The following is a 243,051-nucleotide window of genomic DNA, read 5'->3' on the forward strand; positions in this document are numbered from 1 at the left end:
GTACTGTAAATTTTAGGCATATGTGCTTAACTTAAATACATTTTAAAGTGGTTGTTTTTTACTTTGTACTTTCTACTCCACTACGTTTTTGAGCAGGGCTGGAAAGTAAAAGTCTTTTTTATTATTATTTGAGGCCCGAAAAAAGGCTGAGGGTTGAGCAAACAAAAATATACAAATGAAATGTTTCTGTTGAACAAAATTCAGCACAAATCTTTATCAAAATCACTACATTTGATGCTTTATAAGACCTCAAAATATGTGTGAAATACTTGTACTTTTTGCTCTTTCAGTACATTTTTAAACAGTACATTTAATATTTTTACATTAGTAGATTTTTCCATGTGATACTTTACCTGAGTATGTTTTTTGTTTTTTTTTTTTGCTCCAGTATCTATACTTTGAATTACTTCTTCCACTACTGCTAAACACAACTAGGCACAGGTCACATCTATGGAGAGGTGAGCCTTCTAACAGTAAGAAGGGACAACTGTAAATGTGCTTTGGATCGCCTCTCCAAAGATCTGACCTGTGACTTGACTTGTCTCCTTGAATATGGATAAGCTAGATTTCATACTGTGGAACATTTCAGGCAAAGTGACAACATCTACATGGCAACAAGAAGATGTCCAACCCAAGACTAGAAAAGTTACAACTTTAAAGGTCCTATATTACACAAAATGGACTCTTGTGAGCTTTAAGTCATGTTATAATGTTGTTACCTCATCAAAAACATATCTGGAGTTGTGTTTTGTTTCATTCACACATGTTTGAGTAATCCTGCATTATTAGTCGACATCTCCAAAGCTCAAAATGCTCTGTTCCACCTTGTGATGTCATGAAGTGGTAGTTTTCAAGTTAGCAGCTACTTTTTACCTTTAGTTCAGTAGAGTTTGCCAATCCCAGGGCTGAAATCATCCAAATGATTAAATTCCCTTGCCTGGCTGGATGACCCGGTGCATGGCTGGGGTGGCTCTCATCCTGCTCTGGGTGGGCCCCTCTCTGTCCCTTAGTTTGAGTTGCTCTGACCTTACAGACTTGAACTTAATCTGCAAATGGATGCGCATCAGTTCTGGTGCCACTAGTCTGCAGTCTGTCCGTCGGTGGCAGTGGATCTCTCCTTAACTGTGGTTCTCCTCGTGGTTTCCCTTTTTCCCACTGTTTTTTTTTTTAGTTTTTCCTTGCCGAGAAGGCGGGTCTAAGGACAGGGGATGTTCTGTGACAGTTATCCAACTCCAGGTACGTTTGTGATGAGGAAGCGACATTATAACGGATCAGAAAACAGCGTAACATGGGCCCTTTAAGAGTTTGTCTGTAGAAAATATGTCTGTAGATGGTAATTAGTGACCTGGCAAAGATAGCGGGCTGTGCAGCGTCTGACAGTGTGGGCTGGAGCATTGATCTGTCTGCCTTGGTACGTCTGGAGGCCACATGGGACAGCAGAGCGCTTCTCTGTATTTACTCTAAACATCTTCTTCAAACTATATTCATGGAGAAATTTAAAGAATCCTCACCCTCCTCCCGGTGTCAGTTTGTAGACAAGGAACAAGCTGTAATGTAAATTTACACAATCGCGTTCACTTTGACATCTGACAGCTGCTGTTTACTGAGTGAAGTAAAACGGAAGGAAACGTGACCCACTCAAATGAACAACACTTTGCATACCAACACACACTTCCAGGCGATCGGGCAATAAATGGAGTTAATATGATTGACGTAGATTCAGGAGCAGGACCACGCCTTTAATTACCCAGAAACCCTATTTATACAAGCCTATCACCGTCTGTTTGATCCCATCATCTTTCAGTAAGAAGGTTCCACCATTATAAAGGGGTGGAGGGGGCTTAATGCCATACTCTGGGACATTTTGAGAACACGAAGATGTCCAATCCAACTAGAAGATAGAGTATTCTTAGTTGAGTAAATGTTTTGGTCACTGTTTCCACTATGAAAACAGTCTTCAAGTGATAAAGTTTTATATGCACAACATTAAATTATGCTAAGTTTGTAACATTTGTGTTCAGATATGATTTTGTTTTGTCCATTTTTGTGGTCAAATGTTTGGAAATTCCATGTTCTACTTGAATAATTTCTTGGACCTCTACTTCTTACTTCTTAAAAGGCCCATAATACACTATTTTATGATCTGATTTGATGTTATAATGTAGTTTCCTCCTGACAAACATAACTTTAACACACAAACCCTGTATATTTAGACTTTAGGAGTTGTTCTCTCAAGCAAAAAACGCTTTATTCCACCTTGTGATGTCATGCGGTAATACAGGAAGTACGTCACTATGTTTTTAAACTCCACACACCTTCACTTGGATCATTTCAGCCCTGGTGTTGCCAATCTCTACTGAATAAAAGATAAAAAGTAACTGTTGCAACTTGAAAACTACCACTTCATGACATCACAAGGTGGAACTGTGCATTTTGAGCTTTGGAGATGTAGACAGCCCAATAACGCAAACACAAAACACAACTCCAGGTCTGTTTTTGATCAAGTAACAGCATTATAACACGGATTAAACCTCACAAAAGTCAGATAGAGAGAGAGTTTGCGTAATATAAAACCTTAAACATTATTTTGAAGTAACGATTCTTTTACTTGAGTACATTTTAGCAACCCACCATCAGATCTTAACCATGCGCTTTCAATTAGACTCAGAGAAGAAGAGGGCAGAGACACGCATGTTCCATCTTCATAATGGCCATAATTAAAATTGCATATGAAGTACGCACTCTTCAGTCTGTGCTAAGTCTAGACAGTGCCCTTGAAAAGTATTAAAACACCGAGATGATTCTTTCAGTGTTCTCCTCTCAATTGTCTCCATATTAACAGCATTTCTCTGCCTCGGATTCGAACTCCCATCTCCTCGTTTGTTTTGCACATGCCCATAGTTTACACTGATTCATTTAAAAGCCACATTTACCCTGAAAAGCAAAGTCGTCTCTTAAGGCTGTTTGAACAATTTAGCGTTTTAAAATTTCAGGTAGACAAAAAGGCAAGGACGGCTAACTGCCTTCTTTGAGTTCGTCTTTGCATTCTTGTTCGCCCTCTATAGTCTCAGCCCACTCGATGTTAAAGGGAATAATTTTCATTTCAGAATCAAGTACTTTCGTTCACCAAAGCACACAATGTAATTCAGAGAGAGGCTTGTCTGAGCTCCGCAGGCTGTTGGATGGGTTTATAAGGCAAAGTCAAGAGGAAGATGTGAGGTCAAAACAGTACAGCATGTTCAAGAGCGTTCCAGCGTATATTCTGTGATGTAATAAGACACTTAAAGGGCCCGTATCGATTGATTTCTGATGTTATAATGTTGTTTCCTCATCACAAACATACCGGGAGTTGTGCTTTGTTTCATTCACACAAACCCTGCATATTTAGGCTGAATTCTTCTCTCAAACAGAAAACACTCTGTTCCACCTCGTGATGTCATGTGTTAATACAGGAAGTGCTCCACTGTGTTTTTAAACTCCATACATGTTCACTACAATCATTTGGATGATTTCAGCTCCGGAATTGCCCGTCTCTACTGAATAAAAGGTAAAAGATAGTGGTTGATTTGAACACTACCACTTCATGACATCACAAGGTGGAACGGTGCATTTTGACTAATACAAGTACAACTCAACATTTTAACATTTTGCGTAATATAGGACCTGTAAAGACGATATATTTAGCTTTTGTCTGCTATATAGTTATAATCACTATTCAATTTTAGCTGAAAATTGTGGCATTTATTTCTACCTGCACCTTTGTGTATTACTGATTTTGAAAAAAAAAAACCCAAAAAACTAAGCATAACGTGAGTACAGAGAAGTTGGTGCATATGAAGGGTAAGTGAAAATGGGATTTTTCAGAGCAATCACATCTTGATCATGAGATTAAGATTACTTAAACCTGCACAAATCACTCTAAATACAACTCTGAGCAGCAGGTAAATGAGAGGGGAAGGCAATTATAATATTATTTAAAAGCTCTCAAAAGTTCATTTTGCACAATATGTCGACTTTAATGGAATTGCCTTAACATTTTTAAAGGATGATGAATACCGTGAGGAAGCAACTGCTAGGGATATACATTTTTGTCCAATCAAGACACATTCATGGATGAGAACCATTTGGAAACAACTGATTGAACTATCCTAGTGTTGTTTCTTTGTTCAACACATAGACTGTATAAAGAAGTGGACTAAGGGAGAGTGGCGTCACGAACAGCATTCATCTCCAGTCAAATGAAGCTCGTCGAGGCTAACAGCTATAAGGGCGAAGTTGGAGCAGAGTTCCATATTAGGAATTACGGCTGCGAGTATCATAGCAACCAAAGAGCCAATCCGAGGCAAGGCTGTTGAAATTAACAGCCCGCACCATGTTCTTCAATTATGGTTCAAAATTATATAGAAAAAGTCAAGGCAAATCACAATCTTCATGACAAGAGTTTTATTTCCATTTTTTAATTACATTTTTGCATTAAATTAAAGAGTTTTCTTCTTTACAACATACATTAAGCTGTGATGTTAAGGGAGGTGTAGAGGGCAAAAAACTGGTGTGACGTCACAATATATTTTACAAGCTTACAAAGTTCAAAAAGGTGGATTTCGCAGAGCGCTGTTAGAACAAGGGTGGAGAGACAAAAAGGCACGCACCAAAGAACCTCACTGTCCACAGCCCCATTCACAGTCAAGGCCCTGTCTCGTCTGAGCTACATGCTACGCTACGTGCACCCGGCGACAGGAAGTGGACACGACCTTTGACCTATGAGGGAACAACAGTACTCGTGTCCACATTCTGTCAGCACTGCACAACTGAAGGTTTGAAGTGCTCACACATTAAGTAGTGCAGTTCCTCTAAGGCGCCGTAGTGTCCTTCTTTTAAGCATTGTTCAGTCAAGTGTTTAGAGGCTCTGTCCCCTCTCACTCTTCTCATTGATAAACACGACACTGGCTATGTCCACACTATGTTTGTGTTGAAAATATCATTATGCAAATGCTCTGTGGTGTGTGGGACAATGAAGAGTTTATGCAGTTTCTAGCTTTTATTTATTTTCTGTTGCAGGTGGAATTTAAACTTAAGTGAAACGTCTGAGAGAGATTGTAATATAATAAAAAGTATTCAGCGTGAACATAGCCAGTCATACACACTGGAGCCAGTTTCACAAAAGTGTCTAATTTGAGAACAGAACTTTTCATGCATAAACAAAATTCAATTTTATGGCCAATTTGATAAAATCAGCAAGTATCAAAATGCTTTTCTTTGCATGGCAATTGTTGGTTTAACTAAATCAGATAAAACATTTACTAAATGTATCTTCAGACACTGATGTGAAAGTGGCCCTGGACCCTGTAAACATCCAAACACAGGCGTGTCACCTTTAGCTGTGGATTGAGATCGAGTTGGCTTTTCTCCATTGAGAAACTCAAAATTGCTTCATATCAAAACATTGACCTATCTACACATACAACACTATGGGGGAGTGCTTGGTTCATTTAGTTCAGGGGAGTGATCAATACAAAAGTATAAAGACCAATGAAATCCGATTTTAGTGGAACTCTCACGAAGTTTAAGATTTTCAGAGTTGATCCAAAACGTTTAGTTTTAGTTTTTTTTTCTAAATGTATTTTCATTTGAAAAAAGGGAAAGTTAGATTCTCATGATTTCGTCTTCACAGGAACCAGCCTGCTTATGCTCCAGCTCCTACTGGACCTTTGCTTATACGGGGGAGTTATTGCAGTGCACCATCCTGATACACTTACATTGGCCTTCTCAAGTAACACATGTTTATAGTTCAGATAGTCCGTCAATAGACCACCACTCAAAACAAAGACAACAAAAGGTCTGAACAAAGAACAGGACTTCAGTTCCATTGTATAAAAGAGAAAACGAAAACACTTGTAGACACTGCCAACACAACATAAAGGGTCGCTTTAAGCGCTTTAATGGCACAATCTGAAAGAAACCACAAAGATGTGTGAGTTAGAGTGTGCATGTGGAGTGTGTTATGTCAGGGGGACCAGAAGTACAACAAGAACACCTACATTCTTTAATTGCATTTTATCAAACCAGGGAAACATCATGTAAGAAAAATAAAAAATACTACAAGAAGATGAAGTTAACAGCTATGAAAGAAAACACTATTTAAGGTGTAAGGCACAAATTTACATGTGGAAAAGAAGCAGGCGATCCACCTTTGAGTCTTCACCTGCCCGGGCCTGAGGACCACCTCGCCCGGTGTCTTCTTCATGTGTGTGTTTGCTGATTCCAGACTGTTGCTGCGCCTCTTATTTGTTTGCAACATGCAACAGTGATGTTTGACGGCACTGGTACAAGCCAGCGACCAATCAGGACGAATGTTTGAACCACACAAAAGCACAGTGCTGATTGGAGACATGAAAGGGATTGAGGAAGTCTTTTCTGATTGGTCAGAGATGATCTTCTGTGGTCCCTGTGGCACAGTTAAATAAATATGTGTTCCTCTGTCGATCACAGTAAGACCACATGGACCTCCGTCCAGCTTCGACTGGCTCCAGTTTAATGACTTTAAATATTCTTTACCTCACACTTGATTATTTGTTATTAAAAGATTTGTTTCTTTCCCTGCGTACTGAACCTACAAAGTCAGTCTGTTTTTCAAAAGCACTTATTAAAAATAAATACAAGATGCTATTAGTGTTAACAGTCATGAGTTCTCAGTCCTGGTACAGTAGAAGATTCCTCTGGTCCCATGATTGCTGTAACACTGAGATGCTCTTCACAGTTTGAACAGGCTGCTGCCTTTATACTGTTTACCTTTATATGTCTCTGCCTCTGCCACTGTACAACCCTCTCTCCTGTGAGAGAGGCCTCACTGAATGCTACAGGACGCCGACAGTTCAAATATTCAGGACCAACTTTCAGTAGCACATGTTCCCAACCAGAGTATGAGCTCTGTGAGGGCAGGAAATGACAACAACCATTTGCATCATATTTACATATTTATATAAAAAGAAAGTGGTCTTAAAAATGTTTCCACTGTACTGTACACCTAAACAAACAGCAAAACACTAAAAGGAGATGCAACAGTGTCCCCTGTGTCTCTGAGACCTGTCCCTCAGTGCTCGCAGGCGCACTATGTGCAGTCACTGGACTTGACTTTTGTGGACAGGGACACCACCGAGGGTTTAGGAGGGACATCAGGTTTGAGGTGTTTGATGCCTGTTCTGGGGAGGGACCCATAGGCGCTCATACCAGGTTGCCGTGACGACAGAGACATGCCCTGTGCTGTCATTTGTATTGAGTCCACCCTCTGGGGAGCAGGGGGTGGAGTCTCCACACGGTTAAAACTGTGATGTCTCGCCAGATGGGACGAGTTGGACGAGTTGGTGTTGTGCTTCTTGAGAGCGGACGACCCCGAAGCGGAGGAGGCGGAGCCTTTCCTCAGGCCGTACACTGAGGAGTGCACCTCCAGGCGTTTGCCCATCTGCGGCACCGCGGGGGGGATGCTGAGGGATGCCTCTCTCTGCGGCACGCGGGGGGGCAGCATCCCGTCGGGATCCACCATGCTGTGGCTGTGGTTCTTGACCGTCTTGTACTCCAGCGTGGCCGCCTCGTCCATGTGCCCCATGCCCAGCTCGCTGTGGTGTGGCTGCTCCACATACTCGTGCTGGTAGGCCTGCAGGTGGGACTGCAGCTGGTGCTGGTGCTGGGGCAGAGGCAGCACCACTACACTGGGGATGTGGCCCGGGGACGCCCTGAGAGGAAGGTCGGAGATCACAGGGGAACCCATGGGTGCCATGTCCTTGGTGCAGGCGTTGATCAGGTTCTGGTTGCGCTCCCACTCGCGGCTGCCCCGGCTGGGCTTGCGGCGGGGCTGCATAGGGGTGGACTCAGGCGTGGGCAGGGCTGTCAGGTCCAAGTGGTGCTGGTCCGCTTTGATCAGCATCTTGGCGCTGGCGAGGCGTCCGTTGTGCATGAGCGGGGTGAGGATGGCCTCTGGTCGCCCGTCCTTGGCCTGTGTCTCGAACAGCCCGCTGAGTTTAGTCACACTGTTCATAGAGCCTCTCCGTGAGTGTGCGTGGTGACCCTCTTTCTCTTTACGTCCTGCGGTGTCTACATCCCGGCGCCGGTGGTCGCACACACAGTACACGATGAGCCCAGAGAAGATGGCGCCCATGGCGAAGGCCAGGATGACTGCGATGGCCAACAGCGTGACAGGCACCAGCTGGTCCCGGCTCTTCTGATAGCTCTCCCGGATCACACCTGCAACACAGCAGCACAGCGGCACATGAAACCAAAAACACTACTGTGCAAATACAGCCATGATATTAGACCACGGAAATGCACCAACACGAAGCAGGATTACAATCATTAAATGTGTTCCTGCTTTACAAGATTAGCAGTTTCAACACTTATCAAAGCAAGCAAAGGAAGAAGGGTTTATCCCGTCACAGAAGAACCTTTTGATTCCAGAAGCAAAATTCAATATTTCTCCCAAATCCAATTGTACACAGAAGAATGTGTTTTGAACAAGTGATTATGATTCACATTTTAAATCCTAGATAAAACCTCGTTTTGAAATGAAAAAGATGAGATAGAGCATCCTGAAATAGCCTGTTCCTTTTTCTCAGGGCTGTAAATGGACGACTCTCATCAGGCAGAGACAATACAGTGAAGCCTCTGATTAGACACTAAACCCACAGATCTGTGTCATCAGAGTCTGAATATAACTCTGTCACACAAGAGCTAAAAGGTAAAAGGCATAGATAAAAGAAAAGATAACTCAATGTAAGCAAACATGAACTGGTGTTACGCCGACAGACAATCTACACACACAAACACACACACACACACACACCCACACACACACACTACTCTATTATAAAAGTCAATGGGTTCAGTACACAGGACTTAAATCTGCCACAATCGTGTCAACAGTGATGCCCTGGTACACTGCAGCCTTAACCTGTCAGCTCAGATTAGCGTCAGCTGTTTAAAAGCTCTTGTCTTCTCTGGTGAATTGCAGTGGGAAAATGGTTAATTTCTTGGGAGGAAAGCCTGTTGATAGATGCATAAATCCAGTGTCTACTCCTCAGGTTAAGCCCAGTGCACTAAGATGGATCTCTTGTTCATTAGAGGCCTGGACACTGCTGATCACTCTTAAGCAGAGATAAAGGAAGCAGGTGCATTCTTTCACCACTCTTCCCACCGTTTTTCCAGTGAATCTATGTTCTTTTAATGAGCGACGTAGGTGCAAATATATGTATAACAAGCTTTCAATTCTAAAATCTGGAAATTGCTAAAACTAGTTTGCGTAATCTCACCTTGCATTCTCCCACTTTTCTCTCACAAAAACACGCCGCAGTGAAGCCAAAACAGAACATTGAGTCTTTGTTTGTCCCACAATCCTGTTCTTCATGGTTGATCCCACTTCTGCACATTGTGATTGTTTACAAGGAAACAAAATCTTAAATCTGTTTGTGTTTGCGGCTAAATTTCTGAACTCCAAGACAAAGCTTCCAAATAAAGGCCCAGTCACAAAAGAACCCGAAGGGGAGAGGCGTGATCACGTTTAGGCTTTTGATGCAGCTGTGTCACCGTGAGAATATCTTTAGCGTCTCTACAAAGAGATATGACACAGACTCTGCTGGTAATCTGTTCTCAGCTCTACTCCAGACACTATAAAACAGCCTAAATCCTCCAGTCTCAGTACACAAAAGTTCTTGTACACAAAATAAAATTCACTTGAAACACTTGAAAGGACTTTTTTTTATGTTGCAAAGAACGAGCTGGGTGAAATCGCAAAGTAAAGTAGATTTCTGCCAGCTAGACAAAAACGTTTCAAGGTCATATATTACACAAAATTGACACTCCTGAGCTTTAATGCTGGTACCTCATCAAAAACATACCTGGAGTAGTGTTTGTCCTTTATTATTAGTCTGTCTACATCTCCAAAGCTCAAAATGCTCTGTTCCACCTTGTGATGTCATGACGCAGTAGTTTTCAAGTTAACAGTTCAGTAGAGATTGGCAATTCCAGAGCTTAAATGATCCAAATGTTTCTAGTTAAGGTGTACAGAGTTTAAAAACACAGTGGAGCACTTCCTGTATGACCACATGACATCACAAGGGGGAACAGAGAGTTTTCTGTTTGAGAGAAGAACAGCGTAATATGGGCCTCTTTAAATATCTGTCTTAAAGGAAGAGCTAACGACCCTTGACCTGGGTGAAAGTTCACTTCGAAGCATGACAAATGCCAAACCGGTGGCAGTCAACTCAACTTACACTTAAAAACAAACTTAAATGTTCACTATGTAACTTTTCTGGTAAAGGGTTCACCACCTGCTAGTCTCCATGAAGTTTGTGGCTTTGCATAATATGGCGTTAATCTTCTCTGTCTTACATTTATTCAAATACAGGTGTTTTCATTGGTAAATTAATACCTTGAAAGACATGCCTTCTTACTGTGAATGGGATTCTCTCTCCACAGATTTTTACCTGTAACTTTCGTCGTGTGGCGTCACCCGTTATCCAATGCCATACTTTGGAACATTCCAGACTAAGCACTGACATCTCCATGAAGACAAGCAGGTGGTGGACCCCCCAAAAAAGTTACCAAATGCTTGTTTAATTGATCCATGAGGGAGATTACTTAGAAATAGTGGCTCAAAATACTGGAGAAAATGCAAGTGCCAAAACAAAATACATGAGACAAGATAGTGATGGGGATTCTTGTCATGGAAGAGTGGCTAAAAGGCAGAAAATTGGGGTCTGTGAGGTGTCAGATTGCAATTTCCCAACATTATCAGAGCTGGTTTCAGTCCAAAAACACTGAATGAATTCTGTTTTGGAGCTTCCTCACTGACCCTCGAAGATCTCACTCTGAGTCCTGTCTACTCTTCGCTGCGATCTCACACTCAAACATGGAGGTGCCCTTTCTGCTACCTGCTTGTTTCCATGGTGATGTTAATGCTTTACCTGGAATGTTGCCAAGCATGACATCATGAGTTACAGGTCAGGTCAGTGGTAGAATGCACGTGTTTCAAGGTATTTATTTTTTTGCAATACAAACATAAGTAATTGATTAAAGGCAAGACCAGAAAAATAACATAAACCATGTCTTGTCTCCTTAAAAGCTATGGGCTGAAGAGAAAAAAAAAAGTTAAAACAAAACAAAAACTATGGTATCCAAAAGATTGGGATACGATTTTTTAAACTATAGCTGCTCTAGTGATGAATAGAGAGAACACATTTCTAGGGCAGAAGTTTGACACCTTTAACAGGAAATGAGTCACACTGACCCATTTCAAACCAAATGAAAGTCAGAAAGAGCCATATGTTTTTTACAAGTAACGAGACAAAGTGATTAATCAATGAATTCAAAGACGCAAGTCAACTGCTGCTATTAACAGCTATTACTACATTATCACACCGCTAACTGGTGGGTCAGGTGATTTGACTGCTCTACCAAGGATGTTTAGGTTGCGAGCAGGATTTGAACGGACAACCTTCAGATCAGTGGACAAACACTCTACTAACTGAGCTACCGTTTGTGGAGTATACCTTTACCTAACCCCGTGTATTCCGGGTTCAGTATGAGTATAACACACAGTTTTGCTATCATAGTTTTGTTATACTGCCTCAAATAATTGTTCAAAGAGGGTTGTTCTCCCCTAAGAATGCCACTTCACATGAGCCTTGAACTTCTCCAAAAGTCATTTATGTAAAAACAGAACAGGGTAAACATATTTTATCTCATTTCTGCTTTGCGTCTGTGACATCTGTTCACTGAAAGATCAAGTCAAAGAGCTATGAATTTCCGCCACACCAGGTTTATTGTCACTAAAGGTTAGATTCTTAAATCGATGGAATTGAATTTCAGAGTGAATAAGGAAGCTGGAGGGCAGTGGAGCCAAACGGGGCGTCCATTTTGGTTCAGGGGACGAACTGTAGAGCGGGCTTTTGTCTTCGGTCAGGAGAGAGCGACCAGGGGTTAAAACCTATTTAACCTGCGCCGCATGACTTCTTCCTCTCTGTGCCACCAAAGAAAAAAGAATTCTCTCGTTCTTTGCTGACTTTTTTCTGTCACTTTAACTGAGCGCTTGCAGCAGCTCAAGGCCAAGAAGCTTCCAACTTCCGATTTTATGAAAGGAATTGTTTAAAGGCTTAGTTCACAGACAGGTCATGGACAAATGCGTAAATCACTCATTTTTATTTTTATAGATATGTCTTTCCAATTACTGTTTTGAACTTCACGCAACTTCTCAGATTAGAAAAATCAAAACTATTCTGTAATTTTGATGAGTGGCCATGTACAACGCAAGGTAAGTTTCTATATGTGATCAAGGCTAACATTAAAATAACTTTCCTTTGAAATACATTTACCTGACTGACTTGACGGGACTATGAACCGGGACAAGGGGGCTTTTCTACTCTCACACACCTGGGATACTATCCTCAAGAAGTTGGACTGTAGATGTCGCTGTAGTCCTAGCTCTACCGGCAGTGTAAATCAGGTGATTTAGACAACATCACGTGACCATTTTGAGGAAGGTTCATAGACTGTATAAAGAAGTGGACTAAGGGAGTGTGGCATCACCCATAGTGTTCAGCTCCAGTCAAATGAAACAGGACTAGCAATTAGAGGAGCAAATTTAGAGTTGAATTCTATATTTGGGATTCTGACGGTGAGCATCAGAGCATCCAAAGAGTCAATCCGGGGTGAGGCTGTTGAACCCCTTCCCACCACCGGTTTAGCAGGGAGCCGACGCTTAGCAATGCTGTCAATGAAACTTGTTGCTAACACTAGCGAGAGTGACCTTGTCTGTTAATAGTGTTGGTTTACAGACACAAAATAAAAATACTAGGATCATACAAATCAGGTTAATTTCAATATTAAGTGAATTGGAGCCAGAGTCGATGGAGCCGAATCATACCCACACTAACTTCTCATTTGGAACACAGTGGATAGCAGGTTTGCTATGTCCATTTATATATACTATCTATGGGAAGACTGCGAGTGAGCAGTTATCAAATTTAGAATGGACCTCAATGGACTCAACAACAGTTAATTTATTATATCTCATTTCTTCTGTCATTTTCAAAACATGTAAATAAATAAATAATAATAATAATAATAATAATAATAATAATAATAATAATAATAATAATAATAATAATAATAATAATAATAATAATAATAATAATAATAATAATAATAATAATAATAATAAACATTGAACAAACCCAAGGGTCTAAACATCTAAATATCTGAAATATATTTAGTTGAAATAATTACAAAGTATAGGATTTAGGTCTAACTTTTGAGTAATTATATCTCTCTATTGTAATACAACTTGGAGCTCGACGAGTTAACCGTCTGCTGACCTGATGTGCTGCTCTTTTGGAATCTCAAGTCTAGCCTAAACCTCCGCATCTTGTCTCCAGCTTTCTCAGCGTCCCAGACTAAACAAATCCAAACACAGACTCCACGTTGTCTCTGAACGCATCTAATACTCTCCACTGTCTCCAATAAACCATTTTGATTTTCATGCCACCTCGGGCCTCAACGTTCAGACTCTCAACACTTAGCGTAGACCCGTCGCTATCCAAACATGTGCTGCTGTGACGGGATCTTTTTTCTCTCTTTCTGACTGAAGAGCACAAGGCCACAGTCTTTTGAATAGAAGTCTCTTAAAGCCACAGAAGTGTTTTTTGTGAAGAGTAGAGGGAACTTCAAAGGCGGTTGAACATCACAGAGGGACAACACCGAAAGCCATAACCTCTGCAAAGACCCTCCTACAAAGAATCAGACTGCGTTGGGCAATGTGCTATTCAATTTATTTCGCAGAAGGGATAAACTTTTCACTTCTGAAACGCCAGTGTACATTTTCTGGTTGTTTTGTTTGTATATTGTGCTTGTGGAAAGGGTGAGGCAAGCAGGGGTAGGTTTGGGTGTAGAGAGTTCTTTTTTCTAAGTTCATAATATCATCGTTTTGTGTTGTCCTTCTGTTTTCAAAATCATGTTTGTGTTGTATTGTATTGTATTTTTTTGTCCTTTAAGGTCCTATATTACGTAACATTCATTCGTGTGAGGTTTAAGTCATGTTATAATGCTGTTACCTCCTCAAAAACATACCTGGAGTAGTGTTTTGAGTAGTGTTTTGTTTCATTCACACATGCTTGAGTAACCCTTTATCTACATCTCTGAAGCTCAAAATGCTCTGTTCCACTTTGTGATGTCACGGAGTGGTAGTTTTCAAGTTAACAGCTATTTTTTACCTCTTGTTTAAAAGAGATTGGCATTTTCAAGGCTGAAATTATCCAAATGATTCTAACAAAGGTGTATGGGATTTAGAAACACAGTGGAGCACTTCCTGTATAACCACATGACATCACAAGGTGGAACAGAGTGTTTTCAGTTTGAGAGAAGAACTCAGCGTAAATATGCAGGGTTTGTGTATTAAACATGTGTGAATGACACAAACCACAACTCCAGGTCTGTTTGTGATGAGGAAATAACATTATAACATGGATCAGAAAACATCATAATATGGGCCCTTTAATTAAAAAAGGATAGAAAAACAGCAGTTTAGCAAATAGCATTAAGTCTGTTCTTTATCTTAATTGTTCTTACACTAAACGAAAAGCTTCATTGCTGTATAGTGAGTTATTGGGTGTTTTCAGTTGTAGAAATGAACAGATTCAACATTTGTGCATTAATCTTTTGGATATTTCATGACATAGTGCAATGTAATTAATATTCATACTCTCAGATGAGGGACAAGAGACCGTTTTTCTTATTGATTACATTGTACTTTACCATAAAATATCCAAAAGGTTGATTAACAAATGTTGAATCTGATTATTTTATTAGTGACTAGACCCTAGAACTCACCGTATTACGTATTTACGCTATGTACTCAAGTGAAAAAAAAGTGTTTCAAATGTTCTTGGCTATAATAAAACACGTAACAGTTTATATAATTTAATCACTGCGAAAAATCTGATCTTGGCCTTTAAAACACTTGAAATAAGAACAATAACTGTGATTGTGTGGATTTTGACAAGCCAAGGAAAAAGATATATTGTTGAATTTGAAATAATTTAAAAATGCAACTATTACTTTCCCTAAATGAGATGTGTTTTGCTGTTGCATTTATAATAAGGAACAGCGACTCCATTTCCTGTTTCTGGGTTTCAGACGACATCGCTACATTCTTTTGGCCAATATTATCCAATACGGGTAGGGGGCAGATACAATTTATATAGTTAATATGTAGATTTCAGTGGTGATACAGTGAGTTCTGGGGTCAAATCACACGTAGAAATGATCAAGTTCAGTTTACCTTTTCGCTATTTTATGGTAAAGTACAAAGTAATCGATATGAAAATGACATTATCACATCTTAGAATCTGCAAACCACCAATTGTCATGTCAAAATGTACTAATGACTTCCATGTTCCATCCAAAAACTGGATTTGTTTTACACTTTACTTCAAGGCCCAAATTCCTACAGTTGGTAGCTAATGTTCACAAATTCACAACCTCTCATTCAAATCCCATTACTTTATACGCCAATAAAAAGCACTACCTCACTACTACCTGCCTAATCCTTTTGTTTACTTAGATTTTGTCACCCCATAAAAGGACGTTCTTGTTCGGTGAATGGCAACAATTCATTACAGGCCATTTATTCATTAGTGAGGACATTATCCCATTAGCTCTTGTATATATTTGTGTTGGAGAGGCTCTCACATAAAAGCGTTGGGTTGCCAGTTCTGACTTTCTGCGCCGCATGTTGATGAGCCATTTAAGATGTAATTAAACTCTTAATTATATGGCACTACACCTCTGGTATTAACATTGACGTGCAGAGCTAACCTGAACAGTTTTGCATTCGGAGCCCTGTGGTAATCAAAAGCAATTGGCGCAAATGAACAACTCCAAGAACATCTTTCATTATGAGGTTTTAAACTGACACGAGCACTGACTGTACTATAGATGTACAGAAGCACTCATTACAAACAATTGAATATAGTCATGTAATTATACCCTATAGCCTTATGGATGTGGAGACAGTGGAACAGCCCCACCCAAGCCCCACTCTGGTCCAATCAGAACTTCAAATTGTCTGCCTTTATTATATTAGTCTGTAATTGTTGTGTTTAAATTGCATGATAAACTGGTGTAATAAAGGGAGTTATGTTTTTTGTAAAATTCTTTCTCTCACATACTAGTATTTGTCCACTGAGCCCAAGGTTGACAGTTCAAATCCCGCTCTCGACGTAAACATCATCGGTTGAGCGGTCAGACCTATTGACCCACAGGTTGGCGGTGTGATTCCAGCTCCCACAGATGAATGCTGTCATTGTGTCCTTGGGCAAAACACGTAACCCACCTCGTCCCCAGTTTCTGCGTACTCTAGTGTATGAGTGTGTGTGTGAATGGGTGAGTGGTTCCTTGATGTAAAGCGCTTTCAGTGTCTTGAAGGTGGAAAAATGGTGATGTTGATAATTTTATTCACTCACATACTAGGAAAATGTGTTAAACATTTTTTTCAAATAATCCACACCTTGCTCTAATACTGTGATAATTACCAGAGATGTTAATTACAGTTACACTTATTTCAAAGAAGTTGTATTTTAGAGTTGTTTTATTCTCTTAGTTGAGAAGTATTTTGTTCCAAACAACAATTCTCAACATTATACGATTTGAACTTCTTGGACCTTACCTTCAAACATGGTGTCTTTATATGTCAGTTGTTTCTGTGCATTATTTCATGTTTTGTCTGCCCATTACATTATACTTATGAATCATAAATCAGATTCAAAATACATTATGTCCAAACTGTAAATCAGTATTCAAGTAGCAGTTCCTCCAAATACTTTTATACTCTTGAGTCATTATTTGGTCACTACTTTTCACTTCTACTTGAGAAATAATATTTAAAGCAGACGTATTAAGATCAATCGACTTTTTAGAGCTTTGGGTTAATGGTAAATGTTATAGTTGTTTCCTCTCGCCATTTACCCCAAGTTGTATTTGGAGTGATTTGTCCACGTCCAATCTTTAATCTCTTATTTTTAAGACGCTATATTGCCGATCTATCACCATTTTCACCGGTATATGCCCACTGTGATGTACTTACTTCATTTTCCAATTTTATTTTCATAATTTGTGATATTTGTAGGATTTGGCAGCGTTGCATAGCCATTTTGGTAGCTAGCTAGCCTGATCTGCAGCTATCCATCTGAGGTACTGTTCCCATTAGGCGCCGAGGTTTTCTAATGAGGAAGTCAGTGCGCATGTTTCTTTTATTAAGTTGTTTTAGATGAATATTGCAATTTTAACTGTGTAAATTATGACATAACGATCCACGGGTGTCACAGATTGTAACTATGCAGCAAACAAAAGCACAATAGGTCTGATTTAAAGTTGCGCTACTCTTACTTAGCTACAAATTCTAGCGACTCTACCCACCTCTGATGATTCTATCCGTTCAAAATTATTTGCAGACACAAGACGTTCTTTGACATTTCAGCTGGGACTTCCATACTAGCTCAAGTCATATTCGCGTTAGTCAGAAGTTTGGCACAAAGTGAATTCTCTCTGAGTCACTTCGTTCACACACCAGGCCTTCTCATCAGAAAGTGTGTCATCTTTACACTGTGATGACTGCAGCGCTGTACAGGCTCAGAAGTTTCATTGATAATTCTCGACCAGCTCCACACGGGGACACAGAGCTCCATATAACACCAGCTGCTAAGTCACAGACACTGGGAGCATTTAAACTCTCTTCAAAGTAAAATAAAGGGTGAGGTTTAGGGTTTGCTCTAAAAGTACAAGGAACGCTGTGATCTGTAGAATTCAGGCTCACTGGGATAAAAATAGGGATTTGGAACGAATTTGAAAAAAAACCAACAGAATTTTCTGATATTACCAACCATTATTGGGATTGGATTTGCAGTAAATTTGTAAAAATGAGGATTCTGTTCAGAGTGCACACTGTAAACAACTCCACAAGTGTTAATATTTGAGAGAAGACTACAAGTATGTAGTCGCCAGGTCTAAAAACTAAAGTGTTAGCTAATTTGAATAGGCCTACAGGATGTTTTAATGGTAAATGGTCACAATTTTATATAGTGCTTTTCCACCTTCAAGGCACTCAAGGAACCACTGATCCGTTAACACACACATTTATACCCCAGTGTGCACAGACACTGGGGGCAAGGTGCGTTAATTGTCTTGCCCAAGAACACAATGATGCTATTCATCTGTGGGAGTTGGAATCGCACCACCAACTTGTAGTTAAGTGGATGTGATCACTCAACCAATGATGTTTATGTCGAGAGCGGGATTTGAGCCACCAACCTTCAGATCAGTGGGGTGGTCATTTGAACATTTAACCTTCCCGCATTAAAATTTACATTTGATTTCATTGTATATTGCGCAGCTCTAGACAAAATTATACAAAACCAATGAGAGACATCAAGATTAATGGTTGATCCTGAAGTTATAAATTATAATAGAAACAAAATAATAATTGTGAAAATCTTACAAGTCAAATAATTCAGTCTATACTAAGCCTAATCTAATCTAACCTAACTATAAAGGACTTTTTTATCTGGTTGTTTATGTCACATTAACATCACGTTTTGCTTCAGAAAGTTTGTTTTCATAAAGCTGTTCACACACTACAGCGATGGTGATCTATTAGTTTAAATGCAAGTGAAATTCTACTGTTGTACCGTTGCTTGGTTACCGTATCAATAATACAAAATCATTCTCAATACAAGGAAGTTATCTCTCACAATATTTACAACATAGATTTAGATATCGTGACAGAACCAACAGCAAGAAGTATGACAAAGAAATAAAAACGGAAAAGTAATCTCCAAAATGATTTCGAAAACAAAAGACGCCTGTGAGAACAATGGCCTAATCAGGGAGGAAGTAGCGGCTTATGGCTTGACGTCAGCCTGGGAAGTGCTTAACGCCGGGAAAAAAAATGCAGGCAGCGGTTCTATTGTGGTTGAAAATAGGGCCAGTGTGTTACAGAAATATGGAGAGGTGAAGATAACCCCTGGTTTTAAAAGCAACGCACTTTAAATCAAACTAACACACCTGGATAATGCACTTTTGGATGACACTTTAAAAGCCCCATGTATTTGAGTAAAATTTGTCTTGCACAACTAAAGATATATTGTATAAGCAGCTCTTGAGGTCAAAATAAGTCTGCTGCGTACTGTCAACATCGAATTATAATGCGCTTTACTGTCTGATGATCAGGAAGTGCGCATTAGCATGATACTTGTTTTTAGCTTTACAGCAAAACTCTGAAAAGGACATATAAACTCATCGTGGTGAATAATTAGGATGTTCTGAATAACTTGAACTAGTTCTGTTTTTCATGATTTTAAGACATAAAAAAAAAAAAAAAAAACAATTACAGGGGCTTTAACTTACTGAAAGATTGGAGAATTGAAAACTTTGTAAAACATTAAACATTAGTTAGCAAAATGTCTCTCCGTTGCCTTCAGTGTTTGCACCATATGTTTGGATTAAAAATGTTCCATCTATTTGGTTATGGGTAATTATAGCTGCACTGCTCCAAACACATGTGCAGAATAGTTTAAAAAATATGTGATGATGGAATGAATCAACGTGTCATCTTTGAATTTTTCTAAATATGTTGTCAGCATTTTAAGTGAATTTGCTAAAAATATAAACATAAAAAAATAAATAAAAATAATAATAATAAAAAAAGATAAGCTAAAAGCTGCTAGCTACCACGTTCCAAATAGGAAGTGATCATGGCCGCACTTCAGGCTCCATTGATTCTGGCTCCAATTCACTTTACATTAGAAAAGTGTCACCCCTCCCTCTGTAACTGCTGTCATCAGGCTCCTCATTTTGATCTTAAAATGTTCGTCTTGACACGCTCTACATGATCCTCGTGTTTTTATTTCCCAACTGTGTCTGTAAATCAAGACATGAACATTAACCCTTTAAGGACTGAGCACACTATAGAGCAGTATAGCTCCCCTAGACTTTTATTCTAGCCATAAAAATGATGTTAAAGGAAGTATCAGAATGTACTGCATTTTTTCACACAACTTCCTCTATTTTATATATCTATCCTTATTTTTCCTTTGACGTATTGAATAAGTGACTAGGAAAATCCCTGCGGCACCTACGCTCTGATTGGTCATCTTCGAGGGACAACATAAGTGCATTAACGTAATGACAGTAAAATATTTAAAGCGCCCCATGCCTTTGCTTTGAGATGCCATTTGAATTTACATGTGGTTGCGGAGTTACGTTAATGGAAAGTCTGCAACCGCGAGTCTATCGGCGGCGATATCATCCACCTCTATAGGGTTAATAACAAACAAATCAGGCGCCTACTTTCCTCTAGGCTCTTGCTAGCATCAGTAACAAGTTTGAATGACAGCGTTGCTAAGCTAAATCAGCAGTACAAGTGGGATGGGGCATTACCTTCGACAGCTTCATTCCTGATTGGCTCTTTGGTTGCTATGATACTCGCGGTCAGAACTCCTAATATATAATTTCATTTGACTGGAGCTGAACACTATGGGTGACGTCACACTCACTTACTTCACTTCTTTATACAGTCTATGGTTACAAATGAAGACATCATAATATTCTGTGGCGAAGGAAATCAGCTGCAAATTCTAAAATCCTCAGACTACTGGACTTTTTTGCTACTGTAAAACCCTGTTTATCAGCTCCAACTTTTCTACACGGACATAAACCTCACCTGCCTCGGTTCTAAACATAAAAACTTCTCGGTTTAAAAAGTTATTCCACAAAATGCTGCTGTAAACAACCTGCTCGCCTCTCTCTCTCTAACAGCGTTGGACACATTTGGCAGGTTTTCCATAACTCTAGGTCACACGGGATGATTGACAGCCGGTCCCCCTTAACGACAATGGGTAGGCAGCAAAGCCATGATCAGGTTCCTAAAGCGCACAGTAGAGGGGGCCAATGAGGTCACGCTCCCGCCTCTATCACGCGGGCTTCACCTTGCACTCAGGTGTCACACTGCCTGCACTGACGGACGCTACAAATAGATTTTGCTAAGCAGCTGTCAGGGAGTTTGCAGTCAGACGATACCAGCAGAGCAATCCAGTTTTAATAAGAGCTACTGCTGTACGGCTACAAAGATAGTCCAAAAAGGAGTTGTGTAATTGCAATCTTTATCTTAAAATAACCATATGCTTCGCAATGTATAGTGACATCTGCCTGTCTTATACTGGAGATGTTGTTGCTTTGCTTAAAATGTTCCAACGGATGGCATTAAACTCTGTCTCCATGGAGATAAGCAGTTGGCGCCACCAGATCAAGTTAAGAGTCTGTGGAGAGATAAACCCGCTCACAGTAAGAACACATGTTTTTCAGTGTAGTTTTGGACAACAAAAACATCTGGAACTGAGTAAAGCGTGTTGGATAAGTTTAATACCATCCCAGGGAAAAGATATATAACATCTCCCCTGGCGGCAGACCCCCCACCAGAAAACATAGTGGACGTTTAAAGCGGGGGTATTACATGTTTATGAGGTTTAATGGGTAACTCATAACATATTTAGATCAGTGTGTTACCTTTATTGTTTTGAAAATGCTATATTTGCCCGAAACAATGTATTGACATGTTCTATAAGTTCCCCCGCATCCTCCCTTTGCTCTCCACGCTAAGTCACCCCCCCTTCAGAGCGACATCACTTTTACAATGGGCATGCTTTTCGCTAATGAAACTACTGTACATCGCATCAGGTGTGTGAAGTTGTAGAGTATTGTTTTGTATCCTGCTTTTGTCTATTTATCGAGAATTGTAGTATGGAGCATGGGTGATGTAGCTTTGTGGGCGGAGCTTTGTACAGGATCTTACTGCTCAACATAAGGAGGTTTTAAATGGAATATCTGGAAGAGATCGCTACATTACGCAAACAAGCATGGATGACATCTAAAACCTCTTTAGGGATACTTTTGCATTATACCCCCTCTTTAAAGATAGGACATCAGAAGTATGCTTTCAACTTGCTCTGGAAAACAAATTGTGTTTTGTTTAGTAAGCTCCTAATTAATGGTGCACTATGTAACATTTCTGGTGGGTGGTCCATCACCTGCTGGTCTTATGGAGATGTTAGTGCTTTGCCATCTGACATATCTATCAATTATTAATCAATTATTTAAATGCATGTTTTTATTGCCAAAGAAATGCCTTGAAACAAAACATTCTTTTCACTGTGAGAAGAGACGCCGCTCCACAGATCTTGCCCTAACGGTGTCCCTACTATGTCTCAATGGAGGAAGATAAGTACAGTATAACACCAAATTGTGAAAAATTACTACACATTTAAATAAAATATTTTAAAAAATATTAAAAATGTACTACTGTGCCAAACCAGAGTAGACTAAAGGTTCAATCAAAAGAGCCTTTATGTGACAACTTGAATTGCAAAAATCAGGTTCTAATCGTAGGGTCGCTCATTGTGCCATCTCTATGGAAACAAGTCTTCTGTCTTGACCTCCGGTATCTTAACAAACTTCCCAAAATTAGAAAACTGCGTGGATAAAATGCAGATAGCATCACTTCAATCTGAACTCAGTCTCTCCGTCTTGTCTATGAAAGATTAAATACACTGTCAGCAGGTTACCAAAATGGGAGCTGCTTGCTTCTAATTCCTATTATGTATGTTTATCTAGCCCAAATGTGTGACAAAAGCCATCTTAAAGCACTTAACACTCTGCACACAAGGCTGACATGAGCTCTCTGAAAGCTCGGCTCTAAGGACAAAGGAGGGCTGCCATAGACTAAACAATGGTACAGGCTGTTACATGCTCTCAGGGGCAAAGATGGCCGCCTCTCAATGTAACGTGCTAGATTTAGCCCTGGTTTCTACAGTCCATGGAACACGCACAATACGAGCTTTATGTATGATTACCCTCTGACCTCATGACCCCAGTTTAGTGTCCTGTAAAGGCTGCAGGGTATGAGATCCAATCAAATCTTATTTATGAAGCACTACACAATCAGCCTAAGTGTGGGATAGTAGAAGGGCTAGTTCATGATACTGAAGTTACTGAAAGGCAGGCAGCCTCGCTCTGGATTGGCTCTTTGGTTGCTATGATACTCATGATTGGAGTCCCAAATATGGAACTTGGCTCCCCTATAACTGCTAGTCTCGATGAGCTTCATTTGACTTGTTGAACACAATGGGTGAGGTGTTAGTCCACTGTTTTAAACAGTCTATGGATTAGCAAGGAGCAGGTGCTTAGCAACACTGTCAACCAAACCTGCTGCTAATGCTAGTGGGAGTGACCTGGGGGACAGAAGGCACCTGATTCATTCATATCTTGATTTACGGACACAATACCGAAATAAAAAAACTAGGATCACTGACTTTTTTTCATGTTAAGTCACTTGGAACCAGAGACGATTGGAGTTGGAAGCACCCATGATGTCCATAATCACTTCCTGTTTGGCACGCGGTGGTTAACAGGTTAGCTATGTCCATTTATATATACATTGTCTGACCAACCACAGATGGATTCAGGCCGATCTAGAATCCCTTCTATAGAACTCTTTAGACAAATATTGTTTACCTGAAAACTTGAATACAGTATTTTGAATTCCTTCAGAGACACTATATTTTCACACATTTGTTCTGTCCTATGAATTCTGATTGCTTGTACTCGCCTGTTACCGAGTTCTGAACTGGTTGATTCTATCCATGTTTTTCTTTTCGATTTGTGAATCCCATTCAAATAACTCAATTTTACACACAATAGTGCTCACGATTTTCCAAAACCCTGCCAGTTAAATGTTTGACTTTTGAGCGAGTCCATATTCACCCGTTATTTCTTTTCTAATCCATTACTCCATAAATCTTTCTTTGTATACATTTCACTGCACCATTCTGTGTCGTCCCCTCCCATCTCCCCAAGTGTAGCCTCTATCATTCTTTCCTTGCCCCTTCGCCCCTTCGTTTTTCCCCCTCTCCGCTGGAAAGCTGCAATAATGAACCCATAAATTGGAGCAACACTGCGATGGCTACAGGTCAGAGCGAGGAGAGGAGGGAAGAAGGGAACAAGAGGGGGAGGGATGTAGGATGAGAGAAAGGGGGGATAAGGGGGTACGGGGGATAGGGCGTAGGGAGCCACAGAGAAGGTAAGAAAAACAGATTTAGGATTCATTCTTGGAGACAGGAGGAAGAGATATGGGTCCGGTTGGAGAGGAGAGAGCCTGCTATGGTGGGGCTGCAGACGATAAGAAGATATGATGAGAGAGAACAGGGTGGAGGAGGGGCTCGAGAAAAAAAGGGTGGATGGGTGGGGATCGTAAATTGGATTTCAAGAATAATTTGCACCGGGTTAGGTATCGCCTTGGAACGTTCCATCTCAGTCCTGTGGAGGGGAGGCGGAGGCGGACCACGATGGGAGCAGATGGAGAGAAGACCCGGAATGGTTTTTTGGGAAGCAAAGTGGGCCAATGGCAGTGATGTGTGGCGGTGATGGAAAGGGAGGAGGAAAGGAGAGGTAAAACAAATACAGGAAGTGAAAGCAAACAGAAAACAAGCAGTTCTCATGTCAAAGAGCGTGAGTATATCGCGGTCGACCTGGCAACAACATCAACATCTGTAATACACCTTAGCCAGTCCATAAACTAACAACTCTACTAATTATAAACCAAATAATAATACTTTTGACTGGTTAAAATTGTGTAAAATTTTGTCTTGCTAATTTCAGTTTTTATTTTATTTTTTTTACATTTTTATTTTATTTTATTTTTTTTATTTATGTCTATATAATTAAATACCAATTCAAAGTAATGTATGACCACTGAAGGCTACACAAAATTAATGGATTTTTGTCTGGTAATACGAAATTAAATGACTTGTAGTAAAATATAGTTTTCCAAAGCATTCTTACTCAGTACTTTTCGATTGCTTATTGAAATATAAAATAGTACTTGAAACTAAACCCAACGCTTTGACTATGGCTAACTGCTAGGGTATATATTATAATCAAGAGCTAGCGAGCAGTGACCAGTTCCTGATATATCACGCCTTTGGAATGAGATGCACGACACAAACAGTGAGCTCAAATGTACTGTGAAAGGCGAGAGGCCACCTGGCGACTGGCACAGCCCCTCTGGAATGCCCATAATGAGTCGCTCGGGCGCTAAATATCACCCACGTGTGAACTCTCAGGCCTTAGCTGCGTTCGCAATTACGAATACACCCTCATGCATATTTGTAACATGGTGATGGTCATTAGATTTGAATCCATCGTCAAATCAAAACAAGTTGGGATGGGAATTGTATTTTTTTTATGGATCCCACTTGTAAAATGCTTTTTCATTAAAGGTCCCGTATTACACAAAATTGACTCTTGTGAGCTTTAAGCCGTGTTATGTCCTCAAAAACATCCCTGGAGTTGTGTTTTGTTTCATTCACATATGTTTGAGTAACCTTTTATTACTTGTCTCCAAAGCTCAAAATGCTCTGTTCCACCTTGTGATGTCATGAAGCGGTAGTTTTCAAGGTAACAGCTACTTTTTACCTTCAGTTCAGTAGAGATTAGCAATTCCAGGTCTGAACTCATCCAGATGATTCTAGTGAAGGTGTGTGGAGTTTAAAAACACAGTGGAGCTCGTCTTGTTTTACCACATGACATCACAAGGTGGAACAGTGTGAGTGAGTGTGCGTTAAACATGTGTGAATGAAACAAAACACAACTCCAGGTATGTTTGTGATGAAAAAACAACATTATAACAGATCAGAAAATAGTGTAATATGGGACCTTTACCTTTATTAAGTAACTTTTCTTGTGGCGAGTACATGTCCTGTCTGTCTCCATGGAGATAGTATTTGTTTCCTTAGTACTAATATTAAGTTTGAAATGTGTTTTTTGAAGTATCGTGCTAACGTTATGCCATGGTACAGTGAAATGCATGGGATTTATCAGCTCGTTTTAAAGCTCACTTTGAAATTTGACTCTCATGCACTTGGCGTAGCTTTTCACAGTATAGTTGACACCTCAAGCCAAAAAAACAGACGAACATGAAGGCAAGGAAAGAAGGAAGGAAGGAAGGAAGGATGGGTGGAGCAAGAGATGGAGCGCTGTTTGAGTTGCGGAGCACGATTAGCCATGCCGAGAAGCTGCACAGAGGAGGCAAAATGGTGCTTAATACCATCAAAGCAATCAAGACCAGGAAATTATATAAATCGCAAAATAACTTCTCACACCAAGCCATGCAAAATATCCCCAAAACAGCTCACGAGAACTCAAAACTGCAAAGGAAAACTGCCAAAAGGGTCTCATTAAATTAAAATAAACACCGAGCAAGATTGGAAATTGGAATGTTGAGATTACCTGAGCATTTGGGGCAGATATTAAACAAATTATGCATTATTTTTGTGTATAAAATGAAGAAGTTGCACCTGCTCAAGTAATAGCAACAGGAATGACAGCGTGTTGTGATGTGGCTGTGTGCATGCTGTCCAGAGTCTGCTGATGTGCTACAGCTGCCTCACTGCTTCCACTGCTCCTCTCTCCAGGCAGAGCTGTCGGCCAAGGCTAGATACAGAAATATTGTTTTGGTTTGATACTGGGGATAATAACAGGAGATTACACTTAATATGTCTTTAATTAGATACACCTGTTGTATTGTTTCGCAAGATGGATTTCAAATCAAAGTAGCAGCATGTTGAAAATAAGAGAAACAACTTTATATCTACGCCAGCGGTTTCGGTCTGAAGGACAACAATTTAGTTTAGATGATTTAGATTTTGATTAAAGCCCCGCCGTGTAACTTTTTTAGACAAACTGCTAAAATAAATCATGTTGTTTTTTCTTTTTTCTTTTGGAAGTATAAACACGTGTTCTTACTATGAGCAGGCTTGCATCTCCACAAACCTGACTCTTATTTAGCCTGGAGTAGGGCCTATAATATTGGATGAATGGAGAGTGTTCCCAAAGTATATGTATCACCTCTAGAAAGTTGCACGGTGTTGCTTTAAGTATTAAATGAACCTGATGTTGTTTGCATTTTTCTAGCATTCATTAGACTTTGACAAATCACATAGTCATTTCCAGACTTTAGCCTAACGTGGAGTATCCATAGACCGTGTATATGAATCCACATAGCTAAACTGCTAGCCACTACGTTCCAAATAGGAAGTGATCATTGGCGCACTTCCGGCTCAATCTACTTTGGCTCCAATTCTCTTTCTATTGAAAAACTGTCACCCCTCTCTGTAACTACTGCTGTCAGGCTCGTCATTTTTTATCTTAAAATGTTCGTATTAACCTGCTCTACATCATCCTGCCATATTTATTTCGCTATTGTGTCTGTAAATCAAAATATGAACATTAATAACAGAGAAATGAAGCACCTTCTTTCCCTAAGATCACCCCTGCTAACGTTAACAACTACTTTGATTGACAGTGTTGCTAAGCGCCCGCTCCCTGCTAAACCAGCGTCATAGCTATGAAGGGGCATTACTTTCAACAGCCTCGCTCCGGATTGGCTCTTTGGTTGCTATGATACTCGCAATCTCAATTCCAACTTGGCTCCAAATCCGCCCTATAACTGCTCGCCTTGTTTCATTTGACTAGAGCGAACGCTGTGGGTGACATCACACTCTCTTAATCCACTTCTTTACACAGTCTATGGGTGTTCCTAATAATATGAGCACCAAGTATAGTATATTTAAGCCCTGTAAGTGCTCCCCTGGCTCATTAGCTGCCCTGTATCTGTCTGCCTCTTTTATTTACACACACTGTTCCAGCCCTGCCTTATGATGAATCACTCTTATTAATAATCAATACCTCCTCAAGGCCGCGGTGACAGGCCTCTTAAAACTCCATATTGTAGCGGTGGCATGTTGTTTTAATAGGATTGGTTATAGGGCTATTACTTTTATTGCAGGACACAACATGGAAGATGGTCCCCCTTCGCTGACCTTCCTCCTATACCTATGCTACACGCTGGTTCTCCCCTCCCCCCTCTGTCTCCTTCTCCGTTCCTTCTGGCCAGCTACTATGTGTTTCATTTGTCCATAGTAGAGTCCTTGGAGCGCTGTGGTATTAGGCAGGTTGTTAACACGGGAGGAGAAAGGGGCGTTCAATGTCATGTCACCGTGTCGCGGAGCATGATAGAGCAGCCTTCTCTGGGAAATAAATGCGCAGCCATCCTACTTTTCAGAGCGTAATGGGCTGGATATTACATCTCCTGTGGGACGCTATGGCCCAGGGATAATAAATCCTCTCTCACTTTGTATGTGTGTGTGTGTGTGTGTGTGTGTGACGGAGGGTGGGTGTGTGTGTGTGTGTGTGTGGGTGCATGGCTGTGTTCAGGTCTATTTATGCTCTCACACAGATGGAGCCTAATGTTCACTGTCTGTGTCCAGATTGTCTGCCCATGTTCACATGTACTTTAATAGTTCAGGCAAAATGATGCAAGACAATGGTGTGTGGAAAGGCTGGGCATGGGTAGAGTTTGGGTTGAATGATTTTGGGGATAGCAATCAAATTTTAGTTATTTATTTAATTATAGAAAGATAAAAATCTGTCAACTGGAGAAAAAGTTGTAGGAGTGAAGACGTAGCTCCTCCCTTCAGACAGATATAAGACAGTGTCCATCAGTAATCTGACCAGAACTGAAGAAGCAGCTTGGATGAGCAGTGAAACGTCTTCACTCCTACAACTTTTTGTTCAGTAGACAGATTTTAAATGTTTCTTTTACTATGGATCACACCTGGACGACTGAGGAATTACACAGACTTATTTAATTATATTCACCTTATTCTGGAAGTTGCCTTCATTGAGGTTGTATTATTTTGCGTGGGGCTGTGATCTTGACAGCAAATAAGTTCTATTCAGCCTATAGAAACATTTTAAAGCCTCCCAGAGAATCGGTGTTGCTGCAAATTAACATAAAACTTTACACAAATTAACACTACTTTATATCGGATTTTTGTGGCTAAACTTTTCCCAAATTCGCCAATGAAAACAATGAGATTCCCTCTAAATTGAAAGTGCCACCACAAAGAAAGTGCGGTTTGGAGCGTTTAGAGGTAAAAGTGGGCGGGGCCGAATTAGATCAATAGGGAGAGCCCAATGAGAGCACTGCACACTCTCCTTTTCATGGGCGTCCAGCTTAAAATACAGAAAAATTCAAACTATATAAGTCTGTTTAAAACATTTGCAACAGGTGCTGAACTTAGATCTGCCCTATGTGTTTTAAAAGTAGTATTATGTTCAGAAGGTGCATTGTAAACAACTCCAAAACCGAAATGTGAACTGATACAAGAATCCCATGAGTGTTTGTAGAGGTCTAAACTCCAAATCAGTTGCAGCAGGATTTTGCTATAAAAAGATATTTAGTTCTTTGAAGAAGGTATACTATTATCTAAATACTTTCAGCCATTCCTTCAGCCACTTCATAATTACGCCCACTCAAATTTTGCTTTTAATTCTGTAGCTCTTTGTATTATAATGTGCTGTTTCAGTTAGCTGGAGTTATGTGTGTACGGAGCAGCCCTTGAATAAAGACAGATACTGTGTAAATGTGCAGATTTATGGTGGCAAAAACCAACAAGCCAACTACTTATGTACCTATTCATGTATCATATTAATTAACAAAACTTGGACAACTTCCTGCTATGTGTCGTTGAAGAGTTTTTGAAAGTACTGCAAGTTTAAGTCCAAAAGTGTGTGCTGCAGTTCCAAATCTACGGTAGCCCAACTAGGACATGTTACTGTCAGAGCAACTCCAGAAAAGGCCAAATGAAATAGAAATGAATCACTTGGAATGAGCTTCCATGCAAACATACCATGTACAATGACTGTTATCTTAATCCTCTACTACTTCCATTACTACTACTACTTTTCCTATACTTTCTCTAAAAATCCTGCTTCGATGCTGTATCCTATTGGAACATTTTGATATATTTGCGAGTTAAAGCAATGCCCTTTAGAGAACATTTTCAACACCCCCGTCAGCCCGAGCGATAAATACAAGTATGTGGACCGTGACGCTTCGAGAGTTGAAACAGACAGCTCTATTTCCATAGATAAAGCCTGCATAAATCAGAGTATGTAACATGTCTCTTATGTACACAGAGAGGAGCTGTATTTACACACTCCACTGTAGGGGGTTTATGAGCTCACAGCGAGATGGTTTGGTCCCCTGGAGAGAGAGCGATGGAGCATGTGCACACCTCGTCAGCTGGAAGCAGTCAGGCAGTCGTAAATCTCCATGACACCCCCCCCCACCACCCACCTCCACCCCCACCCCTCCCTCCACAGGTGACACCAGGACTGAACCGCAACTGTGGCGTTCCAAGGCTTACCATTGGCTTCGGGCTGAGTCTGAGAGGGCACGGCCAAGTAGGGTTCCTCTACTTTGTCTGAGCTCAGGATGGGAGGCTCCTTCCTCTCCACCATGCGGCCCCGTCCCAGGGGCCCCTCGGCGGCCTCGGGGAGGGCCGAGGTGGGCATGGACATGGAGTAGTGATGGTGCTGGTGATGGTGGCCTGAAGGACACAGCACAAGTTAAAAGAAGAAGAGGCAGAAAGAGAGAGAGGAAGGGGAAAACATATATGTAAAGCTGCACAAGGTAACTTCTGGAAGGGATCTACCACTTGCTTGTCTCCATGTTAGAAAGTTTCAGAGTATGGCATTAAATGTGTCTGTACTGAATTTAAACAACTGCAGGTGTTTTTATTGTTCAGAGGTACTGTAAAGATCGGATATTTTGTGTTTAGTTCAAAGTTGACATCTTACGTTGTTGTTAATGTAACTGCTTTTGTATGTGACAGTCGGTTGCTATGGCGACAAGTTGACGTGAAGGTTGTATTCGTCAGCTACTGGTCTGTTTTGGAGACTGGCTCTAGTGAGTTGAGACTACTGTTGTTTTGCTCTTGTTTTTGGCACGTGAGCCTATATTAGTCCTTGTGTTAAAAAAATAAACAACCGCAGCAGATGTCTCCACAGAACTGGCCGGGTGAGATCAGATGGAGGAAGGTATGTTCAGTGACATACCGTGGACCATTCTGGACAAACCAATAACATGGAGTCAAGCACCCTCCACCAGAAAACTACACAGAGCACCTTTATGTTACGGTAATATCTGAGGTGGGCCAAACATAATTAAATCTAATCAGTTCAAAATGCCTGACAATAATCTTAACGCAACTCCAACATGGCATTTATTGTTGCTTCAAAGCTGTTTATAATTGGGTTAGTAATTACTTAATAGCTCCAACTGAACTGAGCTGACTTCGGAGAGATGATGCTATAAAAGTAAATTGGGCACGCAAAATGCTTAAAGGGCCCATATTACGCTATTTTCTGATCTGTGTTGCAATAATGTCCCCTCATCAAAAACATACCCAGAGTTGTGTTTTGTTTCATTCACACATGTTCAGCACACTGCATATTTAGTCTGTGTTCCTCTGTCAAACGGAAAACACTCTGCTCCACCTTGTGATGTCATGTGGTGATACAGGAAGTACTCCGCTGTGCTAGAATCATTTGGATAATTTCAGCTCAGGAACTGCTAATCTCTATGGAACTAAATATAAAAGGTAGCTGTTAACTTGAAAACACTTCATGACATCACAAGGTGGAACAGAGCATTTTGGTGGAACAGAGCATAGACAGATGGGATTATAATATGGGATTACTCAAGCATGTGTGAATGAAACAAAACACAACTCCAGGTATGTTTTTCATGAGGTAACAATGCTATAATGTGGCTTAAAACTCACAATAGTCCATTTTGTCAAATATAGGACCTTTAAAAAAATGCTGTGATTTGGTATTTGAACCGGTGACTCTCCAGATGACGGGCAAACACTGCGCTGTCCACTGCCCCTGAATCTAAAAATAGACCGCAAATCGCCTCGAGGTAGTACAAATATTCGGGTAAATCTCTAATCACTGTCAAGACTTCAGCACCACGGCCAGCTCACACTAGTATCGTCGTCTCGTATGCGTCAACAGTCAAAACGAAAACTGATCTGGATGACACATCGCACCAGCTGCTGAACCGACTCTATCCAAACTGACCCGAGGCAAGTCATTAGCAAATGAGTCTGCCTTTAAATATTTCCTAAGATTTCTGCGTCCTTCCTCCCTCCTCCTCCTCTTCTGTGTCCCTCGCTTGTTTAAACTGATGTGTCAAACCTCCTCTGGGCTTGTCACACTGTTTCTTCAACATCACAGTGGGGAGTCTACCTTTGATATGAAGGACAAGAGACTTCAATTTTAAAGAGATTTTTTTTTAAGCCTGTCGCTAACTTTTCTTTAGTAGCGAGATTCAATTCTGATCCAGAGAGTAAGATATGGTGTGCGTGCTCACTGACCTGTGTGAAGAGATATGATAGCTTACACCTCTGCCTTTATCTTATCATATCATAGAAATGTAGTGGTATTGCAGCGATATTACAGAATGAGAATTGTGAATTATATTGAAGTGTGTTACAAAAGTTCTTTCCAACCATGTAAAAAAATAAGGGGAGCCATATTTTTAGCTGTTAAAGAAATATTAAGAAATCTTATATTCTAAAACTTTATATTAAATTGTGCAGTTAAAACGTCAATTTATATATCTTCAAGTTGCACATAGTAACTTAACGGTACAATTTTAATATAGCAGTTTTTCACTTTCACGGCACTCGAAGCACTTTACATCAAGGATCTACTCATTCATTCACACACACACATTCATACACAAGTGTACGCAGACACTGGGGGTGAGGTGGGTTAAGTGTCTTGCCCGTTGAGAGCAGGAATCGAACCACCAACCTTCAGATCAATGAGCAAACACTCTGATCTGTGGGTTATTATGTTTAGCAGGGTATTAATGTGCAATAACACGGCCTATAATGAAGAAACTGTGGAACATTTCAGGCAAAGCAGTGACATCATGGAGATAGGTAGATGTCAGGCTTCACCAGAAACGGTAAATAGCGTGCCTTTATTCTGTTTTATGATTGGTTTATCAAGTGAATAAGAACATATGTTGTAGGTTATGTACATTAGGACTGACACTATTTATACAAGCCCATATTTATGCTAGCCTCAATGAGCTTCATTTGACCGAAGCCGAACGCTACAAGTGACGTCACAATCCCTTAGTCCACTTCTTTATACAGTCTACGGTCTGGTCACGCTGGCTGTTTAATAACTTGTTGCGTTTGAGTAGCTAAGACTATTCTTTTTGCTCCATCTGTTATTCACTTTTCTTCTACAAAAACTCATTCTTCTCCTAAAAATCTGATTAACAGGACTAATCATTCAAGCTGTCTCCTTCCTCTGTGGCACCTCTCTCTCCTCCTCCTCCTTCTTATCGTCAAGCAGCTATTCTTAATTTCTCACATTCTCATCATCGTTCATATCACACGGCTTTATCAACTGTCAGATCCCAAAAGTGTCCATATTGTCCCTTAGCTGCACGGTTAGATCAATCATGTGCAAGATGCTATTAAGAGTTAATGAATTTTCTGCCTTTGCGATGTAATTAAATCTCATAATGGCAAAATGAACTGGTGGCCAATGTTCGAGGTGGGGACGGTGACGCAAAGGGAGAGTTACAAAGGTGATGAAAAGAGAGGGAAACTAGAGGGAAATAGATCTTACTTTGGATGTTTTTTTTGAAGTTTGAAAATTACTTTATGACTTTATGAATTACTTATTGTTGGATGAAATCATAGACTGTATATATAAATGGACGTAACCTGCTAGCCAAATAGGAAGTGAGCATGGGCAAGAGTACGGCTCCACTGACTCCAATTCACTTTCTATTGAAAAACTGTCGCCCTTCTCTTTGTAACCGCTGCTGTCAGGCTCACTATTTTGTTCTTAAAATCTTTGTATTAACCCACTCTACATGATCCTGGTGTTTTTATTTGGCTATTTTCCTGTAAAACAATATATGAACCTTCTTTCCCCGAGGTTTCTCCTGCTAGCATTAGCAACAGGTTTGATTGACAGTGTTGCTAAGCGTCCACATCCTGCTAAACCAATGATAGGGTGGGAATTGGTGTTACCTTCAACAGCCTCGCTCCAGATTGGCTCTTTGGTTGCTATGATACGCGGGGTCAGAATTCCAAATATGGCGCCAAATTCGCCCCTATAACCGTTAGCCTCAATATGCTTCATTTGACTGGAGCCGAACGTTACGGGTGACGTCACACTCCTTTAGTCCACTTTTTATAGTCTATGGGTGAAATCATTCAGGTTACACATTAGGATTTCAAATATGTTTGACAAAATGGTCGAGACTGACCCTAGTTTCCTGCTGTGAGTGAAGTAGTCCAAAGAAGAAAAGTAGTGAACCAACAAGTTGCACCTTTGTCAATTTAAGACCAGCCTGTCCAACGACTCCTAATGTACTGTGTGATTTCTTCCTTACAGATCACGAGGTTTGAACAAAGATACACCCTGAAGTATGACACTCAATGAACCTTACTGTCTGACTCTTTCTACTCTTTCATTTCTACTTCTAAGTCAAATGTTTTGCCTTTTGTCACTGTTTATTTTCAAACCGTGCTAATCGCATTAGCCCCCCACACGAGCCCCTCTGCATAATCTTTGCACAGTCTGTATAGTGCATTCAGTATAATGTATTTAAGCCTCATATTTGAGACGAGGGATCTCTAAGAAGACTGGCAACACTTTTATCAACAGTCTTTGTGGATTCCCATTTGAGTTCTCTCTCGGAGGAGGACGTGACAGTGTTCAGTGTTTGTAGATATACGTTTGAAGAAAATGGGTGGTATATATTATGAGCTGAACCGAGATTCAGCTGGGAGTCTTCTATACGCAACACACAAGCAGATAGACCGCACCAGCCCGGCTCCGCCCTCTCCTCCTCTCCTCCGAGTGGTGGCGTGGCAATCATTAAAATGATTTATTTAACTATTGGCCCAGGGCTCAGAGATTAGTGTGACAGGCCTATTTTATAATTCATTCCCCCACCGCCAGGGGAAGTGCAATCCAGGCAGATGACACACATAGAGCGAGCCTCCCAGCCTCTCCGCGGATCAGGAGGATAGAGGGAGGGAAGGATGGAGGGATGAAGGGAAAGAGGGAGGGAAAAAGGCCCTAAACTGCAGACGGAGGCACATCCTTCTCTTTCTGCAGATTAAAAGAGTAGTCTGAGTAGGGGAAAGGAGAATAGAGACAGGGCGGTTGGTTATCTTCAAATGCATATCTACCACCAGCAGATAGGGGGGGGCGGAGGGGGTGGGGCTGGGGCGCTGGGGTGCTGGTGCTGGCGCTGGTGGGCTGCAGGCTGGTGGCTGGTGGGTGGTGTTTGTGTGGGAGCAGATTCAGAGCGATGGGGAAGCGCTCCAACCGCAGCTGCTGTTTTTCTGACCCTGGATCTCCACAAGGGAAAAGCAGACAGAAGCCAAAGGGACAGACACCAAAGCTTGGATGGACATGGGTGCTGTGGAAGGAGGGAGTGTGGTGTGGCGGGGCGCAGTCAGTGACCCTGAGAGTGTTTTGACTATGCTGGGTCCAGGGAGATCTTTTCGTAGCTGTTTTGCATGCTAGAAATTGAAGTTGCTATTCAATTTAATCTCAGAATTACAAAATGTGTCTTAGCTAATGTCATTAACTGGCTTAAAACATATTTAACAAGATGGGAGGCCATAACTTTTGACTTAAATTGAGCTAAAGGTGAACTTTTCAGCTGGAAGGTCTGCCGCCTGTCTCCATGAAGATGCGTTACCTAAAAGTTCCAAAGTGGCATTAAACACATCTATCCTACATTTATTCAACTGCAGTTTTGTTGCTCGAGGCCAGTCCATAACTTTTTTTTCCATTGAGCTAAAGGTGAACTATGGAACTTTTCAGGTGAAGGAACCACCATCTCCCAGTATCAGAAGGAATCAGAAGGAACCAGTATCATCTCCATGGAAACAGTGATGGAGATGATACTGCTTTACCTAGAAGTACGCCATTACACATATCTATCCTAAAATCCTTCCAGCGAGCAGGATCTTCTCACCACAGATCTGACCTGTAACATGACCTGGTAGTGTCACCTGCTAGGTTTAATGCCGTGCTGTGGAACATTCTAAACAAAGGAATACCAACATCTCCATGGTGACAAGACAGTATCAAGACCAACCACCTGAAAACACTTGAATATTACCAACTGTCTGCACATAAAACAGCATACCTATCCTCCAGAGATATAAATAAAGCACGATATACAGAAAATTGTATCACTCTATTACCAATTTCTTATGATATGATAATGCTACATTTGGGTCATTTTCGTCTCCACGGAGATGACACCATTTTAATAATAACACTACATCGGGCTTATATTGGCTGCTTTTTTAGACACTCAGACAATAAAAAAGCTGTAGAAAACGATGGTGGAAATCATGGGAGGAATGCCAGATTGAACAGGTGCGTTTTTAGCAGTGATTTGAAGTTCTGCAGTGAGTCCGAGTTCCTGATGGATTGTGGGAGTGAGACATTTTGATTTGCCCTTTGTAACCAGACATGCGTCATACCACTCCACCACAAGCGTTAGTCGGTTCTGTCCGTGTGTAGTTCTGCGGAGTGTATTCATCCCTATGGGGGATCACATCACTACAACTGCTGTTTCTCTGACCCTGGATCTCCCCCAGGAAAGAGGGGAGCACGGTAGGAGCAGAACCACAGGGGTTCCGCAGGAGATACACCCGGGATCGCTGGGGTTTTCTGGATCAAAATATCTATTCTGGTGGTTCCATATAGATGTGACTGGTTTGATCTGGCAGCAAAGATGTTCTACGACGAAGAGATACTCACTAGGTTCTGACACTAATTAGGCAGAAGAGAGCGGAGGGGAGTGGAGGTACTAGTGGGACGTCACAGGGGGTTAATCACATCCGATGATTATTCTTAAAAAGTGCAGGGGAAACGAAGTCACTCAGCCAGCAAAGAGTGATTGTGCCATTGTGAGTCATGATTAAAGAAGTGGAGCTTTTGCAAGACTTTTGGAGCTGACGAACTGGTAGTCATCAATAGGGATCCCAGGTTTTTTTTTGTTTTAAAAATTATAATTGTGACCATTTTAGAAAAAATAGGTCATTTCAATTCAATCTGGTTTTATAATACTATGTTAACCTAAATGTTCTGTGCACTACCAGTCAAAAGTTTGGACGCACCCTCTCATTCAATTTTTTTTCCCTTTATTTTTTACTACTTTCTACATCACGTGTCAAACTCAAAGCCCGTGGGCCAAATGTTGCCCGCCATGTCATTTTATGTGGCCCGCAACGAAGTAAATTAAAAGGTATGACTGTCTTAAAATATCAGCTTATCAGGAGATGCAGTTACACAGCCATTTTTCATATTTATGAAAATCCATATGCAATATTTGTAAATTGAATAAGTAATAAATATAGAAATGGTTAATTAACAAGATTAAAAAGTATTTGCATTTACTTTACTTAGTTACATTTATCTTACAGTTACATCTGGCCCTTTGAGAACAATCATTTTGTTGATGTGGCCCACTGTGAAAATGAGTTTGACCCCCCTGGTCTACATTTTAAACATCAGATACAGATGATGTAAAAGAGGTAAGTTACTCTAAATCAAACTACAATATTTACTGTACTATTTTTGTTTATAGTTTATATTCAAATCCTTAAAGTATCCACACTTTGCTTAGCCCAAACATATTTTGTAGAATTAATTCATTTTTTTTAGCTACATAATTCCATAGATTTGATATATTTCTTCATATATTTGATGTCTCCCATATGTTTCACTTAATCGTCTTTCTCTGTTGCGGTGAGTCAGTGGAATAGTTTGCCAAATGAGATTATAACATGCACAAGTTTTTAAAAGTTTGCACATGTGACAAAGACATGACTAATATCAAACTAGTGAATGTGTATGAAAGAAAGAGTATTTGTGTATCTGAAATTGAGTGATTGTGTGTGGATAAATGGTTGTGTGTGTGTGTGTGTGTGTGTGTGTGTATGTGTGAACTGAATGTTTTTACAAATGGTGTATTTATGGGGCGAGATGTGTTGTATTTGATGCATGTACCATATGTTTACAGCTCTTTCATCCGCCTACACCAAACTGTTCTTCTTACTCAACATCAGCCTGTGCAGGGACCTGATACAGGTGGAAACTAGTATTTATGCTATAATTTCACACTATACATCTTTCCTGTTTTTTAAGGTCAATGTAACGTCGTGCACTGTCCCTGTCTAAATAAAAGCATATCATGTTTAAAACGTTTTCGACAAAGCAAAGGATGGTTACTTTGAGGATCTGAACATAAAATATATATATATAAAAATACTTTGATTTAACTGTTTTTCTTTGCTACATAATTCCATACATCTTACTTCATATATTTGATGTTTTCTGCTTGTATATAAAATGTAGAAAATAGTAAAAATCTTTGTCCGATACCCCAGTGTGATTAAAACTTTGACAACCACTGAGTACAATAGAACAAATCAAATGAATGTATCTTATCACTTTCCTTTGTAATTAATTTAAAAAGAGACTTCATGGACTCCCTGTATGATGCTGGGAGTGTTTCATACTGGTGAATTCATCAGGTTTGAAACTCAATACGCTGAAATCTCAACATGAGTTTCAATTAATGAATGATCCATTTTTGGCAAGAAGCGCTGCCAAACCTAATCAGTGTCTTGGCGAAAGTAACGTGGGTCTGGAAATGATCCCAATTCGGCGTTTTTGTGTCTGATCAAACACCTTATGAAGAATGAGGTTAGAGTTAGTTGAAAGCATGTGCATTATTTTACCATAGTGATTGTGTTATATTCATTTGTCTTTATTTATACAAAGAGAGCCCAATGAAAGTACTCAGACTCTTTTTTTATACTCTGGCTAGCTTCCTGTCCCTGTTTTCCTATCAGTTGCAAATTGTTGGTGCAAATAACCAGATAATACTAACTACCAGTTTGATAATGCCGTTTGAAAAGCTGTGTTGTAAATCGATTTGAAGAAAATTTGGTGTTCATGGACTTTTTATGAATAACACCGCTTGTGCTTTATACTTTTTATTCACAGTGTAAAGCTGAAGAATTGGATCAGCATAATATAAAGGTGCACTATGTAACATTTCTAGCTGGGAATCTGGAAACTGCTTATCTTCATGGAGATGTTGTCACTTTGTCTGGAGTGTTCCGCAGTATGGCATTAAACTTATCTATCGCCCATTTTCATTTCCATTTTCCATATTGAAAAGTATGCATTCTTGAACAGTTTGTCGTCATGGAGATAGGTAAGTTTAAAGGGCCCATGTTACGCTATTTTCTGATCTATGTTATAATGTTGTTTCCTCATCAAAAATATACCTGGAGTTGTATGATTTTTGTTTTTTCTTTCACACAAATTTAACACACAAATCCTGCATAATTAGGCTGAGTTTTTCTCTCAAACAGAAAACACTCCGTTCCACCTTGTGATGTCATGTGGTAAAACAGGAAGTGCTCCATTGTGTTTTTAAACTCCATGCACCTTCACTAGAATCATTTCGATCATTTCAGACCTGGAATTGCTAATCTTTACCAAACAAAAGCTACTAAAACGTAGCTGTTAACTTGAAAACTACCACTTCATGACATCACAAGGTGAAACAGACCATTTTAAACTAAAACTATAGTAACTAAAAACAAAGGATTACTCAAAAAAGGAGTGTGAACGAAACAAAACACAACTCCAGGTATGTTTTGGATGAGGTAAAACTTCCTAAATCCATTTCCCATAATAGTGCAACATTCAAAGCAACAACATCTCCATGGAGACAAACAAGTAGCAGACCCTCCGCCAGAAAAGTTACGCAGTACAGCTTTAACAGAGTATCCAGTTTGTAGTTTGCATATACGCAATCTTTAGTAACATTAAAACAGGTGAGTGAAATCCCAGTTTCATTATCTACTGACGCTCATTCACTTTAATGTGCTCACACGCTGGGACAATTCTCCACCAACGAAATCTTTGAACCACCAGCGACCAGATCCATCCAATTAGCGCTCTAAAGGTCACGGGCTAATCGATGCCATCAGATTGGGGACACAGGGGGAAGGGACTACACTAGTACATCACACAGACAGCAATGAGACTACTTTTCTACCAAGGGAACTTTAAATATTTACATTGATTACCTTCATAAGTGGAAGGATTGTCTATCAAGGAAAAAAAAAAAAGACAAGAAATTAAGTTAAAACCCTGCGTCGTTAATAGATTTCAGATGTGGGCGGAGTTCTCATCTCCCAAAGAGCGTGTGATTGATGGAGGAGAGGAGGGGGCGTGGCTGAATTAAAGACTAGTGGGACATGAAATAGATCCCCGCAGTATGTTATGTGATTGGCTCAAGATGGTGCATGCTGGGTACTCACCGTTCAGCGCCACAAAGGAATCTGTAAGAGAGGAGACAGGGAATTAGAGCGAATGTGTTATTGGGCCAGTAAAGGGTTTATACTTTTTCCCTGACTTTTAAGATAATCCAACATCGACGCGGTGTTCGATAATGTAATTTATAAAGGTGAGCTGTGTACTTCTATGGCTAATGAAAGTGCAGCGCTATTGTTACCCTTCACTGCACACGGCAATGAGATTTGATATAGGTCTGCGAACCAAGATGGTATTTTGTGAGATGACAATTTAGAAGAAACCACACAGTAATAGTCATAAGATAGTTAAAATGTAGTAACTTTACAGGCGGAGAGTACGCTACCTGCTTATCTTCACTGTGATGTTGTGTTGTTGTTTTGCCTGTTATTGTTTCATTGTATTAGAGATAGACAGATATATTGGTTGGCAAATAAATCAGGGTCGATATTTGGCCTTTTAAGTGTATGGGTTATCGGCCTTAAATCTCCAGCATAGGTCGATATTTTGTTTTAATTGATCTGCTGCCTAAAAAATACAGACAAAGGTTTATATTAACAGTTTAATACGAATAAATGGCTGCACAAGACGTGACTACACGGCTCTATTACAGGATTGTGGTAAAAAAAAAGGGCTTGGGGGGAGTTTTTGGTCAATTTTAATTACGTAATTTGAAGAAAATGGAGCCCATATATTGAGAGAGCGCATCGCCCATCGATTTGTTCTGGATTTTACACTTTTGGTATCGGCATAGGCCATGAAAAAAAACATATTGGCCGATCTCAACGTGGTATGGCATTAAATGTATCTATCTCCATGGAGACGAGCAGGGTGTGCCACCAAATCAAGTTGCAAGTCAGGTCTGTGGAGATGCAACCCCGCTAATAGTAAGAATGGAAGTTGTTCGGAGGAAGTTTGAGCAATGAAAATACATGTTATGAAGTAAATGCCATATAGAAAGGTTTAATGCCATACTGTGGAACATTCTTGACAGGCAAACATCCCAAAGGAGACAAGCAGGTGGTGTACGATCCACCCGGAAAGTTACGCAGTGCAGTCTAAGGTACACAGAGCACTACTACTTCCATAATATTGAGACCAGGCAGGTAACTTGCATCAACATTGTGTGGTGTAATGATTTTAGCACATTTACGACGATAATTTGCCGTCTTTTTCTTAATACGTTTTCCTGAAGACATCTGCGCACTTGGCAGAAATACCACTTGGCACCAGCGCTACTACTGCAGATGTGCTGGAAACTTATACATCTTCTTCACTGTTGAGCCCATCTGCGCCATTCAGTTCAACAAAGCACTTTTGGTAGTACTTTTTGACTTTTTACAAACTCCTGCGGCCTCCTTTTGTCTCCCCTCCCCAAAATGCACAGTCAGATCCTTCCCAAACAAGCCCTGTGCCCTTCTGAATGTTTGCGTTGTTTCGCCCTAACACTTTTTTTGCGCCCACTTCTTCGCCCACCAGAGACACTGCTTTCTATTGACCAAGGAACCAGCGGGAGCACGAGACATGGGACGCGGAGGCCAGATGGATAGTCCCGAGCATGAAAGGAGAAGATTGTAAGGGTGCGGCGAGCTGGGGAGGGCGGGGGGCATTGAAGGAAAGGTGGGGGGGTGGGGGGGTTAGCATCGGGAGGAGGTCCGCTAGGAGGAGAAGACGCAATGGTTCTCGTATGGGCTTACTTTGGCAGTCTCCCAAGCCATCTGTGTTGCCATGCTCCACGTCTTGTTCAAAGGCCGATCTGCAGGGAGAAGAGGAGAGACACAAGGCGGTCAGTGCATGGAAAAAACACAACGATGAGTAGCTTTGCCGCACCTTAGGAAGCCGCAGCGATACAGGGAGAGGCGCGGATAAATTGGATGGAGGCAAGCAGTGTAGGCAGCTGAGAGAGAGAGCTCTGTACTGGAACTATATCAAAGAGGAGCAGTGGTAGCAGGTACCCTCGAGGCCTGGAATCACTGCTTATGGGGAGGGTTGTCAGGGTGGTGCAGCCATAGTAGGAGTCGGTTGTGTAGTTAAGGATAAAAATAGACTTGTTTTTGCAGTATGGTTGTCTTCGTATAGTGTATATATATAAGATGTTTTTTTGGAGTGAAGTGTCATTGAGAATGAGCAGTGTGGACTGATCAAAAGACAGACTTTTTCACTGGTGGTATAACTCCCTATTTCACCGACATATGCGTGTATAGTATACTTAAATATACACATTGCTACAGTGGTAGAACATAACGAAGAAAAAGTAGTAAAGTACTGTAGTTAAGTAAAGTTTTTAGGTATCTGTACTTCACTAAAGTAGATTTTACAGTGGCTATTTTTTACTTTTACTTCACTACATTTGAGAGCAGTATCTGTGCTTTCTACTCCACTACTTTTTGAACAGCAGTGAAAAGCAAAAGTATTTTTTATTATTGAGACCTGCTGAAAAGGCTGAGGTTTTTTTTTTTTTTAATCAAGTTCATAGTTTGAGCACAAAAAATATTTTACAAATAAAACCAGAAAAGACAGAAAATAACTTCGGTTTACCAAAATGACTACATTTGAAGCTTTATAAGACCTCAAAATCTGTGCGAAATACTTTCTCTTTTTACTCCTCTTCCACCACTGCACTGCTGATATGAAACTGTAGAGTTTGTAAAAGAGATAAACATCTATTCATTCAACGCAAAGGTGAGTAAAGTGTCTTGCCCAAGGACTCCACAAATTTATGCAATGCTGTAAGTGGAAATCAGAGCTCAAATTGCAGAAAAAAAATGCTTTAAATTGGAGAAAGTACAGGAATCTTTCATACAAATATTATGAATTGCTTTGCCTTGTTTGATTAAAAGGGTAGTACCAGTTTTGTTTTTTGTTTTTCTCACAATACAGAGTACATTGTAAAAGCAGCTCTTAAAGTGAACATGAGACCGCTCTGTGCTGTCTGATTATAAAGCGTTTTTATTGTCAGCAAACCTGGAAGTGGTCTGTTAGCATGCTTGCTATTGTTTTCATTACTGTGACGACAAAACTCTGACATTTGTGAACAGCACTTTCAAACTCATCACTGTGAATAATTAGGATGCCTAGGATGTTTAGTTTGAACCACTGCAAACCGTTTCAAAAGAACTTGCTCTACTGTTCACGTAAAGTAAAAATCAGGTGCAGTACTTTTAAGGCACATATGTCAAACTCAGGCCCGGGGGCCAAATCTGGCCAGCGGTGTAATTATATTTGGCCTGTGAGATCATATCAAATGTGCATTAGAGCTGGCCCTCATTAGCAACCAAGCTACAAGTCACCTTGGTCAAATGAATTACTACAGAGAGAGACATAATTTATTGTATTAATCTTTTATTCTATTATCTTTCTTTTATTTCTGTTTGTAATATAAATCTTGAGTTGTTCCAGATTCCAGAGTTTGTTTTTATATGAAAAGGTTAAACATTACAGATCAGATGCAGTCAATTTTCCAATAAATACTGAGTTTGGCCCATGAATTTGTCTCAGTTTTTAATTTTGGCTCAGTGTGAATTTGAGTTTGACGCCTCTGTTTTAATGCAACAAAGGATCTTTTCATACTTGCCCTGGTTTGGTCCTGGTTGGAGCCTGATGTAGACCTGGTTTAGTCCTGTTATAGTCCAGGTTTAGTTTCATGTTTAGTGCCAAGAAGAGTTGCAGTATGTGTATTTTTCTCTTGCTAACTGCAATGGCTTTCAAGTTGTAGGCAGTAATATTACAAGGACCAGCAGCTGGTTCAGTGAGGTGTAACCACGCTCACGCTCCATCATGTGACACATGGGGATGCTAAGGCACAGTGGAGCCACCGTAGTGAGAGATCTTCTTGTCAATCTGGAACCAAACCTGCTTTAGTCCTGCAAGACCACCGGGCAGCGGGCGAACAGTAAGAGGATCTGTGAATCGGAGCGGAGCAACTGTCAGCCAGATAAAAGTCACGCACGGCAGCTTTTCTCAAACCCATCCCTCCCCCACTCACCACTCCACCACCCACCGCCGACCCCTCCATCACCCACAACCAACTCCCTCCACGAACCGCCGCACCCTCGACTGGGCGCACACGGACCATGAAGGAGAATCATTGGAATTGAATCTCGAAAGGTATGGAGGTCTTCATACCCTGATCAGAGGTGAAGGCATGAACCAGACCAGAGAAATATATTTAATGTAATAGAAAAAATACACGTTAGCGAGTTTGTTAGTCGCAAAAAACTGGGGATTTTCAAACTATGAAAGAAATGTAATACAGATTTAGAATAGCTTTTTAGACGGCAAACACGCCCCTATTGGAAAACGTTTTATAGCGATGCACACAGCTCTTACTTTAGGGTTTTCAATAATAAAATAACATGTTTTAAAATTAATGCAGACAGCGCCCTCTGGTCTGATTTAGTCAAAAGTGCTGCTTTTCTTTGACCTAATTTTAGTTTTAATAATATTCTTTCTGAATTTGAAAAAAATCTATGGAGTAAAAAAACACAATTGACTTCACAGGAATAAGGTCACGTACAACTACTTTGTAATATTTGGAGCTATTTTTACATGCATGTTAATTTTAAAGGAGAGTAGTTGATAAGCTTTCATCCATCTGACGAGAAGGTGCCCGGTTCTTGTCTTTATGTTATAACAGAGGGGGGTATTATGCAAAATTGACAACTTTTTGCAGCTTTCTACCATGTTATAACGCTGTTCGCTCATCAAAAACTGTCTGAAGTTGTTTTATATGTCATCCATGCATGTTTGAGTAATTTAGCGATCTCTCTTAGGCTTGATCTGAACCTTTCTTACGGTTAGCTGTGAGATTTGTGCAACGTTCCGCCAACAAGCCTACGTCACCCGTGCTCCCAAATGACAATTCTCTATAAATATACAAAAGCATGATACAAAACTGTACACTACAACTTCACAAACCTGATTCGATGTGTAGTAGGTTCATTAGCAAAACGTACGGCAACTTATAAACCATGTTAATATGTTGTTTCGGATGAATGTAGCATTTTCAAAACCATAAAAGGTAACACGGTGATCTAAATATGTTTTGCGTTAACCGTTAATACCCCATAGAAGTAAAATACCTCTTTAAATACGTTTGCGTTACATTGTGCTTCTTCTTGTGGGAACATCGTGCTTGTCAACCTTACAATAACCAACAATTTTCTGTGTTTTTTTCTAGTCTTTCAGCCCTTGACAGAAGCTTAATTGGAACGAGGTTGGAACATCTTGTCCTCTTAAAAAACAATTCTTCAAACAACACTGCACCCCTCTTTGCATATCTGGAGGTGAATGTAATCTGCTTATGTGATTTGGTTATTATAAACAGATATTTACATAGCAGATGCCGGCTTCTCCAATTAAACCTGTCTACCCAGAAACGCCCCACAAGCAAGCAATCGGATTTGTGAAATGTATCCTCCTGCAGCGATGACAAAACTGTTGTTAAGGATTTCATCATGACAATAACAGCCAATCCTAAAAGGACAAAAGGCTCGAGAATTGCAGCGTTTCAAGGAATTTCAAACTTACAAAAATAATTGAGTTTGAATTGTGAAAACGTTCTCTGGAATTTTTAAAGTTCAGGGAAAATGGCTTGATCCGTTGAACCAATAATTTCGAAAAAAGATCCAGTCGTTTCTAATGGGCGATGCTTTTAACGACAAGGTCTACGAGTCAATCCTCTGTCAGGAAAAACATTTGGTTCGGAGCAGAGTTCAGACAAATTGGACAAATTGGAGTCTTTCCGATTAAAAGTCTTGTGAAATTAAGAATGGGAGGCGTGTTTTTTGTTTTTTAATAAGAAAAAAATGATAGAGGAAAAAAAATATGTGATTATGGTTTGCTTTGCGTCTAGTCCAAGCAGCAGGAGAACAAAACGTACAGCAGTTGAATCCTGAGGTAAGACACTTTACGCCATGCCTCCAGTGTCCAGTAGGGTTGTCAAAAGTGTTGAAAATCAGATACTAATCCATAGTACTTAAACTAAACACTCATTTAACCAAGTATTGATAATATTTGTCATTTCCTGAACAGTTTCATCTTGAGTTTTATCAGTGCTAGTGTAAGCGTTTGTGATAAAACTAGGGTCCAGAAGAGGAAAAACTGAATGTTGTTTTCTCATCACAAACATACCTGGAATTCAGTTTTGTTTCATTCATGCATTTATTTAGGCTCTCAAACAGAAAACACTTGTGATGTCATCAGGTGGTAATACAAAACGTGCTGCACTGTGTTTTTAAACTCCATGCAGCTTCACCAGAATCATTTGGATCATTTCAGCCCATGAATTGTCAATCTCTGCAGAACTAAAGCTAAAAGGTACATGTTAACTTGACATCACAAGGTGGAACAGAGTATTTTGAGCTTTGGAGATGTAGACAAATTAATAGTAAAGAGTTAGTCAAACCTGTAAAGAAACAAAACACAGCTCTAGGTATGTTTTTGATGAGGTAACAACATTATAACATTGCATTTACATCATAACATAGGACATTTAACCGGTTTTACGATTTAAACCTCTATGATCTTTGGACTATAGACTGAGACGACTACGGCAGTGACATGAGGAATGAAACACTGTTGAGATGTGAAGTCTAGATCTTCGCACTCTGAATGAATTAGTCATGAGTAGTCACAGTCCAGATGTAGCGTCTGGTCTCATCTTTGTAAATGAATAAACTGTAGCTCTAACCCCTATTGAAAGGTTCACGTTCCATCGAGACCTCGCTAAGCCAACGCTGGTTCATTCTATGTGCCACTATATGCAGTTCAACTCAGGGTGAGGATTTACTACAGCTGCATACTGCATATTTAAACCACCCTTGGCATTCTTGGTACACAACCAGCAGGCATTTGGCATTTCATATCATCTTTCTTTCATCAAATGTGATTATTATGAAACGGGTGGGTGCTCCAAGAGGACTCCTGGCTGTTGAAATGGGTCAGGCAAAATGGGATTAATTATGCATAAAGTTAAGTAAATGGGGGATTTAATGTAATGTAGCATAAGCAAGTGTGGAGTCTTCTAAGCTTCAAGTCATTCATTTTAATTTACAGTTTTGACAAGTATGTGAAGGCTATAATAATGAGAGGCAAGAGTGGAACGAGTGGAACGTTACATAAGACGAGCCAGGACATGGGACTAGGTGATTTCACATGTAGTGTAAAATAAAAGTATATATACTTTTGTTCATATATTTAACATTTGTATTAAAATTAGCCTTATTTCATGTATCTTTATGATTATTAATTATTTTCATTAAAAGCATTGGCACAACAGTTTGTAAATATGATTAGTGCCTCTTGACTTTTAAAGCTAAATAGTAGCAGCTTAGTTAGTTTGAATCCCACTCTCGATATAAACGTCATTGGTTGAGTGGTCAGATACACTGATTCACAGGTTGGCGGTGCGATTCCAGCTCGCACAGATTAATACTGTGGTTGCGTTCTTGGGCAAGACACTTAACCCACCTCGCCCTCAGTGTCTGTGTACATTAGTGTATGAATGTGTGTGTAAATGGGTGAGTGGTTTCTTGATGTAAAGTGCTCTGTGTGCCTTGAAGGTGGAAAAGTGCTATATAAAAATGTGATAGTTTAACATTTACGATTATGTGCAGCACTTTGCAAACTATCTTGTTTGTAAAATGTGCTACACTGGATTTCACAACTCTGCCATCTAATAAAAACATGCAACAGCAGGTACTCCAGACCAAGCCCAACTCAAGATTTTGAAATGAGTACCACTGGAAATGGGCATTGCATTACTGTCATCCACTGACAGGTTGCCCCAGCAGTGGTAAATGGTCACATTTTTATACAGCGCTTTTCCACCTTCTTGGCACTCAAAGCGCTTTACATCAATGAACCACTCACCCATTCACACACACATTCACACAACAGTGTACACAGACCCTGGGGACGAGGTGAGTAAAGTGTTTTCATTTGTGCGAGCTGGAATAGCACCGGCAACCTGTGGATCAGCGGATGTGGCTGTTCTACCAGTAATGTTTAAGTCAAGAGCAGGATTTGCACCACTAACCCTCAGATGACTGGTTAAACACTGCACCAACTGAGCTAATGTCGCCCAGTGGTGAAGGATGGGTCAAAAGCAGAGGACAGACTTTCCTACAAGGACAATAAAGGCACTTAACCTGCATATAATGAAATGTGAGATATAATGCTTGTATAGATTGGGGGAAAGTTTGAATATTGACCCTGGGAGATCTCAAAAAGACATCTCCATCCATTTGCTTGTTTGTGTTTTCCTCATGGTTAACCTGTTTATCTGCTTTGACCGATGACTGTTTCACTGTTTGATTTTCTAACTTTCTCTTAGTTAAATCAACAGTTCTGTGAAGCCCTGCGAGGCAACGGCTATTGTGATTTCAGGCTGTACAGTTATTATACTAAACTATATCCAACTTAATCTTGTCTAGTCCCTAATCAGTGTCCTATATGTACTTAATCCTTCAATGACTCCACCTATCCTCACACAACGAAACATGATCTCTGGCTTGAAAATATGTTCCTAACTAGCTCTAAGTGATCCTAAATGCTGTAATTTGTAAAAATATGTTGCCATAGACTTGTTTACATAAACCGTTTATGATTATATGCATGAACACATTGAACAGGGAGTGACTGGGGAACATATTGCCCCGGCAACCCAGTCCAAGCTGTTTATGGGCAGTAGGTAGAAGAGGCATTACTGCACATGGGGGAGCTGGCAGGGCACCGGTGAAGGGCCAGATGGATGAAGAAAGAGAAGAGGAGAGCGTGTGTGAGAGAGAAGGCAAGATGGCAGCGCAGGAGAGGAGATATGGGTAAAAATAGACACGCTGATAGACTATGTGGTTTAGGTACTCAGGGTAGATAAATACAGATGGATAGATAGGGAAATGAACTGAGAAAAAATAAATATGAAACAGATTTGGAATGGAAGTAATTAAGGTGCAAAAGTGTCACCTGGCATGTCAATAATTCCTGTTGTCATTAAATGAGTCTAGTAAACTATATTAATAGTATCTAAAAGGCAGGAAGTTTATGCAATGCTGTGTTTGGCTCTTTTAGGCTGGTTGGTATTGACAATAGGCTCTGTGCACAACAGCATCAACCACACTGTTAACATCCAATTGTATCTCTATGAGGTTTTTGCTTTGTGTTAAAATGAATAAATATTTTGTGTTAAAATGAATAAATATTTAAAGATGAGGCTTTGGACAGGATGGATGCCACTCACATGTTAAACACTACACAAATAAAATGAATACTTCACTGGAGGACACTTCTGTGTTTAGAAAGAGTTTGTGTTTGTGTCTCATTGCAAACGCTAATGCAGATTCTGAAGCAAGCAAGTATTCTACAGACAAAGTAATTTTAATAGGTTGAGTATTTTATGTTTTACAATTTTATTAAAAGTGACTGTTAGCTTTGAGACTATGGATAAAATCTGGAAGGTGAATCCAAGATGGCGTTGCGTTGTTTTCCATGGCCTGTGCTCATTGGCGCTTGGCCCTTGGCTCCAAAAATAATATTCTCTTCCGCATTACTTCCTCAATATGGACTAGAGTCTTTTACCATGCGAAATCTGAATCAGAGCGATAGCCGCTAGAGCAGAGCTAGAGCAGGCTCCAGGCGGGGCTAGGCTAAAGCTTACAAAGCTAACTTTCTGGAGCTCTGAGGATTTAAAATTTTGAAAGATTCATGTTTTGAAAATAGAGACGAATCCCTACAAAACCTTTGTGAAAGCTGTGGATGCCCTGTCAGGTCAACAAGAGCAGATTAAATTCCCAAAAAATACATTGTGCTCTATGGGAGAATTCTTTCTGGGCCCAAGCTCCTGGGAGGTGCAGTACTGGCAGCGGCCACTAGTTCATCTTGCCCCCGGACAAAGGGGGAATGTCTTATCCAGTTCTTATTATAGATCCATGTTGGAGACACAGTGAGCTAGCGAGTGTACTGCTGTGAACAGAGCCTGTTGGGCATATGAGTCGGAGTCTCCTATGTGACTGTTTTCTAGAGATCGTATTTAGAAATCTAGTATAAATTCTTCTTAAATAGGACTGTTGACTAGAATTGGCCAGAATACATAAAGCAACAATGGATGATTCAGTATTATTAATTGACTTGTGTCTGTTAGCCTCACTTTGCTGTTTAAAAATTAGTCACTTTAAACACTTACCGACCTTCAATGTGTCTAGCCCAATGACACAAGAACAGAATCCACTAGTACGAGCTAGAATTGAACTGACAATTTCCAGATGAGCGGTTTTCCACCTTCAAGGCACTCAATGCCCTTTACATCAAGGAACCACTCACCCACACACACATTCATACACCAGTGTACACAGACACTGGGTGCGAGGAGGGTTAGGTGTCTTTTCCATTGACACAACAACAGCATTCATCTGTGGATGCTAGAATCACACCGTCAACCTGTGGCCCTGTAGATCTGACCGCTCAACCAGTGATGAGAGCGGGATTCGAACCACAGATCAGTAGACAAACACTCTACCAACTGAGCTACTGTCGCCCCGTAACACAAATACAACCACATAGAAAATAATACATCTATTCTAGAAAGATTTACAACATTAAGTCCAATTATTGTCATGATAAGGTTATAATACTTTTCCCTGGAGCCATAATGTGAAATAGATCTGGCTATTGTGCTCTTAGGCCTGTGAACTAATACCTTAAAATGGGACATCGCAAAGTACACCCCGGTCTAATCCACCATTTCTCATTTAGGGATATTGCACAGTAACACGGGGAGGTCATCTGCCCCCTTAATGCCTCCTCCCGCTCCAAACTGAACTCCTGCTCCTCTGCCTCTGCACTCAAATAATAGGACAGGTTGCGTGCGTCTATTTTGCCTCATAAACCTTCCGTGTGCATTTGGGTATGACAAGTCCGTGCCTATTACGGTAGTAGCTTGCCAGCCCCAACATTTTGAAACGCCGGGATCGAACTTCAAATAGCCGCTGCAGCTCTGGACCTTTTGTTATGACTTCATCAGCGAAATGGTTCCCCCAACCGCAAAACTCTGCACACTGTTTGTTCAGGGAGTATAATCCAGCTTTTATTATAAGTACGGCCACAAATTATAGTCACAATGGCCTTCTATGTTTCCCTTAACCCAGGCTGCACGGAGCTGACAACGCGCTCTTTCCATCCATTCTTCCATTAGACATTTCTGCTACTTGAAACTGCACCTACAAGGCATTAAATTAGAAAAATCAAAGGCGACAAATTGTAAAAACAAAAAACCATAGCATGGCAAACATTGTGAGATATGGTCTAATAAAAGTTGCAAAGCACACTCTAACATTGTCAGCGTGAAATAATAAATTGTAAGTTGATGTTTCAGTGGGCTAAACAAATAGGTCTGTGGGTGGTCCAAAATGAGGGCTGGTTTTTCGCAAATAGTTTGGACAATGATGGTTCAGAAGTATACAAGATTAAGTGTTAGACAGGGGCCATAACAGAGACTTGGAACTTTATGTTGTAAAGCCAAACACACCGAATTGTAAATGTTTTGTACTTTGAACTAAGGGCCCCATGCTAAGCTAAAGTGGCTCATTTAGAGGAACTCAAAACCCCCTGTCCAATGACAACGCCGACGTCATAAGATGCTGCTACTTTGTGTTTATAAAGTCATAAAGTCGTGCAAAGCAGCTTTTGTTTGTAGACTTATTTAAAGGGCCTATTTTACGCTATTTTCTGATCTGTGATAATGTTGTTCCCTCATCACAAACAGACCTGGAGTTGTGTTTTCTTTCATTCATACATGTTTGACACACAAATCCTGCATATTTAGGCTGAGTTCTTCTCTCAAACTGAAAACACTTCCACCTTGTGATGTCATGTGGTAATACAGGAAGTGCTCCACTGTGTTTTTAAGCTCCATACACCTTCAGTACAATCATTTGGATGATTTAGTTCCTGGAATTGTCCATGTCTATTAAACTAAAGGTTAAGTGCTACCAGTTGACGGATTTGAATTGATCTTTTACTATGGATTGTATCTGGATGACTGAGGGAGTACACAGCAAATGATAGTTGTTAACGTGAAAACTACCACTTCATGACATAACAAGCTGGAAAAGAGCATTTTGAGCTTTGGACATGTAGAGAGACTAAAGATAAAAGATTACTCAAACGTGTGAATGGAACAAAACACAACTCCGGGTATGTTTTTGATGAGGTAACAACATTAAAACATGTCTAAAATCTCACTAGAGTCAATTTTGCATAATATAGGACTTTTAAATTTGCACAAAAATCTAAATCTTCTGGTGAAAGGCCTGCCACCTGCTTGAAATTGTTATTTTATGGCCAAGAATGTTCCAAAGTATGGCATTAAACATGTGTGTCCATGGAAACAAACAGATGGCGCCACCAGGTCAAGTTGCAAATCATTTATGTGTAGAGACAACTCCTTGCACAGTACAAATACATGTTTTTCAAGGTATTTTGGTGCAATAAAATGCGTGATGGCACAAAAATAAAACAAGAATGGGTGGAAATAGCAGAGCCTCACCAGAAAAGTTACACACTCTAGCTTTAAAATCCAAACAAACATAAATCTGGAAAGAATTTGGATGACTAAATGAACTTTAGAGCTAAAAAAACATCTCAGGCAACTAGTTACTCAGTTGTTGTTTTAAGCCTGGAGCAGTTGTGTCTCTTGGCTTTTCACTGACAATGGACTGTAGCAAACGTGTGGTCATCCCAGCTACTCATTTTTCAAGTTGAACCAAGCCGCAGCAAAAACCCACGGCAACTGTTATTATTACAGTAATATGGAGTTACCATAAAGGGCAGCAGGAGCGCGCAATGGGCTGTTAAATTATATGTAATAAAACTAACACTAATAATCAGGAAATGGTTGAATTCACAGTAGGAATTACATAGTGGTCCATGCCAACATAAAACACAAGAGACTCCAAATGTAATGTAACATCCATATTCACGTCTGATCTCATGTGAATTAATACTATTTGTGCTACTGTTACAAGTTTATTAGCTTATAGGTATACATGTAAATACTGTAGTTATTGTAGTTAAGTTTAAGACTAGACTTTTAAAAAAACACCTCTTCTCCCTGGCATTTAATAGTAGCCAGACAGGATATCATGGTGTTTTATTGGTGTTTTATTGTTTTACTGTTCTTTGCTTAAGTATTGCATTATCCGTATATTTGTTTTTTCTTGAGTTTTATGTGAGGGACTTTGGTCAGCTGAAGTAGTTTTAAATGTGCTAAAACTGAATTTAACTGATTTAAGTTGCTAGTGGTGATTAATCTCGTAATAGAATCAACAATGGCTGTTGTTATATGCAAGCCAAAAATCTGATCATTACCTGATTTCTGGAGTTATCAGATTATTGAAATGCCATGTAAACAGTGAGTGATCTGATGTGAGTAATTGGTGCAAGAAATGGTACAAAACAAATGAGCAAAAATGGGCAAACTAATGACAAAAATTAAAGAAAACTTGTTGAAAGAGATATTAAAAATCATTGTACTTCCAAATACACGCTTCCGGCTCCATCGGCTCTGGCTCCAATTCACTTTCACAGTTCACTCCTCTTTCTGTACCTGCTGCGGTCAGGTTTGCCATTTGGTCTTAAAAGTTTCATATTAACCCAATTTACATGATCCTGGTATTTTTATTTAGCTAATAACAGACAAATCAGGCACCTTTTTTACCTGAGGTGGCTCCCTGTAGGGTTAGCAACAGGTTTGATTGACAGCATCGCTAAGTGCCCGCTCCTGCTACACCAGTCGTGCAAGCGGGAAAGGGGCGTTACCTTCAATAACCTCACTCCGGATTGGCTCTTTGTTTGCTATGATACTCACAGTCGAAATTCCAAATACAGAACTCAGCTGTTTAACTGCTAGCCTCAATGAGCTTTATTTGACTGGAGCCAAACCTCACACACACTTAGTCCACTTCTTTATACAGTCTACGGCTTTAATTCACATAACAACTCAATTTGTAAACAGCTTAATTCACTTACTTGACATTGCCAACCACCTGTCGGCATGCTCCTTCTGACACCCAACCGCAGTACGGATCTCTGGAGGCGATACATGACCTAAAACATGGCACAGAAAATCACACATGAATCGAAATATAACTTTTCACACACATTTCAGTTGAATAGTAGGAATGGGACAAGATCTTGAGAGATAAAACTGCAACAAAATTATCTCGCGAGACTTTTAAAAACAATTTTTGTCCAATTTGGCTTGGACATAAAAGGGTTAAGCACTGGATTGTTACATCACTTGAGAAGCTCTAGTTCCAAAAAGCAGTGATCCATTGGCTAAAAAATTGTGAACCGGATCGCACAGTTTATCTATAACAAATGATGTCAAAATCTCATCTTGTGCTGGTAGACGGAGACATGCACATCTGATAAAAGCTGCGATGGCATGCTGGGTCTAAAAACAAAAATCCACTCTGCAGTTCTTTGGAGCTTCGAGCTTTTTTTTTTATGACTGAAAAAACTCCAAAGACCTACAGTGTGGATCAGTTCTCATCTTGTCTCATTCGCACTGACCCAATGTCGCCACTCGTCTCATTTTGTGGAAATCGTGTCTCGTCTTGCCCCTGTCGATTAGTATTATAAATTTTGACACATACTTCTTGCAGTGTCCGTGTTTCTCGCAGCGTGACAGCGGCACTTTAACCACACAGGAGGTGAAGGCGACCCACAGCGCATGGCTCGTACTGTCGATCTGCATACCGACGATGCGCTTGTCCTCCACGCCGTCTATACTGCACCTGAAAAAGCAGAAGAAGAGAGGGGAGGGACGAGAAGAGAGGGAGAGCTCAATCTCTGATCCAACCGTCTTTGTCAGGAAAAATAAGTTGAGGGAAAAGTTTCTTGGGAGATAGGTTTAAGACTTTGAGTTCTTTAAAGGAGATTAAGGAAGGCAGGTAGGAAAAACGGCGAGGTTGGAAGCGCTGGAGATAAAATGGGGGTCAGGCAGATAAAGAAATAGCAAACAGACAGATGGGCCGCGTGTGCAGTTAGCGCTAACCCTGCACTTAGCTCTATAAAAACCACTGCCCCTCCTTCGCTACATCCGCTATGCTCTTTGTCCGACTGTAATCCTTATGGGCCTGTCACTCGCCATCCGCCCGCTCCTGAGGCTTAGTCTATCAGTACAGGGCTCTGGTACGGTATTAGCGCTCTCAATTAGGGTCCATCTCCAGTGAGTAATGCATCGTGATCAGGCCTGAGACTGTCCACACACACAGACAGGCTTGACCGCTCCCTGTATACAGGGGCAGATGGCAAGGGACTGCTCAGTTCATGGTAAACAAAAGCAAAGTTACCAGCACATAGAGATAAAGTCCAAATACTGCTGATCTGGTTAATTACATAAGTCTAATCATGGTCATTATAAGGATTTCTTAGGATTTCTTCAGTCTGGTAACTTTAGTTTATGTGTATATGTAAAAAGTGTCTTGCTCAAGAGCCTTACAATACACACTAGAGCAGGGGTCTCAAACTCAAATTATCTGGGGGCTTCTTAAATGTCATCATTGTTTTCAACATACGTGAGGAACATATGTGAGGAAAATTGTTTATGGATATACATACGTTTGTGACGGGAGTACACAGCACGAGTATTTGGGGTTTACCGATTTGGCAGAACCTTCTACACCCAACATGATAATGCCACACTAACATTAAGTTTTCATATTGTCTTGAGGGCCACAAAATGCCGTCATCGCGGGCTGCAACTGGCCCCGAGCCACGAGTTTGAGACTCCTGCACTAGATGATTTATTTATTTATATTTATACTTCCAGTTTCCAGTTATATGCAACATTTTGAGAACTTTTTCCCATTGATAAGATATAATATTATCTTGTAAATTTTTTATCGCTATGGCAATGGACCTATATTTTCATCACTATGACACCCATGGATTTTTTTAAATTTTTTTTTATTTTGTATTTGTATTTGTACATATGTGTTTCTTCCAGTCATCACATTCAAATTTTCACACTTATTTGGTCCTGGTTTGAGCCCGTTTTAGTCCTGGCGCAGACTTTGGTTTAGTCCTGGCTTAATCCTAATCTAGTCCAGGTTTAGTCTTGGTATAGCAGGTTTACTTTCAGTTTAAATCGTTATTTTGGTGTTGTATATGTGCAAGTGAACAGACGCTAAGGCAAATGTGACCAGACCGATCTATCCTCCCATCCCATTTCTGCTTACGTAAGAAAGTTTAACTGGCTGCCCTCACTTTGTGCCTAAATAAACATAGATAAAATACTTGTCGGACAATTTGCAACACCCAAAGACTATATCAAAACCAAGCTTTGTTGAAGACAGAGGTCCGATAGAGCAGACTTGGTGGGCACATGCTACACTACAAACAGTGCTAACCCTGAAAGCCCTCTTGTCCACTGGCCTCTCTCTCCTCCATCTTGGCCAGCACAATACCACATTCTGTTTACCGCCTACTGACTTCTCCGTCTTCTCTCCTCCGCTCATCTGCGCTCTTTCTTCCTTTCTCTGTTCATCCATTCGTTCTACCTCATCCATTACCCCTCATTCAAATATTTGCTTTGGAACACTTTTTTCTTCTGTAGGTTTTGCCTCAATATTCCGTTTCAAACTATGACCACGCCAAACTGACCTCAACAGCGGCCAAGCGTAGGTAGGAAGCCAAAAATTGTACTAAATGAAGCTATACATTAGAATAATATTAGTGTAGTTAAAGGAAAAAGTAGTTTCTCAAGTAAGACTAAAATGTATTTGGGAGTAACTGTCTGGAACACATATATGGAGGTAAGGTGCAAGAAAAACTTTTCAAAATATTGTCTAAGTGAGTCATTTGACTTACTCACAGTGGAAATAGTCACCAAATTGTACGTATAAAGAGGGGGTATTAAGCAAAATCGACTTTTTGGAGCGTTTCTATTCCTTCCCTCATCAAACAAATGCCTAAAGAGGTTTTAGACGTCATCCATGCATGTTTGAGTAATCTAGTGATCTCTTCCTGGCCCTATTCTGTCAGGATTTGGATTTTTTGTGTATTCTTTGCCCCCCTCCTTACTGTGTTTGAGCCTGGAACTGCGTGGAGATTCCGGTTCCTCCCACATATACCTGTAACTCATTATCAATCTAGTTGCACCTGTGAGTACAAAAGGACTGAGAATCCGATACTCAGGGCCAGATCGTCTTGTCATCTTCTCGTATTTCCACAAGTCGTCCTTGATTCCGCTCCTTGGAACCAGCCTGCACCTCCGCCTCCGACCCAGCTCTCCACAACCGGTACGAACACCCCAGCCTCTGACCCTGCGACCCACGACCTGCTCCAAGACTACTGCCTACGACACCGCTCCCAACTGTCTGCTCTGTCTACCTTCATTCACATTCCTATATCTGCAAATAACCTTGATTCTAACTTTTACCCAAGTCTGAATTTTTGGTTCTCCCGACATATTCTAACCCTCCTTATAGTTTAGCTGTCTGCTCCGCCCACGAGCCTACATCACCTATGCTCCCACACGACAATTCTCCATAAATATACAAAAGAAGGATACAAAACAATACACAACAACTACACAAACCTGATGTGATGTGCAGTACTTTTGTTATCGAAATGTGTTGTGCGATTGCGTTATTGTGACAACTTTTCGGTGAATATAGCATTTTCAAAACAATAAGTTACCATGGTGATCTGGCCCTGGATAAATCAGAAGACCTCTTCTCCTTGATGTTTCGTTGGAGGGAATACCTTTGCGCTTTATTGTTTTTTTGTTCTTTGCCTGTGTGTTGTGTTTTATGCTTTTTGTTGACTTGTGTGGAGCACTTTGGACATCTTAAGTTGTGTTTTAAATGCGCCATAGGAATAAAATTGAAGTGAATTGATGGATGGAAACCTAATATGCCATCTTTAAGTGAGAAGACTGTTACTAAAATATCACTTAACTGGGAGTAAAAGTACATAAACAGTACAACTTCATCAAAACTTTACTTATTCAAATGTAACTGAGTCTTATCCATTTCATTTTATTAGCAAAGCATGTGGAATGTAACTATTACTGTATGTTTCCTTAAGGCAAAGTTCAGGAGGAGCTGGCTTGCCCTGATGCGGCCGACCACATCTCCGGGCCGTCCAAAGACTTGAGGGCGAGTGTCTTTAATTTAGTGCCTGTGGCGGAGCTCAATGAAACCTGACAAAACTCTCCCAATGATAGAGTGCCCATCTGGACGGCTTTACTCTGCGTTGGGTTGGGGGGAGCGGGCCAGTGGTGATGGTGGCTTGGCACAGTGGGTGGAAATGTGGACCAAGTCATGTAGTCTTCCATAGAGAAACATTATAGCAACAGTATCCATGAGTTTAATGTATTCAACTCCCAGCCCCGAGCTCTGCTTCATGAAATCGCAGTCTGCTAAAGCGCTACACTGGTCTCACCTTTGACCTCACAGTGTTCTGGTTCAAAACTGAAGGAAAGTTTGAAAAGTTTTAGAGAAATCTTTTATATTTTAGTGTTCTTATTCTTAGAAGTTGAGTATACATAGCTAGTTTCCTTAAAATTGTTTCATTCCGCACAATGATTTACCATAAAAAATACAAAATATGAAACCGTGGTTAGCCCCAAACTTACTGCTCACTATGATAAAAAAGTTGTTCATTTTTTGGATCTTTTGACCTTTTTTAGTTTCCAAAATAAACATGTTTTACTTCCTCAGAATGTGAGAAAGAACACAGCAGTATTTTCAACTCAGGGTCAAACAACTGACCTTCCAGTTATTGGGTGAAAACTACACCACAGCCCAAAATTTTCTATTGAAACATATCTCAAAATCTAGAAAACCTGGACTTCATTTAAACTTGTAATTGTGTTGTATTTGGATTAAAGATGTGGTTAAGTATTGTAATCAGACTAATAAATACTAAAACTACTATCAAAACTAGATACTTGAATGAGGTTCATGCGGTATTCTGATAATTTACTGCTGACTGGACAGTTCACAGCAACATCAAACTGTTAGATATGAAAACAAACTAAATCTTGATATGAAAAAATAATCTATAAAAAAATAAATAATAATAAAAATGATAATAATAATAATGATAATAATAATAATAATAATAATAATAATAATAATAATAATAATAATAATAATAATAATAATAATTATAATAATAATAAAAATGATAATAATAATAATAATAATAATAATAATAATAATAATAAAAACTAGGTAGACTTTTTAGAAAAAAAAAAAAAAAAAGGTCAAAATGATCTTGATCTTTATCAGAGACAGTATAAGACTGCATGGTATTACTGAAGAAACTGCTATTATTTTGAAACCAAAAATTACATTCTATTGTGTAAAAGATTATTATTATTATTGCTGTGGTATCCAAAGTGGCATTTTAGCTAGTATCAAATTTGAGTTTGAAATTTTCATATGACAATGATAACAATAACTTGGATATAATGACATGTAAGTACATCAGTGCCTCAACTTTTTGTACTGAACTTTAGGTCCATGTTTGTTTCCCTTAAAAAGTCAAATTCCACTCTTAATCCAAGAGCACTGTTGAATGCATCTGGCTCTGACTCCAGCTCTGCACAGTCTCACCCAAACCTCTCCCACACATAAGGTGCAGTATACTTCACGTACTTGTCAGGGTTGTAGACGTTGAGCTCTTCCAGAAAGAGGCTATCGTTGAGGAAGCCGCTGTTCATTTTGGCCAGAAACTTGAGGATAATGCCTTTCTCTGAGCCCAGGAAGACGACTGTGTGGTTTCTGTGCGGCCCCGCCTCACTGTCCACAACGATGCGCGTCAGACGGTACCTGGAAACACACCAACAACACACATTCATCAAACACTGTCACCGCAAGTATGACAGAGAAGTAGATGTTTGTATTATGCAGTTTTGGGGAAATGTTGAGAAGTAAATACAGTGAGTACAGCACAGTAATTTAGACATATGCTGCTTTTCTTGTGGTTCGTCAGCTGCTTGTTTCTGTATAGATGCAGACATTGAACTGAAGAGAAGCAGGTTGTATCTAGCAGTGAAAGAAGTACTCAATTTAGTTACTTCAGTAAATGTACAGATACCGGAGCAAAACAGCCAAGTAAAAGTACTTAAAGAGTTTAAAGTAAAAGTATTTCATGCAGATTTTATAAGACTTCAAATGTATTGGTTTTGATAATAATTTGTGCTCAATTTTGCTCAACAGAAATAATTAAATCAATGGTTTAGATCAGAGGTGCCCAAACTTTTATCGAGGGCTACATCTCAAAGCATATTGGAAGTGGAGGGCCACAGACCGGTGATCAGTGCAGTGCGGTGCTTTATACACAGCTTTGACAGAGCCTCTGTATATTAATAAGGCTTGAAACACATTAATTTTAGGTCTGTATCACAATGCAATGTGATGTTTGAGGATACTGTGGTAGAAATAGTTTAATTTCCTGTTAAAAGTGCTGCTTATGATCAATTGGGCTGGTTCAGCAGGAGGCTTGAGGACCAATAAAAACTGGTCTGAGGGCCGCATTTGGCCCCCGGGCCATAGTTTGGACACCCCAGTTTAGATTTTACTCAAACTATGAATGTGTTAAAAATAAACCCCTCAGATGTTTCAGCAGGTCTCAAACAGTAATAACAAATAAAAAATAGTTTTACGTAGAAAGTACAGATACCTGCTCTCAAATGTAGTGTAATGTATGTGGTAATGTAAAAGCAAAAGTAAAAGTATCCACTCTAAAATGCACTTAAGTAAAGTACAAATACCTAAAATTTGTACTTTACTGCTTTTACTTTGCTACCTTCCGCTACTGGTTCTATTACAAGGCCAAGTTACAGGTCAGATCTGTGGTGAGGCGACTTATACTTTCAGTAAGATTGCATGTTATTTTGGCAGTTAAAACACCCATCATTAAATCAATGCCAGAGAGGTACATTTAAAGCCATACTGTGGAGCAAGGAAAAGCCATGACCATCATCTCCATCTTCATTTAAACAAGTAGGTGGCACAATGCTCTCAAGAAAAGTTACACACACCTTTAAGTTGAAAATATTACCAGGTGCCATTCATGTTTCTTCCCTATGTGGCTCCTCCACTGTATGTTTGCGACTCTTCATTGGATTTCACATTCGTCTCAAATAAGTAATTGACTGAAGTTTACACACAGCCCTGCTTCACTTATGTAGACGGCACTATAGGGCTTGCACCTCCCGATGTTTATAAATACATTCGAACCCTAAAGGTTTAATTAGAAAACATAATAGAGTAGTTTCACGCTATTGGGCAGGCAGTATGTGCTCTGTGTGCGCAAACACATCTACTGTGCGCTGAATTGAGTTTGTACATTTATCAGGCATTGCCCATAGGTCCACACAGAAACTAATTGGTTCATCTGAAGTTCAGCTAAGCAATAGCACATTAATAAATATGTTAAAACAAAAACAATGAAGTTAAAGGTGCACTAAGTAAGATTCTGCAGGGGTCTTTAAAGGTTCATTCTGTCTTTACTCATTTATTTTTTTTGTCAGACAGGTGCATTTCTTTACCTACTTTACACGCGTTGGCTGTTACTTCCTGTGTCTTCCTGCTCAGTTTTGCCGGACAATAGGATAAGCTTGCGCCCCCTACTGTTTGACGCCTTCGCCAGGACAGCATCTCATGTGTGTGACAGGCGATATCTGACTATAGCAAGAGACAAAACTGCATCGTGGACTGGGAGAATGCCAAAGCAACAAACACCACCGCTGGATCAGTGAGGCCATTGAGCTCCACAAACGAGGTCTGAGGAGCATGAATCGTGAGGGAGGGAGCGTACGTACACCTTATCACACACTTGGGATGCAGTAGGGGGGCGTAAGTTTCCTCTACTGTCTGACAACACCAAGTAAAGCAGCCTACAAGACACGTCATTACACCATCACGTGACGGAAGGAAGTAGCCGAAACACGTAAAGCAGGTAAACGAATGCTCCTGTCTGACAAAAAGCATTGCTAATTCTAAGTTTCTGGAGGAGAATGTGCCACGTACTTGATCATATAAGTATGCCCCCAATGGTGTAAAGTAATACAACAAACTCAAACTGCGTAAAGCAAGAACAACGTTTGTAACCTGCCCGGGGACTGCAGATTGAAAGTAGTTTTAGCTCAATCTGGTGTGAAGCCTCTCTTCTTTTATGAGATTAATGTGTTTGAACGTGGTCCCTGTTAAAATAAACCAATAAACAAAAACAAACAAACAAAAAAACAAAACAAAAACAGGTAGGTGACGGACCTTTGACCCAAAAAGTTCATACACGTTTAAGGAATTGTGGCAGATGCTAAGCTAGAGAAGGCTATCCAGAGTTAAGAAAACTGAAAAAAGTCATAGTGGGTCACAATTTAAGTAGAAAAATTCAACATAGACCCGTCACGATAACAAATTTTGAAGCATGATATATCGCTACAGAGGAATATGGCGATAAACGATAATATTGAAACTAATTAAGATTGAAATAATGTAAGATAATCCCATTTTAAATAGACAGTTTCATTAAAAGACATGAGCTGCAACAAATAAACAGCAGAATGTACCAATAATTATCCATAAAAGGGACTTATTCACTCCACTGCAGCTCAAATCTGATCGGATTACATTAAAAAATACCCCAAATTTCTCCACTTTTACAAAGAAAAAGTACTCCTGATAAATACTGAGTTTGTTTTTTTGGCATTTTAATTGAACTGATGAAACTTAGGCTGAAAGATTTTCATCAAGGAAAGTGTTAAGCTCAATTTGAACTTGTTAACAGCTGCAGCAAACATCGTCATGAAAAAACTATGTGCACACACCAAGTCTCTAAAGGTGTAGTAGAAATGTGAGTGTGTGTCATCGCACTTGTCTTCTTTCATACAAAGCCCTCAGTTTGATCCAAAGCAGATATGCATGACTTTTGACCTTAGACCACCCAGCACCAAGCCAGGAAACTGGTCCAAACTATGATAATATCCAGGCCAAACTGCAACATTTACAGTAACAGTCACAGATAAATGAAATATGAATGAGAACGAGATGAGATAAGTGAATAGTGCACTGTACATCTCATACACCACCTGTCTATTTGTTCCCAGTGTTGACTCAATAAACACACACCAGAAGCTTAGTATAATAGTTATCATTAAGTTAAATCCTGACATATTAGGATGTTTGCCAAGTCATTTGTAGATTTATTTCTAGGATCCAATAAGTAATGAATGAATTTACGTATTTGATTATTTGAAAGTCATGAAACCAAAATATCAGGTCTGAACAACTGGCAACTGTCTACACATCATAACATCTACTTGTTGAAATGCGGCATCATCAAGTACACTATCAGTCAAAAGTTTGGACACCCCATCTCATTCAGTATTAGGGATGGGACAATAAAAAGGGTCGACAATAATCGTTCATGACATTTTTTATATAATCGTCATGATCGCCAACAAAGATAATCACCATTGTGTCACCAGAAAGTGCACAAGAAACTGATCTCCTCTAGATCACTGTTGTTTTCACTTATAAAAAAAAAAAAACAACCTCAAACAGTTGTTTAAATATGGAACTTATTCATAATATTAAAATTATAATTATTCATATCCAGAACATTTTTAAACTGTCAGTAACAATAATTATTGTGATATAAACATTAATCACAATTATTTTGGCCATGATAATCATGACACTAAATTTCAGTATCGTCCCATGGCTATTATTTTTTTTTCCCTTTAATTTTAGTGATAGATCGATATATGAGTTGGCTGATATATTGTGCCGATATTTGCCCTTTTCATCGGCTATCGGCCTTAAACCTCAAGCAAAAGTCGATATTTTGCCTCAGCCTTGCTGTTTAAGGAATGCTCCATTTGAACAATGAGAAGAAATAACTGCACAGAACGTGACCACATAGTGCTCTTATAAGTTAGTGGTAAAAAAAAAGGGCTGTGGGTGAGTTTGTAGTAAATTTAAAATACAAAATTTGGGCAAAATAATCACAATCGGCCCCACATATCGGTAGATTTTATCAGCCATGGGTTCTCTGGATTTTAAACAATCAGCATCAGGCATGAAAAATCTTTATCTCTATTTGTTTTTACTACTTTCTACAATTTATACCTACAGAAGACATCAAATTATAAGATTATAAAATAGATATTATTATTATTAGAAGCAAATAAAATAAATAAATAACTTCAGTATTTTTTTTTATATTTTATATTCACATCCTCAAAATCCTCACTTTGCTTTGTCGAAAAACAATTATTTCTCTTTTTTCTTTACTACATAATCCCATATAACTTGCTTCATATATTTGATGTCTTCCATATTTATAAAATGTAGAAAGAAGTAAACATAAAACAAAAACACTGAATAAAATAGTGTGCTCAAGCTTTTGACTGCTAGTGTATTTCTCTATTTCTTCTATCACCAGAGGCCACATTCTCCAAATTCACAATTTTACAGGCAGCCTTCTATTTTAAAAACTCTCCCAGTATGAAGTGAGTTTGGTCTCATCAAAAGACAAATCTGGTAGCGCTGTCTTTCCTGTCCTTCATTGAACACAACCAAACCCACTTGAGAATTCCCCATAGACACCTACTGTGATTACTACTGTGTCCAACCAGCTGAGCTCAAGACATTTTATTTTCACATCCAAAGTCTTCGCTACAAACCGGGCCTCCCCTGCGGACTATACCGAACGATCAAAGCCTGTCACCGCTTAAGACTTAACGCTGTAGAAAACTATCTCCTAACAGAAACTCGGGACAATCTCTTCCTCCCCTCATACGCCCTTCCAATGCTTCGGGAGCTTACATAATGCTTTTAAACTCGCAAGTGGCGTTGCTCTCACCGTGGTGCCATCTCAAATACAAAGCAGCCAGTCTGATCCCTCATTATGTAAAGACACAAATGTGCGCGGCGTGCCTCTGTGATGTGGCGTGCTAATGAAGGAATGGGATAACCTTGATGAAAGCCGTGCATATTCTTACTAAAGCGGAGTGGTAAAGTAGGTCAGAGCTACTGAGATGTGATACACTGAAAACCATGTAAAAGATGAACTGTGGAGAGTGGCTGGTTTTATAAGGGGTGTTGTCGACAGGGAGAGTTGTCAAGTCATAGTTACAAGTTCGTTTAACCTCGCAGTGCCTCTATGTAAGTTTTAGGTGGTGGGTTCAGAACCTTCTAGTCTCCGTGGAGGTGCTAGATTAGATTAATTCATTTGACACAGGACAGCGCTATTTCATAAAACGAATGATTAAACCTGAGTAAAAAAGGTTTGATCTTAGAGGAGCAATAAAAATAACATTCATGGACTAAGTGAGTGTGACGTCACCCACAGCGTTCGGCTAAAGTCAAATGAAGCTCATCGAGGCTAGCAGTTATAGTGGCGAAATTGGAGCATATTGTTCCATATTGGGAATTCCGACCGCGAGTATCATTAACCAAAGAGCCAATCCGGAGCGAGATTGTTGAAGGTAATGCCTTTTTCCGCCTGCACCGCTGATTTAGCAGGGAGCGGACGCTTAGCAACGCTGTCAATCAAACCTGTTGCTAACACGAGCAGGAGCAACCACGGAGAAAGAAGGTGCCTGATTTTACTCTATTAATGTTCGTATCTTGATTTACAGACACAATAGCGAAATATAAGCACCAGGCTTGTGTAGAGCGGGTTAATACGAACATTTTAAGACAAAAATAACAGTTACGGAGAGAGGTGCAACAGCTTTTCAATAGAAAGTAAATTGGAGCCAGAAGAGCGCCCATGCTCACTTCCTATTTGGATTGCGGTGGCTAGCAGGTTAGCTTTGTCCATTTATATATACAGTCCATGATCGTTCCACAGAATAGCGTAAAACTGATCAATCTCCATGGAGACGGGTAACTAAGTTTAATAATAAAATCACGTAACAATTCAACAATAGCCCTGCGCATTTTAGACCTTTTGTGATCATCACGTTGAAAGAAAACGATAAATAAAGCTCCCTCTAAACAAAACACAACTCCAGCCATATGTTTTTATGACTTAACATTATATCATGACAGGAAACTCAAAAATAATCATTTGCACAGAAATACCTCAAATAAATCCTCTTAAAAAATACACAAAAGCTTTAAACTTCTGTACAAATGCCCCGTCAGCGAGTTTGTCCGGTGGGAGGCAGGGCTTTGTCGTCTTATTCCCCCGAGTGAAGCTAAAATGTGAGTGTGCAGTAGCAGCTAAAGGCCAGACAGACCTTTATGATCAAACAGCATCAGCCACACTGCACTGGCTTCTGGGATCCACTCCAGAAGGAACTCTGGAGCCGAGCCAAGCACAAGGCAAAACTTTTCCTATTCCAAACTCTTGTCACGCTGAATCATATCTTTAGAGCAGCAATTTTGCAGGAAGGACCAAATATTGTTACAGTGGGCAATTTAAACAGCTACTGTGCAATGAGCTGTGTTACTGGGTAATACTATACGATATTGAAACTACACAAGCATGATTATAGAAGTCTGTAGCCTGTAACTGCCTTTTCCTGTTTTATATAGCGAGTTTGTAATATGTCATTTTAATCAGATTTGGTTTGTAAGTATTTCGATTGAAACAAAGAGTTCACGATCCATTTTGTTCCATCAAACTAGAGTCAAGTATTCAAATTAAAAACACATTATATACTGTATGTTGTACCACTTCCTGTTTCTCCTACTAATGATTACTTGTTTATATTAAGCGCTATATAAAGAAAGCTGACATTTTGCTAATTCAATAAAATAAATACGGAAATATATGGAAAGAAATGACTAGCATCTAAACTACGGCATTAGCACGTATTAATATTAATGAGTTTTAGACACACGACCTTTTCCATTCAAATTATGTATATGTATTTGTAATTGTTAATTGCTAAGGTAACGGTCATGTTTTCATCTCTCCAACACATTGTCACCCCTTTTATTGCTTGATTGGTTAACCTTATAGAATCAGTTCATTACCATGCAAATACTGTAGTGTAAACAGCAATAACGTACTCTTAAATGTGAGTACTTTGCATAGTTTTTCGCTGCCTTCTTTGGCTCAAACGCCGCAGTCTTGAACTTACATAACATCTGAGTTTGATGGACACACACAACATAATCATTACCGTCCACTGCCAGTCTAAGTTAGCCAATTCCGACTTCATCAAAAGGTCACCCGGGTTTCTGTCTTTGACCCATAGTTAAGTGCATCCTCACATCGTCGCGCCGTTGCCCAGGGAGAATAAATTAAACTGTTGATCAACTCGAACCAGCAGAAACTGGGTCATTGGCAAAGCGCTAATGAGGCTAGCCGTTTTATGTAATGTTGGGGCTGGAGGGTAACGCGGGTGTTAGGAGATCTCCTTTGGGTGTCAAGTGCAAATGAAAACTTACCGCACCATGGTCTTCAAGAACCATGGCTTGTGGGCGATGGAGGGCACGGCTTCGTCCATTAGCGGGTGCATCTTAATAAAGTTCAGGGTGTCGTCCGGAAACTCGTTGGAGACCTTGTGCCTCTCCATGGACGCGGAGCCAGCGCAGGTTCCCGGTCTGGAAAAAATGAAACAGAAACAGGTGAAACAGTTTAGAATGAAGAAGTGAAACGGAGGGTTGTAGTTTAAAAAAATGAAGTTTAAGAAGACACATATGAACTCTAAGTGCATCCATCTTGGCATAATGCAACTGGAAATCAATGGGCTTCAAAGTTATGAAAATTAACATGGTTGTCATAGTGATCAACAATTAAAAATGTAAAAAAAAAAAAGTCCTCAAAATAGCGACCATAACAAAAAACTGAAACCTATGAATAATATTTTATGAACACTTATGGTTGTTATTTACTTCTTCCTAATTGGCGTACAGTCAAAGTGATATCGTCCTTCTTCCCTGGTCTCCATTTTGAGGACTTAAAAAATAAGACAGCCATGGTGAATTTCTGGAATGTTATTTTAGAAAAGTGAAAGGAAGGGTTGTAGGTTAAAAAAGAAATTGGGGATATGTATGTATGTTTTATATATCTACCTCTAGGTATTTTAGTTTATTTTAAGCATATCTTTTGTAACTTTGTGCATGCCCTTATTTGTACTTATTCAGTGTTTTTATGTTGCACTTTATCACCAAAGAAAGTTCCTAGTTTGTGAGCTGTGTTCACTGACAATGGCAATAAAAGTCTTCTGATTTTGATTCTGAACTCTAAACGCATCTGTGTCAATATAATGCTACCAACAACAGCACGGTTGCCATAGCGATCAACAATTAAATGTGTAAAAAAAATTGTCTGCATGGTTCAGAGTCCTCAAAATGGCACCCAAAACAGGAAACTTAAACCTTAAATAATTACTGTTGTTTTTCATACAACATGGATACAGTCAAAGGAAGGTGATATTATTCAAATAGTCCTTCTTCCCTGGTCTCCATTTTGAGGACTTTTCACCATTCAAAGCATAAGACAGTCATGGTTAATTGTTTATGGTTTTACATCACTTGAAAACCACTTTTGCGACTGAATACCGACGATTTTCCTCATGAAAATCAAGTTTGACAACGCTGCTTGAAAAGTTAAACCAAGTTAAACAATGGTGGATTTTGTTTCTTTCTTGACGTAGTTAGACGTAGTTTGCCCCATCTTTCACCTGACATTTCCACACAGAACACAAAAGCAACCCTTTGTTTATGACTGCGATGGGAGACGGAAACTTCTTCAAAAAGCGACAACCAAAAACTTAACTCAAAGATTGAACATTTGGGTCCAGGACGTCTTCTTTACAGGGACAGCGAGGTGGGTTCAGAGACTGCCTATCTATGTGATTCTTTTACTGGAGTCGGTGAGCTGCTTGTAAAAGAAGAAGCTGCGTTTGATAGCATATCCCGTTTGCAGGCATCACCTTGGAGAGCCTGTAAAACCCTGCAGTGCGTGGTCTGTGATACCCTGCCACACCACACCAGAGATATTAGAGCAGCAGCCAGTGCACGTCCCCCTTCGGTCAGCGAGCAAAACCATAGGAACATATTTCTGCTTTTGCCATGAAAGGCTCGTTTTAGAAGCGGCGGTTTGGGAGAGAAAACGCAGATCTGATGTTGAAATTGGAATGCCTTTAGAGGAGAGCGCTCTGCACACTGGGGTTGAGTTTCTTATACTCCGTGGATGTCCGAATCCATTTGAAACGATGTGGTCAATAGTTTATGCCGTGAGATTAGGTTTACGGCTCAAACTAAACTGAAAGCATCAATCTTTTAAAATTACTTTCTACATTTGCTAGAGTAATTCTGAGAGGTTAAAACACCTTTACCAGACAAACTCAACATCGCCTCATTGTGAGATGTTTCTAAAGACATATTTCTGAACCAATGTCATTTCATAAGTAGTCATTTTAGTAACTTAAGATATTTTGTGCATAGAAGAAAAGGCCGTAGAAATACACAGATAACTTGTGAAAGAATTCTCGCTATTATGCACCAGTTGCCATGGGTTACACTGCAGCTATAAACTATGATAAGTCAGAAAGGTTCGGCGTAATCTTTGAAGAACTAACTTTCAATTTTAATTCAGAATAAAAAAGTGAGATGTAAAAATCTAAAAGTTGCAATTTAATAAGTAAAAAGTATTGTAGTTTATCTATAGCAACAGTAACTCAGCTGGAAGAATGATCTGAAGGTTGGCGGTTCGAATCCCGCTCTCGACGTGAACATCATTGGTAAAGCAGTCAGATCCACTGAGGTTGGTGGTGCTGTCGTTGTTTCCTTGGGCAAGACACTTAACCCACCTCGCCCCAGTCAGCTTTATTTTTTACAATTATTATATATGTTTTGCGGCTGTAAAACCCCTCACCACACACTTTATACACTTTTCTCACACAGGCGTTAACATTTTATCACATTTGTCTCTTGTTTAAACTCTCTCAAAGTTCAAACCTTCGGTGCCTTTGTCGGTGCAGAACGTTTTCATCGACATTGTGGGTTTTGTCGGGGGGGAAACTTGCAAACATACAGCACTTCACAGTCACACTGCGATCCAACATTTATGTAAATTTCAGGACACAGAACACAATGTGCGTTCAAATGCCATAAAAAAAAACATGGAAAATTGCACAAAAAAAAGTCAGTGAAACAGCGAGGTCGCGAAAACTGAACGGCGTTTTAGTGAGGGACGACTGTATGTAATTGTGAACATTTAGCCCTGTTTGACAAGATAAGGGCCATTCTTGTGATCCATCCTTTAATCATCCATGGCTGTTCCAACACATAAAGGAAAATTCTGCATACTTGGTTCAAACAGCCATGAATCTTTTCTTCTGGCCAAAAGAGACTGATGTGTGAATGCTAGCAAAACCATGCTTAAAACAGATGTCTAAAGAAAATCAAATCATAGCGCGCACAGCATTGATTTGAAAGGCAATTTCCACACCTCTCTGTCCACAGTGACCTGAAATAAAGAATTACCTTGACAGATTTGGCGTCACAGGATCTCATAATGGCTTTAAATGAATGCAGTTCAGTTCAGAAGTCACATGGTGCATTTGTGGAGAATGAAAGGGAGTGCTATAACAGGTTTTTTCCGCTGTAGCTCCATTGATGTGTGCGCGGACATATGGAGCGCAGAACAGAAGCCTAAATAGTGAAATGTGTAAATGATTGGGAGCGGGAGTCTGACACATGGAGAGACAGTCTGCTGCAGGGCCCACCTCGCTGCCTTTGTTAGCACTCTCCGTCTGTCTGAGTGAGCTTTGGATTCGATCATATCAATCACATCAATAACAACTCGGAGATATCACACCAGGCCTCAACCCGGACCTGCATTCAAAACTCACATTAGTTTCAGTGCGTTGAAACCAGTGAGGTATTCATAGAGTACGGCAGATGTTGTGCTTGTGTCTGCTATATAGTCATAATCTACGAGGCCCATGGATCATTTTGTTATAATTTGCTAATTTTAAATCACAATATTAATCTAAAATGACTTAACAAAAGAAACAAATACACTGACTTCCACCTTAGACAACTGCTGTGTCCAACGGGAGCTGACATCGGCGTAAACGTCATCACAACAAAGAGCCGTGGAGCTGTCGGGCCCTACTCTGGATAGCTGCAGATCACACTAGTGAGTAGCAGATTTTTTTTCATTTGTCACATTTTTTTTCATTTGCCAAACCCTGCATGTGTCACCAATTAAGAAAATAAAATTGGAGAACCAAGTGGTGGTGAAAATGGGGTTTGATCGGCAATATGACGTCTTGAAAATAAGCAATTAAACCAAATACAACTTCAGGGGAGTAAATGGTGAGAGGAAACAACTATAACGTGGTTAAAAACACGGTAAAAAGTGTATTTTGCAGAATAGGTCTGCTTTAATGTAATAATGTGGTAAGTTCTACTGAATTGCAATATGACCACTAACTGATCAATAATGAAAAAGTCAATAATGCTAACCTTGTAATGCTTTAGTGTGTGTATTTCAGACAAAGCATGGAGATAAGCAGGTGACAGAACTTCCACCAGAAAAGTTACATAGTGCATATTTAATTTCTGGTACATATACCCACACATAACCATCCAGTCTGCTCTTTACGCCTTAAAATTTCATGTACGATAGACGAGATCACTGGTGCTCAAACGTCTGCAACAATTTAGATGTTATTTTGTTCATGTTTAGTAGTACTATGTTTGAAACCTATCTGAGACCTGATTTAGTCCCGTTGTAGATCTGGTTTAACTCCGGGATACTCGTAAAGGCTAATGTTTTGTTTTGTGGTAAGTGGCAAATGATCAAAACCTACACTCGTGTTCCATCCCTGCTTCTTCACGTGATTTGATTGCTTTTTGCGTTCCCATTTTTTGCACTTGTTGCTGCCTCTTTCCACGACGCTAAGGAAAAATAATCTCAATTGAGGTAGATAAAATAAATGTATTTTCACCAGGATTAGAAGTGTACTATAGATTGTGGAAATACAGGGATAGTCAAGTCTCAAGCAAAATCTAAAGCTTGAAGACTGGTAGCTAAAAGTGTGCTAAATTATTATCCTCCTCCTGACAGAAATCACACCCAATGTACCATTTTTCTATTCTGAAAACCTGTTCAGCTCAAGTGAATTGAAGTGTCAGTTTCCTCGGCTATGATCCACTTTTTCTTTAGCAAGTCCCTAATAAGAACTCTGGTAAATTTGGTTACAAGTGACTATTCATGGGTCTCGGTGACATCGACTTCCTGATTTAAAGTAGACTTATTATGCAAAATCGACTTTTCAGACATTTTAACCATGTTATAATTATCGCTTAGTTTTTGGAGAGCTTTGTGCATGTTTGAGCAATCTTCAATCACTTATTTTCAAGATGCCATATTGCAAATCAAGCCCCGTTTTCACAGCCACTAGTACACGCCCATTGAGATGGACTTACTTTATCACAGTGGGGTTTCATTTTCTTAATCACTGATGCATATAGGATTCCGTAGCGTTGTGTAGTCATTTTGGCACAAATGAAAAAAAAAAAAAGCTACTAACTTCCATGATGTGCAGCTATCCATTTTAGACTCATTGTTGTGATGACGTTTACGGTGATGTCAGCTCCCATTGGGGACCGCAGTTTTCTAATGAGGACGTTGTAGATGAATATTGCAATTTAAAATATACAAATAATAACATAATGATCCACGGGTGTCTCAGATTGTAACTATATAGCACACACAAGAATTATATGTCTATTTTTAAAGAACTTTTTGAAGACTGCCCATTCAAATGTCCTGTATTGCTGGGTTTCAGATGACATCAGAACATTATTTAGACCAATAATATTATATATATGGAGACAGATAGATGACAGGTAAAATAAATATCACTAAAATGCTGATTTTTGTTGTAATACAATGAGTTCACTAATAAAAATAATCAGGTTCAACATTTGTGAATTTACCTATTGGATATTTCACGCCAAAATACAATGTAATCAATGGAGAAATCTCTTGTGTCGTCTGGGACTGTGACACCATCACATTCAAGAGTCTGAAAACCGCAGATTATTTATAATTGCTTAACTGCTACGGCAACCATCCTCACTGAAATCAAACTGGAGATGTCTGAAAAATTAGCATATTAGAGATGATGTCACCATGTACACAAAACACAAGCGATTACAATCATAATACTAGATTGGCCAGCCAGCCTGACCTATCTAGTGCGGATCTACTAATTACATGTACACGGACACTCATTAGAACAATGTGTGGGTTTGTATTGATAAAAAACCCAGCAGAGATTTAGCAGAATGTTGAGACATACTGGAACACACATGAAGCAGTTATCACAAGCCAGATCTTTGTCGTAATCTTTTTTCCCCCCTTTTTTTGCAAAGAGGGAGAGGCTCTTAGCGCACTAATTAGCCAGCGATAGATGGGAGATTGATCAGGCTGGTGCATTTGTGGAATTAGCCAGCCGTCTGTAAAATGATCTCATGCTTCATTTGTTGATAGTGAGCCCTTCTTTGATGCAGCTGCACGGGGAGTGGGAGGGGCCTGGCGGTGAGGTAATGGTTCAGGGAGCAGGGGGCAAATGTAAAACTGTAAAAAAAAACAAATGCTTTCAAAAGATACGGAGGAAGATGGGAAGAAACGTTTTAAAATGTGCAAAAATAATAGTTTCTTTTGAATGGTATATCTAATTGGTGTAATATTAAAGGAATTGTACACATGCTCTGCTCCTACTGGTACAAAATTAGAACTGCAATCACAAATGAACCTGTGTTGCCAGTGTCTTAACCCGCTGATTGAGACAGTAATGAAATAAAAAGTGCACAACCTCCTGCGTGACTCACAAACACCCTGCTCATCACCTTTTCCACCAGCTGTCCCCAGGTCCAAACAGGCCAGAACAACCAGGCTGACCAACAGCCTGTATCCCCAAAGCCCCCGTCCTGTCTCTGCACCCCTCACACGGACAATAACCTCATTCAACAATACAATAACACTGAACCAGACTTTGAATTGTTGCATAATGACATAAAATACTCGACATAACTGTGTGTCCCTGTGATGCCCTTTATATTGCTGCTAAGAATGTTACTGTTTATTACACATGTGCTGCTCTGGTGTCATTATCGTGCCAATGTTTACACTGGGGTTAATTATGGGGTAATTATGGGATGGGCTCTTGCACCTTTTGTATTCCACTTTATGTCAAAACTATGTAGTGTTTCTAATTGCTCTGAAAAAAACATTGCTCTATGAAATCTTTAATCTTGATGAACTGGATAATTGTTTTAAGAACCAAAACACCAAATGACAACATAAAGGAGTTGGGAAGCATCTTGTCCTATTTTCGAGATCAATGTTGTCTGTAAACTTGGATATCGACATATCTGGAAATAGTGGCTAAAACAGTGGCTTACATGTACACTCAAAATCGGATTATTTTCTGAAAAATAATTTTAAACTACTATTTATTTAATTTATTTTTCATTTATTTTATTATTTTTATTGATTGATTGATTTATTTTATTTTATTTTTTATTTTTTTGGGAAGCCCTTACATCAGTTGAAATTATTTTAAATATGCTTTTTTATAAACAAACTTGAATTGAAAATAAAATGCAAAGAGCAAAATCATATTACTTCTTTCTGATCATGGTCCTTCTGAATACTCACATCAGACTTTGAAGTTTGTTCAGAAATCAGATAATAATCAGATTTTTATGTAAATATATATAAAGCCACTGATAGGTCATGTTTATACAATTCCACATATCTTACCCTATTTTCAGTAACATTTGAAAATTGAAACATTGCTGTATGAGGCATGGCACCTTTTGTAAAATGGAATCAATCTATTAATAAATTTTGCCAATTTTGCCTTTACTGACTCTCACCGAAAACTATTTATTTTGTGTATTAATATATGCCAATAAACAGGCCCATCAATAAAAATTTGCGGGCCCTGTGCAAGAAGCCTCGCATGGGCCCCCCATCACCATTAAATTAATAGAAAGAGCCTGCAGTTCTGGGCCCCAAAGACCCTGAGGCCCAGGACAATCCTTTTATTCCCCCCTGTCTACTGTCCTGCCAATAAACACTGTCTATTTGCAGAATTTTCATCGAGTTCTGTGTTACTTTGTTGTCTTCCTCGTAGCTGCATAAACACACTATGAGAATCCTTGAAACAGATGTGTACCGTGCCATCTGTGTAGCGTACATGAGCATATGTGTGTGTTAGCCGCTAATTAGCCTGTGTGGTACCTGGGCCTGGGAACCTTGTCTTCAGGAAAAGGCGTCCAGGTGGAGTCAGGGGATTTCTGCTCTTTGAATCGGCCCGTGAACGTGTTGGCCACCTCTGCCATGTCGTAGGCGCAGACAGCTGAGCCTGGAATACTGCCAAACAAACAGAAAAACACACTTTTAAGTCAGTATCAAAGAACCACCTTCCCCAATGTCGACCAAAACCAGTTCATTTCTCTCTGATTAACCCCCAATAGCATTGCACTGTTTGTTTATACAGAGGCAGAGCTATCCAAATGGAAAATTAGTTTTAATATGGAATCAAATGAACCACCCCAGCTTCCTTCCTTGGAATAGAATAAGCAACAGCAGGCGTTTTGTTATAATTTTGTCTGTGACTTTTAATGTTGTAGTCTTATGAGGACACACATTCCCTTCTGGGGTTCCCCTAAACTGCGGGACGTTACATTTGATCACAAGTCTTCTGTCTAGAAAGAAATACAGCCCACAGACACTGGATTATCTTATTCTAATGCTATCCATCTTGTGATAGCAGCCCAGCCACTGGCCTTGGGTTCATGCGCTGAGCAACTTTTCATTTTTTACCAAATAATAAAACCAGTGATTGTGTGTTTCTTATCAGACGTTTTAAAGGGCAGATAACTAGGATTTATAGCCTGTTGCATCATGGGTATCTTTGGAATAGAAGCATTCACAAGGGAAGCCTCACAGACTGCAGGGCCAAAATCTTGGCTTTGGGACAAAATTACAGCAATTATCCTGTGCTTTTGGTTTGTGAGGAAAATGAGAGAGTCACATGGTAACATGTGTGCACCCAGACTGTGTGAGCCAAACACTGTGCTGTACTCACTATAATACTTCTAATTGTAACTCCTGTCTATGAAATGGGGAATTAAACCCTGGATGAGGACTGGCATTCATAGAATATTTCACCGGCTTTGCTTCGTTGGGTTTAATGTCCATTAACCATGCCCAATTGCATTGTGACAAGCCATTGTCTTATCTGCTAAAAGTCGCCATAAATGGAAAATTACAATATGTGCAGCTATCGGCCCAGCTCTGTGACTCTGTGGTAATTTTCAATTTAGATAACAGTGTCTCCAGTCTCTGCATAAGAAGTAGCTCCGAATAAGACCAGACGAATATGATTAAGCACCTGCATGTCACAGGCCAGAACAGTTATGACAGAAGATGTAAATGTTGACCCTTCCTCACAGAAATAACATGTTGCCAAAAGGCCCAGCGGGAGTACCCGCCTCGCATTAATAAGGTCAGGCTGACATCATGTTGACGAATCGAAGGCTTTCAAACACTCTTTCAAACAACAACTCATAATTACTTTAATTAATATAAAGTGCACAGCGCCTGTCGCTGTGTGTCATGTCATCAGAAGAGAAGCCTACCCTCAACTCAGCTCTGAATCACATCCACACAAATGTGCTTTAGGATGTGTGTGTGTGCGTGTGTGTGTGTGCACGCGCGCGTGTGTGTCTGGGTGTTTGTGTGGCTGTGCATGTGTGGAGGTACATATTCATGGGTTTCAATCATAAGGATTACTTGCTGATTTGAATTCAATTTCAATTCAACTCATGTTTTTTTCGGACTCATGGTCCATTTTTAAAACAGACAGAGACAATACGAACAATAAACATTTATGAATGATTTGGAATGGCAAAATATTCCATCTTTTGAATGGGGAATGATCCTCATAAAAGCCTTAAAATCAGGAGGGAATCATTTGCCTGAAACCCAATGAAACTGTAATGTGAGTGTGAATTAGACCTCAGAAGAACGAAGACAAATGTTTCTAGTATTCTGTTCTTCTTTATAGTCTATAATCTGCACACTAGGAGCACTACTATACAAACAGAAGTGTTCTAAGGGAGTGCGGCGTCACCCATAAGCTTGGCTTCAATTTGGAGTTCCATAATTGGAATTCTGACCGCAAGTATCATAGCAACCAAAGAGCCAATCTGGAGCAAGGCTGTTGAAAGTAATGCTCCTTCCTGCTTAGCACAATCAAACCTGTTGACCTCGGGGAAAGAAGGTGCCTGATTTGTCCGTTATTAATGTTCATATCTTGATTCACGGACACAAAAGTGAAATAAAAATACCACGATCAGGTAGAGTTGCTTAATACAAACTTTTTAAGACAAAAATGACGAGCCTGACACAATCAGTTACAGAGACAGGGCAACAGTTTTTCAATAGAAAGTGAATTGACGCCAGTGTCGATAGAGTCGGAAGTGTGCCCGTGCTCACTTCCTATTTAGAAACCGGCTAGAAGGTCAAGCTATGTCCATTTGTACACACATTCTATGGTGCAGATACATATATGTGACATGTGTGTGCGTGCATGTACCTGTTGTAGGGAGTAGAAAACGTGGCCATGACCACATCTCTTCCGTTGATGTGGATGACGTCGGTCACAGCCTGCAGGATGTTGAAGTAAAAGTGGGAGTCTCCGGGGATGGAGCAGTTGAGACGAGCCTTCAGGAAAGAGGTCCACTGTTTCTCCAAGACCCGAGGAGAGCCTCCGCGGTCGTTCTTACACACTCTGGCCACACGGGGGAACACCACCTGAACACAGCCAACCCCCAAAGGTTTAACATTTAACAGGTCCGGCTTCCACACCGTCACATTTTAATATGTGGAGCTGAAAAATTAGGTCTCATGTACTGTAAAAAAAATAAAATGCTTTGAATTGTGTGAACAGAATCATTTTAGCCATGTCTCAACCTTTTCTGCAACAAATCAAATTCAATCAAAGCTTTTGTGTTGAGTTGGATGTAAGGACTCTGTCATTTTTTTCCAGCAAGATTGAGTTTTCTGACAATTATGTGCTGTGTGAACTTTACTTTTCACAGTCTGAGCTCTGACTCTTTCATCTTAACCTGTTTTAAAAGATGGTGGAAGATCACTGGTTTTCTCAGGCTTGTAAAATAACTTTCATTTTTTTTCGTTGTTAAAATAAGTCTCTTAAAATCTCTCACTTAATGGTCCTATATTACACAAAATGGACTCCTGTGAGCTTTAATCCATGTTATAATGTTACCTCCTCAAAATCATACCTGGATTTGTGTTTTATTTCAAGCCTGACAGACTTCCCTTGTCTTCAGAAAAAGGGTTGGTCTACATCAAAGCTCAGAATGTTCCACCTCGTGGTGTGAAACTTAACAGCTACCTTTTACGTTTTGTTCAGTAGAGATTGACAACTTCAGGGTTAAACTCATCCAAATGATTCTACTGAAAGTGTATGGACTTTAAAAACACAGTGGAGCACTTCCTGTATTACCACATGACATCACAAGGTGGAACAAAGTGTTGTTTTTGATGAGAAAATGACATTATAACAGCTCAGAAAATGGCGTAATATGGGTCTTTTAAGGTTTGCAGTGAACCCGACTTCAAAATGGAAAGAAAAACAGACACTTTCTCATACAAAAACATTAGCAACCACACCAGGAGCCGTAAAACACTACAGACTTAATCTAACATTTCATCACTTCATCGCAAATTAAAGCCGCACTCTGTAATCTTGCGTGTTTGATATGGCGTTAAAGAGCCAGCACCTAGCAACAGCCTCAATAGGAGCCAGAGGGCTAATTACATGTGTGCTGTAAGATGGGCTGTAATTAGTTGTTGTCACACTATACTTAACAGCAATAAATCTAACACTGACCTGGAATCGCAACCTGAAGTAAACAGCGAGAACGGGAGCGAACGGGGCATTTAAACCCAAAGCTCCGCATGCACACACACCCCCTCACACTCCGCGAGACACACTAAACAAACAGTTACTCCAGAAAACACATGCTGATATAGTGCTAACCTCATGAAACGTGCCAAGGTGTCATTTATTTTCATGTCAGAATGGCTTTGATACTAAAATGACAATAATGGCAAAATCATGAGAACTTGGAGAAATATAGAATTGAAAACATTATTATTAGTGAGTACTTATTTTTGCATAGAGAGATATGACGCTAAATTGAAGTAAAAGGGCAGAAGTAGTACATGAAGGACAAAAAAAAGGGATTGGATACTGTGAGATGCCAAATTGGTGTCGTTTTAAAGGTGCACTGTGTAACTTTGCTGGTAGATGGCACGCTACCAGTTTGTATCCATGGAAGAGCATTAAACAACTTGGAGCTCTGGGTTATACAGTTTTAACGTATGAAGCCAGTTTCTACATTCTAGTCACAGCGGTTGAGCGTTTGTTTACCTGTTGTAAAAGTTACACATCAGATCTGCGGAGAGGGGACTCAGCTCACAGTAAGAGTGCAAGTTTATCAAGGTATTAAAGAAACAAAAAAACACCTGAATCAATGCAAGATACATAAGTTTAAAGCCTTACTGTCATGATATTTTCATCAAAACAAGCCGGAAGTGAGTCCTCCACTAGAAAAGTTACATAGTGCGCCTTTAGGTGTTGTTTTACTATTAATACACGATACACCGCGTGCCCATTTTCTTCTGTGTGAGAAAAAATGTTTGGCAGAGTTACATACGTCTTATGTCTCTAGTCATGGTTTTCAATCTATGGCAACAATCTTTGGTCGCCATAGCAATTACTGCACCGCTCTACTCCACCCAGAGCCCTGAGGTCAGCTGACCAAAGCCAGGCTCAAGACCAGAGGTGACAGAGCCTTTTCTGTGGCAGCGCCCAAACTGGAACAGCGCCTTCTGCCTGTCAGATCCTCTCAGTCTTTAATACAGTTTAAGACTAGACTGAAAACCCACCTCTTCTCCCTGGCATTTAACACTAGCTACACAGGATATCTTGACGTTTTATTGTTCTTTTCCTATGTATCATGTTATCTGGATATATGTTTTTGTTGACTTTTATGTGAAACACTTTGATAAGCTGATATTGTTTAAAATATGCTATATGAATAAACTTGAATTGAATTGAATTAAATTAAGCAAATCTACAGTATCTTTTGAATGGAGAAAAGGTCCTAAGGTGGAAAAATCTTCATATCAGGAAGGTTTTTTTTAGCCTGAAACTCATGAATTTTCCTGCCTAAGCAATTGTTTACTTGGCCAGGCAGGACACATCCACTGTTTATTAATGAAAGCATATAATTTACTAAACGTTAAATATCTCGGCCCGCCCTCGCGGCGCATACATTAGCAGAGCCACAGAGCTTCGGAAAAATGCAGCAGATTGCACAGGCCGCTCTGCATCTGCGCTCCCATAACACATGCCTGTCACTTCAGCAAACGCAGCCATTATCCTCTGCTTCCTGGTACCTCTCCTTGCTCTTTTCTGCACCTCTTGTGTGAATTTTTCATTAATTCACATCAAGATACATATTGAGTGGACGGGTTTCATAAGGGATGGACAATATATCAATGCTAATATGAGAACTGGTGGGTATTTTTGTATTCATTTATCAGTATCTGTCATATATCGCAAAATTCACAGATATTTTGCACTTGCATTTTTTCCCCAGTCTCTATATGCCCAAATGTCACTCCCAGTTTGTTCTCAGTTTTTCATATGCAAACAGATTAGTGAGCTAAAATGGAAACAGCACTGAAGCTAACAAAGTGTAGTAAAGTAATAAATCCTTGAGAAATACAATGATTTTCGTAAAGTTAGTACATTTTGTGAACTTTTCCACAAATTTGGGGCCCTTGCAGTTGATACTGATATTGGCAAATTTGTTTTTTGTCTCAAGCCTGAGTTTCACAAATGGTAAATAGCAAATAGTCACATATTTATATAGCACTTTTCCACCTTCAAGGTCCTCAAAGCGCTTTACATCAATGAAAAAGTCACCCATTCACACACACACCAATGTACGCAGACACTGGGGTCGAGTTGTGTTAAGTCTCCCAAGGACAGCATTCATTTGTAGGAGCTGGAATCGCACCGCCAACCTGTGGGTTAGTGGATCTGACCGCTCGAATTCGAACTCCACCAATTCTCTACCGAATGAGCTACAATTGAAAGCTTCTCCCGAAATACCTGTAGGAATCTGCATGCCTTCCGTCTGTTTTTATTAATCAATTTTTTCCTGCCTTTGTAATTCCTTCTGGGAACAATGTCGAGTGGGTCAAATGCTTAAGGAAGGAAAGGACATGCAGCTGAGATTGTATATTTAAACTACAAAAATGGAATCTCAAGACATCCACGCCCTTCTACTTGGATCCTATTTTAGGTCCCTTCATCCTGCCAATGTTTATCTTATAACATAAAATGCTTGGCAACTTTGCAACTCCTGAAAGCCTCCTTCCCGCCATGTGATCCACCCACATCCCGTTCACTTCCTGGTAAATAGGAAGTCACATCTGATTAGACATTTAAACAATAGCTTATGGACTGTGTTTGTGCTTACCTTTCCCATTGTGTTGTACTCCATGGCAATTTCCCGAAAGAAGAAGTAGATGAAGTCTCCATAATTGACTGCTTGTACAAAGTAGGGCTCTGTAGACAAAAAAGAAAACCACCAATGTGATGTTTTGCCATGACAAAACACTTCTGACATCATATTTCACAGTAAACAGCCCAGATAGCTGTCATATTATGCAAAAAAGCGTGTGAGTGTGAGCCCGGAGTGCCTCAACCTATCATCCATCATATCAGGGAGACAATTTGCACGCAATGAAAGAAGGATCTCTCTATTGGGTTTTGACAGACTGGACTTGTGCTCGTGTTTCTCCCTGCGGCGCAGCAATTTCCTCAAAAATTACTTGTGTGTAACGTTAGCATAAGAGCTGTTGTGCTTCATGCAAATGCCATAGTGCCTTTTACGGCTTATAAAACAACATTGGCAGCGTACATATTTTAGCACCGCAAACTTAGCAGATATCAACACATTAGCATTAGCCATTATACTTAGCAAAACTAATATTGTTTATGAAACTGGCCACACATAGCGGTTGCGTATATGTAATGTCAGTGCTTAGTTTAATTTGAGACCATTGGTAATAGGCTCTGTGCACAGCGCCCATCTCTATGAGGTTTTTGCCGATTCACGCTAAAATGAATCAATATTTTTATTTTTTCATGTTAAAACTACACAAATAAAATTAATACTTTCTCCGGAGGATGCTTCTGTGTTTAGAAAGAGAGACGTTTGTGTCTCAGTGCTAATGCTAATGCTAATTTTGAGGCATAATAAATATTAAAACAACACCACAAACTGAAAAAATAGTTGGTTAGTCTTTATTTTAGTCACTTTGAATTTTAAGAGGTTGTTTTTTTCATGTTTTCCAATTTTAATCAAAGTGACTGTTAGCTTTGAGACACAGTGAGCTAGCTAGTGTGAGTTTATTAGCTCAGTGACAGTGTTGAATGGATAAAGAAGCACAACATAAGCCAAAGGCTACAAGCTAAAAGTCAGTTAATACAAGGGAGAGGTGATACAGTATACTGGTGTTTATATCAGTATCCGTGATGGTGGGACATGTATCGACACAATTGTCTATTATATTTGGGTCGATATGTTTTCTGTCTTACGGAAATTAAGCTGCAATGGTGGCTATATACACAATGATTGCAAAAAGTACAAAAAAACCTAAATATATTGTTACAAGAAGGAAAAGTTCATTCGTAAACTTAACTACACCTTTGGATTTTAAAATATTGACATCTACTTTTGGTATCGACCATAACAGCTAGACAAATAACAGACGTCATCTGAATAAAATCGGCCCATATCGCGTCAATACTGTATGATTTTTAAGCTAATGTTGTGCGTCATTGACAAACTTAATGGAAAACACAGATAATGTTGAAACATGCATTCTATCCCTGGCAGAGTTACATGTGGTTGACTCTGTACAAACAGGTTATGACTCACAAATCACAGAGATTCATAGCGGTGGTCGGAGCGTGCACTGTTTGTTTTGTAAGTCGGCAGGCGCGCCGCAGCCCTCTGACCACAGCGCCTCTCTGCTTGGATGTCCCACACTCACCTTTTAGCCATTTAGAGTCGTGCTTGACCGTGCGAAGAGTCGGGCTGTCTCCTAGGCTACGATAGATGACCGCATCGATCGCTAGGAAGTCTGTTACCGTGGCAGAGTACAGCTTGCCATCTGGAAGGGAGAGAGTTGGAGTAGTAAATGAGTGGGAAAGAAGTAATGGAGTACACTAGGCCACCAACTAAGGTCTTGTTATGTGGTCAAACACAGAAGATCTCGTAGAAAAGCACGTTTGTGTCAGGAAAATGACGGCCATGTTTATAAAATCTGTTGTGTGATTTGGGGACTACTTCAAGGCTGAAACCAAGATGGCTCGATGTAATGATGTGTCCCCATAAAGCCTTGACTTCAGCGTGCCAAGTTAAGTTTTGCTTTGTTCAAACTTTTCACAAAGCTTTCAAAGTAATTCTGATTGTAGTGGAGTAGCAACCATAGACTGTTTAAAGAAGTGGACTAAGGGAGTGTGACGTCAGCCGTAGTGTCCGGCTCCAATCAACTCAAGCTCGTAGAGGCTGGCAGTTATACCTATGAATTTGGAGCCAAGTTCCATATTCCGACTGTGAGAGTATAATAGCAACCAAAGAGACACTCCAGGGCGAGGCTGTTGAAGGTAACGCCCCTTCCCGCCCACACCGCTGGTTTAATGAGGAGCGGGCCCTTAGCAACACTGTCAATCAAACCTGTTGCTAACACTAGCGGGGAAGAAAGAGTCACAATTCTCTGTTATTAATGCTCATATCTTGATTTCCAGACAAAATAGGCAAATAAAAAAACACTAGGATCATGTAGAGTGGGTTAATACAAACATTTTAAGACCAAAACGACAAGCCTGACAGCAGCAGTTACACAGAGAGGGGCGACAGTTTTTCAAAAGAAAGTGAATTGAAGTCGATGGAACCAGAAGCACACCCATGCTCGCTTCCTATTTGTAACGCGATGGCTAGCAGGTTAACTATGTCCATTTATGTAAACAGTCTATGATTGAACCTAAAACTTTAGATTTCTTAAACCAATAAAATGATAATATACTGCTCATCCAAGCCGCTGCTTCAATTCTGGTCAGAAGCGGCGAAACATCTTCACTCTTACAACGATTTGTCCAGTTGACAGATTTAAACTTCGTCTTTTGCTATGGATCAGACCTGAACGACTGAAGAATGACAGACATACTTTAAAAATATTCAACTGTAGCATCCTACACAATATGAATAATTGTAATTGAATAAATGCAAGATATGCACTTTTAATGCCATACAGTAGAATATTCAAGAAAAGTTACAAAGCGCACCTTTAATATTCTTCTCTCGTTACTACTTGGTGAGTCTTTTACATGCCCAAAACTTGAACTAGAGCAGCCTATCATAGCTGAATCATCCTTGTTATTGAAAACCGCTCGTTGCAGAATTTATACAGCACATAAAAATAAAATAGTGAATCCCATCAAACCATAACAACGAGCCAAACAACAGTATAATTACTCCGTGCTTTGAACAACACACTTCAAAAACAGCCTTCGTCGTCTCAATTCTCAACACAAGAGCAGAAGCACCATGACCTCAGCCTGCCTCAGCCAACACCACAATGGAAACTCCAACTACATAATTGAAAGGATGGTAGAGAGGAGAGCCGTGTCCGCCACACTCAGTTATTCCAGTGCTGTTCAGACCCTTTCCGTATAGGTAGTGCACTAAGCCTCCGCTGCTGTAAACTTGTCCGGACAGTTCATCAATAGCCCTATAAATCGGTTCACAGGCGATACCGATGCGGACTGGATGTCTTTAGCAGCTTTGTGGTCAAACCCTAGACTGTATATATAAATGGACATAGCTAACGTGCTAGTCGCTGCGTTCCAAATAGAAAGTGATCATGGACGCGCTTCCGGCTCCAAATCACTTTACTTTAAAAAATTATCACCTGTCCGTCTGTAATTGCTGCAGTGAGCCTCGTCATTTTGGTCTTTAAATTTTCATATTAACCCTTTCTACATGATCTTGGTATTTTTATTTCACTAATTTGCCTGTGAATCAAGAAATGATTAGTGTTTGATTGACTAAACCAGCGGTACAGGCAGGAAGGGGCGTTGCCTTCAACAGTCTCCCTCCGGATTGGCTCTTTGGTTGCTATGATACTCATGGTCGGAAGTCCAAATATGGAACTCGGCTCCAAATTCGCCTCTATAACTGTTAGTCACTTGACTGGAGCCGAACGCTATAAATGACGTCACACTCACTTAGTCCACTTCTTTATACAGTCTATGTGGTCAAACCAGCACTCTTACTCAAACCAGCGCTGTGTCACAGGGTTATTTTTAATCTTGCGGAACATTGCTTCAGTTTTCATTTTCTGCTGATACACTTCGAAGTGGCTTGCTCAAATGTGTCAAACCTATTTTTTCTCCTGATATCATTGAAGTGAGTGCTGCCATTAGACTAAACCACAAGGTATTAAGAACAATATTACAAGCAACCACGGCTAATCCGCCACTTTTAGATTCACGTCTGACTAAAACATTTCCAAAGTGTTTAATAAGAGCAGATAGGGAAAATGAGCGGTAATAACTTGCCTTGTGGCGTTTTGTTCAGTTATATGAGAATTCTGTATTAGCATAATAAGGCTTCCATCTCTTTTGAAATCTTAATAATCCACACACAATGGAGAAAGTAGTGCTTAAGAAGGATGTTTAAATGCATTATGCTCTATACTATCCATTCATGGCTTCAATTCTCTTTTAAACTCTTTTGATCACCTTGGAATTTCACTTTTTTTACTTAAAATAAGGTCTGCATTTGGAAAATACACTTTATAAACTACACCTCTGTTTTCAGGTTTGAGGCTTTAAGTCACTGGAGCTCCCTCTGCTGCTTCAAGAAGGAATGAACAATTGGAAAATAAACAAATGACCATGTGAATGCTATGCTAATAGAGATACGCTTTCCTTGTGAGCACAATTTGACCACAAAACGAATTCAGTGACGGTTAATGGATTTAAAACAGCTCAGAGTTTTACCTGTGACGCAATAATTCAGGCAAAATGCAAACAGACCATTTTTGAATGCTCCGAGGAGAGCACTGAATTTGGCATCAGTGGATTCATGAAGCAAAACAAAAAATTAGCATAATATGTGTTCTTAAATCTTACCGGCGAAGAGAGCAACGTTGGCGTGCTTGGCGTCATATGGACATCTCGCCATGCCGCTAATTTCTTCTCCCAGCGCCTCCAGGCTGTCCATCTGCAGGGGTCACAAAACAGGTCAAAGGTCAGCAAATACACCAGAGAATGTAGGGCTTTAAAGTATATAAACATCCAATTCAGGAAGGAGTGCATCCTGTTGGGTCAGAAAACAAACTGTCACTGTGTAAATATGGAGAGGCCGTCCACAAATAAAGTCGATGTAGTTTTGGGCTGAACGGCTGACCAGCTGAATGTGAATGGATGGATTTAAAATAAAAGATAAGTATATAGGTGCTCTGTGACACTGGTACTTTCATTCACACTGAACGATGATGTATCAGGCCCTGATACATAATCATTCCTCTATGTGACCCGCTTTATGAAATCTAAACTTTGGGAACTATTGTGTAACGTATACAAACCCCCAAAAAACTTTACATTATGTTTACGTTTTAGGAGTATGGATTAAATTGAAATGACTAGATTTTGCTTCTAAAATGGTCACCTTTATATAAATATGCAGTTATGCCAATACTTTGAAAATGTATTTAGTGTATTTTTGCTGTATATATTCAGTTACTTCCCAACACTGTTCTTATGATTATCTTGATTTTAGTACCGCTACCTATAACGAATACTATAAATACTACATTTCAACGACCTCCAACTAGCAAGGACCACACAATGTCCCCAAATAAACCATCCAGTTCAGGGAAGCCTTCGTCCTGTTGTCCGAGTACAGGTCCAAAAACACACTTAAATTAGAAACATTTTGTCAGAGCTGAAGAACGGTGAGGTTTCTGGTGGAAAAGTCTTTTCGGGGCAAACAAACCAGAGTCCAGACGTATGTCCATGTGGCTGCGGCCTACACTAATATCCTGTCTGTGCCCGGAGCATTCCCGCTGCGAGCTGTCAGGGGGGAAGCTGGGAAAGTGTCATGGATGTAGATGAAAAGCAACATCCCCGGTGAAAATGCCTGGCAGTTTGTGAGAATGTGGTTTGGTTCACCCGGGCGTTATCCTTCACCTGAACTGGCATTAACAGTGGGGCTACCGGGGCTCCAGTACTCTGCCAGAGGGTGCGTTTTACCCCCCGCTAAACGTGACGCAGGAGCGGATAAGATCTGGTCTTTTAGAAGATGAAAAGATGAACAGAAATAGCAGTTTCTCACATTTTAAGGACAGCAGAAGCTCAATCTAGTTTTGAAGAAGTTGTCAGTAAGTAGTAACTAATCCAGATACACTTCAAAATTACACTTGAAAGGTATGGCATCCCATCTGCGTTGATATGTTAATGTTTGAGTAGACTTTACCTATGATTTTTTTACACTGTGGATGACTATGATGTACCAAATCAAATTAAGTTTTTAAACATAGACTTTATAAAGAAGTCGACTAAGTGAATGTGACGTCACCCAGAGCTTTCAGCAAATGAAGCTCGTCAAGGCTAGCAGTGATGGGGCAAATTTGGAGCTAAGTTCATATTTGAAATTCCAACTGCAAGTATTATAGCAACCAAAAAGTCAGTCCGGAGTGAGACTGATGAAGATAACACCTCTTTCCGCTCGCAAAAGTCTAAAGACGAGCCTGAAAGCAGCAGTTGTGGAGAGAGGGGTGACAATTTTTCAATAGAAAGTGAATTGGAGCCACAGTACACGAGGCCAGAGGCATGCCAATGATCACTTCCTATCTGAAACGTGGCGTTAGCGTGTTAGCTATGTCCATTTATATATACAGTCTATGATTTTTAGCCAGTTGTCCATGTTTTAAATTTATGAACATGGCTCCACACATTTTAATCCCTAAAACGTCTATAAAAACAAAACATTAGGAAATCAGTTCATTTATCCTACAAGTAAACTCACTTTTATTAAGAAATATTTAATCTAACAGTAGTTTTGAAGCCTAGTTTCAAAGTTATAATCACTAATTATAATCAGAAGGTCACATGGCGCTGTAATTAACTGACAAGAACAATATACAGTACAATGTAGGTCAAAGGTTATTTTCATTTCTCCAGGGATAAACTCATCCTCCCAGCATGCATCAGTCAGGAGTTTGCCCAACCCCAGCTAAACAGCACTAGAGGGAGTCCAGAGTGCAGCCAGCTTGGGCCAAGGTCAGTGGACTCCAGCGAAAACTGTTTGCCTTCTTCACAAACACACTTCTGTTCTTATATCAGTCTCTATCTCTCCTGACAAAGCTGAACCTACAAAAGTGCTTACTCCACCCTTTCGCGCTGCTCTTAACGGGTCATTTTGTTTTTGCTATTCCTGTCCCAAGCGGAAAAGGCTCTCATCTGCCCACTAAAAAGGTCATGCACACTCCGATGCTGGAAAAATCCTGCCAGAGAAATAGTTGAGTCTGATTTGGCAGTGAAAATTACAAGTGACCTTTAACAACAAACACAGAAGAATGGGACGACGGTGGTGGTGTGCTCTTCCATCGTAGATCCCAAGTTACTTCTGTTTGAGCTGCTGGCTGCTGGTTTTAAGCGTACATATTTTATTGTAATTATAAAAGGGTAGGTATAATCGTCCATTAACGATAACTGCGAGGACTAATAGCTAGATTTTTACACGGAGCAATAGGGAACGGATTACCTGGTTTGAGGATTGGTTGTTTTAGGTATCCATTAGCACTGTCGCCATAGCAATACACAATTTAAAGCAAAATATTTTATCTTCTGAATGGTGAAAAGTCTTCATTTTCACAATAGGAAACAGAAATTCATGAACAAAAACTGTTGTCAATCTTACTAAATTAAAAATTGCTTGTATCATTTCATTTTAAAAGCAACAATAGGACATTAACTGGTCTAGGGGCTCATGCTGTGAAAACTGACCACACTGGATATCTTCTTTCTCTTGTGGCAGTCAGGTTTGTTATTAAGTAAAAGTGCACACATTTAAGCCAAATGTATTTCGCACACTGTAATAGTTGCAGGACTGGGGGGGGGGGGGGGGGGGGGGGGGTAAAGGGCAAAGGATTTACCCAGGGAGGGGGGCGTTTACAAACTCTAATGGGCCTTTTCATTAAATAACATGTAATGCAGGCCCACCATGATAATTTGTACCCAGGCCTCAAACTTTGGTGCTACATCCCTGCACACCGAGAAGTCACAAGTCTAGTATGTGTCAGATTTAGTTGATGATATAAAAATAATAAGGCTAAGCATAAGGTACACTTTATTGTCCCCATAGAGAAACTTGCCCTCTGCATTTGACCTAACCTAAAATGCCACTGGGGCACCTCATCAGGAGCAGTGGGCGCCGCAGTGCTGTGCCTGGGGACCCATCTACGTCATCTTGAAGTTAGGCCGCGACTAACTTTGCTACGTCAGGGCTACCTTTGTGGGTGGATTGTACCTACAGTATTGTTTAGGTTGATGTGGGAAACTGGAGTGACTGGAAGAAACCCACCCAGACACAGGGAGAACATCCAAACTCCACACAGATCCCTCATATCTACTCGTCCACTGTGCCGCTAATCTAATCTAGGTTAACCCACTAATAAATACACCCAATTAAAGATCCGACAGCTTTGGCTCGCAGACTCGATTAACTGCAATCTTTCGTTTTCATATTAGTCAAGTATATTTCCCTTGTGCATTTTCAGCAGACTCGAGTCCAGCCCGTATCACTGTCATCACATGTAATTTATCTTAATTTTATTCATATCGTTCTCATTCCTCTCCGCTTTGTAAAATCAGCATCTTCTTCTTCTCCGGGAGCTGCGCCTAAGAAGCAGCTCCCCCTACTTGTCACATCTCAAATAACACTCCTGCCTCTCCTCCTCCGCTCTCTCCGGTGACCTCTGACCTCTGGGCGGCTCCGCTGTCACTGATCTCCTCCTGTCAGGAAGACTCTCCCAGCTCTGACCATAGATACATAGGCAAACAGTGCTGCTCTGTCAGGGAGTGTGGGAAAACAGAGGCTGAATGCTCACGGTGAAGCCCTCACTCTGCTCTAAACTAATATCTGTTCATTTAAGAAGCCAGTGTTTGTCAGGCACATAATTTAAACACAGCAATTTTCTGGCATTTGAATGTTGTTGCAAATATAATATACAAATATAAATATGCATGAGTGTAGTAGCGCCAGGATAATTTGTAACAGTGAGTGATGTAGGCCTATTTAAGTTAATATGTTTCATATTTCATTGCGTTAGATTACGAATTTTGACTTTTTCCAGTGTAATTGTGGCAAATAAGGTTCAATTATGTCAACTATAGAAACATTTTTAGCTTTTTTTCACCACTGATCTAAGTAGCTTCTTCAGTTCTGACAGAGTTCTGGTCTGAAGGGAGGAGCTAATTACACTGAAACTAACACACCCTAGTTGTTTACAGTAAATAAAAGAAAAATACACATCTGTCAACTGGACGTTTAAGCCTAAGTAGTATCTGTTATTAGTTAAGTCGACTGAACCCTAAGGTGTGAACTGCCACCTCTTTTGCATAAAAGAGTCCCTAAAGTACCATCTAACACCTATATCATACCCTAATCATCCCTAACTAATTGTGGACACTAAATTGTATAAAACAGTCAAATTATCTCAAAAACGTGTACTTATCCTAGAGTGTGAAAGTTTATCAAATGTGTTTTAACCAATCATGAATGTAGCCATAGATCCGCATATATATTCATACCCACTCTTCTATCCCGTACACAGTAGGAAAACAACATCCCGGCGCACATTCCCAAGCTTTTAGCCTTGTCCGAAGCAATAAGGAATCATTTTCAAAGAGCCAATTGCATTTCATCAACCTGCCATCCTCAGACTACATTTTCAACATTACCATAAAGAAACTAAAACAGCCAAGCGGGATATTTTTTACCTTGTTTACCAGGCCAACACTATTACGCTGTCAACTCCAATAGAAGCGTGGAGGGAAAGTACTTTGGCTTTGTACTTGCGCAGTTGAAAGTAATGTGTGAGATGCTGGCACTGTCACTCCAGTACCACTCGGGGGTTTAACAAATGTACAGTAAGATAGTGGTGCTCTGGAGGACGCACAAGAATTAATTACAACAACAGCTCTGTCCATAGGCTATATGCTAATTAATTAGACAAACATAAATCCCCAAACATGCCCATCAGGAGCGTTCTAATTGGTTCACGGTTGGAGGAGATGTGCAAAGGTTAGGGGAGCGCTCTGCCTCCCACTTGCTCTATGCAGTGTTGCTTACATAGGATTTATTTGTCATTGCGAAAGGATAGATGAGGTAAGATATTAAAGATGTACTACGTCGCTTTTCTGGTGGATGGTTGGTAACGTGTTTGTCTCAATGGAAATGTTATAACTTTGTGTGCAGTGAATGAAAACACTACCTGCTTCTTTCCATGGAGACTGATAATGTCATAGTATGGAACAGTCCAGGTAAAGCGAAAGCAGTTCCAGTACAGAAAAGCAGGTGGTGGAACTTACACCAAAATAGTTACATATTGGATCTTTAATTAAAGTGAAAAATGAAGCAAATACACTGATTTATACCAATAACCTTAGGCTGCTATGGATAAAATTACTTTTATCCTTGAGTTTTGAGAGCTTATGGGGATACTTAAAATGAATGTTACTTAAAGGTCCTATACAGTTGTCCCCCGCTTTATCACGGTTCACCTTTTGCGGTCTCGTTGTTTTGTGGATTTTTTTGTTTTGGTACAATTTTGCATGCTTCTTTTACACTGTATGAACGTGCATTGTGTTCTGCGTCCTGATTGGCTGAGGGACTGTAGACCATTGTCCATCAGTCTCCTCTGTGCCGTGTCTCCTGTACAGTACAGAATGTGTTCAGACAAATGTACATAAATGTTGGATCGCAGTGTGACTCTGAAGTGCTGTATGTTTGCAAGTTTTCTCCCCAACAAAACCTACAATGTCGATGAAACGTTCTGCAGCAACAAATTTCAGAAACGCTTTGGACTCAAAAGTGTTTCTGTGCACGGAGAGGCGCCTCTGTGGATACCGCTGGAGCAGAGGAACATGAACAACACATTTAAAGCGATCATCGAGGAAAAGGGATTTAATCTACGAAGGTTTGAACTTTGAGAGTGTTTAAACAAGAGAAATGTGAGAAAATGTTAATGCCTGTCTGAGAAAAGTGTATAAAGTGTGTGGTGAGGAGTTTTACAGCTGCAAAACATATAATAATTGTAAAAAATAAAACTGACTACTTTGTGGATTTCGCCAGTTTGAGAGAAGAACTCAGTCTAAATATGCAGGGTTTGTGTGTTAAACATGTGAGAATGGGCACTTTAAACACAGCTCACGATATATGTTTTTGATAATAGGGCATCAGTTTAGCACAGAAAAACTACCAAATTCACAACTTGTTTATGAGACAGTTCCCATTTTGTTCTTCAAGTCAACAGGTAAATCCAGCCTTTATAGTTTTTTTTTTTTTGAGCGATCCATTCGGCCTTTGCCTCACGTTCCCTCTCTCCATGATGTTGACCATTTCAGACCATCTGCCGACCGCAATAAAAGCACGTTGTCTTACACTCTGTTAACACTTTTCTCTTGCATCTCTCCACCTGTGCAGCTCTGAAGGTCAAGTGCACGAGTTCACACCTGGGCCATGAGCGACTGTGGACGAACCAAACAAGGACACGGCTCTGGGAGATTAATAATCCTGACCCATTTCTCTGTACAACCTGATTCAAAGCGTGAACCTCTCCCCTGCATATACCCCCGGCGGCCATCTTTTACCCCGGAGCTAAAGACACTGGAGTCAAGCAGCTGCTGAAGCATTTGTTATTTTAACCTGGTGAAGAAAAGCGCCTTTGTTTAAATCAACTATAGTACAAACATGACAGTCATTCTGCTGCATTTGTTTTCACTCATGAATTGTCGAGGTAATTGCAGCCTCTTTGACAAGACTGGTCCATTGTCCTTACTCTCGGAAAAAGAAAAAACAAAAAGACTTTTTTTTTTCTAAAAAGCTTTGTGTTCGAATATAGTCACATTTTTTACAGCGCTTTTCCTCCTTCAAGGCAATCAAAGCAATTTACATTAAAGAATCACTCACCCAATCACACACATATTCATACATCAGTGCACGCAGAGGGGGGCACAGGGAGTTAAGTGTCTTGCCCAAGGACACAACAACAACACCATTCATAAGTGGGAGCTGGAATCGCACTTATACTGTCACATCTTAGGGCTGATAGCAGCTCATTTGAGTGTTTGTCCACTGATTCGAAAGTTGGCGGTGAAATTCCAGCTCCCACACATGAATGCTTTCGTTGTGTCCTTGGGCAAGACACTTAACATACCTCATCCCCACTGTGCGCGTACACTGGTGTGTGAATGTGTGAGTGGTTCCTTGATGTAAAGTGCTTTGAGTGTCTTGAAGGTGGAAAAGAGCTATATAAAAATGTGACCATGACCACCAAATAATAAACAAATAAACATACAAATACATGAATATAAAATTAATAAATCATGTTTTTACCCAAACCATTAGTTAAATAGGGCAGCAAACGTAATTCATTTTCATTTTATGCTAATGGAGTTTCCAATAAACAAACAACATCAAAGTATGAATAAAAATGCAATGAATTCAAAGGATAAAGTCTATAACAAACAAGGACTAACTAAGTGGTACAGACTAAAATTATACAACAACAAAAAAAACTGCACAAATTATTTGAGTAAAAGAAACCAAAGTGTATTAATTGGTTGGTACTGAATGGAAGTTGTGTTCAAGGTGAGGGTTTATGGATGCTGTATCCCATAATGCCTATTCATTGATTCTCCAACATTTAGCACAAAATGGTTTGGTTTCTATAGAGCTTGAACCGAACCAGATCTTCCAAAAAGACTGATGAGATAAAAGTTGCATAAATAACTAGACTTAAAAGCAGCTCTGTTTGTGTACAAGTCTCTCCATGGCCTAGCACCAAAGTACATTTCCCACATGTTAGAGCCATATGAACCATCTCACACTCTGAGGACTTCAGGGACCGGCCTCCTGCTGGTGCCCAGAGTCAGGACTAAACATGGAGAATTACCTTGTGGACCAATTGTGCAATACAAATAAACTTGCCTTGCCTAAATCTTCACTAGAACAAAATGTAAAGTCTAAATCTGTGCCTGAGTGGTTTAAATGGCAAATTCTCACATTTTTATACAGCGCTTTTCCACCTTCAAGACACTCAAAGCACTTTACATCAAGGAACCATTCACCCGTTCACACACACATTCATACACCAGTGTACACAGACACTCATCTGTGGGAGCTGGAATCGCACTGCTAACTTGTGAGTTAGACAATCTGACCGCTCTACTAATGATGTTTATGTTTATGTTGAGCGCGGAATTTGAACCACCAACCTGGACCTGGATCTAACTCTACCAACTGTGCTACTGTCGCCAAATCAACCAAATCAATCTTTTCAACAGTCTCTCAGAAAATAGCAAGCATTCAACTGAGGTTATAAAGCAGATTTATCTTATCTATCTATTTCCATCCAGGTACCTTTCAGTCTTCATTTAAACACTTCACTAAAGAAGAGTCACTTAAGGCCACTGCAGCACTAATAAACTCTTCTGTTCCAATGGTGTCCTGGGACTCTGAGTCGATTCCCCAGATCCGCCCGGCAACAGGCGATGGAAGCACCGCTGGATAGGCCATTTATTATCACAACACAGCCAGGTTTGGACTTTGGGAGGCGAGCACCAATAGAGCTTCCAAGAAAGACTGAATAGAAGAAGCTATGTGTTACGCTAAAGAGAAGAGTTGTGCAATGGCGGCCAATGAGTCTCGAGTGTTTTTCTCTGTCGGCATTCCTGCTTTTGTGACCGTTACAACAACGTCAACAACATCTAGCTTTAGCTTTAAGTGTAACCTTCTTGGCTCCATGGAGAAGTCATTGCTTTTACTGGAATGTTTCTCAGTGTGGCATTCGATTTATCTATCTCCATGGAGACAGGAAGGTGACACCGCCAAGACAAATTACAAATCAGATCTGTGAAGATGTGACAGTAAGAATATATGAAAGACAGACTGGTTCAATGGCAAACTGTGGGACATTTCACACAAACAATGACATTTGCTTCATGGTATTACCAAAGCTCAAGTCCTCATTTGGCAGTAAAAGATTTGCTTTCATTGGCACAAACTGGCTAGAGGCTGGGCATTTCTCTGTCCTGTGTGCGGTCACTGCGGTCACAAAACTGCACAACGAATTGGACAGAAACATGTAAATAAACCTAGCATGGACCTAGAGATGCAAACACTAGCAACTGTGCAAATATGGAGCATTATACTCAAGCATTGCACAGCCGACCTGGCAGGAACGCGCTCTCTCTGGGTTTGTACCAAATCTACGGTGGCCTGCTGGGTTCATCCACCGGCCCCATGGTCCAAATGTGTGTGTATGTGCACGAGGGAGGGGAGTATTTGTGGTTAAATCCACCTTGGCCACGGTTCGCCTCTCCATCTCCACAGTGTGACAGTGCTGAAAAGAGCTCCTGTTTCGGGGCCAGTCTCATCCCACATTAATCAAGAGCACGGTGAGGGCGAGAGAGGGGGAAGAGGAGGGTGGAGAGAGTTGGAGGAGGGGTAAGGCAGGAGCACCCTTCACGCTTATGCACCTTGTAGCTAGCTTTAGTTTCCATTCCAGGTCCAACAGGTGTTTAAGTTTACTATTGCGATTTTGATACACATTCAACTCTACCCATAGGCCTATATATTGTTTTGGGGTTTTTTTCCCAATATGAATGGTATCAGGATAGATAAGTTGCTCCGGTGGTATTGAAGGATGGGTCAATTGTAGAGAGAAAAAAAACAAACAAACAACATACTTAAAGGGCCCATATTACTCTATTTTCAGTTCTATGTTATAATGTTGTTTCCTCATCAAAAACATATCTGGAGCAGTGTTTTGATTCTTTCACAAATGTTTAACACACAAATCCTGCATATTTTGGCTCAGTTTTTCTTGTAAACAGAAAACACACTGTTCCACCTTGTGATGTAATACAGGAAGTGCTCCACTGTGTTTTTAAACTCCTTACACCTTCACTACAATCATTGGGTTCATTTCAGACCTGGAATTACCAGTCTCTACTAAACAAAAGGTAAAAGGAGCTGTTAACATGAAAACTACCACTTCATGACATCACAAGGTGGAACAGAGCATTTTGAGCTTTTGAGATTTAGACAGACTAATAGTAAAGGATCATTCAAACATGTGTGAATGAAACAAAACACAACTCCAGGTATGTTTTTGAGAAGGTAACAAAGCTCACAAGTCAATTTTGCAAAATATAGGACTTTTAATGTGAGTCTTTAAGGTGCACTATGTGACTTCATCAGGTGGAGGGTCTGTCACCTGCTTGTCTCCATGGAGATGATAACACTATGCAAAATGTTACACAGTTTACACAGCATTTTAATGTATCCATTTCTATAAATATAAGAAGATGACGTATCCAGGCCAAGTTACAGGTCAGATCTGTGGAGCGTCGAGTCCACTTACAGTTAGAATGTTTTCCAAAGAATTTAGTACAGCAATAAAACAAGATAGCCACATTTAATGCCTTATTGTGGAACATTTTTGGATAAATTAATGACATCTCCACAAAGACAGTGAAAGTTACCGCATATTATATTAAACAAAAACTGGAAACTAAATAAAATATGTTGAATCAATCCAAGACTATGATCTGACAAAAGCTCCCATTGCTTTAATAGAACTCCAGTATAAACCCAGTAAGTGTAAATTGGCTGTTTACTGTCTGTATCGCCTCACTGTCTCTCTCCAGATTCATTCGCGTTACCCACGTTGCTGTAAAAGCTAAACACGACTGGTAAAAGCACGCACATAAATCCCACTCTCTACAGCAGCGGGAGAAGCGGCAGGGCCCACTGAACGGCTCGGCCCGCTTTAGCATGCTCGAGCCGCAGAAGGCAGCCAGCCGGAGACGTCTTGTTTTTCGGGTAAACAGATCTAGTGAACCAAAGCAAGAACGTTTCCCCCACAGGCCAGCGCGATAACATCTCCGTGTGCTGTGACCATCGCCTGCTAACAAGGCAAACCACAACATCCTCCAGGACACACATGCAGTGAGCCGTCCCATCAAAGTCTATTATTGTCACTCACATTGGCAGAAGTAATTACTATGACTACAAGCTGTACACTAAATCCTCAAGTCAACAAGCACAACATTCTGCCGGTGAATTTGAGCTAAATAATCCAAGGAAAAAATATGCAGGAGACATTTTAGGAAACAAGATTTGCCAAGATTAAGGATTTATTATGAAACTGCTCCATGTACCGTATTTTTCAGACTATAAGTCACACATTTTCTCATAGTTTGGCCAGGGGTGCGACTTATACTCAGATGCGATTTATATGTGAAATATGTTTATTTCTTCCTTTAATATGCATTTTTTGGCGGGTGTGACTTATACTCAGGTGTGACTTATACTCAGGTGTGACTTATACTCAGGTGTGACTTATACTCAGGTGGGACTTATACTCAGGTGGGACTTATACTCAGGTGCGACTTATACTCAGGTGCGACTTATACTCAGGTGCGACTTATACTCAGGTGCGACTTATACTCAGGTGCGACTTATACTCAGGTGCGACTTATACTCAGGTGGGACTTATACTCAGGTGGGACTTTTACTCAGGTGGGACTTTTACTCAGGTGGGACTTATACTCAGGTGGGACTTTTACTCAGGTGGGACTTTTACTCAGGTGCGACTTATACTCAGGTGCGACTTTTAACCAGGTGCGACTTATACTCAGGTGCGACTTATACTCCAGAAAATACTGTAACTTGTCTGGTAGAGTGTCCGCTGCCTTCTTGTCTCATTAACCCTATAGCGTCGGATCCTATCGCCGGCGATAGCGCGCGGGTGCGGACTTTTCAGCAGCGTAACTCCGCAAGCAGTCGTGCTCTCATGTAAAGTCAAACAGCGTCTCAAAGCGGAGGCACGGGGCTATTTAAATATTTTTCCGTGAGTTACGGTAATCTGCCTCTGTTGCTCCGCGAAGGTGACGAATGAGAGCGCGGGTGCTGCGGGGATTTTCCCAGTCATTTACTCGATGCGTAAAAGAAAAAATACAGATGAAAGTGAAAAATAGAAGTAGATGTGTGAAAAAATGCAGTAAATTCTGATACTTCCTTTAATATGATTTTTATGGCTAAGAAAAATCTAAAAGTCTAGGTGACCTATACTGGCCCATAGTAAACTCAGTCCTTAAAGGGTTAAGATGTTATTGAAAGTTCTACAGCATGGCATTAAATTTATCTTTTTTTTTTATAATTATAGAAATGATTACAAAAAGTCAGGGCTCCAAAGTACAACCAATCTGGCCTAAACATTTGCCTGATGCATTTAAAAACTTTCCTCGGGCTCATGGGTGCAGCTGGAAGATCCTCATCACATCCCTTTTTCTGTGTCCTGGATAAAATAGTATAGAACACATTTATACTGAAATCGTTACTCTGGAGTCCTGAGCATAATGAAAAACATACATTCTTACATTGAGCCGGGTCGCCTCTCCACACATCTGACCTGTAAATGGTTTTTAAATGAGCTACTGCTAAGTTCAATTACTGTGCAGTTTGTATGTTCTGGCCATATGTTTCTATACTAGTGTACCTGCTTCAAGGAACAAATACACACAATAAGAGAATTCATCAGCTGAAATCCTAGCTCAAGATTTTGCGAGCAGAAGCACTGGCATTAAAGATCTGTGTAATCCCTCAGTCGTCCTGGTAGGTTCCATAGTCTTTCATGTGCGTATACTAGTCTATGTGTCTTATACTTGTTCTGATACGGCTCAAAATCATTCTAAAGCAATTCAAGGAAGGTTCATTTCTGTCCTGTGAATGGATTTTTTGAGCATCTAGTTTCAATACTAGTGTTAGCATTAATTTTTGATACTTTTCACAGCCCTAACAACTAGTCAAACATCATTTTAAAACTGTACAACATGAAATACCAGATCTAACCAGTTCAAAGAAGTTTATATTGTGCAGAATACAGAACCGCCTCTACACAGATCTGACCTCTAACTTGGCCTACTGTGTCAGCTACCTGTCTTTATGAATATACGTACATTTAATGCTCTACTGTGGAGCAAAGATAAGGCTTTAACATCTCTATGAAGACAAACAGGTACCCTCCACTCCATTCATGCCTTTCAGCTTCCTATTTACAGGTGCCATTTTAAGCACCACCTTTCAAAAGAGAAATTTAAGCATTAAATTGTTAATCGCTATGGCTACACTACTCATATTCTTTATTCTGAAACCTGTGGATAGAGGTGGATGTCTACACCACAAGAATATTGAGTAGATCATCGTAAAAAACCCTTTGTAATCTATTTTTAGTTCAACTTACACATACTGTTACGCTAACTTGTATTGCTCTCAAATATAAATCATTGTTGTATATATACTGTGGAACAAAGAGAAGGCTTTAACATCTCCCTAAAGGCACCAGAAAAGTTCCACATTGTGCCTTTTAACGTGCTAATATACCCTTCCTACTCTACAGTGTGGTCCTGATTGAGATAAAGATTTACCATTGGCCACAGTGGGTTGTCCTATGGCTCCCTGTACGCTCCACATCTGCGTCTCTTTTGCGAGCGTCCTCCATCTGCTTCCTCTTTCCCTCCTCGTTACTCTGTCTGCCTTTTATTAACATCTTTATTCCTGCATCCCGCGTCAGATTTTTATGTCCTTGCAAACCTCAATGCGGACATCACCTTGAATCCCTGGTTTTGCTTTTTCCCTTTAAAGAATCCTCAGACTCTCCAAGACATGCCCCCGCTTGGATACGGTTTTGACAAGCGTCTGTTTACAAGAGGGGCTGAATCGTATTTCACGTCACGCACCGGCCCCGGACAGGGAGCGGAGACGTTGTTTGGGAATTTCTGTTTGGAAATTGAGCGTGTCCGAGGATACACCTGGAGCTGAAGACACCCTCTGAGTTGTGAAAATCATCTATTTATGTATAGCGTATTCCATATGGGCCGCGTTGCATGCAAGGGTAATGGTGACAACGTGTGCGATGAAGAAGAGGATGAGAGGGAGTGCTAAGAGACTGTAACGTAATGAGTTGGTGACACCTTCTGCTCCTCAGGGCAAATAGGGGGCAGTAAATGAATCACCGTCACTCAAAGCAAGACGCAATGTGTTGATAGCAAAGGCATGTTTATATAGGAACGGTATGGAAGTCATGAGTCAAGTCAGCACAGGTACATTACACAAGTAGAACAAATATAGGGGTCAAATGGGACATGAATAGTTGTTGGTATGTGTTTAAAAAGGTGAAGCTATGCCATTTTTGGAGTGGCCCTGGACCTATTTTTACCAAACTCCAAACTAAAGGTTCTGACCTTTGCACTCTTTACTCCCTCCCATGCACAATGGGTAAAACACATAATGTCTTATATGGATTTGAAAAAAAATTAGATATACATTTTATAAACTATGGCACCCTTTCTTAGATTTTAAACTTTCAACTATTGCTGCAGAGTAGTGCCCCCCCCCCCCCCCCTTTCCATATAATATATTCCCTCCCTCTCCATATAATCAAATTATATTTTACTATTACAATTACTATTATTTACATCCGTTCCCCACCACCTTTATTTATTTATTTATGTATTTATTTATGTATTTATTTATGTATTTATTTATGTATTTATGTATTTATTATTATTATTATTATTATTATTATTATTATTATTATTATTATTATTATTATTATTATTATTATTATTATTATTATTATTATATACATTTCTGTTTTGTGCAGCTGGTCTGTAGTTTGTTGTTTTATGTGTGTGGGGCAATTTTGTTAATTTTGCTATGTTATTTGAAAAAAGTTATACAATATAAGTATTGTACATTTCATTGACACTTATAGCCTAATAAAAAAAAGACCTTTGAAAGAAGAAAAAGGTGAAGTCAAACTCTGATTATTGCACGATACAACAGTGTTTCCCAAGCAAGTCATTTACATGGTGCATTTCCATATTGGCCACTCACAAATCTTTAGCAACGATGCATCCAGTGTATTCTCCCCATAAGCAGAAATACAGATGATATTTGTTTCAGTCTGACAAGAGCTTAGTTTAGGTATGTGTAATGTATGAAAATGTAACAATGGATTTAATATTGGTCAGTAATTTAACACAAGCGATTCCAAGCAACAACATGGACACAATTTTGACTAGGGAATACAAACATTTTTCTACGATTAACCAGCTACCAATTCATATGTTTCAGCTTCCTCTTTATAGGCACCATTTTCAGCACTTCTCATCTTTTAAAAGAGAATATTAAGCCTTAAATTGTTAATTGCTGTGGTTACAGCACTAATAAGCTCTGTGCACAATAGCGCCTAGCAACATCACTGTTAGCAAAAACCTCACAGATATAAAAAAAAAATAAAAATTGGACAGGAAGTTGTGATGCTGAGTTGTGCTAAAATGAATAAATATTTAAAGATAAGACAGGACAGGGAGCTGCGGGTGGGTTAGGGGTCAGGGGTCAGAGGTTAGGGGGTTAGGGTCAGACATTGAACAGGGAGATGCGGGTGGAGGTCACTGACAACATGTTTAACACCACACAAATAAAATTAATAGTTCAACAGAGTTTGTATTTGTGTCTCAATGCTAATGCTAACACTAATCTTGAGGCGTAATAAAAATGAGAACAATGTCACAAACCGAAGTATTCTACCATTTTAATTGATCTGAATGTTAATAGGTTGTTTATTTTATCTACACTACAAGATGCAACATTAGAATATTGAGTATAGCATAATAAAAAACCCATTATAATCTATGTTTTGTTGCTTTTTTCATGCGACTTACAAATTATCCCTACTTGTATTGCACTTAAGCGTATCTCATAGTTTGTATACATGCCCCACTGTGCTGATTTCAATTCAAGTTTATTTATATAGTACATTTAAAACCACTTGAGCTGACCAAAGTGCTTCACACAGTCAATACGAATATCAAAAGCTTGTGTGTTTGTGCTCGCTTGTGTCGTGTGTGTGCTTGTGTCGTGTGTGTGTGTGCGCTTGTGTCGTGTGTGTGCGCTTGTGTCGTGTGTGTTTACCTTATATGTCCTGCAGGAGGGGTTGAACGCATTGGTCCCACACACAAACAGAGTGTCGTCATTCTGCTGCAGCAGGACTTTGATGAAGTTATGGCACTCGTCCTTCAGGAGAGACAGAGACACAAGGTCCAATGTGACTTTCAACTCTTTTGTAGCGCACTTTAAAACAACAGCACACATTTGGGTTTGAAAGAGAAAACGACTTGTGCCATAGGACAAAAAACGAGAGGGCACATCGCCGTCTTATGATAGTGTCTAATGGCGGAATACTAAAATGTTCACCTTGATTTTGATACTACAGAAAACGCTTGATATTTTGTACCAACTTTGATCCGCGATGATGATTAAAAACGCTATTTTTAAACAGCGGAAGAGAAAAGTTTTCATTTTTAAGAGCGATTTATTTCATATTCACATGCGGTTTTATATTACAGCAGTTCTAACATAGATAAAGACCATTCAGAAACTATTCAGGATGTATTTTTCACAGTCCAGATAACTGCTCTAATATACATATAGTTTCGATTATTATCTGAACATCCATTTTTGCAAACTCCACTTTATTCTACAAAAAGACTGTCCCACCATACAGCCCAAAGTGGTGTAATACTATTTTTATTTAAAGCTCTCAAAAGAGTGTACAAGGACAACCCTAAATATCTAAGGATTAACATCGCAACTCAAAAATCTCACTAGAGAAATCCTTGAAATTAGCTTTTATTGTAGACCATTGTCAAGTTTCCTGGTTGATGGTGACAGAAGTTAGTATGAAAAAAAGGTTGAAAGATGTCAAAAATTTACTATTACTACAAAATATCATTCACTGAATCAAAAGGTGCCCGGCCGTAGTAATTCGCAAGGACTTTGAAAAATCTCATTAAACTTCAGAACCTGGAATGTTGAAAATATTCAGCCGCCAAGTTCAAAAACTGTTGCAGATATTTGAAAAAGGCAGTTCGTTTTAGCTCATTTAAGCGAATGTTCTGTGAAGCATGTGGATGTCGAATAAGCGGTCATTATAACGCTAACATAGACTTTATATATAAGTGGGCATAGCTAAACTGCGAGCCGCCACAATTCAAATAGGAAGTGGTCGTGGGCACGCTTCCGGCTCCATCGACTCTGGCTCCAGTTCACTTTCTATTGAAAAACTGTCGCCCCTCTCGCTTCAACTGCTGCTCTCAGGCTCATCATTTTGGTCTTAAAATGTTCGTATTAACCCACTTTGCATGATCCGGGTGTGTTTATGTCGCTATTTTGTCCGTAAATTAAAATATTAACATTATGAACAAATATATGATGCATAGTCCAATATAGTTCAATATATTGCTGAAGTAAATATAGATGATAAACGATAATATTGAAACTAATTTACGCCACTGACACGGTAACACAAGAGCAGATTTAAACCACAAAAACAATTCTAAATCTACAATATTATAAAAATAAATCAATAAATCATGAGTTGCAATAAATAAACAGCAGAATGAAACACTTTAGTACTTCATTTGCATCTGTAATGAGTCATACAAGTTTCAACCTTTTACAGCTTAAAGGTACACTGTGTAACATATCTGCTCGTGGAAATGTTAGTGATTTGTCTAGAATGTTCCACAGCACAGATTAAACCTATCTATCACAAGAGAGACAAACACTGCGCTACAACAATTCAGATCTGTGGAGAGGCGCCTCTATTCACAGAAGGATTTATTGTATTTTTGAGCAATGGAAACACCCGTAATGAATAAATGTTAGATATATATGTTTAATGTCATACCGTGTAACATTCCAGGAAAAACAACTAACTACATCTCCATGGAGACAAGTAGGGAGCGGACACTGCGTCGGAAAAGTTGCGCAGGGCAGCTTTAAGTCTTAACATATTGCCAAAATATAAACAAAAAGTTAGCAGTAGTGCAAAGAAGAAGTACACATGATAAATATTGACTACCAAAAATACACACTATGTCGATGTAGTAATTATCATGACAAGCCTAGCAATTTATTCTAATTTAAAATAATGCTTTAATGAGACAGAAGCTCCTTGTGTGGGCTTGCCTGTTTTGTTTTTTTTGTTTGTTTTTTTTGATTCTCCAACACCTCCATCTCCTTTACCCCTGGTATAAACATGTCATGTGTAAATATATTGGTATGTCAGAGCACTGTCTCTTTCATAGTATTTGCATGTGTATTCTGTACCTTATGCTTTCCTTTCATTCTGCACGTGTCCACGTCGGCCTGCCTGGACTTCCACGTCAGCTTCTGCAGAGAGAGATGGTGCAAAATGAGAAAGAGGTTTAAACAGTCGACTATCAGAGGATGAGGAGAGTGGCAGAGAGAGGTCAATACGGGATCTATACGGTGATCAATAGTCATAATGTGAGAGTGTTCTGCTCATGAGGAACCCGCGTAGAGGTGAACTTCAGGCTGGCAGCAGATAGCAGATAGCTGCACTTCCACAGACGCTCCAAACTCAGACGTAATGTGATCCGGACACAGCACCAGGAGCAAGTCTAGACAAGGACACGCTCGGACCAGTCAGAGATAGCTGTAGAAAGATTGATCTGTTTGGTTTGCCTCATGCATTTCTCACATATAGGGGACTTTTTGGAAGGAAATGCCAGGAAATTAAGAATGTGAACGTGCATTTGAGTTCAAATCTGCAGGAAAGTCAAAGGGTTGTACTGGACAGAGACTCAGCAGCTATGTGGTAACCATAAACTGTATATATAAATGTACATAGCTAACATGCTAGCCGCTGTGTTTGCAAATAGGAAGTGATCAAGGGCATGCTTCTGGCTCCATCGACTCTAGCTCCATCGAGCTCCAATTCACTTTACGTTGGAAAACTGTCGCTCCTCTGTCTATAACTGCTGCTGTCAGGCTCGTCATTTTGATCTTAAAATGTTCGTATTAACCAGTTCTACATGATCCTGGTGTTTTTATTTCACTATTTTGTCCATAAATGAAGATATGAACATTAATAAGACACAAATCAGGTGCCTTCTTTCCCTGAGATCATAGGTTTGATTGACAGTGTTACTAAGCGCCCACTCCCTGCTAAACCGGCCGTGCAGGGAGGAAGGAGCTCTACCTACTGAGCCAAACGTTGTGGGTGACGTCACATTCACTTAGTCCACTCCTTTATACAGTCTATGGTGTTAACTGTCCATAATGTGGTTGTTTTCAGTCCAAAAATGCATTTCAAACTTCAAAACGTGGCTAGACTTTCTGATAACTAATTTGAACATAATTTGGATTAGTATATAAATGTTTAAATTGTTACCAAGGAATTGTTACTCTCCTCAGCAAGGAAGGTAAGGTAAGGAAGTTTTATAAGATAGCAGTAGTGATACAAGTAGTAATACATTTACTTATTTTGAATTTGTTGCATTGAATTATGTAACACTTTTGGCCCTATATAATTAGCAGTGGTGGATGAAGTACTCAATTTTGTTACTTTAAATAAAAGTACAGATACAGAGGTAAAAAGTTACTCAAGCAAAAGTATCACATAAAAAAATGCACCTAAGTAAAAGTATTTAAGTACCTATTTAAAAATGTACTTTAAGAGTAAATAGTAAAAGTATTTCACACAAGTGTTGTGTAAATGTCATGATATTGATTTAAAATCAATATCAAGCAGTAATCATCATTCAAGTAATTATGAACATGTAGGAAGTTCAATTGTGTTGTGCAGTATTATCTCATGTACATCAAAATGCACTGTACATGTAAGAATTCATAATACATTTACAAATAAATATATGTTTAACATTTTTGTATTAGGTGGGAGATCTTTCAGACCCGATCATTTTAAAAGTAGCTCACATACTGAAAAAGCCTGAGCACCCCTGCACTAAACCAAACCCGTCATCCTGCTCTTTAACCAAACACAGTAGACATGAATCTTGTACGCTGCCCCTTGTGGCCTGAAGGTCAACTGCGGCCGACCTGCCCCTGAGCCTTGTAGTACAATCTGTTTGGAGCAGAGCCACTGATTAAAGACTCAGGCTCGTCCATCAATCCGCGGGTCTCTACAGCCTTTCATCTGCAGCGCACTCATTACGTCCCACTATAGAGCGGCTACAATCAAGAGGAGGAGGTGGAGAGGTGAGGCCTATACAAATGCATTACGCTAGGGCCAAGTGATGCACATGTGGAGAGCTTTGGAGTGGTTGGAGAACACGAGGGCGTATGCAAATGTGGAGATTCATACAGATTTGTTGTACACTATTCATATTCAAGGATTTTCTTTATTTATTTATTTTTTTATAATGTTTGATATATTCCACAGAGTAAGACCTGGAATTTATTTATTTATTTTTTATATGATGTTACTCTCTTTTACATTTATGCACAGATCTAAGCAAACTGAAATCAAGTCATCGTCACCTCTTACTGTCAGATTAGAAATTATCAAAAGCTTATCACCATTTTTTTTTTTTTTTTTGTAACTTTTAAGTGGAAATAAACACAAAATTAATCTTTTTTGCAGCTAAATTTTGTATGTGGTGTTTCATAGCATTTTTAATTACAGCTTTCTGGTCAAAAAGTGTTGTGCGTGCTGCCTCCAGTCGCCATTGCAATTTCAAGTACTATGTGACACCACACATGACTTGGTTGTGTTTAATTACAGCTCTGTGTGAAGTGCGGCTGTTGATGCAAGTGTTTAGGCGTCAATTCCCACTTTAAAGTTCAAACTAATTAAACTAATTATCTGCTTTTTCTTAGAGTTCACGCTTCACTGTGATTGGTTAAGTCCACCTGGCATTCAATCAGAGTGTGAAGGAGGGTGACCAAAAAGAGCGGTGGGGAAAAGGTTTCTGAGTTTCAATTTAACTCACTTTAACCTACCTACCTTCAAACTCAAAGAGGTTCACTGCTTTGCTTAGAATTGTTCACAGTGTGGCATTAAAGCTATCTATCTCCATGAACACAAGATGGTGACGCCACACTCTAAAAATGCACTTTTTGACCAACAAAACACCTACAATTAAACCCATAATAGATAGAAACACGAGTCTAGTAAGTGTCACCACCCCATCAGAAAAAGTTACACAGTGCACCTTTAATATCATGCTTAGCTAACACCATAATGGAAAGTTGTAGCAGGTGGCAGGTGGTGTTTTTGGTGACTGTGGTGTATTTCTTTCCTGTCAGTGATCATAGTGACAGCCCTTTTGACACTTTCACTTTAATCTTTGCTGGCTCATCACTGTTTTTTCCTGTCTGACTTCCTGTCTCCTCTCCTCCGCACTTCCTCCGCTCTCGTCAGTCCTTCCTCCGTCCCGGTGATGGGGCCAACGTGACGCACGTGCCCTGTTTGTTGATTGATTGGTTAATCTTCTTATGGAGGGAGCACAGACTCAGGGTGCCAAACTACTGAGCCAAACTGTGCCGCCAACTGCCTTAAGATATTAGGGTTGCTGTCTCTGCGTCCGTGTAGTTCAGAATGCATTTAAAAGCTGGCTCGATGTGGTTTATACATCAGTTTTGCATAAGAATTTTGCCATCTTTGCTACTTTCATTATTTTGAATTGTATTACCATTTATTTTGTTGTTGTTTTTTATGCAGGAGCTACTATATCCAAGTAATTTCCCTTGTGGATCAATAATATTTGGAAGTCTAATCTTTTTTTTCTGCATTTTTCTTCTGCAACAAAACATTGCATTCAGCTTCTAGAAAATGATGGTAAATGGTTAGATTTTTATAGAGCGTTTTTCCACCTTGAAGGCGCTCAAACTGTTTTATATCAAGGACCCACACACACATTCACACACACATTCACACACCAGAGTACACAGACATGCTATAAATTTATATATAGACATGGCACTGAAAATCTCAAACCTCACATTTATTAGGTCCACAAACTTGTTGCATTAATGTTATACCTTAAAGAGGAGGTATTATGCAAATTCTACTGTGTGTTTTGACAGTACTAGGGGGAGGAGTGACTGAGAGCAAAGGGACGGGGGAATCAGAGTGTCAAAAATTAAACTGAAACCTCATAAACATGTTAATACCACAGACTGTATATATCAAACAGGAAGTGAGCTCCTCCCTCCATAAATGCTGCTGTCAGACTTGTCATTTTAGTCTTAAATGTTCGTATTAACATGATCCTGGGGTTTTTATTTAAACATTGTGTCTGTAAATCAAGATATGAACATCAATAAGAGACAAATCAGGCGCCTTCTTTCCCCGAGGTCGCTCTCACGAATTTTAGCAACAGATTTGATTGACAGCGTTGCTAAGCACTCGGGAAAAGGCTTTAGCTTCAACAGCCTCGGTCCGGATTGGCTGTTTGGTTGCTATGATACTCCTAATAAGGAACTCAGCTCTAAATTGACCCCTTTAACTGCTAGCCTCAATGAGTTTCATTTGACTGTTGTTTTTGGTATAATATAGCATTTTCAAAGCAATAAAAGTCTAAATCTAAATATGTTAAGTGTTAAGAATAAATCCCCCCTTACAAGTGCAACACACCTTCTTTAATGTCCTTTCAACTGACAAAAATAACTTATCTATAGAAAGTTCACCTAACCTTAAGTAATTTATGCTGACAAAGAAGACACTGGACTTATTGTTTCAAGCCGATCTATTTTGCTAAATCGAATTTTCAGAGCTTTTAACCACGTTATCGTAGTTTCCTTCTCGCTTACCCTCTCACAGTTCTTTTTTTGGAGTGATTCGTGCATGTCTGAGCGATCTTTAATCACGTATTTTCAAGACGCCATATTGCCAATCAATCCACCGGCATACGTCGACTTTGACATACTTTGATCTCCAATTTTATTTTGTTAATTGATGACACGTGTAGGATGCAGCAGCGTTGCGTAGCCATTTTGGTATAAATGCAAAAAAAAATCTGCTTCTCGCTAGTGTGATGTGCAGCTATCTTTGTTGTGATGACGTTTCCCGGTGACGTCAGCTCCCATTGCGGCGTTTTAAATTAATATCGTGACTTAAAATGTGCAAATTGTAACATAATGATTCGTGGATGTCATAGATTATAACTATAAAGCAGACACAAGCTCAATATGTCTTCTTTCATGTTCATAAACCTAGGTAAAATACAGCTAAAAGGCAAGTTCTATAAAGTATTCTGATCTATCTAAAAAGCTTGGGTGCAGTCTGGTGGGACAACGCACTCACCTTACTGAAAAAGATCTCATCGGCGTGGCCAGTGTCCGTGTCCACCGTGTATATGTGGTCCCTGCAAAGAAAAAGACGACAGGAGGTCAGGCAGACAGTCGGAAAACCCACCGAAATGCAGCTTTTATTTTCTCTGGCTGTGTTTAGACCCCGGGGGCACAAACAAGTCTGAAAATGGGGGCTTTGTGTAAACTTTGTTCAAACTTCAAAAAAAATGACAATAAACAAAAGGAGGCCAGAGCTATTTGGCCTGTCAGACAGAAAGCGTCAACAAAGGTTTGGAGCAGTGTGGCACAGGCCCTGGGACAAAAGGCGTCTTTGTCCCGGGTCCCGAGGAGGGGTGAAGGGGTGAGGGGGGGAAGGAGGAGAGGGGAGGAGCGGCGGGAGGTGCCAAGTCACTCCGAGCTGTTCAGGTCAATTAAGCCTAGTGTTTGAGCCACAGGAAATCTATACTAACACTCATTACGGCGCAGACAAGGAGACTTATGTGTGCTGGCCTGGAAATATACAGGCTAGTGCTGTATTATGGGGTCCAGGCGTAGAGCGGGCAGCATATGGAAGACATAAAAACATAAAGGGTTAATACATATCAGACAGACGGAGCGGCGGGTCACCCATAGTCGCGCACCTACTTACCACGGAGAATTAGGGTGCAGACAGGGAGGGGGAGAGGGAGGGGGAGGCGGAGAGCGAAAGGTGAGGAGAGCGGAAGGGGGCAAACAATAGTGATTTAACGCAGAGGTAAAGCTGCCCGCGCCAAGAAAAGTATAGGTTTTAAACTGTTGGAGCCTTGCCGTCCCAATATGTTTTTACTCAGAGTGTGAAATATAGTCAAACAGAGCTGTGGATAGCCTTAATGTACAACGTGAATGCCTATTTTTAACGATACCCACCACAAGACAGAGAGAAAAATGAAAACTATGAAACATTGAGAGTGAAAGATTAAAAGGTACTACAGACCTCCGCCAAGGCAATAGTCCCCGAGGGTCGCGTTTATTATAAAAATGTTATTCTTGCTAAAAGTGCACATACAAACAAAATGCAAACTTCAGTAAACTTCATCACTTCTTGTTTCACGTCTCTGAAAGCTCCAAAGTTCAAAGTTCGTACATTGGATCGCAAATTTCTATGTGAAGTTGTCATTCTATAGATCACACATGTAACGAGGAAAGTAATATTTTTGTACGTGCACAAGCTTAATAAGTGAGACGCAGGTATGCACCATTTATTTAGCTACAAAACCCTTATTTTATTACATTTTTTCCCGAATAATAGCAGTCTGTGTGTGAGTTTGCATGTGCTACCATTTTCCAATTTCCTCGTCAACCTAAAACACAAACTCATCCTTCTGCAACTCCTGAACAAGACGATGCACACGCCAGTTTTTCCTGTTATATACAACATTTTTATTTGTATCCATGTTGGATTTTACCCATTCAAAAGATATATTATTTTTCTTTAATGTGCTAATCGCTATGGTAACGGTGCATTCTCATCACTCATGGATGCTTTAAAGCGCCCATATTACACTATTTTCTGATCTAAACATACCTCAAGTTGTTTTTTGTTCCATAACACACAAACCCTATATATTTATGGTGAGATCTTCTCTCAGAAAACACTGTTCCACCTTGTGATGTCATGTGGTGATACAGGAAGTGCTCCACTGTGTTTTTAAACTCCATACACGTTCAGTAGAATCATTTGGATGATTTCAGCCCTGGAATTGCCAATCTCTACTGGACTAAAGGTAAAACGTAGCTGTTAACTTGAAAACTACCGCTTCATGACATCATAAGGTGGAACAGTGTATTTTCAGCGTTGGAGATGTAGACAGACTAATAATAAAGTGTTACTCGAACATGCATAAATGAAACAAAACTCAACTCCAGGTATATTTTTGAGGAGGTAGCAACATTTTAACATGACTTAAAGCTCACAAGAATCCATTTTGTGTAATATAGGACCTTTAACCCCAACCAAAAAGAGCAAAGAGCAGCCAAACTGTGAACCACCTTTCATTTGTTGGAGATTAGCCGTCCAGCGTGTTTTTAATCAAAGTGTGTAACAGCGGCATCGTCACGGCTTAATTACGCCCTGCTCCCCAACCTGCAGCCGCCTGCTCTCTCATTAACCAAATCTAATAAAGTCTGTGGAGGAACAAGCATCTCCAAATGAATCCACTTATATGGCTTTCCTGGGGGCCGCCATCATTTCCTCAAGGTTGAAACCCAGTCTTCTGTACATTAGCACCCGTGACGCTCAAATTGAATCATTCATCTTTGCAAGCATTTGAAATTACCAAAACAAAAACAACAAGCTTGGTGTGAGAGGATATATTTCCGGAAGTGTTGTATTTTAGGGTTATAATTGCTGGGTAAAAAAAGAAAAAATCAAAATCCAGACTCAAAACTAGGCACTAGGAATCATTTTTTTAAAAGCAGGAGAAGATTTTCAATGGTCCTGGTCTATATAAGGTCAAACATGATCATATTAAAGCGAACAGATTCTGCAAATTCAACTTTTCAGAGCTTTTAACTATGTTGTAGTTGTTTCTTTCTCATTTACACATTGAGCACTGTAGTTTTCTAATGCAGAAGTCAGCGGACATGTTTAATTTATGAAGTTGTTTTAGATCAAATGTGCAGATTTTGACTTAAAATGTGCAGATTTTAACATAATGATCCACGGGTGTCATAGATTATAACTATAGAGCAGACACAAGCACAATATGTCTTCAAGGGAACTACTATGTCCCAATTTGTCTAAAAATAGTGTTTTTTATGATCATCGTAATATCGAAATCATTATAGAGCGTTGAAAATGTACCTTAGTATCGAAATCGAATTTGAAGTTTTAGTATTGTGACAACCGTACACCTTTGAGCTCACTTTTGACTTGTTTCACAGTCGTTCAGCCCACAGACAGGACAAGTCCACTAAAGGTTACTGGGAAGCGGCACATGGCCTTTCAACATTCAAGTTCACTAGCTTTAGCAAATGCCAAGCGCTAACTACTACTGTGCATTCTTCCATGAGGAAAACAGAGCAATGCCAGAGAAATCAAACGCACTTCTGCTGTGCCAGTTCTGTAGAAGCCATGTACTGGTTAGAAATAATACATAATAATATACAAGAGGACAAGAGCTCACGTTGGTTAGCTCAAATGAAACGGTGTATGTATGCATGTATATATGTGTGCATATTCCTGTCATATGGTGAAAAACAGTGCAAAAACCTCCGCCAAGGCACTAAACCCGTCACACGAGTAAAATGGCTACTCAGCGCACCTCAAAAGAACAAAATATAAGATAAAATAAGATAAGATATGCCTTTATTAGTCCCACAGTGGGGAAATTCCAGTATTGCACCGCACAGTTAAAGAACAGAAGGAAAATGGTACATGCAATAAAACAAGATAATAGATAAATAGCTTAAAATAATTAAAAAAATAGACTTTAAAAAATAAACTAAAAATAGACTCTAATGTAACATCTTCGTAAAGTGACTCGAGTATTGCACATAGGTCTGGATGAATGACACATGTTCAGTGTTAACAGTGTTCATTGTACAGTCTGACAGCAGCAGGAAGGAAAGACCTGTGAAACCTCTCCTTTACACAGCGAGGGTGAATCAGTCACTGAAGCTGCTCTCCAGGGCAGACAGAGCGTCCTGCAGGGGGTGAGACTCAGGGGCCAGCATAGAAAAGACTTTAGCCAGGACCTTCTGCACTGAGTCCAGAGGACAGCCCAGGACGGAGCTGGACTTCTTGATGACCTTGTCCAGTTTCTTCCTCTCCCTCTCTGTGATGCTGCTGCATACATGCACTAACAGTCACAAATCTGGACACACCCACCCATTCAATGTTTTTTTTATTTTATTTCTTTATTTGTACTGCTTTCTACATTTTAGATACATACAGCAAACATCAAATATATGAAGTTAGATATATGGGATTATGTAGTAAAGAAAAAATTTAAGTTAAAGTTAAATAACCCTGTGTGTTTGTGTGCTTTTTGTTGTTTTTTTTCCTTTTGTAAAAACTCTTTTAGGGACGGACATAGCAAATTAGTCTTGGCTATAAATGTTGTAGTATGTTATATGTCTAATGTGCATACTTGTCCCTATGAAAATAAATAATGCATAATAATAATAATAATAATAATAATAATAATAATAATAATAATAATAATAATAATAATAATAATAATAATAATAAATAGAGAAATAAATAAATAATAAAATAAATAAAATAAGTAAATAAAGAAAATAAATACATAAATAAAATAACTACTAAATATTTTTCGACAAAGGAAAAGGGTGGATACTTTGAGGATTTGAAAATACAGTATTAAAAAAACAAAAAAATGCTTTTTCTTTGCTACATAATTCCATATATCTTACCTCATATATTTGATGTCTTCTGTAAGTATATAAAAGGTAGAAAGTAATAAAAATAAAGAAAAAAGGGTAATGGTCAGTACCTTGTGTGAAGTACAGTATTGTCTTATCTTAAATCAAAATAGTACCAAATGCAACAAAATATGCCAAAGCTAAACCAACATCAGTCATTAGTCGTATCATATCTTCTATCTCTCTTCAAAGTTGCTCTGTTGTTCTTTACCTGGCTTTCAGACTTGTTAAAACCGTTGTTGTTCGCTTTTAATTCCACGGTAAGAAAACACATCAAGGTGCTTTATGAACCAAACAAAAGTCTGTCATTTCATTTGCACGTTGAGATAGAGCATTCAAAAGAACAAGTGCTTTAAAAGTTCATTGCACGGTTCATTTAACTTCTATCATATTCAAACTTTGTAAGACAAAACCAAATCAGAAGCTGTTAAAACTGAGGGATTACTTTGCGGATTTGCCATAATCCCCAGGGTTATTTTACAGCAGCCAATTTCCAAGCGCACATAAGTAATCTATAATTGAGTGGTGTATTCTTTCTGACAGTAACCTTGGCAGCGCTGTGCTTCTGTCTGCAGAGGCTGTATTCCCCTGAGGCCCGGGACCGTCCAGCTACAGGATTCACTTCCAACTGAGATTAGCGAGACACAGGTAGCAGTCACTCTGTTTATGTGCACGCCAGGAAAGCCGGATAACTGGCCTGGTCCGATTTAAAACTATTTTTCAGAATGCCTATACAGGTGAGGCGTTGTGCATCGAATCTCAACAGATCCCAGTAGCACATCTGGAAAAGCCGGTACGTATGTGGAAAACAGCGCTGTCCAATCACATTAGGAGCAGGATAGGAGATTGCAAGAGGTAAGAAACGGCCAGGAAAACTAAGGTCTCTCCACCGTGAACTGGCTTGTGTTGTTTCATTGTTTTGGCCTGCTATGTTAAAGTGAAAGTGAAAGTAAAGTAAAACAGATTGTGCTGCAGAGAAGAAATAATTGGTGCGTTACACTATGCCAGGAGTGTCAAAAACATTTTCACCGAGGGCCACTTTAGCAAAATGGCTGCACTCAAAGGGCCAGATGTAAAATAAATCTATTCAAACTACTTTTTTGATTTGTTAATTAACTGCTTCTGTATTTATTACTTATTCAAGTTACCAATATTGCATATGAATTTGCCTAGATGTATAAATATGGCTGTGTAAGACCATCATACCTTTTAATTTACCCTGTCGAGGGCCTCATAACATGATGTAGAGGGCCACATTTGGCACGCGGGCCTTGAGTTTGACATGTATGCTATGCAATGCTCGATATAAATTAGCTGTACCTTATCTATGTTGTCCTAAAGTGTTATTTTTATGCACGAAAGACATTTTATCAGCATTTATAGTCGCTCGCTAGTTTTAGTGCTAATGCTAACTGAACATCCCTTATTGGTTCGTTGACCTGCATGTGGGTTTTGAGCCAAAGAACAACGCGAATTTGGTCCTTTCGCGCGTTCTGAGTTGTCTGTGCATGTAAACGTGACTGAGGTCCCGTGAACATCCTGACGGGCTCCGCGCTAGAACAATGGACAACTCTGTCTGTGTCAACACCGGTCACACAAAAGCAGAAGAAGAAGAAGAAGAAGAACACCCAGGCGCTCTATAGTTCGTTGTTTAAAGTCCAACATGTTTCATTAGACAGGCCCCCACACACTCTCCCTGCACCTGAACTGATCCGTCTGCTCCTGAGTCACGTCTGCAGACAGCTCAGTGAATCCAGAAGAATGCAGGAATAGGGGCTGCAGAGGCTTAAGACCACACAGGTGGAAGTGGATCTACGTAAATTTTAAGTGATTTATGTGTGTCACTGATTCAAAGGTGAGCGTAAGTGCCATGATATGAGAGGTTCAATTATATGAAGTATTGTCAGTAAGTCCTTACAAAACACTGTGGTTCTACGATGGGAGATTGCTCTGGATTGCTATAAATCGTGTACTTGCTTTAGGGATGTGTCCCTGTTGAGCTCCCAGAGGCAACAGAGGAACAAGAACAACTTTTTGGACTATCAGTGTCCCGCAAGCAATCCACACTGCCAACACTAGTCACATCGTATCATATAAAATAGAGATGTCAAATGCATTTATTTTTTGAGATTTCTTTAGTAGATTTTAATATGTTGAGTCTGATGAAATCCAGATTTTAACAGAAGACAAGAATGGAATGAATCTGTGGTAAAGGTTCATTCTGTCTTCAGTTTTAGCAATTCTTTTAGTCAGTTTGTTTCCTGTTACTTTCTTCAGAAGCATCACGTGATGCGCTGGTTTACTTGGTTTTGCCTTACGCCCCCTACCACCTGACGCCTTCTCCAGAACTGCATCCCATGTGCGCAGAAGCAACAAATACCACCGCTGAATGGTGTTGTCAGGATTGCATCTTTATTGCTGTGTGTCACTCCTTGGGCTCCATTTGATATTCCTCGTCCCGGGAAGTGTACTGTTCTTCTTGCTATTTAAACCTTTTGCCGCTTTACCTTGTATCCTTTGGTGGACAGATGAGTCAGGAGCTTGACAGAGGCCATTGGGATCTGCAAACGAGGTCCGAGGAGCGTGAATCGTGACGAGGGAGTGAACATCTTATCACACACGGTGCAGTTCTGGAGAAGGTGTCAGACAGTAGGGGGCGTAAGCTTCCCCTTACTGTTTGGCAAAAGCAATTAAAGCAGCCTAGAAGACACGTCACTACAGGAAGTCGCCAAAACATATATAGAAATGTAAACAAACACTGTCTGACAAAAAGAATTGCTAATGCTAAATATGGAATAAATCTAAATCTAATGTCATTTGTCAGTTTAAATTCCAACAGGTATCAGACAAAAACATCCTTTCTATTTCATAAAATCACTCCAAACATGCACATTTGTCCGTCAATGTATTGGAGTCATTTTAAAGACAACATTGTAGCTATTCACATATTCAGATCTGAAATATTTTGAATAAGTGAAGAGTTAATTTGCAAAGTGCCATTTGAAAAAGTCATCGGCGGCTTGTAATTTATTATTAGTATAGGAACATTCCCAAAAGCCAAATGTATTTTACTGCTATCAAAATATGATTCCACCCTCCTTGATAAAATCCACTCTACATTATTGTCACAGATAATGTCTCTAGAAGATAGTAACAAAAAGATAAAACACTTTTTGTCAATTTTTCAAAACGGAGGTATCTGATTTTGCTATAGAACTCTTCAAATAGTCGTGCGCTCACTTGGACCAATGGGAGCTGAGGTCGCCCTAAACGTTACAACAAAGAACCGTGTTGTTCTTCTTCTGGAAATCGAAGGATACCAGCTATTCATTTGAGTCGTTTCAACTGTTTTGGTAATGGAGTAAAAGTACACACTAATGAGACCACACTAATGAGGCCACACTAATAGCTTTGTGCTGCACCATCAGAACTAATTGTGTATATTTAAACTTATTACCAAGCATTTTCCTTTGTTGGTTCATTTTTTTCAACACCAATCTGATTGATTCTTCCAAGCAGCCGGTGGTTTCCTCTGAGAGTCAACTAGCACGGGCTTGAAAACAGCCTTCAAATACATAATCCATCAAAGTCAACCTTTATTTCCTGGCTCGGGCATAAAGTTATCTGATTCTGCGGTCTGGAATCAAATGCTGCGCGTCAAATCGCAAACACTAAAGTCACTATTTTAGTTCACACGTACGCCAATTAGTCTAGATTGGAGCGAGTAGATAGCTCCCGTGAATATAAATCTTTCTTGCAGTGTAGTCAGGTAAGGGAAATGCCAGGTGGAATTGAGTTTTTCGAAGTTAAAATGAAATACGACTTCCTACAACAGCAGCCGGGTCAAAGGTTACGCAAGTTCCAGCCAACAGAAGCCACGTCAGACTAAACAACGGGTTTGAGTCAAAATGGTTTGGGCTGAAAAATGTGTCAAAAACAGTTTTATACAATGTAGTTTTATTATAACAGCCCGCTTTCACATATAAATTGTGTGAAAATAACACAGGTGTGCATACAGACCAGAATAGAAAAGGTTTGCAGCTGTTCGCATTGACACGGAATTTTAATAAACTCAAGTGTAGAAACTGTGAGTCTTATGTTCCATCACACTGGAATATTGTGCAAAAACATTAGGCAGTGGATCTGTACAGTAGTTCTCAATGAGTCAATTGTGCAATGCAATTAGCTGATGTAAACGCGCCCAAACAGTTATCTCGTAGTTTATGTGTGAATGATCTCAATAGTAAACCAGCAGTGGAGAAATATTATGGAATTACACAAAGTTCTGTTAAAGAAGACCTACTGTGTGCTCGTGTCCGCTCTATAGCTACAATCTATGACACCCGCAGATCATTATATTAAAATTTGCACATTGTAAATCTCAATATTCATCAAAAACGACTTAATAAAAGAAACAAGTCCGCGTACTTCCGCATCAGAAAACTTTGGTGCCCAATGGGAGCAACAAAGAGTCGGCACCTTCGACGGATAGCTACAGATCACACTAGAGAGCAGCAGATATTTTTTTCATTTGTAAAATTACTATGTGGCGCTGCTGAATCCAACGTGTATCATGGATTAAGAAAAAATAAAGTTGGAGAACAAGGTAAGTACGTCAGCGTGTGTGTATGCTGGTGGCGGTGAAAATGGGGGTTGATTGGCAAAATGGCATCTTGAAAATACCCATGCACGAATCACTCCAAAAAACAACTTCAGGTGAGTAAATGTTGACGGGGAAACAACTATAACATGGTTAAAAGCCTGAAAAGTCGATTTTGCAGTATAGGTCTGCTGTAAAGGTGCAAATATGTAACTTTTTCAGATGGGCAGTAGGGCATCTCTTGTTTTCATGAAGATGTTGCTGCTTTACCTGAAATGTTCCATAGCGTGGCAGTAATTGTATCTACTTCACTTAAAAAAAGCTCTTCTACAACCCAAGAATTCATGCATTGGAATACTGGTGATGTGCTCGGGATTCTTAAGAGTGAGGAAATAGCTATATAGATTTAAATATATACTGGCTTATTTCACAGTTTGAAAATCAGGAAATGCAGCGTTAGCCCAAACTTGTACTTGGCCTGAATTTAATGTGGCTATATGTACGATGGACGTATTTAGACTTTAGCCTAGATTTGGACTGGAACAAGAGTGGACTGACAGGCTCTGTGGCAAAGACAATGCAAATGTGTTCCTTTAGCGTGTTCTGAGTTCTCTGCGAGCTCAAAACTGGCCCTGACGAGCTCCGCGCTAGAACAATGGACAACTCTGTGTCAACACCAGTCGCACAAAAGCAGAAGAAGAACCCCCAGCGCTCTAGAGTTGTTTAAAGTCCAGCATGTTTCATTAGACAGGCCTCTACACGCACCCTGCACCTGAGCTGATCCGTCGGCTCCTGAGTCACGTCTGCAGACAGCTCAGTGAACTGCCTTATTTCACAGTTCACATTAAAAAACGCAGCTTTAACCCAGAGCTTGTACTTGGTCTGAATTTTTAAAAAGTGGGATACGATAAATGTACAGAAAGGTATAGGGAAAAAAAAACATCACATGTAACTGTCCAGGAGGAAGGGCACGCTCACATCCCTGTGACGCCAGCCAGACTTCATTTCCTAAACAACACATGGTTTGTGTTTGTTTTTCCCTGGTGCCATTCACTTAGTGCACTCATCTCTGCACACAGGACGCTCACCTGTCACATCCACTCCCTGTCACTGCGACATTCTACAGGCCTGACGTATGCAGATGACTCTGGGGGGAAAATAAAGAACAAAACCTGAAGTGTTGTTTTTTTTTGTTATATAAATGTTGAGTCCAGGCCATAGTGTTCCAAATAGGAAGTGATCATGGACGCGTTTCTGGCTCCATTGGCTCCAGTTCACTTTACATTGAAAGATTGTCACCCCTCTCTCTGTATCTGCTGGAGTGAGCTTCAACATTTTGGTCTTAAAATGTTCATATTAACTCGTTCCACGTGATCCTGCGTTTTTTATTTTGCTATTTTGTACATGAATCATGATATGAACATTAACAACAGAAAAATCAGGCACCTTCTTTCCCCGAGGTTGCTCCAGCTAGCCTTAGCAACAGGTTTGATTGACAGTTTTGCTAAGCTCCCACTCCCTGCTCAACCAGTGGCGCAGGAAGGAAGGGGCGTTACCTTCAACAGCCTCACTCCTGATTGGCTCTTTGACTGCTATGGTACTCGTGGCTGGGTTTCCAATTAAGGAATTCGGCTCAAATTCGCGCCATAACCACTAACCTCAGTGAGCTACATTTGACTGGAGCTGAACGCTATGGGTGACGTCACACTCACTTAGTTCACTTCTTTATACAGACTATGGTCCAGGCTAAATTTTGGGCTAACAGTATGACGTTAGTAATGTACCTGTACCTCTATATTTTTCAATTTGACAGTGAAAGACTACATTTCACTGTCAAATTGTTATTTCATATTGACTTCTATTTAAGCTCACATTCTTTCTACACTTTTTCATTCATTCTTCTTTTTTGACTTTTTGTTTTTGGGCATTTTTATTCCTAATAACTGACAGTAGGTTCCACACGGGGTAGTGCATTGATACTTTACTACTTACCTAACCTTCGAAATATTCATGGGTTTCAGCTTCTTATTATAAGCAGCCAGGCCTGACTACAGAAATTTGGCCTGGGACAAGAAGCCTCACATGGGCCCCCTACGAATATAGATTAATAAAAAGAGGGTCCAATTCTGGGCCCCTAAGACCTTGAAGAAGAGACCCCATTGCCCCCCTGTTGACTCCCCTGTCCGCAGCATTTTGAAGACTTTTTCCTATTCAAAAGATAATATTTAGTTTTTGTTCATTCTTCTTTTTTCTGAATATGCTATGCTTGTGTCCAGTACTTAACTACAAAAAACTTTTCCTAAACTGAAAAGAGTAAAGATCAGAGTAAAGATCGTACTTGTTTATTTGTCCCAACATGGGGGTGGCTTGGGATCTCTGACGAATTAGCCCCAAATCACTGGGATCTTCAGTAAAAAATGAACGCCGGCGTCAGAGACATTTGACAAGTGCCGGTCACAGAACAGTAGCTGCCGATGTGAATCATTTGGCGTGGGTCTCACATTCCCCGAAATTCAGCGAGAAAAATGCATGAGTAGAGTGGAAGATATGCAAATGTACTCTTGGTGCGTGAGGATGGATATGAGAGAGAGAGAGGGAGGAGAGGAGAGGGGGGAGAGAGAAGAAAGAGAGGGGAGGTGAGGGTGGGTACGAGAGAGAGAGGAGAGAGAGGAGAAGAGAGAGGAAAGAGAGAGGAGAAGAGAGAGAGGAGTGCGAGAGAGGAGAGAAGAGAGAGGAGAGAGAGAGGGAGGAGAGGGGGGAGAGAGAAGAAAGAGAGGGGAGGTGGGAATGAGTACGAGAGAGAGAGGAGAGAGAGGCCAGAGAGAGGAGAAGAGAAAGAGGAGAAGAGGGAGGAGAGGAGAGAGAGGAAAGGGAGAGGAGAAAGAGAGGAGAGGGAGAGGAGAAGAGAGCGAAGAGAACAGAGAAAGGAGAGGAGAGAGAGGAAAGGGAGAGGAGAAGAGAGAGAGGAGAGGTGAGGGTGGGTACAAGAGAGAGAGGAGAAAGTGAGGAGATAGTGAGGCGATAAGAGAGAGAGGAGGATGTGTACAAGAGAGGAGAGAGAGGAGAGAATGAGGAGAGAGAGAAGGGAGGAGGGGAGAGAGAGAAAGGAGAAGAGAAAGAGAGTGGGAGGAGGGGAGAGAGAGTGAGGAGAGAGAAAGGGGAGAGAGTGAGGAGAGGGGGGAATGAGGAGAGGAGAGAGAGAAGAAACATGAGAGAGAGAGAAGGAACTGAGGAGAGGAGAGAGAGAAGATAAGAAAGTGGGAAGAGGAGAAAGAGTGAGGAGAGAAGGAGAGGAGAGAGAGAAGGGGAGAGAGAGTGAGGAGAGGGGAGAGCAAGGGAAGAGGGGAGAGAGCGTGAGGAGAGAGGACACAGAGAGGGAGGAGGGGAGAGAGAGTGAGGAGATGAGAGAGCGAGAGAAGAAAGAGGGGAGGTAAGAAAGGCTAGGAGAGAAAAAAGGGAGGAGGAGGGGAGGACAGAGAAAGAGGAGATGGAGAAGAGCGAAGAGAGGAGTGAAAGATAAGAAGGAAAAGGGGGAGGAGAGAAGAGGGAGATGGGTTAAGAAGAGAAAGCGGAGAGAGATAGTAAAGGGAAGATAGAGGTAAAGGGAAAAGAGAGAGAGATACATAGAGAGAGGGATGCAGGTTGAGGGGAGAGAGTGAAGAAAGACAAAAAGAAGACCGAGGGGAGGAGGGAAGAGAGTGAATGAGTGGGGAGGACAGAGGAGAGAGGGAGAAGAAGAGATAGAGCAGAGAGGGTTAAAAAAAGAGAGCAGAGGTGGAAAAAGGAGGGGTTGAGAGATGAATGAAAAGACAGGACAGGGGAGATTGAGATGAGATGAGAAGAGAGAGGAAAGAAAGGAAAGAAAGCGGGAAGGTGAGAAGGAGAGCAAATGGGGGAAGAAAGAGGGCAAAAAGGGAGGAGAAAGGAGATAGAGTAGAATCAGGGGTAAGAGACAGAGAGGAGAGGGGTAAGACAGGACAGGCGAGATAGAAACGAGGGAAAGAAGGGAGAGAAAGAGAGTAGAGAAGTGACAATGCACCAGCAGAGGCGGGTCAGAGTGTGAACGGGACAAACAGAGACACAGAGGGTCCTGGGCCGACATGTATCCGAACGCAGCCCCCTGAACACTGGCTCTTTGTGCTGAGGAATGTCATTCTCATAACAGTCCACTTCTTCTGGACGGAGCGGGCAGCCTGGTCCATCTGCCCGCCCTTTGTCAACCCGACACTGGCACAAGAGGAAAACCAACGTGATTAGCATGAACTCTGCACTATCGGAACAGGGTAAACGCAATGTAAACGCCACGTCTTTAGGTGTTTATCATAGAACTAAATGCACATGGGGTAGTTGTAGTATGAAACTGGGACAAAGATCATTCCCTAAGCTGTAAACTGTCTTTTTTGAGATGTTGTGGGTTCAAATTCTGATCCCTCACAGAGCACAAAGTAACGGGGAAAGAAATATATTAGCCCATGTTCACTATTTTCTATGTTATAATGTTGTTTCTTCATCACGAACAGACCTGGAGTTGTGTTTTGTTTCATTCACCATTTAACATATTTAGGCTGAGTTCTTCGCTCAAATAGAAAACACTCTGTTCCACCTTGTGATGTCATGTGGTGATACAGGAAGTGCTCCACTGTGTTGTTAAACTACATACACCTTGGATTATTTCAGTCCTGAAATTGCCAATCTCTACGAAACAAAAGGTAAAATGTAGCTGTTAACTTGAAAATTATCGCTTCATGACATCACAAGGTGGAACAGAGCAGTTTGACCTTTGGAGATGTAGACAGAATAATAATAAAGAGTTACTCCAACATATGTGAATGAAACAAAGCATAACTCCGGTTGTGTTTTATAACATGACTATCTCTGAAGTATCGGTTAAAAAGTACCGATGCAACCAAAAAAAACACCTGCGATTGAAGCAAATATAAGATACATAACTTTAATGCCAAACTGCAGAATATTCCATTAAAAAGCCATCATATCCCCATGGAGATAAGCATGCGGCAGAAATAAGGGCCTGTGAGCTAGACATGTTCAAATCACACAGCTTTTACTGACTGTTTTTTCACAAAGACATTGGAGATAACATCAAAGTTATTTTATAATTTGGTGTTTTGGTTCTCAAGATGATTATCCCATCAGAAAATTAGCTTTGCACAAGTTTGGGAAACAATTGGGGTTGATATATATCTAAATCCCATTGGTTAAAAGTTAAAAGGACTCTCTCAGATCTGAATGGTCACTACCTAAACCGCAGCACCTTCAGCCAATTATTCTGGAGTTTCTGAGCTCCCAAACACTGAGAAAAAGTAAAAATTGTGTATGTGTCGTCTATATGCATGGGCACTGGCAACCTAGGTTCAGTTCAGTTCCTTCACCCAATCTGATCTGATTAGCATTCAGCGCACACCTTCCTCCATCTCTCCTCTTAACCCAAACTCCTCCGTTTCCACCTCCTGCCCCTCCCACTTTCTCTTCTTTCAGCAGCCTCTTCACCTCTGCCTCTCCTCTTCACAGCCCGATCATGGGTGGCAGACCGGGGCCTATTGTACATTGTTTTGGTTCAAATCCTACTCACAAAGTGGATGGGAGGGTATGGAGGGAACCCGGGCCTCCACCTTTGGGCCTTCGGAGGGTGTTTTCGAGGCCCTGAATGGTACCGTGGCATTCGAGGGCCCCGTTGATGGGACGGCATGAAACGCAACAAGCCAGGGATCGCCCACCCCAACGGCGCTTGTTCTCTCCGCGTTTTCAATGGCACTAGCATGTTTTTAGACACGGAGCCGGGGCCACGAAAGTTACAGCGGCTTCAAAAAGACCATTCGAATTCAGCCGGTACCTTGATGAAGTGAATTTCTCTGGCACTAATGACAAAACACAGTCTTACGATGAGTTTGAACATAAAGTAATTAAAGGGAATCGAAGCTTAACAAGTAGTGCAGAAACAAATCAGCCTAAATAACGCCACCATAGATCTCAGTGAATGGATGGTCGATATCGTTGCGCAGTAGACATCATTATTGGCCCCAGATTGCAAATTAGACTGGGCGGCTTTTTCATGTCTTTGTAAACTTTGAATTAAAATAAACACTGGTCAAACTAAAGATTCAAAGTTCGGTTTGTGAAATGTTGTATTTTTGGTGGAGTAACGTTCGTCTTCCTGTCCTTGTCACATGATTGTAGCAGGTGACGAATGCCTGTAGCTTGGGGCTTTGTTTGCGAGTGTGGACGTGGTTGGACTCCCAGTACTGACAGGAGAGAGAATGAAGAGAAGCATGTAATCCCACTCATTAAAGGGTTTTAAAAGGATTTGGTGTGGCCTCAATAATGCAGACTCTAGTGGCCTCCGCAGAGAAACCCAAAGATGCCCAACAGGGGAAGCAGCGCGGCCACAGTGGCACAACTGTTCCACAGGACTTAGCCATGAGGCTAATCTGTATTTCAGAGTGGGAGCGCTAAGGGCAACCGCAAATTTCTGGTCGGTCCACTTTGTTTCTTCCTCACTCCTCCTTCTTCACTGAACACATTTAATCTGTGGTTCCCATGCTTCCCAGCCTCACACAGGGCCGTAAACAGTGTGTGGCAGGCGTTTCCATGGTGAGGGCCAGTTGTCGGCCGGGAATGGCGGCTATGCGCTGCATGTGGAGGGACCTGGGGCATGGCTGCGAGGCAGACTATACAGTAACACTATTATATATAGACCCTTATTTTTTACAGTAACATTATTATATATAGACTCTTATTCTCATCTATACAGAAACACTATTATAGGCCTATCCTTACAGTTCACCCTCTACTTAAAGGGCCATCAGGCTTTCATCACACTTTAGTCATGGCTGCAGAATATTTGCTTGAATTCTGTGGCACTCACTTTTTCCGAGTGTTTGATTGACAGCTGTTTGCGCGCGGTCCCTTTGTTGCATGTAGCACATTCATTAGGCTCGCCTGTCGCTACAATCACCATTATTCTTAGTCACCAATTACTCCAACAATGCAGTCATGCTCCATGGAACAGGCTGAAGAAATGCACATGAATTAAGATCACAAAGTACATTACAGCACAAGAGCGAAAGCTACACAAAACGAATTTGATGTACCAAAACCACCCGCTCCCACATCTACAAAGACCATATTATGGGTTTATTTGAAGCAGAACTATTCTGAAAAAAATCGACTTTTTAGAGTTTTTAACCATGTTATAGTTGTTTCCTTCTCATTTACCCTCTTGAAGTTGTTTTTGAGTGATTCTTGCATGTTTGTACAATCTTTAATTGCTTATTTTCAAGACAACATATTCCGATCAACCCCCGTTTTTGCCCACTGTGACGTACTTACTTCGTTCTTCAATTCTTCTTCTGTTCTTTCTTACGCGTAGGATTTGGCAACTTCATGTACTTGCTAGTGTGATCTTGAGCTATCCACAGGACGGGCCGACAACTCCATGGCTCTTCATCGTGATGACATTTACGGCGACTTCAAGTTTCGTTGGGCACCATAGATTTCTAACGCGTAAGTCAGAAGTCATGTTTCTTTAGAAGAATTTTGCAATTTAAAATTTGCAAATTCTCATAATGATCCACGGGTGTCATAGATTATAACTATAAAGCAGATACATGCACAACAGGTCTTCTATAAATTAGCTACTCAGAATTGTCACTGCTGAAACCAGAGCTTCTGTCATTATGTTTGGAAAAAAAATGGTGATCTAATTTGTCCAATAAGATGTGAGAATGACCCAAACCAAATTAAATGATCAAAACAAAATCAAGGAGTAGAGTCGTGTTTCTCCAGTGATGACGCTCCCAAGTCTTTATCACTTACTGGAGAGCCGGCCGGAGCTCAAGGTCAAAGCCTCGATGCGCCATATTTAAGAGCGGGAGGAGGACGGTGCAAGCTGCGGCTGCATGACAAATGTCTGTAATGTGAACTTATCGCCCAATCATAAAGCGGTGCTGGAGTGGCTCTGCGGTGTACACGCCCTGGATCCTGATATTTTCCACAGATCACAGCCATAAATCTCGGGCTCTCACATGAATACCTCTCATTGGTCGAACAGTGCACCCTCACCATGAAATATAGGCCCCTGAGATGGGTGCCCTCCTGGGTCCATCTCTCTGCAAATCAACAACACTTTATTACTTTTAGTGGACGTGACTTCGCTGCCAAATTGTTATGACAGACACACGCGATACGGTGAATGCGTAGCCATATTATTTTCATCATTTATGCTAGTTTTCAACAGCCATACAAAATATTTCTTTGCCATGACAACTGTACTTATAAACATGGAACTGTTTTCATTCTCCGGACGAATCCCTTTCACCAGTTCTTCTAAATAGAGCTGAACCATTTCGTAAAAATATTTAATTGTTATCTTTTTTATTGATTGCTTTCTTTTTAGATTTTGAGATTTGCGAGTAGATTTGCATTTTAAACGGGTCCAGAAGAATTCACACAATGTCTGAAATATGAACCAATAGCAAAAGAAAATGGACATCTGTCTGAAGGGAGGAGCTAACACCTGTTTGTTTACAGTTTCTGTTTGTTGGCTAGGTCTAAGTGTGAACTGTGCCTGAGTCATATTTTGCGTAATCGTTCGTTTGAGAAGGAGATGCACATCAGATTGGAGTCCTGAGCTGCTCTTGTGACCGTATTGACAAACTAATACAAGAATCATCAAGAGTCACATTTCAAAACATGTTTGTGTAGCTCTAAACTACAAGGTTAGCACTTTTTATGCAGAATAAGGCGTGATGTTTAGTTGTCTGTGGAAGAAATTGTGGTACTTTAAAAACAGCACCCTTTGCGATTTCATTTCGATTGTGATTAATCTGACAGCTCTATCTCCAAACTTGTTCAACTGTTTTGTCCTCATTTGTGTTGCTTCAAGTCAAATCATTTCAAGAGCAACCTCTCGCCATCTGTTAGCAGGTGCACATGATGAAGATGCAGGCACAGTCGTAGCTTTCAATTCAAACTACGTCAAAATGATGTCTCCAGCTTATTACTTCCATAAATATTCAATGCACAGTCCTGTTTTTATCAGTTTACAAATACTCGCACCCATGACTCATCGCTCAATACTATTATTAAAACATTTTTCTCCCACTGGATTTGAATGAAAAAAAAAACAACAACAAAAAAACTTGACAAACGGTGCTGATATTCAAAGGGAAGCGAAATAAGTCAATACAATGCAGCCTTGTTCAAAACGGGTAAGAGATGGCAGCTCTCATGTGGAAAGGCAGTTGTCCAATATCTGATCAGCGTGTTCAGACTGTAGGATAATAGTATTAGGATTCCTAATGGAAAATGCCCAAGGAATGAGATGGGGAATATTACGGGACTTAACCAATTCATGACCTGAATTCACAAGATGCATTTAATATAAAGGGAATTTGACAGTATATATGGGGCAGGGAATAAGGTTTTATCAAGGGAGGGATACAAGGAGGGAGGGATTTCACAAAAGCGCAGCTGTTTTTGTACCAGCCCCAAAGGGAAATATACTGTGCATTAGTTAAATTGATGTAAATTAAGATTATGCTTTGCAAATATTTTTACTAACATTTCTAAATATAACTTAACAAAACCTCTACAATATTGAAACAATAACTGAAATGGGTGTAGTTCTGGGATGATTTTTTGTAGAGATCAACCGATGTCCCATAAAGACGAGGTTAAATTTGTCAACTGGACAAATCGTCGTAGGAGTGAAGACAGATTTAATTTTGCTATGGATCAGACCTGGACAACTGAGAGATTACACAGAGTTGTCCCATAAAGATTTGCTGATACTTTGGAGCCTATTTGCATTATCTCCCCTAAATTTTATCATTTAGTTAATTACAAACTCACCCACTACCCTGTTTCAGTACAAACTGGATCAGAGAGCTATTTTGTGCAGTGTCCTGTTTCGACTAAAGGGTTATTAAAATGAGCTTTATACATCTTTTCAGGCAGCTGGTGAGCGCAAACCAAATATCGGCCACTGGTGGAGATTTAAGGCGGACAACTGATACACTAAAAAGTGCAAATATCGGCCTGTTATATCGGCCAACTGATATATTGGTCGACCTTTAATCTAAAAAACTTTAACTGGACACAACATGACTAAATTAAGCAGACAGAAGCACTGGTTTATCTGGTTTTAACTGTTTTAAATAAACCTTTGATGTGTAAAGTTGCTAGCATTAGCCGGTAAGTTTAGCTTGAGCTGTTAAAAGAGCGATTATTTCTCCATCTCAGCCAAAAACTTAAAAATCCAGTCCATTTACGTGAGATCCATCTTGACAAAAACTTGCAGACACTTAGCAACGCTGTCAATCCAACTTGTTGCTAACGTTCTGTGTTATAAATCCTTCCGTGCCAGACAAATCTGATCATTATTTATGACATAAATCAAGTTTTATCGGAGTTTAGCCTTTAACCTGAAAGTAGTGAGCTCCATTAATGAATCGCTCTATGAATGAGTCCAGTATAGAGAGTAAAAAGTGCAGGCTCATGTAGTGATTTAAGGCAGATCGACGATACACTAAAAAGAGCAAATATTGGCTTGATACATCAGCCAACATATATATCGGTCTGTCTATAATCTTTTCAATGTTATTTCTCTTTAAATTATTTTATCTTCAATTGCATTTTATTTTGCAAGCATCAATATTTACAACATGAAGTTTAGTATTTAGAAGACAGAAAGGATCATTAAATGGATAAACAAAAGTTAGGGAACTGTGGGATGCAAAAGTAAAGATAATAAGGATGATAATAAATATGGAAGAACAAAAAAACCTCCTAATAAACACATACACAAGATAACAGCCGGAGCCAGACCCCACCCCCCAACTGGCTTGTCTCCATAGAGATATTACAAGTCAGATCTGTGGCAACCCTGGTCTAGATGTTAAGTTTGTTTGGCTCGCAATAAAATCTCTTATAACTCAACACAAGGAAATGTAAGAAACTAAACAGTGAAAGTGATTTAACCTATCTATATCCAATATCTGATGCCTTACCCACAAATCTCAGGCAAACCAGCAGCTTGAAAACAGACTGATGATGTAATAAGATAATTAAACACAAGCAGTCTGCGCCAAGAAGAAAAATAGAAGCGATATTGTTCCAAGATGTCAATATCTTTATTTACAAACACGAACCCAGAACCAGCCCCAGAATCACCACCAGTCTCTGCATCTGTTCCTTGTCACTCGCTGCCAGAGCCTCTATGGATTAAACCACTTTTGTCTATTTACAATTTCATCAGTTGCTATGTTTGTATGCAACTTGCAGCTTCGAAAGATCTTGTGAATTCTACTGCCAGCCCTAAATCAAGAGCCAAGATGGATTTAATACACTGAGCAGCCATTGAAAAGGCAGAGTTGAATTTTTGGATTGGGTTCACAGTGGCGCTCCCAGGACTGAGGCGTGATGGCAAAGCTGCAGGATTGGAGACACAATAAACAACTCATTTGGACAGGCGCAGTTATGAAAGACGCTGGTCATGTGGTGTGCGGGGTCGCTGGTTTCAGGGTTCAAACGGACAAGGCTGCTGGATCTCATTTGTGCTTATCCTTAACTGTTGTTATCGTTATAAAACATTAAACTTCCAATATTTTATAGTTTAAAGAATGTTTCAATGGATATATGGTAAATGGTCACGTTTTTATATATAGATGTTTATGTAGAGAGCGGGATTTTAACTGCCAACCTTCAGAACAGCAACAAACACTCTACCAACTGAGCTACTGTGGCCCACTGCTTAGACAGCCTAGGTAAAGGTGCAATATGTAACTTTTCTAATAGAGAGTCCACACCACACTTATTACTTCGCCTGTAATGTGATATTAAACTTGTCTATCTCCATGGGAACAGCTGGGCGACACCATTGTGCTATGTAGCATGTCAGGTCTGTGGAGAGGTGACCCCGCTCTCTATAAGAATGCGAGTTTTTTCAAGTATTTTAGCAGTAAAAACACCTATAACTGAACAAATGCCAGATAGATTTTATATCACACTGTGAAAAGTAAATTCAACAGCTTTGTTCCTGTCTTTGCGTGTCTTCTGCTGTCAGCTTAGTGCTTCTGGCTACATTTTTTTAATCCACCATCCTGACAAAAGTATTTTATATAATGACTACAAAACCATATCAGAAAATGGTTAGTGAACTGTTTGTAATTAAGCAATGAGTATCAAATCGTAAGTTACATATGATTTTAATAGAAAATGACATTAATTACAAATTCCGTTCCTGCTTTTGAGTTGACTAAGCTTCAGAATTTTTGGAAGGCCTTTTATTCTGAAAGACGGGACTTGGGCTGTGTCCGAATGTCCACACTATTCCATACTTAGAGCACTATTTAGGGGTCACACCATCATTAACAAATGGCCAAGGAGTGAAAAAATAGTGCACTTAAAATTTCCCAAAATGCACCTTGAAAAGTAGTGGGTGTCGGTGGGCAATATAGACCACAATTGCGAGAGTCGGAAAAACAACAGCGGACAGAGACTGGTCTTTAACTGGACACAACACGACTGAATGAAGCAGATAGAAGTATTGGTTTATCTGTTGGTCCCTGATTATAAATAAAACACTCGTAAATGAACCGTTGTGTGTGTAAAATTGCTAGCGTTAGCCTCTTAGCTTAGCTCGAGCAGTTAAAAAAGGGATGATTTCCACATCTCAGAAATTCTCACGTAAACAAACTGGATTTACCATAGCCGAAGTTAAATCTGTCAACTGGACAAATCGTTGTAGGAGTGAAGACGTTTCGCTGCTCATCCAAGCCGCCTCTTCAGTTCTGGTCAGATTACTAGTGGACACTGCATTATATCTGTCTGAGGGGAGGAGTTAACGACACAGAAAATGTAAACCGCTATTGTCTTCAGTTTCAGCCTTAACATCACTATTCAAACTTTAATGACTCACGCTGCTGTTCTCTTTGTTTTTGTTTGCTTTGGGTCTAATGGTGCAATTGTAGACTGGCAAGAGATTATGTCTCAGCCCCACATTCCTGCTACACAAACTGAATTTACGTGAGACTTTCTGAGATGTGGAAAATCCATCTTGACAAAAACTTGCAGTCACTTTGCAACACTGTCAATCAAATTTGTTGCTAACATTGTCTGTTATAAATACTTGCATGCCAGTCACTTGTGATTATTATTTATGACGGAATCAAGACTTTTTTTCACCCAGACGCCAGAGTCTTGTGACCCGAAAGTAGTGAGCTCCATAAACGAATCGCTGTGTGAATGAGTCCACTGTAGAGTCCGATAAAGAATGAGGGGTTAGGGGCTAGTGTGGACATTTGGACACAGTCTTAATTTACATTGAAGTGCCATAAATGTAGTTAAATGAGTGAACTGTTTATACATTTATATTTATTTAGAAAGAGGATTTTTATGGTCACGTTGTATATATTTAAACTTGATTTTAAAGTCCTGATTTTGGCTCAGTTTCACATCGATTCACTTATAGACCCATTGTCTCCAGTTAACTCCTACAAGCGTGTATGGATATCTCTTTAGCAGCCATTGATCTGTGTGCCCATGCCATCGACCGCATTCTTTCCTCTCTTTCGGGATCAATGCTGGTCATCCATTCCGGGCTGATCTCAGACAGCCATTCCAGTTATTCCGGGGTCAAATTCCCATGTAAAAGAAGTGTCAGAATTCCCGTTGGCTTTGAGAAAGTATGCAAGTGTGCACGATCGAAGCAGGGAGGGACCGCGCAGGCAGAAAACACGCACAACTGGGGGAGCGGATCATTTGCTGGGAGGCCGCACCCATATGCCCCGCGACACATGTTAGCATATCAAACGTATAGGCGTATGCACTAACAGCCATATGCTGCGTACCACACACCGCTCCCAAAGCCTCACAACAGCTGGTGTCAAGTGTGTAAAAATGTGGGGGAAAGCTGGCACTACAGGGACATGTCTCCAGTTCTGGTTAGCGACAAGCTAATTGTCTTGACCACTAATGGAAAGTAGTTAAAGGATGTTGCTATATTCGCCTTATTCCGGATGTTGCCGTGGGCGCCGACATCGTCATGGGGGTTGTATTATTTTGCATGGGGCTGACGATCTTGACAGCAAATAAGCTTTTTATGAACTACAAAGCTGTTTTAAAGCATCCCAGAGAATCTGTTGTGGTTTGGAGCATTTTACTACTTTCTACATTTTATATACAAACAGAAGACGTCAAATATATAAAATAAGGTATGTGGAATTATGTAACAAGGAAAGAAGGTAAATAACTACTATTTCTTTTATATATATTTACATCTTATATTGAAATCTTCAAAGTTGCCATCCTTTGCTTTGTTGAAAAATATTTAATAGAGTCAATTTCTTCTAAAAAAAAAAAAAAAAAAAAAAATTGAGTGAGGGGGTGTGTCCAACCTTTAGACTGGTTTAGGGATTTCTTTTTAGAACTACTTCCATCCACTTCCAACATTTTAAATTCACCAAATGCCACCTGACAGATGTAAAACTGTGATAAATATTTACCACAGGTACTATCCAACCAAACGTAGTGGTAATTAAACACAAAAACCTGTCGTATGCACTAGATTTTGCCCATAAGAGTGGACTGGATACTGTTCTGTATTTATAAGACTCTAAAGTGCGATGCTCACGCTGAAGAGCATCTGGTGATTTCAAGGTTATCTTTACTAAAGCCACATTTAAAGCATTTTTGCTCAGCACAGCAATGTTCATTTGGTCAAACTTTAAAACTAACTTTCAAAGGCGAAAAATCATTCTCCAAATTCCAAACATTGACTTTTACAACTAAAAAGTTAGAAAACCCGTGTACATTCTTCATCTGGTGGCCGTGCAAGGTTGTGTTCCAGATCAGGCTGGTGACAAACAGCAGTGGTATTTTTAGGAGAGCATGTTTTGTTTTGAGCATGTTTTCTTGAATACACACACACACAGATAGGGGAACATTTAATACAAGATCACCAAGATCATGGCCGTTCCAGATCTGAGATGGAAAAATGGCTTTTGGCTGTTTTTTGCTTCCCAAAAATTGACTATATTTCAAGGACAACCAAAATTGGATACTTAGGTGCCACTAGTGCAATCTAATAATTTAGTGACAAACATTTATACTCAAACCTGCTGCTTTGAATGTTTTAAATAGACTTTATTTATTTGTTGTTTTTTTTGTGTTGTTTTTTTTATTATTCTGTATTTGAACAGGGGACCCATGAAAAGGAGAGTCTCCCTGTATAAATAAAGATAAATTAATAAACCGATTCAACCCAAAGCATACAAATCCTATTCACTACAAATAACCCGTCCACTAACTTGCGACACACCCCGCTAATTAGCCCCGTGTCTCATTTCCCGTACCCCTCCGCTTCCTCCCCCCTCCCTCACATGTGCAGCAGGTGGGCCACACCAAAGCGTCTGGCCTTCACGCACTCCGCCACTCTCTGCTTCCTGTCTTGCTCACGTCCCGCTAATGACCACAGTATGTTAAAACGCCACCTTAAACTAGCGCTATCCCCCTCCCCCGGGCCTCCTAGATTTGACACGCTCAGAGGAAAACAAAGAAAGACCCCCATTGTGTTACTTACAGTATCCAATCAAGACCACCACTCAATTAGCTTCGGATGATATGGAAGAGTCCAAGAAGGATTTGGGCCATTAGAAGTCTACGTTTTGGGGTTTGGAGTCGGAGTTGTGAACCCAGACTCTCATTTGTTCTAATAAGGCATGTAATACAGAAAGCAAAACAAAGAAATCTCTATTGATTTTCTTTCAGTCTCTACATAAAATAATTGAGCTATTTTTGAGTCATGTTCGATATAACACAATTCACAAAGGAAAAAGGCAAGGGTTTTGAAAAGATGGAGAGTGTGTACCCAAGTAAAGCTTTTCTTGTAAATCTGGAAGTATTTAGACTGATCTTATGTAACGATTATGAATTTTACCAGATGTGCTTATATTTGATTGCTGTATTTATCTTAATTTTGCTATACCAAATTCTCACTGGATTCAAAGTATACGCATACACCATAGACTGTTTATATAAATGGACATAGCTAACCCACTAGCCACCACGTTCCAAATAGGAAATGAGTATGGATGCGCTTCCAGCTCCATCGACACTGGCTCCAATTCACTTTCTATTGAAAAACTGTCGCTCCTCTTTCTGTAACTGCTGCTTTCAGGCTCGTCATTTTAGTCTTAAAATGTTCGTATTAACCCGCTCTACATGATCTGATTGAACATTAATAACAGATAAATCAGTCATCTTCTTTCCCTGAGGTCGCTCTGGCTAGTTAGCAACAGGTTTGATTAACAGCGTTGCTAAGTGACCACTCCCTGGCTCTTTGGTTGCTATGATACTCGCAGTCAGACTTCCAAATATGACCGACATAACACTCTTTTTAGTCCACTTCTTTATACAGTCTATGGCATGCACATTGGGTTCCTCAATTTAAAGTTACACAATGTAGCTTCACCTGCACAATTCCATGGAAATAGAAAGTTAATACTTAAGAACATTCTCCAAACTGGCTTTTATTTGAGTCTTTATGGATAAAAGTTCCACAAGGGGCTTTAAGTGCTAGAGTGATATCTATGGCATTGCATGATCTTTGTATGAAGGTGTTTCAAAAGCTACTAACTACTCTTGAGGGAAAATCTCCAAGGTAACGATCACTTTGGCAGATCCACACTCCAAAACTGCAACAATAAAACGTCTACCTCAAAGCCTCTTCTCATTTTTGTATGAATTAATCCCTTTAGATTCTACAAACTTTCAACCAAAACAGCTCAGCGGGGCTCTAAAAAGTTCAGTTTGCATCCGCTGGGCCCTAAAACGTTTGATTTTAGTAGGATGGCGTGCGCTCTGGGTGATATGAATTCTCAGCTGGCGGCAGGAGAAGAGAAGGCTTCATAAAGGGGAGTCAACTTCAATCAGGCGAGGTAATGAGCGCTGCCATGATGAAGTTTGTGTAATCTGGTTCAAGCACACTCGCTCATTTAATTAAACCAATCCTACAGAGGTGGAGGCACTGGATTGACAAAGGAAACAGCTCACGCATCAAGGAATTGAGTCAAGAAGAGTCGTGTGGAGATGGGTAAAGTTTGACTTTTCACAAAGTTTTGACATTCTGCTATCTGATTGGTGGGAACAAAGAGGCGTGCAACTACTTTTATTAAATGAGACCTCGCCCTACATTCACTCGAAGTTGTATTTGGAGTGATCTGGAGCGACAATCTTTAAATCGTTTATTTTCAAGACGCCATATTGCCGATCAATCCCCGTTTTTACCCCTACTGCCATATGCCTTTTTAAAAAATTTTTATTTTATTATTCTTTTATTAAGTAATTTTAGATGGATATTGCAAATTATAGCATAATGATCCATGGGTGTCATAGATTGTAACTATGTAGCAGAGTCCAATATGTCTTCTTTAACAATTATTATTTATATTTGTATGATATTAAGCTCAGGGTATATTTTTATTGTCCATGCAAGGAAATTTGTCCTGTGCGTTTGCCCCATCCTTCAATGCCACTGGGACAACCTGTAAGGAGCGGTGGGGCCCATCTCTGCATCTTGGGCTAAGTCAGGACTGCCTTAGCTGTTTAATACACTTTTTCCAGGTTTCTGACAATAACTTTAAGGTAAAAATACTGTATTTTATTATATCTTCCAGGAAGAAGATGGTAGACATAACAGCTTGTTCTAATACTAAAAATAAGTGTGGTCTCAACATATTCAAGATACAATCTATAGATAAACTGCTGAAATCAAGAAGTTTTGTAAAAACTGTGGTGCCCTAGAAACACTGACAGCTTCCATTTTCGCCTGTTCCTGTATAAAATAGTCCAACGTCTAAGGAGCAGCAATTTGAGAAAGTTATGAACCAAAAGGTGAAACTGTGTACTTTTTCCAGCTAGGCGTGGGTGGAGTAAATAAAATGATTCTCCAAATTATAAACTGTTGATTTTGCAGGGTCAGAATGTTCAAATCAATTGAAATCAATTGTATCTACTAATTCTGTTTAAATCGCTAAATATTTAGGCTAAATGCAGAGGTGGGTAGTACAGTGGTCGATGAAGTACTTAAGTTTTAAGTGAGTGCTACTTAAGTAAAAGTACATATGCAGAAGTAAAAAGTTAGTCAAGTAAAAGTAAAAGTATCACATGAACAAATCTACTTGAGTAAAAGTATTTACGTATCTGTATAAAAATGTAATTTAAGAGTAAAAAAGTAAAAGTGTTTCACAGAAGTGTTGCTCATTTAAATGCAATTATGTTGATTCAAAAAGAGACAATTGTTATGAATCAGTGTCTTCATTTTTCTTGTTTTCTTGTTCAAAGCCGAAGCTTGAACTTGAAAACTTTAGTCAGGATGTTTCCACGAATATGATAAAAATAAACCCTCAAATCATATGAAAAGTACTTTTTACCTGCTCTCAAATGTAGTAAAAGTAGAAAGTATTAACTGTGACATTTACTTAAGTAAAGTACAGATAGCTAAAAATTCTACTTAAGTGCAGTACTTTATTACTTTTACTTTGTTACCTTCCGCAACTAATGGTAACTTTTTTTTTGTTTTCATAAAATTGTACTTCTGAGTAGTTTTCAGACATCATACTTTTACTCTTACTTGAGTAACTTATTACTTGAGTAAACAATTTGTATATACTCTTTCACAATGAGTCAGTCTATAAGTGACAAAATCTGTTTGCTGAGTATATGAAATAATTTGAACATGTTTCTTGTTGAAGTCTATTTTTTCAAAAACACCAGAAACCAAATGAAAATCAGATGTCAGGCTGGGATGGTTACAGTTAAGAAACTTTTTGGATCACTACTTTGTTCTTCTAAGTGAGTGAGTTATTTTGAAGTAATGGGAGTTAGTGAGCAGAATTTTGGCTACTCTACCCAGCTCTGCCTAAATATATTCATTTTATAACGTTGTCCTACCTGGCTGCGATGTACAGAGTCTTGTTCATGATCATGATGAGCTGGATATCCAGTTTGTGCCTCTGTGTGTTGTTCCTGCCAGGTTTATGTCCCACAAAGGCTGGGTACTGCTTCGTATCTGCAAAAAGCAAATAGACACAGTTCAATCTACAGGTAATAAGCACTGTGAGATCCGAAATAACCTCTCGAATTATAACTTCACCAACTCGGCTTTGCAGTTGTCCTTGGGGTTTCGGGCACACTGTCTCGGATGGTTGGGAAAAGCGTGCAGCCATTGTTACTTCAACCCTAGTTTAGCCATAAATTGTAGACCAAAATGGGCTCAAGTGTACCGTGCAATTGTTCTATTGTTGGTGGCTTACGATGAAAGCTCTTGGGTTAGAGGGACTACGTAGGACCAGACAAACAAGGCCAAAGGAAGAGAATGAGGTAGGAAAGGAAAAAAAAAAGAAAAAATCAAGGATGAAACTGCAGAGACAATGAACAGATCTTTGGTTGAATTTAAACGATCTCAAAAAGCCCAACGGAAAAATACGAGATTAGCCTTTGATGTTGGCGTAAGTCGTTCGTTTTAGTGGCCGCTGTGTCCTTCGCTGCCAAATTACGAGATGCAATTTAAGGAAGAGGCTTTGGGGCAAAGGGGGGGTGGAGGAAGGGATGGAGAAAAAGAGGATTTGGGGGACTGAAAACAGGGGTGAGGAGAGTTCACGGAGGAGCCGAGTGGGACTAGTAATGAGAGAGGGGGGTGGATGCTGGCAAGGAAGAGTATGGAAAACGATAGGGATTAAATTAATGATGCTTTCAAGTGTTGCTCGGAAAATAGCACTCTGAACAATTTTTGAGTTGTTCTTCAATGTTCTTTCTGTTGTAATATTTCTGTTTTAAAGGAAGCTTAAGGATTGCGACACCAGCATTTAAATATCCTATATTACAGAAAATTTACTCTTGTGAGCTTTAAACACCACCTTAAAAACATATCCGGAGTTGTGTTTTGTTTTATTCATACATGTTTGAGTAATCCTTTATTATTAGTCTACATCTCCAAAGTTCAAAATGCTCCGTTCCACTTTGTGATGTCATGAAGCGGTAGTTTTAACAGCTATCTTATGCTTTTTGTTTAGTAGAAATGGACGATTCCAGGGCTAAACTAATCCAAATTATTCAAGTGAAGGTGTATGGAGTTTAAAAACACAGTGGAGCACTTCCTGTATTACCACATGACATTACAAGGTGGAGGAGAGTGTTTTCTGTTTGAGAGAAGAACTCAGCGTAGTCTGGGCCCTTTAAGTGTCAGTAAAAGTTACCAAAAATGGATAATACCATCTTAAATCCATACAATGTTGTCTTAACGTTCACAAAAATTGAGTTGGAATTGTTCAAAAATATCTCATTGGTTCTCAAAATGCTCACACCAAGTTCCAACTAAGAAAAGATTTGGTTTTCCCAGTACCACCAGATCGAAACCGGTTCTTAAATAGGACTAGACCTTAGCTGCAGCAGTTCTGACCAAGGACTAGTCCAAAGGGGGACAAAAATGTGAATAAAATAGTCTAAATTAGGCAAACGCTACAACCGCCGTGGACCTTGTGTACCACCAGAAGGCTTTGGCATGCAATTAGGAAAAGTCTGTGGAAAAGTCGGTTTATAAATATTGCAAAGTTTTCTGAAATGCTTTAGGGGACAACAACACTGGAATACATGTAGACTTTTATAACTCTTAAAGGGCCCATATCGTGCTATTTTCTGATCTATGTGATAATGATGTTTCCTCATCAAAAATAAAGCTGGTTTAACACACAAAACCTGCAAATTTAGACTGAATTCTTCTCTCAAACAGAAACACCTTCACAAAATCTATAACATGCAATTTTCATGTAAAGACAATGTATTATGGGCCCACCAGGATTATTCCAGAGCCCAGGATTGTGTACTTTAATTCTATGTATGTGACTGTGACAATGTTTTATTTATTTTTCTGTGTGTGTCTGAATAAACAAACTACTACACTCCTGACTAGATGACATCACAAGGTGGAACAGAGCATTTTGAGCTTTGGAGATGTAGACAGACTAATAATGCAGGATTACTCAAACATGTCTAATACAACTCAAGGTATATTTTTGAGGCAGTAAGAACATTCTAACACGGCCTAAAGCTCACAAGAGTCCATTTTGCGAATATAGGACCTTTAAAAATATACACAGTGGATATTATGATGTATAGGTGAGGTGTAGTGTTTTTCCTCACAGTTGCCGTGGGAGATGCTGATGGGCTCGGAGTCCTCAGGGAAGCCTGCCCCGACCAGCTGCAGCAGGCTCAGGACGAGGGCGAGCTCGGGTCTCATGGTCGCACCACTCTGCTGCGGTCCACTGCCTCACGCCTCAGTCTGAAAGGAGAGGGAGAAGGAGAGGGAGAAGGAGGTTAGAGCCGACCGCGAATCGCCAACACATAAATACTGTAAAGCATTGATTTTCGAACAGTGCACAGAGAACATTGATGTGCTTTGAGGTATTGTCAGGTGTGCCTGGAGAAACACATTCAAACGTGGATTTCATTCTGAAGTGTCCCGAGCAAACATCTGATCCAAAAAGCATTGACAAACTTAAGGAACCATGCACAGTGACAGGAACAATATTTCCTACATTAGGCTGTATATTTTCTTTCTAAAAGGTGTGATATGAGAATGTTTAATATGCACTGTGCCAAAACTGTGACTGTGTTTGCTATGACTCAGAAAAAAAGGTTGAAAAACACTGCTGCAAATCCAGATTGTAACTGAAAGTGATGGATTTACAACATTTACTGTATTGAGAAATGATTTTGAATATATTTTACATTGTTTCACCCCAAAACATTCTTGTGTGTTTTAAAACTGCATGGTAACATCTGCATAAAAGAAAGAATATTGATTCCAAAACTGCACAGCTTTCCTCTGGGGGCTTCAGTTTTCTCTACAACTAAAAACAGTTACAGCAGGGTCATCCGCCTTCAGGGCCAGGACCTTCTAAAAGAGATTTGGAACTTCTCCCTCTTGCTTTAACCAGAATAAAATAAAACGCATGAACCCAGTCTAGTCAGATAAACTCTAAACTACAGACTGAATAAAAAAGTGGACTGAGGGATTATGACGTCACCGATAGCGTTTGGCTTTGGTTAAATGAAACTCATCGAAGGCAGCAGATATAAGGGTGAATTTGGAGATGAGTTCCTTGTTTCGAATTCCAACCTCGAGTATCGTAGCAACCAAAGAGCCAATCTGGAGCGAGGCCGTTGAAGGTAACGCTCCCCCCTGAACCAGCGGTGTGGGCGCTTTGCAACGCTGTCAATCAAACCTATTGCTAACGCTAAAGGCCGCAACCTCGGGGAAAGAAGGCACCTGGTTTGTCTGTTATTAATGTTCCTATCTTGAGTCGACGGAGCAGGAAGCACGCCCATGCTCACTTTCTATTTGGAACGCAGCAGCTAGCGGGTTAGGTATGTCCATTTATATAAACAAGCTATGCTCTAAATCAGGGGTCTCAAACTCAGCATCAGGTATTCCACAATAAAAGCTTTGTTAAAATCTTCTCAAACGTCATCGCTGCTTTCAACATACATGAGGAAATATGCCAATGCTTGTGGATTTTACAGATATACATCATTAATTGTTGAATCTTTTGCGAGGGGAGTACGCATGACGTGTGTTTGGGGTTTATCGATTTTAAACTTTTATATTGACCTGCAGGCTACAAAATATCGCTTCACGGGCCGCAATTGGTCCCCGGGCCGCGAGTTTGAGACTCCTGCACTAAACCAAGATTAATATTCAGAAGTCAGCGGTAACTGAGGTGAAGTAAAGTGGACAGAAGAATGAATGCTTGCTCTACACAACAGCTAAAAAAAACACACCCAGAGAGGTCAACAAGTCAAGATGCTAATTATGCTATCGTAGCATTTATCAGATTTATTTTCCCCTCAAAAAAGCATGGAAACTAAGTCAGTTATGCCCACCTGAAGGAGCTGTTTGGACATTTTCCACGGCCCGCTGGCATCTGACACACATCTATTTATAAATGCATTTTTGATGACTCAAGAGGTCCGTGTAGCCAGCACAACAGAAGTAATTGGATTATGGAGGTAATATGCGTCACAGATCAATACTCTGTCTGTCACAGCTCCAGTGCACAGGGATTTAGACTGGAGACTTATCCACGCCACTGGACACTACGAGACAGGTCATCTCCATGATTCAGTCCAAATTTGGGGAAACAAACCCAGATCCGTCTGTGCTCCACGTGCGTAAATGCTCCAGGGATGACTTTGCTGAACAGCAGAGCAATGCAATGTAATATCTACATCTTTCTTCTTCTACAGTTTGAAAAGTAAAACATACTACTGGGAGGTTTGTACTTCAAAGAGAGCGGGGGAAAGGGGGATATCTTGTAGTCTGTGCGGACATGGTTTTGAAAGTACGGGTTTCGATTCGCCTTTTTATTTAAAGTTTGGTTAAGAGGTAAAAGAATGTCCTCAAATGCTTGAACAACCTTGTTAAACTTTCAAACTACAGTTATACATTTCAGCTTCTTTAGTCTGGAGAAACAAAGTACGTTACTTAAAGGTGCAATATGCAACTTTTCTGGTGGAGGGTTTGTCACCTGCTTGCTTGTATCCATGGAGATCTTGTCAGTTTGTCTGGAATATTCTATAGTATTGTATTTTTCCAATTACAGTTTTAAGGCTAAACTGAAAACATGCTTTATTGTGAGCGGGGTCCCCTCTCCACAAACATGGCTTGTCACTTGGCCTGGTAGACAAGTTTAATGTCATACTTTGGAACTTTTCAGGCAAGGGAAAAACAGCTCCATGGAGACAAGCTGGTTGTGAACCATCAACCAGAAAAGTTTCATTTTAGTCATATTATGATGCACCAAAACATTTTTAACTTGAGTTCAGGAGTTAATTCTAGGGATGCACCAATACGATACTGGTAAACCGATACTGGAAAATGAGCTGGATCGGATATCAAATTCCTGGTTGGACATATACATTGAAAAACCTCTCGTATTTGAATTTCTCTTTACACAAAGCTGTTCTGTAGTTACTTACGGTTTAATAACAGCTACATCTGGATCAGTTTTGTCTTATTTTATCTTTATTTTAAGGAAGTAAATGCTGTTATGTCTCTGCACTGGTATCGACAAATCCATACTATCAAAACCAAAAAAAGCTGGATCGGTTTATCCCTTGTTGATTCTCTATCTCATCAACGTCCCCAAAGCGACTTCCACTTGTTGCATTATCGAGCGCACTTCCTGCTTTATTTAACAGTTCTTATTAGCATATGCAAAATGGACGTCCTCTTAACGGGCCCATCTCCTAATGCAGTATACACAAGGACACAGGAACACGATTTATAGCAGATGCTGGGAACAGTCTAACATCTTCACTGCGTATACTAACTTTCTCAGCGCTAACAAATCACTCCCATAAATCACTCCGACAATTATTGCCCGTGTAATCTAATCAGGAATACGGCTTTTCATTTGCATAAAACACCTTTCTATTTTTGATACAGATGCATTGGGAAAATTGAATTCAGCTGCATTTGCTATAAAACTTGTTTATCCCACGTTGCTGTACGTTCAAGTCAGCGCTGAAGGAAGATCGCCAAAGTAGTTTTTGTACTTCTTTGTCCCGGTTCATGTCCTCTCTTTGAGTGTGTGTCTCTGTGTGTGTGTATCGCATTCTCTCTCTCTGCCTTCTTCTCTCTCTGTCTCTCTCATTCTCTCTCTCTGTGCCTCCCTCTCATTCTCTCACTCTGCCTTCTTCTCTTTCTCTCTCTGTTTCTCTCTCATTCTCCCTCTCTTTCTCTCTCTCTCTCTACATGTCTCTGCCTCCCTCTTGTTTGCTCTCTTTCTCCTTCTGTGTGCCTCTCTCTGTGTCTCTCTCTGCGTGCCTCTCTCTTTCTCTCTGTCTCCCCCTCTCTCTCTCTGTCTCTCTCATTCTCTCTCTGTGCCTCCCTCTCTTTCTCTCTCTGTGCCTCCCTCTCTTTCTCTCTCTCTACATGTCTCTCTGTCTGCCTCCCTCTTGTTTGCTCTCTCTTTCTCCTTCTGTGTGCCTCTCTCTGTGTCTCTCTCTGTGTGCCTCTCTTTCTCTCTGTCTCCCTCTTTCTCTCTGTCTCCTTTTGTGTGCCTCTCTCTCTGTGTTTCTCTCTATTTCTCCCTCTCCCTCTGTCTCTCTCTCTTTCCCCCTCTCTTTCTGTCTCCCTCTTTCTCTCTATGTCTCTCTCTGTGTCTTTCTATCTTCCCCTCTCCAGTTCTCTCTCCTCTCTCTCTCTCTAGTTCCCTCTCCTCTCTCTAGTTCTCTCTCCCTCTCTCGCTCTCCCTCTGTCTCTTCCTCCCTCCCCGTCTCTCTCTTTCTCTCTCTCCATGCTCCCGTGAATCTCATTGTGAAGAGGAATGAAAACACCATTCACAGAGAGAACACTGAGGAGAATACCAATACTACAGCCTGGATACGACCTTGATCTGACGATGCCCCCCGCACCACCACCACCACCGCCACCCCACCCCACCCTCCACCCGCCCCCGTCCACAGTTGGCCCACCCCTCTCGCGCTAACGCTGTTTTGTTGCACTCTATACTGTATGAAAAAAGAAAAAGAAACGCTTAAATGGATTTTCTTCAACCCTCACCTCTCCTGAGCGAAGGGCGACGTGCAGAGTGCAACGCAACTTTGTGCCTCTGTGAAAGCCAACGAGCAAAGTCAAAATAACATGTACGATTGCAGACACGGGTTACAGAATGATGGCAAATTAAGATCATCGCTATAGCAACTGATCATTAAAACCAAAGTATTATATCTTTTGAGTTGTGAAAAGCCATCAAAATGTCACAGAGCTCGACGCTGGAACCTATGAATAGCTCTGAACAATCACACGCTGCTGCTCTTTCTGTAAGTTACATAACCTCAACTTTATACGTCTTGTAGCGTTCGTCTTAAAATCTCTGCATTTCGGTAGTTTTATATTTAGTGCTTTATGATATTTAGAGGTGGAACGTAACAAAGTAAAAGTAGAAAAAGTAGTAGTAGTATTTGAGATCAGGTATCTGTGCTTTCTAATCCACTATATTTTTGAACTGGACTGAAAAGTAAAAGTATTTTTTTTATAACTGACCTGCCGAAAAGGTTGATTAATTGATTTATTTTTGTTATGCAAGTGAAACACCTAGGAAAAAATCAGTTAAATCGTGTCATTCAGCACAAATCTTTATCAAAATCACTACATTTGAAGATTAATAAGACCTCAAAATCTGCATGAATACTTGTACTTTTTACTCTTTAAAGACAGGTACTTTAATACTTTACTGAAGTAGGTTCTTTCATGTGATACTTTTAATTGAGTGTTTTTCTGCTTCTGTATCTGTACTTTTACTTAAGTAACAAAACTTGGTACTTTTTTTTACTGTTATAACAACATTTTGACACAATTTTCTACACTGTATTTTTTTTGGTAATTTTTGAAAGATTAAAACTCTCTCTGTTTCTCTCTCCCTCTCTCTCTCTGTGTGTGTCTCTCTCTCTCTCTGTGTCTCTCCCCCCTTCTCTCCAGTTCTCCCTTTCTCTCTGTCTCCCTCTCTCTGTGTCTCTCTCTCTCTGTGCATCTCTCCCTCTCTGTTTCTCTCTCCCCCACTCTCCCTCTTTATGTGTATGTGTCTCTCTCTGTCTCCCTTTCTCTCTCTCTGTTTCTCTCTTCCTCTTTGTCTCTCTCTCTCTGTGTGTGTCTCTCTCTCTGTCTCCCTCCCTCTCTCTCTTTCCCTCTCTCTCTCCGTTTCTCTTCCTCTCTCTCTGTCTCTCTCTTTCTCTCTGATGATATTTCAATTTTACAATACAAACTCTTTTAAAACTAATATATACTATACTATTACAACAACATTTGACACGATCTTCTACACTGTATTTTTTTTTTCCGTAATATTTGAAATACTAAACCATTAACAAACTCATCTAAAAACCCCTCACACATTTTCCTAATACATTTTTCCAGCGGGCTCCTGGGTTAAACCGACACTTTTCCCTCAGTACTGTGTGAATCTGGATGAATCTGGACATTACAGAGATGATTTGAGCGTCTGAACCTTGACCACAAGTCGTGTAGTAAATGACTGATTGATGAGCAGGAAGTAGCATGTAGCAGAAGGTTAGCCCCTGGGGAACATGGCGGCTAATGATAAATGTGGACTGTGGGCAGAGGGAGCCGACGCCAAATGGAAGCGTAATTGTGTTTTCTGATTGGACCTGATTATGTCCCTATCACATGACCACGGCAAAGGGCAGCGGCTACGTGTTTTATACTGTAGGCGAGCTCTTTTGTTGCTTGTGCTGATATAAATGTCTTTAAAATTACACATTAAATTTGACTTTTTTATCCTTAAAGGGCTCATATTATTCTATTTTCTGATCTGTGTTATGATGTTTCCTCATCACAAACATATCTGGAGTTGTGTTTTGTTTCATTCACACATGTTTAACACACAAACCCTGCATATTTAGGCTGAGTTCTTCTCTCAAACAGAAAACACTCTGTTCCACCTTGTGATGTCATCATGTGGTAATACAGGAAGTGCTCCATACACCTTCACTAGAATCATTTGGATGATTTCAGCCCATGAATTGCCAATTTTTACTGAACAAAAGGTAAAAAGGAGCTCTTAACTTGAAAACTACCACTTCATGACATCACAAAGTAGAACAGAGCGTTTCGAGCTTTAGAGATGTAGAAAAGTCAATTCTGCGTAATATAGGACCTTTAAAGCAGCCCTAGCCCAGACAAGGTTTTTATCGATTAAACCCAAAATTTGACAATCTTTGGTCTCCGTGGTACTTCTGTGAAATAAAAATGCTAAACTGAATCTAAATTTGGTTGCTTAAGGCCTTAATATGTAACTTTTTAGCCAATAATAGACCTTTTTTTTGCTGTTTTTCATTCTGGTTGTGTTTATCCCATTGAAAAACCTCCACTGACATGTTGTTCCTTTAGCTATAATCTTCCACAGTTCGGCATAAAACATACCTATCTCCAAGAAGAATGTTCCAAAGTATGACTTTAACTTTCTATTTTGCGAAAATACAGTACAATTCTAAACAGCCGACTGAGCATTTCCATACTGCGCTATATCGACTATAGTTTTCACGGGCTTTATATTCACTTGCAACAGAAATCCAAACTTGCAATGAATTTTCGTAACACAAAAACACATAGCAGTCATATTCCAAGGACAACAACACCACAATCCACCCACCTCCGAGCGCACACAGGTGGGATAGTGTGGATTTCCTCTCATAAACCCGGATACACCCACCACAAGAGAGAAAAAAAATGAAACTTCGAAGCCTGTGCCTTCTCCTCAGGCTTTTAATAGATAATAACATTTTGAGACCCTGGCTGCCTCCCCCTTACATCTCCCTGTCTGCTGTTGAAGAGGAGTGTGAGTGTGTGTGTGAGAAACAGGCAGAGGGTAGACTTAATCAAGCTCCACGCTGGCAGGAAGCCACTAGCAGGTAATAAAAACACTAGGACCCCCCAGAATCCTGCTATAGGCCAGCATCTTTTGATTAACTATAAGACTACATGCATGGACACACTGCCCTCCACTTGTGAGAACTGCCTTCAGAAAAATCAAAACAGAAGCTCGCAGTAAACAGTCAAACAAGTTCCTGGCAGGCGGTTTCTGATTGGCAGTTAGCGGCCTCGCGGGGTCTACGGAGTAACAACAGATTTAGCTTCGACAATAAACACGTATCAGGCTTAATTATGTCAGCGCTACTGTTAGACTCACAGTTTAGGAGTAGTTAGCTGCAAGTAAAATATACAGGTGAACAAGGTCAAGGAGACTTATGGGGGGGAAAAAATGGAGGAGGTAGAGCCAAGGACACAGAGCTAGGTCGGTAATCACTGTAGAATGTGATTTGGCGTTATTTATCGCTCAAGAACAACTTAGCCTAGAAAGTCTCAGAATGTTTGAAGTTTTATATGCAGAGTCCAACCAGTGAACAGTCTTATTACATCAGTTTATACACTGCCTGGACCAAAAAAAAAACGGTCACACACTCTAATATTTCGTTGGACCACCTTTAGCTTTGATTACGACACGTATTCGCTGCGGCATTGTTTCGATTTCGCTTCTGCAACGTCACAATCTTTATTTCCATCCAGAGTTGCATTAATTTTCCACCAAGATGTTGCATTGATGATTGTAGAGTCTGACTTATTTGCTTAGTTAAATTCAACTGGTGACTTTTTTTTTTTTTTTGGCTAGGCAGTGATATCGTCTGAATCAATATTTGGAAGCCGATATCCCATCCAGCAATTTTTTCAGTATCGACGCCAATTTTGAATACCAGTATCAGATTGGTGCGTCCCTAACTAAAAGGTTCTACGCCAAAAATATACATGTAAGTAGGTGTTCTAGCTACTTCCAAAATACAACTTAAAAGCAACTTAACATCAGCGCACAGAAAAATAAAACCAAATTCACAAACAGAGGAAAAAAGTTTATGTTATGAATTTTCTGGTGCGCAACAAGTTCCCCAAAAGATTTGAACTAGATGGGTATAGAGGAGCTATCTATATTGCGTATGTTTGTTGTTATTGTTGTCATTGTAAGCTCGCCTCTCTACAGATGTGACCTGTAACTTGGCCACCTGCATGTGTCCATAGAAATAGTTGATTCTGATGGAACATTCCCAGTAAAGTACATCTCACAAACCAGGCGACTTACTCTGCAGAAAATCTTCCAGAATCCATAGGTGTAAGTTTCATTATGTATTTTAGACTTCGGGGGTCACCAAACAAGACGGGACCTGCTCTCCTAATGGTCCGCCAATGTGTTTCTTTAGCCTTGCTGGTGTGCGTCTCCTTCTCGTGCGTCCGTCCTGCCCTGTTGACACACGCCCGCTCTAATATAAGTGCGTCCACATAGCAGAGAGGTATAGAGTGGCCAGACCTGTTAGCTTAGGACACCGGGGTCGTCTGCTTCGTCTCCCCTATGTCGTCACGGTATGCGCTCACCTCTATGGGCCAAGGAGAAAGTGTCCCAGTGTGAGTTTCTTTTAAAGGGACGGCGCGCTATAAATGTGGTGTGACAGTTATGGTACGAGCGGGGAGTCTGGGGGTATATTTGGACGTGTGGGCTGTGTCTGCAGATTGGTGCTGATGGCTGGACACATGACAGAGATGCCACAGACAGGGGCCCCGTTTACTCTTAATGGAGCTTTTAGAGCCTGTTGCGAAGGGCTGGAAGAAGTATGACAACATATGAACCATAGACTGTATATATAAGTGGACATAGCTAACCCGCTAGCTGCTGCGTTTCAAATAGGAAGTGAGCGACTGTGGCTCCAATTCACTTTCTATTGAAAAACTGCTGTCAAGTTCATTATTTTGGTCTTAAAATGTTCGTATTAACCCGCTCTACATGATCCTGGTGTACAGACTATGGTCTAAACTCAAGTAATAGTTAAAAAAATATTGTGAACGCTGAATTAAAATGACAAAACATTATTAAAACGTATTTTCCGGACTATAAATCGCACTTTTTTCATAGTTTGGCCTGGGGTGCGACTTATACTCAGATGCAATTTATATGTGAAGTATATACATATTTTTCATTATTATGCATTTTTAGCTGGTGCGACATATACTCCAGAATATATAGTAACTTGTCTGGTAGAGGACCCGCTGCTTGCTTGTCTGATTAAGATGTTATTGAAAGTTCCACAGCATGGCATTAAATTTATCTTTTTTTTTTTTCTAATTATTATTATTATTATGCATTTTCTGGCTATTGCGACTTATACTAGTAAGTACTTTAAGTTATACCACAATGACTAATTACTATTACTACTGCTACTACTACTACTACTGCTAAAAATAATAATAATACATTCTAAGCACCTTCCAAAACACCCAAAGACACTGTACAGAACAAGTTAAAAACATAAAATCAGGTGATCAATGTGATTATTATGTGGTGTAGGATTATTGTCTGTCTGAACAGGTCAATTTTGAGTCATAATTTGAGGAGAGGAAGGGAGTCGGAGTGGGAGTGAGTTCAAGACCTGGGGAGCAGAGCGGCTGAAGGATCTGCCCCCCCATGGTGACGGGACGGGCCGAGGGAACTGGAGAGAGGAGGAGGAGTGGAGAGAGAGTGAGAGGGAGTGCCAATGTGGAGGAGATGGGAGAGGTGTAGTGGAGTGAGTTTATGAATAGCTTTGAATGTGCTGAGAAGTTTGAAGTTGATTCTTTGTTTTATGCAAAGCCAGTGAAGTTGTTGGAGAATGGGGCTGATGTGGCCACTACAATCAATAATTAGTAGAGGTAGAGCAGCCAAAAATAAGAAAAAAACATCTGTAGGAGTGATGCAAGAAACACAACAATTCTTCTTTTTTTATATTGTCAACATAAAACAACTAAAATATCGTGATAAGTAACCAAACCATTACATATACAAAGGTTACTCATGTTAAAGTAAAAGTATTGTGTGAACTCTGCCAAGTACAATTATATGAAAAAAATGATTCAAGTAAAAGTACTGCGTAAATGTACTTTCAAAACACGAGGCCACTTATGATAAGAGCTACAAGTTTTGCTGCTAATCCTCTTGAGAACAGAAGATGCTGCTGCTATTTTTATCTTCAAACACTCTTTAAAAGATGCACAGGTTTTTTTCTGACATCTCAAATGTTTAGATGGGTGTAATACAAATCATATTTCTCTCTTTGTCAGGACAACGTGCTGTCTGAGGTGTTTACTTAATGGGAAAGTAACCAGACCCAGCTCATTCCATACAGACCCACAGACTCACAATGCATCTTCTTGTCCTTTTGCAAACACTGATGTATTTGTATTTGAACGTACTGCGGATTTCATTTTAACAACAGCAGAATATGAGATCATTTGTAAACATAATATTCAAAATTAAATCACTAAAGCTTTACAAACTAGCAGACAAAACGCATCGCATTTTGAGTTATTCAGGATGTGCAAATGTAACAACAAAGACAGGGCTCCAACCTTATTTGAACCAAAATTTGAATCATTTGAAGAAAATACACTGCTCAAACTGCGCTCAAATCCCTCGTGTTGCGATGGTAAGTCTTAAAATGAAATTGGGATATTCTGGAATACAAATAGCCTTCCATTGAATTGCTAATTGACCAAACACAGACTGGACTCAACAGTGAGAACCAAGGAGATGATACAGAGTCAGAGCGCATACTTCTAGTGACATATCAGTGAGGAAGAAAAGGTGGGTTTTCAAAGGCTTTTGAATGACAGCAGAGTGATTCCAGCCTCTTCAGAGCAGAGCGCAGGGAGGCAGCCTCACAGAGCACAAATAGAACTAGCACAAGGGTGTGAATAACCCCACTGCCAAAATACATAGCCCACCAAGAACTATTACTACAAAGTTGGATTGAGTTATACAGGGTAACATCCAGGGCTGCACATCAGTGAGAAAAAGAGGAGAATACAGTCGGTGGGCGAATAGTTTTGATGATATCATAATTTCAAATGGAGCGCAGGGGTATTTTAACTCTATGGGTGTTCTTGAAAGAAATGATCAAACCGAAAATAATAGGCTACATGGATTGAGTTCACAAATCTGCCATTTTAATCTTATCGGTTAAACGTGTACTACCATAGACTGTATAAAGAAGTGTACTAAGGGAGTGTGACGTAAACCGGCTTGAGTTCCATATCTGGAATTCCGAGCCAATCCAGAGAGACGGTGATGAAGATAACGCCCATTCCCACCCGCACGGCTAGTTTAGTTGTTCTTATCTTGATTTACGGGCACAATAGTGAAATAAAAATACCAAGATCCTGTAGAGTGGGTTAATTTTAAGACCAAAATGATGAGCAGTTACAGAGAGAAGGGCGACAGCTTTTCAATATAAAGTGAATTGGAGCCAGAGTCGATGGAGCCGGAAAAGCGCAAATGATCACTTCCTATTTGGAACGCGGCGGCTAACGGGTTAGCTACGTCCATCTACGTCTATGTGTACTACCTAACTTTTCTGATTGGGGGTTGCGACCTGCTCTGTTATTGTTTTTGCCTGGAATGTTGCACTGTGTGGCATTAAACATGTATAATAACTTGCACTTATTCAATTACACATGTTAAAGCGTCTGAGTAAGCTCGCCTCTCCACAGATCTGACCTGTAACTTGGCATGCTGCATCACCTGCGTGTTTCCATGTAGCTATATAAGGCTAATGCTCTATTGTGGAACATTCAGGACTAAGCAACAATATCTCAATGATAGCTGAAAAGACTTGGTGAACTGACAACAAAAAAAACAATACAAAAAATGGAGGAGATATCAAACTTAACATCAAACTTGGATCTTTAGCAGCAGATTCTTACTTAAAATCCTCACCCTTTCGTTAATTTTTAAACAATTTCCTCTCAAGAATGTTGCGATATCAACTGAGTGCAAGATATTGGTAGAAAAAAATGAAGAATCCACTGAAAGAGATGAACAAAGCATTGATCTAACAGAAGGGGGCAGAGAGTGGAAGCGCCGGGATCCCAAACGGGGCGGATACCCTGGCAGGTGTTTACACTTGTCAGGTGCGGCCCCGATAAACCAGAGAAAATGCAGGAGGAGCTGTCGGCCAGAACCCAAGAGGCCCCGATAAGAGGAGGAAACAGAGACGAGCCTGACGTGTACTCTCAAATCCAGTCTCTAAGCTATCACTGAACAGAGCAAGACTTCTAGAGGTATATGTAGTCAAATAACAGGGTTTCAGTACTTAAGGTGAAGGCACAGTAACTTCATTGTGTGGGTCTACTGACATGGACAGGTGGCACCAAGTATCCCAGGCTGAAACACATTTATTATTCTATAGAAACATGTCATTTTTACAGCAAAAAAACAGGTTCTATATTACACAAAATGGACTCTTGTGAGCTTTAAGTCATGTTATAATGTTGTTACCTCATCAAAAACATACTTTGAGTTGTGTTTTGTTTCATTCTCACATGTTTGACTAACCCTTTATTATTAGTCCGTCTACATCTCCAAAGCTCAAAATGCTTCGTTCCATCTTGTGATGTCATGAAGTGGTAGTTTGCAAGTTAACAGCTCCTTTTACCGCTAGGGCTGAAATTATTCAAATGATTCCAGTGAAGGTGTATGGAGTTTAAAGACGCAGCGGAGCACTTCCTGTTATTACCAAATGACATCACAAGGTGAAACAGAGTGTTTTCAATTTGAGAGAAGAACTCAGCCTAAATCTGGAGGGTTTGTCTTTTAAACATGTGTTGAAGTAACAAAACAAACAAAAAAAGTCTAGGTATGTTTGTGATGAGGAAACAACCTTGTAACACAGATCAGAAAACAGAGTAATACGGGCCCTTTAAACCATTTGCAGTAATTCAAAGTTATTCCTCACTTCCTAACACATTCCTAGTGAATTACTAGGACTAGAACAATTCGTTTTTACAACTTTTAGACACCAGAGTTTAAGTTTTGCTGTCAAGCCTTTGCAAACAAAAACTAGCATTAATGGTCAAAAGTTCTCAAAATGTCGCCTTAAAGCAGAAAGTTTAAAGGGCCTGTTTTACACTATTTTCTGATCTATGTTATAATATTGATTCTTCGTTAAAAACATACCTGGAGTTGGGTTTTGTTTCATTCACACATGTTTAACTGCATAGTTAGGCTGAGTTCTTCTCTCAAACAGAAAACACTCTGTTCCACCTTGTGATGTCATGCGGTGATACAGGAAGTGCTCCACTGTGTTTTTAAACTCCATACACCTTCACTAGAATCATTTGGATCATTTCAGCTCTGGACTTCCCCATTTCTACTGAAACAAAGGTAAAAAAAAAAAAAAAAGTGACTGTTGTAGCTTGAAAGCTGCCACTTAATGACATCACAAGGTGGAACGAAGCATTTTGAGCTGTGGAGATGTAGACAGACTAATAATAAAATGTTACTCAAACATATGTGAATGAAACAAAACACAACTCCAGGTATGTTTTTGAGGAGGTAACAACATTCTAACATAGCTAAAAGATCACAAGAGTCCATTTTACGTATTATGGGGCCTTTAAGTGAATAGTATAAACCTCTTTGCGATGTCTTTTCTGCAGACATGTAAGACTCTTCGTTTGGAATGGTTAAGAAACACAAGGGCTTGTCTGGACTTAGCTTTTACATCGGTTATAAAGATAGCAGCTTATCTCTATGTCTTTGATCACTGCTGTTTTTCCCACTTGGAGCTGTGCCCCTGTCCCGGTCTCTCCTTCCTATGTCCCTTCTCTCTCTTTTTTTTTCACTCCTCGTTGGCACTTTTCCCGAAACGATCCGTCACCCCTTTGAGACACTCCTCGAGCCTCCATAAAAAGCCTATAGCGATGGGGGCGCCTCATTCATGTCCAGTACATTGTCTTTTAATAATCAAACCATGATGGATGACTTTCCTTACATGTATTCATTTAAACGTGCTATCTAAAAGTAAAATGGGACCACAGGAAGGCTTTATGTTTGGGATAGCTCAAGAGCAGTTTGACGTAGGCGGTGGGTCTGACTTTAATCCATCCAAACTGACAGTCGTAGAAGCAGAATACAGCTTGAATTATATTTTGAAGTAGTGAAATTTAACTTTTTGTGCCTTGGACCACTCGAAATGTGCCTTTACACTGACTCGGTCAAGCATTTATTTACAGCAAAACCGCATAACTTTATGTTGTCTCCTGCACAATTCCTTGGAAATAGAAATCTAAAACCATACTTTGGGACACTCTAAATATCTGATCAGGTCTGGTGTCAACTGCTTCTGTCCATGGTGATCGATTAATATAATGCCATACCGTCTAACTTTCCAAGCAGAGCATCAGCATAAAGAAGTTGGCAAAGTAGACCTATTTTGCGAGAGTTTTAACCATGTTATAGTTGTTTACTTCTCATTTACCATCTCGAAGTTGTGTTTGAAGTGATTCGTGCATGTTTGAGCAATCTTTAATCGCTTATTTTGCCACATCGCTGATTAACCGCCGTTTTCACCGCCACCAGTTCACACCGCCACCAGTTCACACCCACTTCATTTGATCAGAGCAGAAGAAAAGTCTAACACTTGTCCTGAGTCTTTTTGGGCAAGTACCGCATCGAGAACAGAGTTTTCTTGACAGTTGTCCAATTTTGTTTTCTTAATCGATCATACTCGTAGGATTCGGTAGCGTAGCGTAGACATTTTGGTACAAATGAAAACAAAAAATCCGCTACTCACTAGTGTTACCCGCAGCTGTCCGTAGGAGGGGCTGACAGCTGTACGGCTCTTTGTTGTGATGACACGGAGACGTCAGCTTGTTTCTTTTATTAAGTCGTTTCAGATGAATATTGCGATTTAAAATGTGCAGATTATAACATAAAGATCCACGGGTGTCATAGATTATAACTATAGAGCAGACATAAGCACAACAGGTCTTCTTCAAAATAGGATTAAGTTTTGAAAAGTTGAAGAAATGAATAGAAAACCGACTTGGCGTAATCCTACCACTGCATTAAAAGAAGCACTATCGCCATAGAAACTCCAAATGGTACAAGAGGAAGAGAGATAAAACGGGGGAAGGGAGTTAGTGGCTGTTTTCTGTCTGAGAATGATCCAAAGTAAACTGACATCACACCAGACCTGCCACCAGCTTAAATCAGAGCCAGGAGAGATGAGAGGGAGAGAGGAGCACCTACAAACTCACAACATTGTTTTTAAAAGTAGGTCAAGAACTCTGAGAGGCGCTGGGGGAACAGTGATGAGTTCCCCCAAATGGCAAATCTGTGCAGCTTAACTTTTCGACAAGAAGGAAGTCACAGAGATAATACGACGGTTTGAAAGAGCTATGATATTCTGACAGTTATTCTCCCCAAAATAGGGCTGGTTTAAGAGCGCGTTTGACTACGAAATATCTTTGTGCAACCAGGTCAGACTTCCGATCGTCAAGTGTATTTTTGATAATATCTATAGAGACTGAGGTGGATCTTATCAAGAAGCCTTCATGCAGTGTCGATATCTCTAAAACTCTTTGTGAACGGTGAACTTAGCAATAAAAGTCATCAATTTATCATAGATTAAATGGATCCACTGACCCACAGGTTGGCGGTGCGACTCCAGCTCCCACAGATGAACACTTTTTTGATACTGTTTCACTGGAATGTACCATTTTCTCCACATATAGGCCTACTTTTTAAACTTTTTATTTACAATTACGATGACCACTTTCAATTGAAGAAAAAAACGAGGAAAACGTTGTTGAATCTGGTAGGACATGGCTAATTACTACGATATCGCCATGTAAATTTGAGTTTTTATCAGTCGTTACCACCAAAAAGTGCTGATTTATTTGTTTATTTTAGCCTATGTAACCTAAATCTGACTTTTTATAACAAATTTTGCATTCTCTAAATAATTGGGACAACAGGGGGTAGAGGAATTGCTGATCAGGGGAATCACGAATCATGTAAGTGTCTGCGTACATTGCCGTTTTGAATGTGTACGTGAATCGGTGAGTGGTTCCTTGATGTAAAGCGTTTTGAGTATCTTGAAGGTGTAAACACGTGAGATAAAAATGCGTAATTAGATGCAGTACCAGTATGTTCTCTCCAACCATTGTGTGCTACCCTGCTTTCCATTACAGATATTCTGACTAGAGGTCATGCTTCTATCTGTCAAGGTTTCTGAACAAATTGTGGGGTATTTCAAATTTTTTCACTTTCAAATTTTAAATAAAAATTCAGAAAGGATTTTTTGGTGCGAATACAAACCATACAAATGTGTGTGTTGGCGTTTGAGTGTGTAAAATAAATATATTTCTATTAGCTTCAGTCTACTACTTTAGTCTTCTGTATCCCAAATGTGCAATTAACACATATTGATGGCAACAAACCAATAAACACATTAACAAAATAATAATACGACTCTTCCCAGCCTCACTCCTCACCCCGGGTCTACCTGTTATAAAAATCCCCCCATCCTTTTGCTCTTATCTGTTGAATTTTCCTCCCTCTCTTTTCATCTCATGGCGCTGCTGTTCCTCCGTCTTTGTCTGGAGAAAAAGCGTTTCTGATTCAAAACAAGACACCACCTGGGCGACTGATTATGGAGATAGTGGCCGGGCAGAACGAGTAGGCCGACACATTTAAATATCAGAACCTTTCACAGAGCTGTCAATCAAAGCCGGTAACGCGATAAGTACATGGCCTTTTTCTATTCCATGTACAGTCTCTTTTGAAAATTAATCCTCCAAATATCATCAACACATAACGCTGTCTTTTATTCTCGTAGCATTTCAACCAAAAAGAAAAGTACAGCTCCATTCAGAAAAGGAATTACATGAGACAAAAACAAGACACTTCACTTAAGCCTCTTTTCTGCTGGCTTGGTTCGATTGGGGAGGCAGTGGAGCGGGTCCGTTTGGTGTGGGTCGCTCCCAGTTGCATTGCCATGCTCCGAGTTCGGCTCCGGATCCAGGGACAGGACTCTGCTCCGTGAGACACTGACGTCACACAAACATAACTCATGTTTTCTTATTAAATCAAATCTAAATTGTGTCTGAATTATACTCATATTCTGCATCTCGTTTGGTTGTTAACCCCGTCTAGAGCCGTACCAGACCATGCTTGGAGCTAGTACCCTCCAGGAAAAGACCTTCAAACGGGGCGGTACCATTCACTTTAGTCATTGGAGACACTTGCGGCCCGTACGGATCCAGTCCAAAGAGAAGTCCAAAGTAGAAATGAAGCTTTTGCGTTGTTTCCACTGGTTCATGCAGACCAGCGAGTGACAGCAATAGACCAAGTTACAGGTGAGAGCTGTGGATAGGCGACCTTGTTCACAGTAAAAATGTTTTTAGGGTATATTCAAAGCAATAAAAACATTTGTAATTAAATCAGTGTCAGATAAATAGGTTTAGTATCGTAAGGGGGAAAATTATAGGTAACCCAAAGCAGTGGATCCCCTCACTAGAAAAGTTACATAGTTCACCTTTAGTCTGTTTGTTCTAGACATTTGTGGGCTTGTCCTACCAATGCTTAGATACAAGAGACTAAAACAGAGATATAGAAATATAGAAACAAATATAAATAAGGAAGTAGAGTGACAGCTCTCCTGGTAAAGCACCTGCATCACTACACTGAGCCTGTGAAATACTCGTCTTCTTATTTATACAGTACATGAATGTTTGTGTATAGTTAATAAGCAGCTAGAAATGTTAATTAGACAAGGAAATAAGGCATAGAGACCTGAAAACAATCAACCAACTGAATTTAGGTGTAGAGTCAGTGAATGGATAGAATACAACTGTGTAGTATCTTGCAGGGCCTTAAAGGATCACTCTGTCTTCAGTTTGAGACAATTGCATAACGATTATTTTAACCAAACAAAGGTCCCCTATCTCACGACAATAACTGTTATTTAAATCATCAGTGTCACGTACTAACAAACAATGAGCAGATCACTATATCCAAATGTTGCGCAACATATGTAGACCAGAAATTTGGGATACAGCTCACTGCTTTTGAATTCAACTTTAAAATCTAGCTGTAAATGGGATAAGCATTTAACATTCTGCCCTGGTCAAAAGAACGTAGAGATACAGAACCAACTTTTTCAGCGAGGCAGTAAAAGAGTCACGGAGCTAAATGCCACATTAACTCCGTGGAGAGAGGAGAGACGGAGGGAGAGAGGGGGAGAGGGGAGGAGGATAAGAGACAGATCCTGGATTGACTGAGGAGGACAGCCATGAGGGAGTTCACACTGTCACTCGGAATAATGCGCATTTTACTGGGAAAAGTGACTGTGTGAAGGCCGACTGTGAGCTGCCTTTGGGCGATGCAGAACCACACCGGGCGTCACTTCGTCCTGATACCGACCTCCTAGCTTTTCCGAGGTTGGCAAGTCAAGCTTAGACTTCAAACCAGGTCGCCTACGATTTCAAAAAGATGGAAATGTGTTTCAAAAGTGTATCGGAAGTAAGTTTATGAAGCAGTGAGAAGGCAAGGCCGTGTCCTTGGTGAACTCTACGATAAGAGTACGGAATTTTTTATGGTTCTATGGGTAAGTATTTCCAAATCTAAAATGCATGAGGCCTAAAAAGATTTTTGTGTAATTTCTCGAAAGCTAAAAAAAAAGGTTGCTAACAGAAAGAAGCATGGTTTGATAGGCTTAAGCTACCCATGCATGAAAGAGATTAGCTTGGGTATTGGGAGAGCTGGAAGATGCAGTATTTTTGGGCTGGGTAGCTTTTTGACAAATACAAATGCTTGAACAATCAATAAAACAATAGGAGTAATTGTGTCTCTGGGAGAGGGGTGGTAACCGGGCCTCTTCCACAGCAGGCCTTAGGTGTAAATGAGAAAAGTTTCAGTCAATACCGTACGGCGGCTTGCTAAATGGTTTTTACATGGATATAAAGGCTCAAGGAGATTTGGAGGAAGAAATTGACTTTTAGTAAAACTAGCTAGACCCTGACTAAAACGATATTATTTTTTTAATCACACAAAAAAGGATTTCAAAAGTAGCATGTTACGGCACATTTTCTAAAGAGAGTTCAAAGTACGCTCAGTTTGTTAGTGGTTCTCCTGGGGTTTATTCGTGTATTTTTCTCTTGTAATGGGCATCATTCTGAAGAATTTTGATCATCCAATAGAAACTGGAATATTTTGTTTTCAAATGTAATTGCCATGGTAACTTTATCATTTTAAAACCCATGGATAACGAGTTTAGACGCAATAGCTGGTTTCAATTTTTAGAGATTAGTAGATTACGAAGTAGTTGACTGGAAGGATGTAAAACGTGCAGATTACATTAATTAAGATCTCCAAGAACTTCAGACATAGGAAAACTAAACTGGAACCAGAACTGGACCTAAACCTGCATGGGCTAGACCAGGACTAGAACGGGACCAACCAGGTCAAGATCAGGATGAAACTGGGCTCAAAGAGTCAAAACGCATTTTCAAATAGAATTGAAGGTAGAATTTAGGCTAAATACGGCTCAAAACCATATGCCTTTGGACTACGGTTGTCAAAAGAATCGAAAATCAGGTACTAAATGATACTAAAACTAGTATCAAAACTCGACAGTAGACTCTTTCGAGCAAGGACTGATACCAAATAGTCCCATTCACCTGACAGAAATGAATCTTTCCTGAATAGAATGATCTTGAGCTGTATCAGAACAAGTATAAGACAAATAGACTAGTATACGTCCATGGACCACCTACCTGGACGACTGAGGGGTTACACAGATATAAGACCATATGGTAATATAAAAAGTACTACCATTTATTGTTGAAAATTTCATTGTACTATCAGAATATTGAGTCTATTTCTTAGTATTGAAATCAAGTTCGCAATGTTAGTATCACCCAAAGACAACTACTTTAGGCTTTTTCTTCATTCTGTCTAAATAATTGCTTCACTGTATTCAGAGCCCTTCTACACAGTTCATCAAAACCCAAACATTTCATGGTTTACCTGTACCACCTGCACCGTACTTCCTTGACCTGTACATTCGTGTTCGCTAAACCGAAATGTAGCATCACTTCATTTCACCAGCGCAACCTTTGACCCCAACCAACAGCTGTTTTTAACCTTGCGTCCAAATTCATCTGCAAAACACATCCAATTTCCAAAACTCCCACGACATACACAAAACCTCGGCATGTGCTCTATCACTTATACACATGTTTTTGTTATGTTCCCGTCTTTGTTGGGTCCAAATTGAATGAGCAGATTCCGGGTGTTGTTAGCACGTGGCCTTGGGAGGAATGACTAAAAAGTGGACAATGTAGTTTTTTCCTGCTTGTCTCCATGGAAATCTAATTGCTTAATCTGGATTGTTCCACAGTATGGCATTAAACTGATCTATCTTGCATGTACTCAAGTATAAATGTTTTTAATGCTCAGAAATATCTCATTGTAAGTGGGGTCGCCTCTTCACAAATCTGACTCGTAACTTAATATAAATGTTATTTTTTAATACTCAGAAATTGCTTACTGCGAGTGGGATCGCCTTTCCACAGATCCACCCTTTAACTAAACTTCACCTCCTCGTCTCCATGCCGACAGAAGAGTTTAATACCAAACTTTGGGGCATTCCAGTTATCTCCATGGTGTACCTTTAGCCAATATCGTACAATTTTCTCCGCTTCCTACTTCCTCCATGTTGACGCAAACAGGTGATATTTTTAGTCGAAATGATTTTATTCCAAATTGCATTCTATTAAATTATTCCAATCTACATTTAGTCTTGCAAATGTGATTCAATTTTGTGTGGTGCCATCGCAGGCATCATTTGAGCTCTGTTAATGGCTTTTTTCATGTTGAGCTCCCTGTTCATTTGATGCGGCGTCCATTATGCTAAGTGATTGAATGTGTGTCCTCGCTGATAACTGGCTGGCTGGCCTTCTGCTCCACAGCGTAGACCTATCCCATCTGACTGAGCGCTATGCTAATCTCTATTAAGGTAATGTGCAGCAGTGGGTCGCCTCCTCAAAGACCCACTGAACTAACGGCTTTGTTCTGCGGGTTTAGGAGTCAACAGTTGGCATCGTAGTTGGCATAAATAATATATTGTTAAAATGTACGCTTTTGAGCCACAAAAATGAAAACTATGGCTGTTACTATTGTGTTTAATGCATTGTTTTGATTTCAAGATTATAAATTAAAATCTAAAACTTCAAATTTCTTCTTTTCTTCTTGTTGTTATACTGTTAAAATTACTTAATTATTATTTTTGCCATCTGTTTTATAGATATAAATAAATAAATTACAACTACATAATGTACTGGCATTCATAGCCCGTAAGAAGCCCTCGGAGTTACTATAGCAGGGTAAACGTTCCAATTGCACGTACCCTGTCTTCTCTGGTATAGGGTTCGCCACCTGCTTCTCTCCAAGGAGATTACTTTGCCTGGAATGTTCCACACTATAGCTTTAAACGTATCTGTCCACATGAAGACAATCAACTCCAGACCAAGATCTGAGGAAAGACGACCCCACTCACAGTAAGAATACATGTTTTAAAGGTACTTAAAATGCCTCTAATTGAATAACTGTAACATTGAAAACTTTAATGCCATAGCGCGGAACATTCCAGGTCGAACAGTAACATCCCCGTAGAGAAAAGCCACCGGTGGGCCCTTCAAAAGTTACACAGTGCATCATTATAATGAATCACGTTTTCAGCTATCCCATTGAGAAGAATGCTACATGAGTCGGGCCTTGAAAAAGTTCTGTATTCATGACTAAAATCAAATCACCAATACATTTTCAAAACAAATATGAAACCACACAGCCTTGACTCTGTTTTCCTTCATTCTTTGTTTTGTCAGGAAATGCATATTTATAACAGAGAGGGAAAGGGCTAAACCTAATTACGAGTGTGTTAGTCCGTCATATTGTGATCCTGATAACGCTAGATCTGGTTTTCTGCTGCTGCTTTATACCCAATAGCATTATGAATCATCTGCGATAAAAACAGGGCATTCTAACCAGCCACGGCACCGACTGACGACACCGGAGCTCACTCTCATTTTGTGTATTACCAACGTACCGAATGAATGCGCCTATGCTGCTGTTATCTCCACCAACCATATTGTGGCAGAGATGCGGAGAGCCCCCAAAAACTAATGACTAAGATGACAATGCTTTGGCAGATACATCGCTGCGACGCCCACAACACAGAAAACAAAGGAGACAAGAAATGTATTGTACGCTAGCCCACTGTAAACAATTGTTCTGTCTGCAAAAATGAGGTGCTAACTTCCGTTGTCGTAGCTGCAAGATATGCCACCTGAATGATGAGAAAATGAACAAACGTATGGGCGGATATGTAATACGCTACTATTAAAGATGTTTTCTGGTGGTTCCCCCGCCGCCTTCGTGTCGCTATAGAGATGTCACTGCTTCGCCTGGAATATTCCTTAGTGTGGCATTAAAGATGACTGTTTCATTTGTGTATTTATTGAGCAAAAGCATCTGGAAAAAACATGTATTCTTCCTCGTACTGGGCTGCTCTTTCCGCGAATCTGAGCTGTATCTTGCCCTGGTTGTGTCAAAGGTCTGTTACCATAAGTTGAATGCCATACTGTGGAATATTTAAGCCCCAGTATTAACATATCTACAGAAACCCACCACCAGAAAAGTTACATAGTACACCTTTAGACAACATAGCGCTTTCTGAGTGATCCACATGAGGTTAGATACGGATAAAAGTGTTGTGATGTAAAGAACATGTAATCCTGCAGGAAGCTAGCGTCTCTAAACCTGATTAGCGCCAAGCCAATCAATGACCGGGTTAGTGTAGCCACATGGTTGGGACTAGCAGGCTGGGTCTCATGACAACGCAAACACGGGCATGTAAGGCACTGATGCAAAGACAGGTTTACCATTTTAGAGGTTTACCATGTTTCCTGGTGTGGTCACTTGAAATAAAACTTCCTAAAGGTATTCCAAGGTTAGGTTTTAATTTTTTTCTCTGTTATAAACCTATTGGATATCATTTATAATCCATCCATCCATTTTGTTCCGCTTATTCGGAACTGGGTCGCAGGGGCAGCAGTCTAAGCAGGAACTCCCAGACGTCCCTCACCCCAGACACATTCTCCAGCTCCTCCGGTGGGACCCCAAGGCGTTCCCAGGCCAGTCAAGAGACATAGTCCCTCCAGCGTGTCCTGGGTTTTCCTCGGGGCCTCCTCCCGGTAGGACATGCCCAGAACACCTCCCTAGGGAATGTTTGTTTATCACAGGCCCCCAAGAAACCTCACATGGGCCCCCTTCTGATAAAAACTAATAGAAAGAAGGTCCAATTCTGGCTCCTTACAACCCTGGGGCCCGGGACAACAGACCTCTTTGCCCCCGCCCCCCTTTTTAAACAATCGTTCTATCCACTGATAAGAACAGGAATATTGCTAAAATCAATATCAAGACTAGAAATGATTGTAATGGACTTTTACATGGTGAATTCTAAGCTCATAAAATAAATAGCTTTGTTGCAACAGAATAGTGCGAGGAAATTGCAATTTTTACTCATAAAAAAATGGTCTTTTGACAACAAGACAAAGGCGATTACACTCGGTGCTTGCTACAACATTAAAGGTAACACAACGCTAACAATAGTAGATGGGATTTGAATGTTATTCTTCACTAACGACCTTTGCTATCGTCATTATCTCATCATCTGTCCACACAAGACGCTGAATCCATTAAAACAAATATTACTTAGCACTGTAGTCTAATTATCCTCATTAACAATTAGCTCAAAACCCAATCCCCCGATACCACTGGATTATATATTAAGCTAAGCATGCTACGTTGGCTCCTCCGGCCTCCTGATCTCCGCTCACCGGAGTCCTGTTACACGATGAGCGACTTCTAAAATTGCACAGGTTTAACACGAAAGCAGAGACTTATAAACTGCAAAATGTCAAGTCTATGTAATGAGTTGTGTGAATATCCGGGCCACAGGAGAGGGGCCTTCTCCGTAATGAGACCACAGAATCAATACAAGGAAGCCGCACCACCATTCAACTTGGTTCATTTATGCAGTGGGCTAAAAGACAGCCCGGGGATACGGCGATCAAGTCAGAAATGTTATACAAGTTAGAAAATATATACTTCTGTTCATTGTGCTGAATACCCTGCTGGGATGGTATTTAGAAAAGGTGCTTAATGGATGATTGCTCAAGTGGAACACGTTAATTGTAAATGCGATGGAGATAAGACCGTATTGTTTCCCTAGAAGAGCAATTAGAGTAGTTTGTCATGAATGCCTATTATTCATACTTGCAAATGCCACGCAAGTTCAGAGAAAGTAAGTTTTAAAGTGCTTAAGTGAGAATAGAGCGCATACAATGTAATTATACGTCAAACTTAAAAGAACAGCTGTTGCGGTTTAAGCGAGGGAGGAAGTGTCCATATGGTGCTCGGTTTTAAAGTGAAAATCAATTCATTTGTCAAATCCGAATTGGTTACTTTGTGTAAAATTTTGTTAATATGGCACTTGTTGTAAAATCGGTCATAATCAAACAAGCCAAAGTGTTTAAAAATGCAAGAAACTGGTTGGTTAAGTTTATTTACTTGCCTCAACGTATCTTGAATGTTCTAAAGCAGCGGTGTCCAAACTTTTCTCATTAAGGGCCACATATAAAAACACAGACAAAGCTGAGGGCCGCTGATACAGTGAATACTTCAAATCTGTGTGTTTATTACAAGTTAGACTGAACCACTAGACCTTTATTTATGCACATCCTCAATGGGACACATTAAATATTTGAAATAGAGAGTAAGTAGATTTTCAGAAATGTAGAGTAAAAAGTACTGTTTAAGGTAATATGGGCCAATTCACCTGGAATCTTGAGGGCCAAGAAGAAATGGTGTGAGGGCCACATTTGGCCCCCAGGCCAGAGTTTGGGTATGCCTGTTCTAAAGTATGGCATTAAATGTATCTGTCTTTTACTTCATTACAGGTGTTTTCATGCTTAAAAATACCTTGAAAAACATGCATTGTTGCATGAGTGGACTCGCCTCTCCATAGACCTGTCTAACTTGGCCAGATGATGCTGCTTGTAGGCCTGTCACGATTTTGAAGTTTGATATTTTGGTGAAGTAAATAAAGACGATAAACATGATATAGAAACTAATTTATGCCACTGACACAAAAAAAAAAAAAACACAAAAACTATTTTAAATCTACAATGTTGTTTAAGAAAAAAACAAGCTGCAATAAATAATAAACAGCAGAAAGAACCTTCAACCTTTACGGCTTAAATCTTATCGTACAGCCAAAATATAACAAACAATTTCCCAGTGGTGCAAAGAAACTGCACATATGATAAACAGATGGTTGATATAGTAATTATTATGACAGGCCAGATAGACAGTAGAACACTCCACAACATCTCCACGGAGACAAGCAGGTCCCTTTACCTCTACAAGTTACATAGTGCCTCTTTAACTTAAACGTCTGCAGTTTAATCTCCATGTAAAACGTATTGCTGATCCTGACCATCCCATTCCCCCCGTGAATACAGGTGCACGCTGTCGTCTCTGCTCCTGTCAGCCGCGGTGATGTTTTTCCGATAAGTCATTTTCCCTGCTGTGTCATAGGATCTGCGTGATCACTGGCTTTTTCTATGAGCTTTGTCGTGCAATTTTTCTAATGGAAATGTTGCATTAATTCAGCGGCGAGAGCCATACATCACTGCGGTAAATCTCCCTGGTGGGGTCTCAGTGCAGCAGAGCAGAGCCCGGGCCAGCCAATCCGGACACGGGCCAGCCAATCCGGCCACTTACAGCCAGAGTACACGGCTGGGACTGCAGTTTTGTGGAGTATTTTATTCATCTTTTTAACCTGTAATCTCCCTAAATCACACATAAATTACAAGTATTATCGTTTTTGAACAACGATGATTTATTTTGTTTTTGTTGTACTCCCAATTCAACTTCGCTTTAGAAATCCATTATTTGCTTACACTCCGGGTTAGATTGGTAGAATGTGCAGACAGGAAATAAACTTAAAAATACACAGTGTAAATACGTAAATTGTTCTAAAAAATATTTAAGCTGTGTTCGTCACTCAAACAGGAAACACTCCACCTTGTGATGTCATGTGGTGATACAGGAAGTGCTCCACTGTGTTTTTAAACTCCATACACCTTCACTTGAATCATTTGGATGATTTCAGTTTCATAGTTTCTGAGCAACAATGATTTATTTTGTTTTTATTTTACTCCCAGTTCGACTTCACTTTAGAAACCCATTATTTGCTGCCACTACGGGTTAGATTGGAAGAACGAGCAGACAGAAAACAAACAAGGGAATGACAAGCCAGTGTGCTCTGTGTCAGGATAACTTCAAAGTTTTCTAACAGGAAGGGCATTTGACATAAAAATCTGGACCAAAACATAAGAACGTCACCATGCATTATAATTTTGAAGTTAAGGCCAGAAGGAAAGAACGAATACATGAGCACGTTCACATTTTGATATGAAATACACAGTGTGAATAGGAAAAATGTGTTTACCCAAAAAGCCAAACCATTTGCTGGTACAATTTCCTTTTACTAGTTTTATTACTGGATCCGGGACAAGCAGTCATGTTGTTTACCCTATTATAATATGACCCGAGATGTTAATATACACTAAAACTGCCTGAAATACCCATTCTTTAGCACAATAAAATGGGAACACAAGCTAGCTACAAATTGAAATGAACCGTTTACAGTCTCTAAAAGACCAGTTTAACATTTGCCATAATTGCGTTTGCGTTTGTAACACATTATTCTCTCAGTTCTATTTTCTATTTTCACAGTAGCATACCAAAGTGTCTCTAGAGTGATGAAAGCCTTAACAACATTCCTCGTGAAAGCAAATTCTTATGTCTTTGCGTTGGCCGTACCAAGCAGTTTCGCTGGCTTTCATCTTGACCCCGCGACCTTTGCCTTGACCTCTAAGCGGCAAAAGGTCAGCGTTTATGGCTTGGCAGGAGAAGAAGAAGAAGAGAATAGATAGTTGGTGAGTTGGTGAGTTATTTTAAAGCGGGACAGACAACAGGCGTGTGTGAATCTGCATCGTGAAACAGTAGCCCACGTAACTGAGGTAAATGGCAGAGTTTAGCCGCATTAAATATAACAGTATATCACAGGAAATAATTATAACTATTTTTATGGAGAAATATACAGGAATTATGCACTAATAGGCAGTGGAAGATGGATTAAGAACTCGTATTGAGCTTGGCAGAGGTGGATGAAGTACAAATTTTGTTACTTAAGTTAAAAAAAAAAAAAAAAAAAAAAAACTGATACAGAGGTAAAAAGTTACTCAAGTAAAAGTAAAAATATCACATGAAAAAATTGACTGAAGTGAAAGTATTTAAGTATCCTTTTAAAAATGTACTTTAAGAGTAAAAATTAAAAGTATTTTGCAAGTTACTTTGTTACAGTGTTAATTATAGTGATATTGATTCAAAAATTATACATATTTTCGTCAACATTAGCAATTTTGTGTATTTATTCTTGTTTGCTCAAAATTCGAAAACTTTAGTCTGGATGTTTCCACGAACATGGTAAAAATAACCCCTCAAATCATAAGAAAAGTACTTTTAACTTTTCAGTCTGGTTGAAAAATGTAGTATAGAGTAGAAAATACTGATGCCTGCTCTCAAATGTAGAGCAGTAAAAGTAAAATCCCCTGTTAAATGTACTTAAGTAAACTACAGATACCTAAAAATTCAAAAGTACAGCACTTTACTACTTTTACTTTGTTAGTTTCCACCGTTGGAGATTGACCAGTTCTTATAATAATACAAAGAAATTCACAAAAAAAACTATTTCAACCTGTTGTAAATGTTAATGTCTCCTTATTTAAAATACAATAAGCCATAAGAATAGTTAAAACTTCATATTCAGTCATGGTATTTAAGAGTGGAATGGCATCTGGTGTAAAAATTTGCAAGATCAACATGCTACTATTTCACTGTAGTTTTATTTCTATACATGGCATGGCTATTAACTACTACTACTACTTCATCTACTTCAAATATCACCTTCCATTATCACTCAAAGTAATTGCATGAACTGCTCTAATCATCTGTACCTGTCAGTTACCAACAAGCCAACACACACAATTATTGACACTCACATAAAAATAAACTGCAAGCCAGTCTGTTTGCATCTACAATTCATTTCTCTTTATGACGGTGTCAGAATGAGGCTCGCGGCTCCGACTAAACAGATGCCACATAAAACCTAATGCCAGTGAAGAAGACATCATTCGAACCTTCGTCATATTATTTGGAGAGTGTGTTTGTCAGTTTTGTCAATGGTGTTGTCAGAGTTGTGTGAGAGAAGCGTGCTCCGGGGATGAGGCGCAGTTCAAAACTACAAAGAAGAAACTACAAAAACTAACATGGTGCTCGAGCAAGCCTCAAGAAATCGGCAAGAAGATGGAATATTGCTTGGCATAAGAAACATGGGTTCACAAGCAACTAGAGCTGAACACTTTCTGGAAAAAAGTAAAATAAAATTGTGATTAGATTTCAAATATATGCGTAAAAAGTAAGTTTATGTTCAAAGTAGTTCATAGTAAACATGCCCAGAAGCAGGCACGTCAGCAGAAATTTGGGGGCCCGGGGCAAGAAGTCTTATATGGGCCCCCTTCTGATATAAATCAATAGGAAGATGGATAGATGGATGGATGGATAGATACATAGATAAATAGATACATAGATACTTTATTAATTATTAAGATGGTCTAGTTCTGGGCCCCTAAAACTCTGGGGCCTGGGACAACAGACCCCTTTGTCCCTCCTCTCGACTCCCCTGTCCAGAACCCTTGACATTTGACAGAAAACTGATAAACTAATACAAGACTCCTATACTTTTCAGCACAGGTTTGTACAGGGTTTAATTTTAGCATGTTCATAATTTGAGCAAACAAAAAAAAACACAAAAAAAGATGATTGATTCAATTGTTTGTTTGTCAGTTGAACAAACTTCAGCACAAATTTTGATCAAAATCTGCACGAAATACCTTTACCTTTTACTCTTTAAGTACATTTTTAAACGTGTACTGTATTACTTTTACTTAAGTAGATTTTTTCATGTGATGCATTTACTTGAGTCTTTGCTCTGGTGTCTGTATTTCTACTTAAATAGCAAAATTGTGTACTCCTTTCACTACTGCCAGGCAATATCAGCTAAGTATTGTCTTTTACACACCTATCTCCCATCTCTGTTCAAAGTGGCAGCCCTCACAGTCAAATTGCTGGTGGTGAAGTGAAAATGAAAATTGCCTTTTGAAGCTGACTGTTTTACAAATTTGGTTGACCGTGGTGTCCATTTATATTACAAGGACTTTTTGAACATTGGTTTGGAATGGGGTGGTCTGATCTCCAGTGGAAAAATAGGACCAATCATGAAATGCTAAAAGTCCTGAAATGAGGCAGACAGGAGGTAACAACAGAAGGATGCATGGAGCTCTGGGTACTCTAGTTATTCACCATGGTAAATAGTACCATAGTAAGCGCTTTACACCAAGGAACCACTCACCCATTCATACACCAGTGTACGCATACACTGGGAGCGGGGTGGGTTAAGTGTCTTGCCCAAGAACCCAACCATAGCATCCATCTGTGGGTCTCTACCAATGATGTTCATGTCAGGAGCGAGATTCGAACCGCCAACCTTCACATCAGTGCGCAAACATTGTCGCACCACATCCTGACAAGGCAAATTGGGCTGAAGTGTGAAATGCGGAGAGAAAGGGTGGAGACATTCGGCAAACATTTGGTACTGGAAGGCGAACCCATGACGCCAAAGTGATAACAACCATATCTGCGCAACGCCTTAAAGGACTACACCATCGGGGAGTGTGTCACTGCAACATTCTTGGTAATTAGAATTTATTGTGTCAAAAATATCAACAATTTGGCTCCTGAACCACTAAGATCATTTAGACATTTATCCATGCATCAAACTGTAGTTACAGCCGTATGTACATGGATCAGTCACCTATTTACCATCAGTGTTTATGTGCAATTGTCCTGTCCAGCCATAGTATGTAACTTTATAGTCAAAAAATGTACTAAAATAAAAGCAGAACAATTAGAAAAACATGCGTCCTTACTGTGAGCGGGCTTGCAGTACCACAAACCTGACTCTTATTTGGCCTGGAAGAGGACCTACTCCCTCTTATCTCCATGGGAAGGTTCTTTTGGCTATATTATTCTACAGTAGGGGTGCACTGATCCGACACCGATACTGAAATATTAGCTGGATTGGATCGCAGCTTCGAAATATTGGTTTTGCCGATATCCTGGTTAGATACTGATGTAATAAAACTATTCAGTGATCGTAGGCGGCCCAGAAAGAAAGTAATCATGCAGGTAACATACTGAACCTTTACATAAAATAGATACATATTTGCTGCTTATTAATACTTACTCCTTCCCCGTCTTACCCTCGACAGGTGCTATTTCAATTTCGTAAACAGCAGTAGCCCTTGCGTGACTTTGTAGCCGCTAACCCCAAGGACATCCTCCCTCTCTCTCGTGCGTACAGGTCAGAGGATCACGGTTACTCTTTCCCTTCGTCATCCCTCACTGTACCGATACGCATCACCCGCCTCAGGTTTACCTCTATTTCCTCATGTATCTGCAGCCCGTTAGTGCGTTAGCTTTGTAGTAGGCGCGCGGTAACTAACCATGTGATTTCCCCATAGGAGCCGCTGTCTGGCTGTTACTGCATCCTCTGGCACAAGAGCATTAACATTTCATCCTGATTGTCTCTGTCAAAGCCATTCATCATCATCGACTCCCAGATCCTCCCCCGACTCTTCAGACGCAGGACACTTTATGGGTTGGGTTTGTTGTTCCATCTTGGCTACAGTGGTTATTATACAGTACAAAGATGAATGCGCAGAAGACAACGGCTGAGGAAACGGTCACGGTTTTCAATCTGGACTTTTGATCCAATATCATGAATTCTAACGAAACGCAAACAAATAAACCTTTTAATCATATAGAGTTTGGGACTAAAAGGATTTAAGGCATCCTCAAATTAAAAAAAACATATGAAAGTTTCCAATTCCAGTTCCTTTTAAGATTCAAAATTGTCTAGTTTAGTCCTCAAAACTCCAAACTTTTCTCCAAGGCTGTAGACCTGTTGATTAAAGCCAAAAATTGCAATCTTCAAAGTATTTCATCACCAGGCTCTTCTACAAATGTTCTACCTCTTTCCACAAGGGGCAGTAAAAATATATATTTGTTCCTCTTGAGCTCATAAAAATAAAATATGGAAAACAAAAATGCAAGGAAAGATACACGTTTTTATATGTTTTCTGCACCTCTCTGTATCTTAAAGGCTTTGTTGCTCACTAAAATACTTCTAACCCTGAACTAGTATATTTCCATTTTGCATTTATCAGTTACTCGCGCTGTAACAATTCTTGAATTTATGTTACTATATACGATTCAACATAGAACCTTGCATTATGTTAATATAGTTTCAAAGCAGACAATGCAAACCAATCTTACATCCGACAAACTCATGGCCATTGGTCCTATTTGAATGTGCAAAGATGGAGGTTTTCTATCCAATGGCACTTACAAGGATGATTTAAACTAGATAAAAAAGCTCTTTAAAGCAGTTATAGGCGTTCCCAGTGTGCTTCAATCTATCCATTAAAGTTAATATGATCTGTGATGTTGAATAAGAAAGTTACATCATATCTGCAGCCGCCATGTTTCTTTGTCGACAAAAATCATTACAGAGGTGGAGTACTTTCCAGACACCGTATGTTTACTTCTACTCGAGTCATGTTTAGTTTGAAGTAACAATAGTACTCTTACTTGAGTTAAAGTTTTAGTTCCTCTTCCCACTGCGAGTAAGTCTACAGGCGACAAAAGCTTTATGACGAAAATATTTAGTCATTTTTGGAATATTTGTGTTTCTTGCACCGCTCCTTCAGATATGATTTGGTCTTTCTCATTTTTGTGGTAAAGCCTTCGAAAATATACAATATTTTGAGCTTCATTTATTATTTTGACCTTAATATTACTTCTAAATTATTCAGATGTTTACAATTACTCTTTCCTGAGTGTTTCCTCATGTACTTTTTTACTATTACTTGAGTTATTTCTTGAATAACTACTTTGTACTTGAGTAATATTACTTTGAAGTCACATTACTCTTACTTGAATACAATTTTTGGCTACTCTACCCACCTCTGAGTTTGAATGAGTATCGTTTAGTGTTGTCACAATAGCTCCTAAAATTTCAAAATCAATTTCGATACTAAGGAATAGACTTGATACGGACTGAGATAGTACAAGGATAATAAAATACTCTCTACTTTCTGTAGTACTTCCTTCAATATTACTATGTGGCCTTATATCTGTGTAATCCCTCAGTTGTCCAGGTAGGTTCTGTGAATGGGACTTTTAAGTATAAATACCTGTTCAAATGTGTTTCAATAGTAGTTTTAGTATCGAAACTAATATAGATACTTTTAACAACCGTAGTACCTATGTATACAAAGTGTTTCCATGGTGATGAGTGTTTGTCCCAGGCCCGCAGAACACGCTCCAGCTGTCTCCTCTCTCCTCCCCTCTTCTTGCTGCTGCCCGCCAGGCTTCAGATTGACAACCAGATTATATCCAGAGGGAAACGTGATTAATGTGTTTGTCTGTGTAATGTAAATCAATTTAATGGAAGCGAAGACACCAAAGAGGAGCGAGCAGGGCCACGCTGGCTTTAGAGCAGGATCAGGTTTTTCATATTTTTCTAATTATCGCTTTGTAAGTAAGTGTGGTAAATTTTTATTATTAGTTAAGTGGCAAAATACAGGAAGTAGTGAGAAATTTGAAAATGAAATACCTCTGCCTTTATCGTCAACACCAAAAACGTCATTCAAAATTTACAAGGAACATGTTTTTTCAGATTGATTAAACTTTCATTTAACAAAATAAAGGTATTGTCATGTTTTTTGTATTTTGGCCATAGGCTGTATGAAGAAGTCAAATGAAGCTCATCGCGGCTAGCACTTATAGGGTGAATCTGGAGACAAATTTTATGTTTGTAATTCTGACCACGAGTATCATAGCAACCAAAAAGCCAATCCGGAGCGAGGCTGTTGAAGCCACTGGTTTAGCAGGGAGCGGGTGCTTAGCAACGCTGTCAATCAAACCTGTTGCTAACACTAGCAGGAGCCAACTCAGGGAAAGAAGGCGCCTGATTTGCCTGTTATTAATGTTCATATCTTGAGCGACAGGCACAATAGCGAAATAAAACGATCGGGATCATGTAGCGGGTTAATACGAACATTTTGAGACTAAAATAACGAGACTCACTGCAGCAGTTAAGGAGCGAGGGGCGACAGGTTTCCAATGTAAGGTGAAATGGACCCAAGTGCACCCATTCTCACTTCCTAACTGGGACACAGCGACGAGCAGGTTAGCTATGGCCATTTATATATATTCAGTCTATAGTTTTTGTCTCAGAACAGATTATGCTTGCTAGGTAACAGTTATGAAATTACCTCTTTGTATGTCATTTGTTGCCCCTGTCCAACCAGGAAGTAAAAATTCTAAACTTCACCTAAACACAAATAGTAATAATGAAAGAAAACACTCTGCAAGGTTTGTAGTAAACAGAACTATGTTTTGAAATTCGAGCAAAGGTTCAAATTTCCACCAAACAGAATCACATTTCAGCCGTCCGTTCTCTTTTATCTTTCTTGTTGCTTCTCCTCATTCTGTCTCTTTCTGATGGGTCCCTCGAGTCCGCCGGCCCCTCCCTCACGTCCATCTCTAACCTGCTTTCATCCATATATAAACCCATCGGCAGCAAAATTCACCAAAATCAACACACAAAAGCAATCAGTGAAAAACCTCAGCTCTGTCTGACAAAGAAATGGGTGCCTTGGTGACAGGGCATCTGGGACCTAAGAGGATCAAGTTGCTCATCCGGTAACCTACACCGTTGAGCAGTTGGTTTTATTCTACCTACATGCTATTTTTAAGCAGAAAACAATCCAAAGCAGCTATCCGATGGGACTAGGGATTAATGTCCCAGATCAAACCGGATTAGACAGAATTCACTGCAGGAATTTAAGACGCGAGTTAGCTACCTGGACATATTTTGCAATGTTAGCATTTTCCGTTTAATTCTATTTTTTGATGTAGCGGAGTATTTGTATGGTATTAACGGGATGGTTTTGAGAAAAAAGGGTTAAGTGTTGGTGAATCACAGGATTTTGAGAAGCCGTATTTCAAAAAAGTCTTTCTACAATGAGAGCAAAAATATGAAAATCAAAAGAATAAAAAGAAAATTTTCAATCAAACAGCACAATTATTTAACCAAATGGTTTTTCTGTTATGTCAAAATCTTGTTTTGTCTTGTAAGAATAGTATAAATGGTACATTTTTAGTGCTTTTCCATCTACAAGGCACTTACCCATTTGCACACATTCATACACAACTGCACACAAACACTGGCGGTAAAGTGGGTTAAGTGTTTTGCCCAAGGACACAACAACAGCATTTATCTGTGGGAGCTGGAATCGCACCACCAACCCGTGCGTCTTTGGATCTGACCGCTCAAAACAATTACGTTAATGTCGATGACGGGATTCGAACCGGCAACCTTCAGATCAGCGGACAAACACTGCACCAACTGAGCGACTGTCTCGTCTAACCGTAAAATTTTGTATTACTTCGTGTCTGATATGAAATAGTAAAAACTGATTGCATGGGACAGCGGTGGGGAACGATATTGGCAAAAATGACTACCTCAATAAATTTCGGAGTTCTCCCCCAATAACAATAATCAAATCAAATAGTTTTGCTATTCATCTGAAATGTCTTTTGGTTCTGTTCATCCATTGCACAAATACAAAATGGCTGCATAATTATGAAAGCGCACAAATCTCACATTAATCTGCTGTTTTTGAAAGATCGCACAGTCAGCTCATTTTGCAGCTTTAGACACTTTTATCCATTCTCCTATTGTTGTTATTATCTTGCATGTAAATCCGATAACCCCCCTCCTCTACTCAAACAAAAAAAAATCAGACAAATATACTACAGGAACTTCACAGCAATCTTGTTAGCTGCATTAACCCATTTTCAACCCTCTCTTTTGTTACTATACAATTACAAAGCCTGAATTTAAATTGCTATGTTCAAGTTTCGAATGGAAGAATAGGTCTCTGAATACAAACCTGTGTAATGGACTAAGAAGCTCAAGTGTAGCACGCAGCCCGAATCCGCTACAGAATCTAGTCTCATTGTTAAGAAAGGATTACCAATGTTACCTTAAAACGCTATGGTAACTAAAGCTCCCAAAGAAGGATAAGACTGTAGCTGGGTAATTAGTTAGATGGTCTCCGACAGTGGATTGCAAGCCTGGTTTTATCCTAGATTGTACCTTATTGCTTGAGAAACTTTGTGTAATCGCCAAAACCAATACTATTTAGACAAAACAGATCCCTAAGAAGTACTAAAGCAGACCTATTGTGCTTGTGTCTGCTCTGTAGCTATAATCTATAACACCGTGGATCATTATGTTATAATTTGGACATTTTAAATCGCAATATTCATCTAAAATGACTTAATAAAAGAAATACATAAACTGGCTTCCACGTTAGAAAACTGCGGTGCGTAATAGGAGCTGACGCTGCCGTAAACGACATCGCAACAAAGAGTCTGGACCTTCGATGGATAGCTGTGCGTTATGCTAACAAGCACCAGATTTTTTTTTCATTTGTACCAAAATGACGTATGCCAAATCCTGCGCGTATCACTGATTAAGAAAGTAAAATACGTCACAGCGAGCGTATGCCGTGGTGAAAACGCATGTTGATCGGCAATATGGGCGATTAAAGCGATTAAAAATTTTGCAAAACCTGCACGAATCACTTCAAAAAGAAGTTGAGGTGAGTAAATCAAAAGCTGTCTATGATCTGCGTTTAATTATAGAGCTTTTTTAACTGTCCGAAAATCAGGAAGTGCGCTGATAGCATGCTAGTTTATTGTTAGCATTACCGTGAAGGCAAAACTCCACTCTGGTCTCTGAAAATTGAGAGAAGACCTTATAAACTAGCTTATAATTAGATGTTCTGAATGCATAAAGGCAAGTGAGGAATAACTTTGGACCACTGCAAACCGTTTAAAAATGGACTTGTTCTGTTTTTCATGTTTTTAAGACGAGAAAAATCAGGGGCAGTGCTTTTTAAATACACATATTTATATAGAGATTACACCAGGATCAATCTCTGCCTTTTTATACTGGTAATTGGTAAGACACTTGGCGTCCTCCTGGCGTGACTTCAACATTTCAACCCTTCATCGGTTCCACCAGAATTCATTTCCCATTTGCATTTTTCTTCTACAAAGATAAGCCATCTGCAAAATGATGCCATCGAGATTCATTCTCTCGTGGCATATTAACTCACGGAATTAAAAACGACCGGCTGACAGGTTAGCAGACGATTTCTCAAGATGCCCGCGGAGTGAGTTAACAAAAGAAGTGACGCCAGCAGCCTCGGTAAAAAGCGGTAATGATTCTAATGGACCCCATGTTTTGACGGGTTGGGAGATAGAACAGCTTGGTTATGTGTCAAAATATATTCCTTGTAGAAATTTCGAATGGCTCGCCTGAGTTTAAACACTGTGTGAGATTGGAGCAGAATATAAAAATGAAGCTTCGTCTTGGTCTGTTTTAAAGCGGGTTTGTTTTATTATTCATAAATTGAGTGGAGAAGTCAAAATTTTAACAGTGGCTACCAGGACTTTGTTATAATTAAAAGTGGACCAAAGCTTTCCAACAGTTTCACGGTGTTTGGGTGAACTCCTCTTAAAAAACACCCATTGTTAAGGCCATATTCAGTAAATGCAACAAGTTCTTAGTTATTTCACTTCCAACACTAACCAAAGGCTTGATACCATTTGAATAGCATTAATCTATCCAAATAAATAAATAAATACACATACAGCGTCACCCAAAAGTCACTGACAGTTAAAAAAACGTCATAACTCATTTGTTTCTAAATATTTTTATTTTTTCAGAGCATGTAGAATGGCCCTTCGTCATTAATATGAGCAAATACAGCACCGAGGAACAAACCCTCATTGTACAGTGATACTTTGAGTCACATGGGTCAAATTCAGAAACCCAGAGGTGTTACCGTCGACATTTTAAAACCAGAGCATAAATGCCGTAAATGTAAAGAAATAAGTCGTTTTCAAAGAGGGTGCAATATGTGATCTCCCGAGACCTGACTAGTCCCGATTTCTTCCTGTGGAACTATCTTAAAGAAAAAGGTGTTTGTGAATAAACGTCAGACAATAAATGACTTAAAACGTAATATCGAGGATCAAATAAGAGCCATAAACCTGGAAATGCTTTTAAATGTGTGTTTGAAAGTGTGTTTGATCTGGCTATTCAGTGTGAAACCGAAAAGGGCGGGCACTTAAAAAACACAATTTTTCACTACTTTTTACTTCCTCTAGTTAAGGTTGTGATAAGTTCAAGTATCAGTGAACAATTATAACCGTATATATTGCCAAAAATATCGGAAGGTTCAGTTTACCTACTGCTAAAATTTGGTGAGGAGCTATTAAAGATTTAAAAGTGTCAGTGACTTTTGGGATTTTGTATATACATATTTTTTTATACCATAGAATATATTTTTCAATCCAAAGTAAAAGTAAACCAGTATAGTATTAGAAACTGAGTGCTACAGCCGCTCAGTTGAGTCATTACCCACTCATCCGAAGGCTGGCGGTGCGATTCCAGCTCCCACAGATGAATGCTGGCATTGTGTCCTCGGGCAAGACACTTAACCCACCTCGCCCCCAGTGTCTGCGTGCACTGTTGTATGAGTGTGTGAGTGAATGGGCGAGTGGTTCCTTGTTGTAAAACGCTTTGAGTGCCTTGATGGTGTAAAAGCACTATATAAACATGTGACTGTTTACCATCCTTGGGCTCTGATTGCTTTACAAAGATGGAAGTCCTATAACGGAAAGAGACTGTAACTGAAAGGCGAAGTCAAAAAGAAACATTCATAGCACTCTGCATGTTGTGAAAAAGATTCCTTTCTTTTATTAAACCATCATGGACACCCAAAGCATTTTTTGAGTGTTTAAAATATTACTATGTGGTCTAGTTCTGAACAACCATATAAAACTATTCAGGAAAGGTCAAAAACTGTCCTATTAATTCAGAGTTTTGAGACTAGTTTTGTGTACCAATTAGTATCTGGGTATACGTTATCTGAGTGATCTGATGTGAAAAATGCTGCGAATTAAAAATACAATGCCAGCCTCTGTCCATGTCTGGTTGGCTTCGCTGATTTGCCAGTCGCAACAAAAAAACGCTCGTCTTTCTTTATTACGACGCTCTGTTCTTAAGTCATGTTCTACGGCCCCATTTTGAGATGAAAATGCACTAGTCTAGACGCTCTTTCTGGCCATGTTAAATTTATGGCGACTTCTGCTCTGCCCTTTGACTCCGTGCCAAAAAGCAAAGCTGTCAACTTAAGTGCCATCAACGGCGGCGTCTGTCTAAGGCAAAATGTCAACTTTTAAGACGAGTTTGAGCCTCTGAGTTTGTGGCTGTGTGTCCATGTTTGGGTATGTGTACTAGTTTAGAGGATTGGCAACTGGACAACTGACAGGGAGCAGTTAATCCCCTCATGCCACGAGCTGGTTGACTTTGAGGGATGGTTTTCTTTGCTTTGTTATTGGAGGTTGATACTGGACGGTAGCTCCATTGGTAGAGTGTTTTTCTGCGTGCACTGGTGTATGAATGCGATGTTGAAGGTGGAAAAGCGCTATATAAAATGTGACCATTAAGCTTCAAGTCAATTTAAACATAATTGTGCCTGAATCTTTTCCATTGTCATTGTTAGGAAAATGACTGATCCAAGTCAAAATCTAATCATATCCATGGCCCATTGCTCGACTCTCTTGAAAATGTCATAGAATTTGTCTATATTTACTTTATTTGAATTGAATGGGAAATTTGAGGTTTGCCATTGCATCAACTGAATTACTATACTACCAAATCTCACCACTTATATCTTGTCTTGCAGTAACCAAACCTTTACCTTCAATACTTTACGAATATATGAGTCTGGTCGTGTTACAGCCCTAAGCCTTAAGTTGTTTTCATTGTTAGTATTTGCATATTATGTTTCATGTGTGTTGCTGAAAGTGCCCCCTTTCCCTCATGAAATCCTGGCTGTGTGAGCCCTTTTTGGTGATTGGCGGACTTTTCCCCAACTGGTCAATCCTCTGGACCATCTACAGCTGCCTCTCCCTACTTAAGGAGATTGGGCACACCTGTTTGGGGCTGCTGGCCTGCATGTGGTCAGTATGCCATGTTGTATGTGCATGTTTTATTACTTCACTAATGTGGTAGTGACTCTGTTTTGAGACCCTTGACTGTCAGTACTGACTCTGTGTTAGTTTCTTAGTTAAACTTAACCTTTGTTTCTTTTGTTTAAACCTTGTACGTTACCTTTTGTTGAAGTACTTTAGATCCCTTTGGTTTAGTTTACCTTCTACAACCCTGTTCATTAAATTACGTCTTACTTTAACATTTTTCCATCCTGGTTTTTGTTACTTCCCTGACCCTACATGTGCTGGGCTGTAACAGGTCACCGCTGAATTTAACCCGTTTCAGATGGGGGTGATTGTGTGATTGTGGTGTATTAGCCAATCAGGGACACACATGTTCCACCGTATCAAAACAAATATGGCTTCTTATGAGGAAAAAATACAGGAACAAACATCACAAGGGACTCTCAAACATCCGGGGTTTGTGCAGAATCAATGAGTGAATCAAACACTAAACTTTGTCAATCTGATGTGAGAGAAGTGTCATTTTGTTTGTAATGATAGGTGACCAATCAGCTCCTTCGTTTCACATTGGTCACTGAAAAAAAAACGTGACGTGAACTCTAGACGTGACTGAGGACGTGGGGACCGGACTCATATCCATCTATATAAAAAATACAGAGATAACAATCCTACAATCAAACTTTACAACTTTCGGCTAAATGCTCTATATTCTTTGACCCAATCTCACAATACAGAATTACAAAAATAATTATATAGCCAGACATTTAATTCATTCCGTGGACTATTGGTGACCTATCTAAAAAATGTTATTATAATTCCATTAATGCCAAACCCATCTCGCTAACTCAAAAAGCAAAAACTCCACTTTTCAGGAAGAAGCAATTACAGCCTTCCTTTATTCTCCAGAGCATTGCGCACTTCTAAGCATCGCTGTCATCTGAGGACAAGAATTAATGCCCCCATTGTGTTACATGTGTCAAATTAATCCAACAGGACAGGATAATCTATCTGCAACAACGAATAATCTCAAAAGGGCACTAAAAGTCTATTCCATCCCTACTATGATAATGCATTTTCTGTCAAAACAATTAGAGAGAAGCGTCGTATTGTACGCCACATCTGTCCGACTGTGTTCAGGTGGGTCAGGGAAAAATGATCCGTACAAAGCTCGGGTACTCAGGGAAATGACATAGAAATTGCAGCCAGAGAGCATCGGTTGATATAAGCACCCAGAGAAGACACTTAATGGCTGCTGTCACAAACACGAGCGCAAACTTGTGAGTCATCGCCCATGAATTAAAAAAAACAAACAAAAACGCCAAGTGAATGTGACTTTTGATTTTGCGGTTAATATTCAGGTGGTAGCAAAGGTAGAGATTGCGAATAATGGTTTGATTTCAAGTTGACAGCGGGTTTTCAGATGTTATGTAATGCTGTGAAGAAGTCACAGCACAGTGATCCGGGTATTTTAAAGCTACTATATTATGCAAAGCTAACTCTTGTGAGCTCTAAGTCAAAATGCTCTGTTCCACCTTGTGATGTCATTGTCATGATTCCAGGGCTGAAATGATCCAGATGACTCTAGTGAAGTGAATCATTTGGATCTAGTGGGTTAAAACACCCTAAATCCAAATGATTCTAGTGTGTTTTCAAACTCCAAACTCCACTGTATGGAGTTTTAAAACACGGTGGAGCACTTCCTGTATCACCATATGACATCACAAGGTGGATCACAGTGTTTTCTGTTTGAGAGAAGAACGCAACCCAAATATGCCAGATTTTTAAACTTTTTTTTTACTTTATGCATGTCTTTATTTGTACTTATTCAGTGTTTTATGTTGTACTTTATTACTGAAGAAAGTTTCTAGTTTGTGAGTTGTGTTCAATGACAATTCTGATTCTGATGTTTGTGATGAAGAAACAACATTATAACATAGATCAGAAAATAGTGTAATATGGGCCCTTTAAAGGAGCAATGTGTAACTTTTCTGGTGAAGTGTTCACCTCTTGCTGCTCTCCATGAAGGTGTTATTGCATGGAGATGTTATTGCTCACCGCTCCACAGATCTGACCTGGAATCTGACCTGGAGGTGTCAATACGTTGTGTAGATAAGCTTAACGCAACACTGTGGAATATTCAAGCCAAAGCAATAACATCTCCACGGAGACAAGAAGGCAGGCCGTATAGAGACAGAGAAATTTATCAACCGATCATATAAGATTTTGCGTCATTTTAGTACAAAGTTAACAGTTTAAACAATGCTGATTAACTCTACAAAGAAGAAGTGAACCAGACTATTCCGTTCACATTTGACTCAACTTGCTTCCGCTTCTTTCATCCATCTGAACATATTGGCTGTGCAGATTTTGGACAGAGCACAGCTGAGCACGTCCTGCCGTTTCCTGCATATCTGCCAACCTGGAACGCTCCAAAGCTGTTGGTCCATAAAATATTTTTATCTCACCTCGAAGCATTTGTCATAACCTCCGTTGTACAGTAGAATATTCTCACGTTCAGTGCATGTAACCATTAGCAGCTGTTTTTTTAAGACGTGTAGTAAACTGTTGTGGGGAGAGTGTCACCTTCGTATTATGTTGTAACCCTAATCCTTTTTCTGACAATGTTTAAAGGGCTTAAAGGTCCTATGTTACACAAAACTGACTCTTATCAGCTTTAAGTCATGTTAGAGTGTTGTTCCCTTCTCAAAAACATCCCTGAAGTTGGGTTTTGTTTCATTCACACATGTTAGATTAACCCTTTTTTATGAGTCTGTCTACATCTCCAAAGCACAAATGATCTGTTCCACCTTGTGATGTCATGAAGTGGTAGTTTTCATGAAGTTAACTCTTACGCTTTACCCTCTGTTCAGTATAAATTGGCAATTCCAGAGCTGAAATTAATTATTCTAAATGATTCTAGTGAAAGCATATGGAGTTTAAAAACACAGTTGAGCACTTCCTGTTTTACCACATGACATCACAAGGTGGAATAGAGTGTTTTTCAGTTTGAACTCAGCCTAAAAATGCAGGATATGTGTGTTAAACATGTGCGAATGAAACAAAACACAACTCCTGGTATGTTTTTGATGCAGAAACAACATTATAACAGATCAGAAAACAGTATAATATATGCACTTTAACATGAGCTTACAGTCTATTATCTAGACTGTTTACCAAGAAAAGACAGTTTTCCCATGTATTTACCCCAGAATAGTTGTAATTCCTTTTCACAATTTAACTCATAACAAGTTAATCCAAAGATTGTCAATTCTAGATGGCCCTTCTTCTACTGTGTACACAAGCAGAGTATTTGCATATTAACTTGGATCTGGGATCGGGACAACAACAGCAGCACAGCTAATCTAAGCCATGTTCCTCAGAGGATTTGATCTCGGGGGAGGGAATAAGACTAGAACAGCATAAGACTTAGAGGACTCATTGTCTCTTCAGAAACGGCGTATACTATTTTAAAAAAACAAATGTGATGTGGATGAGTAGAACGCCTGCCAGCACTGCCTAGACTTTTCAGCTATTGGCAAAAGACGCTTTAATTGTTTATCTCTATCTGAATGCTCTGTTTTCTTGCATAGTCTCCGGGGTAACAATCAAGAATGGTGTGTGCCAAACTCGTAATGGAACACATCTCGTTGCAAAGGCAGTGCAGCTGATTTCAACTTATTAGGTGGGAGATGTAGGGGCCTTTTTGCAGTTGGGGGCCACTTTTTTTTTTTTTTTTTCCATAGGAGAATGAGGTGACGAAAGAGCCGGCAAATAGGAGCGACGTGGCACGGCTTCAGAGAAAGAACGTAGAATAAAGTGGGGCACGAGGTTGCAGGAATTAGGGTGCTAATGTAGGGGCCCCATGAGAACATATGGGGTGGGGGTTTGGGATGGTGTTAGGGCGACCACTAATAACCTACAGAACTGTGAGATAAGAAGGGTAAAGCTAAAGATGAGGGGGGATGGTAAGATTGGAAAAATATAAGGAAACCAAATGATGAAAAGCATTGCAAATAATCCCACTGTTGCCCGTAAAAGACGTATCGAGACGAGGGAGGCATCTTTTCAAATAATATCTTAGCTTTCCTTTGTGAATTTCTAAAGCTGTGTAAACAACATTGTGCCGCGTGTGGGTTCTAGTAATTCGCTATGGGCTTGTATGTTCGCAGTGCTCGCAAATAGCAACCCCGTTCTCCTTTGTGAAGTGCATTATGCATGAATTCTGCGCTATGGAGTGTCAAGGGAAAATTGGCTACAGCGGTAACAATGAATAGAGAAGAGAAGCAGCGTATGCATGCATGGTATGTATTTCTAATGAATAGTTGCATAATGATTTCTGGGAGACAGCGGGAGACATGATGTTCTACCTTCAGTGTTCCTTGAAAGGGAACATCTTGTTGAGACACTTGACTTGTCTGGGACATTTGACCATTTAGAAAACCTACAAATGATTCATGTTTGTTGAGTCACACATCTTGTTAAAGGTTCAGTATATAACTCTTCTTATGGAGGATTTGCCTTTTTGTTTCTATGGATGCATAATATCGGCTTTACCTGGAACGTTCCACACTATGACTGTAAAGCTATATATCTCCATGGCGACAAGCAGATGTTGCTCACAGTAAGTCATGTTTTTTAAGGTAATTCTTGACTTTTAATGGAAAACTGTAGGACATTCCAGACATTACAAGAAGATCTCCATGGTGATAAGTATGGAAACTTCACTAGAAAAGTTACATAGTGTCCTGTCAAAGAGGGGGTATTTTATTGAAACGTGGGAGTGCCCAGGAGAGGTCGCTAAATTTCTAAAACATGCACGGTTGTCATCTAAAGCCTCTTCAGGCACGTTTTTGCGTTTTTGATGAGGGAACAATGGTAGAAAGCTCAAACTAATCAACTTTGCATAATATTCTTTAAAAATGCTATAGAGTTAATATTAATTAGCTGTTTAGTTGAAACCTGCTTGGCATTCTATAAAAAATAAAAAAAGATCAACAGAACTTTACAATACGTGTACAAATAACAGCTTAGACTGCTGCGCCTGCGACCCAGCCCCAGATAAGCGGAAGAAAATGGATGGATGAACACAATCAGCTGGTAGAATACCGGTAGTCGGACAAGAACACAACAGTATGGATGGACTTTTGAAACAATATAAATCATGAAGTAACATACACACATTTTGACAAGGCTAATTATCATATACAATTTCGAAACCGTTTGCCTTAACAGCAGGAGAAGACTCTTGCATAACACATCTCCAAACAGTCATTGAAAGTGGACATCCTGTTACACTTTCCCGATACACTCGAGCGCTCCGACACAGTGGAAGACCCTGGGAGCCCACACATGACCGCGCAAGGCATGTCCCCCTTTATTTACCCTGCCATAGCTTTTGTGATCCAACTCAAACTCTCAATTCAACCCCGTTATAATGAGGCCATCACCGTGAAGCCAACTTAACAGACACGCATTCATAGCACAGAGCCACCGCGTCTCCTCGAGTCCCTCTCTGGCTCCAACCCCAGAATGAGGGAGAGGATGCCAGGCGAGGGTTGGTTCCCTTCTCCTTTTAGCCCAAGGCGCACTCGGAGATTCCCAGCGTTCCAGCCAGCTCCAGTCAAAGAGAACTCCTCACTGTATCCACTGGTACGCCATTGGGTCATGAGGCGCAGTGGCATCCATGTAATCATACGTTTCCATGGGTAAGTATAAATATAAATGCGGACGGGCTAGTTATATCGTGATGATGTAATATTTTGGATGCTCAGGGAGTTTCCTAAGGGGGTTAACGTAAGTCTTGCGTGGGGTTTGCGGAAAAATAAAGAACAATGTTTCAGTGAAATGAAAAATACTTTAAAATATTTACGAAAATAGTAAGACAACTGAAGAATTTGAAGGGAATAGCGAAGATGAAAAACAAAAATGTCGACTATAATAATGTTGTCTACCAGAATGTGATCTATTTAGGTTGATCTGAGCACTCAACCGATGATGCTTATGTCGAGAGCGGGATTTGAACCACCAACCTTCGAATCAGTGGACATAAACAATGATAAACAGGGAAGCAACATGCAGGCAGTCTTATTTTGACTCTCTTTGCTGCCGTACCTCAAAACGTGTTCATTTTTTTATTATTTTTTTTCACCATGAATTACACATAACTCATGATTAAAGCACAATGTTTCATTTCTATCTGAGACCTATATAAACAAAAACAAATACCCACCGCTGAACGTTTCTCCTAAGGTCATCATTTACTTTACAGTGATGATAAACTTCCTATTTCTTACTTCCAAATAAATAAATTCTTACTTTTGTATTTCTCACTGTCTATAAGTGAATATATTTTGTGCTTTCTATTAGCTACATCTTCCCTTCTATCTACCGCGAATCCTCTAAGCAGTGCTCTAGGCCAAATCACAGATATGCAAAACTTATCCCTGTATAGTGCTAATGCATAATTCATGGGTATTACGAAATATTGTCCAGGGAAGACAAATATTAGAACTTTAACAGATAGAATTCAAATGAGGTTTATGCATGCTATCTATAGTGGTAATGTCCCAGTTAGTAAATATTTATACAATAGTAAGTCTTAAAATGAAGATAAGGACACAACAAACTACTTTTCATAGAGATAATCACCCGTGTTTTCCCTTGAGGCTGTTTTCATTGCAATATTAAGAGGCTTTTTGTCGCTGTTTAGAAATTCTCCCCAGGGTTGTTGAGATGGTGCAAGTGTTTGGGATACATATAGGACCAAATTAAAACATGTTTTGGTGAAGATAGCCAAAGGGGTGCTTGGATTTAATTATATAGATCGTTCTCATTAGGCTAATTTATATTACCCTATGAAATCATGCATATGACTGGTGCAAACATAGTGTACGTTAGTTATAAGATAATAAGGACAGTATCCCAGGATGATGGAGGCAATGGAAATACAGAAACGTGCCCATGGGACTTTAAACCGGGACGAGAGGGCCTTTTTACTCTCACACACTTATATAATTTTGAGAGTGCAGTTGGAAAAGTCAAGGCTGTTGTTGTTCTATTAGGCAATATGCTTAACCCATCTTATTTCTGTAGTACATGTGTATAAAGGTGTGCAAATGGGACTGTTTTTTGAATGTCCAATGGATCAAACAAACAAATAAAACCATTTTAAACATAGTACACCTATTTAAAGCCATAATTCCATACATACAGAACTCCTAAGTCATTGTTTGGAGACATTGGTGGCCTTTTTTTCTTAGTAGTTTTTACAAAACAATTTAAAATGACAGTAAGTGGATGAGGCAACTTTGCCCGCTTAGCTACAAACAAGAATACTCCATTAACATCCGAGTTTCCATATAAAATGTCGGGTTGTCACGGTAACAAACAGATAAATTATAGATGCACACCACTTTACCTAACCACTACCTCTCCAGCTCTTCCTCTTTGTCTGTCAAAATGTGATGAGCTCGGAAACCCAAGAAACGGCGCTGGGTGTGAAACAGTATCCGTCTCTTGGGGGCTTTCGTCCATTTTGTCGAATTTGCATCTTAACAACCTTTCGCTGTAATTGAAAAAGTGGTGTCAGAGCCAGGAGTCTTGATCTCTGATATGGTAATCACCTTCCGTTTATGCCCACAGACTTTAAGCTTAGATCCTGAGCATTTTTTCTACGAGGAAAACGTATAATGACCTGCATATGTCGACTTGTTCTTATGGGGGGAGCTATCGAAATACAGTTGGTGGTGCGTTTCCATGTGCGGTTGCCATGTCTGATTACAAAATCCAGTAAAGTTGTCTAATCTTCTAACTCGGGGGAGATGAAAACGGGAGGATGGGGGCAGAAGGGTGGAAGGACAGGGGCATAGCTTTCATGTGGTCTGGCAGCAGATTGAAAATAGGTTCCAGACTAAGTGGCAGGCCTCCTCACCGAGCTGGATTCTAAAGCTTTTGATGGCTACTGGTTTGGTGTGGTTTGGTGGAAAATGTTTACAGGATAAGGACAGCCCTCTTCCAAGTGCAGTCACAGGCATGTAATCAGTCGTAATTCAGAAGCGGAGATAGAAGGCGAATTTGGAGAAAAAGGTAGAAAATAGGCCAAGAAAAATATATTTGTACCATGAATTGACATGCGATAACAAAAGCCGGATTTATTACTAAGAAAATGCAAATTACTGTATTAGACTTCATTTCAACAACAGCTACTTGCCCATTTTAAAGCATTCACTAACCACTGACAGCATGCACATCTAATTAGCTAATGTGCCAGTCAAAGCCACTGCAAGGTTTGTAACTTTTGATACTTAAAAAGTGCACTGTGTAAGTTTTCGTGGAGATGCTTTCCCCATTCAAGGGCCTATATTCCGTGATTTTCTGATCTGTGTTTAATGTTTCCTCATCACAAACATACCTGGAGTTTTTTGTTTCTTTCACACATGTTTAACACACAAATCTTGCATATTTAGGCTGAGTTCTTCCCTCAGAAAACACTCTGTTCCACCTTGTGATGTCATGTGGTAATACAGGAAGTGCTCCACTGTGTTTTTAAACTCCATACACCTTCACGATTTGCCCGTCACTACTTTTACAACAGGTAAAAAGTAACTGTTAACTTGAAAACTATCACTGCATGGCATCACAATGTAAACACACTAATAAAACATGTGTGAATGAAACAAAACACAACTCCATGTATGTTTATGATCAGATAACAACATTACAACATGGCTTACACTTCACAAGAGTCAATTTTGTGTAACATAGGACCTTTGACTAAACACGATCACATAGACCGTCCATGCAAAAGCAGTCTTCAAAGGTTGGCATGAGCTGAATGTACAACCATAATCAGTGTTTGATCTGAGCTGATATGCTACCAACATGACGGTGGACATGTATCAGATGCCCAGACGACTGTTGTCAGCCAGACAAAGCTTTTATCAGTGGATCCAGCGCCATCTTTTATCTGCACCTATGGACGTCCAGGCTGTAAAACAAATAGCTCAAAGAGACTGCTATCGGAAAGACATCAGACAGTTTTGTAGATGCTAAATGTGAATACCATAGCAGCTGGGAATAGATGTTCTAATTTGACAACAAGTCTAATTACACAAAACAGTTCAGACTTAGCAGTGGTTAAGGGTGAACTTCAACTAACTTTTCTGGTAAGGATCTGCCACCAGCTTATCTACATGGAGATCGCATTGCTTAACCGGGAATGCTCCACAGTACAGCATTACACTTATCTATGTTGCATATAGAGTATTCAGTTGTTTTTATGGCTTATATACATTACATACAGACATTATTATAGAGAGTGGGATCTTCTTTCCAGAGATCTGACCTGTAACTTTACCAGTTTTATCACCTGCTTGTTGGCTTGTCTTGTAGATAGATAGGTTTAATGCCATAACATTCCAGGTTAAGCTATAGCAAATCAAAGAGACAGGCACACTCTCGACCAGAAAAGTTACACATTGGACCTTTAAAGCAGCAGCAGTGACTTTTCAGAGCTTTTAACCGCGTTGTAGCTGTTTCCTTCTCATTTACCTTCTCGAAGTTGTATCTGGAGTGATTCGTGCGTGTTTGGGCAATCCTTAATCGCTTATTTTCAAGACGTCATACTGTAGACGAACCCGTTTTTACTTCCATCGAGGTACGCCCACTGCTCTGTACTTACTTCATTCTTCAATTTCATTTTCTTAATCTGTGACAGTATCGCTTGATCATTTTGGTACATGACGTTAAATCCCATTGGGCACCGCAGTTTTCCAACAGGTTTATTCCATTAAGTTGTTTTACGTGAATTTTGCACTTTAAAATATGCAAATTATAACATCCACGGGTGTCATAGATTATAACTCTATAGCAGATGCAAGCATAATACGTCTTCTTTAAAGAACAAAACCTTTCACAATAAGCCATGATTAAAACTATAATGGATTACGTCAGCACACTAGCCCCTTGAACGAACCGTGTCACGCAATAGCCCACGTCTTTTCTTGCTCTCACATTGGCTTGATTAGCTTGTGTCATTTGTCCATTAATTTCCCGCTCGCTCACTGCTCAGCTAGCTACTAATCTTGGCCAAACAGAGAAGCAGGAACAGCAAAGTGAGAGAATAAAGAGAGCGTGCTAAATGAGCCATGGCACAGTCTGAGCTCCTCTTTGATTTATTGCAGTTATGCCTTTAAGATAAACTGTTAGCTTCATCAGCCACTTTGAGCGACCCAAAAGCTTAAGACAAATTGCCAAGGTGGGCAAGCTAAAAGGCTCGTAAAAACAGAATTACTGAATTAATTAAAACATTAAAAGATATTTGCTTCTTAAAGATGCACTTTGTAGCTTTTCCACTTTCTTGTCTCCATGTAGATTGCATTAATTGGTCTGGAATGTTCCCAAGTATGGCATTAAACTCATCGATCTAGTATTTATTTCATTACAGATGCTAAATATACATTGAAAAACATGTATTCTTACTTCTGCAGATCTGACCTCTAATTTGGCCTGGTGGCAACTCCTGCTTGTCTCCACGGAGTTAGCTTTATACCATACTCTGGAGCATTACAGGCACAGTGATAACTTCTCCATGGAGACATACAGGTGACATGCAGACCTCCCACCTGAAAAGTTTCATAGTACAGCTTTGAAAGTGATTGTAATTCTTCAAACTATGGTCAGTGAGAATTTTAAGGCGAACTGTGGTGCATTATCTTTTGTAGAAAACACACATGTAGTTCCGGCTACAACTAATCACTGTTCTATATCACTACGCTGTGAGTATCACTATAGCAACGGGTTAACAAATGAACTGTTAGGAGGGACTAGCTTTAACTAAAACAGAAATAACTAATACTTTGAACATCCACAGTCTGTCAGTTTTCATTTCCAGAAGAAAATTTCTCATGAATTTCTCCCATAGACTTTCTGAAGAAAAAAAAAATATGTTAAAAGTTTGAAAGCCTGCTCAGCGCTAATCAGCTATGTGGTAACTAACAGCAAACAAGACCTATAACTTTATTTAAAATCTGCTTCTGACACGTCATAAACTACTAAGTTATTAAAGCATTCACCGAAGTATTATGGCCATTGGGAAAAATTAATGGGAAATTTACTTTCTGAAACGGATCGGGTGGTTTTCGTTGAACTCCATAAGCGGATTAAACAACTCGGAGCAGTACGTTGCACAGTTTTAACGCACGCAGCAGATCACATGGCATTCTAGACTGCGTTTGTTCGCTAAAATAGTTCCGCACAGCTCCTCGTTGTTTAATCCTTACTTTCGTCCGCCTTGCAATGTCACTGAAAGCACAATCAAAGCAATGTGGCTAATTATACGGTGGGCACTATACGCCGTCGGTACGCACGTAAGTCTTCCTAAGTCTAAATCAATACAGAGTTTGTTAAAGAGCCGCTAATGTCCATGGCTCCATGCACTGAAGACACTAACAACCTCTCTCTAGATTCAACCACGACAACTGAAGACAACCAGAGCACAGAGGAATCGATACGTCCTATTACTGAACCAGTCTGCGCTCTCAAAGCCTGTCTCACCATATGTCTACCTAATTCTTTACATCTATAAGCCAAGCACTTATATTCTTGGCCTTGTTTGTCTGGAACTGTCTTATACATTTGGGATTTCGGCTGAAGCAAGCAGTAATTGTATATCACCCAGTATTAAAGCTTCACCGTTTAACTGTTTTGGTGGAGGGGTTCGCTACCTGCTTGTCTTCTACAGTTTGGCATCGGTCTGTTTCCATGGAGACAAGAAGTTGGGAACCCCCGTGCCACATTACAGCCCCATACGTCGCTGTTTTTTAGACATCAAAACATCTGTAAATGAAAGAACGCTGATAGATAGACTCGTTTAATTCTATACCCTGGAACTTTTCATGCATCTCCATGGAGACAAGCAGGTAGTACGCTCCACCAGAAAACATAAGCGATAAGAAGATATGGTGAACCACGAGTCAACCGCCAATTACAGTACTTTTATTCAATCAGAGCAACGCAATCACTAAAGCTTATGATTGCTACACTATTAAAATCATTGAGGCTTGATCGTAATGAGTTGGATCGGATTTTTTTACTTTATCTGATGAATTCTCAAGCTGTACAACAAGATCCGGCTCACATTTGGAAAGTCAAGCCGAGCTCCCTTATTAAGCAACTTCATGAGACAAGAGATGTACCAAAACAGCATTCTAATTAGGCTATAGTTTCACATTTAAATCTCATGAAAGCAGAGGAGATGGAGAGAGGAACAAGCCTCGTTTAATATATTTTTCAGCTTCTGAGAACAACAGAAGTGAGTTTAACTTTTCCAAGACAAGTTTTTGGAAAGATGTTTTTCTTCTGGCAACTTCAAAGTTCACCTCACCTTCACTTCGTATTACATGGAAACACAAGCGTTCATTTATTCTGTCTATCTCAATCTCCTTCTCTTCCTGTGAGCCAACCCCTTCTTTGTCCTTGGGATGGGGTGAACAATGTGATCCCGTAGAGGCCCCCAGTCGAAGAGGCAGGAGTAGCACAGGCGAACACCCATAACTCACTGCTCCAACCGGGCTGTGGGAGAAAGGGAAGCCTCACACATGGATGCCTATGTGGGTCAGCCTTGGATCGTTTGTAGTGGTGGGGGCAAGCATTGCACCGGAATCCCCTCCTGGGACTGTGTTTGTGACCGTTTGAATGATGGCATCGTGTCCCATCGCGGTGCACTGCGGAGCCCCCCCAGCACGCTCCTGTATGGGAAACCTGCTCCTCCCTCCGCCCCCTCCCTCGCCGTGTGACCGCACCCTGATGCCTTTGTGATCATCGGGGACAAAACAGGGGGCTCTTTGGGGCCACCAATTAGTCCTCCCCCATGGGGCGACAAGGCCGGTGAATAGAGACACCCCCAAACCGTCCACGCATATAATCTCAGCTTTTTCCCTTTTTTCGGGGGCTGCGCTGTCGTAGTCACTCACATTTACCCTTGTTTTTGGAAGTCTCTGTCCCTTGATTTAAAACTTCAGTCCGTTGGTCTAAATAAAAGACAAAAAGGGGCATCCGGATTCCAGGGAGTCACTTTGTCACAAGAAAGGGCCCTGCTCCTCTCACTGCGTAGAGATGTAACCACGGGATAAGTGAAGGTGAAGTTTCTACCATCAATCAACAACTGACATAAGCAACAATAGCAACTTGGAATCCATTACCAAAACATACAAAGAGAGTCTGCGGCGGGACCCTCAGACTGGGGGACCTAGAAAGTAAACTAAAGCGTTGATTGAGTGGACACAGGTCTGAAACAGGAACCTCTTTGAGCTGGTGGTGAGCCACACACGTCAGACCAACAAGACGTCTTAATACATGCACGATCACTCCTCCTCCTCCATGGGCCCATTGTGAATCAATGATTACTACAATATAAACTAAAAATGTGTTTTATTCATAGTATCTCCACCACGACTCAAAAGGATTAGTTGAATCGCATAGGCCTATACCAATTTCAAAGTAAGCCCTCCTGATTCTTGTGAAAACATGTTCTATTGACTTATTTCTATGAAGGATTCAGTGTGCAAACTGTACGGAGACTCTTTGAGCACTGATTTTTACTACTTATCATTTTATAAACTGGAACCTTTGAGTTTATAGAAGCAGGATCTTCAGTGATTTGTCAGCAGTGATTTGTGACTTGTAGAATAGTTTATGTGGCCTACATTCCTGAGACACTGAACATAATATGACTATATATAGTAAACAGCGACATGTTCTGTTCAAACTCTGACAGATATGACGGAGAAATGACTGGCATGTTTAATGATGATCAAGGAAACACTCACACTTTCATGTACGTGTCGGTCTGTGTTTCTGGCCAATGATGTTTAAGTCAGGAGTGGGATTTGAAACTCCAACGTTGAGATCAGTTTACAGATAAATCTACCAACTGAGCTACTGATCATTTTGGTTCTTTTAAATACTCTGCAGTTTAGACTAGAGGAAGAACTGAATGCTACTTATTTTGATTTTATTATTTTTGTGGTAAATGGCAATAATTAAAAGTATCATTTATTTTCAGTAAATGCCTAATGAAAACCGTAATCGATCAGTATGAGGGGAAAAAAAATAAATCTTCAAGCTATGTACAGCCATTTGGAGTAATTAGCTAATGTTATCTTCCTACTCTATGATAGCCTTTTGCCAAAATCAATAAGACCTCATAACCATGGATGTAATAAAACTTTTTAGCTCGAAGTAATACCCTGATCAAACTCTAAAGCCTTTATACTGAAATTCTCAAACGTACATTTCTACAAAAAACTCATAAAACAATGGGTATTGCGCTTTGAAAATGTCATACAAACCACTTCAAACATCATTCTGAGCCTCTCAACAGCAAAGCAGACATAGTGAAAATCTATTCTCTTTGTTCATGCTTCTAATCCGGCAAGGACAGTCATAGTGCGTTTCATCTCAGTTTCAGTTTATGCCTTCACCTGCTCAACAAACTTTTTACATAGGCATTTTTTTTTTTCGGCGTATCTCAAAGCTCCGCCATTTGATATTTTATTTCCTCGCGGGTCTGTGAAGCGCATCCCGTGGATACATGTTTGTGGGATGCGCCAGAGGGGTTGAACTACACCTTCCAGGCAACTGATCAATGACTTTGAGCTCCCCCTGTGAGATATACGAAGTGCAAGGTGAGGAAACTTAAAATAGCTTCGGCTTTAACCTGAATAATAGAGGGTCCGAGCAAGGTCCGTGGAGGTGTCGGCATTTTTGATTAGCTCCTGACCTCAGGCTACAGAGGGGGATCGAAAAGAGATTTTACCCACAGGAACGGCAGAGGCAAGACTAGCTAATTTTCAAAGCTTTTTAGTCCATAGTGATGTGACTTTAGATGGCGCTTTGGCTGGTTAAAAGATCGGCGAGATGTGGGCTGAATACTAAACTAGCTTGCTTTGTCATCATCCATCATATCTGTCAGATTAAAACCACCTAGAGTCAGCTTCAGAGAGGAACAGCACAATGCCACCTATCCCTGCGCTGGCACAAAATGTCATCCACTTAACACTAAATGCTCTTTAGAAAATTAAATGACGGCGAATATGAACGCTATACAAATAAGATGTGATGAAAGTGTCCTCTGGTGTGAAAGTAGAGTCTCTGATAAGTGCGCACCATTTTTAAGACATTAAAAGTTGTACACTGGCAAAAAAATCTGTTCGAGACTTATAACCTCCTTTACATTTTAAGTAGAAGAGTGTTAGACATATACGTGTATAACTCATTAATTCTTTTATTTTCCTTAAAGCAGCAGCGTGTAACTTTTCTTGTGGAAGGTCTTGATCCATTTTGCGTTTATTAAATTACATCAACTGTGTGCAGGCGTACCTCTCCACAGATCTCACCTGTGACATGGCCTCGCTTGTCTTTATGGAGATAAATATGGTTAAAGGAATACAGCGTGGAACATTCCAGGTAAATCAATATCTCCGTGGAGACAAGCAGGTGGCAGGCCGTCCACTATAAAAGTTACAAAGTGCACCTTTAAAGCAGAACTATTATGCAAAATTGACTTTATCGTTGTTTCCTTCTCATTTACCCATTTGAAGTTGTTTTTGGAGTTACAGTTGTCCCTCGCTGTATCGCGGTTCACCTTTCATGACCTCGCTGTTTCATGGATTTTTTTTTTTTTTGGACTTTTGCATGTTTTTTTTTTGTTTTTTTTACACTGTATGAACGTGCATTGTGTTCTGCGTCCTGATTGGCTAAGGGACTGTAGACCATTGTCCATCAGTCTCCTCTGTGCCGTGTCTCCTGTACAGTACAGAATGTGTACAGTCAAATTTACATAAATGTTGGATCGCAGTGTGACTCTGAAGTGCTGTATGTTTGCAAGTTTTCTCCCCGACAAAACCCACAATGTCGATGAAACGTTCTGCACCGACAAAGGCGCCTACGAAGGTTTGAACTTTGAGAGAGAGACAAATGTGGTAAAATGTTAATGCCTGTCTGAGAAAAGTGTATAAAGTGTGTGGTGAGGGGTTTTACAGCCAAAAACATATAGAATAATTGTAAAAAATAAAGCTACTACTTCAGATTTCGCCTATTGTGGGTTATTTTTAGAACATGACCCCGAGATAAACGAAGGACCACTGTATTCGTACATGTTTGAGCAATCTTTAATCGCTTATTTTCAAGATGCCATATCACCACCGATATACACCCACTGTGACATACATACTTTGCTCTCCAATTTTATTTTCTTAATCGGTGATACTACTGTGACCTGCAGTTACCCATCAGAGGTGCTCACATTTACAACATCAGCTTCCATTGGCCACCAGAGTTTTCTAACGCGGGAGTGAGTGGACTTGTTTCTTTTATTAAGTCGTTTTAGATGAATATTGTGATTTTAAATGAGGAAATTGTAACATAATGATCCACAGCTGTCATAGATTATAACTATAGAGCAGACACAAGCACAATAGGTCTTCTTTAAATACATTGGCAAAGGTCTTCAGTTGTATAGGACAAACAGTAGTAATATCATAAAACTATACCATAACTGATAGCAACTCAGAAATGCAGCAGCTGGGTTGTATCCCTTAATTCTTTCAGATTTTAATTGAAACGTAACTTTTCCCTGTCCCTTGAAATAACCGCGACTCAAATTAAAACATTTTTGACTAAATTTAAAAGGCAGTAGCATCAGTAAAGCACGAGATTCCCCGCTGATCAAATCCCTCGCACATCAAGTTCACTTTAAACTAATTTCACCCAAATAAATGTCCCACCAGACGACCGCCTTCGAAAATCAAGCCAGCCTTCACTTGATATGAGACCACCGCACAGTTAAACGCAGCTCCATCATCCCGAGGAGCTTATGAAATCTTATTGTGCCCAAACAGTTTGCATCCCCCACAGAGACAGCCACTTTTATGACTGAATCTGGTTTAATGAGAAAAGACAAGACTCAGCTTTTCCCTGACCCAGAAAATAAAGCACATCAGCATGCAGCGCAAAAATAGATCAACATAAACGGAAAATGCAAATAAAACGCAGTAAATAATTAGAATGATAATGATTCTGGACAAGTTGCTCATTAGAAGAAGAGAGAGACTTCAGAGCAGCGCATCTCATTGTGGGGCGGACTCAGCAAAGAGACTTTTTTTTCGAAATAGCAGCTGTTGTTTCTATGGCTCGGCGTGCGCTCACACATTTGATGATAAGAGTTAGATCTGCCGTTTAGGTTCGAAATACAGAAAGACAGGTATTTGCAGAGGCAAGATGGTGCAAGGAAATTGATGCTATTTTGCCTGAGAAATATTGATACTCGGAAGAACTTGGCTAATTGCAAATTCAAATTTTGCACTGTGTATGTTGTGAGAAAAGCAATTGGATCTATAACATTTACATTAACTAAAAAGTAGCTGGAGGTTGGGAAAACAATTGTGATTGAACCAGTATTGCCTTCGGAATCGTATGCATTTCTACGCACCAAATGCAAAACTGGAAAATAACGCTGAAGCTCCGTATTATCATCCCCTTTGCTTCCTTACGGTCTCCTTAAATATTCTTGCTTAGACGTGCACAATTCTTCTATTCTTGTTCTTTAAAAAACAAATAAAAACGGCTTTCGATACCGATTTCCTCAACATAACCGATGCAGACAAACAATACATGCAATCAGTGCTGTTAAACTCAAAATTCACAATATTTCTTCTTCCTGAGTCTTGAATTTTAGCCCTGAAATCACACGCTCTTACTGACAGAAGACTGGCCGTGGACCGCTCGATTAAAATGACCCGAGCTGATCTTTGACAATTCGGAATGACTGGACCTTGATTAAAACTTGATTGATTGCCGTCTTAATAATAATCTTTTTCCTGCTTACCGCTCACCCAGTCTTTCTCCATCCATTCCCTGGTCCTATTTTTGACCCGCTGCTGTTCTCCCCCCTCCTTCCTCTTCCCCCTCTTTCTCTCTTTCTGTCAGTGCTAACCTCCCTCTCCCCTCCACTCTGCACCTTAAGTTTCTCAGGGTCAATTAAGCTACAATAACTAAACAGTAGTACAGCTTGTCACATTCCATCCAGTCCCCTTTACAAAGAGCCGGTCCAAGCTTCTCTAAAACAAATGCCCTCTGAAGGAACCCACTCTGGCGCCCATTTCCATATGAACAACTCACTTCCTAGTACACAATGTAGGACCTTGACAAACCTTTGCTGGCCTCAAGCGACTATACTTGCGATTTGAGTTGGTGTAAAGCTGCAGTTATATAGAAAATAGAGTAACGTCTGTGTAATCCCTCAGTCGCCCAGGTATGATCCATAGCAAAATAAAACTTAAATTCTGTCAACTGGACAAAGGTTTTAGAGCAGAGGTGCCCAAACTTTTTATCGAGGGCCACATATCAAAACATATTCGAGGCGGAGGGCCACAGACCGGTGATCAATGCAGTGCGGTGCTTTATACACAGCTTTTATACACAGCCGCTGTGTATTAGTAAGGCATGAAACACATTCATTTTAGGTCTGTATCATAAAGCAATGTGATGTTTGAGGATATGGTGGTAGAAATAGTTTAATTTGCTGATAAAAGTACTGCTTATGATCAATTAGACTGGTTCAGCAGGACGCCTGACGGCCAATGAAAACTGGTCTGAGAGCCACATTTGGCCCCTGGGCCGTAGTTTGGACACCCCTATTTTAGAGTAAAGACACTTTCCAAGCTGCTTCTTTAGTTTCGGTCAGATTACTGCCGGACACTGCCTTATATCTGTCTGAAGGGAGGAGCGAACTACACTGAAACTAACACACCTGCTTGTCTACAATTTCTGTTTGTTGGTTAGAAGTCACTTGGATGAACACCAAAACGTCAAAACGTCACTGTAAAACTTATGTCCAGTTGACAGATTTAAATGTTCCTTTTGCTAGAGAAGGGAATCATATTTTGTAAAGTATAAAGTAGCCTTAGCCTAAATAGTCTTTTTGCAGAAAATATCTAGTTGTACCTGCAGGTTAGACCCTACAAACATGTTCTGAAATGCATGGAATTTTTGTATTAGTTTATCTGTTCAAATGTTGTCTCATGGAGTTTACAATGTGCACTCATACATATACATTGCAACTCTAATCACAGTACTTGTCAGAACAATTGCAGTTTTTTTGTTTTGTTTTTTTTTTTTGTCTATATGAGGCCCTACTTCATATTAATGTATAAAAGTCTGAGTTCGCAGGTTGCTTTCGTGCACGCATCCCCCTCTTCTTATTCTTATTCTTGGCGTGGTTCAATACGGCTTTCCCAGCAATTTTTACTTCACAGGGGGTCGACTTAGCAGCAAAGCCCACACGATACACAGAAATACACGGTCGTACACAAGCAGCTCGCAGCGGGGTGGGCAAAAGCAAGAGAGAAAGTACATGAAACAAAAACTTTGAAGTAGACATAGACGCACGCATGTCGAAGTAAAAAAAAAAAATCACTTTCAACTACAAGGGCGCCATACTGTGAACTTGAGAGACCTAACCTTGACTAAAAGAGGGTTTCTGCTCTTATCCAGCTCCTCCTCCTCCTCTTCCTCCTCCTCCTCGTTGCTGGAACGCTTATAAACTGCAGCATGTCAATAAGTCGTGTTTAAGAAAGATGTGCGAAAGGTCTATGTGAGGTTGTCTTCAAGGATTTTCATAGAAAAAGAGGAAGATCCTCGTTCAGTTGCCAAGATGGTTGGCAACTGAACGAGGGTCAAAAATAAACTAAAGGGGCGTCTTGGTAAATGCTGAACAGGAATTGTACAGCGCAGAACCTCGACAGGACAAACAAGCAAAAAGTCAGCACTGATTGTAACATTTTCACACTGATAAAATACTTAAAAATAAAAGATATGCATGAATGACTGCTCCGCATAACAGCCTGATAATACTGTTATTCAGTTGTCATAGTTACATCAAACTTTGAGATTATCATTTCATTCGCAGGTGAACTTGACTCAAGAGGTGAAGTCCTAGAATCAGTGGTGGATGAAGTACTCAGTGTTGTTTCTAAGTAAGATACCAAGGTGAAAAGTTGCTCAAGTAAAAGTAAAAGTATCACATGAAAAAATCCACTTAAGGAAAAGTATTTAAGTATCCGTTTTAAAATGTACTTTACAGTAAAAAGTAAAAGCATTTTGCAAGTGTTGTTACTTTGTTAGAGTGTTAAATATAGTGATATATATTCAAAAATTATACATATTTTTGTCAACATTAGCAATTTTGTGTAAAAAGTGAAAAAGTATTGCACACTTATTTTGAAGTGTTGCTCATTTGCTCATTTGTTGAAGTGTTAAACAGGTACTTTTTACTTTTTAGTCCCGTTGAAAAATGTAGTGAAGTAGAAAGTACAGATACCTGCTCTCAAATGTAGTAAAGTAAAAGTATCTACTGTACCGTATAGATACCTAAAAATTCTGCTTAAGTACAGCACTTTACTACTTGTACTTCATTTCGACTACTGCCTAAAATACATTCCCTATCTGCCAACCAGGGTCAGCCAAAAATAAAAATAAAAAATAAAGTAAATACAACATAACATGAAGGTGTCTAACAAATGTAGACCACGTGGACATGCTCATTGCCTATAGCAGTTCATATATGTAAGCTCTATCGGGTTGTGCTATAGTAATTCACACTCTTATGTAATAAATATCACATTTTTCTTGACCTTTTTGTTGCATCCACTCATTCATTCAACCCACACAACAATAGCACTGGAATCCCTGACTGTTATAGAAAAAAACAGGCCTATCTCATATCATTTGTATCCAGCTATCCAAGTGATCTTTTATCTTCTCATACGATCGGGCTTAGTGGAGGAGGAAGCGTAGCTGAATACACCTTTGCGATACAATACTACACCTTATATCCCATCGCCTGCAGGTTGGGTGGGCCAAAACACAATCAGACAGATAGCTTTATTTGAACGCTATTCCTGTTCTCCCCAGCTGACAGTATGATACCCCTGCAAGGCAAGTATAGCAGTCTCATTCTCTATTTAAAGGTCCAATACTCCATTTTTTTCAGTGTAGCAAAAGGTGTTTTGCCCCAGTACAGATATATATATATACGTAAGCAGCTCTTGAGGTCAATTTTTTATGTTTTTATTTATTTAGTTATCTTTATTTACACAGAGAGCCCGATGAGAGCACTCAGACTTCCTGTTCAAACACAGAACAATACAAACAAAAAACAAACTCCAAAAACAATTAGACTGCCGTGCGCTGTCTGCAAGCAATTATAAAGCCTTTCTATCATCAGAGAGAATCAGGAAGTGCACATTTGCATGCTAGTTGCTGTGAGCGTTACCGTTCTGGCCTCTGAGAGCTGTGAAAAGAGCGCATAAACTCATTACGGTGAATAGTTATGAATGCGTAAGGTAAAACTGTGCTCAAAATATTCAAAGTATTCCAAAATAAACGGGTCTTTTAATAATAATATAAAAGTTTGTCACACTCACAAAACAGGAAAAATCCAGAACAAAGTGTAAGCCGTTGGAACGCACGGCTCGTTTGCAGTTGGCACTTTGATGTGTAAATTTAGCGACATATTGTAATTGAAACAAACTAGAAACAGCAGATGGCGTGGCAATGTGCTATTTTATACCTCAATATTGTAGTGTACCTTGTTTACTGTGCTCCCAGTGGAGTTGTAGGGAAAGAGTGCAAAAAACCCAGACCAATCAGTGTTAAGTCAGTGCATTATAGTGATTAAACTGAACTTGATCTACAAATGGATGCGTGCCCGTCCATGGGAGTTTTTTTTTTTGTTTTGTTTGTTTTTCCTTGCTGAGAAGGAAGATCTGAGGAGAGGGGGCACTCTGGGACATTTTTTGATTCAATTCAATTCAGTTTATTTTTGTAAAGCCCAAAATCACAACGATTATAATTGATCTAACCAACAGAAAGCTAGAAAATCTGCAATGAAACAGACATTGGTCAATAACAGACACAAGAAGCAAATGGATAAGTGGCCCAGGACATCCTTTGTGCTTAAACCTTCCTTCTCAGCAAGGAAAAACTGAAAAAATCCAGTGGGAAAAAGAAACCTCAAGAAGAACCACAGTGAAAGAGAGGTCCACTCCCAGTTTTATATTCGCTTACATGATCTTACCCATGAATATCGGTTGATCTGCTTGTCCGTTCTTGACAATGACTTTCACTGTTTGGTTTTCTAACTTTCTGCTGGTTAAATCTTGTTAACCTGCGAGGCGGCCACTGTTGTGATTTTGGGCTATGCAAAAATAAATGGAATTGAAATTTGGGACCAGCCTGGCCACTCTCGCTCATTGCCCAAATGCGTTTTCCCTGAAGTCATCCGGAGAAGCACAAAGGAAGAAAAGCTGTGGCAGAAAAGAGCTGCTCATCGTCACATCACAAGTTACCCGACTCTCCCATCGACACTGGATACAAAGAAACCCAGCCCAGTGTGCTAACAGAAGCCATCTTGCCCTTAGCGTAGTATCTAAGGGAGATACTAAGACAGAACCTTCAAACTGACACGTGACAGTGATAGTGTTAAGAGCCATTATGTGGGGTGTCAGCATAAAGAAAAAAGATGGACACATGGTTACATTGTCAACGGTCACATTTTATAGCGTTTTTCCACCTTCAAGGCACTCAAAGCATTTACATCAAGAAACTACTCAACCATTCACGCACACATTCATACACCAGTGTACGCAGACATTGGGGGCGAGGTGGAGAGCTGGAATCGCTCCGCCCACCTGTGGGTCAGTGGATCTCACTTGAATCAGTTGTGGGTCATTTTACATTGTCTTCAAATTGACTACGCTTGAGTCCACATACATTGTACATCGTGCTACAATATCTTACCAAGTGTGTCCATTGTGGATAAAAGAGCGAAAGGGTCCATTGTCCCAAACCCCAGGGTCTTAGGGGCCTAGAACTGGACGCTCTTCCTATTCATTTATAATAGAAGGTGGCCCATGTACGACTTCTAGCCCCAGGTCCCTATATTTCCGTCGACAGGCCTGGCTTTTACTGACAGATTTGGCGTAGACGTTTCGATTAAACAGACCCGAGCTGATCACTGACCATTACAAACGACTGGATCTTGATCGCAGTTAAAGTCCGATCAGTCGCACCTTCCGTTTCGTTCATGGACCAGTTTCACTAACACTGAGTAAGTCGTTCCCACTATATCTTTATCTGCATCCTTACACCTCGCTCAACTGCCTGTTCCCATTTACCTGTCAGCTGCGTGTGCACTCACTCAAAACCTGTCATCTCGAATGTCAACGTCGCACAAAGCCTTATCTCAACTTTGTGATCATGACACATTTTAGTCCATCAAACCTTACCCGGTCCTTTCTGAGATGTCTAAAGTTGCAGGTAATAAAATCCACTATTTGTCCTCCAACACTATCGCCGATACAGGTGTCCTCCTCTTGCCCATTTTGAAAGATTGCTATCAGTTAAGACGGTAACTAAAGCTCCTTCACTTTTGAGGCTTGAGCTTTTCTAAAACACTCAGCGAATAACGTTTTCTTTTAGCTTTTGTTTACTCCAGGCATATGGCAAACACAGTGTAGTTAGCAAGCTGTTTTCTGCCCTAACCGCACGCTTGTATGATAACAATCGGCTTGCACATTTCGCACTCGGGGTTAACTTGACAATCTGTAGATGAATGAGAAGAACACAGCGGTCATTGGTTAGAAGAGGGCAGAAAAGGTATTAATGCTTCTATCGATTACAATCTGGCCATCCGCTCCCATGCCCTCCCAGATGTAACGTGATCTATCCCCGGGAATGAATAACCGTTGCTAATGGCTATAAAAAGCTCCAGAGAATCAGCCAACGTTCTAGCCACTCAAATCAATAGCTCCCCCAACCACAATCTTTATTTAATCTCAATATGGTGGCATAAGGAATTAAAGATGAAGAAGGGATGAAAAACTGTTCGGCCAAAAGAGAATAGAAGATTTAAGGTTTCTTTGAGAGAATTTTAATTAGACTGTAGTGCAAGTTTATGTTTCCAGTGTCTTTCAAACTGGCTCAAACTGATAAATCAATGATAAAAGTTTATAGCCAAGAAGATACTAACTCCGGTCACAAAGAATGAATAAACTGGTTTATATTGTGATGATTTCTTTGCTTTCTTTTATTTACTCCCATAGCGCTCAAAAATCTGTGGTGGAAGGTAACAAAGTAGTTAACTTAAGTCAGCGGTGTCCAAACTCTTCTCATTAACGGCCACATATAAAAACACAGACAAAGCTAAGGGCCGATTGAGGCCCATAGACTGGTCACAAATACAGTGAATACTTCAAATCTGCATTATTATTACAAGTTAGACTGAACCACTAGACCTTTATTCATGCTTACATCCTCAATGGGACACAATATTTGATATGGGCTTGTTAAAGTAGATTTTCAGAAATGTACAGTAAAAAGTACTGTTTAAAGTAATATGGGCCAATTCACAGTGAAGCTTGAGGGCCAAGACTTTACATATGATTTGAGACCTTATTTTTTACCAGGTTTGTCGTAACATCCGAATCTGAGCTTTGACTTTGAGCAAACAAAAATAAATATACAAAATTCATTAGAAAATGTCAGAAACTGTTGAACAAATGTCTAATTTTGTATCTATATCACTACATTTAACACAATTAACAACACTTTTACTTTTTACTTTTAGAATATTTTTAAATGGGTACTTAAATACTGTTAAATTTATTTTTTTCATGTGTTACTTTTACTTGAGTAACTTTTTACCTCTGTATCTGTACTTTTAGTACTTCATCCACCATTGTCAAAAATGTACAGCATATTGTACAAATTGCGAGACACATCCAGTGCCTTGATGGACGTCTGCCATTTTCATTTCATCTGTTAATAAACCATAATGAACAAATCCATAGCCTATTTCAGCATTGTCTTAAGCATTTTTCATTTCCGACACATGAATGCAAGAACGGTTGTTTGTAGAGTGGAAATTCAGTTAGCGGTACTCAAAATCGATGGAAATGAAAATAATAGTTTCAATTTCCAGCCCATGTAATGAAATGCAACTTCCTATGTTCGTGCAAGCGTTTAGCAGCAGCGGTAGTCACAACCCAGGCGGCACTTCCTATTGTAATTAGCCTAGTGTTACAAGCATGGAAATCACCATGATGGAGGAATAACTATCCGACTGCCTCAGGGACTGAACTGACAATGAGAACACTCCAGCTCAGAGTCATGCCGTGTTACACCGGAGCAGGAGGTAAGAGAAATCTCCTCCTCAGGTAATCAGGATCATGTGTGGGGCTTTTAACACAACAGAGGCAGGTAGTCATAGTTAAAAGAGAGGAAAAATCAGACCCTGGTTAACACAATGGGATTCTGTTTGTCCATAAGGAAGCAGACAGTTTACAGTTAGGTGTAACCGCAAATACACGCTCTACCAATGGTGTTTATGTGGAGAATGGGATTCAAATCGCCAACAGAGGACAAACACTCTACCAACTGAGCTACGGTTGGCCACAATGGGGTTCTGTTTGTCTATAAGGAAACAGACAGATTTTATAGTTAGGTGTAACCACAAAAAAACTTCCTCCAATTAGAAGTTTAACTTTGGTTGCCATGGTTGCAGTTACACAACCTTAAATATCGGGATTAAGGATCACACTTTATGCTTAGGAATTGTTGGTTAAAGCACTCTTTTACCAATCTCAAGGTCTTAAGTTTGATTCTCACTTGGAGTAAGTTCTGCGGTTGTGTCTTTAGGCTAGACACTTTACCCACAATGCCCCGTACGAATGCTGTGTGTACAAGTTGGTGGTGGTGGTCGGACATTGGGAGCATCGCTTTCGTCGGCCTGCCCCTGGGTGGCTGTGGCCCGAAGAAGCTTGGTAGTGCAGCACTTTAAGAGACTTGGACAAACCTGTACAAGCACATTACAAGTATATGGCATTATTAGCATTATTATAATCTACTGAGTAATGAACACAACACTGTAAATACATCCACCTTAGACATGCACCTCATGATATTTACAGAAGACTTCGTAAACTGTCCAAACAAAACATTCAGCTACAATTTACCACCGAGACCATTTTGGAGTTGCGCCTTTTGCAAATAGAACAATATTAAAAACTCTAGCCCAAGGACAACAATGTGATCAGATATATTTTCTATTTTCCCGTAATGAGAAGTGATTTTTTTCTGCCTAAACCTCAGAATATGTTCCCAAAGTTTACAAAACACTTCAGTATTGAATCATAGCTTTGACCTAGATTCTACACAAGGTGAGTCTGTCATTCCATTGTTCCCTGTCCACGTTTATCAGATGTGGGTTTTGCTCAAGTGTTTGTTCTTCGATGTGTGTAAAGTCATGCCGGTGCTTGTAGGAAAACTCCATGCCCCACTGACCGTGACTGCCCCGGCTACGAAACTAAACAAGCCAACGGAGATATTATCAACACATCCTCATTCTCCTCTATGTCGTAATTGGTAGTATCTTTGTATGTTCATTTACCCAGTGTCCCCAGACAGCCTGACTAACACCACCGAGCACACACACTCAAACTATCTCACCTGTTAACGCAGCAAAGAAGTGGCGCCGTGTCCAGTCTTATCAGCCGCTGTGAGAAAACCTGTTTGTTCTAGATAAAGTCCGCAGCAATCCCACACCTGAAAACAGGGAATTTAACCAAGTCTGGACAAGAGCTATACGCATTTGAGATGCTTTTTTTTTCTTTTCAAAGTGCAAAAACAGAGAACGGGATGGATTTCAAGTTGTATCTTCGTAATCATAGGAGTAACTGAGAGGGATGGGACAGGACACGATTTCCACAAGATGAGACGAGACATGAAATCAAGTGCATTTCATTTCACATTTTTGGCCCCCGCGTCCTGGTCCTGGATAAGTGGAAGAAAATGGATGGATGGATTTTTGGACACATTTTTGATTGACTTCATTTAATACTTCATTGGAGCACTTCATTTAGGAAGTGCAGCGTCTCAAGAAATCAAATCACCAACACTTAACTCCTTCTATGCCCAATTCAAACAAAAACATAAAATAAAAATATCATTTTTCTCATGTGTGCACAATCTTATGGCAATTTTGTCTCGTGAGATCTTGACAAACGGGATCTTTTCCCAATCCTACTAACTAAAATAAGCAAAAATATGTAGCTTGTTTGTGTTTTTTTTACTCTCCTACAACAAGCCAATTCAAAATTATTCACAAATATGGTTTTGAGTGGGGGTTAAAGAGATTGGGTTGAGGTGAATATCCGTCGTTGAAACAAGCCCTTTTTGGGTACAACAGCATATATGGGTGCACTTGGGCCTGCCACGGTATATACTATCACTTGTTATTCAGTACACAATAGATAGAACAATACTTTTTGGAAGGTTCTTTTTCTGTACTAAGATGAGGTTTGAGCTGTTTAAAGTTGAATAATGAATTTCTATGACTCATTACATATACCAATTGACTGACTAAGTATTCTATTTTATTTATCTATTTATTTATTAATCTTTTTATCTATTTATTTATTCATTCATCTATTTATTTTTATTTATTTATTTATATTTTTATTTATTTATTTAATTCCAGTTAATATTTTATAACAATATTGTGCTTTTAGAATAGTTTTTTTGGGGATAATTTTGCTTTATGATTTGGTTTCAATATTATTGTTTATCATCTATATTTACTTCAATAAAATATTGTGCTTAAAAATGAGTTATCGCGACCTAGATGCACTTTTGAATGCGTTTTATCTATGGCAGTGAAGGCATTTTATTGTATGTTATTGTATTCATAACTTGTTTGTTGATTTGCAGTAAACCAAACCTTACTTTAGACTGCATTCCCCATTGACATTCTGAATTCAATTTCTCATTTTTGCATTACCGAACCTGTCCCCGCAAAATCATTACATAAATGATCTTTCTTTGAAACTTTTTAACTCAAAAGAGACTAAAACAGGTAATAAAGACTTATCCAAAAGTTTCATACTTCCTACGGCGCTGCAGCTGTGTTATAAAATGTAAAAATTGGACCATCATTCAAAAGTTCTCTCTCTGACAGCTACAAATCCAGCGTGTCAGGGGGGATGGCTGAGGATCAAAGCCTTGTTCTGATGACAACAATAGTCCTATGTCACATTAACTCCAAAACTCCCTTCTACGGAAATCTGGGGCAAATACGCTCCCATAGAATCGCTCCATTTTCTTTTGTGCGGCGATATGGCTTCTTTGTTGTCATGCCTGATGATGTAACATGTTGCAAGTCAAGATGGAGGCCAGGTAGTGGGCTCAAAAATAGCTAACGTAATCTGTGTGAGTAAAAATACTTACACGGGATGACAACTCCTCAGCATAATCAGTCCTTTGATACAAGTTAAGCCGCACTTAAAGCGGGAACGCAAACAGGAGGCTGAGAGGCAAACCGTGCAGATGAGATCCACGCGGTCACATGTTCAAATACTAAGAGTTGTTGATTATTGCGATGCCATTTCTGTGCACATTTGTCACTATTTTTTCAGGTTAACTGTGACAATGAGATGTCAATGGGAGTAGAGCGTTTTGCACATTTTAAATAACTAAGCTTTCATTCAGTTATTAAGACAACCAGAGCTAAATAGTAAATGATTAACATGCACTGACGCTAGCTTTACCTCGTGTCCACCTCGAATGCTATCCAGTTACTTGGGCTAGCTAACGTTACTAGATCTCATTCACTTAGTGTTCGCTCACATGTTCCCTGACACAAATGCGAGTCCACGGGAATAAGGAAGTCAGTGAAGAAACCAAAACCAGGGTGACTCATGGATTGGCCTGGTTAGTTTTTTCCCATATCTGTTGTTGACCAGTGGACCACATGGCAGCGTATGTGGTCAGTTAGTGGTCAATAAGTGGACTACATTGAGTTTAAAGGTGCATTATGTAATTTCTGTGCCTGCCTGTCTCCATGGAAGTGTTATTGCTTCTTGTGGAATGGTCAGGTTTATGGAGAGGTAAGCCTGCTCACAAGGGTAAAGGTTTGATTTAGCGGAATATAGACAAGTTTAATGGGAAACTGTGGAACATTCCAGGCAGAGCGATAACTTCACCAACGGGTACGGCAATGTAAATGTATATAAGAGTCTTTATTAACTTTACTCTAAACTGGCAACGGCTAGAAGAATGTTTATGTTCCCTATATGGTGAAACTTATCCCAGCAATTATAGACATGTGTCGTGATGTCGTCTGAAGAGTTAAGTCTTATAATGGCTGGGATCCGTAAAACCAATTCATATTCACAAGTCTGACTCCATCTGCTCAGTAAACAATCAGTGAACAGTGGATTTTAGTGTGTTGTGGGTGAAACTCATTTACTCCCAACAGTCATATCAGTTAAACACATGAGACTGGATTAGCTCAAACTGGAGATAGACCAGAAGATGCAGGTTTTTAATATTCATCTGCCCAAAATAAGGCAGAGTTCTTGGTCCCCGAACACCAATTTACTCAAGTGCATACATCGACAAACAAAACACTTCCTCCAGTACATGTGCAGCACCTTCTCAAAGCTCAGAAGCAATCAGCTCGTGAATAATCCAGTCAGAGCACAAACCTGAAACTTAACAGGTTTAGAAAAGCAGAGAGGCTTTCTAACAAATAACGTAAAAAGGCCCCAGTAGCCCCCAGAAGTCTGTGTGAATGAATTAAGCCAGGCCTGCTGTGAACATTATTGGAGTGGGGGCTGAATGAGTGCATTATAATGCAGGGCATCACTCGTGGTTTCCTGCTTCACAGAGCATCTGTCTCCGGCCTATCAGCGTGCCCTATGATTACCTGGCCACACACTGCACCTTTGTCCACTTTAAACAGGTCGAAGGGGCAAGCTGGAATAGTATTCTGTTCACAGGATTTGATTGTCATGTTTTGTTTCTTATGCACCGGGCCTGGGTCTCCGCTCAGAGCAGCTCTGGGTACATTACTTTCTGACACACTGCGTTAGCCTGGTTACCTCAGCCTGTGCATGCCCCTAGTGCCTTAACACAGACTCCTGCTTCATGTTTCCATCACTGCTGTCTGGAAGAGTCTACTCCACACAGACACTTAGAAATATTCCTATTCTTGTCTAATAAAATATTTATGTCATACTTTTGAAGGCCCAAAAGCTTCTGTAGCGAGCAGCAAAAGGCACATTGTGTACAGTTGTATTCTTTGTCCTTCTAAATGCAAATTATTGTGCTGGCATTTGGAAACTAAATTAAACATTAATCACAAGCCCAGAGGAGAGGAGAGAGAGGAGCCATAGAGAAACTTTGTGAACACTGTTTTTGCCTGTTGCCCCAGCCTCTGTGTGCAGGGCAGATAGAGTGTCCATTTCCCTATCTGGCACCTCTCTGTCCAGTGTCAACTGGCTGCTCTTATACGTCCATTTAATCAGGCCAGTGGCCCTCTTGCTGACAGAGGAGAGCGTGTGTGTGTGTGTACACTTGTGTGTGTGCGTGTGTGCACGAGTGTGAGTGGGCCTTTGTGTGCTGCTCTCAGCACAGTGATGATAAGTACTCCCAGCTCTGCTCTGCCTGAGCTGATGGACGGACAGCCGGAACACTGGGGCCTTGTGGTGGCCGTGTGTTTATTGTGGTAGAGACAGAGGGAGGGGCCGATGGGACCCCAGTGTGTAGGGAGCTTGAGCCTGCTTCTTTTTCTTTTTTTTTTACCAGCCTTGCCACCAAGCCACACACATGGCTGCAATTTGTTCATTAGCTATGTAATAAATGTACACACACACAGAGGTAATATTGTTCTGAGTTGTGGCTGATTGGATTGTGAAATCGTGGCCCTCGGGGGAATGGCTTGTACTCTGCCAGCCACTGTGACCAGGAGACTGATTTCTTAACAAGCCGAGCTCTTAAGCACACGTCAGCTGTAGTTTCTATGCACTACAGGCACATTCAATAAGACCATGTGATCATGCTAATATCAGATGTAGCCTGAGCGGATACTTTCCATAGAGCTCCACTGTAACAGTCCAACACTTTTCACTGCTGAGATGTGACTGAATGTTTATGTGACAGTATAATGACAGGTCATTGTTACCGTTTACCATTCACCTGGAAATAATTAATACCCGCCCGGGGCCAATTACACGCAATCTATCATCATCAGCTGTGGATGAGCTGGGAGAGTTGGAACAAATTACACGCTGTCTAGAATATCCATGGAAGATGCCTGTTTGGGCACATCTCAAGAGCATCGGAGGATAGAGGGATATATTAGATTAGACCACATCCTTGTAGCATAAAAACTGTGACGATGACAGGGAGGAAATCCCCAAAAAATGTGGCTAATAAACATATCCTGTCCACGTTTAGTCCAGAGCGAGGAGCAGGCATCAGATGGAGAAGAGTCTGTTCCACATTGAGCAGAGCTTTGTGCGTCTGGGAGAGTATGACTGCTGTGGTGCCGTGAGCATACAGATCACCTTACACCACTCTGCTGCTTTGATGAGCCACATGCACAGAGCTATGCATGTCCACACACAAGGCCTGTCTGAAATACCCCCGAGCATTAGCACGCACACACACACACACACCAGCGTTTGGCCCTCCCCCCTCTGGATTAATTCACCTGCCGCACCTGAGAATGCGGCCTCGCTGATGTCACGTCCAATCCCTGCACTTCAAAGACGCACACGCAGCCCGGTTCTACAGCACAAAGAGCAAAAGTACCCTCCGCGCACTCTGCCTTTGTACCAACACCCCCCTATAGTAATCCCCCATACAAGCACTCCACACTCCGTCACACAAGGTAGTCAATCAGGTGTTCTTGGCTCTGTGCCCATTGCGCTTAGACTATAGCACTCAAACAACAGGGACTTTTATACTTACATTCCAGCTTTGCAAAAATCACTAAGCTACTTCTATAAGACCACAGCTTATGTCAGTCAAACAGGGCAGAACTATAGGACTGCTATTGTGAAATGTGAATGAGCCAAACTTTTCTTGTTCTACTTTATGTTCACATTGTGTCATGCTGATACTAATACAGCAGTTGCGGCAAAGTGGCGTAGAATTGCTTGAAATTATTACAAAGAAAATGAGAGCGAAGTTGAACAATATATAGGCCTCTTCAGCCCCCATAGCGTTTTCAAACAAAAGGAGCCACAAACCAGCGTGTTCCTTGTGCTTTTGCCAAGTTTGGACAAATTTTGTGGGTAGCGGGCATAAAACAACAACAGATAGCTGCTTGTATTTTTCACATAGAGAGACTAATAGAGACGAACTCACAATGGATCCTAAGAAGTTACTTGAAGAACCACATTGTCGATACTAATCGCCAAGCAAAGATTTATTTAAAGGGCCTTTATTACTTGATTTTCTGGTTTGTTATAATGTTTCCTCATCAGGAACATACCTGGAGTTGTGTTTTGTTTCATTCACATGAAAACACTCTGTTCCACCTTGTGATGTCATACGGTAATACAGGAAGTGCTCCACTGTGTTTTTAAACTCCATACACCTTCACTAGAATAGTTTTGGATAATTTCAGCTTCGGAATCGCTAATCTCTACTGAACTAAATTTGAAATATAGCTGATAACTTCTAAACCAGGGTTGTCAAACACATTTTCACCAAGGGCCATATCAGCAAAATGGCTGTCGTCAAAGGGCCAGATGTAAAATAAACATAACTACTTTTTAAAAATCATTAATTAACTGTTCCCGTATTCATCACTTACTTAAGTTACAAATATTAAACATGCATTTGTAAAGATGTAAAAAATATAGCTGTGTAACTATAAATTACATTTTAAGACCATCATACCTTTTAATTTACCCTATCGACATTTAGCCCACGGGCCTTGAGTTTGACACGTGTTCTAAACTATCGCTTCATGATATCGCAATGTGGAGCAGAGCATTTGGGCTGTATACATGTAGACAGACTAAAGGATCACTCAAACATGTGTGAATGAAACAAAACACAAGTCGAGGTATGTTTTTAACAAGCAAACAGCATTATAACATGACTTAAAGCTCACAAGAGTCCATTTTGGGGACCTTTAATAGTTGTTGTACCAGTTTAAACATGTTCAGTTTGCAAATGTCTGTTTTGACTTCTAGAAACTCATGCTATGAATCCCAAAAATTCTAATTTCATACAATGGTGTTTTAAAATGCGGTGACACAAAAGCAGTGCTCTGGCTCCCGGTCTATAAACTGTAATGCGTGTAATCATGTGCACGCATTTGGCTTAAGGACGTATTTGAGCGCTGACAATCCCCTACTTACAGCCAGTTGTCTGCGTTCTGCAAACTCCCATTGGAAACGCGCTCCATTTGATGAGACGAAGTGATAATGCAACCACCACATTAGTGCACGGTTAAAAGACCCTGATGAGATTAGGAGGTCACTGAGGAGGTGCGGAGCCTACAGCCAAAACAGAAGAATGGCATTATCATTCATATTTTTGTGAGGCGGACAAAGAGAGTTTTCCATATCTACCACAACAGACTGTCTTAGAATTTTTCCACTGTGGTCCATTTGCTTTGTATTTCATCATTGAATAACATGAATTCAGCCCGATTTACCGTCAAAACATCCAACTGAGCATGAAAGCGCAGGGAGCATGGGCCATCTTCAAACTCGACTCACTAGAGGAACATTTCGGAATATCACCCATTCACTGTGCGCTAACACATCAGGACGCAGTGGCCCCCAAGAAGACTGGAACTGTTCCCTGAGTGACGCACGGAGATAAACATGGGATCAGTTTCGGTTATTCTACATGGGATGACATCTGTTTTATGATGATTACAGTATTTTCCATTTGCAATAATACATTTTTACCATATTAAAAGTAAAGTGCTCATATAATTGTATTGTTCGTATTGCATGAGTAGTGTTTGTCCACCAAGTCGAATCCCGCTCCCGACATAAACATCATTGGTTGAGCGATCAGATCCATTGACCTACAGGTTGTCGGTGCGATTCCAGCTTCCACAGATGAATGCTGTTGTTGCGTCCTTGGGCAAGACACACCCCAATGTCTGTATACAGTGTGGGTGTGAATGGGTGAGCTGTTCCTTGGTGTAAAATGCTCTTTCTAAAGGCTTTTCGTGGCTTTTCACTTCTGACTTCCGAAAGCTCAGAATCACCTAAAACTGATTTAATGCTCATAATCTGACCAGTTATTGCGTGCACCGTTTGGGGTTTGCATTTGTTTACATTAGCAACTACAACCAGTATGTTAGCCGGTAGCAAAAACAGATCGATTCAAACTTTTGTGCGAAATCGTGGTAATGAAATATTTAGACATTTTGATTGGCTTGCAAGACTGCTGGATGCAGAAATAACACATTGCAGGTTGGAGGCTAGTAGGTCAGACAGACACTAGGGGGTTATTGTTGTTAAGAGGGTGCAGGGCCAGCAAAACCCCATGATTCTTTGTGGTTTGGAACCCCACAGACCAGAATCAATTGCTCAAAAAAAAGAGAAAAAAAAAGAAAATCCTTGCAGGGTTCAGTTCAAGCTTTAAGAATCTTAGCCTGAATCCTTATGTCTCGCCTAAGTATTGATTTATCTGCATGCAGTGGGTATAGTAGTGTAAATTGTATCACATTACAATGAATGAATGTATGATTAATAATAAATCTGATTCAGTTGTTCAATTTGAAAAATAAAATATAGCCTAGCATGACTGTAGCAGAGGTTAGACGATTTTTTCCACCTCATATTTCTCAACGACTTTCTTCACTTCAATTTTTTGTGTGTATGTGTCTTATTAAAAACACACAAGTTAAAAGATTAATCTCTCAATCAAAACATACTTTGAAACAGGGGCGGTGCCAGACATTTTTGGTAGGAGGTGCTATAGGGGGGCCATGTTCTTCAATGGGGGGTACACTCTAAACATTTTAATTTAGAGTCTTATATATGTTTGCTTCGCTGTTTTAAGCAAGTTTAAATGTAGTTATCCCCTCTATCGATTTATGAAAACTAAAATTGAATCACTATTTTTTGATTATACTCTCATTTTCAACACTGTAGTTGCCATTTGAAATTTTTTAGTTGAGCTTGGATGTACTATGAACGTGGAACAAAAATCTTTAGGCGAGCTATGGGGGAGTATTGGCCATTCTAGTGGAGACGAGCCCCCCCCCCCTCCTGGCACTGCCCCTGCTTTGAAACACTGACATTTAGGACAAAAATACTTCTGATTGTTGATAATATGTAACGATCAATTCTCGAGCTCAAATGGGATGATTGGTCCCAAAAATCTCTGGTTTGAGCACTTGTTGAACACCGAGCTATGTATTTTACAGCGTGTAATATAAACAGTAAAGCTTTCAAACCAGATTAGTTGTAATTTCAAACTATAATCTCCCACTTAACCCATATTCCAACCATGCCCCATACTGTACTGAACTCATTTCCATTGCTTTGCTCTGGCCCTCCATCCTTTCCCCGGCACTTGCGCTCTCTCCAGGCAGCCCGGCACCCCAACACTGTCTCAGGTCCTGAAACTATGGCAACAGAATGGGAGAGCAAGCTAGCGCTGTATGATTAATAGATGAGAGAGGCAGTGCCAATCGGCCGGGCCCGGGGAGGAGGGACAGATGCACTCCAACAATACTGCATCGAACCAGCACGCCACAAGCACCCAGAGTACACGCGGTAAGTACGCACTCGAACCCCCACCATTAGCTGCTCTCGCTGTGTGGAGCTACTCACAACACGGAAGAGCCTGGCGTACACACAGAGCATCAGGCTAACCGAGCGCATGCAAATGAAGCAAGCGATACCAGCCGGGAGAGGGAAGCGTTCACGGTACGATGGTGTTAATACGATAAGCCGATTCTACAAAGCAAATATCATAAACTTATATTTCTTTTTTTTTTTTTTTTTCGGAAAATTTGATGAGTAGAAATGTGAGGCTTAGGTGAACTGCTTTAGGCATAAATAATATTAAACAAAAATACATTATACTGTACATCTTAGCAATATACAGGTACTATTTGACCATATGCAAATACTAGTCTGACTAATTTAACTGTTTATGAGTGAGGGCCATATAAAAAGCAAAAGTAGAGTGGGCACTTTAAAACAAGTCATAATAATAAAGAGACACATATATCAGCTGGACAAAATTTGGACATTTTAGCTTATTGGCTGTGGCCATAAATCTCCAGCACAGGCCAATATTTCGTTTTGGTCAATGTGTGGTCTAAAAAATACATACAAAACTTTAGATTAACACTTAGAGATACATAGAGATAGCTGCACAAAACAAGACAATACAGCTCTTTTATAGGTTTGCTGTAAAAAAAGGGTTTGGAGGAGGTTGAAGTAAACTTACATTTTGGGGAAAATAATCCAAAAATATCGGCAGATCTTATCCGCCATTGGTTGCTCCAGATTCTAAACAATAGGTATCAGATTGGCCATGAAAAAACTCTTATTGGTTGATCTCTATGTAATAATAAGAATCAATTGCACATAACGAATAATGAATAAATCAAATTATAATTAAATAAAAAATTAATAATGGATTTTGGATATATCGAGTATAATAAATTAAAATTCAAAATTCTGAAAAAAAAAAATCTTTTATGGGTAATTTTCCAGTCCTGTCACATTTATCTGATACAAATATATTTAAAGAACCATTTTCTCATATTTCGGTTGGACTGACACATATTGCTTGATTATTGCTATCAGGACACTCCACAAAATGAAGGTTTTGTCAATATCGTCCGCTCATACAGCAGCCTTTCATCTGTATTCACTTTGTTGTGGTTTGCCCCTCAGCAGATAACCACAGACTTAACCACAGAGCAAGAGCCAGAGCAGAGATAAAGCCTCTTAACTGCTCAAATAGTGGAGCTGCTGGAGTAACTCTCAACTGCCCCCTCTTACCTGGAAAACAGAACAACAAAACAACAAAATCTAGGACACCGTACTGTAGTTTTAAACAGCGTACACGCATTCACATCATCTGATCTGCTGTATAAGGTTTGGCAGTGTTCAACGCCAGTCCATTCGCCCATCTCCCTCCATCTCCAAGGCAAATCGCACAAAGCCACTACCACTGCTCCCGGATTATCTCTACAAATGCTGTCCTCTTCTGTTTCATATTGATAATAATGACAGCCAACTCCAGTGGGACGGAGGTATTACGGCATGTTGTTCTAAATATTTCAAAAACAAACTATAGGGATGGGCTCATAGACTGTGTAAAGAAGTGGACTAAGTCGGCGTGACGTTCGGCTCATCGAGGCTAGCAGTTATAGGGGCGAATTTGGAGTTTGGAGTCGGAGTTCTGCATTTGTAATTCCGACCGCGAGTATCACAGCGATCAAAGAGACAATCTGGAGCGAGGTTGCTGAACGGGATGACAATTTTTCAATGTAAAGTGAATTGGAGTCAGAGTCGATGGAGCCATGATCACTTCCCATTTGGAACGTGGCGGCTAGAAGGTTGGCAATATCGCTTTATATATATAATTGATGATCCTTTTGGGACAGTTTTAAGGCAATCCATCTGAAATTTGCCAAAAATGCATTTGTAAACATGACTGAGTTGCAAGTATTTCACAGGAAATGAATAAACCCCAAAACAGCAGAATTTCAGTTTATCGGTAGAGTGTTTGTTAACTGAGTAGACGGTTGGCAGTTCGAATCTTGCTCTCAAAGTAAACACCATTGGTTGCTGTCGTTGTACACTTAACCCACTTCGTTTGAGTACGTGTGTGAATGCGTGAGCGGTTCCTTGATGTAAAGCGCTTTGATTGACTTGAAAGTGGAAAAGCGCGAGTCAAAAAATATGACCATTTACCATTTTGCATTTAATTGAAACAACTATGGCGATATTAACGATTTCGAATGTATCTCCCAACTCTAACTGAGACGTCGATATATTGCAATAAATGTCTTTTTGTTATATGAGCACAGCCTTAGATGGACCCACTATCGTTTTCTAATTCACTTGATTTCTAACGTCCAACCCATGCCAACGACCAACAGCCAAAAACGCAGAAAAGCCACTCTACAAAATGTGCCAGTGACGTGTGGCATCTTGCCCAAAAAGACGTTTTCTGTTCATGCCGCTGGCTTCCTTGGCATTGATAACAAGAGCAATCAATTATGGTAATGTGACGAGTAAGGAGAGCGGTTAACACATGGTTGGCTTGTTGCGTGAATGTACTGGAGAGCGTCATTTGTGTTGGGCGGGATGGAAGGGTTAATGTGCGATGGGAGCCAATGGGAAAAAGCCTGTTTGTGAATAGAAGGACAGCGAGTAAAGCAAGTGATTACCACCTGATTATGTCGTCAATGAGGCATGAATAGAATGTGCAAGAGCATGGCATTGTCATCGATCATCCCCTAAATATGCCATATGCTGTTAGCTCGAGGCCACGATAACAAATCTTCCACTGTGATATTTTGCTGAAGGAAATATACACGATGAACGGTAATATTGAAACCAAAACATAAAGCAGAATTATCAGTCAAGAACTTATTTAAATGTACAATATGGTAAAGAAATATGAGCTAACAGAATTCAACACTTAAGTACTTAGTTTGGATCTATAATGAGCCTATAACAGACGTTCAGAACTCAAGAACTCAATACGCAAATTTTCCCGCTAACGCAAAGAAAATACCCTCGCTACAAATATTGACCCACAAAAATAATTGTTCGAACTGTTATGTATTGAACGATAAGTCGATACAGGCCTCGTTAGCTCTAGCCCAGGGTAACAAACTCCAACAAACATCTATGCGAATGAAAGAAGTGAAACCAAAACCAATTCATTCTCTAACTCCGCAGTTAAAATAACCTTTTTTTTTGTTGTACTTTCTACTGAGCCAAACGGACTTATGAAGAAATCCTAAAACGGCAACAGAACACTCTGAGAATGAATCAGGGAATCAAAAAACTCCCATTGAGTGAATATAAAACATAGATGCCATTCACTTTGAACAAGAGCTACTGATTGGCGCTGTTGGCAGGATCTGCAGTCAAAATAAACACATAACTGAGAAAGTTAATAATGTTGCATGTTGATGTATGGTATGGTAATATAAGATGAAATGTAGTAATATGAAGTAACGTGAGTTTCCATGGGTTTTTTTGGAAAGGCAAACGGAAAGTAGTCTTGTTCATTTACGATAAAATGCACACTTGTATTAACATATATATTATTATACTTATACTCTGTTATATCTTAGCTCTATGTACCACATGTACCATTTGCAGTAGTCAATAAAATATGGCTTAAAGGACTTATATTACACAAAACTGACTCTTGTGATGTTATAATATTGTTACCGCCTCAAAAACTTACCTGGAGTTGTGTTTTGTTTCATTCACACCTTTATAATTAATCTGTCTACACCTCCGAGGTTTAAAATGCTCTGTTCCACCTTGTGATGTCATGTAGTGGTAGTTTTGTGTGTTGAACATGCAAGAATGAAAAAAAAAAACAACTTGACTCCAGATATGTTTTTGATGAGGAAACAATATTATAACAGAGAAAGAAAATAGTGTAATATGGGTCCTTTTAAGACAGCAGATTAAGAAACAGGTAATCTTCCCATTTCCATCTTCCCTGTCATCTAACCCACTTCATCCTAATAAATATTTTGACATTTAGCGTTTCGGATGATGTAAGCAGCATGTTTTAATAGAGTTGAAGTGGCTCTGAGTTGTAATATCGAGAAGAGGCTGGTTCTTTTTCACCTCCTCCCACTGTACAATGTGAGCTGAGATCAGCGAATGTGCCACGCAACATCTGTGATGGGCACTTCTCTTACAATACAGGCGGCTTTGATATCGCTGACCTGTATTTGTGGAGCTGAGAATGTGCTAAAACTGTGTGGAGCACGAAAACAAACTTCAAATTCACTGCCAGGATTGAACTCTTGTCTGAAAATAGGTTAAGCATCAATAAATCACAGAGAGATGAGTGATTTTCATCTAATTGTTTGGAAAACTGGAGCCCACACACCCAGCGCACATCAATAAAACATGGCCTTTTATAAAATATGCATAAATACACACACTATTCATTGTGCTATTGACAAAGCCTGAGAGAGAGAGCCAATGGTTTAGAGCAGCTGGCAAGTCATGTTTAGCAAAGTACAATTCATTTGAGCAAGTACAAAGCGGTGTATCACTTATTTAAAACTACTACTACTGTACGCATCCAACCTTAACTGGCAAAGGTAAGTAAAAATTCAAAAATCGCTGCACGACAACTTTTATCAACTGATCGATATTCTAAATTGGGCGACAGAAGCTCAGTTGGTAGAGTGTTCGTCCGCTTATCTGAAGGTCGGCAGTTCAAATCCTGCTTTCAACGTAAACATCAGTCGTTGAGCGGTCAAATCTACTGACCCATGGGTGGCAGTGCAGTGCTCCCGTAGATGACTGCTGTTGCTGTGTCCTTGGGCAAGACACTTAACCCACCTCGCCCCCAGTGTCTGCGTCCAATGGTGTGTGAATGTGTGTGAATGGGTGAGTGATTCCTTGATGTAAAGCGCTTTGAATGCCTTGAAGCTGGAAAAGTGCAAGTCTTGTTTTGCAAAGTACATTATATTTGAGCAGGTACAAAGCTGTTTATCACTGATTTAAAACTACTGTAAACATCCAACCTTAACTGGCAAAGGTGGGTAAAAATCCCAAATCTCTCACTCTTGTTCCTCTCTCGAACATAGACATCGCAGTGTGACAAATCCACATTGGTCACACACAATACCAACCACATAGTCATTGTTAGGAGGGATCGGCACATCAAACGCTCCACAAATACAAGCCACCAACTCCCTGGCCTCGGTCGTACTGAAGAGGTTTAGCTGTCACAAAGGTAGTCACAGTGTAATTCACTGCCAACAACATGTCAGAGATGTGTTAACAGCAGAGGATATGCGCTCGTGTTGGACGGGAATGGTAGGAATTACGCTTAAAGGTTCTATATTACACAAAACTGACTCGTGCGCTTTAAGCCGTGTTATAATGCTGTTACATTCTTAAAAACAGAGCTAGAGTTGTGTTTTGTTTCATTCGCACATGTTTGAGTGATCCTGCATAATTAGTTTGTCTTTATCTCCAAAGCTCAAAACACTCCATTCCACCGTGTGATGTCATGAAGTGGTAGTTTTCAAGTTAACAGCTACATTTTACATTTAGTTCAGTCGAAATTGGCAATTACAGGGTTGAAATTATCCAAATGATTCAAGTGAAGGTGTATGGAGTTTTAAAACACGATGGAGCGCTTCCTGTATTACCTTATGACATCACAAGATTCACAGTGTTTCCTGTTTGAGAGAAGAACTCAGCCTAAATATGCAGGATTTCTGTGTTAAACATGTGTGAATGAAACAAAACACAACTCCGGGTCAATTTGTGATGAGAAAACAGCATTATAACATAGAGAAAATAGATAATATGGGCCCTTTAAACCCGCTTGTGTCTACAATTAATACCTCCAGGACATATGAATGCGTAGGGGTGATGTTGCGGGATCTTAAAATGTTAAAGTATTCTGCTATTTGGCATTCAAGCTCCACGTATAATGGGATGGGCAGACCATATGGCTGCAAACACAGAGGGTCACACGCGAGCAACCCCACAGCACACAGCCATGACTGTTTGTTCTACTGGTTCCATGTGAAAAAGGATGACTTGCCTTGTGAATTCTATCTCTATTCATGTCTGCACAGTTTATAACCTTCATATTGGAATTGCCGGATCCCTACTCCACGTTTTCCAAGCGCCTCTGGGAATGCTGGAGAAGAGCGCAATGGGAAAACCGTTGGGAATGACTGGGTGTTGGCAGTCGGGGCTCGCTGGATGTGGTTAGCTTGGCCTTGCATCTCCTTTCCTCAGCTTGTGAAAGGAATAATGACCAGCGGCACTTTGTTTAATGACAAATCCACCAGTGAAACCCAATGTGCAATTTCTGGTTCCTTGGTCTTAATTACAATCGTTTGACTGGATCTGTTGGCAAAAGGCAATATACTGAGGCAACGCTGACCACTTTGCGCCCCCTCCCTTAACCTGATAAAAGCTACTGTAACTGCGTAAAAAGAGGAGGGTAGAGGGAAAAGTAGCAGGCTGTAAACAGGGAAACCACTCCAGGCGTGTTGGCACCACGCCGTGTGAATGAGAATTTTACGGACGCGAAAAGACAGAAAGTAGCACGCGGGGAGTTGCTTGTAATTAGTCCACGTGTAATTCAGTACACCAACACGGGGAATATTATCCGCATCCAGTCAAAACACATTTAAAGCGGCTTAAGTAGACCTTACCAAGTGCGTATTCTGAACAAATAAGATGATGCATGTACCACTACCACTTTGCGCTTGATTTGAGAACTAGACCCTGCTCAGAATTCATGTTATGTGAATGAAATGGCTCGTGTTGTTTTATCCATATACAAATGTACTTATTCTGAATTATATCATGTCCTTTTTTCATCATTGAAATAAGCAACGGACTGACTGACACTTCTTTATTCCGGATGCACCACAAAACGGATTACGCACAGAATCTAGTCTGTTTATATCGCTAGAATAGGCCCAATACTACAGTTTGGTATAAAAACAAACAACTAAACCTCTCTATTTTAAGTGTTTGATTCATACAAGCGCAAAACAACTGGTGGAATAAGCTGAAGTTGGCAGTGAGAAGCCCCGGGAAGCGTGTGCACTTGTCGCCCGGCAGCTTCGCAGAAAACAAGCCCCGGAGACTGGAGAGCGAGACAGCCAAAGTTTGAAATAAACAAAGAAATCTTACCTTCAGCTCATGAATGGGTGTTCCGCGGAGTGTTGTACTGCTCTGTCCTTTAGTAATCCATGAGATACCGCTCTCAAAGCAGTCCAAAACGGGTCTTGGGATAACAACACGAGCGCTACTTTTCTCTTGCGCTTCTTCTTTTTGTTACATGCCGCGCTCAAATTCACCTCCCCAAATAGAAATATCCATCCAATATCCACACTTTAGAGGGTAAAAATGCTTTCAAAGTCCTCGTGGGTAAAGTGAAGAGAGCGGAGTCCCAGAACTAGCTTCACGGAGCTGAACAGTGCTTTCCACAAAAGCCTACGGTCATCATCCTATTTGGAGATGAAGCTTCTTAGCACTAGACTGGAGCGCTGCGCCGCGAGCCCAGCTGTCACCCACCCGCTACACACACATACACACGCTGACTGGGAGGAGCTTCGGCGGAGGAACGGGAGCTATTGTGTCAATGAGAGCCAGTTAAGAACAACTGTATATCTATTTTTACGCAGCGGCATTTCATAAGAATGCTTGGAGGAGAAGGAGAAAGTGTGCGCTATTAATACACGTGAGGAAGTTGGTGACATTTTCCATAATGTTAAGTGATTGTGGTTCAAACAATCAGCGCTTGTTATCCTGATAGAGACATATGGCACCTGCATGTCCAAACGCTGCTTTTACGCACACATGAGGCAGATCGGTATGCGCGCTCCTCTTCAAAGTTTCCCTTGACCCATTATCTTCTCAGGACCCCCTGCACCCCTCTGTCCCTCCCTCCTTCTGGGGTGGTCCCACGGTGGCACGCGCGCACGCACACTCTCCGCGTTCATTGAGGCTTTACAAATGACCTGTCATTTAAGAAGCGGCCCTGTTATCACCGACAAGTAATAAGAGTTCAAAAGTTTAAAGATAGCGCGCAGATTCTTGTGTAAACATGTTGTAGGTGTAGGCTAGAATTCAGTTAATCCAAAAATAACAGACATGGACTTTTCAAAAAATAAATTGTGGGATTAGACAGTAAACCTATGGGCAGTGGTACCACTAGAGGGAGTCCTCCAACTGGAGCCAGGAGCGAGGGAGTTTGCACTGGGTTAGGGGTTCGCCTTTGTGATGAAAACATATGGCAGAGGTTGTTTTACAAGGTTTCTATTCTGTGCAAAGAACCGTGAAATTTAATTTTAAGTACCCCTATTTTTCCCATGTATTTGAGCTAAATGTGTCTTGCCCCATTACAGAAATATTGTATAAGCAGCTCTTGAAGTCAAATAAATCTGCTATGTGCTGCCTGCATCTAATTATAAAGCATGTTATTGTGCGTTAATCTGGATGTGCGTTCCCTGAGAGCTGTGAAACTCATCGCGGTGAATGATAAGGATGTTCAGAGTGCGTAAGGTAAGTGAGGAATAACTTTGGACCACTGCAAACTGCTGAATGAACATGTTCTTGTTCTGCCCTGTTCTTTTAATGTGAACGTTATGGTGATTATTTATGTTTTGATTTGGTTCTATTGTGATTTTAGGGTCTTTCAGCTGGCCTGGGAACGCCTTGGGGTTCCACCGGAGGAGCTGGAGGACATGTCTGGGGTGAGGGAATTCTGGGAGTCCTTGCTGCCCCACGACCCGGTTTCGGATAAGCGTAAGAAAATGGATGGATGGGTGATTTTAATGCCTTTCTTATTCAGCACTTTGAATTAATTTTTGTAGAACTGTGCCTTGCCTAGCTCTGTTTTTTCATAAAACTCAGGCTGAACTCCTGGAGGCTCTGTGTAGTAGGTAATTGTCTCACATTTGCAAACATGCCACCTCACAACGCAAAGAGCCACAGTCTTCTTGGAGTTCATTAAAAGTGTGATCGCAGTTCCACTCTTTCATTTTCACACAGGTGATTCACTTAATTAAAATAACAGGTACAAAGTCTAAGGGTACAACACAGCAGGAAGGAAGTGAACGAGTTTTTTGACCAAACGTCTTCCTTAGCGTTGTAAAGTATACATCAAGCCACAAAACGAGAACAGATATGACGATAGGAGCTGAATATTTTTGCCAATGTGTTTCCAGTTTAAATAGTGAAATAGCAGTTCCTTGTACAAAGCTGTTTCTGTGTTATGTCTTACTCAGAAGAGGTGCTCACTTTAATCTCTCCTGACAAGAACAGCTGTTATTACAAACCCTCTGTCCTCTTCAACCTCTGCAACTGGATCCAGAGCCTGTTTCGAGTGTCCTACATGCATTTCCTCCATTTGCAGCGAAACATATAGATTTCAGTGCAATAATACATTTTCCTTTGAATTTAGGACTTTATGACAGGGCTATAGCTGTGTCCAGTGACTGACAGAAGATTTTAGAGCTGACCTAAATATAGTGAGATTCAAAACTGTAACTGAGCAGGTTGCCTCAGTGTCAAATGTAAAGAACACATTTTCCTACAGGGACATTCAAGTGTATGTTTATCTTGTCACGGCTTCATCTTGGCTGCCCCTTGTGGCTGTGTATATAATTGTTTTGTGTATTTTTGGGTCATAGCATAGAGCCAGGTTATGAAAATATTCACATAACACATTACTCGACATACGACGCTCTAAGTTCATACGTCAATGTGAATAAAAAGGCAGGTGAAGTGTTTGGCTCAAGAGCACAACAGCAACATGGCTTAGAAATAGAAATTGAACCTGCAACTGCTTTCGGTGCAGTCAAAACATACCTGGTGTTGCATTTTGTTTCATTCACACAGTTAAACACACAAAACCTGCATATTTAGGCTAGGTTCTTTTCTTAAAAACACTCAAAAACTACCACTTCATGACATCACAAGGTGGAACTGAGCATTTTGAGCTTTGGAGATGACATCCTAACAAACCAGGATTGCTCGAACACGTGTGAATGTATCAAAACAACAACTCAAGGTATGTTTTTGATGAGGCTACAACATTCTAACATGGCTTAAAGTTCACAAGAGTCAATTTTGTATAATATATACGACCTTTAATGCCATAGCTTTCACCATAGTGTCTTTTTGGCTAAAACATAACATCGCTCCAGTCCATTCTTTCCCGTCAAGACATACCGAATGCGTTTCTTCATAATCTAAAATTGCCTTTAAATAATGGACAGTGTAATCTCATCAAGCCACTGTCCAAGAACACTCCGGGTAAACCCATATATCTCTATAAAACCCACATCACCACCACTATAGCCTCTCATTATAGTTGGTAAATAGCCCCATCTTTTCCGCTGTGCTGAGTCGGCCGCTCCGTTGGAGACCAGCGCCATTTTTTAAAAAGTGCCACTGCTGTTGTGGCCTGGCCTGTAATAGGACCTGTACCTGTGGAATATATAGAAGCATTAAATATGACCCTAACTTACTTCAGTGGCAGCCGACAGCCCTCCAGACCAGCTCCCTCTGCTCCTAATACTGCACTCTGTTTATCCTCCCCAGTGGGTGCAAAGTGGAAAAAGAGTAAACATACAGTTATAGCAAAGATTTGTGGTTGATTGTTAAAGCGTTCCATATGCATCGTGAGGTGGGTGCGCTGTCATAACAACGCTTCTATACGGGCCTTTGTCATCTTATAATTGATAGTGGCTCTTTGGGAACAGGCAGGAAAGAAGGGATTATAATGATCTAGAACTGACTTGGGTAAACAGCTCCCGGCCTGGAAGTAGTGCTTATATCATAGTGTGAGTTTGGGGAGAAGTCGTTCATTCTCTGCAGCTGCTACGGCTGGAGTGCAGGGGGACAAAATTATGCTATATGTTATACAAAAGTGACAAAGGTACTTGAACTAAGAGTATAAGACAGTAATGTTCAGTAGTTGTGTTTATTAAAGGAGACATATTACGCTATTTTCTGATTTATGTTATAATGTTGTTTCCTCATCACAAACATACCTGGAGTTGTGTTTTGTTTCTTTCACACATGTTTAACACACAAATCCTGAATATTTAGACTGAGAAAACACTCTGTTCCACCTTGTGATGTCATGTGGTGATACAGGAAGTGCTTCACTGCATTTTAAAACTCCATAACCCTTCACTAAAATGACACTTTCAGCCCATGAATTGCCAGTGGCTACTGAAGTAACGGTAAAATGTAGCTGTTAACTTGAAAACGACCACTTCATGACATCACAAGGTGGAACAGAGCGTTTTCAGCTATGGAGATGTAGACAGACTAATACTAAATTTACTCAAACATGTGTGAATGAAACAAAACACAACTCAAGGTCTGTTTTTGAGGAGGTAACAACATTATACTATGGCTTAAAGCTCACAAGAGTCAATTTTGTGTAATATAGGACGTTTGAAGTTGAGGAACGCAGCCTCATTAGTAAATTTACCTGAAACTGTAAAAGCAAAACATTGTGAAAAATCTGACTGCTATATAGTGTATAATTAGAATGCATTTTATCTATAGGAATCTTATAAGACAGAGCCATTTTAGGCACTTTAGGATGAGAGCTGATTGGATGAGTAAGGCTGGTTCATTCTGCTTCATTTGTACATCTACAAAAGCAGTTGTGAAGCTGTTCCAAAAATGAATGCATGTGAATACCAGAGATGAGCCAAAGGGTTTGTGAGAGCTAGCTACAAGTTTGTTATTTTCAATACTTATTTCTTCCTTTAACAGTTTAAAAATCAGCCAACACAATATTAATTTTGCATGTACACCACAGGAGTGCACTTACCAATTCTCTAATTGTTTGCAGTTTCTCGTCCATGAAGGTTGTTTGGAGTTAAACCTTGGCGGTAAGAAAGTCAAAGGATTTCTATATTCTAATCCAAACTGGGACTCAAATTTAAGCAACAATACTGCACAGCTAATGATTATATAGAGCTGATATTAAAAATGTATATAACCCCTGTACACGTAAAACTGCCTCAGCTGTAGATACTCTATGCATTTGTTATTCTGTTCTGTTTTAATCATTTCAATTTGAATTCAAACACCCAAACACTGGATTTAAGAACATCTAGGCCTTGTGTTCCTCTGCGAGTCACGTAATGAAGACTTTAATGTGTACATAATTTATATGAGCCACCATGTTCCACAAACAAATGATTATGGAAGCCAAAGTGGAGCATATACACTTAGGCACTAGGGGGATGATGGAGCGTCACTGTTTCGCTTCTTGTCTTCAACAGTTTTTCCTCGTAAACACAAAGCCAGATCGATTATCCATCCATCCATTTTCTTCTGCTTATCTGGGACCGGGTCACAGGGGCAGCAGTCTAAAGCAGGGACTCCCAAACTTCACTCACCCCAGACACGTCCTCCAGCTCCTCCGATGGGACCCCGGTGGGATTTACGAGCAAAATAGCGAAATTAAAATGACGAAAATGATCGAAATGACAGGGCTAACGGCAGTATTTACAGAGAGATGGGAGAGAATTTTTCAACGTAAAGTGAATTGGAGTCAGAGTCAGCGGAGCCGGAAGTCCACCCATGATCACTTCCTATTTGGAACGTGGTGGCTAGAAGGTTAGCTATGTCCATTTATATATATACAGTCTATGGGCGTAAGTCTTAGGATAATCTCAGTTGCATATTTCTCCAAAATGGTGGAGCGGGTCGACTTCAGCTCACAAAATAACATAAGTTATCTTACATGCCCAATCAGCATCCCACTGTTTAATTTCGCTTAAGGGGGTGGAATCATCATCACAAACACGTAGACTTGCTCTGGTGGAATCATTCTTAGAAGAGCTTTGATGGTGAAGAAAATAGATGTGTATTTTTACATTACAGGAGCCACATACAGACGCCTATAAACTCACAGAAGGAGGCGCCAATGACGAGGAAAGATAAAATATTTCACATAAAGGATCGTCTCAGTGATACAAGATCAGAGCGTTTCATCTGGGTAACAACCGGCACAGGTACCTCACACTATTTTAATTAGACGCAGAGCAAAAACAGTGATGTGCTCTGCTGCCGAAGGAACTCATTTATAACTATTTGTTTTGTGTTCCGTTATAGAACCTAATCTGCTACGTGTGTTAGCGAAGTCTTGGTTTGGTTTTCGTTCTTTGACATTGAACTGTTGTGGCAAATAATTACACTGATGAAGCTAAGTATTTCACTCAGAATAGTCGCTGAATATTTGAAATCGATATTCAAATATTCCATGTGGATGACAGTAGAGCAGTTGGTTGAGAGTTTGTCTTTTTGATCCGAAGGTTGGTGGTTCGAATCCAGCTCTCGACGTAAACATCTTTGGTTGAGCGGTCAGATCCACTGGACCACAGGTTGGTGGTGCGATTCCAGCTCCCACAGATGAATACTTTGGTTGTGTCCTCGGGCAAGACACTTAAGACACTGGTGTATGAATGTGTGAGTGTTTCCTTGTTGTAAAGAGCTTTGAGTGCCTTGAAGGTGGAAAAGCGCTGTATAAAAATGCACTGTATGCTACCTGTCGAAAGTTTGGATACAAATTCAGTTTTTCTTCTGTTTGCTACTTTCTACACCTTCAACACATGCTAATATTATTCATTCAAATCCTTGATATTGCTGTTAACCCTTGGCTTTCTCTCAATGAACTTTATGATGAAGTCTCCTTGAAATGGTTTTCTCTTCATAGCTGTGTTGCTTCAGGCTCAAGAAAAGCCAAAAGTGCCAAGTAGTGAAAAAAAAAAAAAAAAAGGGTGGATACTTTTTTCATTCTAAAATCTAAAACAACTTTGCAGTTCTTTTAAGTTTACTCTGCTGTTTCATATGTGTCATTCATAGTTTTGATGCTTCAGTGAGAATCTGCAATGTAAATAATCATGGAAATAAAGAAGAAACATAAATGGAAAAAGTGTGTCCAAACTTTTGGCTGTGTAAACTGTTCAGTGTTATTTCAAGCCTTGTCGAGTTTTTCCATTTTGAAATAACATTTTAATAACGTTGATGCTTTAAGTCATCAAGAATTAAACAGGACACAACGTTAAAATCTAGAAATTGAATAAGATATGAATAAACAAATTCTACTTTAACTTGTCTGCCTTTTCGCCCTCTTTTTACCATCGAAAAAAAAAAGACTTTATGAGAAGTTAAACAGGCTGATCGTAGCAACAGCAACTCACAGTAAATTGGCGTTCATGTTTTATTGATACGCGGACATGATGGACAGGGTTAATAAGTCATGTTAAAAATCACATGTTATGACGTTTTGGGGTTACGTCCAATAAAAACATCACCGTAAACTGCAAACGTTACTTCTACATCGCAGTGTATACGCAGAGGTGTGCGGACTTTAATGGCAAAATGATGTAAAGTATTTCACATAGAGAGATTGAGAGACGGACCCGGTAAGCCCCTCCCCCCGCCGCTCCTGCCTCAAGTCTCTTCGGTGTACCAGGTCTGCCTCCAGTTCATTAATAAGTCAGCACTTCTGCATGATAGGTCTGTAACTAGGAGTGACAGATAGAGAGCTTAGTCCTACCAACCTCTGATGGGACTTTGCCCGTGTAGGAAGGAGAGAGGGATGGAGGGAGGGATGGAGGGAGGGGTGGTAAGAGGGGAGAGGGGGGAGGTAGTACTTTTATATCGGCCCGCATCACAAATAGACGTCATGTGGCTGATGAGGTCGGGGGAAAAAGCGATATTGACGTCACGGGTAAATGGAATAGGACTGAGAGATATGGATGTTTAAAGGTCCACTTTTGAGAGTCCCCCCCCCCCCCCCCCCCCAACAATTCTGGGGTAATGTTACACAGTGCGGCATTAAATGTGTCGATATTGCATTTATTCGATTAAAGCGTTTTTGCATTCTTATTGTGTTTTGTGTAGTGGACGTCTTCACAGCTTCATAGATCAGACCTGTGACTAGAATCGGTGGCATTACCTCCTTGTCGCCATGGAGATAGGTACATTTAATACAGGGGTGTCCAAACTTTTCTCATTAAGGGCCACAAATAAAGCACAGACAAAGCTGAGGGCCGATTGAGGGCCATAGACTGGTCGCCAGTACAGTGAATACTTCAAATCTGTGTTATTATTACAAATTAGACTGAACTAGACCTTTATTCATGCTTACATCCTCAATGGGACACATTAAATATTTCACATGAGCTTGTTAAAGTAGATTTTCAGAAATGTGCAGTAAAAAGTACTGTTTAAAGTAATATGAGCCAATTCACCTGGAAGCTTGAGGGCCAAGAAAATTTGGTCTGAGTGCAGCATTTGGCCCCCGAGCCACAGTTTGGGCATGCCTGATTCAATACTATACTCTGGAACATACAGTATTATCAAAGACCCATACCAGAAAAGTTACATAATGCACGTGTAAGTGAAGGTGAGAACAGCCATTACAAATTATTCAAAGCTGTAACTGTAGCATTGGATGAGCGGTTAGCATTTCTACTTCACAACAAAATAATCCCAAGTTTAATTCCGCGGTGAAGTGAGGCCATTCTTTGCATGTTCTCCCTGTGTCTGGGTTGCTTCCTAGTTCTCCAGTTTCCTCCCATCAACCTAAAAACAGGCTCAATAGGCTAATCCTCCATGAAGAAAGTTCCCTGGCCGCTATACTGCAGTTGCTTTTCTGCTCCTGACAGGTGTCCCGGGGGAGGAGACGATGAGCCAAATGCAGAGGACAAACTTCCCTATGGGGATAATAAAATCTCACTTAACCCTAAGCGTGTATGCAGAAGAACAGGAGCAGTTGTGGTAAGTTGAATCTTGGAACATATTTTTGCTTTTATAATGTGACTTTCCAATATCGTCTTATGCAAACTCACAAGATTATAAGGTTAGATCACTTTTGATTTAAGAGAAGGTTAAAGAGCCCATATTACATCATTTTATGGTCTGTGCTATAATGTTGTTTCCTCATCACAAACATACCCAGAGTTCTGTTTTCTTTCTTTCACACATATTTAACACACGAATCCTGCATATTTAGGCGAAACTGAAAACACTCCGTTCCACCTTGTGATGCCATATGGTAAAACAGGGAGTGCTCCACTGTGTTTTTAAACTTCATACACCTTCACTAGAATCATTTGGATAATTTCAGCTCTGGAATTCACATTTTTAAGCTAAACTAAAGGCAAAATGTAGCTGTTAACGTTTGCTTAATGACATCACAAGGTGGAACGGAGCATTTTCAGTTTTGGAGAAGAAGTCAGACTAAAAATAAAGGGTTACGCAAGCATGTGTGAATGAAAACACAACTCCAGGTATGTTTTTGAGGAAGTAACAACATTCTAACATGATTTACAGCTCATTTTGTGTAATATAGGACTTAAAACTTCAGGAAGACAAGCTTTCCCTTCACTAATTATAATGTATTTTGATACTATTTCAGTCAGTGCCAATATGTTTCCATCTCATTAGCAACAACAATGCATAATATGTATATCCAATTATGCTACACACAAACAACTCGCTAACAAACTGCCGTCTGACCTTTGCCTGTACAACTGCTCACTGTAAACAACCAGCGTACTTGTGTATTCCCACAGAGCCCGGTGCACCTGCCTCCTTCCCGCTCCATCCATGAATGAGATTAGGAGTTGGGAATAATTGTTTTGACTTCAGGGGCACAAGATCTCCATGGTGACGTACAAAGTGGTGACAGATGTTGCCCTGATGTGGCGGGCGGCGCGTTCCTTTCAGCGCACCCCCTTCATCGTGAGTGTTTAAGCTCATCTGAATGCCACGCTCCGATTGGTGGGTTTGATGGCACGTACGCACAGGTCTTTCTGAATAAGTCATCGGCCCATAGTGCTCATGTATATTTCAGGACGGGACGCCTTTCGCTGTCTGTTTCAGCCGGGCTTAGACTCTACTCTGACCCGACTGTGAGTAAATGATGTCCTCCATTTCATTGGGACGACATACAGCCATAGAAATCTGCATGGAGACAAGCGAGTGCTGAGATGGAAATTCTTCTGCCCATAATGTTGATCGAGACAATAGTAGTTGGTTGGACATTAGCAGAACAAAGAAAATTCCGTTCCAAAAAAATGTCAATTGGAAGAGTTCTCGGAATTGATGTGATCGACTCCATGTTTTGACAACATCTGGAATAAATTCTTTCAATGCTTCGCTTCACTAAAATACACCCAAAGATGCAGAGCTGGGGGTGGAAACAAAGAACGGATTTTTTTCCTAATATGAAAGATGTGAAATCCCAGAATGTTTATATGAATGTTGGATCTGCCATTTTGAAACCTGTTCAAATTTATATGGCACAAAAAAAATCTTTTAATTTGAAAGATGTGAAATTACAGAATTATTTACAGAAATGTTGCAGTTTTTTTTTTTTTTTTTTTTTTTTTTTTGTGGATTTGGATCTGTTATTTGGAAACCTGCTGAAAATTATATGGCACAATATATATATACATTTTGTTATGGCTTTTGTTCAAGCTCAACTTGAATGCAACATTTCTGTAAATATTTTGTTCTTCATGTCAGAGTTTTTTAACCATTTTATTTTTTGTGGATTTTTTGTGGAGCCCTGCACAAAATTATATGGAAAAAAATGTCACGACATTCATCAAATAGGTCCATTATTTTATTTTGTGCAATGTTGACGATCCTAAATATGACCAATTTCATATATCAAACACTACGGTGAAAATGTTGTGTTTGTTTATATCAGTGAAAATTAAATTAACTTATTTTTGTTTTACATCACTCAGCTCACTACTGCTGCAACACTTTATGAAGATGTGAGTCTGGTCAATGATGAATCCCCCTGTTTTCAAATGGGTGTGATTGACAGATGGATTAGCCAATCAGGGTCACACATGGTTTGTCTGTATTGGAAAAATAAAGAGGGAAAAAAAATCTGAGGCTAAAAACATGGCGGATTTCTACAGAATATGAGCGAAGCACTAAACTCTTAAGCTGAGGTGAGATAAATTAGATTTTATTTGTAAATCAGAGGTGACCAATGAGCTCCTTTGTTTCGCAAGTGTCACTGAAATAAACAGATCTGATTGGACGATTATATTCGACAAGTTTCGTTTGCGCACAAAAATGAAACTACGGTATCTGCTGTAACTGCTTTTTCTAGACAGACTAATAATGCAGGGTTACTCAAACATGTGTGACTGAAACAAAACACAACTCCAGGTCTGTTTTTAATGAGATGACAATGCTCTAACATGGCTTAAAGCTCACAAGAGTCAATTTTACATAATCTAGGACCTTTAAATGTTGCCATATTTCAGTTGCATTATTCAGCCTTCAGTAAATACACACCTGAAATAATAAAGGTGAATTAAATGATACACACCACTCATTGTTTCTCTGGCAGCTTGTCGAAGAAAACCCATTGAAATCTTAACAGTGACCTTGGCAAATGCGCATATTTACATACACCAACCGGAGGCAACACCCAAAGGTCCCACTCCTCTGAGACGCCCTTCAAAATGACCGTTCCCCTTCGCTTAATGCAATTGAAATTCAGCATAGCACAATAATAGAGTGGGAGCATGTTAGACCACATACCTCTGAGGACTTTTGTGGGTGTCACATGAGAGTGAACGGCGTCTTGATGAAGCGGCCGCGCCTTCTTCAGCAGATAGAGCATGGTTTTGGATTGTTAAATGATGGATCCTCAGATGAAAGTGAAAGTAGGTCAGGGTGGGCAGGGGTCGACCGGTGCTGCGTAAATCAGGCCTGGATAATAACCTGGTATCATGGAGTATAATGGTCCCAGCACCGCCATTTCAGGAGGATTCACCGGCTGTAAGTCACAAACCTGTCCAAACGCTGAGTAACACACAGAGGTAGGTGAGTAGAGGAGCAAAAAATGGGCTTAAGTAGAGGAACGTTACTTCAAAATAATATTACTCAGCGCAATAAACAGCCCATTTGTTGCTAAAATAACAGCACCTTTCATTATATGCACATACACTATAGTCCCACACAACACTTTGAACATTATTTGCACTTTAACAAAAGACATTGCAAAAAAGAATGTTAAAAATATTTATTTAACTTGTCTCCTTTTACCCAATTTTAGATCTGGAGGCATTTTAACTGAAGCTGTGTGTACTGGAGGGGAAAGAGGACAAACTTAAGTTAACAGCTAATTAATTGAAATTGGACATGTTCAATGTTAGTGCAATGCTTGTTTAAGAACGCTTTTAAGTGTTGGTGTGTTGTGTAATTTGTAGTGTTTTTAGTGAATCATGTTTTAAAAATGCTTAACTTACTTCCTGTGTTTTTGTGTCCGAGCGTCAAAGAGGTCCCTGGGGAAACGAGCTCCCTTAAAAAGGTTCTGGGACAGGACCAAGGCGGGGCATGTGTAGGGGAGGCATTTTTGGGCATTTTAAAGGGTTTATGGGTTTTAAACATCTTTGGTGTTTCTTTTAGGGTTATGTGTGTAATATATGTATAAAATTAATTTGGTTTATGGGTTTATTTGGTTTTATGGAGGTTTAAGAGTTTTAAAGAGCTAATGTTATTTATTATTAAACACCCATTTTAAATAACAATAGTTTTATCCAGTTAGTGGTGCGGTTATAAAAGGAGCCTGAAACAATCATACCACGTTCTGCTGCTGGAGGAGATGTGGCTTCTCGAACCTCCAGTTGCACAATGCATTTTGGTACGTGAAAAAAATAAATAAATAAATACATTAAAATAAAAGTAAAATAAAACAAATAAATAAATCAATAATTAATAGGGGACCACACCTCTGCTACTGTCTTCTATCCCACCTCCTACCGCTAAGGACCAGCCTACGTCACACTCTAGGAGTACATAGTAATGGTCTAATAAATTACTTGAGCATTTGGAGAAACTACTACTAAGAGCAACTTAATACATATAACAGTATAATATGAAGGACAAAACATTAAATTAAATAAAGTACAAAATCTCCCAAATGCATCATATCTACAGGAGCTGCACAAGAAAAACAGATGTTGTCGACATAAAGCTTTTGTCACTTATATAGAGTTACAGCGGGAAGAGGAGCCACAACTTTTACTCAACTGAGAGTACTGCTACTTCAGTAAAACAATATTATATAAGTAGGAGCAAAAGTATGCTGCTAGAAAGTACAATTTCTTGCACGTGTACTCAAGTAAATTTAACTCCCTGCCTGTGGTAACGTGTGACTGCAGTATGTCAGAATAAGGACTTCAAAAAAATCTGTGTAATTAATCATGGTGTTTTTTATTATTATGATTTGTAGTAAAAGAAAAATGTAATTCTAAGCTAAACTAACACACTGAACACTGAAACTAACACACCTGTTCGTTTACTGTTTCTGTTCGTTGGCCTGGTCTGTTGAGTTAGTGTGAGCTGTGCCTGAGTCATATTTCGCATAACCATTCAGGCCCCTAATGAGTGATTTCACACTTATTCGCATACTGGCCTGGCTCCATTGTTTTCCTTTTTTCGGTTTAGGGCTGAGGATGGTAATGATTTGGTCTAAAGGAAACACATTCATTGTTAAGCGTCCTCTTGTAAGTGACATTTTGAGGACTTTCACATTCAAAAGACAGGATATTTTGATTTGAGCTGTTTATTGCTCTGATAATGGCCCTAATTCGTCATCTTTGTGAAACCCGTTGGAGGGGCATTTTGTTCCTCTGTTGTATTTGTTAGTTCTGTTGACATTTGCGTTGTGAAAAATGTCCTTTCTTTAAGTGTTGCATTATTTATATTCAGATTAGTTTGAATGTCTTTTGAAGTATGCTGTTTACTGTTCAATGTTATTCAAAGTACTTAGTATGCAATCATTTGGAATAAACAGATTTTTTTTTTTTCTGTTCACTGTAACTTGTTTGCCCATTGAAGCGGCAGCTAATTAGTCTGTTTATGACATAACAAAATAATGAAGACCTGCACCAAAGACTGGACTGTGTACCTCTCTATCCAGATATTATTCATATTATATCACTTTATATTTGGATGAAATGTGTCAGGAGTAATTCTGCTTAATTTGGACGACAGGAGCTCAGTTTGTAGAGTGTTTGTCCACTGATCCGAAGGTGGGCACTTTAAATCCCGCTCTTGACATAAACGTCATTGGTTAAGCGGTCAAATCCACTGACTGCTCACACACACACTCACACACACCTACACACAAACACACACCCTTACATGCACATTTACACACACACTTACACACACACCCCCACACACACAAACACACACACACCCCTACACGCACACACCTACACAAACACACACACCCCTACACACACATTTACACACACACTTACACGCACATTTACACACGCTTACACACATACGTACACACACACTTACACTCTTTTTTCATGGACATTTTTCTATTATAATTTATTGAGAGCTAAACAAGTGTGTTTCTCAAACTGTGGGCCATGTTCCATTGGTGGTACATTGAAACATTTGCAGTTTGAGTATTTGTTTTATTTAGAGACAAGTCTGTTCATGCAGTTGTCCTCCTTTAGGATGATGATTATTTAGAAATTATTAATGTTTTAGTCTCATTTCAGTAGTGCTGGAAGGTAACAAAGTACAAGGAGTAAAGTACTGTACTTAACTAGAATTTTTTTTAGGTATCTGTACTTTACTGTACTTTACTGTATACTTTACAGTGGATGCAGTGGTATTACTTTTACTTCACTACCGGTACATTTGAGACCAAGTATCTGTACTTTCTACTCCTACATTTTGAAATAGTCTGAAAAGTAAAAAGTACTTTTCATATGATTTGTTGAGTTATTTTTAACATCCTGACTAAAGATTTCGAGTTCAAGCTCCAGCTTTGAGCAAAAAAACAAAAAACAAAAAACACACACAAAATTCATAAGAAAAATTAAGAAATGTCTTCATATTGCAACTATTGACAAAAATACGTAGGATTTTAATACCACAATATCACAATATCACAAATTAATAACATTGTGGGAAATACTTTTACTCTTGAAGTACATTTTTAAACGGGGACTTAAATACTTTAACTTGAGTAGATTTGTTCATGTGATACTTTTACTTTTATTTGAGCAACGTTCTACCTCCATATTTGTACTTCTACTTCAGTAACTAAACTCAGTACTTCATCCACCACTGTATTTCAAACCTGGTTTACCCCCAAAACAGGTCTGATATAGTGCAGTTTTAGGTCTGGTGTCACTCACAAAGCCAAATAGTATCTTAGGTGGTACTTGTAGTGAAAGTTTGACAAACACTGCACTGAACAATAAGGAGGATTTAACATAATGCAGACAAAAACACTGAAACATCTAAAAGGCTTTACAAGAATCCTGAATGTTTTAGAAATGAGTGAAGCAGTTGAGGAATGGCTTTGTTTCTACCAGCCAAATAAAAGTGAGACTTTTGCTCTAGGGGCTGATTTGTAAATGCTTGGACAGCCACTTTCTTTCACCATTGTAATGAATAGGCCATTGCTTTTCAGTGGGACAAATGAAAGCTGGTGGAGAATGGCACCAGATGCTAATAGAAGAAAAGGCTAATTGCCCAGTGTTCAACATGGATGGCTTTTATTGTACTGTTGCTTTAAGAGTCGTCTGAGGCCACGCCCCTCACTCGTGCTTAATTACAGCTATAATTGTCAGCTCTTTAATTGACAAAGACATGTATCCCAAAGGCCCAAAATGACCTGTAGACGATACGCTGAGAACGACTAGACAATAGGATCAGATTAATCACAAATGAATGCACAGTTAAGACGTTAGATGAGTTATTACTTTGCCTGGAATGTTCCCTATAGCATTTAATTTATCTATCTCCATGGAAACAAGCATGTAGCAACACAAAGCCAAGTTACAGGTCAGACTTGTGGAGAGGAGAGCTTCAAAATACAAATTCAATTTCTTATTTTTTTACACTAAAACACCTATAATTTAATAAACACATATAGTATAGGCGGTTCAAATCCTGCTGTGGACATAAAAAGTAGAGCGGTGATTCCACTGACCCACAGGTTGAAAAGGTTGAAAAGTACTACACTAATTAGAACTTAGAACAATCTGCTACCATATACTTTTATACCATATACTTTTACTTTTACTAACTACCTAAATGTGCTTTGCTCATGTGCTGTTTACAAAAGCCTGACTCACTGGAGAGGAACAGTCACATCATATTTTATTATCTCCCCATTTCCTTAAAAAGCAAAGCGCTCAGAGCCGATGGTTTATTCCCTGTACCTGGTTTTGCTCATGTGAATAACTCCATAATCTACATTTGCATGTCAAACTCTAGAGATGACATCACTGCCGCTCCATTTAGCCCATCCACATTCATTATTTTATTACAGTACATTGTTTTGCATCATGAAATATTCACTTTGACATAACATCCATATTGCATTGAGCCTTGCCCCAGTTTTGGCTGTATTTTTGACACACATTAGCCTGTGCTCTCCAGCTCAAAAACCACATCCACAGTCCCAGGATCACAATCACAAACGAGTGAGCTACCAGTCAAATGTTTGAACACACCAGCTCATTCAATGTGGGTTTTTTTTTTTTTTTTTTTTGCTAGTTGTTAGATACATGCAGAAGACATCAAATATATGAAGTAAGATATATGGAATTATGTAGAAAGGAAAAAAGGTAAAAAAACAAAAAAAAAAAATCAAAAAACATATGTGTGTATATATATATATATATATATGTGTGTATATATGTATGTATGTGTGTGTATATATATATATATATATATATATATATATATATATATATATATATATATATATATATATATATATATATATATATATATATATATATATATATATATATATATATATATATATATATATATACACACACACACACACAACCTTCCCAAATCTCAAGCAAAAAGAGCAGTTGGTGTTGCGATCCAAAGCGGCAACTTCAACAAAAAGTCCTAGACTCTTCCCCCTGAAAATGGCAGGGGGACAAAACAAGAGCAAACATGAAAGTCAACAGAAGCAGGGAGCAGATGGAGCGAGGAAGAATGTGAAAACCATAATGGAGAGAGAGAAAGAAAAGAACTGAGGATTATAAAAATAGTGAAAGCTGATGTCAGGAGCCAGAGAAAGAGACACTTCTGGTGTCGGCATGGAGTCTCTGGCAGGTGATGAGTGGATAATGACAGTGGGAGGGGCCTACTTGACCCCGCTGACCTTTGACCTCAGGACGGGGACACTCCTGCTGGTGCTGATGTGGCGTTGGGAGAAGCAGGAGGAAATGTGCGCAGCAGCCTCCCTGTTTGAGCTGGGATATCCTGTCAGCTCATCCCTCTTCCTCTGATTACTCTGATTATAAACACTGGTTTTGCTGGTACAGTGTGACGGGGGCAGTACTCAGTTATAGTTACATTTACTTGAGTAAATTTTTAATGAAACTGTACTCTCTATACTTTTACTCCTACTTCAGTAACATTTTATTTTGTGCATTATTGAATATTTTGTTCTTTCAATTAAATTAACTTCAAATTGATCAATGGTCACATTTTTATATAGTGCTTTTCCCCCTTCAAGGCACTCAAAGTATTTTACATCAAGGACCACTCACCCACTCACCCACTCACATGCACAGACACTGGGGGCAAAGGAGGGTTAAGTGTCTTGCCCAAGGACACAACAACAGCATTTTTCTGTGGAAGCTGGAATTGCACCGCTAACCTGTGGGTCAGTGGATCTAACTGCTCAACCAATGATCCTTATGCCGAGAGAGGGATTCGAACTGGCAACCTTCAGATCAGTGGACTCTACCAACTGAGTTACCAAACCATAAATGGGCTTGAACCAAACCATAAATCAGATATTATGTCACAGCTGTTAGTAGTTTTTCCAAATACTTTTTGACTCTTACTTGAGTAATTTCTTGGACCACTACTTTATACGACTTGAGTAATATTATTTTAAGCAATTTTAGTTTTACTTGAGTACAATTTGGCTACTTTACCCACCTCTGCAGTCTGAAATACACTAAGAAAGTGCGAATTTAGGACAGAGAAAGTAACTCCAGACAATACACCCCAGCAACCCATTTTCTTCTCAGCAGTAGGTTTCAGTTCTAATTCCTCCCCTTATAGCAGTATAAAGTCCTCTGACCAGTTCCTTCTTCAGAATAGACGGAATCTCTTGGATCAGAGGTTTAAAACGACTTCCACTTTAAAACATTGTCCAAAAGTCTCATTTATAAAAGTACACGCTGAACTGTGACTAAACTTATTAGCATACAGGCTTTCACTGCTGTTTTCCTTGTTTTGACTTAGGTCTAAGGATAAAATTATAAATAGGAGATAGATTATGTGTAAGCCTCCCATTCATGTTCAAAGATGGATTGTCTTTCCTAACAAAAAAATGCCTTTATAACTCCCCTTTCGAGTGGTTAGTGACTTTGAGATGGAGATGCACAGCAGACTGGGGTCCTGAGCTGCTCTCACGATGGTGTTGGTACTTTTTCTTTTGCAGTGGATGTTTTGTTTCTTCAGTCTTCACTACACTGAATGGAGTAAACTGCATTGCTTTGTTTGTGGCTCGGGGTTTTGTCTTTTGGGTGAACCAGTTTCTGTCTTAAAGTGTTTGTAGGTTTGATACAGATCAGGATTTCATGAAAAAAATTGAACTCTTGAATCCTCAGTTTCGTTTGTTACAGACACGATCTTATTCACAATCTAATTCCAAAAAACTCCAAAACTTTATTAACCAACCCGGAGACAGCCCTGATCAAGTGTCAGAGCTGTATCAAGGTATAAACGCATTTTATTTCTTTAACAACAGAACTGACACTGTCCCGTGGAAAATATGAAAACAAAAACAATAGAGATGCTCAATAACATTTTGTTGTAAAGAACTTTTCAATACCTCAGGCTGTTTCTGTAGGTCGTGTCACTTCTTCTGCTGTTTGAGTCTTGAGCAGAATACAGACATAATAACATAATGCATAGCTGAAGTGAAAAGTCATGCTGTGTCTGCCCCCTTTAGACATTCACATCAACTCACAAATACATCAGGCTCAGAAAGCAGGTCAAATATAAATACAATATTCAAAAGGTATTGGGGTATAAAGGTTACAGCTCTAGTCACGGTGGGTCACAAATACACATTATTAAAGCAGAATTGACTTTTCACAGGTTTTAACTATGTTGTAGCTATTTCTCCTTCTGATTTCCCCTCTGGAAGTTGTATTTGGAGTGATTTGTGCATGTTTAAGCAATCTTTAATCGGTTATTTTCAAGCCGCCATATTGCCAATCAATCCCTGTTTTCACTGCTACCGGCAAACACCCACTGCTCTCTACTTACTTCACTCTACAGTTTTATTTTCTTAATCGATGATAGATGTAGGATTCAGCAGTGTTCCATAATCATGTTGGCTCAAAGGTAAAAAAAAAATCTGATATTCGCTGGTGTGATCTTCAGCTATCCATAGGAGGAGCCGACAACTGCACGGGTCTTTGTTGTGGCGACATTTACAGCGATGTCAGCTCCCATTGGGCACTGCCGTTTTCTAACATGGTTCTAACTCATTTTAGATCAATATTGCAATTTAAAATGTTCAAATTATAACATAATGATCCACAGGTGTCATAGATTATAACTATAGAGCAGACACAAGCACAACAGGTCTTCTTTAATGCTATTATCTGTAGGTTTATTTGATTTTCTACCAGTAGGTGGCAGGTGTGAAGCCCATTCGTAAATTTCCCCTTATGTCATTTAATCTGTGATGACCCTAAAAGCTTTTATTCCCATTCTTGTATAAAGTTTGGTTTATCCTGGTATTTGTACTGTATAATGTTTGAGGCAATGAAACTTTTACTGCATTACAAACATATGTGAATGAAACAAAACGCAATCCTGGGTATGTTTTTGATGATGTTACAACATTCCAACATGACTTAAAACTCAAGAGTCCATTTTGCGTAATGTAGGACAGTATGAGTCAGTGGTGATGTAGCCACAGCTGCCCTGAGGTGAGCTGATTACAAATGTGGCTGCCAATCTGTCGAGCACTATTTTGGACCAAAACCACCACCACCCATCACTCACCAAATTCATACTTCATCTATGTCTTACCCAAGGACACACAGAACGGTTTCCTCTCGTTGGAGCTGGGATCATTCAATCTTCCAGCGATCGCATTGGAGTGGGCAATATGAAAATGCTGATATTTTTGGGGCATATCCCATAATATTCAGACAATATTTCATCAGTCCAACAGAAATGTGTTCAACATGTCTTCAAATGTTTTAGCTGGGTTAAGTATCCCACAAAAGGAAAGTCAGTATTCTCATATTTGGAAGTTTACAACTAACGTTTTGCAGCATTTTATTAATATTGATATACTTGATCAGGGGTAGTGCAAGACATTTTTTGTTGGAGCAGCTAAAGGGGTGCTAAGGTCTTCAATATGGGTGCTCAAAAGGCTCTAAATTAACATGTGAATTTAAGCCTTTTAACAATAGAGCGAACTT

General features: G+C 39.9%; 1 protein-coding gene across 2 annotated transcripts; it reads right to left on the reverse strand.

Annotated features, from left to right (window-relative positions):
* Positions 1-4,477: 4,477 nt before the first annotated feature.
* sema6a (sema domain, transmembrane domain (TM), and cytoplasmic domain, (semaphorin) 6A) lies at positions 4,478-223,058 on the reverse strand. 2 transcript variants are annotated; one of them, XM_033972311.2, is made up of 19 exons: positions 222,698-223,058; positions 140,257-140,395; positions 138,010-138,127; positions 110,029-110,089; positions 105,066-105,128; positions 102,867-102,968; positions 86,729-86,819; positions 83,584-83,703; positions 82,002-82,090; positions 78,017-78,234; positions 75,655-75,786; positions 67,830-67,985; positions 60,069-60,242; positions 55,053-55,193; positions 54,424-54,501; positions 42,099-42,157; positions 40,410-40,430; positions 30,360-30,542; positions 4,478-8,238 (listed from the first exon to the last, which is right to left on the reverse strand). In XM_033972311.2, exons 2-19 carry the CDS (start codon positions 140,351-140,353, stop codon positions 7,109-7,111), a joined length of 3,033 nt encoding a protein of 1,010 aa, XP_033828202.1. In that variant the 5' UTR covers positions 140,354-140,395; positions 222,698-223,058; the 3' UTR covers positions 4,478-7,108. The 2 variants fall into 2 exon arrangements, with proteins under 2 accessions (XP_033828202.1, XP_033828203.1); XM_033972312.2 differs by lacking the exon at positions 30,360-30,542 and having other exon boundaries at positions 222,698-223,052.
* Between the last annotated feature and the right edge of the window lie 19,993 nt (positions 223,059-243,051).

The sequence above is a fragment of the Periophthalmus magnuspinnatus genome, chromosome 9, assembly GCF_009829125.3.
Source record: "Periophthalmus magnuspinnatus isolate fPerMag1 chromosome 9, fPerMag1.2.pri, whole genome shotgun sequence".
Lineage (NCBI taxonomy): Eukaryota > Metazoa > Chordata > Actinopteri > Gobiiformes > Gobiidae > Periophthalmus > Periophthalmus magnuspinnatus.

What these genes read in the sequence shown, in the direction of transcription:
- sema6a (XM_033972311.2), bottom strand. Translation starts at nt 140,353, where the DNA reads ATGAGACCCGAGCTCGCCCTCGTCCTGAGCCTGCTGCAGCTGGTCGGG. An exon ending in ACTCTGTACATCGCAGCCAG is followed by an intron (nt 110,090 to 138,009) that starts GTAGGACAACGT and finishes TTTTCTTTGCAG; the next exon opens with GGACCACATATACACGGTGG. An exon ending in AACGTCTACAACCCTGACAA is followed by an intron (nt 55,194 to 60,068) that starts GTACGTGAAGTA and finishes CTGCTTTTTCAG; the next exon opens with GTGCAGTATAGACGGCGTGG.